The sequence below is a fragment of the Giraffa tippelskirchi genome, chromosome 9 (genome assembly GCF_054371585.1).
Source record: "Giraffa tippelskirchi isolate mGirTip1 chromosome 9, T2T-mGirTip1v1.2.pri, whole genome shotgun sequence".
Classification (NCBI taxonomy): domain Eukaryota; kingdom Metazoa; phylum Chordata; class Mammalia; order Artiodactyla; family Giraffidae; genus Giraffa; species Giraffa tippelskirchi.
Window position 1 is genome coordinate 99,660,423 of NC_137283.1, and position 288,358 is coordinate 99,948,780.

General features: G+C 38.5%; 2 protein-coding genes, 6 long non-coding RNA genes and 1 pseudogene across 30 annotated transcripts; 3 read left to right on the forward strand and 6 right to left on the reverse strand.

The window, feature by feature from the left end:
- Positions 1-11,872: 11,872 nt before the first annotated feature.
- On the reverse strand, positions 11,873-18,202 carry LOC145521971 (uncharacterized). Its single transcript, XR_014065813.1, has 4 exons — positions 18,128-18,202; positions 16,972-17,139; positions 14,603-14,748; positions 11,873-13,194 (listed from the first exon to the last, which is right to left on the reverse strand). It is a non-coding gene; the product is annotated as an uncharacterized LOC145521971 (long non-coding RNA).
- On the forward strand, positions 13,666-217,139 carry CEP85L (centrosomal protein 85L). 13 transcript variants are annotated; one of them, XM_081530903.1, is made up of 14 exons: positions 65,230-65,666; positions 88,666-88,827; positions 112,737-112,877; positions 123,440-124,227; positions 162,846-162,967; positions 176,242-176,359; positions 181,447-181,626; positions 185,371-185,523; positions 187,604-187,758; positions 191,251-191,368; positions 192,090-192,140; positions 204,171-204,275; positions 206,188-206,419; positions 216,876-217,139. In XM_081530903.1, the coding sequence occupies exons 3-14, from the start codon at positions 112,829-112,831 to the stop codon at positions 217,037-217,039; spliced, it is 2,235 nt and encodes a 744-aa protein (XP_081387029.1). In that variant the 5' UTR covers positions 65,230-65,666; positions 88,666-88,827; positions 112,737-112,828; the 3' UTR covers positions 217,040-217,139. The 13 variants fall into 13 exon arrangements, 11 of the variants coding, with proteins under 11 accessions (XP_081387036.1, XP_081387029.1, XP_081387028.1 ...); XM_081530905.1 differs by lacking the exon at positions 65,230-65,666 and adding an exon at positions 66,035-66,155; XM_081530909.1 differs by lacking the exons at positions 65,230-65,666; positions 112,737-112,877 and adding exons at positions 70,411-70,555; positions 71,373-71,467.
- Positions 16,948-64,848, forward strand: LOC145521972 (uncharacterized). The gene is made up of 3 exons (XR_014065814.1): positions 16,948-17,079; positions 62,190-62,319; positions 63,034-64,848. It is a non-coding gene; the product is annotated as an uncharacterized LOC145521972 (long non-coding RNA).
- Positions 41,494-47,058, reverse strand: LOC145521974 (uncharacterized). The gene is made up of 2 exons (XR_014065816.1): positions 43,483-47,058; positions 41,494-42,266 (listed from the first exon to the last, which is right to left on the reverse strand). It is a non-coding gene; the product is annotated as an uncharacterized LOC145521974 (long non-coding RNA).
- On the reverse strand, positions 64,844-69,592 carry LOC145521968 (uncharacterized). The gene is made up of 4 exons (XR_014065811.1): positions 69,507-69,592; positions 66,401-66,452; positions 65,942-66,280; positions 64,844-65,049 (listed from the first exon to the last, which is right to left on the reverse strand). It is a non-coding gene; the product is annotated as an uncharacterized LOC145521968 (long non-coding RNA).
- PLN (phospholamban) lies at positions 126,545-142,305 on the reverse strand. 11 transcript variants are annotated; one of them, XR_014065805.1, is made up of 5 exons: positions 138,658-138,741; positions 135,699-135,823; positions 134,507-135,118; positions 130,970-131,450; positions 126,545-128,233 (listed from the first exon to the last, which is right to left on the reverse strand). XR_014065805.1 is itself a non-coding variant. In XM_081530915.1 (2 exons), the coding sequence occupies exon 2, from the start codon at positions 131,359-131,361 to the stop codon at positions 131,203-131,205; it is 159 nt and encodes a 52-aa protein (XP_081387041.1). In that variant the 5' UTR covers positions 131,362-131,450; positions 142,188-142,305; the 3' UTR covers positions 131,188-131,202. The 11 variants fall into 11 exon arrangements, 2 of the variants coding, with proteins under 2 accessions (XP_081387041.1, XP_081387040.1); XR_014065803.1 differs by having other exon boundaries at positions 134,197-135,118; XR_014065807.1 differs by lacking the exon at positions 134,507-135,118.
- LOC145521969 (uncharacterized) lies at positions 164,374-177,805 on the reverse strand. The gene is made up of 3 exons (XR_014065812.1): positions 177,730-177,805; positions 169,446-169,634; positions 164,374-164,556 (listed from the first exon to the last, which is right to left on the reverse strand). It is a non-coding gene; the product is annotated as an uncharacterized LOC145521969 (long non-coding RNA).
- Positions 182,915-209,053, reverse strand: LOC145521967 (uncharacterized). The gene is made up of 4 exons (XR_014065810.1): positions 208,947-209,053; positions 205,244-205,351; positions 184,929-187,441; positions 182,915-183,069 (listed from the first exon to the last, which is right to left on the reverse strand). It is a non-coding gene; the product is annotated as an uncharacterized LOC145521967 (long non-coding RNA).
- Positions 217,140-237,177: 20,038 nt separating the features above from the next.
- Positions 237,178-241,145, forward strand: LOC145521901 (peptidyl-prolyl cis-trans isomerase D pseudogene; annotated as a pseudogene).
- Positions 241,146-288,358: the final 47,213 nt, after the last annotated feature.

A 288,358-nucleotide genomic window follows, 5' to 3' on the forward strand; every position in this document is an offset into this window, starting at 1 on the left:
CTGATATAAAGTCAGAATTGGCCAGACACTGAGCAGGGCATAATTTAAGGACCTGAGCACCATGGGACAGCCAACTAGTCGACCATGACTCGTGATTAAAATAAAGTTGAATTATCCTTTCTAAAGACATGGAGCATTGGGAGTTGTTAGCATTCTAGGCATCTTCTCTAATATTAGGAGACTATCAGTGAAGAATCTAGCTTTCTGAAGATCACAAACCAGAATTTATAAATTCAGGATGCAAAGAACATTTTGAGGTAGAAGCAGTCTAAGCTTTGTGTCTTGGCTGGAAGGAAAAGTCTTGGCAAAACATCCATCTCTAATACTCCTATGGTGTAGTTGGCGAATGCCGTGTGCTCTTCACTGACGTCATACAGACAAGGATCCTGAGCGGAGGGTAACTGCTGATCCTAGTGAGCAGACCCACAGCCAGAAACAGAATGCTGTATATTTACTATATATATTATATAATTTTATAAACACACACAGGGTATGACAGAGAATTAGATGGCTGAATGGCATCACCGACTTGATGGACATGAGTTTGGGTAGGCTCCGGGAGTTGGTGATGGACAGGGAGGCCTGGCTTGCTGCAGTCCATGGGGTCGCAAAAAGTTGGACATGACTAAGCGACTAAACTGAACTGATAAACACACACAATCCATTTCAAGTTCAAATGGGAATATACTCTCTGCTTGGGCCTCACAGCAGAGAGAAAGCAGCTCTAAACCAGTGAAGAAATGTTGGTGTTGTCATTTGAGAGCTTGAGTTTAGCGCTTGTGTGGATGGTGTAGTCAGAGTCTCTGAGTGGGGCGGCACTGGCATTCTGTTGAGGAGGAAACTAAGTCTAGGGCTTAACTTATTTAATCAAGACATCTTGTTCAGGCAACAGTAGCCCTGAGGTATTAGAGTCTAACAGCAAGGAGGGTGAAGGAGAGTTAGAAGGTAGGGTCCAGGTGGATAGGAGCTCACAACAGAACTTGTCACTGTGTCATGAAAAGCCCTCCTCATCAGTGTCTGCTCTAGGAAATCTCTGGTCTGGAAATACAGTTGGGGCTCCCCCAGGTTAACCAGTTTAGACTTTGAGGCACAGTGACTGCCTTTATTCTTAAAAAAAAAAAAAAAAATCAGATAGGGAATTCCCTAGAGGTTCAGTGGTTAGAACTTGGCAATTTCACTGCTAAGGGCGTGAGTTCAATCTCTGGTAGGGGAACTAAGATCTCACAAGTGGTGCAATGTGGCACACACACAAAAAAACCAAGTAAAATTACAGTTTGCAGAGTGACAAAGTCTTGTGATCTTTGCTGAGAAGCAGGAGGAAGAATTGACCCTCCAGGGAACCCCCTCTCTTCAGCATCACAGTTACCCACCCTATCCTCCAGCATCCTGACCTCAGTGGCTTGGCAGGTCGTCAGGCCAGACCTCACTTCATTCTTCCTTTCTCAGACTGGGGACAATGCCAAGTGCCAGGGCCAGCCATGGAAGAAGAAACTGGGTATTCTTAATAAACCCTGAACTCAGAAATGCTCCAACTCATCGTACACTGGGATTGACCAAAAATATACTGGTATTCACTTTTTGTTACTGCTTTAATATCACAAACTTAGTGGCTTAAAATACACACATCTATTCTCTTATAGTTCTGGAGGTCTGAAGTCTGAAATGGATCTCATTGGGATAAAATCAAGGTGCTGGAAGGATTGTTTTCCTTTCTGGAGCATCTAGGGGAGAATCTGTTTTCTTGCTCTTTCCAGCTTCTAGAGGCTGTCTACATCCCTTGGCTTATACGCCTTTCCACCTTCTAAGCCAACAGTGGCTGGTGGAGTCTTTCTTGCTAGTTGTTTACTTTATCCATCAGAGCATGTTAATCAAAGTTGTTTTAAATTTTCAGTCTGGGAATTCCAACATCTCAGCCACGGCTGGGTCCGACGATTGCTCTGTCTCTTCAAATTGTGTCTTCTGTCTTTCAGTACGCCTTGTCATTTTTTCTTAATAGCTGGACATGATGTACCAGGTAAAGGAGCTGCTGTGAACAGTATGTAGTGCTGTGAACAGTATGTAGTGGTGAACAGTATGTACTGTACTGCTGTGAACAGTATGTTGGGGGTGGTCCCACGATTAGGTCTCAGTGTTTCAGTGAGCCTGTGCCTCTGGGCCGGGAACTCCTAAGTGTTTCTCAGGTTTTTCCTCCTGTTTAGGTGGGACAGGATGGCTAAGTGGGCTGGAGTTGGATATTTCCTTTCCCTCGGTCAGTTAGACTCAGAGAATACCTAGCAGATTACGCTCAGTTAAAGAGTTTCTGCAGAGGGCAGGCCTTGCTAAGGGCAGAATGTTCTGGCACATTTAAAAATGGTTCCTTTTCTCCTCCCCTTCTCATGCTGGAAGTATGAGAGCATTTTTTCCCTCCAATATTTACGGTGGGAATGTGGTTAAACTCCTGGAGAGAGCTTATCTCACAATATTGTGGGGACCCCTTCTGAGTGGGTACCCCTGGAGTATTTAACTCTCAGCATTGTCTGCACTGAGCCTTCAGCAACTCATCAGTAATAATTAGTGATAACCCTGGCATTGGTTCCTGTGGTAACTTCCCCTCTTGAGTTTCTGTTAGAGAGGCAGAAATGCCCTGCATTTGCCTATCTGTCTGTCTGTCTAGTCTTGTGGGCAGTGGCCTGCCCTGGGTCTTCCTTGCTGTTATGCATCCTAGAAGAATTGTTGATTTTTCAGTCTATTTACCTTTTTACTTATTGTTAAGATGGAGAGACAACCTCCAATCTCCTTATAGCAGAACCAGAAACCAGAGTCGTGGAGTCTTTCTGTTTGGCATCCCACTTAGACTCCCCCACCTCCACTTTTAAGGACCCTTGTCATTACACTGGTCCCAGCCAGCCAGTCTAGCATATTCTTCCTATTACAAGGTCAGCTGATTCACAATCTTAATTTCATCTGCAATTTTTTTGAAAGTTCTTTTAATTAATTATTTTTAATTGAAGGATGATTGCTTTACAGTATTGCATTGGTTTTGACCAACATCAACATGAATCAGCCATAGGTTACCCATGTTGCCTCCCACTGGAACATCCCTCACACTTCCTCCCCATCCCACCCCTCTAGGTTGTTATCGAGCCCTGAGTCATACAGCAAATTCCCACTGGCTATCTATTTTACACATGCTAATGTATGTTTTCCTGTTACTCTCTCCATACCTCCCAACCTCGCCTTCTTCTCTCCCCAACCATGTCCTTAAGTCTGATCTCACTGTCTGTGTCTCCACTGCTGCTCTGCAGATAGATTCATCAGTACCACCTTTCTAGATTCTGTATAGATGCATTAGTATACAATCTTTTTTTTTTCTCTTTCTGACTAACTTCACTCTGTATAATAGGCTCTAGGTTCATCTACCTCATTATGGGTGACTCAAATGGGTTCCTTCTTATGGCTGAGTAGTATCCCATTGTATATATGTACCACAGCTGCTTTATCCATTCATCTGTCAGTGGACACCTAGGTTGTTTTCATGTTCCAACTATTGTAAATAGAGCTGCAATGAACATTGGGTTACATGTGTCTTTTTCAATTCTGATTTCCTTTGGGTATATGCCTAGTAGTGGGATTGGGACCTAGTAGCTGGGTCATATGGTGGTTTTATTCCTAGTTTTTTAAGGAATCTCCATACTGTTCTCCATAGTGGTTGTATCAATTTGTTCATCTGCAATTTTAATGTCCCACATAATTTCCCACATAGTATAACATAGTCTCAAGTGCTAGGGACAGGACCAGGGCATGCACACTTTTGAGGGGCCATTATTCTGACCAATGCAAGATCCTTCCTCAGAACTTTTTTGGGGGAGAGAGGAGGCAGAAAATACTGGGAATCATGAACAGAGGAAAGAGGGTGCTTTGTCCTCAAAGCACCAAGACAGTGATCCCCATTTCCTAAACCCCAAGATGGCTCTTCCATATACCTTAGAGACCTGCTATCCTTCTGTCTCTGAGTTTATTTTAGGAGAATTTTAAAACTTTATCTGTTTGGGGAGGAATGGCTTTCTCATTCTGTACAGATACTATGTGTTTCAGAAAGTGAAGGATCTCCTCCCCAGGGCCAGGGCTCCCAAGTCTCAATCCATGAACAAGAGTAATGACAGTAATGAGTGTCCTGTGTATCAGTTTAAGGGGTGAGGAATGTGTGGGGAGGGGAGAGGGAGGGAGGGAGGAAAGGGAAAATGAAGACATAAGTTAAATAGACTGGGGTAGAAAAGATCAGGGTGCCTCACATGTTCTAAGAACGAAAATTATTTCAGGCACATCTAGACACAGGCACTGGCTTGCCATATGAGTGAATTTCACAGCGTGGCAGTCTGAGCCTAGGGGCTCCCAGGCAGCTCCAGATGTTTGCAAGGAGAGGTTCCCCCAGTCCCTACTGAGAAAAGGGCAGAAGCTTCAAAAGAATGTTAGGAGACCCAGGGGAAAAAAGGATGGGAGTGTGGAGAAAGGAGATCAGAAGAGGCAGAGATGGTAGTTCAAAGGGAAAAAGAGAAAGTTGAAATGCAATTAAGAACATTCATCTTGCTGGATTAGGAACCAAGAGAGTAGACTCAGATAAGAAATCAACCGGAGAGATAAGTGTGGATTCAAATGCTTTCCTGGGTGAAAGAGAAAGCCCCCAAACCAAAACCAAAACCCAACACCACTGTGCTCAGCATCCTGTCTTCTTGCAGCTGCTAAGCCCAACCTCCAGCAGCCCTCCCTGCATGGCAGGCGCACGTGGCCGATGCTGGTGCTCAAAGCTGAATGTTTGGGCTTGCTGGTGTCTCGGCGCTGTGACCTCCAGCTGTCCCTGTAGCTGGAAATCCTAGCAAGAGAAAGTGAAAATGACAAGGGACCTGGTCTGAGTGATGGGAAAGGAGGTGGAATGAAAGTGCTGCTGCAATCAGTGCGCAGCCCCCAAGGGCGGTTTCTGTTTAATGCTTGCTAAGGACCCAATGCCCTTGTCTCATCACAGACTCAGGGGAGTTGAGCACTATTGAGCCCTATTAAATGCAGACCAGCTATTTGTTTTTGTTTGTTCAGTTGCTAAATCATGTCTGACTTTTTGTGACCCCATGAACTGCAGCATGCCTGCTTCCCTGTCCTTCACTATCTCCCGGAATTTGCTTAAACTCAGGTCCATTGAGTCAGTGATACCATCCAACCATCTCATCCTCTGTCTCCCTCTTCTCTCCTCCTCCTCTTCCTATTGAGCACTGTCAAATGCAGACCAGGTACCATGAGGGCTTCCCTGGTAGCTCAGCTGATAAAGAATCCACCTGCAATGCGGGAGACCCCGGTTTGATTCCTGGGTTGAGAAGATCCCCTGGAGAAGGGATAGGCTATCCATTCCAGTGTTCTTTGGCTTCCCTGGTGGCTCAAACAGTAAAGAATCTGCCTGCAATGTCAAACCCAGACCTGGGTTTGATCCCTAGGCTGGGAAGATCCCCTGGAAGAGGGCATGGCAACTCATTCCAGTATTCTTGCCTGGAGAATTCCCATGGACAGAGGAGCCTGGCAGGCTGCAGTCCATGTGGTCATAAAGGGTTGGACATGACTGAGCGACTAAGCACACACACACGCAGGTACCATGAATCCTATTACACAGAGAGGAAACTGGGTCACAGAGAGGTTTAGGAAATCATGCAAGATCAGTTAAGTGGGAAAGCTTGACTCCAGCCACTCTCTGACCTCTGCACAGGGCTCTTTTCAACACAACTGCCCTTCAAGAACAAACCTTTGAAGGAGGCTGCCCTGCCTATCACATCCGGAAACCATGTGAGCCATTGCAGCCTCAGGTCCATGGGTCCTCTCCCCTACCAGGCCCCTGCTCTGAAGTTTGGACCAGTGGATCTTTGGGGGTGGGAGGGAAGGTTACATTCTAGGGGGGAGTGGGAAGCCCTACAGCATGCCTTCTTCTCCCATCAGGGTTCTTGGACAGGTGCGGTGGACGGGTGAAGGCAGCCTTCTCTTCCCAAGTTTAGAATGAAGTTTGGGGTCTCCTAAAAATCAAATGCTTAAAAAGAAAGAAAATGCTATCGTCAGTTCATTCTTACACAAAAATTTACAAACATCTGGTTAAGGATAATATTCACATCCGTTGTATGCTCCCCTGATGTAGAGACAAAGTTGGTCTGCCGGTCACTGTGGTCCTTCCTGGTTATCTTTTCCACTGTTTTTCCTCTTTATGTCTTCAAGCACCCAGTCCTGTCAGGAAGTTCAGGCAGCGCTCGGACAATGCTAACTGGGAGGGGCAGTACACCTACACGAAAACTCTGGAAAAGACGGTCAGGTCCGGGGAGCTGAAATGGGGACTCTGGAGTCCTGCTCACCTACCCCTTTAGGGAAAGAATGTCTGGAGACATGGGGACTGCGAAGAGGCACGCAGACCTCCAGAGGGGTCCCGCTGACATGAGGACTGCGGCCAACTCTCTCACCTGTCATCTCCCTCCCTGTGGCAGGCTGGCCCCTAGGTAAGAGAGGTGTCATACCCACTTGAGGAAACATTGTTGTCAGTTGCTCAATCGTGTCCAACTCTTTGCAACCCCGTGGACTGCAGCACGCCAGGCTTCCCTGTCCTTCACCATCTCCCAGAGCCTGCTCAAACTCATGTCCATCGAGTCGGTGATGCCATTCAACCATCTCATCCTCTGTTGCCCCCTTTCCCTCCTGCCCTCAATTTTTCCCAGCATCAGAGTCTTTTCCAAAGAGTCAGCTCTTCACATCAGGTGACCACAGTATTGGAGCTTCGGTTTCAACATCAGTCCTTCCATTGAATATTCAGGGTTGATGTCCTTTAGGTTTGCCTGGTTTGACCTCCTTGCAGTCCAAGGGACTCTCAAGAGTCTTCTCCAGCATCACAGTTCGAAAGCATCAATTCTTCAATGCTCAGCCTTCTTTATGGTTCAACTCTCACATCTGTACATGACTACTGGAAAAATCATAGCTTTGACTAGACGGACCTTTGTTGGCAAAGTGATGTCTCTGCTTTTTAATACACTGTCTAGGTTTGTCATAACTTTTCTTCCAAGGAGCAAGTGACTTAATTTCATGGCTACAGTCACCATCTGCAGTGATTTTGGAGACCAAGAAAATAAAGTCTGTCACTTTAGATTAAGTAAAATTAAGCAGAAGTCTTTCCTTCAGGATTTGATGAGCTTAATAAACTAGTAGTTTTTATGAATCTCCCAAAGAGGAGTATGGTAGGAAGTCAGGAGTGGGATCCAGATTTGGTGGGATCCTGAAGCTCTTTCTGGCAGCTGTTTTAAGGAAACACTAGATGTGGGGGAGATATTATTAATCTTGTTACACAGAAGAGGGAAGTGGGTCTTGGAGCAGTCCAGGGAATTGTGGTCCATACAACACAAAATCATGAATGTAAGTTGGGTGTAGCTATGGAACCCATACAACTAAAGCTTATGCTTCCTTAGTTCATGGTCAATCCATATTTTCTGAAATGCTTGATCACTTTGGGGGGGGGCAGGGCATACCATGTTTCAAAAAAATACTCTTCAGGAGCTCTGAGTCTAAATGGCAGGTGTTCAGGGTCTTGGGCGGCTAGCCTGGCTCTGCTAGGACGGCACCCAGGCAGATGTCATAGTCCAGCTTGAGTGCCCCTTTGTCATGCTTATTTAGTCACTCAGTTGTGTCCAACTCTCTGCAACTCCATGGACTGTAGCCCACCAAGATCCTCTGTCCCAGGGATTCTCCAGGCAAGAATACTTGAGTGGATTGCCATTTCCTTCTCCAGGGAAGCTTCCCGATTCAGGGATCAAACTCGAGTCTCTGGTGTCTCCTGCTTGGCAGGCGAATTCTTTACCACTGTGCCACCTGGGAAGTCCCTGGAGACCCCCTTTAGCACTGATTTCCTAATCCACTGAGCAAAGCAGTGGCCCCCAGGCTGGAACTTCTCTGACACTTAATGGTAAAGAAAATCACCTACACCCTAATGCACCCTAATGAGGGCTTCAGGGGGGTTGTTTTTGTGGCTGTTAGATTAATCCTGGACACTATGCAAAAGGCTAAGACCTCTTGGAAGGTGGGTAGGAAGGAGCAGCTTCTAGAGAGTGAACCAACGCCCTGGGATGCAGTAGACTCGGCAGACACAATTCAGAGGACAGTTCCTTTCATCCTGGGATTGTTTTAAATGCTGCTCACTCTGATTCATGTCACATGAGTCTGTGTGTGACAACTGTCGAGGAGGAACTTGGGCTGTGACTTTAAGCAAACACTGCTAATGTGTTTCTGATCACGTTCATGGGCAGCACTCTTCTGCACGCTAACTCATTGTAGTTGATAAGGCTGACGCTGAATGCTCGTGTTAGCACATATGTATGTATTTCTAGCTATCACTTGGCTCAATACCCATACGAGTATCAGTAATATCTGAATTAAATGTGAGATGATCAGACTAAAACTAGAGCACAAAGGATTTAGGTGAATTCTGAAGATTTACCAAGGGAAACAGTGGCTAAACACTGAGATAGGTTATGGGGGGAAGTTATGGAATCTGTTTCCATGGAGATTCTTAAAGCAATGTCTATTCTATAGAAGGTTCCTCAATCTTGACAGAAGGAGGAGAGCTTAATTTACTGGCGAGGTCTTCTAACTAAAATCGTAGGTACTCTGCTCAAGGTAAACATTGAGGGGTCATATAACCTCAGATATGCAGATGACACCACCCTTATGGCAGAAAGTGAAGAGGAACTAAAGAGCCTGTTGATGAAAGTGAAAGGAGAGTGAAAAAAGCTGGCTTAAAATTCAACATTCAAAACATAAAGATCCAGTCCCATCACTTCATGGCAAATAGCTGGGGAAACAATGGAAACAGTGACAGACTTTATATTTTGGGGCTCCAAAATCACTGCAGATGGTGACTGTAGCCATGAAATTAAAAGGCACTTGCTCCTTGGAAGAAAATCTATGACAAACCTAGACAGTGTATTAAAAAGAAGAGACATTACTTTGCCGACAAAGGTCCGTCTAGTCAAAGCTATGGTTTTACCAGTAGTCCTGTACGGAAATGAGAGTTGGACCATAAGAAGGCTGAGCATTGAAGAATTGATCTTTTTGAGCTGTGGTGTTGGAGAAGACTCTTGAGTGTCCCTTGGACTGTAAGGAGATCAAACCAGTTAATCCTAAAGGAAATCAATCCTGAATATTCATTGGAAGGACTGATGCTAAAGCTGAAGCTCCAACACTTTGGTCACCTGAAATGAAGAGCTGACTCATTGGAAAAGACCCTGATGCTGGGATAGATTGAAGGCAGGAGGAGAAGAGGGGGGCAACAGAAAATGAGATGGTTGGATGACATCACTGACTCAACAGACATGAGTTTGAGCAAGATCTGGGAGATGGTGAAGGACACGGAAGCCTGGCGTGCTGCAGTCCATGGAGTCGTAAAGAGTTGGATATGACTGAGCAACTGAACAACAACATACCCTGGGGTGGCATTTTGATTCCTTAACACCTTGCCTGCTGATACTACTTCTGTTAGGAGAGCTAGAAATTCTATTTCAGGTCAAACTAGCCAAAGGTGAACTTATTACCCACAGGGTGCCTTCTTAATTACTCTATAAAGTATGGTGATTATACTCTATAAAGTAAGGTAATTATTATTCTTGTCACTACTATACTACTAATTATTATTATATATTAATTATTATTATTATAATTATTATTACCTACCATTTCTGAGCACTCACTATATATTAGGTACTCTTTTAGCTGTTTATACACCTTGCCTCATTTTCCTCCTGTAACAACATTTCAAGAAGAGTGTTATGTCCACTTCATAGATATTTAAGCAGAGTCTTGAGGCTAATAATCTGTTGATGATACAGCAGGATTCAGACCCAGGTCTATCTGACCCCAAGGCCTGTGCTTCTATGTATCACAAGATGTGCTCCTATATCTAAAAGCATATCAGATCACATATAGTGTTTACTCATATGCATTCCCACTGTGCAGCCATACTCTTCCACTGGTGCTCAGCAGAGGCTAGGTTCTCTTTTGGACTTGCTTTCATCTCCATGGACACCTCAGAGGTTCATAAAGAATGATATATTTCCCTTTAATCACTGAAATATTAAATGGGATGAGAGAGACCTTCATAACAATCACCTATTTCCTATGTAGGGGTTCTCGTTAGGATAAGTAAAGTTCTGTTGTTTAAAATGTTTGCGAATATATTCTTTTAAAAATTCTCAAATTAAAAAAAATCCATTGAGAACTTGTCTTGGGGTAAGGGAACACCTGAAGATTATTCAAAATCAAACCTGGTGAGTTGCAAGAATAATCAATTCAGTTATAATAAAACAAGGTATGAATGATAAAATAATGATGTCAGTTTTCTCATGTAATGTTGTTACACACACTGACAGTAAACAGACTGTATTTCCATCAGAGCCAACTCTGGCCCCAACACTGACATTCATGTCAGAGTCCACACGGTGACCTAGAAACATCTCACCTATTTATTGACCGTGTCCCAGAGAGGACCAAAATGATGACTTATAGGAAATGTGTTGATCTAGCAGCTGGTGAATTTGGGAGCAAGACAGATGGTGGAGGTGATGATGTTGTGTGAATTGTTTCCACTTTCAGCTAGACTGCCAAAAACATGTTCCTCTGCAATTTTTTCTATCAAGGAGGGAGTGGGAGGAAAGCCTCTTTTATTGGTATCTGTAACAGATACATTTTCCTTAAACAAGTTATAGGTATCGATAGTCATGACTTTTTGTGCATGTGTAATAGGGAACAAAACATTTAGCCTCATGATGAAAAAACAGCACAATATTCTTTTGCTAAGAATTCTGAAATTTTTATATTTAGAGTTTTGACTTTTTTTCTGATAGAGTACAGGTCACTTGTTGGTTGAATGCCACCTACACCTAAACACAGTTAAAATCACCTTATTTCGCTCCCTGTTCTCCTTAAGAGCCCTCATCAGATCGGAAGCTCCCCAGTGTTGTCAGTGGCTCCATTCTCCTGCCAATCTTCTATGTTCCTAACTTGGTCACATTTTTTCCTTTCTATCATTTTGTCCAGGCAATCACCAATCTAAGCATCCTTGCTCTACAGGGCTTCTTGACGCCGTACACTGTCTCCATTCCTATGGGGACAAGGCTAGGTTGGACTGAAGCATTGCATCTAGACATGGGGAATAGTTCTTAATCTCCCACTTTTAGTTCCTTTCTTATACAAACCACCCTGTCCAGAAACAAGCATTTTCATCATTTGCCTGACCAAATTACATTACAGTTCTGCTGCAAGTGTTCTATCACCTTAGGATTCAACTTATTGTCTTATAAAGCCCTTACTGTGCTTATCAAACCCCTTACCATCCTTCCCTTCAACCACTTCCACCTCTGATGTACCCATAGACCAGTCAGCCTGGCACTTCCCACCAAGTGATGCCACTTCGTCCCTTTCTAACAGTGTTCAAGACTAGAGAATACGTAGTTTCCATGTTTTCATTTCCACAACTCTCTTCATTATCTTCTTATCCCTTAGGCACTGATACACAGTACAATGAAAAGCTGAATTAAAAATTTATGTGCCATTGTGTTTGTATTTCTACCTTCTACATAAATTGTTCAAGCTTCTTGTGTATAGGGACTGGGCATTGGGCAGTCCCTACACACAAGACAGGTTTCCACTAGTCCCATCTCAGTCCAGGAAAATTTTGAAAAATTCCATCCTTTCCTTACAAACTTGGAAATCAAATGTCCTTGCATGTGCTATGTAACAAAATTTCTTTGACTGGAGTGAATTGACCCATTGAAAAATGTATCTCCTTTGTAAAGAATTTTTTCTGTAAGGAAATCATTGAGTCTAAAGATAATTCTTTCTTTATTCCAAAACTGATTTATTTAATGTTGTGTAGCAAAGAGAGATTTGAGATTTTTAGAAAGCAATTTCTGCCCGCAGACAGACAAGTTGTTTACCAATCAACCCAGAGTTGAGGTGCCTACTAAGCTATTCAAGTAGGATATTTTCATTTTTTTCAGTACCAGAATTTGTTAGGTAGATTCATTTGAATCAACTTATTTTACCCTCACAATGACTCTTTGATATAGATTTTGTTATTTTCCCATTATTGACAATGAAACCAAAGCTCAGTGCACTTAAGTTCCAAATTCAAGCTCATCAAACTACAAGCTGTAGAACAGAATGGTTACTCAGTTTCTTACCATCTAAATCCTGCACTCTTTCCTAATCCTGAGCCGTTCTGTGCCATGGGCTTCTGGTTAGCACTGGGCCTCTTATTAATGAGAAAGAGGCAAAGGACCAGCAATGTGGTTGACAACAGTGGTGAGGCAGACAGAGCCCTAAGGAATGAGCCGTGTTGATTAGACATACATTCCCATATGCATTTGGAATTCTTTCTGGGCATTCTTTCAGTTCCATTGTTCTGTCTGTTTGCTTATGAATTAGTACTGTACTCTTAGCTATTGAAGCTTTGTATTTCACTATCTGATAAGGCTACCCCTCAGTTACACTCCCCTCAACCCAGATTTTTCTTCTTACTTGAGAATCAGCTTATCTAGTTCAAAACATCATTGTGAAGTTTTGGGGATCTGATGTCAGATTTATAGATTGTCAGGGAGAGTTGATATTTTGTATCTTCCAAACACAAAGAATAGCAGGTCTCCCCATCTGTTCCAGTGTTTGTTTGTGTCTCTGTTTTTGTTTCCCAGTACTACTGTCTTTTGTGTTTTCACTAGATCATAAAGGTAAACCTATTACTTTTAAAAAATAGTTTCTCTCTTGCTTTATTCTGTGTTTCAGCGTTGGTTTCTTTTCTTCTCTCTTTCACACAGCACACAAGAACACACATACTAACTTCTTCATCCACAGAGTCATCAAGGGCACTTGAAAGACAGTGAACTAAAAGTTCCAGAATCTTCTATGACAGGTACACAGTAAGATGTTCTTTCTCTCTAGAACATGGCAAAACTGTCACAGCTTCATGATGGAAGGACTTTTATCTCTTTTGTTCATTGCAGTTTTCCAAGTACCTAGAACAGTGTTCAGTTACTCTCAATTACTATTTGTTGACTGAATGAAAAATCCAGTATATGCCTCCCCAAACTGCACTGGAACAAAGCCCTTGGTTCATATTTTCTGCCAGGTGAAGCTGACTCTGGGTATTTTGCTGTAGAAAATCTGTTGAGAAGAGAAGCAGTGTGTAGAGGATAATTACCTTCCTGTGTATGCTCTACTGACCTATTTCTCCATTAGAGTATTAATAATAAATGCCCACGGCTCTACTGAAAATAAATAACCTTATTCCCTTTTGCTTATTAGACAAAGACTTGACATTCACATTTGCACAATGAAGGCTCTAAAATGCATCCTGACAGATGGATACTTCTTGAGCTGTCACAAGGAGATGAAGAAAATCCAGTCAAATGTGTGGGTTAAGGCGGCTATGAACACTCATCATTCTGAACCATGTTATAAACCAAGGCCCTTGGTCTCTTCAGTGTTACAGTGCTTCCTGGCAGTGTGGTCTGCGAAGTGTGTGCAGGAAACACGGTCGGTCGCACTGTAGTTTCACACCGGAGCTTAGGTTGCCTCTCATGAATATGTATGATGAGGCTGCCACTTGAGTGTTCTTGAACAGAAGTGACCCCCACACACATCCATTTCCTGCCTATGGTTTGAAGAGGTTCCTTGAGGAGGTTTGAAAAAGTGAGTTGCATCTCCAATTGTGGAGCGTTTTACCTTATTTCTCTTCGAGATGGCAAATTGCACCCTGATTTATTTTTACTCACTGTGAGTCATTTGCTAGTCTTATTTTATAAGTAATATTTTCTACATCATACTCAGAGGCAGATGGGAAAGTTCAAGGAAACACCCTCTCGGGAAGAGGAAAAGTACTCCGGTCTGGGTTTGCACGTTGGTGCCTTTCCTGGAGTCCCTGATATAAGCCGAGGAAATAAACAGATGGCAAATGGGTCTAGCAGAGCCACATTTAGAGTGGGTTGTCTTTGTTTTAGAGGCTGTTATTCTGCTCTTACTGTGGACTGTGTGTACTCCTGAGAATGCAAAAAAAATAAACTGGAAGCTCTTTCCTGATATTCATAATACAGGTCGCCAGATCAAAAGGTACTTGGCCAGTTGGGAACTCTCTCTACACACAGACACACATACACACATACTAAGGGTTACTGCGTGTTGTCTTTGTGAGAGGAAATGGGGGAGGTGAGGGGGACTCTAGTGCCTCTGAAGCCAAGAGGCAGCGCTCCAGAAACCCACGTGGTGAACAGCATGTGCTGGGAAATGCCAGCCTGTGTCATTCTCAACTTGGCGTATAGACTCAACTCCTGTTTGACAAAATTTATGGAGCAGATAGAGAATAGTAGGGGTGTTTTCCCTAGACAAGCAGTAAGGGTGAGAGATGGGCATATGTGGGTTGCTATGCAGTTGTTTCACTGTTGATATGGGAGCCTTGCCAAGCAGGACTTGGATCCTGGAAACGTTTGCATGATTCCGTGGAGGTCCCGGCCTTCCAGCTGAACCCATTCACGTGTCTTTTCCTTTAATGACAATCATGAGGGAGAAAATGTACCTGCTTTCTGGATGTGTTGCTTCTATTTCTCCATAGTCGGGAGGCTCCTTCCTGAAGTCGTGACTGGCATTATCTTGGTTGTCATAATGAGCTTATAATGAACTGTCTGTCTGGTTTGTTTGTTCCTCATGTTAGATGTTCTTTTCCTATGGAAAACAAAAATGTATCCTTTAAAAATTGCTCAACGTGGTTTTGGCGTTGAAGTTTCATGATTTAGGAGCTGATGATTCTGTCTCATTGTTAAATGATGAAATAACAGGGTCAGACTGAGGTTAACAGGATTTAGAATTTCAATTTGGCTGGAGTCTTTCCTTCTGAAAAATGGTGAAAGAATGGAAGGATGGAAGGAAAGAGAGGAGGAAGGGAGAGAGAGAAGAAGGAAAATCTATTTAAGGAAAAGTCTTACTAATAAATAGGTGAAATCATTGACTAAATCTAAGTTTATCTGAGCTAAACATTTTTATTTTAATATAAATATAGGTCTCAGTTTTAGGCAGGCCAAACTTTGATCTCTTTAATGCTCTTATGTATTTATTTATTTTGATTTTTGGCTGTGCTGGGTTTTTGTTGCTGTGAGGGCTTTTCTCTAGTTGTGGTGAGCAGGGAGCTTCTCTCTAGTTGGGGTGCATGGGCTTCTCATTGCAGAGGGTTCCCTTGTTTCCGAGCATGGACTGTAGGGTGCGCAGGCTTCAGTAGCTGTGGCACACAGGCTTAGTTACTCTGCCACATGTGGGATCCTCCCAGATCAGGGATCAAGCCCGTTGTCTCCTGCATTGGCAGTGGATTCTTTATCACTGAGCCACCAAGGGAAGCCCTGAGCTAAACACTTTTATACATATTTTTTAAATTAAAGAGGGTAAAATAATCACATTTGCATTTTAAACATTTATCCTAATATCGCATTTTTTTCTTCCAGTTTTATTGAGATATAATTGACACACAGCACTGTATAAGTTTTAGGTATACAACATGATAATTTGACCTACATACATCATGAAATGATTATCACAAATTTAGTGAGCATCAGTTATCTCATATAGATACAATAATAGAAAAAAAATTCTTATGATGAGAACTCAGGATTTACTCTCTTAAGGACTTTTGTATATATCTTTTAGCAGTGTTAGTTGTATTTACCATGTGGCACATTGCATCTCTAGTACTTACTTATCTTATAGCTGGAATTTGTACCCTTTGACCACTTTCATCCAATTTCCCATCCCTATCCCCCTTCCCCCCCAGCTCTGATAATCACCAATCTGATCTCTTTTTCTTTGAGTTTGTTTGTTTGGTTTTGAAGTATAACTGACCCACAACATCATCTTACTTTCTAATATACAACATAGATTCAATATTCTGTACATTCCAAAATGATCACCACTAAGCTAAACATTTTTACATTCTTTTCCCATCTTTGCTGGGTCAACAAATACCTTTCAAGAGTGTACTCTGTACCAGGCATAAAATGTACCAGCATTTTTGGCTACCATTTAATCATAGACTCTTTTGATTCTATCACAACAAGTAAGTCCTTTTTCCATTGTGTACCTCATAGTCTGTCTCCCCTTCCATTAGAAAAATTAGATTACCTGTGACTTTTGTTTCATGTCCAGTTTAGGGTTATGTTTCCCCATATCCAGTTATCTTTATCCTTTTCAGCTCTCCTGGATCATTCAACTTAATCCAAGGCCTTAGGAACATGCTGTATTTTACCAAGTTATGTGAGTGCACTTTTCAGTGAAGTTTTGCAGCCCTCCATCTCAGGCCTGAATTGCTTCCTCAGCACCTCTCTTGTGAGCTGCAATTGCTTGGGTACTTAGCTGTCTTGGCTGTGAATACCTTGTGGGCAGGGCCTGTGTCTTATTCATTTCTAAAGTGATGGCAACAAAGCACTTAGCAAGTATTTGTTGAAAAAAATGAATATTGCCCAAAGCATCATTATTTATATATTCTAACCTTTTGGTCTTTTCTTTTTATGGGTTGGATTCTAAGAGCGAGTTTGTTGGTCAAACTCTATATATACTTTTAGTTTTAATAGATGTTACTAGATTGCTTTCCAAGAAAAGCTAAGGCAATTAACTCCCATATTTCCATCAGTAATAGATTTTATTGGTTTTTTAATGTTTGCCAGTTCAATAGCTATAAAGTAATATCCTATTGTTTAATTTTTATTTTCCTGCTAGTAAAAGTTTGAGTATCTTTATGTCTTTATTGGTCATTTATTGCTGTTTTGTGAATTAACTTTTTATATACTTTGTCCATCTTGACACATAAAAGTTTATATTTATTTCAAGATATATAAGACAAAAATATAAAGCCCTTTCCCCCTGAAATTCCAATTCTAGGTCTGTATTCTTGGAAACACCTACTGTATGCATGTGCTCAGTCACTCGGTCATATCCGACTCTTTGTAACCACACGGACCGTAGTTCTCCAGGCTTCTCTGGCCATGGTATTCCCCAGGCAAGAATACTGGAGTGAGTATCCGTTCCCTTCTCCAGGGGATCTCCCTGAACCAAGACTCAAACCTGCATCTCCTGCAAGATATGTATACAAAAATATACGCAATGCATCTTATCAGAGTATTGTTTGTAGTAATAAAAAACCAAGTTTAATGAAAAGAAGTAGTATAATGACTTATGTTGTTTCCTTATTAAAATAAAGAGAATGAGGAATTAAAAGAAATGAGGTATTACTCAGCTATAAAAAGGAATGAAATTGTGTCATTTGCAGAGACATGGATGGATCTAGAGACTCATATAGAGTGAAGTAAGTCAGAAAGAGAAAAACAAATATCATATATTAATACATATCTATGGAATCTGGAAAACTGGCACAAATCATCTTATTTGCAAAGCAAAAATAGAGATACAGGTGTAAAGAACAAATATATGGACACCAAGGGGGAAGGGAGGGAGGGTGGGATGAACTGGAAGGTTGGGATTAACATATATACACTAATCGTGTACAAAATAGACAACTAGTGAGAACCTACTATATAGCACAGGGAACTCTACTCAATGCTCTGTGGTGACGTAAATAGGAAGAAAATCCAAAAAAAGAGGTGATATATGTATACATATGGCCGATTTGCTTTGCTGTACAGCAGAAACTAACACAACACTGTGAAGCGTATATTATATTAAAGTGAACTCTCTCAACATCCTTCTTCTCCTTTCCCATTCCCTGTCCTTGTACATGGGGACAGAGCGCCAGTTTCAGTCACAGGAGATATTGTGGGACGATAGATAACAGTGATAAGGTGGGGCAGAAGGGAATGAAGGAATTAAACATGTGGAGATGTGAAGAAAAGAAATTAACATGACATACAGTGTTGACTGCTACCTCAAGTTGGAGAGAAGAGGGTTAAAAGAGAGAATATTGAAGAGTAGTAAAAATTATGTGTAATTTTCAGTTGTTTAAGCAGTATATAAATCAAAAATTCTAGGAAGTTCAAATATATAAATTCCTAGAGTTGAGATTATCCTAAAATAAAAACTAAAATCATATTAAAATTTTCTGAACCTTTCAGAAGATATAGTATCCCAAAGGGGCTTTATTCTAGAAGGAAAATCATAGTAGCTTGCCAATTCCAGTTCTGGTCAGGCATTCTTAGAATACCTTGGATTCTAACAGTGGATTTTAGGCTCATGGGGATTCTACTTTCAGAATATCAACCAATGGGCCAAAACAAGGCTCTTGAAAATTTTCTCTACTGAAATGCTCAGTCTGCAAATCTGGATAGTGATGCAAATACATAAATTTCATTGCTGGTACTTTGAGTGCTGATAGATTTGGACTTTAATACAAAGAAAACTATTGCTCTTTCTCTTCTCTAGAAAATAAAACTAACAACAACTCCCTTATCAGAGTACCTATGTTCTATGACTAAATGTAAGGCAACTGATAAGTATACATTACACGTGGGCTCTGAGTTCATCCCTCACAGAGAGCTATACCTGAGGAGCAAGGACACACGGTGAGGGAAAGGCTGTGGTGCTTACAGACAAAGCAGTCCCAATGCCCCCCAATTAGCTCGGTGCTGAGCGTGGGCAAAGGACTGAGAGCAACGTGGGGCAGGGTTTTCAGGGAAGGCTTCTCAGGCATTGCATCGATGCACAAGGAGAGAGAAGGAATTCACACCAGGGAGGGAAATTATTTATGGCATTGCAAGGGGGAAAAGAGGATTTTTTTCAAGGTCCTGGTATCTCTGTTACTCTGTCCTAGTGTTTGGATATATGGAGGTACCATTGCCATTAAAGTATTAAAATATGCCAGAAGGCTTGGAATGTCTTAAGAGCATTGCTGCGAAGGGCTGATGACACAACTCCAGTTATGCCTTGGTACAAATATCATGTCAGATTGATGTCTGGAAAAGGACTGAGATTTGAAAAACTGCTTAATGAGCTCTTGCGTTCTTTTTATCTTTTATTTTGTGCAAACCAGGCTCAACATTCCATTGGTAGCTTCCTCAAAACTCAACAAGATAAAGGTCTGTAAAAGGGACTTGCTGGCTATCTTGATTGCTAATGGAAAGTTCTTAAAACCTGGATTTGATGAGCCCAGGCCATGCCATGTAACTTTTAGTTACATGTTTAGTCTAAATATTTTCTATTTTGTGTCCCTTTAGCAGACACTATATCCCTTCCTCCCATCTATAAATTGTCTTAGCTCAAAGGCGTGGTTTGTGCTGTGTTAGTGTTATCTCACAGCCTGGGACAAATTAACAGATAAAGTGGAAGTGAGAAGTGAAAGTCACTCAGTCACTCTTTGGGACCCCATAGACTATACAGTCCAAGGAATTCTCCAGGCCAGGATACTGAAATCGATAGCTTTTCCCTTCTTCAGGGGATCTTCCCAACCCAGGGATCGTACCCAGATCTCCTGCATTGTAGGCAGATTCTTTACCAGCAGAGCCACAAGGGAAGCCCAAGAATACTGGAGTGGGTAGCCTATCCCTTCTCCAGAGAATCAAACGGATAACAGATAAAACAAGAAGCCAAAATCTAGTAAGAAGAGGTTGGTGTGGAAGGGTGTGCATGCCCTGGGTATGAAGAGAAGAACGAAGCACCTTCATGTTCTTTGAGAGCTCGTTTGACCCATGCACTTTTTTTTTTTTTTTTTTTTTTTTTAATAATTTATATATAGCTATCTTTATTTTTTTTTTTTTTTTATAAATTTATTTATTTTACTTGGGGGCTAATTACTTTACAATATTGTAATAGTTTTTGCCATACATTGACAAGAATCAGCCATGGGTTTACATGTGTTCCCCTTCCCGAACCCCCCACCCACCTCCCTCCCCCTCCCATCCCTCTGGATCATCCCACTGCCCCGGCCCCGAGCCCTTGTCACATGCATCGAACATGGAATGGTGCTCTGTTTCACATATGACAATACACATGTCTCAATGCCATTCTCCCAGAACGACCCACCCTCACCTTCTCCCTCAGAGTCCATAAAATTGTTCCATGCATCTGTGTCTCTCATTCTGTCTCGCATATAGGGTTATCGTTACTATCTTTCAGATTCCATATATATGCATTAGTATACTGTATTGTTGTTTTTCTTTCTGGCTTACTTCACTCTGTATAATGGGCTCCAGTTTCATCCATGTCAGTAGAACCGGTTCAAATGTATTTTTTTTAATGGCTGAGTAATATTCCATTGTGTATATGTACCACAGCTTCCTTATCCATTCATCTGCTGATGGACATCTAGGTTGCTTCCATGTCCTGGCTATTGTAAACAGTGCTGCGATGAACATTGGGGTACACGCGTCTCTTTCAATTCTGGTTTCCTCGGCGTATATGCCCAGCAGTGGGATTGCTGGGTCATATGGCAGTTCTATTCCCAGTTTTTTAAGGAATCTCCACACTGTTCTCCATAGTGGCTGTACTAGTTTGCATTCCCACCAACAGTGTAAGAGGGTTCCCTTTTCTCCACACCCTCTCCAGCATTTATTGCTTGTAGACTTTTGGATAGCAGCCATTCTGACTGGTGTGAAATGATACCTCATTGTGGTTTTGATTTGCATTTCTCTAATAATGAGTGATGTTGAGCATCTTTTCATGTGTTTGTTAGCCATCTGTATGTCTTCTTTGGAGAAATGTCTGTTTAGTTCTTTGGCCCATTTTTTGATTGGGTCATTTATTTTTCGGGAATTCAGCTGCAGAAGTTGCTTGTATATTTTTGAGATTAATTGTTTGTCTGTTGCTTCATTTGCTATTATTTTCTCCCATTCTGAAGGCTGTCTTTTCACCTTGTTTATAGTTTCCTTTGTTGTGCAAAAGCTTTTAATTTTAATTAGGTCCCATTTGTTTATTTTTGCTTTTATTTCCAATATTCTGGGAGGTGGGTCATGGAGGATCCTGCTGTGATTTATGTCGGAGAGTGTTTTGCCTATGTTTTCCTCTAGGAGTTTTATTGTTTCTGGTCTTACGTTTAGATCTTTAATCCATTTTGAGTTTATTTTTGTGTACGGTGTTAGGAAGTGTTCTAGTTTCATTCTTTTACAAGTGGTTGACCAGTTTTCCCAGCACCACTTGTTAAAGAGGTTGTCTTTTCTCCATTGTATATTCTTGCCTCCTTTGTCGAAGATAAGGTGTCCATATGTGCGTGGGTTTATCTCTGGGCTTTCTATTTTGTTCCATTGATCTATATTTCTATCTTTGTGCCAGTACCATACTGTCTTGATGACTGTGGCTTTGTAGTAGAGTCTGAAGTCAGGCAGGTTGATTCCTCCAGTTCCATTCTTCTTCCTCAAGATTGCTTTGGCTATTCGAGGTTTCTTATATTTCCATACAAATTGTGAGATGATTTGTTCTAGTGACCCATGCACTTTTAAAAGCAGCAGAAGAAATGAGCTGAGAGTGGAAAAGAGTGTGTGTGGGTGATGTTGTTACTTAGCAACAGGGAAGCTTCTGGCCAATGTTCTGAACGGAACAAAGGAAAGCAGCTGGGATGGCGTGGAATAAATGAATGTGGAAAAAATGAAAGAGAGGAAAGCAGATGTGGCAGCGAGGGAGAGCTTAGAGGAGAATGAAAAATAACACAGTAAAGGAAAAGCATGAAAATGGATGTGGTAGGTACTTAAACACCAGAAGACTATGAATAAAAATCATTTGGGAATAAAGAGATCTGAAAGAAAGGTGAAAATAACCAAAAAGGTAAGGAAACATCTGCAGGGGAAGCAGCCAGCAACTGGAAGGATAAAATTCCCCAGTGCAGGGAACTCTCAGCTTAAAATCTGGCTCTTCCCTGGTATTTCAGGTCACACCAGGGTGGATTTGCTGTGCGGTTCCTGGAACAGAGTTCAAACCACCTGAGCCTGATTCTATCTGAAAGATGAGCTGGGAGGTAGGGTAGCTCTAGGAATATTTTTGGTAACATTTTATAACAAGTATGAACCCTTATGTTTTAGTTCAGATGGTAACGAATCTGCCTGCAATGTGGGAGACCTGGGTTCAATCCCTGGGTTGGGAAGATCCCTTGAAGATGGGAATGGCAACCCACTCCCTTGTATTCTTGTCTGGAAAATCCCATGGACGCAAGAGCCTGGAGGGCTACAGTGTTGGACATGACTGAGCGACTAACACTTTCACTTTCATGAACCCTTAAAATGACCCAAAAATAACTTGTAGGTTTTTGGACCACTACATCAGGACTGACCTAAAAGGAAACTCCAAGAGAATTGGATATATACTGTAAATCAGGCTAGAAAACTCCTCATTCTGTCTTTGATTCGTCTAATGGTGCATTAGTTTCTACTGTACAGCAAAGTGGATCAGCCATACATATACTTTGTTGTTGTTGTTCAGTCACTAAGTCATGTCCAACTCTTTGCAACCGCATGAAATGCAGCATGCCAGTCTTCCCTGTCCTTCACTATCTCCTGGAATTTGCTCAAACTCATGTCCATTGAGTCGGTGATGCCATCCAACCATCTCATCCTCTGTTGCTGTATACTTTTATCCTCTCTTTTTTAGATGTCCTTTCCATTTAGGTCACCACAGAGCACTGAGTAGAGTCCCCTGTGCCACAGAGTAGGTTCTCATTAGTTATCTATTTTACATATAGTATCATTAGTGCATATATGTCAATCCTAAGCTCCTAATTCATCCCATTCCCTCTTTTCCCCTTGGTATCTATGCATTTGTTCTCTATGTCTGTGTCTCTACTCCTGCGTTGTAAATAAGATTGTCTATACCCATTTTTTTTCAGATTCTACATATATGTGTTAATATGTGATATTTGTTTAAATGGCGTGTTCTCAGTCACTGTGTGGGGTTATCATACCATGTTTTACAGGGCTGCGTGGAGTTACTTATATTATCAACAACCATATTGGTTGATATGTTATTTCTCTTTGTCTCTATATAAAATAGGACTAAGTGTCTAAGCCATTCCTTTTTAAAAAAACTTTTCTTATCTATAACATATAATTGTCCTAAGTCGCATCAGTCATGTCTGACTCTTTGCGATCCCATGTACTATAGCCCACCAGGCTTCTCTGTCCATGGAATTCTCCAGGCAAGAATACTGGAATACTCCTAGAGGAAAACATAGGCAAAACACTCTCCGACATAAATCACAGCAGGATCCTCCATGACCCACCTCCCAGAATATTGGAAATAAAAGCAAAAATAAACAAATGGGACCTAATTAAAATTAAAAGCTGTTGCACAACAAAGGAAACTATAAGCAAGGTGAAAAGACAGCCTTCAGAATGGGAGAAAATAATAGCAAATGAAGCAACAGACAATTAATCTCAAAAATATACAAGCAACTCCTACAGCTGAATTCCAGAAAAATAAACGACCCAATCAAAAAATGGGCCAAAGAACTAAACAGACATTTCTCCAAAGAAGACATACAGATGGCTAACAAACACATGAAAAGATGCTCAACATCACCCATTATTAGAGAAATGCAAATCAAAACCACAATGAGGTATCATTTCACACCAGTCAGAATGGCTGCTATCCAAAAGTCTACAAGCAATAAATGCTGGAGAGGGTGTGGAGAAAAGGGAACCCTCTTACACTGTTGGTGGGAATGCAAACTAGTACAGCCACTATGGAGAACAGTGTGGAGATTCCTTAAAAAACTGGGAATAGAACTGCCATATGATCCAGCAATCCCACTGCTGGGCATACACACCGAAGAAACCAGAATTGAAAGAGATACGTGTACCCCAATGTTCATCGCAGCACTGTTTACAATAGCCAGGACATGGAAGCAACCTAGATGTCCATCAGCAGACGAATGGATAAGGAAGCTGTGGTACATATACACAATGGAATATTACTCAGCCATTAAAAAAAAATACATTTGAATCGGTTCTACTGAGATGGATGAAACTGGAGCCCATTATACAGAGTGACGTAAGCCAGAAAGAAAAACAACAATACAGTATACTAATGCATATATATGGAATTTGAAAGATGGTAACGATAACCCTATATGCGAGACAGAATAAGAGACACAGATGCATAGAACAATTTTATGGACTCTGAGGGAGAAGGTGAGGGTGGGACGTTCTGGGAGAATAGCATTGAAACATGTATATTATCATATGTGAAACAGAACACCATTCCATGTTCGATGCATGAGACAAAGGCTCAGGGCCGGGGCAATGGGATGACCCAGAGGGATGGGATGGGGAGGGAGGTGGGTGGGGGGTCCAGGAAGGGGAACACATGTAAACTCATGGCTGATTCATGTCAATGTATGGCAAAAACTATTACAATATTGTAAAGTAAAAAAATAAAATAAAATAAAAAGAATACTGGAATAGATTGCCATGCCCTCCTCCAAGAACTTATTATAAGTGATTTCTAATTAAGCATGTTGAATGCTAATATGCTTTTTGGTCTATGTCTTTCCCAAATCTCACTGAAATGATAGTAAAAGGACACAACATGAAGAACTAATGAAAATTAGAAAAAGCTTGGTATACCAGTTATCTTTCATTGAATAAAAACCACCTCAAAATTTAGTGGCTTAATAGAACAGTATTTATTAGTTCACAGTTCTTGAGGTAGCAATTTGTTCAGGATTCAGCTGCAATAACTTGTCTCTGCTCCACATGGCACTGACTTAGATTACTTGCAATTGCAGTTAGTGGACAGTTAGCTGGAGTTAATGATTGGGGTGCCTCAGATCTTCACAAGCCTCTCCAGCAGGCTTGCTCAGGCTTCTTCACATATTATTCAGGCTCCAAAGGAGGTGAGAGGAAGCTGCAAAGGCTTCTCAAGGCCTCGTTAGTGGTCACAAATGATCACTTCTGCAGCTTTCTATTGTCAAACAAGTTGCAAGGTGATTTGGACTGAACTGCATTCCCCCCAAATTCATATGTTGACACCCTAACCTCGAATGTGACTTAATGTAATTTAAAAGCAGATAGGGCCTTTAAATTAAAGTTAAATGAGATAAGGGAGGGGCGATCATCCAATAGGACCAGTGCTCTTATAAGAAGAGGAAGAGACTAGGGATGTGCATATACAGAGAAAAGGTCACAGTGAAAGTGTGGCCAGAAACCAACTCTGCAAACACCTTGATCTTGGACTTCCAGCCTCCAGAACTATGACAAAATGAATTTTTGTTGGTTAAGCCACCTGGTCTATGGTATTTTGTTATGGCAACCTTAACAGACTAATACACAAGGCTGGTTCAGATTTAAGGGGTGGAAAATAGACCACCTCTTGATGAAAGGAGCAGTCAACAATTTTGAAACATTTTTAATCCACCACACTTGGAAAATGTCAGCTTGCTTTAGAAAGTAGAGGTGTATCAAGAGGTGTACTTAAAGCACAAAATACTCCCACTTTCTCCACACACACTTGTTTCACTTTGTAATGGATGTTGCATTAATGTTTTTTTAATTTAGGTAAATAACAGGTAGTCGTTTGGTAGGCATATATCTAATTAGAATCTAGAAAATGATATTAAGACATAGAATTTTCATTAGAAAGTGAACCACTCATCTATTCTCAACTTTCTCCTCCTACTTAGGAAAAGGAAGAAATAACTAGAAAATAAGTCCTATACCAGAGGCTTGAGAACTGCATAGGTATAAAAAGCAGCTTGTTGTTCTTATTCGTGTGCTGGGGTAAGAAGAAAATACTTTTTGGTTGAGAGGGCTCCTGATTTCAATAGGGATGCTAAGATAGAAGAAGGCAAATAGTGGTAATTAACTGCTAAAGCCAAGGTAGGTGTGCTGACCATAATAACAGCAGTAGGATTGGCATGGTATTCAGAATGACACATTTCCCAAAAATCTCTGCAAGAGTTTTATGTACAATAGAGTTACAGAGATCATAACAGATGGCAGCCAGCTAGGTTTGTAATTCATTTGTAAAATGGGAAATGTTCCAGTATTAGTGGTTGTGGCTCTGGTGCTGTGGCTTTGAACTCAGTAGTTCTGGTGGCAGCTTTCTGACACGTGTGTTTCTAGACTTTCCAGTGATTTTTGTGAGCACCTAATTCCCTGTCTTAAAACTCTTTCTACTTAAAGAACCTAGAGTGGTCCTGTGCCCTGAACACTACTAACATGCATCCCAACAGGACCCTGAGTCCCTGCCATGTTTACTTCCCCAGTTTCTGGGTATATTATTAAGACAGATGACCTCACAAAGTGGCAGAATTCCCACACTTGACATGTTGAGTAAAAAATTACTGTAATATTTTTTAAAGTGCATCTCTGGGGAAATCACAGAGATGAGGCCATGGTATTTCCTATCCATCCGCACTTTTGGCCAGTGCAAAAGATGGATGAGTCTTGAAAATCACAGAGGATTAGTGTAGGCTAAGTCAAGTGGGAATTCCAAATACACTGGTCTTCCAAATGCAGTTGCTTTATTGCGGCAAATCTACACACACTGTATGACTGCAGCTTTTATCTGGATGCTCCGTTCTCTCTGTTCCAACAGAGAACACTGTAAGTAGTTTGATTTCACCTCAGATGACAGAAACAGATTTTCAACTCCAAGTTATTTTAACTCTCTTTTCTCTGTGCCATAAATTAGTCTATAAGAGCTAAGTTGTCTCACCATCCTCAGCCAAATCAGCAATAATATGCTGATGAGCTCCAGAGAGCAGAAAGTGGCTGGTATTTTAGACTGAAACTGCATGCCAGAAGGTAGGAAATAAACCCTATTCTAATGCAGTGATGGCTCAGGATCTGTGCTGTGTGGCCTGTGCAAGTTTATCCTCTGTAACATCAAGGACAATTTGTTTCCTACCTCTAGAAAAAAGTACTATGATTTCTGGTGCTCTTTGGATTTTAGAAGCAACAGACATGGTGTTTTGTGTGCCCTTCAGCTCCTTCCTGAGTGACTTGAGAGGCTGACAGCTTTGAGCAGGGTCCAGAGGAAGACTCTCCAGTTGGTCCAGGCTATGGCTTTTCCAAATGGCCTGCTAGGACCCAGTGAGATCAGTGATGCTCAAAATTCACATGAAGTCTAAGGCGTGGAAAGATTACAACATTACAAGATTCACAATAAAAACCTCAAGGATTTAGAACAAAGCTATGCCTTCTTCAGCGAGGTCCATTCTTCTTTTGGAGGAGGAGAACTTGGCTGGCCACTGGGCCCTGATAGAAACCAGATATCTATGAAATATAAGCTGCTCATCATGCACTGAGTGTTATCCGATCTACCCAGCTGTAAAGTCAAGCATATCCAAGTGGAAACAGTATATAAGTGAGTGCATCTGAGCAGGTCCTGAAAGCTCAAGTTTCATAGGCTGATGGCTTCTTACTATGCCTACCCATGCCACATCCCCCTTCTCCACCAACCAAACTTGCAACACCATGAACCCTTCTCCAGTATCAGCTAACTGAAAAAGAAAGAAATGAAAATGTAACTCACAGATGGCTTTGCATAATAAGCTAGCACCAGCCTCAAATGGATTGCTGAATGCCAGTCAGTCCCCCTTACTGGAAGGTGAAAAATTCTCACAGTAGGTAGAACTTTAAGTGGTATAACATCTTTGTTTTATCCCGGGGAGATAAGCTGATGGACAGGAACAAATACTCTGGTCAGATTGCTATAGACATGGAAAGAATAAGACAGAATAAGACAAGAGAATGGGTGACAAAGAAGCTTGGGAAGAAGCATGTGGACAGGTCTCATAAAATGGGCCTATATTGTGAAGACATTAAGGTGCCATAGAAATGTCCACCACATTGTTTGTCAACCCAATAGCTGTTCTTCTTTCTTGAGAACAAGACTTCACTTTTGTACAGGTACCCATGCTCCTCCTGTGACTTTATATTTCAAGGAAGATTGGTCTTCCCCAACAGGTGAATCAATTAATCTAACCCATTATGGTTATTCCCTTTTCTGTATGAGCGGTTGTTTTAAGAAGGACCACATGACCCAATTTTGGCCAATTAGACTTTGAAGGAAGTCTGCTGTGGGATTAGTTCTGTGTGAGGTTATCTATTAAAAAGAAAAATAAGAGGTGATCTCTTCTTCCACCTCACTTTGAATTGGGAGCTAGTCTTACAAATAAGAGAAGGGGGGCATTTCTGCTTGTAGTGGTTATAGGAGCAACATCTGGTTTCTAAGGCCAGCTGCATATGTAGTAGCATCCAATGTCAAGTGTCAATGGTGTCCACAGTGCAAGCTGTGATTTCTGATACTAAGTGGCAGCAGCAGCTGTGTCCTCACAGGAATAGTTTTGTGATATGATTTTGGTCATATCCCTGACCGCATGGCTTCTGAACCTGACTGCTGCCCTGGACAACCTCTGAACTAACCAATATCCTTTAAATAATCCCTTTTCTGCCCACACCAGGCAAAGTCCATTTCTATTGTTTGTGATGAGGCTCCCTGGCTGATATCAGTTCAGTTCAGTTGCTTAGTCATGTCCGACTCTTTGCAACCCCATGGACTGCAGTATGCCAGGCTTTCCTGTCCATCACCAACTCCCAGAGCTTACTCACACTCATGTCCATTGAGTCGGTGATGCCATCCAGCCATCTCATCCTCTGTCGTCCCCTTTTCCTCCTGCCTTCAATCTTTCCCAGCATCAGGTCTTTTCAAATGTGTCAGCTCTTTGCATCAGGTGGCCAAAGTATTAGCTTCAGCTTCAACATCAGTCCTTCCAATGAATATTCAGGACTGATTTCCTTTAGGATGGACTGGTTGCATCTCCTTGCAGTCCAAGGGACTCCCAAGAGTCTTCTCCAACACCACAGTTCAAAAGCATCAATTCTTTGGTGCTCAGCTTTCTTTATAGTTCAACTCTCACATCCATACATGACTACTGGAAAAACTATAGCTCTGACTAGATGGACCTTTGTTGGCAAAGGAATGTCTCTGCTTTTTAATATGCTGTCTAGGTTGGTCATAACTTTCCTTCCAAGGAGCAAGCGTCTTTTAATTTCATGGCTGCAGTCACCATCTGTGGTGATTTTAGAGCCCCAAAATATAAAGTCTCTCACTGTTTCCATTGATGCTGGTTAATATAGGACTTCTGTATAAAATCATCTGTGAGCTTTGGTTCAAAAGAAAAAAAATGTATTTTTGTTACACTTAATACTATTCTTGGAATTAAGTGTTTCTTTGTAAGTTTTACTTTTTGATATTGTTAACCATTAGGAAAGACAAATGTTCCTCCACCTACCAGCAGTAGTGTCTGCATCAATCTCCAGTTGGTAAAAACAATTAAGGAGCAAAACACTTTTTTTTGAAAGGATGGGAATTTTTTAAAGATGTATTAATAATGGACTCAATGGAAACAAAATATGCAATTGGGAAATGGAAAAATAAAGGCAGTGCCTTCCATACAGGCTGAATACAGAAAAATTAGGAATAATTAATTATAAAACTGGTTCAGTCATAAGCAATCTGAGACATTGTATCCCCAGAGGTGTGGGGGGAAGAAGTCTCCAAGGTACTAGACAAGCCTAAGCTCCGTATAAGACAAAATGCCAGGACTGATTCAGACATACAAGATGCTTTTACGTGAACTGGGCAAATCAGAAGAGAGGGACTAAGATGTAAAACTATACCTGAGACAAGAACCACAAATAATTGACTCTACTGAAGGTGGGAAGATACAGGAGATACTCTTAAAAGCGAAATATGGTGTGCAAGGCAAGAAGAATGTATCACTATTGCAATTAGTCTTGCTTTATTACTACATGCTTGAATGAATGAGTTTTACTTATGGGACATCAAAATCAAAGCAAAGAATTCTTTTGGTAGTCATATGGTACAGTCATCTTAACCTACAAACAGTAAGGCTGAGTTGGTTTAGTACTGAAGCAGCTCTATTCACAAGTACTGATCACTGTCTACTTTAGTTCCATAGCCATTAATTTCTTGATTTCCTATCCCACAGGAAATCTAATGCAGCCAAGCACTCCTTAAAATTATTCTGCTACATTCTATAATAGAAAGAACTCCCTACCTCCTCTCATTCCTAATGGAATCACAGTTCTGAGACCATTTTCCTCACAGAATAGCTGAAATAACCTATTAAGAATTGAAAGTTTGAAGATCTGAAAATAAGCTAATGTCCATATGAACTATAATTTTTTTCATCAAACTAAAACCATGAAAAGCATTGTATGTGAGGTTACATGCTGCATATTAAGCTATATGCAGTGTACGAAGTTGAAAACTCAGAATTTAATGTGAAATATTTTGAGACTTAAATTTGGACAATCAATTCATAATTTAAAAGAAAAAGCTATGTAAGTTATAAACTTAATTTGGTTTCCACTTAAAGCAGAGGCTGAAAACAAAGACTTGACTGCAGGGTATGTGTTAAGGAGGTGATTCCAGGAAATAAGAGTAAAGGAGCAAGGAGAATGGGACCAGAGGAATGGAAAAGTCAACGCAAGGGTGTGTTATCCAGATCTCTGTTGTAGGCACAGGGACTCAGTTTGGCTGGGACTTCTGCAAAGTGTGAATTTTTTCCAGAATTTTCCATCTGAGGGAAGAGAGGATGAAACCTGGTTCCCACCTTGACTGATGGCTGATGTCTCCCTGAGCAGCACTAACAAAGCTCCCCTCAGGGTTATGTTGATACAGAAGCCCAAGGTATGGGAAAGGCCCAAGGCAGAAAACAGAATAATTCTGTACCTACTTGAGGTGGGACCTTGTCAACAGGAGTTAAACCTGAGCTCTCAGCAGATGAAACAGAGATGGACCAAAGAAATGAGAATAAGGTTCCAAGGTATTTGTTGCATAAAACAAATACATGTGAAGGCCAGTTACGGTACATTGTTTGCCAGTATTTGACCTTTGGTCCATTGGCTTAGAAATTCACAAACTGAATTCACAGAATTGTGTAACAGATGAAGAGATCATAGAGACAAAATATACAATTGTTTTAAGAAAGAGGGCTGATTTCTGCTTTTTATTTATACATTAATTCAATGAATTTAATGAACATTTACCACATGCTAGGTGCCGGAGATACATCAAAGAACAAGATAAACAAAGTACCTGCCTTGTTGAGCTTGCATTCTGGTTGGGAGGCAGTCAACAAACAATGAGTAAGGTGATTTCAGAGTTCTTAGTTATAGGGGCTCATGGAAAATGAACCAGAGTAAGCTAATAGCTAGAGAAGCATGGCTACTGTTTTCGGTAGGCACATGGAAGGCTTCTCTACATAAATGACATCTGAGAAAAGACCTGAATGAGAAGGAACAAGCCAAATGAAAGTCAGGGAAGAACATGCTAGGCAACTGTTGAGTCACAAAGTCCTGCCCGACTCTTTGAGACCTGATGGACTGTAGCATGCCGAGCTCCTCTGTCCTCTACTATCTCCCAGAGTTTGCTTAAATTCATGTCCATTGAGTTGGTGATGCTATCTAACCATCTCATCCTCTGCCACCCTCTTCTCCTTTTGCCTTCAATCTTTCCCAGCATCAGAGTCTTTTCCAAAGAGTCAACTCTTTGTATCAGGTGGCCAAAATATTAGAGCTTCAGTTTCAGCATCAGTCCCTCCAATATGCTGGGCAAAGGGAATAGTTGATGTAGGAGCCCTGAGGGAGGCATAAGAATTTGTGTTTCATGAAGTTGAGAGTGAGAGGGAAGTAGCAAGTGATGAAGTGAAACAGGTCGGCTGGAGGCAGGTCAGGCAGAGTCCTGTGGACTATGGCAAGGAGATCAGGCTTCACTCTTAATGAGATGGGAAGCCACTGAAAAATGGTAATTAGAGGGATGTGATCTAATTTGGTTTTTAAAAGTCTACTCTATGTGCTGCATGGAATGTTTCCAGGCAGTTATGTTCCCTGGAACACAACACACCCGAGAATTTGCATTTTCCATAAACAAGTTAATCTCTCAATCACATTTGCTTAAAACACAATAGGTGTCCACGCAAAGACTTGCAGGCAAAATATTCTAAGCAGCATTATTCATAATAGCCAAAAAGTAGAAACAACTCCAATATCCATGAACCAGTGAGTGGAAAAACAAAAAGTGCTTATATAAGGGAAAACTATTTAACATAAAAAGAGATCTTGATACACATCCAAACATGAACATCAAAATCATCATGCTAAGTGAAAGACTCCAGACACAGAAGGCCACATACTGCATGATTCTACTTACATGAAATGTCCAGAAAAGGCAGATCTATATATAAACAGATTAGTGATTGCCTGGGGCGGGGAGTGGAAACAGAGATTAACTGTAAAGGAGTGGGAGGGTCATATTGGAACAATGGAAATGTTCTAAAACAGTATGGCAGTCATGGTTGTGCAAAAATGATAAATTTGCTGGAAATCATTGAATTGCATACTTGAAACAGGTGAATTTGAAGGCATGTAAACTATACCTCAATCAAGTTGTTTCTAAAAAGGTGGATATTTCTAAATTTAGGACATAGATCTTCAGATTGTATGGACCCTTGGTCTTCACAGACCTTGGCCTGATCTGAGGTTTCCCCTGCCCACCCTTGCTCTAGGCAACACCAAGCTGTCCAGCTTTCTAGTCACCAGTGCCCTGCTTCAGAACTGGTTGAGTTAAAGCTTTTTCCTCTTCCAATTTTCTTCCCTTTCAAGAGGTCATACCCAATCTCTATCTGTGCATATTTCAAGACGTCTCCAGTTGGTTGATTCCAATGTAAGGAATCTCTTTAGCCCACCTACTTTTCTCTCTTACCTTTCTAGCTTTTGTCAAGTGTTTCTATTTGTTTTAAACTATAAATATCTATTTGCTTTTAAATATTTATTTGGTTGCTCCGGGTTTTAGTTGTAGCATGAAGGATCTAGTTCCCTGACTAAGGATGGAAATGGGGCCGCATACATCAGGAGCACAGAGTCTTAGCCACTGGACCACCAGGGAAGTCTCTTGTCAACTGTTTTGCTTTGTTTTTTTAATTTCCTTTACTACTACTATTTCTCCTCTCTCCCTCTATTTTTTCTTTTTCTCCCTTTTCTATTCTATTTGCTTCACTGTCACCTCTCAGTCTTTCTCTGTTTTTGTTCCACTTGTGACCCCATCAAAAGACTAAAAATTGTAGCCCTTACATGGGAGAACAGTACTGGGGACAGACGCTTGAGTACCAGGAGAGAGGAGAGACTAAGAGGTACTTTATGGCAACCCATTTCAGTATTCTTGCTGGAGAATCCCCATAGACAGAGGAGCCTGGCGGGCTACAGTCCATGAGGTCTCAAAGAGCTGGACACGACTGAGCGACTAAGCACAGTGCAAGTGGTACTTTGCCTAATCAATTTCTAAACTTAAAAGTACCAAAACGTCTATCTCAAAAATTCCTCAAAATTACCCGCCATCTCACTATTGTACAGTCAAACCTGCTTCTACCTCTACTATATTCATGGGAAATAAAAAGTTATTAAATTATATTTTAATACTTTTGTTTATTTGTATATAACTGCATTTTAAAATTATCTTTTATTATGAACAAGCATATAACAAGCACAACTGCCAAAAAAGTATTACATTGACATTGATGAAAATACTTTTGTGTGCTGATCCAGTAAAAGACACAGTACTTAACATATTATTTCTATAGGAAAAAAAAATGATGTCTGAAGTCCAAGCAAAATTTAGGGTTTATTTTTGGTTTATTAATTGGAGACTGTTATTATTTAATTGGTTTTAAGTACTTTTAAGTCTTAAGTGATAGTCATTCAGTCATGTCTGACTCTTTGTGACCCCATGGACTGTAGCCTGCCAGGCTTCTCTGTCTATGGAATTCTCCAGGCAAGAATACTGGAGTGGGTTGTCATCCCTTCTCCAGGAGATCTTCCTGACCCAGTGATCGAACCCAGGTATCCTTCATTTCAGGCAGATTCTTTACCATCTGAGCCACCAGGGAAGTGCTATACATAATTGTTCCATTGGCTGACTTCCTATCTTGTTTTACTGAAATTTTTCCCTGATATATTTTTAAAAGCAAAAAGTAACTAAGCAAAATTAAATTTCCCTGTGGAACAGATGACAGATTTGTCACCATCTTTGGATCTTCCTTTCGCATGAAATATATTATAATGGTGGAAATAATTAGCATATTAGTAGCCTAATGTTGGAGAAGGCAATGGCAACCCACTCCAGTACTCTTGCCTGGTAAACCCATGGACAGAGGAGCCTGGTAGGCTGCAGTCCATGAGGTCGCTAAGAGTCGGACACGACTGAGCGACTTCAATTTCACTTTTCACCTTCATGCATTGGAGAAGGAAATGGCAACCCACTCCAGTGTTCTTGCCTGGAGAATTCCAGGGACTGAGGAGCCCAGTGGGCTACGTCCACAGGGTCCCAAAGAGTCAGATATGACTGAAGTGACTTAGTAAGAAAGCAAGTCTAATAAGTCTAATATTAGTATCGTCAGACTTCATTTCTTGGTTACAAATATATTAAAAAAAATGAGTTTCTAAATTCCTTTAAAACTCAGCTATAGGGAAACAATTAGAACCATAGTTCATAATTACTTACTATGCGAGATTATGAAATCAGAGGTTACTAGTATGTCTTGCCTTAAGGGATGGGTAAATACAGCCATGCCACGGCAGACTGCATACAAGGCTGAAAGAAACTCTTCAGTTCTATTGGGAGAAGAGTAGGAGGAAACAATGCTGACCTTTCATTTCCTGTAGGTTGCTCGTAATTTATGAGATTCTTTTTTTACAGCTTCAAATATCTTTAAACCTTACATATACTAGTTAAGCCTCAATAATGAAAGCTGAGATCATAAACATGAAAAACTCCTTTTAGATGTAGGGTGGATTTTTCTAACGTAACCTAGAGGGAGAGCCTCTCAGCAGAAAGAGTTTCATGTTTTGATTTTTAACTGCTAATTTAAAAATTGGCTGCTAGAGAAAAGGGTGTGAGTTTGTTTTAGTTTTGGTCTCCATTTCCTGTGTAAGTCCTTTGGGATGGATGTGAAGTTGAGATATGAAACCACTGGAAAAAAACAGGTAAAGAGAAAATACTATCATGAAAAATTAAACATTAATTTTCCACATAGTTTTTTGGAAAGGAAAATCAGTTTGGCAAGGTTAAAAAGGTCTTTGGCAAAATAGATGGCTTGAGACCTCTATATAGGCTCCCTGATAAAAGAGTCCAGTCTATGGAAAGATCCCCACTAAAGATCAGCAGGCCACGATCCAACAAATGCCTCTTTAACCCACAGGCTGAAGTCTGCAAGAAACAGATGAATAAGTTTAGGGCTTTTACAGAGTTAACTAAGCTTTTCAGTCCTGCTCTTTAATTAATGATGTACTTTACAAAACAGTTTATTGTACTTTACAATAAACTGTGGAAAATTCTGAAAGAGATGGGAATACCAGACCATCTGACCTGTCTCTTGAGAAACCTGTATGCAGGTCAGGAAGCAACAGTTAGAACTGGACATGGAACAACAGACTGGTTCCAAATAGGAAAAGGAGTACATCAAGGCTGTATATTGTCACCCTGCTTATTTAACTTATATGCAGAGCACATCATGAGAAACGCTGGGCTGGAAGAAACACAAGCTGGAATCAAGATTGCCGGGAGAAATATCAATAACCTCAGATATGCGGATGACACCACCCTTATGGCAGAAAGTGAAGAAGAACTAAGGACCCTCTTGATGAAAGTGAAGGAGGAGAGTGAAAAAGTTGGCTTAAAGCTCAATGTTCAGAAAACTAAGATCATGGCATCTGGCCCCATCACTCCATGGGAAATAGATGGGGAAACAGTGGGAACAGTGTCAGACTTTATTTTTTTGGGCTCCAGAATCACTGCTGATGGTGACTGCAGCCATGAAATTAAGAGATGCTTACTCCTTGGAAGGAAGGTTATGGCCAACCTAGATAGCATATTTAAAAGCAGAGACATTACTTTGCCAACAAAAGTCCGTCTAGTCAAGGCTATGGTTTTTCCAGTGGTCATGTATGGATGTGAGAGTTGGACGGTGAAGAAAGCTGAGCGCCGAAGAATTGATGCTTTTGAACTGTGGTGTTGGAGAAGACTCTTGAGAGTCCCTTGGACTGCAAGGAGATCCAATCAATCCATCCTAAAAGAGATCAATCCTGGGTGTTCATTGGAAGGTCTGATGTTCAAGCTGAAACTCCAATACTTTGGCCACCTCATGCGAAGGGTTGACTCATTGGAAAAGACCCTAATGCTGGGTAGGATTGGGGGCGGGAGGAGAAGGGAATGACAGAGGATGAGATGGTTGGATGGCATCACCAACTCGATGAACATGGGTTTGGGTAGACTCCGGGAGTTGGTGATGGACAGGGAGGCCTGGCGTGCTGCAATTCATGGGGTCGCAAAGAGTCGGACACAACTGAGCGACTGAACTGAACTGAACTTACAAAACCAGGTAGCTGTAGCAGACAGTTACACCCACGTGTTAATCACTTGTTTCAGTAAGAAAACACATTGGCGTTTTTGAATGGACATTGGTCTGTCACTATATGTTGATGAGAATGTTAGGATCTTGGTCAAACCACACTGCAGATACGCACCCGGAGGCAGCACTGGTTTTCCAACACCACTGCTGGAGTTGGCAAAGGAGGTGGAGGTGGGAAAGGAGAACAAGGATTGGCTGCAGGCGACCAAGGGGATGTTACTCTCTGCTCTGCTTGGGCGAAATGACTCCTTGCAATGCAGTCAACAAAAGGTTAAAAAGTTAAGTTTTCATATAAAAATATTTATAGTTCATATTCTTCTACATAAACATTTAAAGGTGGAAAAAAAAACCCTCCAACTTGGCATGAAAAAGATTAAATTTTCTCCCAAACATTGGTTTGGAAATCTTCCCAAAAGAAAGCTGTCTGATCAAACTGCTGCAATCTTAAGTGGTAAAAAGAATGTACTATATTTAAATGTAGCGATCAGATTTTTCTGATCAGAGTACAAGAACCCTCAAAAATCATCTTGTCTGGAATCTTCAGAAAAATACAGAAGCTTTATGATTTAGTATGGATCACTGTGGGAGGCCTCTGGGACTTCCACAACTTTTTTTTATTGTAACTATAGCATTCCAACTGCCTTAACCTTCACGCCTGAAAAACAGGTACTTTTTCAAATTTGGGCCACATCTCTCATGTGGCAGTGTTCTGGGTCCTTTGTCCTCAGTGTAGTTATGACCACTCTGGAAATTCAAGAAAGACATACACTTCTAGATCCAAGCTCTAGAAACATTTCCATACTGGAGCTGAGTACTCTAAAAATAACATTTTAGCACTAAGTCCTTGAGATTCAAGAGCAAAAATATACAGCAAGCTGAAAGCGTGTGTGTGTATTTCAGGAGTCAGAGAACTTAACTTTAGAACATAAAATTATGTGAAGCTTCACTCACTTGAAGTACAAGGAAATGTGAATTAAATGGGCAGTGAAGGGGACATGTTCCTTGTACAGTTTGGCTGCCAAATCAGTTCTGTTCCCTCAATATATAACGAAGACATCCCTCTCTTTGAAACTTCTTTATTGAATGAAACCATGGGCTCCTAGAGGTGAAGACCACATTTCGCACCCAGAAAGCATGTGTTTCTGGATCCCAGCACCTAGTATAACCATAGTACATAAAGTACTAAAAATATGATTGATGAATGAAAGGAATCAATGAATATAAACATGTATTTATAAACTGCTGTGACTGTGAAATGTAAGGCTTTGCTTAATAAAATTAGCTTATGATATTTCAGTTGAATGAACAGCTGCTTGGTTTCTGAAAGCCACCCACTTCTTATTGTTCCTTGTTTGTTTTTGTTTTCCTGAGATTAATAATTTTGAAATGAATATTAATGTCTGTGAAAGCATTATTAAAGCTCTGATGACATTTAAGTGCATCACAGGTTTAATTATAGTGAAATAATAAATAGATCTGTATTTCAAAACTACCTATATTAGATAAAATTTTCCTAATCCCACATCTCAGATACTTTAAAAATTCTGTCCCCTAATATAGCTTTGCCTTTGCAGGAAAATTTCATGGGGTTCATATAGTACTAAAAGGAAAAATGCAAAAATCTTATAATTCAGTGGGAAAGAAAAACAGAACAGCATCAGAAATTTTGAAATCTTTAAAGTTTTCCTGAAAATATTCACATTAGGTCTCTTTACTATTAATAATGGACATAACTGGATTATTTCATTCCATATCCCTGGTAAATAGTGTTTAGACTTGTTCCTTGCTTTCCAGTGCTTTTCCTTCTTACGATTCTAGAGTTGAACCAAAGAATACCTGAACATAATATACTCTACATAAAAGCACGGCACAGTTCCTTGTTATAAAAAAAAATGTGGTTCTGTTTGCTGTAATTGTTTACTCTCATTTGACCTGTATTATCTAATCCACATTTTAAAAATTTCAGATTGCATTCAGTGTTTTAAGGTCAAAAACTGTACTTTTTAAAGTTGAATTACTGGTGAGTATGTTTTCTAAATTGAATTACTTGGCAACTAAGGGAAGGTTCTTTATAGACTGGACTCAAAAGCTCTTGTTTACTGTTAATCCTGAATTCAGTTCTCAAAGCAAATGTCATATACACAATAGCTCTGTTGTGGATTCAGAACCAAATTCCATTTCAACAATGGTAAACTCCTCATCAACCCTGTTCTACAGACATGTGGTTTCAGTCAGGCACTCCAGTTCCACCTCAGAATGTAGAATCTCCTTAATAATTAGGTTGGATCATAAATTCTTACAGATAACCAGCTGTTTAGAACTGAAGTATTTTCCTGTTTTCCTGCTACCTAGCTCTGAGCATGCATATCAGTTCCACAGTTCCACCTAGTATCTGATGCATAAACTAAAATGCTGGTAGATGTTGATGGTCCAATTTTCAGGAATTTTTTTTTAAACTTTTTTCTAGTTCCCAAATATGTTACAAAGAGTGTGTGTTAGTTTTGGAATCAAGAAGAAAATAAACTCTGTTTAGACGAAAGTAAAAGTGTCAAGGTTAGATACCAAGATATTTTGTATAGAAGAAGATCCTTTTTGGAGCTGCCAGTGAAATTTCTGATCTAATATTCTGACAGGCTATGAAAACCACTTCAGAAAGAATTTTTACTTCTTATTAGAATTATAGAAACAGCCTATTTTTCTTCAAGATTGAAAAGATTATCCACATCTCTCCCTACCCAGTCCCATTGTAGTTCAGAAGACATTTTGCTTTCAAACTGTGTGGGGATGGTAAACCCGTGCCTTGCAGACTACATCAGACCCAAATACTGTTCAGTTTGGGGACACATGATTTAAAAATTGAAATTGATGCATGAACATCATGAACATTTAGTATGTCACACTCCCATCACACCTTTAGGTAACCTGCCTAGCGCCTGAGGTTATCTCAAGTTGATACCTAAAGGCTAGCGGTTAGTAAAAAATGGACTGAGAGATGATGAGACTAAGACATGTTAGGCAAAGCAACAATTGTGCTGATAACACCATGCTTCTCTTCATTTTGTATATGGAAGAAACTAATTTTGGAAATAAGGAATTACAATTAATTCAGTATCCACAAACACGTGCTTCTTACATAACCTTATGTAAATTTCTCCTTATCTTTCTCCCTATTTAGTTCATTCTTCAGATACTTCCTGCTAATATTCCTAGAGCCTAACTGCTCATGTATTTGTTTTTGGGTGCACCATGCAACATGCATGTAGGATCTCAGTTCCCCAATCAGGGATTGAACCCACACCCTCTGCAATGAAAGGGCAGAGTCATAACCACCAGTCTTAACCACTGGATAGCCAGGGAGGTCCCTGTACTTATGTACTTATTGTTTATTCTTTCTCTCTTTTTTTCTTCACTGGGTGCAAAGATCCCTTTTAGGTGCTAAGGAAACAACAGTGGATATGAAGTGTACAGTCTCATATCCCCTGAAGGGGCTCAGACATGAACATTAAAAGTAACAGGATTGTGATAGTTGGCAGGAACTGAGTGTCATGGCAACACAGGGGATGAAGGCTGTGACTGCCTGGGAAAGTGTTCCAAAGGTGACAACTTCACTGACTCTGAGAAGGAGATATTCAACTGATGATATTGGTATTCCAGGTCAAAGGAGGGCAACCAAAACCTGGCTTCAAGGGAAGGCTTGGGAGATTCAAAGAACTGCAATTTGTTTGGTTTGACTGAATCACCAGGGTGTAAGGAATGGAGAGAAATGAAATTTGCATTATTCATTCATTTAATGATTCATTTGATAAATTGTTTAATCACTTGTTCTGTGCCAAACATTGAGGATACAATAGTGATTTATATAGTTACATCATTTGTTTCGCAAATATAACAGTCTAATGAGAAATGGGGAAGTAAGGAGGCAATAAAATAGAGTAAGTGGTACGATAAATTGTCTTCACTGTCATCTTATTTTAAGAATTTGCCACAACTACCCCAACCTTCAGCAACCACCACTCTGATCAGCAGCCATCAATAGTGAGGCAAGACCATTCACCAGCAAAAATATTGCAACTCACTGAAGTCTCAGATGATGGTCATATTTTTTGAACAATAAAGTAATTTTATTTATTGATTTATTGGCAGCACCACGTGGCATGTGGGATCTTAGTTCCCTGACCAGGGATCAAACCCACACCCTCTGCATCAGAAGCACAGAGTTTTAACCATTGGACCATCATGGAAGTCCCAACAAAGTAATTTTGAATTAAAATCTGTGCATTGCTTTTATAGACATAATGCTACTGCATACTTAATAGACTATGGTACAGTAAAAACATAACTTTTATTATATGCACTAGGAAACCAAAAAATTCATGTGACTTGTTTTATTGCGATATTCGCTTTATTGTCGTGGCCTGAAACTGAACCCACGATATTTCCAAGTAAGCATATATTTGAAAATACATGTTGAGAGCTGGAGAGAGGTCAGTGCTAGACATATGGGTTTGGAGACCATATATGTGGTAATTAAAAACATAGATGTACATGAGTGCAGAGATCTCCATGAGATCTCCATGTTGTTTACCAAAGCAATTCCTGACTTCTCCAAATGGCATTCACACAGAACAATGGTGGTTCAGCACTACGGACAGTGGCAGGATCACTGGCACTTCCCTGCCCCCTACTCAGCCCACCCCCAATCTTTTAGTTCTGTAAGGTCAGAATTTCATTATCTTTCCCATCCTAGCTTTCTTGATTGACTTCCTACCACTGCCCTGACCCATATTCTACACTTAAGGCAATTGTGTTAAGGTCATCTTATTCCAGCTTTTGTTTTTATCATATGACAACCTGAGGCCCAAAGAGACTAAATAGTTTGCTCAAAACCACATTCCTAGTTAGTGATATCATAGATCTGTTCTGAATACATCACCTTTTCTCCCATCTTATTTGTTTCTATATCTTTTCCCTCTGAGTTCTGGAAGGTTTTTTGAGTTTGTCTTCAAATTCATTAATTTTTGGCATTTTCCTATTTTGCTCTTTGCTGCTTTTGCATTCTCTTTTCTTTTAATGATCATATTCTTATTTCTAAAGCAATCTCTCCTAATTTCAAATAGTTTCCATTTAAAATATGTAATATTTTTTAAAATGACAGCCTTATTGAGATAAAATTCATACACCATACAATTCACCCTTTTAAAGTGTACAATCCTATCGGGTGTCAAGTGGTATCTCATAATGGTTTCATCTTCCTAATAACTAATATTGTTGAGCATCTTTTCAGATACTTACTGGCCATTTGTTTATCTTACCTGGAGAAATGTCTGTTCAGATGATTTAAAAATTGTCTTTTTATTGTTGTAAGAGTTCTAGATACAAGTTCCTCACCAGTTTTATGATTTTCAAATAATTTCTCACATTCCCCTGGTTGCCCCTCCAGGTTTCTTTTGAAGCACAAAGTTTTAATTTTGATGAAGTTCAGTTTGTCTGTTCTTGTCTTTTTTGTTTGTGCTTTTGGCATGAGATCTAAGAACCATCGCTTAACCAAGGTCACAAATACTCCTGCCTATGTCTTAAGAGTTTTATACTTTTAGCTTTTACAATTAGGTCTTTGATTTATTTTGTGTTAAATTTTGCATATAGTGTGTATATAATGTAATGTAGGTTTTGCATCTTGTTGATAACCCAGCAGCTTTTCAGTTCCTGGCATTTAGAGTTTTCTAAAGTTCTTTTTTTTGCTCTATTTGTATTATTAACTATTCATGGATCAGTTCAGTTCAGTCACTCAGTCATGTCCAACTCTTTGCGACTCCATGGACTACAGCACACCAGTCTTCCCTGTTCATCACCAACTCCCGGAGCTTACTCAAACTCATCTTCATTGGGTCAGTGATGTCATCCAACCATCTCATCCTCTGTCATCCCCTCTTTTCCTGCCTTCAATCTTTCCCAGCCTCAGGGTCTTTTCCAGTGAGTCAGTTCTTCACATCAGGTTGCCAAAGTATTGGAGCTTCAGCTTCGGCATCAGTCCTTCCAATGAATATTCAGGACTGATTTCCTTTAGGATGGACTGGTTGGATCTCCTTGCAGTCCAAGGGACTCTCAAGAGTCTTCTCCAACACCACAGTTCAAAAGCATCAATTCTTTGGTGCTCAGCTTTCTTTATAGTCCAACTCTCACATACATACATGACTACTGGAAAAACCATAGCTTTGACTAGACCGACCTTTGTTGGCAAAGTACTGTCTCTGCTTTTTAATATGCTGTCTAGGATGGTCTTAGCTTTTCTTCCAAGAAGCAAACATCTTTTAATTTCATGGCTGCTGTCACTATCTGCAGTGATTTTGGAGCCCCCCAAAATAAAGTCTGACACTGTTTCCACTGTTTCCCCATCTATTTGCCATGAGGTGATAGGACCAGATGCCATGACCTTAGTTTCTGAATGTTGAGTTTTAAGCCTACTGTTTCACTCTCCTCTTTCACTTTCATCAAGAGGCTCTTTAGTTCTTCTTTGCTTTCTGCCATAAGGGTGGTGTCATCTGCATATCTGAGGTTATTGATATTCATGGATGTGATCATTGAAATTTACTCCTCTGGTTAATCTCCTTTTGTAGATTAAAACTGGTGCTTTTAATCTAGAAGATGGTTCTTCTGCTTGTTCATTTTTATGATTGTGTTCATCTCCATGGATGAAGTTCACAACTTTCAGAATCGTTTGAGGGTCCAGTTCAGTTATTAGATGCAGACAGTGGGAGAAGGCAAAATTAAGATTCATCAAGTTCTGCTTTAATAAGTTGGATTCCAGGTGTCCTTTGGAGTAGAGGAAGAGTTACAGCCAGAGGGGGCAGGTTCAGAGACTTTACTACTGTGTCACAGAATTCTTGTTTTCTTGTGGCTCAACTCAGCATATGAAGGGTAAGCAGGATGTCCAGGGACGTTGCTCTGTGTGGACTCCAGCATTTAATGTTCTTCCTGTAGATATTGGTGTGTGCATGCTAAGTCGCTTCAGTTGTGTCCAACTCTTTGTGACCCTATGGACTGTAGCCCACCAAGCTTCTCTGTCCATGGGATTCTCCAGGCAAGAATCCTAGAGTGGGTTGCCATGCTCTTCTCAGGGGATATTCCCAACCCAGGGATTGAACCCACATCTCTTATGTCTACTGCAATGGCAGGTGGGTTCTTTACCACTAGCACCACCTGGGAAGCAGTATAGATAGATATTAGTAGGATTGATACTCGTCCCTTCCTGACTGCCCTATATTTCACATTGGTCTCTAGTTGCAGAAGCCTTTAATAGAGAACCCCTAAAGTTTATAGCAAGTGCCAATTCATTTTTCCTCCATTTTAAAACACATAAATTTAGATCAATGTTTTGCACAGAAACCTTCTTTCAGCCTCCGATTTGACTCTGCTCATTACTGATTATTCTTGGCATCTATCTACTGATCCCAATGAGTTCAGTTTCCTATTCCCCTTACCCTGAATGATTATTTTGTGGTTTTTGCTGGTGTTTCCTATACTTGTCCTTCCCTAACCACTAGCCCCCCGACTTTGGTGACTGATCTATTTTTTGTTTTACAGCAATAAACTACAGTCAGAGATCAAATTGTGCTTCTGTTCAGTAGACTGATTTTAAGTCATGCAGTGTCTTTAGCACTGACAATAGCCCTGCTGCTTGTCCTAATGAGAACATTTCCACAGTCAAGTTGAAATGCCTAGATGCCGCTAATGCCGCTCAACAGCCTTGAATAAGTTTTCAGATCAGTGGGCATATCACTGGGTAAAATGACCAAAAAAAGTAAAAGAGCAAGAGGTCTATGGTATTAGTCAGATTTCTGCTGCAATAGTGCCACATAATAACCAACCACAAACTTTAGAGGCTTAGAACAACAAATGCTTGTTTTTCTTGCTCCAGGATTGGTCAGCTCCACATTTCTTCATTCTTGAATCTGGCTTTACAGGAAATCACAGAAGTAAAGAAGTGCTAAAGCCAAAGACAGGTGTGTTTAAAGCCTCTGCTTGCGTCACATCTGCTAACTTCAGTTGCCCAAAGCAAGTCATGTGGTCAAACCTAATATGAAGTCAGTGGGGAAACAAAAGCTGCCTGCCCTGGTGGGAGGTACTGCAAAGCCACTTGACAAATGGTGTGTAATTCCACATCAGGGAGGGAATGAAGAATTGAATACAGTCCAATTGTATGCTCAGTTGCTCAGTCTTTGCAACTCTGGGGATTGTAGCCCGCCAGTCTCCTCTGTCCATGTGATTTTCCAGGCAAGAATACTGAAGCGGGGTGCCATTTCCTACTGCAGGGGATCTTCCTGACCCAGGGATCAAAACTGCGTCTCCTGCATTGGCAGGTAGATTCTTTACCACTGAGGCACAGTCCAGTTACCACAACCATAATTCTGTTGCTATACCCCTTCCCATTTCACAACTTTGTATTTGTAAGGAAACTTAAAGGTTGTCTAATATGATCCTTTTATTGTATATATGAGTTATCTGGGGCCCAGAGAGACTATGGGAATTGCCTGTAAGTCAGTTCAAAGCTCTGCTCCATGAGACTAAATGCTGTACTACAGACTTTCCTCCAGATCCCAACTCTACATGGAATTATATGAGTTTAGCTCATGAGATAAATCCAGGATTAAGGACCTAAACGCGTCAGTCTCCAGAGGTAAAAACCTAGATTGGCTACAGATTTGAAGAATTTTGGTAGTATACTGAAGAGAGACCTTAAGTTCTAGATTCTGACTTTAAAAAAATTGTTTTTTCATAGAGTTTTTCCAAAGAAAATATTTAGAGACTTGGAGTTGTTATTTAAAAATAGGTAACGTTTCCAGAAGGAAATGTTTAGTTTCTTTCCCAGTTGCTTTCCATTGTCTCCATGTTTATCTGACAAAGAATCAAATGGAAGGAAGGGCCGGAGGCGGGGAGGTAGACCCAGTGGAAGATTGCCAGAGATGGAGGGAAGCTGTAAAACAGGGCCTGTGCAAGCTGACTTTTGCTTTTTAAGTTTCACTAATGTCCTCCCTAAGGTAAATCACCAGTGGCTAATGGGCTTGGCTTACTCCTCAAAAGCAGATCTGAGCTGGTGAGCTAACTGCAGTGCACTGGAGTCGGGTTTGTTTTGAGAGAAGGGAACAGCTGTTCCTCCAGAGTCCTCAGCCTATCCATTACCTCTGTTCCTAGATGCTGCTGCTTACAGCCCTTTCTGTCTTCTGTTTCCTGCTCCAATTCTATAGGTCAGTGTGACTGCAGAGTACTCTTTTTTTAAAAGAGATACTTAATAGTTAAGATAGTATTTGTTATTAATGTCCTGTCCAAGTTTGACGGTTTCTTTAACATTTCATGGTTATACTTCTAGTTTGTTTACTTCTTGCGAATCGACTCTGCTGGCAGGAAACTTGACCCCTGTAGATGATATTATCTTGGAGGAATGTAGGGCTAGGCTAGAGGGTAGTTTTTCTGCGAATCAGTGATCTGACCACACATAAGAAACAAAGCCAGATAAAAAGCCACCATTCAAAATGAAAAACAGAGTAATAATTTAGCAATACAACATTAAAAGAGAAACACAGGAAAAGATACAAAATATGTTTCCAAATAATTATTTTCTATCCTATTATTATTCTGTTCCCTTTATTTTACCCTCGAACAGATGGTCCCCAAGTTTTCAAATATGATCCCATTTTTAACACGAAAAAATTTCACAGAGTCCCACATAACAGTAGTTATAGTTTTAGTAGAATTTGATTGATAATACATTAGGACAAAGCATATAGTTTTGAAATCACTAATGCTTTTAATTAAAATCATGCTTTATAGAACAAAACAGCATCTACATCCATTTGAAGAATAGGTATACATATCAACACAAGCCACCTTATTCAGAGTACAGATAAGCATACTTCATGGAAGTATGCGTGTCTTCCTATAATAATTATAAAGAACAGCAGATGTCCAGGACCCATCGTCTGGCATCTAAACCTTGTCCTCCATTTTTATGCCTGTCAGTTTTGGAAGCTGTCCTATTTAATGACATCATTGGTCTCCTGTCTATACAGGCACTGCCTATTCTTACTGGTTGGATTAATCAGGACATAACAACATGAACTGAGCCTTGTCTTTCTAAAAGATGACTGGAGTTTAGGATATTTTTTGGTTTTTTTTTAACCTACTTATATGTTTCCTTGAGGAAATCAGTGTCTTTGAAATATTGATACATCTTTTATCTTTTGCAAAATTAAGGATAGGGGCTAGGAATATACTTGCTCTGCCCAACTCAACAGATACTGTGAGGTTTAAACTAGATTGTATAGCACCTCATTGCATAAACAATAAATGGTAGCTGGTCAGTCAGTATCTTAGTACAATCTTCCCATTTAGAACCTAATTCTTAGCTGCTACAATACTAGGAATGTGTAATTCATCCAGAGTTACACTGGCCTAGGTGACTGCCATACTCCCGAGACCCACAGTGGCTTGTGGACAGGAAGTAGAAGGTCCACACAGTGAACTGCGCTGGGAGTGATGACTTAGTTTTAAGATTTACCTTGGCCATTTCAACGAATCATTTAATCTTTCTGGGCCTCAGTTCCTTGTGTGTGTGTATGCTAAGTCGTTTCAGTTGTGTCCAACTCTTTGCAACCCTATGGACTGTAGCCTGCCAGGCTCCTCTGTCCATGGGATTCTCCAGGTAAGAATACTGGAGTGGGTTGCTGTGACCTCCTCAAGAATAGAAGAATGAACCAAAATCTCAGAGGTATTCACTTTTTACAATGGGGCACTTTTATTTCCCTAAATGAAATCTAATTGGAAAACTCCAATATATAAACCAGATACAAAACAACATACAATTTTCACATGCAGTTTAAAACTTTTACTGTTTGCCATTGAGGCCCTAGGAGTACACTTGAAAACCACTGATTTAGTTCATATTTAAGATCCAGCTCTAAACAAATATATCCATTTATTCATTTAAAGTGAGAGAAAATGTTCCTTCCCAAAAAATTGCTAGTGGTCATCTCCATGGGACCTCTAGCTCTGATGGTCATGTCCACTCAGGAAATCAAACCTTAGATCAGAACACTGAGCATAAAATAAAGCAAGTTCTTTTTTTTTTTTTTTTTGACTGTGCTGCATGGCTTGTGGGATCTTAGTTTCCTGACCAGGGATTGAACCCTGGACCCTCAACAGTGAAAGCATGGCATTCTAACCACTGGACAGCCAGGAAATTTCCCACATGCTCTCTATTCTTGAGGAATAGTTTTATCAAGCAGTGGTGACCTAGTTTCATGCCCTTCTTCATGCTAATAATTTTTTTTTCTCTAAAGAATTGGGCAGGGAAATCTAGAATCTCAGCACCGTTCTCCATAGGTCAGTATTGGCAGAAACACTCATTATAACCTTACCCTTTAACTTGTCTTTTTATGTCTCCGTATAGATCTCCATACTCCTGACATGACTGTCCTCCTAATATTCAGAATACGCATCTAGACTCTAGGAAGTTGTCAAACTTTTCAGTATGTTTGAACACAGCTGAGCCAGGTGGTCAGCTAGGCTCTGCCTTGTCCACTTCCTATGTTGGAGGGTTTGCCACTGGAGATAGACTCATTTCTCTTTCCTCGAAGGAGTAGTTCTTAGACATTTTTTAATACATTGATCTGAAATACAAATCTCTATAGATTCAAATACCATCAAATGTGTAACTCTCTGATGAATGAGTCATATTACAGCATGCTCTAGACTGCAAGCTCCCCATAAGATTCTGAACTACTGCAGGATTTGTTTTTGTTTGCTCAGCACCTAACAGGACCTGAGCTACAAAGGAAACTTGATAAATCTTAAATGACTCACTAAATAAATTAAGTGAATTTGTAGCAACTCATTAAGCAAGAAAAGACTGAATGGCATTATTATTATGAAAAGCAGCAATGGCAAAGTTCATGACTCAGTTTATCGCTGAACAAATCTAGTTTGTACCTTCAGACCGTGATAATGCCCCTGCATTGTCAGAGCTTCAGAAAACGTGAGTTTCTAAATCATGCCAATGCACCCAGCCAGTATCTTCCCCAGCGTCCAGCCACTGAAAGAACTTCTAGGAGCTAGAGCATGAGGCCAGTCGAGCCGGCAGCTGAGGAAGGAACCACACAAACTACCTGGGTTCTAACCTTGGTCTTTGCTTGCTATGTGACTTTGGGCAAGTTCCTTACTATCTCTGTATCTATGAAATGGATATTAGCGATGTGAGGATTTAATGAGCTGATGACCCTAAAGCCCTTGGAACAGAGCCAGGCAGGTTGTAAACTTTCAGTAGGTGCTTTCATGTATTCATCCTGGTTTAGTGGAAGGAGAATAAGGTTTAAGTTAGGCGAGCCAGGCTTTTAATTCATACCCTGGCCCTTTTTCTTGTTTAATCATTTAATTTCACTGAACTTGTTTCATCCTGTGTAAAATGTGGATAATAACTGTGGTGGTGGGGAAATGCTATTTAAAACTGCAGCAGACAACAGCCTTTAGATTCCTAAGACTCTAAGTTTAGGAAAACACCTTGGTGAGCCTGCTTTGGATATGAAAGAGGAAGCCCCAGACAGAGAACTAAATCACTTTGTCTGGTAAAGTAAGACTTTTTTTTTAAAATAAATTTATTTATTTTAGTTGGGGGCTAATACTTTACAATATTGTAGTGGTTTTTGCCATACATTGACATGAATCAGCCATGAGTTTACATGTGTTCCCCATCCTGAACCCCCCTCCCACCTCCCTCCCCATCCCATCCCTCTGGGTCATTCCAGAGCTTGAGATGAACTTTTGAGCATTCCAGAGCTTGAGATGAAAACAGTAATCCCAAGAAGAACAGAAGTCCAGCAGAATAGCTCCAAATCTGGGCTCTTTTGGAGGCAAGAGTCTTACTATTTAGTGTTGAATTGTTACTTTGCACCACAGTGAACAATTCCCTACCTTTTCACCAGAAAATAAATAGATATTTGTTATATAAGTAATCATATGTGGGTGATACTAGGGAAGTGGAGAAATTAGGGTGATGTGTTTGTAGTAGAAGGAGAAGGGGGTGACAGAAGATAAGATAGTTGGATGGCATCACCGACTCAATGGGCATGAATTTGAGCAAACTCTGGGAGATAGTGAAGGACAGGGAAGCTTGGCATACTGCAGTCTGGGGAGTTGCAAAAAGCTGGACGTGACTTAGTGACTGAACAACAACAACGTTTGTAGTCCTGGATAAGGCAGTACAGTAGAAGGGAACAGAAACACAAGAGGTATATAGAGAAGAGATGAAGATATTTTGGCCCAGGTAGGAAAATAGGATGCGAGGTAAAGAAACCTGGATGAGTGGGGAAAACCAGCAGATATCTCACCAGTGTGAGATGGCAATCAAGCATGTTTATTTTACATTGATCTTAATTGTTGTTGTTCAGTCACTACGTCCAACTCTTTTGCGACCCCATGGATTATAGCCTGCCATAGGATTTTTCAGGCAAAAATACAGGAGTGGGTTGCCATTTCCTTCTCCAGGGGATCTTTTCAACCTAGGTATTGAACCCGTGTCTCCTGCATTCCAGGCAGATTCTTTACTGCTGAGCCACCAGGGAAGCCCACACTGATATTAAAGGATTTAAAAAACTAAAAATAAACAGAAAACCCCTAGAGTCAGTTAAAGAAGCTAAGTATCCTGGCATTTGTGCTACACACTCACTAGGATTCTCACGACAATTAGTGTTAATGGATGTGAACTCCTAGTGCAAAGTAATTATTCCATAAATAATAACTATCATCCATTTACCCTGTTAACCCATATATTATTCAGTGATTATTTATCTAACCCAAAGAAGCTGGGCAAAGAGCAGCTGGTATATGTTGAGGGCAGTGGAGCATACAGGTTCTTTCCTCTTACCTAGCATACCTCTTCCTACTCTGCACATTTCTATCCCTGGCCTCTGTCTTTCTGCACAAACAAATCCACTCCCTGAGACTTCAGGAGGGTCAGGAAAGCACAGGCAGGCTTGTGTGATTAGAAAATATTTTTTCTACGTCATGCTCGTGTAAGAGAAAGTTTATAGATGGAAAGTTTAAAAAATATTTCAGTAATCAGCTCAGTTAAGAGTGACAAGCAGGGTTCTAAAAACATGGAGCTATTTTATCTATGATCCATTTTCCAGTAAGTGACTACCAAGATAGCTGGAGCACAAGAATAGGTAATGGCTTTGTTTTCCCAAGATGTAGTCATTGCGATTATTTTTAGATGAAAGATTTGGAGCCAGAAGCACAACTCATAATTATGTTGCTATGATTCTACAACCAGTTGTTTTGTGGAATTAATTCAACCATAACAACTTTAAAAGTCACCACATTTTCCAAAAAAATGTGCAGATAAAAACGGAAAATAAAATATTCCATGACACGAAGTGCTGTTTCCTGCCATTAGCTCACATCTTTCTACTTTCGAAGCTTGCATGCCCTCTTCCCTAGGCCCTTTTCTAGTTCTCACCCTCCTTGACCCATTATTGAAGCTCACTGACAGCCACTCCTGCAGGAAGCACTCCTAAAGACCACAGCCTGATGAACACACCTACTTCTGAACTCCTGCACTGACTGTGGATGGTCTACAACTTTCCTTAGAACTCTTCATTCTCTCCTTTGAATTTTTTTTAAAGATCTTTTGACCTGCGCCATTTTTTTTTTTTTTTTCCTAAAGTCTTCATTGGATTTGTTACAATATTGCTTCCGTTTTCCATTTTTGGTTTTTTGGCCATGAGGCACCTGGGATCTTAGCTCCCTGACCAGGGATCGAACCAGTGCCCCCTGCATTGGAAGGCAAAGTCTTAACCACTGGACTATCAGGAAGGTCCCTCTCCCTTGAATTTTAGTTTATTTTCAAATGTATATCATTATTTCCAAAGCTTGGTTTGTACCCTGTAACAATTTTACATTATGGAAACAATATGTCAGAGATCAATATTATCAAAAATTTGGAAGAGAGGAAAGAAAACTGTTCATAATCTCACCGTCTTAACACTAATCCTGTACTCATCATTTTATGATGCTTTTCCTGAACTAGTTTTCTATGCTTACTCTTTCACTAATTTAATTCCAGTGACAATATAATTTCACATTTTGAATTTTTGCAACTAATGTTACACCACCACCATTTTGCTAATTGCTATAAGCCTTCATAAATATTCTTTTAAAGCCTGCATAATATTGACTATTGTTAAAGTTTTAGATTGTTAATTATAGTCCACTATTATACTGGGCTTCCCTGGTGGCTCAGTGGTCAAGAATCTGCCTGCCAATGTAGGAGACACAGGCTCAATCTCTGGGTCAGAAAGATCCCCTGGAGGAGGAAATGGCAACCCATTCCAGTATTCTTGCCTGGGAAATTCAGTGGTCAGAGAAGCCTGGCTAGCTACAGTTCATGGGGTTGCAGAAGGGTTAGATGTGATTTAGTGACTAAACAATTATGATACTGCAGTTGACATATTTATGCATGTAGTTCTTTCAGTGTGTGCATTTTTTGTGTATGTGCATGCATATTTTGATATTTTTTTCTTAGGATGGTATTCCAAAAGGAAGATTACTGAACCAAAGAGTATGATTATTTTTATAGTTTTAGAAACATATTGCCAAATTGGTTTCCAAAAGAGGGACCAATTTATATCACCAGAAGCAAATGAGAATACCAGTTTCTCCAAATTTTCATGTGAATTATTTCTTAATTACTTAGTCTTCATATAAACAAAAAAGGATGACATCGGTTCACTGTTTTAATTATTTACTATGACTTTAAATATACAGAAAAGTTAAGAGAAAAATATTAATTCATGGCCCTGGTTTATCAAATCTTAATACATTTCCATATTTTTACTAGTTCTATAAAAATATTACATACATGGTTGAAGTCTTTGTGTTCAGTTCAGTCGCTCAGTTGTGTCCGACTCTTTGCGACCCCATGAATCGCAGCACGCCAGGCCTCTCTGTCCATCACCAACTCCCAGAGTCCACCCAAACCCATGTCCATCAAGTCGGTGATGCCATCCAACCATCTCATCCTCTGTCATCCCCTTCTCCTCCCGCCCCCAATCCTACCCAGCATTAGGGTCTTTTCCAATGAGTCAACCCTTCGCATGAGGTGGCCAAAGTATTGGAGTTTCAGCTTCAACATCAGATCTTCCAGTGAACACCCAGGCTTGATCTCTTTTAGGATGGATTGATTGGATCTCCTTGCAGTCCAAGGGACTCTCAAGAGTCTTCTCCAACACCACAGTTCAAAAGCATCAATTCTGCGGTGCTCAGCTTTCTTCACCGTCCAACTTTCACATCCATACATGACCACTGGAAAAACCATAGCCTTGACTAGACGTACTTTTGTTGGCAAAGTAATGTCTCTGCTTTTAAATACGCTATCTAGGTTGGTCATAACCTTCCTTCCAAGGAGTAAGTGATTCTATGCCAATGCTCTACAGAGACAGCCGGAATTGGATGTTTATCATTCCTTTGCATTTCCATTTCCATATCTTTTAATTGTTAAATCTTTGATTAGTAATGAAGTTAAACTCTTTCCTGCTGCTGCTGCTGCTGCTGCTGCTGCTGCTAAGTCACTTCAGTCGTGTCCAACTCTTCACGACTCCATGGACTGCAGCCTACCAGGCGCCTCTCTGTCCATGGGATTTTCCAGCCAAGAGTACTGGAGTGGGCTGCCATTGCTTTCTCCAAACTCTTTCCTATGACATAGCTAATATGAAAGTACTCAGGTTCTAGAGTCAGGTAGATCTAGCCTTAAATTCCTACTCTGTTTCTCGCTACCCATGTGTCCTTGGACCTCTCCGTGCCTTGGTTTACTTATAGAAAATGGAGATAAAATCATTCCTATAATTCTCTAGTCATTAAGTAGTGTCCAACTCTTTTCATCCCCATAGACTGTATGTAGCCTGCTAGGCTCCTCTGTCCATGGGATTCTCCAGGCAAGAATACTGGAGTCCGTTGCCATGCCCTTCTCCAGGGGATCTTCCTGACCCAGGGATCGAACACGGGTCTCCTTCATCTCCTGCATTGGCAGATGGGTTCTCTACCACTGTGCCACCTGGGAAGCCCCAATTTTCTATGTTGCTATGAAAATTAAATACTATGGTTCAGGTAAAATTCTTGGCACAGTGCTCAGCACTAAATACTACCTTTCATTATTACTCTGTTTTCTCTTTTGGATTGTGTGCTCCTTGTCCTTCTTAAAAAGATTAGCTTACCTACAATTGTGAAACACTTTATCAAACACGATCCTATTTACTTCTCATGACAGCTTTATGAGATAGTATTGCAGTGATCCCTGTTGATAAATGAGGAAACTGAGCCCAAAAGGTCCACATCCAGCAGGGAGCAGAGCTGTGTGTGTCTGAACTTGCATCTCTGGTACTAGCACCCTGCATTGTGCATTTCTAGGCCGCAGCCCCATCACTTCTGAAAGTTAACAAGCTGTTTCATATACAATATGGCTGGCCTGTGAGGTAGCACAGTTCTTTAACTCAATCATTATAGATAGATTCCAGTTTCTTTCCCTATTTATAATTGTTTTCCTTTCCTTTAGTTTCTAAATATCCTATAGGAAATATTTCTTCTATAAAACTAGATATATTTTTAAGTGCAACAAAAATTGTTACCAGTTAATAATATAATCATATTGTGTTTACATTGTTAGAGATTTAAGATATCTATGTTTGGTATTACTTTTTTCTGATAAGACAAAGAAAAGATCTTAAGCAATTTCTGCACCCAACTTTCAGTCCATGAATATATTAACCCTCAGTATTCTAACTAAAGTAACCTGTAATGATCCTGAGTAAACACTCAGTTAGCTGGAGTAAGATTAAATTAAAATTTCATGATTTAGAAAAATTTAATTTTAAAAGAAAAACAATGTCTTAATAAAATGTATTTATAAACTGTATTTCATGAAACGTTGGTTTTCATTGTTTTTTTTCAAGGCACAGGAAAAAAGTGCCATGGGTATAGATTACAATCTGCTCTGGCGTGCATTAATAGGACACATTCATAAATATCAGTTCTGTTTATATAAATCTTAAACTACAAGAACATTTTTTACAGTGACATTTTATAGTAGTCATATTTTTCTCAGGTCTCATATTTCACTCATTTTTTTCTTTGAACATTCTGATCTCTCACATCAAGTGACATTCTTCTTATATTTAAGAAAACCAGAAGAGGGGTAGGAGTTAATGAGGCAATCATAGGCAGCATGACAAAGCCCCCAGGGCATGGTAGACAGAGGGACCCTTAATGGTAGCTTGAGCAGCAAAAAGCATCTCAAGACTCAGGAATAGTGTGTTATGGACACAGGATCATACAACGACTATTTACTGAACTAAATACTGAAGTATTTTTGAAATGACCAATATAGATCCCACCAACCTAAATCCAGTGTTTGTTTTGGTTTTATTCCAATATGAGAATAATCTGGTCCTTTTTTCTCCCAGAAACCACAGGATTCAGGTAAGTGGCAGTATGGGTTACTGGGAGTCTATAAAAACCATCACTTTATACATGACCGTCTGCCCCTCACCTGGCAATCTGCCAGTTCTCCCAGCTCCTCCCTGGAGCAATACTCTGGGTCTGGCCTTCTGCCAGTTTGTGAAAAGGAATCAAGGCACGAGCTTCACTGCGGCTCTCTTTGCCGGTCTCCGTCAGCAGACCTTCTCTGTGAGCCGGCAGCCACCTCAGGAGAAAGCCATCTCAAAACTCGCGCAAAGTTTACCTCTTTAGCAGGCAAATGCCCATATGAACCAAACATTGTAAGGAAATTCATCATAACGCCTGGATGAAAAGGTAACAGGAAAGCGACAGTGTCTGGTACCGGCTTCTCCTGTATCAGGTAGGTCTCCTGAACACACGGAGATGTACACCCTCGTCTGCTAACTGAGACTCATTTCCTCTAAGAAATGTGAAACCACCTGTCCAAAGAGATGGTATGAGGATGAAAATTCCTTAAAAAAAAAAATGTGGTAAAACCCAAACTCAAACCCAGGGCAAAAGTGGTGTTGATCTTCTATGCTTCGATTTTCTAGAAGCAGCTTCAGGCACCAGGCTCCGCGGGCGGGTGAATTCAGGGGCCGTTTTAGGGCAAGCCGGCGGGATTAGATGTTCCAATGCGCACGGTGCTCCTAAGCCCGCTGTGATCTGAAACTTAGCTCTTGGGCCTGGGCCAGAACCAGACTGACGTTCAAGGGTGAGCAAAGAAGGCAGCAGCCTTCAGGCAACCGCTGTGCAGAATCCTCTGGATAATGCCTTTGGCGCTGTTCTCTCCAACGCCGGTCAGATGCTCCCAGTCCATCCGCGACCTCCTTAGTGTCACTATAGGTGCGTCCTGCTGAAATCGTACATCTTTTTAAGATTCTGAAAATAAATCCTATCGCTATCTTCTGGTCTCAGTTGAGAACAGTTATCTTTCAGTGGTTTTCACAGTATAAATAACTTGCCCAATTTTACTAAGGCTCTATAACTTCATTAGGAGGTTATCTGTAACGAAAAAAAAGTACCTAATTATGTAAAAACATGTAATATCCCAATTAGGAAAATACCATATAAATTTATGTATATCATATGTATCTTTTGTAATTTATTTTGTCATCATCCATAATATATGAACAAGGAGTGTGAATTTAATTTTAGATGCTTTGTTCATTGTTAATTCATCTCAGATTCTCTACGAGCACTTATGATAATGAATGTATTTGATGTTCGGGTGCCTTTTCTGTACTTTCATTTGCAGTTTTGCAGTTCAGTAATTGGCAATTCAGGGTGCAGAAAACATTTTTTAAAAGGTCTCAATAAGTATAATAAAAGTAAAAATTGGTTACTCAAGGTTTTTAAAAACTTTTAAGTCTTATTGAGTTGTAAGAAAAGTCTTTAACAAGTTATTTCTTCTGAATTCAGTTTTAGGTAGTATGATAAAATAGATTCCCCCTAAATAACATTATAAAATATTATATATGTTTAGAAATATCTTGTCTACGGCTCAAAGTAGAGTAAAAAGTAGACCAATTTAAATGAATTAATTTTAATTCATTAGTCTAGATATGTCCAAATATCAGGAGATCCCCATTTTTTCCAAGACACATTCAGAAATGTGTCCCAAGTTTGGGACAGCTTGAAATGTTAAAATTTTGAAATATAAGTGAAATGATTAAATATCAACACATTAGTGTTGCTTAACACTAACAAAAGACTTGTTGCTTTTTCCACTTTCACATTCAATATATATTTGTGATTAGTAAAATGTAGTCATTTTTGTACTACACTTTACTGTTTTAAAATTATCTATTTAAAAAAAAATACTGACTCTAGATTTTATGGATTGAATTTACATCAAGCTAGATGACTTCTCCAGTCAGTATGCTGTTCATCAAAATAAAGTAAGAGAGTGATCCATAATATTAGGGACTTGTAAGGACTGGAGCACAAAGTGACTCCATCTTTTCTAAGAGATAATTTGGGTTTAAAAACCCCCAAAGAGCCCTCACCTTATAGATATCTATGTATGTTTGTAAAACAGAAAATTAAAAAGCTATAAGGCATTATAGTGAAATAAGTCAAACTTTTACACCTGGCCCTACTTTTTCCTGCTCTACTTAGATATTCAACAAATATTAATATTTACTAAATGAGTAAGTAATGAACATTTATGTACTATCTTCTTTTGGTTTTTAATATGTATTATTTTTATAATCACAGAAAAATAACAAAGAAATGAGTTCCCCCATAAATCCAGAAACTATAGCTAGACTTTTCTTTTGTTTTCTGACTATAATACTTGTTAAAATTCCATTGAAATTTTGGCCAAAGTGTCCATTCTTTAAATTAACCCAGGTCACTCTAGGGGTTGTTTTAGTGATAATAGCTTTATTTACAGTTCCAGAGATCCCTACATCCTCCCATTATGTAAGAAAAATAGGAAAACTCTTAGGAGTGAAAACTTACCAAAGTTAATAGAGCTATTGAACTGAATACTACCTACCACCTAGAAGTAACAAAGCTACCGTGAAAACTGTCTGAATGTTTTAAAATTATTTAAGTGGTGAAGTTGTAACCTATGAACTGCTCTTAATTAGTTAATTAAATCCTGTGGACCTCAGTGAACTCAGTAAGCTGTCCAAGTCTGTAGTCTGCTTCTGGAAGCACCTTGGATAGTGGTAAACTTGTTTAACCGGGATAGCTGCCGCCAGGACCAGCCAAGGCAGGACTATTGAGGACTTTGTCCAGTGAGTTTCATGTGTGCCCAGGTGGCATTCTGAGTGCACTCAAACCTGTTGTTCCTCTCAGTCTTGTCTTCCTCTGCATTTATCTGTATCACTGGAGTCAGTTCATGTTGCTCTGTGCTGCCTTTGTGGTTACTCATTCTTGGTTGACTGCACTCAAGAACATTTTCATCAGGCTCCAAGAACCCCCATTTTACTTCTTAAACAGATAAATGGACAAAAACCCAACTCCTTTATATCTTTATCTTCACAGGTTGTTTCAGTTGGGTTCTCTGGGAAGCAGATGCTAAAATGGAGTTAGGAATGCAAGGCGTTTATTGGAGATAACACCTGCAAAAGATGAAAGAGGCAGGAAATGGGATTGGAAAGGAAAGACTCAGACCGAAGTGCATATCTGATGTGGTTTAAGTCAATCCGGTGGGGAGCTAGAGAACAAAGGCTGATGATTGGAAGGGTTCTGCATTGGAAAGACTGGCATGCCCCAGTACCTCTGCCACGCTTAGTCATTGGCTGGGGCTCTCCAGGAAAAGAGAGGCCTCCACTCAAAAGCTGAGGCAGACTCCTCATGTGTTAACAGCTTGTGGACTGACCATCCTTGTGGATGAACATCAAGGTCTTTCTTGAAGGGAAATCAGAGCGAAGCAACTCTAGTACTGCCCCATCAGTTGAATTTCTCTACAGTCTCACCTCTGTAATCTTAAACTGTTACATGCTACCTGTTCACTATAACAACCTATCTTTCCACTGTTCATCCCCTTATTCTCATTATATCTGCTCTTTGCTTTTGTGTGAAACTTTCACTCCCCTACTCCCTCCACCTTCTCTAAACATTTCACCCTCTCTTGACATCACTGCTTTCTCCAGGTAGGCTAGACCCAGTTCCTCATCACTTCATCCATTCTCCAGCCAATATCCTTAAATTCTCGGTCCCTTTTCCCTTAGTGCCCACAATGCAAAACCATGTTTATCCATCTGCCTTCTTTATTCCTATACTTAAGCTGATAGCCACAGCTAAAGAAAATCATACAATAATACAGATTAATGTCACATAGTTTCCAGTCTTGGCTGAACCCTAAACACTATACAGAAATCCTATAATTAGATTCTTCCTTCTCATATGGCATCTGAAGAAAAAATCTTATAATATTTGTTTTGCATCATGTTAACAAACATGATGGGGAAAAGTTCCTTAGGGTAGATCTGAATTCTACCTTTACTGCTTGTGTGAACTTGTTTAACTTCTCCAGGTCTTTTCCCTCCATCTTTTAAATAGAGCTAATATTAGCTTCTGATGACATTGTTTTCAGGATTACATACAATATTTAACCAGTTTAGTGAAAATTCTCAAATCATTGAGAGTACAGACCCTAAGGTTTTTTCCCCCCACTAACTGACCAACTGTACTCTGCTGAAAACTCCTCTTTCCACTAAGTACATCCCAATCCAATTTCGTAACCTTTGGACATTTTAAGTTATTAAACTAGTCTTCTTCTCCATTGATGTAGTTTAGGTAGGAAACTGTGTGTGCCTTTAGTGAAGGCATGATCAGCTTTCTTGAACTCCACAATTTCCTCCTTCCACTTAGCATTTGGTGTCTGAAAAGGAAGACAGAGAAGAATTTGTTTCTTCATACACTGTCAAGGTTGCTGTCCCCCTTTCATTGTAAATGACCTTGAATCTTTTCTATATATAGGCTCAGTATGACCAGGTAGTGACTGTAATAATTTCCACTGACAAAGATGTCAGTTATAAGCAGTTCAAGTAAACATTGATGGTCCCTGGAAGACTAAACTTTATCTTTTGGCTTAATTTAATCCTTTCCAGTCTCACCTCCCACCCAAAGGACCACTCCATTATTCAAGTGATCCATATCTTACCTACTTTCTCATTAGCCATCGCAACCCAACTCTGGAGCCAAAGGTATAGGTAAGATTCATTTTCTGTTGTTGTTCAGTTGCTCAGTCATGTCTGACTCTTTGTGACCCCATGGACTGCAGTATGCCAGGCTTCCCTGTCCTTCATCATCTCTTGGAGCTTGCTCAAACTCGTGTCCATTGAGTCGGTGATGCCATCCAACCATCTTGTCCTTGGTCATCCCCTTCTTCTCCTGTCTTCAATCTTTCCCAGCATCAGGGTCTTTTCCAAGGAGTCAGTTCTTTGCATCAGGTGGCAAAAGCATTGAAGCTTCAGTTTCAGCATCAGTTCTTCCAATGAATATTCGGGATTGATTTCCTTTAGGATTGACTGGTTTGATCTCTTTGCAGTCTGAGGGACTCTCAAGAGTCTTCTCCATTTTTCTGTATCTCTAAGGAATCAAGGACTTGAGATGAGGTGTCCTCACCCTCTTGGCCTGGCTACACCACCTGGCCACCTCTCCCTAATCTTCCTTTTGCTATTTTGGTAGTATTGGGCAGAGACAGGAAACCCAGTAGCTGAGCAAACATCCACATGGGAAGTTCAGGGAATCAGAGCCTGGAATGAAGTCTTCTATGAACTTGGACCCAAAGAATTTGGTAAATATTTTTCAGAAGTGCATCATTTCACCATAACCTGAAATAATTAGTAACCCCAAAGGGCCAGGAAAAGCTATCAATCAGTACTTTATTCTGATATATCATTCTGATACAAAGTATTATCTATAACTAACCTCATTGTACCCATCAATGCTATTTTTCTCTTGGTGAGGTATATCAGGACTCCATTTCTAGATTGTATGTCTGTGTCACTAATATTGGGTACATACGTGCATTGTTCTAAGCACACTACAAGTATTAACTCATTTAATACCCACAAATGTCCTATTAGGTAGTTACTATTGTCATCCACAAATTAAAGATAAGGAAACTGATCCACAGACAGCTTAATTAACCTATATCTCTTCTATTCACTTTTGTATTGTTGTTGTTGAGTCCTAAGTTATGTCTGCCTGTGACCCCATGAACTGCAGATGCCAGACTTCTCTGTTCTCCACTGTCTCCTGGAGTTTGCTCAAATTCATGTCCAGTGAGTTGGTGATGATATCTAACCATTTCATCCTCTGTCGTCCCCTTCTCTTCCTGCCTTCAATTTTTCCCAGCATTAGGGTCTTTTCCAATGAGTCAGCTCTTCACACCAGGTGGCCAAAGTATTGGAGTTTCAGCCTGAGCATCAGTCCTTTATATAGTTGAATGTATCTGCTAGGAATCCAATTGCAATTTTCAAACCCATCATCAAGTGAAAAAGTTTCTGAGTTTTCTTTTTTTCATTATTTTAAATGATTATTTGAGATTACAACAACTCATAATAAATCTAGTAACTTGTCATTTTTGTGATCTGGAACTTATATATCATAGTCCTTGTTACACCTTTAATACACCAGAACTATCAGTTCCTCGGAATTTTTCAGACTTCATCCACAAATCTGTTCCTATCAAGTGGCAACTGTTCTTTAGGAACTCTTTCAATTGTTATTGGTTGGTTTAATTTTTCTACATTTTGTTTGTTTTGATATTTCATATTTTTGTAAACATTACACTCTCTTGAGGTTGCCTATATTGTGTATCATATGCTTTCCTAATTTTAAAATATCACATATCCATTGTTACATCACTTCTCTATTCACTGGTTGTTGTTTGCTCAATATGATAAATTTATATAAGAAAAATACATGTAAGATAGTTTAAACTTAATGAGTTTAGAGATTCATACGCAAAGAATTTAAGATTTATGAATGCAACATATATTTTTATTTTCAAATAGTGTCTTTTTAATGCAATATTTCAAATGAGGAGTTTAATACAGATCTGACAGTAAATTTTTAGTACTATTTTCCTCTTTTTAAAGTCCTCTCTCAAAACATTAAATATGCAAATTTCGCCTAAGCAATTGTATATATACACATATATACACATACACAAGCATATACAGTCACTATTTTCATTACTTGTATTATATCTACTAAGAAAAATTACTAAAATATTGAAGTTCAATAATAAATGTCTCGGGCTTCCCAGGTGGCTCAGTGGTAAAGAATCCACCTTCCAGTGTAGGAGACGCTGGAGACATGGATTCACTCCCTGAGTTGGGAAGATCCCCTGGAGGAGGAAAAGGCAACCCACACAAGTGTTCTTGCTGGCATTATCCCATGGACAGAGGAGCCTAGAGGGCTACAGTCTATTGGGTTGCAAAGAGCAGGACACGACTGAGCAAGCAAGGAAATAATGTCAGAATGTGTATTAATAGGATTCTCCTTATGGTCTTTACATACTGTCACAATGAAACAAAAACATGCTGGTTTATAACATCGGCCTTAGTAATGGTTAGGTAGTCCTCAGTCTCTCAATCTTGTGCTATGATTAATTTTAATCATTCTGAAAACCATGGATACCGGGTATATCATCGATGTGGCTGGAAATCTCAATTCAGTATATGGTTGACCCTTGAAAAACCAGGTTTGAACTGTGCGGTATGGCTTATATGTGGTTTTTTTTCAATAGTAAATATTGCAGTACTACAGAATCCTTGGTTGGTTGAATCCTTGGATGCCAAAACGTGGATACTGAGGAGTTGGGAATGAGGATTTAAGGCGACTTTATTTTATACTTGAAACTGCCTACTGTGCAGAGGGTAGGTGCCCCCAACCCCTATGTTGTTTAAGGATCAACTGTATGTTCATAATGTGTATGATTTTTAAAAATGATGGTTACAGTTTACTTTGTATACATAATATTTTTAGTATTTCTATTATTTTAATTGCATTAGCTTTCTATCCTCTCAAGTTTAATTAGTAGGAACACAAAAAATTTATCCTTGGTGGTGCCAACTGCCAAAATAGCAACATGTTTTTCTATTTGCTTATGCTCTGTAATAAGTATTGAAATATTTTACATGGTCTCAACGTCACACTTTTTTTTGGTATATGTAGTGGCATGCCTTTCAATTTGATAAGAACATAGAAGAACTGAGTAAATTATTTTTTAAAAACACTACTTAGAATTGAGTGGAAGTTGGCAGAGTTTTAGAATAACAGTAAGTATATATTAACTCACAAAGGACTGAGATATATTTGTAATAGTTCATACATGTCTTAGATCTGTATACAAAATTTGGTATTTAATAAATGCTGTACCTAATATGAGAATATAGTAACTATAAATCATGAAAAAAAGGAATACTTTCATATAATTCTATAGCTTCTGATAATTCATGTTAGAATTTACTTTTTTAGGTTTCTTTTTGAACCTATACTATTCAAGTGTCATATTACATGGGTTAATGCACATTTAAATCACAGAAAGGAAACAATTGCATTCTTTTTTTCATATTTCTATCACTTTCTAGCCTTAGAAACAGTTGACCCTTGATCAGTTGTTCAGGATTTGGAGAAATAAGTGGAACTCTACCTGTGGGAGACCAAATGTAAAACTGCAATCAAATAAATTACAAAACATCTAGATATAATTTAACCTCTAAAAGTTTTAGGCAGAAAAAGCAAGAGAATTCCAGAAAAGCATCTACTTCTGTTTTATTGACTATGATAAAGCCTTTGTGTAGGTCACAACAAACTGTGGAAAATTCTTAAAGAGACGGGAATACCAGACCACCTTACCTGGCTCCTGAGAAATCTGTATGCATGTCAAGCAGCAACATTTAGAGCCAGACATGGAACAACAGACTGGTTCCAAATTGGAAAAGAAGTACATCAAGGCTGTATATTGTCACCTTGCTTATTTAACTTATATGTAGAGTACATCATGTGAAATGCCAGGCTGGATGAAGACCAAGCCGGAATCAAGATTGTAGGGAGAAACATCAATAATCTCAGATATGCAGATGACACCACCCTTATGGCAGAAAGTGAAGAGGAACTAAAGAACCTCAAGAGGAGAGTGAAAAAGTTGCCTTAAAACTCAACATTCAAAAAATGAAGATTATGGCATCTGATCCCACTTCATGGCAAATAGATGGGGAAACAATGGAAACAGTGAGACTTTATTTTCTTGGGTTCCAAAATCACTGCAGATGGTGACTGCAGCCATGAAATTAAAAGATGTTTGCTCCTTGGAAGAAAAGCTATGACCAACCTAGACAGCATATTAAAAAGCAGAGACGTTACCGACAAAGATCTGTCTAGTTAAAGCTATGGTTTTTCCAGTAGTCATGTATGGATGTGAGAGCTGGACTATAAGAAGTCTGAGCATTGAGGAATTGATGTTTTTGAACTGTGGTGTTGGAGAAGACTCTTGAGAGTCCCTTGGACTGCAAGGAGATCGAACCAGTCAATCCTAAAGGAAATCAGTCCCGAGTATTCATTGGAAGGACTGATGTTGAAGCTGAAGCTCCAATACTTTGGCCACCTGATGCGAAGAGCTGACTCATTAGAAAAGACCCTGATAATGGGAAAGATTGAAGGCAGGAGGAGAAGGGGGTGACAGAGGATGAGACAGTCATATGGCATCACCGACTCAATGGACACGAGTTTGACCAAGCTCCGGAAAATGGTGAAAGACAGGGAAGCCTAGTATGCTGCAGTCCATGGATTCACAAAGAGTTGGACACGACTGAGAAACTGAACTAACTAAACTGAATACAAACATGAGGCCTTTGTTAGCAAACGTCCAAAACAGGAAAAAGCATCACTGTAGTCAAAGCTTTTTAAGGGTTAGCAACCTGCTTTCCGGTTTATCCGATTCATCAGCCAGATCCAGAGCTCACTTCCTTCTACAGTGCTCAACCAGTATTTATTAAATGCACTATTTTAAGGGTTATAAATATTGCCAATGAAAAGGAAGATTTAGAGGATGCTGCACCTTTTGTCCTAACTCAGGATACCTGCTCTTGCACTCTGGGTTCAGGTGAAGGGTGGAATCTGACCAGGCAGAGGAGGAACGTGAAGGTGTAGTTGCCCTTCCATTACATACTTGGGTGTCATTTTGACTGATTGCTTATCTGAAACACTGAGCTACTAGATTAAAATTGACAGCCCCTCCTTGAACCCCCTGGTACTTATTTACCTCCGGTCTTTTTTCCTGTTTTTTTTTGCACTCGTCTCCGTGTTGTAGATATTTTGGTACCCTCTCCCCGCCTCGGTTGTAAATTGAGGAAAATGACCTCTTTACTATCCTCTACAATGATCAATAAACGATGCTTATAGAATTCATGATGACAACTTTAATTCCAACCCCAAATGAGACAAAGTGATCCTCTTTTATCACAAGCAGTCTTGACGTGAAGGCAGGTCTTCCATGCCTTTTTCTGAAAGGTGCCCCGGAGGGCCTGAGGGATTAACCAACGTAGCGGGGAACCTCAAGACAAGTCCCTGGGCCAAGTTCCGCCTTTTCCTCACCGCACTGAGCCCTGGGATGGCAAAAGAGGGATACAGCCGGTATGTCCGACGCCAACTGCGGAGCAAAGGGACTTGATGGTACCCACCTGGAACGGCCCGCGGGCCCCGCCCCGCGCCGCGCACGCCTTTTGTAAGCGCACTAAGCCCCGCCCCCGCCAGGCCCCGCCCCTGCCCGGCTCGGGCTCCGGCTCGGGCTCCGGGAGCGGAGGGGGTGGAGAGAAGCCGCAGCTGCAACTTCGTCTGGAGCCTCGCAGCCTGGGCTCGGCCAGGGACCGAGCCGCCGTCACCGCGGAGCCGCCGCTTCCCTGGCCCGGGCCTCAGCACAGCTGGGCTGACCATGGCAGCCGCCGCCGCCGCCGCGGCGAATCCGGCCCCTGCGCCCCCTTCCCGTAGCTGAGGGCCGTTGCTCAGCCCACCCGTTCACCCCGCCTCGCGGGTGCGAAGCAGCCCCGGCTCCGCACAAGTTTCCGCCGCCGAAGAAGCAGAAGGCAAAGGCAGGGGAGGACGGGCGTGGGCAATCGGGCGCCCCCGGCCCACTCGGCACGCCCGCCCGCGATGTGGGGGCGCTTCCTGGCCCCGGAGGCCGGCGGCCGGGACAGCCCCGGTGAAGCCCGCAGCTTCCCAGCGGGTAAGTAACGGGACAGGCCGCCGGCCGGGGTGGGGGTCGCGGCCGACCGCGGCGCCCTGGGGACCCCGCCGCCGCCGCTCCCCCCCCTCCTCCGGCCTGGCTTCCCCCTAGCCGCGCGCCCGCCCTCCCGCCAGCCCGGCTTCCTCCCGGCTGCCGACACCCAGCCGGGCGAGCTGACATCTGGCTGCCCGCCTCCCCGGCCGGATCCGTGCGGCATCGCGGCTCCGTGTCCCGGCCGCTCCTCGTCGGGCCTCAGCCCCGGCGCCCCAACTTACAGCTCGCTTGGGCCTCCTCGGATTGCGCTTTGTTGTGCGTCCCCCTCCCTTTTTTCTCGGGTGGGGTGTGGGGACGTGGGTAAAGGGGCTCCCGGAGATCCGGGCGGGAAGGTCGCTGCGACAGTGCTGCAGCGGCGGCTGTGCGGGGCGCGCCAGGGGCGCCGGGGTCTGCTGCAGCCGCGCCCGCAGACCCTACTGGAGGGTGCGTTTTGAGGTAGGAGGAGGCTGCTGGGGATGTCTCGACTGCTAGTGCGCGCCTAGGGGTCCATCTCCTCACTGAAACCTGGTCACCGCCCGGCAGTTCTCTGTGGAGGACACGTCCTGCCAAAGCCAGTCGATCTTTGAGCAAGAGGGGGTGTTAATCCGTTTGCCTGTGCCTGGCCTTTTCGAGAAAAATTTGGGGTTTGCCGCGTTGGGTGTGTGAAGGGAACTGTTTTCTAATGCAGAGCCATTTCATACCTGCATCACTTGAAAGTTGTGTAGGAGCCACCAAATTAGAATAAATCGTCCCCTGATTAGGAATGTAAAAAATAAGACTTGGTTATCTGACATTGACAAGTTACATGACGTTGGCTGTTCTTTTCAGGCGCTTTAATTTAATCTTAATTGTATTTTGAACCACCCACCTCCCCTCCCCGCGCCCTAGAAGCTGCAAGTTATATGGATCATTTATCCAGAAAAAGCCGCCATATGTACATACACAAAAATTTTCCTGCAACTCCAGGTGTTTCTAGGACTCCTCTGTTAGGTAACCTTGTTACACAAAATGTTTGAGCTCTACTTGTGTAATTGACATTTTGGTATATGTTTTCAAGGCGATTTACAAACAAAACAAAAAAGTATTTGGAAGTGGGTTTTTGTTGGTAGTATTTTTGCTATTTAAAAAATATCAGACACAAACTCAGATTTCTATTAAAATTTCAAATAATGCGATTCTGTGATACTTTAGAAATTTGTGATGTGGTGTTTTTTTTTAGATAGATAGTTTTCTCAGGTTTATTGAGGGTGTAATTGACATTTAGAAATTGTAATATACTTAATATGTGCAACTTGGTTTTGATATATGCATGTGTATATACACATTGTGAAATGATCTCCACAGCCAACTAGTTGACTTATCCATCACCTCATAGTTACAGTTTTTCTTTGTGTCATGTGTTTGGTGAGAAAACTTTAAGATTTACCCTCTTAACACATTTCAAGCATATAATAATACACTATTAACTGTAGTGGCATAGTGTACCATTAGATCTAGACATAGATAAACTTTCAAATTCAGAGTTCGATTTGAAATTGTTCTCTTAAATTTGGTCTTGCAATGCCTTTAGAAATAAGAGAATTTAATGTAGGCATGAGTTTAGTAAAAAAAAAAAAAGTAGGAAATTATTTTGTCTATAATGTATACTATTTGTCCTAAGAGGAGGAGACAGGAGTTGAGAGGTTTCTGATGCTCATTGGGTATTTACAAATTCTGCAATCACAGTAACTTCAGTCAGTGAGAAGGCACTTCATTATCCCCAGAGGCTGGAGGGAGTGATTTCAATTTATCTGTACATGTCAGAAGCCATCTGTAATGTCTTTGCAAACTAACCTCTTAAAGTTTATTTGTTATAATAACATGTTTGAAGGCATAATATCATCCAAGCATTGTATCCATTTATTCCATTGTTTTTTATGGAGATGAAAACATCATAGTGCTTAGAAATTGTTAATAACTGAAGAAAGGACTTAGAGGTTATATTGCAGCCTCTAAACCTTTGCTGTGGCAAAGAATATAGTGGAAGAAGATACTTTATAAATAATATCCAAATCTAGTAAATTCGGACAGTATATTTATTTTATCTAACTTTTGACAGTAATAAACCTTTGGTAAGTCAGGGCATGTCTTTCCAATACAATTTTTCTTCAGCTGTATGGTAAGAATAGATTACTTTTATAGAATAGTAATGTAATTATTTATGTTTATTCTCTTCTTAAGTAAAGCAAACCTTTAAAATTATTTTTGTAGCTTAATTTATGCCTCATTTGTAAAACTTAAGTGTGGTTTCTTTAGCAAATGAGCAGGTGGTGAAGGTTAAAATAATGACCTCTGAGTTGGTTCAAGTAGGCATTTTTTTTCTTAGAATTTAAAGAAAATTTATACATTTGAAACACTGCCCAATGTTAGCTTTTGATTACCTTGAGTGATTTTAGAGCTTTTCTGAAAGCAGAAGGAACCAGTCTCCTGATTGAATTTATTAGCAATCATTTTGGTTTTGAGGGCTAGTGTTAAGACAGGGATACATAAATCATTTCTAGTATTTAAATGAGTTTGCCTCAATATGTGGGTTAATCCTAGATGTCCAAAAACTAGTTTGTTTATACAGTTATGTAACTAGACTAATCTGCCTGCTAGTGCAAGAAACACAGGTTCAATCCCTGGGTCCAGAAGATCGCCTGGAGAAAGAAATGGCAACCCACTTCAGTATTCTCGCCTAGGAAATCCCATGGACAGAGGAGCCTGATGGGCTACAGTCCGTGGGGTTGCAAAGAGTTGGACACAACAGCTAAACAACAGACAACTAAGCTAGACTAAAGAGAAAACCAAAGATAATATAGAACTAATTCTAAAAAATTGGAGAAAACTTTCTTTTTAAGGTAATGGCAATTAAAACAAGTAGGAATAATTAGTGGGTATGGAAAGTACTGAACTTTGGACCTTTGCTGTAGGATTTAATTTTGCTTTGACTTTGTCCACAGTTTTTCAGCTTTACAAAGATAACTGTTGTAAACGAAAATAAAATGAGTATTTTCTTATATTCTCATGCACAGATCAAACAAAAGTGCCCCTCCCCCCTTTTTTGATTGGCAAGTGTGGTTGGAAAGCTAATTTTATTTTCCTTTGCCTGCTTTTATTTTATTTTTTTCAAACTTTCAATTTTTTTTTTTTTTGTACTGGAATATAGCCGATTAACAATGTTGTGGTAGTTTCAGGTGAACAGTGAAGGGATTCAGTCATACATATACATGTATCCATTCTTCCCTAAACCCCCTCCCATCCAGACTGGCATATAACACTGAGTGGAGTTCCATGAGCTATACAATAGGTCCTTTTGGGTTATCCATTTTGAATATATAGAAAACTTAATTTTAAGTAGAACATGTGTTATGTTTTTTATGATTTGGTTGAGTGTATTTGAGAATACTCCATTATTCAAAATGTGTAATAGTTTCAAAGTTGTTTGAAAGATGGATGTATTTCCCTTAGGTTTTAAATATCTAGTATGACATGGTGATATTTTGAGCACTTGCTCTTAGTTATTGGAGAAGGAAATGGCAACCCACTCCAGTGTTCTTGCCTGGAGAATACCAGGGACAGAGGAGCCTGGTGGGCTGCCGTCTATGGGGTCGCACAGAGTCGGACACGACTGAAGCGATTTAGCAGCCACAGCAGCACTTAGTGATATTGAATTTGTTGCTTTTTATAAATCATAGTTTCAAAATATTAATATATTTAATCCTTAAAACATTTGGATATGACAGTTTTAAAGTATGCTAAAATTAAAATGTTATAGAAAATACTTACACGATCTGCAGAAGGGTCATTTGTGCAAGCGCCTCAAGCCTTCAGTGCCTCCCTGCCTTTCTCTAGTTCATGCCTGGCTATAAGGTGTTTAGTGATGTCATAATGAAGGTGGTAGTAACTGGTATGATTATGTCAAATACTAAGTCTTTCTGTGGTTTTGAATTAAATGAACCCCAAAGTACAATGATACCAATGAAACATAATTCTTCTGCCTAAACTGAGTTGAGCATGTTCTTTTATAATAGGCTTTCAGGGATTAGTGGTTAATCTCAGCTTTAGTAGTGACTTTTTCGAAATGCACCTGATTATTACTGATAGCTTCTTGGCTTGATGAAGGTGGTAAACTAATCTGAGGCCAGGCAATAAGTGGTGAGTTGACAGCCTCTGTTGTGAATGTTTCTGTATGTTGAGAACAGAAGGTATTTTACAGTCTCGAGTTTCCTGACTGGCTCAGATGTGTCTGTGTGTACTCTGAGAAGATGAAATGAAGGCTCTCAGATGTTACTGCGTTTTATCTTAATTATTTCCCTCAAATTGTGTATTGAAAGTGAATAATGCAATCATTTAGATAACTTCTAAAGCTATAATGAGATGCTAATTATTATTACTTTAAGGATATATATATTTACACTGGCAAAATAATATTCTACAGAGTGGAATTTATTGTATATAGTCATTTTAACAGTGGGGATGATCAACATAAAAGAACATCAAATTGCTCTTCATATTAATATTTTACTTGCACTTTCTGTTTTTCTTTAATTAAAAAAAATTCATTGTTATGTAGCATAGTGCTTGGCACGTACATAGCTACTTGGTAAATGTGAGTCATTCTTTCAGTATGTATTGTGAGGTAGGCATTGTACTGGCCTCTGGGAGTACAACATTGAACAGGAAAGTTCCCAGCTCCAAGGGAACTTACATGCTAGTAGGGAGGAAACAGTTTGTAAGTAAACCAACAACACGACAATTCAGCTAATGAAGAAAAGGGAGCTGAGTGAGATGATATAGGATGGGTGGATATGGGTAGACAAGGCCTCTCTGAGGAGGTAAGATTGCTCTGAGACCTGAGTGATGAGAAGGAGCCAGACATGAGGGCAGGAGTGTTCAGGCAGAGGGTATACAAACAGCTCCAGGGTGGAAATGAATTTGGGGAGTTTGAAGAATATCAGTGAGTCTGGAGCATAGTGACCAGGGATATGAGGTGAAGGAGTCCTGTAAGAATTTGTAAGAATTTTGGGTTCTATTCTATGTGAAGGGAAGGCAGTTGTGGATGGTTAGGAAGATGACTGTTCATTCTTTCACTTAGCACATTGAGTGCTTCTGCAAGGCAGACCTTGGGTTTTGTTCTGCGTGCTGGGGAGATGAAGCAGACGTTTGCCATCCTTGGTGTTGATAGATCACTCCTGGCTGTTTTGTAGGGGGAGGAAATTGTGGTGGGATGGGGAAAAGATTGATAGTAGAGAAACTGGTTAATAGGTCATTGCAGTGATTGGGTGAAAGATGATGGTTTGGGTGAGAGTGGTAAGAGTGGACTGGAGAGAAGAGAATGAGTCTGGAATATACTTGGGAAATAGAGCTAACAGAGTTTACTGAGCGTTTGGAGGTGGCAGATGAAGAAAAGTGGAATCAAAGATGAAGTCTTAGTGGTGGCTTCAGTAATTGTGTGGATGGTAGTGGCATTTCGTAAGGTGGGGAAGGTGAGGAAGTAAGTGGAATTAAGAGTTCTGTTTTAGCCATGGATGGAGTTTAAGATGTGTTTTAGAGGTTCAGGTGAGATGTTGGGCATAGAAGTCTGGATCTCTGGGGAGGTGGGAGAGCTGGAGGTAGAGAGTTTGAACATGGTGTTTAAACACGATCACATAGAGTATCCGGAAGACAGCAGAGGTTAACGTTTTCTAGTCGGTTAGAGGAAGAAGATCTATCCAAAGAGAGACCGTGAAGGAGCAGCCACCGGTGAGGTAGGAGTGAAACCTGGAGAGTGTAATGTTTCAGAGGAGAGGAGACTGAAGGAAGGAGTCAAAAGAGTCAGAAGTTAACCTTCTGGAAGAGTCAGAGTCACATGCTTCCAAAAGGCCAAGTAAGATGTGACAGAAGAGAATAGATCAGTGCCACTGCCTAGTTTCAGTGAGAGATTTAAAAATTTTAGATTAGTAGGGATTAAAGATCCTCTAATCCAATCAGCCCATTTTATTGGATTTATAGGATTGGTACATAAGTGCTTAGTAGGTGTTTGGGTCACTTTCTTTGCCCTTACCACTTAATCAAGCTAGGGTGGCCAACTGTTTGGGTTTGCCTGGGACGTTCAGATTTGAAACTAGGGCTAGTGTCTCCTGGGACTCCTTACACTGAACAGTGGCTGAATCTTGACTGTAGGATTCTGCCTAGGGCATCTGAACTGGGTAAAGTTTTAAATTACTTTAAAGAGATTTTAAATTACTTTAAAGAGAGTAGATTTAAGGTCAGGAACTTTGTTTTATGCCCTCTTTACATAGTAGATGTCTTCATTGCTTTATTGATGCTGTTTCAATACTAAAGTTCAGAATTCTGAAGTGAACTCTATTTTTAACTAACCTTTTGAAAAAAATGGGATGAAAAACCACCTCATAGACTACATGGACTACATATCATGTAAAGTTTTCTATGAGGTGATTTTACTGTCGTGTAGAGGCAGAGATTGTGGGTTTATTGATCACAGTCAATGTACATTGCTTTATCATGACATTACTGAAGCTTTTTTGAAGCTTTTTCATTAATTCTGAACATCCTATCTCATTTTAAGAATAATGTACTGAGAAGTTTGACTGGCAATGAAGTTTTTAATTTTGAGGATGTTATTTTATAAATTTTCTCAAAACTTTATTTTGGAGTGTTTTGAAACTGAAGTTCTGTTTTAGTTTTGGCTCTTAAGTATTGGAAAATTAAAGGCTGATTGAGAAATAATGAGCTTACTCTGCTTTCCTTGGAGACCAATGGCTATATGAATTTTCATTAGGTCTAGCAACTTTACTTAGCAGTGTTTATTTTTATTGGGACTTTTATTTCTTCCTGGGTGCTGATGATCCTTCTTAAGTTTGGACTTAATTTGCTGCCGTGTAGAATATTTTCTCTATTAATTGATATTATGAAATATTTGCATTCAAAGACAAAGGTAAACCCCTCTGGAATACCACTTGTTATACTCCCTCCTGTTTATAGTGGTTTTATTAAAAAACCTTTTACTAGTTTTTAATCATACCTATTTTTTCCAGGTTATAGATAGAAACAAAGGCTTTTTGAGAGATTAAATTAATTATGTGGCCTTCATTCCAAATAGCTCTGAAAATGCTGTTTTGAATACAGCATTTCATGTAACCAGAATATAAGATAGGATATCTGTGGCCTGTCCACATATGAAATCAATAAGCACATGATTTTTTTCATAGAAAGAGATAGTCTTACCTATATTGGTTGCTACCTTAACCCTCCTGAGTTCCTTGTCTTATATGATGAGAATATTACTGGTTTGGATTCACACTTTTTATGTGAAAGGTGAATCACTTATTTATTCATCTGATCTTGGCCTTATTAAGTTAATTTTAACCTCAGCCTGAACCAACCTAGTTTAACGCTCTTCCTTGTTATACTCAAATTGAAAATAAGAAAATTTAGAATCACATTTGAAGACTATATAGTGTTATAACTTTGGTGGTAATGTTTTTTAAAATTAGTTTTATTAATAATTTTAGTACTAATACTAATAATAGTAGTTTTAATAATAATAATAGTTAATAACTTCCAGATATCATTTTTATATTTAGAATGCTAAGAATACTAGCTGTTAATTACTTAAACTTCAATTTATTGAAATCCTTAAATGCAAGAAAGCCAACTAACTTAGATTGAGGTGGATTTTTTTCCCCCCAGTTTGATTGAGATGTAATCGATATGTAACATTGTATTAGTTTAAGGTGTACAATATAGTGATTTGCAATATATATATATATTGCAAAATTATTACCATAATAAGCTTAGTTAACATCGATCACCACACATATTAATAGTTTTTTTCCCTTGTGATGAGAACTTTTAAGATTTACCCTCTTAGTAGCTTTCAAATATACAATATAGTATTATTAACTATAGTCACAATGTTGTACATTATATCCCCAAACTTATTTATCTTATACCTGGAAGTTTCTGCTTTTTTACCACCTTCATCCTTTTCTCCCACCCTCGCACTCCCTGCTCCTGGAAGCCACCAGTCTGTTGCTTGTCTTTATGAGTTTTGTTTTGATTCTGTGTCTAAATGAGATTATTCAGCATTTGTCTTTCTCTGGGTATTTGACTTAGTGTGATGTTCTCAAGGTCCATTCACCTTGCAACAAATAGCAGGATTTTCTTCTTTTTGTGGCTGAATAATATTCCATTCTGTACAAACACAGCTTCTTTAGTCATTCATCTGTTGATGGACACTTAAGTAGTTTCTGTGTTTTGGCTATTATAAACAATACAGCAGTGAACACGGTGGGGGTGGGGTGGGGGATGTAGATATTAATATCTCTTTGGAATAGTGATTTTGTTTTCTTTGGATATATACCCAGAAGTGTGGGTTGCTGGATCATATGATAGTTCTATTTTTAGTTTCAGTATGGGGAGCCTCCATACTGTGCTGCGGTGGCTGCACCAGTTTACATGCCCGCCAGTAGTGTACAAGGTTTCTCTTTTCTCTACGTTTTTGCAAACACTTGTTATTATGTTTTTGATAATAGCCATTCTAATAGGAATGAAGATCTCATAGTGGTTCTGATTTGCATTTCCCTGCTACTTAGTGATGTGAATCACCTTTTCATGTAGCTGTTGCCACTTGTATGTCTTCTTTAGAGAAATATTTATTTAGTTCCTTTCCTCATTTTTAATCAAATTATTATTATTATTTTTCCTATTGGGTTATGTGAGTGAGTTCTCTGTTTTGGATATTAATCCCTTATCAGATAGATGGCTTGCAAATATTTTCTCCCATTCAACAGATTGCCTTTTCATTTTGTTGATGGTTTACTTTGCTGTGCAGAAGTTTGATGTAGTATACTTTTCATTTTTGATTTTTGTTGCTTTTACTTTTGATGTCAGATCCAAAAAAATCATTGCCAATTCTGATGTCAAGGAGCTTACCCCATGTGTTTTCTTCTAGGACTTTTATGGTTTCAAGTCTTACATTTTTTAACTCAATGAGTTGATTTTTATGTGTGCTGTTAGATCAAGTCTAGGTTCGTTCTTTTGCATGTGGTTGTCCAGTTTTCTCAATACCATTTATTGAATGGTATTTATTTCTGGGCCCTTTATTCTGTTCCATTGATCTATGTGTCTGTTTTTATGTTTAGCCCTTTGAAAAATATCTTTGCATATTAATTCAGTTGTCACAGTAGCTCTAAAAGATAGATATATAATTTTTTCCCCTCTTTTTACATATGAAGAAACTGAGGCACAGATTGGCTACGTGACTTACTCAAGATTTCACTGCTTATAAGAGCGGTACATAACTTGAACCCAGGCGATCTAGTTTCACAGTCCACATTCTTTCCCACTATGCTATACTATTAATTCTATAATTAAAGAAAAATTAAGATGATTGGAGTCACTTACCCTAGAGATAAGCAGTACTGAGTTGAGGTAGAAGAGTGGGGTGAATAACAGATACCTCTAGGTTTTTTTCACTTTAGCTAGGTATTCTCCAGTGGGTTACAAGATTTTCTGTTTCTGTTTTCCTGATGACTATTAATGTGGATATTTTTCTGTGTTTTAATCTTCTATTTAATTTTTTGGTGACTTTTTTAGTGCCTTTGATGCTTATTGAAGATTGTTTTCCCTCATTTTTTAGGAATTTTGGCCAACAGCCCCTCAAATCACTTTTAATTATTAGTTTAAAAAAATTTTTTTTTCTTAGCTGCCTTGGAAAATATTTACTGATCTTTAAATAGTTGCTTAAGTGCACACTGTCTCAAGGGATAGCTTAAAATTTCCTGGATTTTAAAATAGACAACCAACCCACCCCCCAACCCTGTTTTAATCCTTCTAAAAGAAAGAATATTTTTAAGATCTAATTATAAACCTCCAAAATTTTATTTTATACTAGGAACATTTATTGGTTACCCAGTGGTTATAATACTGCATTTATTGAGACCCTGTCTTAAATGTGCAGCTCTGTGCTAGAGACTAAAAAAAGTTGCCTTTCACTGTTCCTATTTGGTGAGGAAGAAGAAAGTCATATAAGTATGAGTTAATATAGATTAGTAAATGTTGTTATGGTATTTTAAATGATATATTGGGAGAGTACAAAGTAGTTATTTTAATACCCCCTGGAAGAATCAGAGAAAACATTTAGAGCAAGTTAATTCTGAATCCAGACTCTTAAAGAAGAGAGAGAGGAGTAGCTTGGAGTCAGAAAGGACCTGATCTCTTTGGAGGCAGTGGTTAGGTATGTGCAGCTACAGAGTGTTGGGAGCTGGAGCTGGGGAGGTAGGAGTTGTAAAGTATTAGAAAATGAGATTGCCAGTTGGTGAAGAACTTTGCCAAAGTTAAGGAGTTTGAGTTTTATTTAATATTCAGTAAGGAACCCACAGACCTTTGTAAACAAAAGAATGATGTAAGTGTATTTTCTGATAGTAGGGTAGAGGCTGGCTTGGGCAGCGGCTCCAGCAGGAGGTCTGCAGCAGTTGAGCCAAAAGACATAATCTGTGACAGTGGGAAGGAGAGGAGAGGTCTAATTCAGTGAATACTTCTAAAATGGACTGAAGAGTTTCAGAAACTGATTAGACATATGAGATAAGGAAAAGAAGGTTTTTGGTTGTATTCCTTGGGTTTATTTCTTTTTAACTTGGTTTCTACTGATAATAGAATGGGGCAGGTGAAGGCTACTGTTCTGAACTTTGTGCAGAAGTACTTTGTACTTGTTAACATTTCAGAGATGTTATATCATGAGATTTGTTTATCTTATGTCAAGTAACGGTAAATATGCTTTGATATTTTCCGTTTTGTTCTGTTTTATTAAAAAGGATTGGTCTCAGTGCACTGAATGGGTGATAACCTGCATTTAAGAAAAACACTGTAATTTGTATTCATGGTTTGTATTATATATTCAGCTTTTTATTTAAAACTATAAATCTGCTTTGTCAGTTTTTTTTTTTTTGGCTTAGTGTTGTCATTTTTAAAATTCAGTAAGGTTAGTCCTTCTAAATGCAGTTACAGTTATGTTAGCATATTATGGAAGACTTGTATGAATTTTTGCTTCCAAATTAGAAAAGAAGCTTCAGAAAGAATATAAAATATAATAGATAACTTATTCATTTGATGTTCGCCTTCCTGTTTTTTCCAGTGTGAGAAATATTAATAGTTATTAAATAAGTTAATATTTAGTATTCTATTTAGTATTTAAATATAGACATTTAATATTTAATGCATTTAGTATTCTATTTAAAATAATTGAAATTGGTGTTAAAAAATGTAACATATTGTCTTCCAAAGAGAATTCCCAATGCATGGTGTCTTGGAAATTTTTGCTGTTCTTATAGAAATGCTCTATTCTCCAGGGAGAGCAGATTCTACATAGTCATTCAGTTACTGTAATAAGATAGGACCTAGGTAAGATTTTATTTCAGAGATCACTGAGCCTTATTTTAAGTTATTTTTAAAGTGCCCATATCTAGAAATTGAGTAACTCCCATTTTAGTAGTGTAGTCTTATAACAATTGGGTGAAAAAATTTTCCTTATATCACTTGGTAAGCGTATTCATGTCATGTCTAGTTCTGACTGCTTGGTGATTCTGGATTATGTTGACTAGAGATACAGCATATCATTCTTCTCAAGTTGAATTCATTCAATCTGAATTAAAGCTTAGAATGTTATTTTAACCGTGACATTTTGTTAATTATCTCCAGTGTTCTAGGCAGATAAAATACCGTGTCCTTTAAAAAAACTGTAGTTGTATTTAAAGGAGAAGACAAATGTGAATGCAGCCTGGAGGAGATCAATTTCCATAGATAATTCAGTCATTTCATGATACTTCTGCCATTTTGGGAAATCTGAATGAATCTCTTGTTCCTTTAAAAAGAAAAGTTTAGCAAAAAATAAGAGCATTGTGATACTATCATAAGTAAATTAAAATGTCTTACTGATTGAAGACTTCCCTGGTGGCTCAGAGGTTAAAGCGTCTGCCTCCAATGCGGGAGACCTGGGTTCGATCCCTGGGTCGGGAAGATCCCCTGGAGAAGGAAATGGCAACCCACTCCAGTATTCTTGCCTGGAGAATCCCATGGACGGAGGAGCCTGGCAGGCTACAGTCCACGGGGTCGCAAAGAGTCGGACACGACTGAGCGACTTTCCTTTCCTTTCCTTTCCTACTGATTTAAAGGAATAAGATGCTGTTTTGAGTAAGACATGTTTTCCCCACTGACTGATCAAATGATTTGTCCGATGTGATTGGACTTATGCTTTCTTTTTCTAAGTTCTTTTGATGAGGACAACTTCTTATGAAAAGTGCACTGGTCTTTTGTCAAAAGTGCACTGGTCTTTTGTCAAAGTGTCTGAGTTACTGTGTTTCCCTGGTAGACTCTCCTACAGCTTTAAAAAGCTTTGTAATTTGTTTCTCCTACTGGACTAAATTAATTGTGGTATTATTGAAACAGACTTGTAGCTATCAACCAAAACAGAGAAACAATCTGTTCTAAATTCTTTATTTTGAATTTGAAGAAATTTTTTTCCTTTTAAGTGTAGAAATCTAATTCATTTTATGAACATTAATATGTAATTTTGAATTTTTGAACATTTTTTAAAAAGTTATGATACTTTGATTTGCCTGTTAGAATGTACCCATTTTGTTCCAAAATAGGCCATATAAGTTGGGTACCCTTTCCAGGAAAACATATCTCTAAAGGCTTTCATTAATAGCTACTTAGCACAGATAAAGAATCGCTGAGGTACTTAATAACTAAATTATTTGGTTTGTTATTGTGCAGGTTAAGCATTAAAAAAATAAAGCCTATTTTTCTGATTATTAAAGTAATAATACAAAGCATAAGAGTCAAATAATAATCCTACCATCTAGGAAAAACTGCAAGTAGTATTTTGATGTACTTCTTTCCAGTTGCTCTGGGCATTTTTTGTTTGTTTGACTCTTTGCTGTATATATACTGGCCGCAGCACTGAGTCAAGTCTGGAACACTGTTCCCTGCCCTTAGTGAGTATTACTACAGTCTAGAATTAGGACAGATACTTACACAGATAACTTTAATTTGATATGGTGAATGCTAAGCTAGAATCAGGCAAAAAAACGAGTTCAGAGAATTCCTAGAAGATATGAAATCTGAGGTTATTTGTGAATTTCCCATTTATTGCATTTTATATCTTACTTAGATTGATAATATAAGCATTTTTCACTTTTAAATCTTCATTATTTTAATGGTCTAGATTCTGTTCCTTTCTCAAACCTTTTTGGGTTTATTTGTAATAGTTCCTTATTAGAAATAATGCTTAAAGAACATTCTAAAGACCCATTCTCCCAAATGTTGGATTCTTTTTTTCTTTAGCTTTGTTGAGATATAACTGATAAATAAAATTGTAATGTATTAAGGTGAAAACGTGATGATTTGGTTTATGTGTACATTGTGAAAGGATTCTGATTAGAGTTGATTAACATATCCATCACCTCACTGTTTACTTCTTTTTTTTTCAGTTGAGAACCCTTAAGTTTTATTCTCTTGGCAAATTTCGCTTTTACAGTGTTGATAACTATAGTCATTGTATTCTACATGAGATTCTAAGACTTAGTCATCTTATAACTGAAAGGTACCCTACCATCTCTTGGACCCTGATGACTACCATTCAGCTCTCTTTGAATTCAACTCGTTTTTTAATTCCACATTTATTATACCATGCACTAGTTGTCTTTCTTTGTCTGGCTCATATCACTTAGCATAATGCTCTCCAGGTTCATCCGTGTTGTTGCATATGGCAGGATTTCCTTATGTTTTATGGCTGTATAATATTCTGTTGTGTGTGTGTATGTGTATCTTTGGAAAAATGTTATTCAGATCATCGTTTATTTGGATGGTTTTTAGCTGTTGAGCTGTATAAGTTCTTTATGTGTTTTGTGTTATTAACCTCTTATTGGATATATGGTTTATAGATATTTTCTCCCATTCCATAGATTGTCTTTTCTTTCTTTTTCCTTCTTCCTCTCTCTCTTTTTTTAATTTTCTTTACTGTTCAAAAGCTTTTTAGTTTGTGCCATGCTGTGCTTAGTTGCTTCAGTCATGTCGGACTGTTTGCGACCTTATGGACTGTAGCTTGCCAGGCTCCTCTGCCAGAATTCCTCTTGCCGTGAAATTCTCCAGGCAAGAATACTGGAGTGGGTTGCCATGCCCTTCTCCAGGGGATCTTCCTGACCCAGGGATTGAACCCACATCTCTTACGTCTCCTGCATTGACAGACAAGTTCTTTACCACTGGCACCACCTGGAATGCCCTTAGTTTGATATCGTTCCATTCATTTATTTTTGCTGTTAGTGTCAAAATCCAAAAAATCATTGCAAGACCAATGTTAAGGAGCATATTTGTACAGTTATTCTTGGAGTCTTATGGCTTTACGTCTTGTGTACAAGTCTTTAATCCATTTTGAGTTCATTTTTGTGTATGGTGTAAGATAGTGGAATAGTTCATTCTTTTGCCTGTGACTGTCCAGTTTTCCTAACACCATTTATTGAATAGACTGTCCTTTCCCCTTGTATATTCTTGGATCCCTTATAGGAAGTTAATTCACTGTGTATGCATGCGTTTATTTCTGGGCTCTCTATTCCATTCCATTGATCTGTGAATCTTTTTACATGACAATCCTGTTTTGATTACTATAGGTTTATAGTATAGTTTGAAATTAGGAAGCTTGATGCCTCCAGTTTTGTTCTTTTTCAGGATTGAGTTGGCTATTCAAAGTCTTTTGTGGTTTTAGGATTTTTTTTTCTATTTCTGTAAAAAATGCCTTTGAAATTTTTATAAGGATTGCATTGAATCTGGATTGCTTTGGGTAGTATGAACATTTTAGCAATATTCTTTTGATTCGTGAGCATGAAATATCTTTCCACTTACTTTTGTCTTCTTCACTTTCTTTCTTCTCAATGTATTCTAATTTTTGATGTACAGATCTTTTACCTCCTTGGTTTAATTTACTTCTAAGTGTTCTTTTTGGTGCAGTTTTAAGTGGGATTGTTTTCTTAATCTTTCTTTTCAGTAGTTTGTTAGTTTATAGAAACACAACTGATTTTTGTGTATTAATTTCTGTATGCTGTAAGTTTATTGAATTTGCTGATTTGGTTTTTTGGTTGTTTTCTGTATGAAGTATGTCATGTGCAAATAGAGACAGTTTTACTTCTTCCTTTCTGATTTGGATGCCCTTTATTTCTTTTTCTTGTATAATTGTATAAATGCTCTGGCTAGAACTTCCAGTACTTCATTAAGTAAAAGTGATGAGAGTAGATATCCTTGTCTTGTTCCTGATCTTGCTCCTCAGCTGTTCACTGTTGAATATAATGTTAACTGTGGGTAGTTATGTATGGCCTTTATTGTGCTGAAGTATGTTCCCGCTATATCTAAAGTGTTAAGAGTTTTATCTTGAAAAGATGTTGAATATTGTCAAATACTTTACCTACATCTGTTGAATTTATATAGATTTCTGTGCTTTATGTTGTTGATGTAGTATATCACTTTTATTGATTTGCACATGTTGAACCATACTTGCATCTTTGAAATAAATCTCGTTTGACCATGGTGTTTGGTCCTTTTGATGTACTGTTGGATTAGGTTTGCTATTATTTTGTTGAAGATATTTGTATCTATGTTATTGGGGATAATAGCCTGTGATTTTCTTCTAGTGTTCTTATCTGTCTTCAATATAGGGTAACCTTGGTTTCTTAAGAAGCTTGGAATTGTTCTCTCCCTTTCCATTTTTTTGAAGAGTGTGAGAAGAATTGGTATTAATAATTGGTATTAATTCTTTAAATGGTAGGATTCCTCAATGAAACCATTTGGTCCTGAATATATCGTTGTTGAAAGATTTTCGATTATTGATTTCTAGTAGTCAATCTGTTCAGATTTTCTTTATCTTTTTGATTTAGTCTTGGTGGGTTGTATGTTTCTAGGAGTTTATTCATTTTTTCTGAGTTGTCCAGTTTGTTGGCTTATGATTGTTCATAGCAGTTTCTTATAATCCTTTGTATTTCTGTCTGAGCAGTTGTAATGTCTCCTTTTTCATTTCTGATTGTATTTGAGGCTTTTGTTTTTTCCATAGTCGTACAGTTGTCAGCTTATCTTTTCAAAATAGCTTTTAGTTTCATTAATCTTTTCAGTTGTCTTTTTATTCTTTATTTCTTTTATTTCCACTCTGATTCTTATTAGTTCCTTGCTTCCTTAAACTTTTTTCTTTTTGCTGCGTTGCACGGCTTGTGGGATCTCAATTCCCTGACCAAAGATTGCACTTGGGCCATGGCAGTGAAAGTGCAGAATCCTAAATTAGTTCCTTCCTTCTACTAGCTTTGGTGTCTGTTCTTCTGGTTCCTTAAGGTATAAAGTTAGGTTGTTCATTTGAGCTTTCTTAATGTTGGCATTTATCACTATAAATTTCCCTCTTAGAGCTGCTTTTGCATTCTATAAGTTTTGTTATGTTGTGTTTCCATCATTTGTCTCAAGATATTTTTTGATTTCCATTTTGACTCATAGTAACTTAGGAGCATGTTTAATCACCACATATTTGTGAGCTTTCTGTTTTCTTCTTTAAATTATTTCATATCATTATCATTGGAAAAGATGGCTTGATATGTTCTAAATCTTAAATGTAGTGAGACTTGTTTTGTGGCATAAGGCATGATCTGTCCTGGAGAGTGTTTTATGTGCACTCAAGAAAAAGAAATTTTATATTCTCTTTCTATCTCTATGTATCTTAAGGAAGAGATTTATTATAAGGAATTTATTCATATGATTATGGAGGCTGGAAAGACCCAAGATCTGCAGGCTGAGTCAGCAAGGTGGAGACCCAGGAAGTCAGTGGTTTAGTTCCAAATTGAATTTGAAGGCCTGAGAAGTGGGAGAGCCGATGATGGAGTTTCATTCTGAAGGCTGAAAGGCCTGAAGTCCTGGAAGAGCTGATATTTCACTTCCAGTCCAAAAGACAGGGTAAAGCCAGTGTTCTGTTTTGAAGATCTTTAGGCGGGAAGAGGAGAAGGCAATGGCACCCCACTCCAGTACTCTTGCCTGGAAAATCCCATGGATGGAGGAGCCTGGTAGGCTACAGTCCATGGGGTCGCTAAGAGTCGGACACGACTGAAGTGACTTAGCAGTAGCAGGCGGGAAGAATTCCTTATTTATTGGGAGTGTTTCAGCCTTTTGTTCTATTAAGACCTTTAGCCGGTTTGATGAGGTCCTTCCACATATGCAGGGCAATCTGCTTTACTCAGTCTACAATTTAAATATAAGAGACCAAAAATAGTCTCATAAAAACATCCCAATATGAGGACACCTCATTGTCCAGTTATGTTGCATATACAGTTAATCATCATACATATTAATATAGGTTTGATGTTGTTTGAGAGTTTTCGACCATACAGGGGAATTCCCTGGTGGCCCAGTGGTTAGAACTCCAGGCTTTCACTGCCAAGGGCTTGGGTTCAATCCCTGGTCAGGGAACTAAGATCTCACAAGTCAAGCAGCATGCCCCCCCCTCCGCCCGCCCCCCCAAAGTATACAAATAAACTTGTCACTGAGTCCAAGCTCGTATAACTGGCGAATGAATTAAGAGATGAGTTGTCGAGGCAAGGAGTAGGGACTTTATTTGGAAAGCCAGCAAACAGATGATGGTAGGCTCATGCCCCAAAGAATCCTCTTGCCTGAGTTAGAATTCAGACTTCTTTTATAGTCAGTGGGGAGGGAGTCAAGTCAGACATTTCCTGGTTCTCATCAGCTTCTGGGGCTTTCCCTAGTGGCTGAGCGGTAAAGAACCCACTCAGGAGATATGGGTTCGATCCCTGGGTTGGGAAGATCCCCTGGAGAAGGAAATGGCAACCCACTCCAGTATTCTTGCCAGGAAAATCTCATGGACACAGGAGCCTGGTGGGCTTCAGTCCACGGGGTCGCAAAGAGTCAGACACAACTGAGTGACTAAACAACAACATCAGCCTCTGGAGGGGATGTGTTAGCCTCCCTGTAGTTGTTCACAGGTGAGCCTGGCCTGGATGTTTCCTGTGAGCTCAACAGAGTTTTTTTTTTTTACCTTAATGCTTAATATCTGGGAGGTTTCCCAGAGATGGGTCATTATAATGTGTGTATAGCTTATAGGCAACCTCCCTTTAGAGATTAACTTGTAATAGAATATAAAAGGTTCTTCGTTATTACAAACTGAGACTGTTTATTCTGGAAGAAAAAATCCAAAAAGTTACTGGTATTAGTAGTCCACAGAAAATTGCAATAATGCTGCCATGAATTTTCAGATTTAGAGCAGCACTACTTGCTGGTATGTGCTCTAGGATGAACTAGATTTTCTTCTGAATAAAGGAATGAATTAATGTGCTGGCTAGAGTTACTCATGTTGAATCAGCTGAATTTTAGAGAATATTTACAAATTAGAATAATTTTTTTTACTCTAGATCAGGGATCTGCAAACTATGACCTGTCAGTCAAATCTAGCTTGTCATCATTTTTGTAAAGTTTTATTGTAACACAACTAGTCTGTTATCTGCTGCTGCTGCTGCTGCTAAGTCGCTTCAGTCGTGTCCGACTCTGTGCGACCCCATGGACTGCATCCTAGCAGCCTCCTCCATCGTGGGATTTTCCAGGCAAGAGTACTGGAGTGGGGTGCCATTGCCCTCTCCGAGTCTGTTGTCTACTACTGCCTTTATAACAGTGGTGACAGTTTTGATAGAGATCAGATGGCTTGCAAAGGTGAAAATATTTACTCTGTGACCTTTTACAGAAAAAGTTTTGTTGAGCTGTTCTTCCTGGTAATAGTTAATGATTTAAGCTAAGAACATTTTCCTAGCTTCTGATAATAATACTGTATCATTATTGGTGGTTTTTTCCTTCCTTTTTTTTTTTTACCCCTATTCCTGGTGTGTCTGTGTGTGTACATGGGGCGGGGGAGATCACATCCTTTCTATATACAATTGGTTTCCTTGGGTCAAGATTTGTTAACAACAAATGGAGTGGAGTTGTTGTGGGCTAAATATGTAACACTACCTTATACTGCTCAAAATAGTTATAATGTCTAAAAACAAGTGTATTTACTTTATTTCAGGGGTCTTAACGCAGCTTTTATAAAATTGTTGACTAGGAATCTGTTGATTTTACGTACCTTGCTCTGTAGCTGGTTCCTTTCAGAATCAAATGCTGATGTAATCTGCAAATGAGTAAAAGTAATCAGCATTTTTTTCTTAAGATGACAGTGTATAATCATCATCGTTATCGTTCCTAGTGATAGAGTAAATGTTTCTGTATTTGTTTCTTTAGTAAAACATTGTAGTTAGTATCAACATTTAGATGTGGAGCTCCCTGGAAGCTCCTTTTTCCATATGTGTAAATGTACAATCTCTTCTGCAGCCATGGAAGCATACTATATAAGCACCTATATAAATGCTTTTCTCCCATACATACTTAACATTTTGGATGTCACTACGTGTTAAAAAAAAATAGGTCAATAAAATTATTTTTAGCACTTAAATAGTATCAACTAACTTACAGATTGTATTTTGTTTCTAGACGTTTATTTTTTTATTTAAAGAAGTACTGTCCTTGTGCTTATGTATTTTTATACTTCTCTGTTATTTCTTTATAAAAATTCCTAGTAGGAGGTCTTATGTTGAAATTTAGGTACATGTTGAAATTGAGATACCTGTTTTCAGATGCCCTAATTTTGAAACGCTCTATCAATTTATGTACCCATAAAAGTATGTGAACGTTCCCTGCACTTTAACATTGGTATTTCAAATATTTGCCAATGGCATTTAATGTTACAGATGATTTAAAAGTCTGAAAATAAAAACGTTGTTGTCTTTTTCATTTCATTATTAGTAAGGTTGTACATCTTTTCATGTCTTCATTTGCCATTTCCGTGTACTTCCAGCCTATTTATGCTCTTAGCTGCGTGCTAAGTCACTTCAGTCGTGTCTGACTCTTTGCGACCCTATGGACTGTAGCCCTCCAGGCTCCTCTGTCCATGGATGGAATTCTCCAGGCAAGAATACTGGAATAGGTTGCCGTGTTCTCCTCCAGGGGATCTTCCCCACCCAGTAATTGAACCTGCGTCTCGTATGTTTCCTGCATTGGCAGGAAGGTTCTTTACCACTAGCGCCACCTGGGAAGCCCTTGTTCTTTCCTGAGTATTCCTAAAAAAATATTTCTCTAATAGGTTTGCACTTGGGAGAGAAAATAGTGGGCTGTTTTTCCTTTTTGGTAATGGTTTAGATAGGATTTGAAGTTCATTTAAATGGAATATTATTAATACCTGAGGAACTGTTTAAAGGAAGGATGTTTGGTACAGATAATAGGTCACAGTAGAGGACCTCTGGTGACAGAATGCCTTCACTTGGTGCTTTAATATGTGAGTGCCTAATCAGATGAATTAAGATAAACCCAGTTTTGAGATTGATGTAGAATCTACAAAGTTTTCACTTGTTGTTCTGGACCTCAAAGCTGGTGGAAGTGTTTCTTTGGCTCCTATTTTTTTAAACTTGAGTTAATTCAAACTTAATTTATAAATTGCATATAAATAGAAAATAAAATAATTTGATACAGTATTTTATTAAAATTAAAGCTTTAATGTTGGGGTTAATATGGTAGAAAATAAATTCAGGTCTGGTTTTATTATTAATCTCTTTTACATGTTTTGATATTAATATAGAGAATGTCTATTTTAAATGTGGTAAAATGATGGTGATTAATTGTGTGGATATGTTTGTCATTTTGTGATTCTTGTGTTTATTAAACTGCTAGAAAGTTCTCCTTGCCTGCCAATTTCAATAGCATGTAACATGATAATTCTGTAAAGTTGTCTTATTTCACATCATGATGATAAGTGCCTTGTCATTTCTCCTTTACTTGGAAACAACTGCAATTGCAAACATAAAACCCAATGGGAGCATTATAATTATGTGATAATAAGTCTGCTTTAAGGTAGCTATTCAGGTCATCTGTAATGTGCTTATTACTCTTCAAGGGTATAATTGAAATGAAGTCTCAAAATTCTTGTACAGAACTTGTTAACACCCACAAATAAGTCTACAGTCTTCAATTTTAGAGTCACTATGTTAACCATTAATAAAGATATGTACTGCTATAGCTTTTGTATAAAACTCAAGATTTAAAATTGCTTTCAAATTACTATAAACATTTTTCAGTGCTTATCCTTTATTTCTGTTCCTAATTGTTAACATTGGTTGTTATGGCCATTGGTTGTTAACAATTGTTAACAATTAGTTGTTATGGCCAACCTAGATAGCATATTTAAAAGCACAGACATTACTTTGCCAACAAAAGTCCGTCTAGTCAAGGCTATGGTTTTTCCAGTGGTCATGTATGGATGTGAGAGTTGGACAGTGAAGAAAGCTGAGCGCCGCAGAATTGATGCTTTTGAACTGTGGTGTTGGAGAAGACTCTTGAGAGTCCCTTGGGCTGCAAAGAGATCCAATCAATCCATCCTAAAGGAGATCCGTCCTGGGTGTTCATTGGAAGGTCTGATGTTGAAGCTGAAACTCCAATACTTTGGCCACCTCATGCGAAGGGTTGACTCATTGGAAAAGACCCTAATGCTGGATAGGATTGGGGGCAGGAGGAGAAGGGGACGACAGAGGATGAGATGGTTGGATGGCATCACTGACTCGATGGACATGGGTTTGGGTAGACTCCGGGAGTTGGTGATGAACAGAGAGGCCTGGCGTGCTGCAATTCATGGGGTCGCAAAGAGTCGGACACGACTGAGCGACTGAACTGAACTGGACTGAATTGTTAAAAAGCTAGTAGTATGTAGTTCACAGATTGACCCTGGTCCATGGTATATTTTGAGACATTGTAGACAGTAAAAGAAGGAATGAACAAGAAGGTAAAATGATGGATAAATCAGGTAAAGGCAAATGTCTGTCAAGTAAAAATGGGTAACGTAAGTGAAAATGAAGTGTAAGAGAACACTGAAAAGTGATGAATTAGCTGAACAGTGAAGATTTACTGTAACTCAAAAGGGAAAATTAAGCGCCAGGAAATGCTCTGGTGTTAAACTTTTATTGAAAGATAACTAAAGAAATAGAATCAATTAAAATACTGCAAAATAATTTAAAATTTTAAGTGGTTAGGATATAGTAGTAGAAAATAGATTGTTTTGACTTTCTGGCTTCCCTAGTAGCTTAGCTGGTAAAGAATCTGCCTGCAGTGCAGGAGACCCTGGTTTGATTCCTGTGTCAGGAAGATCCTGTGGAGAAGGGAAAGGCTACCCACTCCAGTGTTCTTGGGCTTCCCTGATGGCTCAGCTGGTAAAGATTCTGCCTGCAATGCTGGAGACCTGGGTTTGATCCCTCGTTTGGGAAGATCCCCGGGAGAAGGGAATGGCTACCCACTCCAGTATTCTTGCCTGGAGAATTCCACAGACTGTATAGTCCATGGGTTCACAAAGAGTCGGACATGACTGAGTGACTCTCACTTTGACTTTCCACAAACGCATTCTATGTAATGTATTGTCATGCAGTATGCTTTGATTAGATTTTTCCTGAGTCCCAGTTCTCAGCTAATGTCTGTGTATGGGATCACAGATGCCTACCTATCAAATATTACAGAGCAGAGAGCTGACATTTCCAGACAGATTGATGAAAGAGTTGACATTTTACATCAGACAGTAGTTCTGTGTTTAAAAGTTCAGTATCTGTAAGCAGAAATCATAAATCTTCAGCCGAAGAAAGCTGCTAAGTCAGCATCGAATTTGTATATGTGTGATAAGTAAGTTTATTTGGTGACTCATAGATATTACTGATCTATTTAAGTTATTTTTGGCAGAAAATAAGCTTTTTATCTTATTTGTATTTTTTTTTTACAAGGCCAAAAGATGTCTTCTACCTACTCATAAACATTATAAATTTATTAACTTCTTGCATATTTTCCTTTGTAGGCCCAGATTATTCTTCATCAGCATGGTTACCTGGTAATGAATCATTGTGGCAGGCCGCAACTGTTCCATCTAACCAACGAAATAGCCATATCAGGAGACATAGTATAGCTTCTGACAGTGGTGATACTGGCATTGGAACTTCCTGTTCTGACAGCGTGGAAGGTGAGCTAAATTCTTACTGGTTAGACATGAATCTTTGTAGAATGGTTGTAATTGAGAAAATGCAAGGGACATGTCTTATTGTTCCAAACTAAAAAATTATAAAATAATGTTTGAATATTTAGTAATGTTCACTGTTGTTGCATATCAAATGAAATTGTTCTGATCAGATTAGTTTTTCCTTCCTTCATTTTTAAGCTTTGTGTTTTGAAATAATTGTAGATTCACATGTGATTAAAGAAATAGTACAGAGATTCTAATGCAGCCTTTATCTCATTGCTCCCCTACCCCTTGGTTTTTTGCAAAATTGCACTTCAGTATCACAACATTGATAGAGTCAAAATACAGCACATTTCTATCACCACAGTATACCTTATTCTGTTCATACCCACTTTCCCTCCCCCCTCTTCTTAACTCTTGGAAACCACTAATCTATTCTCCATTTCTGTAATTTTGTCATTTCAAGCATACTCTATAAATACAGTACGTAACTCTTTGGAATTGGCTTTTTTCTCTGAAGATTCATCCAGGTTGTTGTGTGCATTAATAGTTCCTTTCTTTTTATAGCAGTGGTGGTATTGGGTAGACCACATTTTGCCTAACCATTAAACCCCTGAAAGACATCTGGGTTGTTTACAGTTTTGGGCTTTTAAAAATAAAGCTGCTATAAACATTCATGTATAAGTTTTGGTGTGAACATATGTCTTCATTTCTCTGTGGTCAGTGTCCAAGAGTGCAGTTGCTGGTCATATGGGAGTTGCGTGTTTAGTTTGTAAAGAAACTGTCACACTCTTTTCCAGAGTGACTACCATGTTTCCATCAGCAATGTAAATAGATCAGTATGAGTAATCAAACTTTCTCTTCAGCCTTGCTAGCCCTTGGTGATTTTTATTTATTTGTTTTTTCTTTGGTTTTTAAATTTTAGGTTTTCTGATAGGAATGTAGTGGTGTCTCATTTTGCTTTCAATTCTCACTTTTTTTTAAAGATTAATGATGTTGAACATTTTTTCACAGTTGTTTATTTGCCATCTATCTGTTCTGTTTGTTGAAATGTTCTTCCTGTCTTTTGCCCATATTCTAGTTGGATTTTCTCCATTTTTATTGTTGAGTTTTGAGCATTCTTTGTATATTTCAGAAACTAATCCTTTGTTGGCTATTTGATTTGAAAACCTTTCTTCCAGTCTGGCTTGTCTTTCATCCTCTAACCATGTCCTTTGCAGAGCAATAGTTTTTAAGCTTATAAATCCAGTGTATCAGTTTTTGCCTGATGGATTGTGCTTTTGGGATCAAGGCTAAGAATTCTTTGTCTAGTCCCAGATCTTGAATATTTTACTTTTTTCTAAAAATTTGATCATTTTATATTCTGTAAGTCTGTGATCTGTTTTGAGTTAATATTTTTATAATGTGTATATGTTTGGGTTTCCCTGAGACCACTCTTAGGCTCAGTTATTTGCTGAAACTCAGAAAAGCTATTGTACTAGTGGTTATAGTTTTTTTTTTTACAGCAAAAGGATACTGATTTAAATTAGCAACAGAGAAGCAAAGGGCAGGATCCAGAAAACGCTAAGTCCAAACTGTCAGTTGTCCTCTCCCAGTGGAGTTGTGTGGACAGTGATTGATTCTCTCAGCAGTGTTGTGGGAGAGCGCATATAGCGGCAAAGCCATCCAAGCCTCGGTGTTCAGGATTTTTACTGTGGGTAGGTTACATTGATATGGTTGAATGCCTGTATGCATGACCTTAGTTTCCAGCCTTTGAGCAGTCAAGCTGATCTTACATGGTTCAACACTCCTACCATAAATCACGTTATTAGCATAGACTGTATGCTTGAAGTTACCCAAGGTTCCCAGGTAAACAAAAACACTCTTAATTAGGCAGGATGTTTCAAGAATTTAGAGGTTACATTTTAGGAGCCAGACAAGGGCCAAACCTTTCTTGGAATGTGCAGCGTATGGAAAACCCAGACATGCTGATCCTTATTGCACAATGTGAGATTTAGATTGAGGTTTCTTTTCTTTGCCTAATAAATCTTGAAACCAGAATAATATCCACTTTATTTTTTTTTCAAAATTGTTTTAGCTGTTCTGGTTGTTGTGTTTTTCTGTGTAAGTTTTAAATAATTTTGACTATACAAAAAGTCTTGCTGGGAATTTAATAGGAATTGTGTTGTCCATATATCAGGTTGGGGAGAGTTGCCATCTTTACTCTGTTGAGTCTGCCAGTCCATTAACACGATATGTTTTCCCATTTATTGAGATCTTATTTCATTCACCAGTGTTGTATAGTTTTCAACATACATGTCCAGTACATGTTTTGTTAGATTTATAGCTAAGTATTTCATTCTTGGGAGAGTGATTGTAAATGGCATTTTATAGTCCAAGTTTGGTACCAATATGTTAATTGTATATTATGAGATTGCTGAACTCATCTTTCATTCTCAGAGGGTTTTTGGGGGTATATTTCTTGAAATTTTCTCTGTAGATAGTTACATCATCTGTGAGTAGGAGTATTTTTCATTTTGATATCAGGATAATACTAGCTTTCTAAAATGAATTGGGTAGTGTTTCCTTCTATTTTTTTGGAAGAGATAGTATAGAGTGGTTTTAATTCTTCTTTAAATGTTTAGTAGAATTCTTCAGTGACACCATCTGGGCCTAGAAATTTCTTTTTTTTTTTTAAATATTAATAGCTTAAAATCATGAATTAAGGTTCCTTAATAGTCATTGTTCTTCAATCACTCAGTCGTGTCCAACTCTGTGACCCCGTGGACTGCAGCACACCAGGCTTCCCTGTCCTTCACTATTTCCCAGAGTTTGCTAAAACTCATGTCCATTGTGTCAGTGATGCCATCCAACCATCTCATCCTCTGTCACCCCTTCTCCTCTTGCCCTCAATCTTTTCCAGAATCAGGGTTTTTTCCAATGAGTCAGCTCTTTGCATCAGGTGGCCAAAGTAGTGAAGCTTCAGCTTTAGCATCAGTCCTTCCAGTGAATATTCAGTGTTGATTTCCTTTAGAATTGACTGGTTTGATCTCCTTGCAGTCCAAGGGACTATCAAGAGTCTTCTCCAGCAGCAATAGTGCTAATAGTCATAAAACTAGTCAAATTATCTTTCATGTTGGGTGAGTTGCAATAGTTTGTCTTTTTGAGGAAGTAGATCCTGTTGAATGATGGTGTTGATTTTTTTCCATATCCTTCATGATTTTCTGTTGAGTTGTTCAGTTGTTGAGAAAATAAGTATTAAAAGCCTCAACTGTAATTGTGGATTTGTACATTTAATTTTTTAGTTTTATAACCTTTTGTTTGATATCTTGCAGCTCGGTTGTTCAGTGCATATGCAGTTAGGATTGCTATATATTCTTGGTGGGTTGTCTCTTTTATTATTGTATGATGTCTTTCTCTGTATCTGGTAATTTTTTTGTGCTGAAGTTTACTTTATCTAGTTTACTATAGCCTCTTCTACTTCCTTTTGATTAATGTTTAAATGGTATACGTTTTCTGTTCTTTTACTTCTAACTTGTCTAAACATCATATTCAAAGTTAAGTCACTATTAACAACGTACAGTTGGGTCATGGTTTTTAATCCACTTTGCTAGTCTTTGTCTTTTAGTTGGTATATTTAGACTATTTACATATAATGTAATTATTGATGTATTAATACTCAGATTTTCTGTTTGTTCTCTTTGTTTCTGTTTTCACTTTCTTGGCTTTCTCTGGGTTACTTGAACAATTTTAGAATTCTACCTGGATTTAACTATAGTATTTCTAAAAGGGTATCTCTTTGTATAGCTCTTCTAGCAGTTGCTCTAGGTATTATATGTTATATTATAACACTGGGCTGGAGGAAGCACAAGCTGGAATCAAGATTGCCGGGAGAAATATCAATAACCTCAGATATGCAGATGACACCACCCTTATGGCAGAAAGTGAAGAAGAACTAAAGAGCCTCTTGATGAAAGTGAAAGAGGAGAGTGAAAAAGTTGGCTTAAAGCTCAACATTTAGAAAACTAAGATCATGGCATCTGGTCCCATCACTTCATGGGAAATAGGTGGGGAAACAGTGGAAACAGTGTCAGACTTTATTTTTTGGGGCTCCAAAATCACTGCAGATGGTGCTTGCAGCCATGAAATTAAAAGATGCTTACTCCTTGGAAGGAAAGTTATGAGCAACCTAGATAGCATATTTAAAAGCAGAGACATTACTTTGCCAACAAAGGTCCATCTAGTCAAGGCTATGGTTTTTCCAGGGGTCATGTATGGATGTGAGAGTTGGACTGTAAAGAAAGCTGAGCGCTGAAGAATTGATGCTTTTGAACTGTGGTGTTGGAGAAGACTCTTGAGAGTCCCTTGGACTGCAAGGAGATCCAACCAGTCCATCCTAAAGGAGATCAGTCCTGGGTGTTCATTGGAAAGACTGATGGTGAAGCTGAAACTCCAATACTTTGGCCACCTCATGCGAAGAGTTGACTCATTGGAAAAGACCCTAAGGCTGGGAAGGATTGGGGGCAGGATGAGAAGGGGATGACAGAGGATGAGATGGCTGGATGGCATCACTGACTCAATGGGCATGGATTTGGGTAAACTCTGGGAGTTGGTGATGGATAGGGAGGCCTGGCGTGCTGCGATTCATGGGGTTGCAAAGAGTCGGACACAACTGAGCGACTGAACTGAACTGAACTGAATATATAATGTGGATATAAAATATACATAGCTTATATATATATAGCTTACCATTTTAACATTTGGAGTATGGAAGCATTTTCTCCCTTTATATCCTTTTACGTATCCCATTTATAATAAAATTGTTTCAGCTCTTTCCTTTACATGTATCCATAACGACATCAGACAGTGTTATAATTTTTACATCATCTATTAAACATAATTTAGGAAACTCAGGAGGAGATAGAGAACCTGCTGTATTTACTCATATTTTTGCTTCCTGTGTTCTTCCTTTGTGTTCCAAGTTTCCATTTTATTGTTTAGGTTTGATTTAGAGGATTTTCTTTAGTCATTTTTTTAGGATACATTTGCTGGCAACAAATTATCTTAGTTTTTCCCCAACTGAGCCTGTCTTGATTTCACCTTGATTGCTGAAGGATGGTTTCAATAGGTATACAATACTGCCTAGTTTGACAGTTCTTTTCTTTTATTACTTGAAAAGTATTGTCACTTCTTTCTGACCTCCATGGTTGATTAACAATGTTGTCATAGTTTCAGTTATACAGCAAAGTGTTTTCAGTTCAGTTCAGTTCAGTTCAGTTGTGTCTGGCTCTTTGCGACCCCATAGACCACTGCATACCAGGCTTCCCTGTCCATCACCAACTCCCGGAGTTTACCCAAACCCATGTGCATCGAGTCGGTGATGCCATCCAACCGTCTCATCCTGTTGTCCCCTTCTCCTCCTGCCCCCAATCTTTCCCAGCATCAGGGTCTTTTCAGATGAGTCAGCTCTTCACATCAGGTGGCCAAAGTATTGGAGTTTCAGCTTCAACATCAGTCCTTCCAATGAACACCCAGGACTGATCTCCTTTAGGATGGACTGGTTGGATCTCCTTGAAGTCCAAGGGACTCTTAAGAGTCTTCTCCAACACCACAGTTCAAAAGCATCAATTCTTCAGCGCTCAGCTTTCTTTATAGTCCAACTCTTCCATCCATACATGACCACTGGAAAAACCATAGCTTTATACATATACGTGTTATCTATTCTTTTTCAAATTCTTTTTCCTTTTAGGTTGTTCCATAATACTGAGCGGAGTTCCCTGTATTATGGAGTAAGTCCCTGTTGCTTATCCATTTTAAATATAGTAGTGTGTACATTTCAATCCCAAACTCCCTATTTCTTCCCTTGATCCTTCCACCTTGGTAACCAAGTTCATTCTTTTAAGTCTGTGAATCTGTTTCTGTTTTGTGTATAAGTTCATTTGTATCATTTCTTTTTAGATCACTGCATATAAATTACTGCGTAAAAGTGATATCATATGATATTAGTAAACTAGTTTTCAAAAGATGAAATGATTTATTCTCATCAGTGTGGTGATTAAGAGCTATAGCTTTGTTTAGACCTGTTATCAGTTAACTATCTGTGCAACCTTGAATAATTTCTCATTTCTCTGAGCCTGAGATTTTTAGTCTTCAAATTGGAGATGATATTTTTTAAAAGTCTTATGAAAATTTAATAATATGACTTTTAAATTGCTTAGCACAGTTTCTTTGTATTACCATCATTACTTTAATAAAAAGTGATTATTCTCCTTCCCTACACTCTTACTTTTTTTCATGTCTCTTCAAATTTTTCCTCCCTAGGAAGGTTCCCTAAAACAGTGATACTTCTGTTGCTCCTCTCACAGCTTTGTACCTACAACCCTGCTTTACTTTGAGTTTGTTATTTGTTGTTTATTGTTTGTTATTTGGGTTTGTTAGTTATTGTTTGTATCATAGAATAGGGACTGATACAGGGACTAGTATGTACTGGGTGCTGGATTTTGTTCAGTGAAACAAAATGTATGTATGTATCTATGTGTATATATAGAGAGAGACTTTCAGTTACAGATTCTTGTTTTAGCCTGCTTTGTACTTGATATTTCTGAGATTAGTGCCTCTTTGATGTTTCCCCAAAGAGATGGACTCCCTGTGCTGCATTCCCAAGACTTATTTTTTCAATAGTTACCACACTTCATTTTCTGTCTTCTGAAATTTTGCTGTAATCTCTTATTGCTGAAGGTCCTATATTATTCATTGCCATGAGTTTCTACTTTATTACTTTCCTGTTATTTCTGTGGGTTTTATGAGGGGGGAGAATGTAACTCGGTGAATTTAGGCAATGATCTTAAATAAGAGAATTTGGCATATAGATATAAATGAGAAAAAAATAAAGAGAAAAATAATTTTAAAAAGATTGTAAAACTTTTCCTTAATGTCAACTAGTATGTGTATTTTTTCTATTTCCCCCACCATGATTTTTAAAAAGGTAAAAAACGCACATTTTAAAAAAACACATTTAAAATGGAGTAAATTTATTTTATATGAAGATAATTTTAAAAGCAAATTTGTATTTCAAGTATTAAATTTATGGGCTTTGAAACTTTTGAATTCGTATAGAATTAAATAGAGAAAAAGTAAAATTTCTCTTTACCTTCTGTCTTCTGACCCTCGCTTTGTTGTCAGAGGTCACAAGTGTTGTTAGGATGTTGCATGTTCTTCTAGGTATTTTGCTCTGTGTTTATTCACATAACACACAAACAGAATAAAACTGGATCATCCCATATAGACTTTGTAATTGGCTTTTTTTTTTTTTTTTTAAAAAAAAAACCTCTATTGGAGTTCTAAAAAAGAGTTTTGTTTTCTTTTGTCATTGTGATATGAGTCATATAAGCTAATCCATATTACCCAAGGCTCCTAGAATTGCTCTGTTCTCCACGGAACTCCAGCCACTGAGATAAGCCGAGGACTGGGTGAGTCCCAGGAATTCAGGGGTTAAGCGGGCATACATGGGGGCTTTCTTCTTGATGCTTTGAAAATAACACAGAGAATGAATGAAAGTCCTCCTACCAGCTTACAACAGAATCAAGCAACAAATCAGAGAAGAAAACAAGCTTATAATCTCTATTAGATATTGAGATTTCTCTAGCACATATATCAACCTAAGTACTTTTTAAAAACACACGCTTATTTGGAAATTTAGTACATGATATAAAAATAGCATTTCAAAGTAGTAAGGGAGGATTAAGCGTGAAAAAAGTGTTATTAGAGCCTGACCTCAAACTGTAAGAAAATTAAATTTAAAATGGAATGAATTTATTTTATATTTTTACATTAGAAATATTCTTAAACAGGCCACACAACACAGATTTTAATAGAAATTCAAACATTTTGAACACTGCTAAAAGCTACTAAATATAAAAGGAAACATACTCGGAATAAATATTTGTAATCAGATTAACAGGAAAATAATATCCTTCTTATTTAATGCACCCAAATAGGTGTTTATCTATAAAATTTTAAATATTTCATAATTTAAAAATTTCATAGATAAAAGGTAGAAATACACAATTCATGTAAAAATTACAAATGACCAATCAACATCAAAAAGATGATCAAACTCAGTCATAGTGAAGTGAAAGACTGTACAATTAGATACCACTTTCACCAGTGAAATTGCCCCCTTTTCAAAAAAAAAAAAAAGACTGTAATATCCAGCATCTGAGCAAAGATGGAAAAAACAGTACTCTAAAAAACAGTATATGTAGTCAGCCTTTATAGAGGGCAATTTGGCAATGATAACTAACAGCTATGTGGCTGTTAACCATGTTCTAGGCATTTACACATGTTAACTCATTTAATCTTCACAGCAGTTCTCTGATGGGAAAGCAAAACAGAGGTTAAATTACTTACCTGTAAATAATATATGTAAAGTGTATATATCCTTGATTCAGCACACACACAGGTAAATAAAGATAACATATATAAGAATATTCACTGTAACACTGTTTAGAAGAAAGAAACAACTCCAAGTGTCTTATCAATAGGGAAGTGGTTAAATATTTCACTGTGTATTCAGTTAAAGTAATTAAGTAGCTACATATATATACCAACCTAGAAAGATATTGAAGTGAATTCCCAACTTAAGATAATAAACTAAGCACAGTCCTCTACTTTTGTTTCTTTCTGAAAACCCACTAAAAGTCAGGAAAAAAATTAAAAAACCAGACCAACTTCTACATTCTAAAACAGCAACAAGAAATTCAGGAATAAACCGTTGATTTATGCTATTAAAAATCCTTAGAAATGCTCACTAACTGGTAGTATTAGACTTGCTATGTTTTCCCACCATACAGTAAAGTTTTTTCTCCTTTCTATATTCTGTTCTTTGGATGCAAGTTAGAAGGGAAGGATTAAACTCCACCTCCTAGAAGAGGAAGTTTCTGAGTTTAATGTTTGAAATTATTCTTTTTTTTTCTTCAGTTTTTTAAAACAGCTTTATTGAGGTGTAACTTACACAGCCTAAAATCCATCCATTTAAAGTATATAATCAGTGATTTTAGATACATTCTTAATTTGCAATGATCACCACTATCAAAATCTAGAAAGTATTCATCACTGTTCAGTTAGCACAGCTCTTGGTCATCACTAATCTGCTTCTGGTCTCTCTTATTTTTCTTATTTTTGATATTTCATGTAAATGATGTACCATGCGATCCTTTAGAAAGTTTGATTGCTGTAAATATATAGTTGAGCAAAAAAAGCCAGACACCAAAGGAATGATACCTGTACTTTCTAGTGTGCATATTAAATTTCAATAATTTATGAAAAAACTTCCATCATTAGAAAAAAGAATATAATTCAGTTTGAAGCTTATGCAATCATACTATTATTTGCATTTCATAAGAGATGAAGTTACCTAACAGCAGCCAAACTTACTTTTTAATTCTCAAGCTTGTGCTTGCAAGTATACATATTTGGGAATTCACAATCATCTGATTTTATGCCCTCCAAGGATAGCACTGCACACTTTCTTTTCTCAGTTAAGTCTAATATCTGAGGTTTGCAAGTTGAGCCATTTTGCCACATCCACGGATGACCATGGCCTTCACAAAAGACTTTCTGGAGCCTTGTTATCCGAGAGAAGTTATTCTGTTCCTGTATTAGAGTAGGCGGAATAAAAGTTATCACTCTCACTACAGTATACATCAAGACAAAACAGGTGATTCCCAGGATCACAGCAACAAACTTCTCTCGAGGTGATGGTAAATCTCTCATTTGCTGTTTCCTGGAGTCCTTAGCCAGATTTGGTTCTGGGTAGTTTTTCATTTGATTGTTCATCTCCACAGCTGTGTAATGTCAAGGATGGCGCTCTATGAAAACTGTACCTTCTGTACGCCAGAGTCCTGCCTCCTCTTGTGGGTGACCAAGTTACTATAGTAAACAGTATTTGTGGTCTTCACAGACTGCCCTATGAAGGCCCACAGTGAAGCAATAGTGGAAAGGATAGATTTCTCATCAACATGTCGCAAAGTTTAAACAGGAAATTCTTACACTTGAGTATTTTGAAGACAGTTTTTCTCATGACACAACTCCAGAATATAGGAGACTTTGGGTATGTAGTGTGTCATTTAGTTTGTCCTTTGGCAAGTGCCTCTGAGAAGTTTTTTAATTATTTTCTAAAAGATTCTGGGGAAAAGATGACTACAATACTGTTAACTTGTTTTTATCTCAATCACACATACTACAAACTTAGGCTTTGCTAAGGGTGCCTTCAGTGTGTTAAGTTGTACTTTTATATAAAGTTGCTAAATCTTGGGATTACGTTTTCATTTCCTTATGCTCGCATGTTTTCATTCCTGTTGTGGAATAAGTCATAATTCTATTAACAATATTTGTCACTAGGGCTTCCCAGTTATAGCTAGTGGTAAAGAACCCTCCTGCCAATGCAGGAGACAAAAGAGATGTGTGTTCAATCCCTGGGAAGATCCCCTGGAGCAGGTCATGGCAATCCACTTCACTATTCTTGCCTGAGAATCCCTATGGAGAGAGGAACCTGGTGGCTACATTCCATAGTGTTGCAAAGAGTCAGAAATGACTAAACTGACTTAGCACATACAACACGTCTCTAATTCAGAAGATTTACTACATGGCATTACATATTTTTTTTCCTTATATTAGCATTATGTCTTTTCAGTTATAATGAAAACAATCATAATCCATTAAGAGTAATTATTTAAGGATTGTTGGTTTTCAGTTGCTAAGTCGTGTTCGATAATTCACCCCCTCCCCCACCATGAACTGTATCATTCCAGGCTTCCCTGTCCTTCACTATCAACCTTTGCTCAAACTCATGCCCATTGAGTCAGTGATGCCATCCAACCATCTAATGTTCTGTTTGTTTCCACAGTTTGTTGTGATCCACATAGTAAAGCCTTTGGCATAGTCAATAAAGCAGAAGTAGACAGTTTTATGGAACTCTCTTGCTTTTTGATGATCCAGCAGATGTTGGCAATTTGGTCTCTGGTTCCTCTGCCTTTTCTAAATCCAGCTTGAACATCTGGAAGTTCATGGTTCACGTACTGTTGAAGCCTGGCTTGGAGAATTTTGACCGTTACTTTGCTAGCATGTGAGATGAGTGCAAGTGTGCAGTTGTTTGAGCATTCTTTGGCATTGCTTTTCTTTGGAATTGGAATGAAACCTGACCTTTTCCAGTCCTGTGGCCACTGCTGAGTTTTCTAAATTTGTTGGCATTTTGAGTGCAGCACTTTCACAGCATCATCTTTTGGGATTTTTAACAGCTCAACTGGAATTCCATCACCTCCACTAGCTTTGTTCATAATGATGTTTCCTAAGGCCCACTTGACTTCGCATTCCAGGGTGGCTGGCTCTAGGTGAGTGATCAACCATCGCGGTTATCTGGGTCATGAAGATCTTTTCTGTATAGTTGTTTTGTGTATTCTGCCACCTCTTCTTAGTATCTTCTGCTTCTGTTAGGTCCATACCATTTCTGTCATTTATTGTGCCCATCTTTGCATGAAATGTTCCCTTGGTATCTCTCGTTCTCTTGAAAAGATCTCGTCTTTCCCATTCTATTGTTTTCCTCTATTTCTTTGCATTGATCGCTGATGAAGACTTTCTTATCTCTCCCTGCTATTCTTTGGAACTCTGTTTTCAAATGAGTATATCTTTTTCTCTTTCCCCTTTAGCTTCTCTTCTTTTCTCAGCTATTTGTAAAGCCTCCTCAGATAACCATTTTTCATTTTTTTCTTGGGGATGTTCTTGATCACTGCCTCCTGTACCATTTCATGAACCTCTGTCCATAGTTTTTCAAGCACTGTGACTATCAGATTTAATGCCTTGGATCTATTTGCCACTTCTTCTGTATGATGGTTTTTGCTGACTGTATAGAGCTTCTTCATCTTTGGCTACAAAGAATATAATCAGTCTGATTTCGGTATTGAACATCTGATGATGTCCCTGTGTAAAGTCGTCTCTTGTGTTGTTGGAAGAGGGTGTTTGCTATGACCAGTGAGTTCTCTTGACAAAACTCTGTTAGCTTTTGCCATGCTTCATTTTGTACTCCAAGGCCAAACCTGCCTGTTACTCCAGGTATCTCTTGACTTTCTCCTTTTTTTTTTTTTTAAATTCAGTCTTTTGTTTATTAATTTATTTTTATTTATTTATTTATTTTAGTTGGAGGCTAATTACTTTACAGTACTGTAGTGGTTTTTGCCATACATTGATATGAATCAGCCATGGGTTTACATGTGTTCCCCATCCTGAACCCCCCTCCCACCTCTCTCCCCATCCCATCCCTCTGGGTCATCCCATTGCACTAGCCCTGAGCACTTGTCTCATGCATCGAACCTGGACTGGCGTACTGTTTCACATATGATAATATACATGTTTCAATGAATTCTCTCAGACCATCCCACCCTCACCTTCTCCCACAGAGTCCAAATTATTCTTTAAGATATACTTGTCCTTTCTTATTTATCTATTCAGTAATTTGTAAATATCAACATGAGCACTTTGTTAAAGTGGTGCACTCATTATGCCAGCAAATTTGGAAAACTCAGCAGTGGCCACAGGACTGGAAAAGGTCCGTTTCATTCCAATCCCAAAGAAAGGCAATGCCAAAGAATGTTCAAATTACCGTACAACTGCACTCATTTTACATGCTAGCAAGATTATGCTCAAAATCCTTCAAGATAGGCTTCAACAGTATGTGAACCAAGAACTTCCAGATGTACAAGCTGGATTTAGAAATGGCAGAGGAACCAAAGAAAAATTGCCAACATATGCTGGATCATAGAAAAAGCAAGGGAATTCCAAAAAAATCTACTTTTGCCTCATTGACTATGCTAAGGCCTTTGACTGTGAATCACAACAAACTGTGGAATATTCCTATATAGAGAAAGCATGAGAGTTTCAGAAAAACATCTCTCTCTGTTTCACTGACTACACTAAAACCTTTGACTATGTGGATGATGACAAGGAAAGCTCTTAGAGAGATGGGAATACCAGATCATCTTACTTATCTCCTGAGAAGCCTGTATGCAGGTCAAGAAGCAATGGTTAGAACCCTGTATGGAACATCTGATGGGTTCAAGATTGAGAAAGGAGTACAACAGAGCTGTCTGCTGTCACCCCCTTTTTTAAACCTATACGCTGAGCATATCATATGAAATGCCAGGCTGGGTGAGTTACAAGCTGAAATCAAGATGGGCAGGAGAAACATCATCAACCTTAGATATGCGGATGATACCACTCTAATGGCAGAAAGCGAAGAGGAACTAAAGAACCTCTTGATGAGGGTGAAGGGGAGAGTGGAAGAGCCGACTTAAGACTAAATATTAAAAAGCTAAGATCATGGCATCAGCCCCATTACTGCATGGCAAATAGAAGGGGGAAAGGTAGAAATAGTGACAGATTTCCTCTTCTTGGACTCTAAAATCATTGTGGACAGTGACTGCAGCCATGAAATCAGAAGGCAATTGCTTTTTTGGCAGGTAAGTGATGACAAACCTAGACAGTGTGTTGAAAAGAAGAGACATCACTCTGCCGACAAAGGTACGTATATCAAGGCAGTGGCCTTCCCAGTGGTCAGATATAGTTGTGGAGCTGGACCGTAAAGAAGGCCAAAGAATTGATGTCTTTGAACTGTGATGCTGGACAGCAGGGAGATCAAACCAGTCAATCTTAAGGGAGATCACCCCTGAATATTCACTGGAAGGACTGATACTGAAGCTGAAACTCCAGTATTCTGGTCATCTTGTGTGAACAGACGACTCAACTGCCCTAGGAAAGATTGAGGGCAGAAGGAGAAGAGGGCATCAGAGGATGAGATGGCTGGACAGCATCACCGATGCAATGAACATGAACTTGGGCAAACTCTGGGAGATGGTGAGGGACAGGGAGGCCTGGCGTGCTGCAGGCCATGGGGTCACAAAGAGTTGGACACGACTGGGCAACTGAAGAACAACAACTTTCTTAAAGAGATGGGGACCACACCACATTACCTGCCTCTTGAGAAACCTGTATGCAAATCAAGAAGCAACAGTTAGAACTGGACATGGAACAATGGATTGGTTCAAAATTGGAAAAGGAGTATGTCAAGGCTGTGTATGGTCACCCTGCTTATTTAACTTACATGCAGAGTACATCATGCAAAATGCCAGGCTGGAGTCAAGATTGCCCAGAGAAATATCAACAACCTTAGATATGCAGATGATAAGACTTAAATGGCAGAAAGTGAAGAGGAACAAAAGACCCTCTTGATGAAGATGAAAGAGGAGAGTGAAAAAGCTGGCATAAAACTCAACATTCAAAAAACAAAGATCATGCATTTGGTCCCATTACTTCATGGCAAATAGATGGGGGAAAAGTGGGACCAGTGTCAGATTTCATTTTCTTGGGCTCCAAAATCAATGAATACTGTGACTGTAGCCACAAAATTAAAAGATGCTTGCTCCTTGGAAGAAAAGCTATAACAAACCTAGACAGTGTATTAAAAAGCAGAGACATCATTTTGCCAACTCAAAACTATGGTTTTTCTAGTAGTCATGTATGGATGTGATAATTGGACCATAAAGAAGGCTGAGCACTGAATAACTAATGCTTTTGAACTGTGGTGCTGGAGAAGACTCTTGAGAGTCTCTTAGACTGCAAGGAGGTCAAACCAGTCAATCCTAAAGGAAATCAACCCTGAATGTTCATTGAAGAACTGGTGCTGAAGCTCCAATACTTTGGCCACCTGATGTGAAGAACTGACTCACTAGAACAGACCCTGATGCTGGGAAAGGTTAAGGACAAGAGGAGAAGGGGTTGACAGAGGATGAGATAGTTGTATGGCATCACTGACTCAATGGACATGAGTTTGAGCAAACTCAGAGATAGCGAAGGACAGGGAAACCTGGTGTGCTGCAGTCCATGGGGTCACAAAGAATCAGACATGACTTAGCTACTGAACAAAAACAACAACAGCAATCATTTATTCTAGTATGGACTGGGTTACTGTCCCGTGTGTGTGTGTGAGTCGCTCAGTCATGTCCGGCTCATTGTGGTCTCGTGGACTGTAGCCCGCCAGGCTCCTCTGTCCATGGGATTCTCCAGGCAAGAATACTGGAGTGGGTTGCCATTTCCTTCCCCAGGGGATCTTCCTGACCCTGGGATCAAACACAGGACTCTTGAATTGTGGGTGGATTCTTTATCATCTGAGCCACTAGGGAAGCCCAAGCAACCAAAACCAAAAAATACAGATGACCATACTACATCCTATAGTACCTGTAGTAATTTGTTGCTCAGATTATCCCAGCTTTTGCCGTTGGGAACTCTTTCAGGGTGACTCCTATGATACTTTGTGTTCTACCCCCATCCTTTTGTTTCTGAGCACTTCCTTTTGAATGCTGCAGGGTGTTGTATGGTCATCTTCTGTTTTCCGTACCATAGCCCTAGAATCAGCCATTGCTCCAAAGAGCCCTAGTTCTTTTGTTTTTGTTTTTTTGTTGGAGAAGAGTATTTAGAAACCAAGATCTGTGTGCTGGGAGGGCTTGTTACTGCTGGGGTGTCATTGCTTCTCTGCCACCATGAAGGACAGAAGTAGCTTCTCTAGGTATATATATTCACCTGTATATATGTGCATATCTAAAATTAGTTGTATCTAGTCATAAGTATCTGTATTAAGCTAAGTTAGTTCATACTGATGTCTCTCACTCTAGTCCAGTACAGAAGAGCTCATTTTAGCTTTTTCCCCTCCTTGTCTATGATTTCCCTCTTCAGTAGTGAGACACCTTCTACCATCTACCATCCATTTACATATTTGTTTATCTCCCAGTGTCCAAGTAAAGCGCGTTTGGAACTATTAACCCATATTTCCCTGTATTCGTTTCCCAGGGCTGTCATAACAAATTGCCATATACTGGGGGCTGCTTACAACAGCAGAAATATATTTTCTCACAGTTCTGGAGATGATAGATTCAAAATCAAGATATCAGCTGGGCTATGTGTTTTTGAAGGCTCTAGTGACAAATCTTCCTTAATCGCCTCTCTAGATTCTGCTGGTTACTGGCAATCTTGGGCCTTCTTTAGTTTGGGGCATCATAGCTTTCTTCTCTGCTTCCTGTACATGGCCTGCTTCTCTGGGTCTCCTCTGTGTCTTCATATATCTCTCTTTCCCTTTGTAAGGACACTGGTCATTGGATTTAGGGCTCACCCACATACAGCATGCTGCTGCTAAGTCACTTCAGTCATGCCCGACTCTGTGTGACCCCATAGACGGCAGCCCACCAGGCCCCCCAGTCCCTGGGATTCTCCAGGCAAGAACACTGGAGTGGGTTGCCATTTCCTTCTCCAATGCATGAAAGTAAAAAGTGAAAGTGAAGTTGCTCAGTCATGTCCGACCCTTAGCGACCCCATGGACTGCAGCCTACCAGGCTCCTCCGTCCATGGGATTTTCCAGGCAAGAGTACTGGAGTGGGGTGCCATTGCCTTCTCATCTTAACTTACTACATCTGTAAAGACCTGACTTCAAAATAAGATAACATTCACAGGTACTAGGGGGTTAAGATTTCAGTGTGTCTGTGTGGAGCACACAATTCATTCCACAGCACTATTACATGTATTAATATCTGGTTAAATAGGAAGGCATAACATTTTTGGAGAGTAATATGAACTAAGTAGAGTTGAAAATAAAACAGGAAACTACTGTGAAGGTTTAAAAAATGTATTATTAGTTATTTGGTCTCATCAATAAACTTTAAAAATTAACATTTTTGAGGATAGAATTGTGTGGGAAGGATACAGATCTGGAGATTTAAAAGTTGTAGAATGGATGTTCTGGGGTTTTTGTTTGTTTGTTTGTTTTTAGTGCTATTGCAAAGCTGTTTAAGCAAATCAGACAGTCTGTTAATTCTGTTCCCATGTTGTGACTTCTGAAAAGTTTACTTGGATACAGAGATAAATTTAGCTTTTTTAAGATTTGACTTAGACATTCAAGATTAATGCTCTTTTTCTAGTCAGTTACTTCCCAGGTAGTTCAATAGTAAAGAATACACCCACCAATGCAGCAGCTGCAAGAGACGCGGCTTCGATCCCTGGATCAGAAAGATCCTGTAGAGTAGGAAATGGGAACCAGTTTAGTATTCTTGCCTGGGAAATTCCATGGACAGAGGAGCCTGGTGGGCTACAGTCCGTTGGGTTGCAAAGAGTTGGATGCGACTGAATATGCACGCATGCACTTTAATCTCCATAGAATATTATGGTATTAATCTGGGTCCAGCTGGGAAATTTTCTTTCTGAGTTCTTCCAGGGAAAGCTTTAAAAAAAAAAAATCCCTTTTCTTGCCCATATTAGGCCACACAGTGTCAGGGCTGAGATGCTATATTTTCATAATGAGTGGCTGAAAAACTGAAAATACCTCATTGAGAATATGATAGTACTTTTTAAATAATTTCCAGAAACTCTTTGATTCTGCTGTGTATTATTATATATAATTACTGATTTTTTCTATTTCTGTTTAGAAAAATGCCTTTTCTCTTTATTCTTTGAATTATTTTAAAACTAATTCATTTGTGTCAACAGCAAATGTCACTGCTTTTCTCACTGCATAATTCATCAGGTGTTAAATACAAATCCCTATAATGTTTTAGGGATAAAGAACGCGATTTTCACTTTCTTCTTGAATTGGGCTGATGTGTAAAGATGTTGTTTTCTTTTTGCCTTCCATTATTTCTTGCCATTACCTCCAAGTTGAACTCCAACTCCTTTCCCTGCTAGTTACTTAAATTAATGCATAGAATAATGAGTGATCTTACTGGTATGTTATAGAGCACTGTGCAAGATATTCTAATGGACAAAGAATCCATTGAGTTTAAGGCATTATCATAGTAGGTAGTGTTATTTAGAACCTATTATATATGGATGAAGCAATGTCAAAGTTTGAAGACAGAGGGCAAATAGGGCAAGAGTTCCAGGAAAGGATTAGTAAGTGTAAGGATGGTGCATGAAAATAAGATGGAGTTACAGGATTCTGGGGAATTGGCAATAACAGAGACTTGGTGCTTCTGTGGAAAATGAATCAGAATTATGGTTTGAGTGATAATACTGATAACAGATGACTTTGATTGCAATTATTTGACTGTCAGGAGAGGTGCAGGGTACTCCAGTTAAAAAAATCAATTATTTAAAAATTTTATCTAAAAATAGGGTATAGTTTTAGCAGGCTTATTAAAGATTATTTATTTAGAATGAAAGCTTGGTGTGTTTGCTGATGTGACACTTGATTGCAGTTAGTGTAGTTTTCTTTCCTGAATTTATGTCTTTCTGAAGTTCTCATATGATTTCTGCTTTGTGAGAGCTATTCATTGGTTTTTTAACCATCTCTGTTCTTTGGAAAGTTTCCTGAGTCTTGTAATTTGTGATCTTTGTTTTTCCTTGTTGGATTTGCTTCATGTCATACCTGTTTAGTGTAAAGGGCTCAGCGAAAAAAAGATTGTGGAGGATTATTGAGTGTTGAAAATAGCCTTCCGTTAGAATGTAGCTAATAGGTTGATATTTATAACATAATGTCAGCTTTAAAACATGCTGTGGATTAGATTATTCCGTATCAGTGTCATGTGTATACTTTATATATGCTTTGCATGTTAATACTTTGGTTTTTAATTATATCAATCTTTTTGTCATCCACTACCGTAGGTTTACAAAGTGTTTGTTTTTTTTGATTTATAAAATTAAATCTATCCTTATTAAATTCCAGGCCTCATCGAATAACCTAAAAAGTGTTTATCTCCTTTGTACTAAACCCTCCAGCTGAGAATTATGGCAGTGTACAATTATATTAATTTAAATAATATACATGAAATTTGGACCTGTTACCAAACACAATTGGAGTTTGTTTTAGAGTGTATCTGCAGAATATTTTAGTGAAGTTTTACTATTAATATTTGTCTTAGAAGAGGGTACATATTCCTTCTGGATTTCTGAAGCTTTGGCATGAAATGCTGCATTATTTGGTTTGCTGTGACAATTTTTCGGTGAAATGTGTGAGTGCATTTGAAATCTTAAGACCGATTATTTGCTGAGTAATATTCCACTATATGTATATGTACCACATCTTCTTTGTCCATTCATTAGTTGATGGACATCTAGGTTGCTTCCCTGTCCTGGCTATTGTAAACAGTGCTTCCGTGAACATTGCGATGCATGTGTCTCTTTCGATTATGATTTTCTCAGAGTATATGCCCAGTAGTCAAGTTGCTGGGTCATATGTTAGATTTATTCCTAGTTTTTTAAGGAGTCTCCGTACTGTAGACCATAATAGCTGTATCAGTTTATATTCCCACCAACAGTGTAGGAGGGTTCCCTTAGCTCTAGTGAGATGGACTAACCTAGAGCCTGTTATACATAGTGAAGTAAGTCAGAAAGAGAAAAACAAATATCGTATATTAACGCATATATATGGAATCTAGAAAAATGATATTGATGAACCTATTTGCAGGGAAGGAAATGAGACGCAGAGGTAGAGAATGGACATGTGGACAGTGGGGGAGGGAGAGAGTGGGACGAATGGAGAGTAGCATCAACATATACATACAGTGTCTGGTGTAGGATGGACAGCTGGTGAGAGGTTGCTGTAGCACAGGGAGCCCAGTCTGGCACTCTGATGACCTGGAGAGATGGGAGGGGAAGGGCAGGAAGGCTGGACAGGAGGGGATGTATGTATAATTATGGCTGATCTGCGTTGTCATATGGTAAAAACCAATGCAACTTTGTAAAAAATTTTTTAAAAATTAAAAAAAGATTATTGTTAAAACCTCAATATACATGGCAAATAACTGCATGATCTATATACTACATGGTACTGGCTAGTAACAAAAACTCCCAGTTTAATTCTTACCACAATTTACATACTGTGCTTGATACAATATGTGTACTTACAGCCATTGTAAATTATTGTTGTTTTCTTTCTGAAGATATTTAAGTTCATTTATGGAAAACAACAGTATAGCGCTATGTGATCCAGTATGGTAGCCACTAGTAACATGGGGTTATTGAGTGCTTGAACTATGGCTACCCAAATTGAGATGTAAGATTCACGCTGGATTTGAATAAAGAAAAGAATGTAAAATATCTTATTAATACTTTTTAATATTGTATAATGATATAATATTTTAGATATAGTGGATTAAATAAAAGTTATTGAAGTGAGTTGGCTTAAAGCTCAACGTTCAGAAAACTAAGATCATGGCATCTGGTCCCATCACTCCATGGGAAATAGATGGGGAAACAGTGGAAACAGTGTCAGACTTTATTTTTTTGGGCTCCAAAATCACTGCTGATGGTGATTGCAGCCATGAATTTAAAAGACGCTTACTCCTTGGAAGGAAGGTTATGGCCAACCTAGATAGCATATTTAAAAGCAGAGACATTACTTTGCCAACAAATGTACGTCTAGTCAAGGCTATGGTTTTTCCAGTAGTCATGTATGGATGTGAGAGTTGGACGGTGAAGAAAGCTGAGCGCCGAAGAATTGATGCTTTTGAACTGTGGTGTTGGAGAAGACTCTTGAGAGTCCCTTGGACTGCAAGGAGATCCAATCAATCCATCCTAAAGGAGATCAATCCTGGGTGTTCATTGGAAGGTCTGATGTTGAAGCTGAAACTCCAATACTTTGGCCACCTCATGCGAAGGGTTGACTCATTGGAAAAGACCCTAATTCTGGGTAGGATTGGGGGCAGGAGGAGAAGGGGACGACAGAGGATGAGATGGTTGGATGGCATCACCGACTCGATGAACATGGGTTTGGGTAGACTCCGGGAGTTGGTGATGGACAGAGAGGCCTGGCGTGCTGCAATTCATGGGGTCGCAAAGAGTCGGACACGACTGAGCGACTGAACTGAACTGATTGAAGTGAGTTACCTTTTCATTTTTATTTTTTGATGTGATTGCTATAAAACTTAAAATTATAAATGTAGCTTGCATTATATTTTTATTGGACATTGGTAGTGACAGTGTAATTTGTAAAGGGTTTACTTTCAAAGATTTCATCAGCATATATGTATGTTTATATATTTCCCAACAGAAACGGCATTGGCTTCTCAAAATAACTCCAATTAATACTCAATATAATAGAAATTTATATTGATTCGCATTATATCTGTGATAAACTATATTCTGCTGTCAGTCTGGGAGTCCTAAGAGCATACTCCTTTTGTCATTTTGACAGTACTAAAGGCCTCACTGCAGTGGAATTGCCGTGGTTATTTTGGCAAACAGAAAGTTAATGTGGCTATGGTGAGATATAAATCTCTGGGTTAAGGGAGATTTTAAATAGGAGAATCCCTTAAATTCTAAAGAGTTCTCTTGCCCACTTAGGGGATAGAGAAAGGGAATAATGTCAGTAATTGTTGCTAGGATTCTCCAGTCGGTTGTGAAGTGCAGGCCCTCAGGCTTCGTTAGGAGGAAGAAGGAACCTTACCCGGAGTCTCAGAGCATACTTGGCTGCTAGACCAGTGGATACCCATGTGAAGCTGAGCAGATAGAGTGTGATTGCACCAGTTTTTCATATGTAAAGTTTGATTGGAATTTGAGTGTTTAGGAGGAAAAAGCCTATCTTGCTACAAGCCTCTGAAATATGTTCTTTGCAAATAACATTATGCTTGTGTTATATAATTCAAATATGTAACTTGTAATAGTAAATTCTGAGTTCTTATTTATCTTAGCAATTATTTATTTTTAAAAGACGATCGTGGTTAAGTGGTATACCTTTATATACTAAATGTAAATTTAATTTTTGAGTTAGACATAAAAGAACATGAATAAGTTTTACTTCAATTCTATGACATATTAAGTAAGCAGTACAGCTGTGAAGTAAGTCATTAAGCTTTAAACAAACTGAGAGGTACTGTCTAGTCAGACCTTTAGTATTGTTTGCTTGTAACTGATGTTCCAAGTGATGCTCTTTGGTCATTGCTAAATCCTCAAGGTATTCTATGAGTCATCTGAAAAAATAACATGCTCTTTTTTACTATTCTGCTTTATTTTAACGTTGTGATTTTTGGTTATTTAAAAACTTAAAATTCATACATGAATGTAGAATATGTATTTATCATGCAGACTCTATATGCTCTAGGAATTATAAGTATACAGTTTTATAAGTGACCTTATATGAATAAAGGTACCTTTCTATGCTCTCTCCTGTGCAGCTTTTGGAAATCTGTTCATTTATTCACTTCATAAACATTTGTTGAATACTTACTCTGTTTAAAGAACTGCAGAACTGCAGAGATCAACATGGAGAGGATTACATCAGAACTTAGCAGGGAAGGGACTCTCGTACAGAAAAATACTCTAAAATTACCACTGAGTGGTTTACTTTTAGGCATGGTATTTTGAGATTTTAAATAATGTTAAATAAGAGTGTGACATTTTTATATTTAACAAGTTGAAACACTAATTTAACATTAGCGGCGCCACTTTTTAGCTGTGGTAATTTGTTCATGGGGTGTCAGATTCCAGGGTGGGAGGAAATAGATCTGTGACGTGAGGAGAGATGAGCCTGCAGGACTACCAAATTGTAACGTAAGCCACACCGCAGATCACCTGTTTCTTCCGTGATTTTCTTTGCTGAGTCCTGGAGGCCATGTAAATAGCTGCTGTTGGCTCAGAGAGGAGAGTTGTCTTTGAAGTATACAGCACTTGTTGCGTAGGGCATAACCTACATGTGGTTCCAGACTTGCGTGATTAAGGGAGAAGCAAGAGGAGGAGAGGATCCTGAGTCTAAAAAAGAACTTACTTTTGCTTAGACTTGGCTCTGAAAGCTTCCACAAGAGCCTGCCTCTTGTGAATCACAAGGTGCCTGAGAGGCAGGCTCACATGCAGTTCTTTTATCTTTTAAAACTTGAGTTCGCAAATGTAGCTTTAAATAGTCTATTTGGGGCTAATTTTCAAGCACATTTATGTATTTTACTAAAGAAAAGGTACAGGTAGAGTTAAATATTTTTTCTTTGATAATTCCCAACTGCTAATATGTATTAGAGATAATTTTCTTATCTAATTAACCTCATTTATTTCAAATAGGAGGGACTGATAAAAGTGGACTTCAATTTAATCATATCTTCATTAGTTAGTTGTTTTTACTAAGAAATAATAGGACTGTTGAATGGTGTAAATTTTGAGGTCACCTTGTGAATATATGTCAAAAAGGAAGATGAATAAGAAAGGTTAACATTTGCTGCATTGTGGTCATTTTATGAAGAAACTAAGGCCTTGTAAGGTAAGGACTTGTTCAGTTATTTATTTATTCATGTAACCAATATTTATTGAGTGTCTATTATGTGTCAGGTATTATGCTAAAGGTTAGAATTAAATAGACATTTTCTCTGTTCATTGCATACGTAAAGTCTGGTGGAGAAGACAAGACAGGAAATAATTATCATAAAAGATGAGATGGTTGGATGGCATCATCGACTTAATGGACATGAATTTGAACCCGCTCTGGGAGAGAGTGGAGGACAGGGGAGCCTGGCGTGCTGCAGTCCCTGGAGTCTCAGAGTCAGACATGACTTAGTGACTGAATAATTGAAGTGTAACTTACATACCGTATAATTCACTCATTTAACGTATACAACTTAGTGGCTTTTAGTATATTCACAGAGTTGTATAAACATCATTGTATGAATTTTAGATTTTTACCACCCTAAAGAGAAACTGGACTCCCCTTAGCCACCACCCTCAACACCCCTATGCTCCTAACATTAGACAACCACTAATTTTGGAAGACATCATAAAAATTTCCCAGGGCTCTGTTTTCTTTGCTTGTGTATTTTATTACAGTGGTTAAGTTTCATTACTTTACTTTGCTAAATGGTTTCTTTAAAACACCTCATCTTAATGTAAAATATCCTCGTGTTCTTAACCTTTTTTCTTTTTTACAGAATATTTTAAGTGTTACTAAAGTAAAAAGAAGGTGAAATGGTAAACCTACATGTACGCAACGCCAAACTTATACAGATATAAATTATAACACATGGCAGTATTATTTCCGATGTTCTGTGCTCCTCATCCCCATACCTTAGGTAATATTTTAAGCAAATCAAGAGTTCCTTCTTAAACTTTAATTAAAATGGTAGTAATATTTATTTTGCATTCACTATCTATAAGGCATCATAGAGGTTTACATGATTGTTTCAGTTAATACAGAAAATTACATGTTGGGTACAATTCTATATCCATTTTGTAGGTGACATAAATGATATTTAGACTGTTCTCTAACCTGTTTCTTTATTTTATTAAGGTTCATTTCATTGGTGAATAACCTTATGTTGCTGTAACTTCATAGCTTTGGCACTTTCAGGACTCTGATGATGGATACTCCCATAACATTATCTCCAGAAATTACAGTGAATTAGATAGTCAGTTGACCTTAATATTAATGATAATATGTGCTGTATATTTTTGCAATGTGAGGTTTTATAGTTCTGATGTGGTTGTTGTTCAGTTGCTAAGTCATGTCCGACTCTTTGTGACACCGTGGACTGTAGCACGCCAGGCTCCTCTGTCCTCCACTATCTCCCAGAGTTTGCTCAAATTCATGTCCATTGAATTGGTGATACTATCTAACCATCTCATCCTCTGCTGTCCCCTTCTCCTTTTGCCTTCAGCCTTTCCCAGATGAGATGGTTGGATGGCATCATCGACTTAATGGACATGAGTTTGAACCCGCTCTGGGAGAGAGTGGAGGACAGGGGAGCCTGGCGTGCTGCAGTCCCTGGAGTCTCAAAGAGTCACACATGACTTAGTGACTGAGTAATTGAAGTGTAACTTACATACCGTATAATTCACTCATTTAACGTGTACAACTTAGTGGCTTTTAGTATATTCACAGAGTTGTATAAACATCATTGTATGAATTTTAGATTTTTACCACCCTAAAGAGAAACCTGACTCCCCTTAGCCACCACCCTCAACACCCCTATGCTCCTAACACTAGACAACCACTAATTTTGGAAGACATCATAAAAATTTCGGGATCTTTTCCAGTGAGTTGGCTCTTCGCATCAGGTGGCCAAAGTATTAGAGCTTCAGCATTAGTCTTTCCAATGAATATTCAGGGTTGATTTCCTATAAGATTGAGTGGTTTAATCTCCTTGCAACCCAAGGGATTCTGGAGTCTTCTCCAGCACCACAATTCAAAAGCATCAATTCTTTGGCACTCAGTCTTCTTTATGGTCCAACTGTCACATCCATACATGACTACTGGAAAAACCATAGCTTTGACTGTACGGACCTTTGTCAGAAAGCAATGTCTCTGCTTTTTAATATGCTATCTATGTTTGTCATAGCTTCTGTACATGATTAAAATTTTTGTCACTATAGAATCCTTCTAAGGTAAAATACCTTAGGTAAAATGCCTTGGACATGGAACAACAGACTGGATCCAAATTGGGAAAGGAGTACATCAAGGCAGTATATTGTCACCATGCTTATTTAATGTATATGCAGAGTACATCATGAGAAATGCTGGACTAGATGAAGCACAAGCTGGAATCAAGATTGCCAGGAGAAATATCAGTAACCTCAGATATGCAGATGACACCACCCTTATGGCAGAAAGTGAAGAACTAAAGAGCCTCTTGATGAAAGTGAAGGAGGAGAGTGAAAAAGTTGGCTTAAAACTTAGCATTCAGAAAACTAAGATCATGGCATCCGGTCCCATCACTTCATGGCAAATAGATGGGAAAACAATGGAAACAGCGACAGACTTTATTTTGGGGGGCTCCAGAATCACTGCAGATGGTGACTGCAGCCATGAAATTAAAAGACACTTGCTCCTTGGAAAAAAAGTTATGACCACCCTAGACAGCCTATTAAAAAGCAGAGACATTACTTCGCCAACAAAGGTCCGTCTAGTCAAAGTTTTGGTTTTTCCAGTAGTCGTGTATGGATGTGAGAGTTGGACTATAAAGAAAACTGAGCGCTGAAGAATTGATGCTTTTGACCTGTGGTGTTGGAGAAGAGTCTTGAGAGTCCCTTGGACTGCAAGGAGACCCAACCAGTCCATCCTAAAGGAATCAATCCTGAATATTCATTGGAAGGACTGATACTGAAGCTGAAGCTCCAATACTTTGGCCTCCTGATGCGAAGAGTTGACTTATTGGAAAAGACGCTGATGCTGGGAATGATTGAAGGTAGGAGGAGAAGGGGACGACAGAGGATGAGATGGTTGGATGGCATCACCGACTCAATCAGTGGACATGAGTTTGAGTAAGTTCCGGGAGATGGTGATGGACAGGGAAGCCTGGCGTGCTGCAGTCCATGGGGTTGCAGAGTCGGACACGACTGAGCGACTGAACTAAACTGAAGTAAAATACAATTATCTTCTCTTCACTGATGAAAAAAATAAAACTTAGAAGATGTTAATAACATATCTGGGGTTGCACAGCTGTTCAAGTGATGGAGCTGAGGTTTTTCAAATCTAACTCCAAAGGTCTGCCCTTACCCACACTATTAGATATCTGTTCTTGAAGTGAGACACTAGAGGAGGAGAAGTATAGTGTAGTGTTTAGGGTAGGATAGGTAACACTAGACTGAGAAACAGGAGACCGGGCTTCTATTTTGAGGTCTCTACTTGGTCAAGTAATTTAACCTTTATGGATTTAGTTCTTCATTTACGTATGGAAGTAGGTCAAAAGTTATACACAGAATACTTTTTTGCTTGTGAAATCAAATAATTTCAAGGCAGTATTCAAGACAATTATGATTTATGTTCATTTACAAACCAAATAACCGTTTTCCTTTGCCCTGCATCTCTACTTAATTTTCTTGTTAATCTACATTATTGCTGAAAATAAAATATTTGAATTTAAAGCTTTAAACATGGCATATAAGAGCATTACAGCTGTAGTAAATTTGCATAAATTAAATTGTTTGTTGGGGGTATATTTTGTATCTTTATGGACCTCATTTTTACTTTCATTGTTATCCATCCATTCATACACTCATTTTTTTCCTATCATTTTGCATCTTGGCCTGGTAGAATATGACTTCCTGAACCTGACCAAGCTGACTGACCTGAATTTAGTCTACTTTTGAGACCTGTGTTGAACCCGGGTATTTCTGACCTGGAAAGACTCTTCAGTCACACAGCCATGGGTTTAGAGTAGAGGTTAGTGACTTCACATTTCCCCAGACATGTATGTGGTTAGAGGACCAGGTGATAATTTGTTTTGTCGGTTCTATCATAAAAGTAACAGGTTTTTTTCCTGAGAAAATTTGAATTTTCAAAATCACACCTCATAATTTGAGATCATTACAATTTGATTTATAAACATTTTTAGAAGAGAGAAAGAACACTTGCAGGTCTTTGCAAGTAAACTGCTGATGAGACAATCTCAATTGAAACTTGTAAGAGATATCTAGAAAATGGTACAGTTGAAAGAAATTTTAAAAGCCTTTCAAGAAAAAAAAAATACTACAGTTTTGGTGTAAATACAAAGAGGAGCTTTTTTTTTTTTAACTGACCAACTTTTAAAATTAGTTTTGCCTTGAATTGTTGACCTCTTTAAACAGTACCTCAGATTGTCCTTTAGTTAAGTTGCCAAAAGTCTGACTGCAGATCAGAAACACTCCCCCCCACTTTAAAAACCAGCTTTTCATCTTATTTTATGTAAACTTACAAAATGAAATTTCTTAGTTTGTTGTGAATGGTTGCTAAGAGTGTACAAAAAGGGATTGAGAACTAACTTATGAACAGTATAGACTTCTGTAATTATTTTAAACAAGTAATTTTAGAACTTTTCACTCAATTTCTGCCTCAGTAGGATTTGAGGTGACTTCACAAAATACAATTGAGAAAAAAATATAAAATAGTTAAGAAAAAAAGGTGATTGGTGATAATGATTACACAATAACTAAATGAGAACCAAGATTTGCACAGAACTGTATACTCTTGCTATCAAGTACAGTTGCTGAAAGAGTAGGCCGTATGTTTGGCAGTAGGGAGACAGAAGCTTCCCATTTTAACAAGTAAAAGCAGACAGTTCAGGAAAGTATGCTTTTCGTGATCTTGATAACTGATACACAATTCTCCTAATGTTCTTGATGGTTGTTTCTGAATGATTCCTTAATGTAATCAGTCCCAGTTTCTATGCAGACGCCATAGTGCCAAAATAGGACTTAATATTTTAGGGTCTATCTTTTGTAAACATTTAGCTGGATTTAAAAATTATGCGGACAGTTCTTCGAGTGGATTTTTACTTACTATGATTGTTAAATTTTGATGCATTTTAAATCATGTTGTATACTTTCTATTCTGCTTTTCTCAAGTTTTTTCTTTTCTTGCCTTCTTTTGATTCACTTTTTCTTTCATGACATTTTCCTTCTAGTCTATCAGAAGTTATACACACATATCTTTTAAAAAATCTTTACTGAGCTATAATTAATATACTATATAACTTACCCATTTAAAGTATACAGTTTAATGCTTCTTAATATATTCTCATAATTGTTCAACTGTTATAAATCTAACTTTAGAACATTTTTTAGCTCCCCCTCCCCTAAGAAATCTGTAATCTCTCACTTTCCGTCTTTCCTCCCATCCCCTTGAGAAGCCACTTATCTGTAAAAGTTTCTTTGTTCTGAACATTTCATATAGATAGAATCATCTAATATGTTGTCCTTTTTTACTGGTTTTCACTTAGTGTAGTGTTTTCTAGATTCACTCATGTTGTAGCATGTATCAATCAATACTTCTTTTCTTTTTCATTACTATATAATATTCCTTCATACCACTTTTTATTTATCCATTATCAGTTGATGGACATTGAGTTATTTTCACTTTTTGACTACTGATAATACCTCTGTGAATATGTTTTCATTTCTCTTTGGTGTATACCTAGGAGTGGAATTGTTGGATCATATGGTAACTCTTATTTTTGATTTTCTGAGGAACTGCCAAACTGTTAAACACCAGTACCATTTTACACTCCCATCAGCTTTGTATGAGAGTTCCAATTTCTCCACATCCTTGCCAACACTTACTGTCATTTGGATGATGGCCATCCTAATGGGTGTGAAATGGTGTCTCATTGTGGTTTTGAATTGCATTTCCCTAAAAATGTTGAGCATCTTTTTGTGTGCTTTAATAAGACCATCTGTTTATCTTTGGAAAAACGACTTTTCAAATTTCACGTCCATTTTTACATTGGGTTATTTGTTTATTTATTATATAATCTAATTGTGTTTCTTATATAATCTGAAGTCCCTATCAGATGTATAATTGTAAAGATCTTCTCCCATTTTTTGGGCTGTCCTTGTACTTTCCTGATGGTATCATTTGTAGCAAAATTTTTAAAAATTTTATTCAGGTCCAATTTATCTTTATTTTCTTTTGTTGCTTGGGCTTTTGGTGTTATATCTGACTAGTGCCTGACTTAAAGGTCATGAAGATTTACACCTATGGTTTCTTCTAAGAATTATATAGTTTTAGCTGTTACATTTAAGCTGGCGATTCATTTTGAGCTAATACTTGTTGAAAGTATAAGAGAGGAATCCAGCTTTATATTTTTTTGCTTGTGGCTGTACAGTTTTGAGCTCTCCCTATTCTTTTAGTTGTTTAGAAATTATAACATGCATCTCTAACTTGACTATAATGTTAGAATGCTCTTCCACCCTTGTTTTATTCATCATAGTTGATATTTTGGTTTTCTTTGCCCTCTTTTTTTTAACCCACAAGTTAGATATTGTTATGTAACCATTGGTGTTCTTAGATTTAATCAGTTTTTTTTTTTTAATCTTATTTGTTTTTACAACTCAGGACTTGTTTTTCTTTTCTAGTGAGAGAACCTTAAGGAATGTTAGTACAATTTTAGTGAGTCTTTTGGTGATAAGCTCTGTTTTTGTTTAGCAGGATTATATATTTTGCCTTCAATCTTGAAAGATAGCTTAGTGCTCCAAACAATTTTTGGGTGCCAATTATTTACTCTTAACTTTCTGGAGATATTTCACTGTGCTCTGGATTCCATTATTGCTATAGAGAAGTTGGCTATCATTCCGAGACTTACTTTATGAATATTCTGCCTTTTCTCTCTAGCACACTTCATACTATCTGGTATTTTGTAGTTTCCTTATGATAAGCTTTAGTCCTGTCCTGCAGCTGTGTATGTGTAATGGTGAAATTGTAAACCCTGAGAAGGGCTATTTTCATATTTTATTGTGAATAATATATTTGCATAGTCTTTTCTGCCTAGCACAGTGCCTTGTACATTATACATTGCTAGAAGATTGTTTGGTTGAATATTATTGAGTTTCCTTATATAGCTCTTTTCCTACCAGAGTATAGTTAAGAATATTTTTAAAATATTTACCTAAAAATATAAGGAATGCTTAGAAATGTAAAGTGGGAAGAGTTAAATGTGGCTTAAATTTATTTATTTTTTCTCATGATACATCATGACGGCATTAGCAGGAATGGGAAAAAGTCATGGTGTTCTATAAAAATTATTGCCTTTGGGTTAGGCTTAATAGTTTTATTTAAAATGTAAAATACTATATTTTATACTGAATGAAAATATAAGCTGTAATTTTTAAAATCAGACTATTTTGATATGTTTATACAGTTTCCTGTTTATTTTTTTAGTTGTAAACATTTATGATTTCTTATTATACTATAGATCTGGAAGGTATGGTTTTTTAAAAATTTAATTCCTTTTTACTATAAGAAAGAACAGAGAGACTGTCCCTACATGCAAGAGAAGATAGAATCAATCTGGCATGAATTGCCAGATAAGAATAACATGACAGTGATTTTGTTCAGAATTGAGAACTTTTGTTGTCTTGAATGTAACTCACTTGCATTATCAGGTTACAGCAGTGTCCTCTTCTTCTCTTTTTCCCCTATAAGCTGAAATCTGTCTGCAATCATTAGCTTTTCTGGGTTCTCTGTGACTACTATAAGCCCTGTCCTCTGGCTTTTAAAAGGACTACCTTCTGCTGGTTTCAGATTTCACTGTTCTAACTTAGATACTGGTAGATGCCATCATAATAACTTGCCTTTGAGATTTGTGGCTACAGTTAGGTGGTATAATAAAGCACATTAGGAAATGCATTGCATCTACCTCTAATTGATTGTGTTTCATTAGGCAAAATAAATTATTTTTCGATTCATCTCTAAGAATGGTCGTTTTTTTTCAGGTATCTATACTGTCAAATGTTTAATTCTTTGTTCATTAATTTATGTTGTGTGTGTGCATGTGTATGTATGTGCATATGTGTGTGGATAGAATAAACTTTAATTCTGAGTTTTCACAGAATAAATTCTGATGTCACAGTAAATCAGTTTTTACAACGAACCTCAGATACTGTTGATGGTTGGACTTGAGATATTTAATCTTGAAATTGAAGGCTTCAGAACTGAAATCAGTCACAGGTGGAATGACATTGTACTGAATAGAATAGCAGAATCACTTATTAAAAAGTGATGTTTCCTGGACCTTCTCTACTCTTAACTGAATGATAATCTCTTGGAGTAGGGCTCCAGATACCAGGTAACTGTGTTTTGTGCTGAAATTTGAGAACTTTAGATGTAAGTGAGTTTTGGAGTAAATTCTATTCTTAATGTAATGTTCTATGAACAGGATATGTTACAGTAGCTTTTAGATTTGTAGGAGTAAATACTAGTGTGATGTAGAATTGGTTTTTATTACCAATTGTTGATTTTCTGTGCAGTTGGGAAATATCAAGCTTGCAAAGGTAGACAGGAAGTTAGCATATTTTCAGATAGAAGTAGCATCCAGGACTGGTGAAGTTTCAGCTGGTCTCAGAAGTTTCAGCTGTGGCATGGAACATGAGACAGTCACCTCATATATAATTCATACTTTAGAAGCGGTGTTCTTTGATATTTCAGACTCTTTGAGGTGACACAATAAAACATCTTTGCAGAAGTTTGGCCAAATGGTAAATTTATGCTCTTTGGAAAGAAATTAAAATAAGACATTATGTAAAGTAGAATGTGAAAGCATCCTTCTCCTTTTCTCCTCTTTCTACCTGTGTTTATTAAGTTTTGAGTATATTCCTCCAGATCATTTATGTGCCCATGAATATGTGTGTACTTATATACACAGCTTCCCTCGTAGCTGAGTCAGTAAAGAATCTGCCTGCAGTGCAGAAGACCTGGCTTCGATTCCTGGGTCTCATGAAGATTAGTTGGAGAAGAAAATGGTAACCCACTCCAGTATTCTTGCCTGGGAAATCCCATGGACGGAGGAGCCTGGTGGGCTACAGTCCATGGGGTTGCAAGAGTCAGACATGACTGAGCGACTAAACCACCACCACATATTCCTCCAGATCATTTATCTGCCCGTGGATATGTGTGTATTTATATATTTACCTATATGTTTGCATATTTTAAATATTGATGTATACAGATTACCCCTCTTCTTCCAAAGGCTGTAACAGTTTTATGTTCTATCATCATAGGATATTAGCAGTTATTAATAGTTTTATGTGTGTAATAGGGAATGCACTTTTACTGTTTAGTGAGTTTAGCATCTTTTTTTAAAAAATAAGTATTCTTTTTAAAAACATTTATTTTATTGAAATATTATCCTGGCTACATACTTGGATCAGTTAGAGTTCTTAATTAGCGGAAGAAGCTGACTGGATGATTGAGAATAGGAGGAATTTATTTAAGGGTGTTTTGTTAACTCAAAATTTCTGAGGAGCATTGGAGAACCAGGCTTAGGGTTAAGCTTCCAGGTAATATGCCTCAGGCACCTCTGAGAACAGACATTATCCTGCCCCATTAGAGGAACCGACCGACGCTGCCCAGTTGCTGCCCCTTCTCTGCCAGCACTTGGTTTGGCCACCTCTCCTGTTGTCACTGGGAGGCTAATGTTTCTGCTGTTGGCAGAAATGGTAGCTCCACACAGAGCCCATTTTCTCATGTGACTCACTTCCAAACTGAAATCTGTGCAGGTGCTTCTGAATGTCTGTATCATAGTTGCAGGGTATGTTGGGAATTTAAGGTCTAAAATTTATTTGGGGATGTTGGCCTTATAATATGGGAATTTTCTTGAGTATGAAAGAGTTCTGTCGAGGCTGGTGGTAACCTGTAATACGGTAAATTACAGTGATATTTTGTGATACTTTTTCTCTTATTCTTTCATCTATAATATTTTCCCCCTTGCATCTCCAGGTGAATAAATTCTGTGCAGAGACCTCTTGGAATTATATTTTTAAAATAGTTTGCCTGGCTCTTTCTCATCTGAATCTTCTTATGATTTCCTCAGCATTTTTTTCCCTGTTGCTTTATTTATTTAAAACAATATAAAAACTCACAAGTAATATTTAAATATATACTGAGTCAAACATTATGGAAAAGCATAGAGAACAAACTGTAAAAGTTACATTTCAGCACCCCACCCCTACACTTCAAATTGCTATCACCTTTCTGTATATCATGTGATAAAATGATAATCTTTGATTTTAGTTTGGCATATTTGATGGTGGTTTGGCATTTGATGGTAAGTCCATTGAGTGTAACGGAGAAGGCAATGGCAACCCACTCCAGTATTCTTGCCTGGAAAATCCCATGGACAGAGGGGCCTGGTAGGCTGCAGTCCATGGGGTCGCTAAGAGTTGGACACGACTGAGCGACTTCACTTGCACTTTTCACTTTCATGCATTGGAGAAGGAAATGGCAACTCACTCCAGTGTTCTTGCCTGGAGAATCCCAGGGACAGGGGAGCCTGGTGGGCTGCCATCTATGGGGTCGCACAGAGTCGGACACGACTGAAGCGACTTAGCAGCAGCAGCAGCCATTGAGTGTAGAGGCCCTTATTTATCTTTTGGGCTTCCATATTGCCTACTACAGCTGTTCCTATGTGTGGGATAGTATTATGTGAAGGTCTGATCTACAGCAATAGCTGTGCAGTCATTTTGGAAGTAAAAATGTACAACCTGGGAATTTAGTAAATGTGCAGAGAAAGATAGGAATCAAAGTAGACTCCAGGTGTTCTAGCTTGGAAAAATATATCATTGAGGATGCCATTAAGGGAGAATGAGAATGTAGAAACTACTCTGCATCTGCAAATATATTGCTAGAACCCTTTCTGATTATTTTCCATTACTGCAGGAGCACCTTTACCCATATTTCTGATTTGATTTCGAGTGTGGAGAGGTACTACAGTGTTCAGATTGGGCCTAGATTTCCACAGTTGAGGAAAGACACTAAGAGATGCCATTTTTTAAGTAAAGTTAGAAGTTGTGTGTGAGGCGTCAATGATTTATCATGAATAAAACCTTTCAATGGGGAGATGGATTTTTCTTTTAAGGCATAGTACTTTGGTGAATATATACCTGTTTTCCAGTCATTTTCATCTGTAAGTAGATTGCAAATGAGCATATATTTTGTTATATATCCATTTTTAGAAAATATATGAAAGTAGGTTTGATTTGTTTCAGATGACTAATAATAACAGTAATAGTAATAAGTAGTAAGTCTCTCATGTTGATGAAGTGCTTTTGAAAAACTTGTGCTGGGAAACCATATTCAGATTTCTGTTTTGGCATTTTACATTTTGCCTCTTTTTTTTTTCTTTCTGTTAATTACAACTAATTTGGCATTCTTTTTTCTTTCCAGATCATTCAACTTCAAGTGGCACTTTATCTTTTAAGCCTAGTCGGTCGTTGGTTACTCTTCCTACTGCCCATGTCATGCCGTCTAACTCCAGTGCTTCAGTTTCCAAACATAGGGAATCATTGACATCAGATGGCTCAAAATGGAGTATAAGCCTCATGCAAGCATTGGGAAATCATAGTAGGGGGGAGCAGGACTCCTCACTGGACATGAAGGACTTCCGGCCCCTCCGGAAATGGTCATCATTATCCAAACTCACCGTCCCAGAGAACTGTAGCCAGGGTGGCATTGTGCACACAGAAGAATCAAGGAGAGGTTTGGAAAAGACAGGGAGAGACAAGGCATTAACAGCACAGCTAAGGACCATTGGACCCAGCTGTTTACATGACAGTATGGAGATGCTTAAGCTAGAGGATAAGGAAATAAATAAAAAACGACCATCAACTCTGGACAGCAAATATAAATTTGAGAGCTGTAGCAAAGAGGACTTTAGAGCGTCTTCCTCCACCCTTAGGAGACAGGCCTTAGACATGACATACAGTGCCTTACCTGAAAGCAAGCCTATTATGACAAGCTCAGAGGCTTTTGAATCTCCGAAATATTTAATGCTTGGTCAGCAAGCAGTAGGTGGAGTTCCCATCCAGCCTTCTGTGAGGACGCAGATGTGGCTCACTGAGCAGTTGCGGACGAACCCCTTAGAGGGCAGAACTACAGAGGACTCGTACAGTTTAGCTTCTTGGCAGCAGCAGCAAATGGAAGAGTTTCGGCAAGAAAGGGGAACACCAGTGCAGGTAAGGCTCAGAATCTAGTGTTTGCCTCCCTCCAGTGGATGCTCTGAGGACTAGCACGCGTGAAGTCAGCATTTGACGATGTGTCTGGAAGCACAGACTGCTCTACTTCTTTCCGCTGCGTGGTAGTAAGCAGAAATGTTATGAAACTCGACAAGTATTGTGTTGAGAAGCAAAACTTTAAAAATATTTGAGACTTATTAACATGGAAAACTTGAAACCTGGTACCTGACTTGTTTTGCTTCTCGTTTGTTTTGCTGTTGTTCAGTTGCTCAGTCGTGTCCGACTCTTTGCGACCGTATGGACTGTAGCACGCCAGGCTCCCCTGTTCTTCACTATCTCCCAGAGTTTGCTCAAATTCATGTCCATTGAGTCAGTGATGCTGTCTAATCATCTCATCCTCTGCCACCCACTTCTTCTTTTGCCTTCAGTCTTTCGCAGCATCAGGATATTTATGAACACAGCAAAAAATGTTCAATCTAAAGAAACTAGAAACAGAAACAAAGGAGCTGGCATGGTGTAACAGAAAGAGCATTAACCTGAATGAAGGCTTGGATTTTTGTTTCTGGTTTTATCAGATTCAGAATCTGGATGATTCTCTATCTGTCACTTAGTACTTAATATCTCTGGGCCTGCGTTTTTCTTTCTTTCCCTTTTCCCCTAAATTGAGATATCATTGACATATAACATGTTAGTTTCAGGTATGTAACATAATGATTCAATATTTGTGTATGTTATAAAATGATCACCACAATAAGTCCAGTTAACATCCATCACTATACTTAGCTACAAAATTTTTTCCCTTGTAATAAGATCTACTCTTAGTAACTTTCAAATATGCAGTGCAGTATTATTAGCCGTAGTCACTATACTGAACATTATATCCCTGTGATTTATTTATAACTGAGGGTTTGTACCTTTTGATCGCCTTCATCCATTTTACTCACCCTTCAGCCTGTGCCACTGGCAACCATCAGTCTGTTCTCTTTATATGAGTGTAATTTTTTTGTTTGCTTTTTAAAAAAACATAATTTGTCTTTCTGTGTTTGACTAATTTCACTTGGCATAATGCTGTCAGGATCCATTCATGTTTCCACAAATGGCAAGATTTCCTTCTTTTTATGTGAATATTCCTGTGTGTGTGTGTGTGTGTGTGTGTGTGTGTGTGTGTGTGTGTGTGTGTGTGTGTGTGTGTGTGTGTGTGTGGAGAGAGCAGGCGAGCACATTTTCTTTTTTCATTCATCTATTGATGGATAGTTGCTTTCATGTCTTGGCTATTGTTGTAAAGCTGAGCATAAGGTTGCATGTATATCTTTCCAAGTTTGTATTTTCATTTTCTTCAGATAAATACCCAGAAGTGTAGTTGCTGGATCATAGGGTAGCTCTCTTTTTAATCTTTTTGAGGAACCTCCATACTATTTTCCATAGTGACTGTGCCAGTTTACTTTCCCACCAACATGTATAAGGTTTCTTTTTTCTCCACATTCTTACCAACACTTGTTATTTCTTGTCTTTCTGATAATAGCCATTCTAATAGGTATGAGGTGATAGCTCATTGTGATTTTGATTTGACTTTCCCTGATAATTAGTGGTGTTGAGTACCTTCTGATATATTTGTTTGCTATATATATGTTTCTTCACAGCTTCTGCCATCTATAAAATGAGGAGGTGGAAATAAAGTCATTGATAAAGCTTTGGCAGTGGTTGGTATGTATTCAGGTTTATAAAATAGATGTGCTTTTTTAAAAAATTGGATTTCAAGATTTATTAATCATTTTAAGGAAAGTACTGTATGATAATATTACATAATAAGAAAAGTGTGTACTTCCTAATGTCACATGTAAATGTGTAAATTTCTTGATCTGAAAATGTCTTCTGTTCCAAGGTAATTGTCTGCAGCTCATTTTAACTGGAAAACCAATTGTCTATAGAATTTTTCATAAATCCTGTCATCCATTTTTTTCTTATTATCAGAGTTTTCTGAAACAAAGTAATTTCATCGAAAATTGCAAAATTTCCCTGGAGTAAAAAGTTAAAATTACTAATAATTACAATTGCTAATAAAAAATAATGAAGATTAAAGAAATATATTCTATGAAAGCATAAGGAAATCACTTATCTAGTAACTGCATGAATCTGAGTGCAGCCCCAAAACATACACATATCCTAATGTACTCCATTCACAGGAGAGCCTTTAACACCTCCTCTGTGCTTTCTTTACTCTTGTTGTGAACACAGTTCTTATCATCTTGATTATATATATTTAAACTGCATAACCAAACAGATGTATCATGATGTGTGAATTACAAATCATAAAAGAGCAGTTTAACCAGATTTATTGTGATTTATCTATTCAAGCAGTTGAAAGATAGGAAACCTAATTTATCAAATACTGTAATATTTTAGTTCTCAAGTGCTTGTGGTTATAGGAGAACAGGGATCGGGTAGTTGTATGCAGTGTAGGGATAAGGTACAAGGTAAGTTTCTCCAGCTGGTGTCTTTACACAGAACTGGAATAATCTAGGATGGTTGGGGGAGTGGACTGAATGTTCTGCTCCAACCTGAAGTAGGTGCCATAGAGAGGTAACTGAGAAAATTGAGTGAATTTCAAAGAATAAGTACTGATTTTGCTCCTTCCATTCTGTTCGGAGGATCCTCTTCTGTTTTCCCCAACCTTGAAGCAATGTAGAGAAGGTAGGGAGCTTGGAGGTGCTTTGCGGAGCAAATTTATTTTTAAATCTTCTTGGTGCATGGTAGAGGAAGAAGGCAAAAAAGGACAAAATTTACATGTGCTTAGAGAGTCCTACTTTTTGATTAGCCTTCTTTGGGATGGTCTCTTTATAGTGCTTTTAAGTTTCATAGTAGAAAGGTGAAACCAGCTAAAGAAAACCTAGATACTTCAATTGAAATGTTTGACAACTTCTCTTCTACGTCTCCTGGACTACTACAGAAAAAATATTCTTAAATATCTTCTCCTTGGAGCTTCCAAATAACTTTATTTTAAAGTTCTCATCTTTATTGTTTCTTAGGTCTCTTTAAAACATTGACTTCTTTTTAGTCTAATTTTTGTATAAAGGGAAGAGCCTTAATAATAATTATCCCATTGATAAATTGTGAGAATGTGATTTTCAATAACAACTGTTTGTCACTGTGAAGAAAAAGAAATAAAAAATTTTACAGCTAGGGAAAGGCATTTGGCTGATAGTCACAATCTAACATCACCATAAATTTATCTAGAACTTTTGTAGCTGTCAGAATGTTCTATCTCATTTGATGCTCAGAGCCTCCTTCCTCCCTATACTCCCTCAAAAGATTAGTATTGCAACATGGAAGTGTTTCTCTTCTTAGAACTCAGTCCTGAACATTTACTGAGCCAGCCTCACAGTCTTATTTGCATGGTGTTCCTTGTTTCTCATAGTTCCTTACTAAATTAGCTAGAGTACAGGTGGTGTAGAACTCTGAAGCATTTCCCCTTGTGAATGAAGAGAAGCATCGATGTCCTCAGTGGGTTAGGATATAGCTCTCCGTGTACAATGTCCACCCTAGTGTTTGGGTCTTTTCTGCTCTACATTAGCTGCTCTCTTCCCACCTTCGCCTGAAGCTGTTTTACCCTACAAAAACTGTGACATAAGAGGAAAGCAAACAGCAGACTCTTGTCTTCTCTTTGAAAAGACTGTGTCCCTTTCCAAGCCCCTTTTGCATTTCTTTTTTGGGGATGGGGAGAGGGGTGGGACGGAAATGGAGGATGCATATTTCTACACACAACAGGATCCATTTAATCCCTGTAAGCTCACAGTGGATCTTCCAGAGAGAAGTGAAGGAGTGGTCTCTTTATTGACAAAGGAGCTCTTCTCTTCTCTTATATTTCTGTAGCATGTTTCTGAGTTCTGGGTTGCAGTCATTAAAAAGAGGAAGATAAAATTTTGTGCTTGTTTTAAACAAGGAGGGGCTTGATCATCCAGGATATTGACACCTAATTATTTCAACATATTTTACTGGAAGATTTCTCCTGTGTAAATAAAAAATATAAATATTTAGTAGAATGACTTAAATGATTTGGTTTTTGTCTAACATGACATAAGAATGGTTTATTTTTAATGTGAGAGCATTTTGTGTATTCTGTTACATTCTCTGAAAGGAAAATTTTCTCGTTTTTTTTTTGCATCGTGTTTTTTCTTTTTTGTTTTTTTACTGTTTGAGATAATTTTACATAACAATATTGAATGATGTGACTACTGCAACACTCTCAACAGGTAGACTATGACATTATGACATTCACTAGGTAACTAAAATGCATATAATTGATTTTTGTTATACATGTTTTAATGAATAAAATTATTAATGTGTTTGACTTTTTCCAAGCTGTCATCTTTTCTATATATATTGACATATAATCTTTAGACATTTTAAAGTGTGCTATTACTTAGAAGAGCAAATTGTTTTGAAATTTTACTGTTTTCTCACTATGCCAGAAGACTCAAAAATAATCAAAGGATAAATAATTTCTAGCTAGTAGGAAATTCATTGTTTTATGTATGTCTGCCCTCTTGTGTCTCTACTAGGAAATCTTGATCTTATTTGGAGAAAGTTACTGAAAACAGCTTACAAAATCAAAACTGCTTATAGATAGATTGTTTTATGGTCATATCAATCATGAGCAATTTCACTGAGTTCAAGAAGGTTCATTTTAATGTAGCTGATTTGAATTAAATAAACATTTTGAACCAAATAATATAAAAGGCAACATTAAACATTTAAAAAATAGTTCTGTTTTGATTCCCTGTAAAGTAAGGTTAGAATTTATTCCACAGTAGAAAGTATTTGAGCATTTGGTATATAAGTTTTTAAAATACATAATTCATTGTATCTTACTCTTTACAGATTATGATAAACAGAATAAATAAGTTCCATTTTAAGAATGAGTTTTTATTTTACAATATAATCTGAGTTACAGTATTCTGTAATCCTTAAGTATAAGGGTTTAATTTCTGTTAAAGGCAGAATGAAAAACAAAACAATTCTTTATTTCTGTTTGACTTTGGAAAAGGTCCATAACCTCACAGTTTATGATTTAAAGTTGATGTTTGTAATGAACAATGTAATGAAAAGGATAGAACCTATTATTTCAAAATTGCCACTTATTTTAAGGATCATTGCAGCTAATTAATTATAGAACTTGGTTACTTTTTGCCTGGGTAATTATTGACACCAGTTAAGTGAATGCATAATTACTTCTTTTTTATAAGCTCTTCTGGTGGCTATTAGGGATATCCGACCCATAGATGAGACTTCACTTAAGAAATCCCTCTCTCAGTATGAAACCTCTGTTCTCAGATATCAGTGAACCAACATTATCCCCCTTTCTATCTCCAGTACCTCTCAGGGATTAAAAAAAAACAGTAATATTTCTTTCACTATTTTGTTAGTAGCATTTGTGTTACAAGCCATAGTCAAGATTGACTTTTCCAATATTTCTTTTACCATATTTTGGCAAATTTTATAATAAATTACATATTCTTTGCTTACTCCTTTAATAATCACTATATCGGTAGTATGTCTTTAACTGTAATTAAAATTGTTGAATTATGTAATATAGGTGTAAACTGTTTTAGACTTAATTTCAAACTAAGTCAATGTACCAAATTTTGGTGAATATATTTTCCAAACCAGTTTTTGCTTCTGTTTTATGAGTTGTTTGAAGATATTTTTAAATGACCAATTTTTACTTCTATTGTTCTGTGAGTAGTTGGAAGATATTTTTAAATGAAGAGAAACTTGAAATGTATTCAGCAAGAAAATCATTGTAGATTAGTGTTGCTGGTTAGTGTAGTAGAGTAGAGTGGTCTACCACATAGGTTTACGACCTGGTTGATAGGTTAAGGAAAATAGCTATACCCTATCATGAACAGTAGTGGGATAAAAATTTTATTTCAAAATTTAAGAATTTGTTGATTTCAGAAAGAGAGTTAAAATTTTTATTTTCTAATGCTTGAAATAATATTTTTTCTTTTATTCTTTTGCTTGCCTACAATGAGTGTGAGATTAAAATAGAAGACAACCTGTAAAATCATTCTAATCTTAAAATTTTATGATTCCAGGGGCAAGTTATGTGCTCTAACTCAGGTAATTAGCTATAGTGCTTTAAATGAAGATTAGGTTCTATTCTATTAGTGTATTAGTAATTATGGCTAATCACGCTGTCAGATATTAAATTAACCAACAATTCTTGTCTATTGATCATAAAGTCCTGATGAGAACAGATTTATGGTTTACCTGCACATATTAAAATTCTGTAATTCTTTGAGAAAATTAGTTTTATTTATCTAAGGGTATGGTCTTGCTTGTTTTTACTCGATTCTCATAAACTTAAAATATTAGGGTATTGTAGAAAAAGTGTAATTTCTGTTTTAGAGTGTAGGGTCTGATAGAGTTACTATGGAGACTTCTGTATGATGATAAACAAGATAACAGATACGAGGGCTATTTCAAATGATGTTTCATTTGAATGATTATTTTGGTATACTTGGTGAGGACTTGAAAAATACGCAATAAATCATCCAAGAGGCTTTTACAGTACAATATAAATTATATTTATCCCAAAGAGTGAAGCTGATGCTTTATATATGAAGTGAACTTATTAGCAGTGTAGTTTCAAAACTAAGCTCCTAGTTCATCCTTAGGAAAGATTTGGGATAGAAACTTAAGGTCTGTTGAGAAAATTAGCAGTTACGTTATGCACACTTACATTATAGTCACTTTAAAGTTAATTTTTGAAAATAAAGCCCTTCTTATGTTTACAACATCCAGCAGATGAATACGTTTGCTAACAATTTGCTCTGTTCCAAATCTCGACCTTTTCATAAAGAAATTCTTCTACTTAGGAAGTGGTCTCATATAGTATTGTTTCCCCTTCTTCATGGGATGACAGGTTTTAAGCTGATGGTGGTAAGTGGCAGCGCTGGAGATGGCAGCAGAACTTCAGAGAAGCATCACGATGATGCAGATCAGCAAGAGACATATTAAGATGAGACAGAAATTGATAAATAGGTTCTGGAGATTTTGACGTGCTTGTTGAGGCATTTCAATGGTTGAAGCTCTTCTTATAGCAGAGCGAGTGAGGTACTGGACTTTATCCATGGTACCAGGAAGGCAGGGAGCCCGGAGTTTTCAAACGCTCAAGAGAAAGATAAAAAGCTGCCAGCCAAGTGCGTCTTCTTTTAGGTAGCCTGGAATGTAAAAGTAGTAAATGGTTTAGGATCACAGGTGTGACCTATTCTCTGAACAGATAAAACACTGTTTTGTGTTAATTCCTCTTCCTCAACCTAATTTGTATTTACAACATCAAATACCTCCATAGTCTGTTTGTGTTGCTTAGTCTCTGTCTTTTTTGGTGATAGTACCATGATGTCTTGTATTTGGGGTATAGTAACTTCAGTCTTGGCCTCCTACTCTCAAAATGACTGAAGTATAGTTTGGTTAGGATGCAGCTTGTCTTGGGCTATTCCCTTGGGCCAAAGTTCTTATGTGTAATTTCATTAAGACTATTTCTCTGTGAGCACAGTTGTTCTGAGCATCAGTGTATAAATAGCTCCAGAGCAAACTTTATAAAAAGAAATGCATGAAATAAATTATTCTGCAGATGTTGACTTCACTCCAAAATAAAATAGTTAAATGAGAAGTGTCTTACCAGAACTATAGATTCAGAGGTTTCTCATTTGTTTTGACGATTTTATAGCTTTGTAAAATATACTATTTTAAGTAACATTTTAACAGGATGATATTAAATACTAAAGATTGTCAGACTCAGAAGGCATAGTAATAAAATTATCATTATCTCACTGTCTACCACACATAGTTGCCATTTGCAAAAGGCCTATCCTTAAGAACAGTGTTTGTATTTGCTTTCTTTCAGAGCTCCCACAAGGTGTTCTGCCTAATTAATTAATTATTTGCTGCCTGATCAATTATCTGTGCTAATTAATAAAACAAAACTTAAAACAGTACATCATTGTAGAAAATTAGGTATATTCAATAGATTAAAAATTAACTGTAAGTTAAGTGCCCAGGGGTAATAGTTACTAACATTTGGCAATGTTGTTGTCAATCAGGATACTTCTATGTAAATTTTGAAATAAGAAAAATTAGAAATAAAATTTTAAAAATAATCATAATTAACTGCCAGAGATAATAACTGTTAACATTTCTTGATGTATCACTGCTGATCAAGATCCTCCTGCCTTAGCCTAGCTGCCTGGTTTCATTTTCTCCCTAGTGGCTGTACATCTCATGAAGACCCATCTCAGCCTTCAGCTCTATTTTGCAAGAGAGACTAGTGCTGAAGACAGCAGAGGGAAGAACTGAAAGAAGGAGAAAGGATCTTTAGGCCTGATCTTTAGATTAGGTTAGATTAATTAGAACTCATTTACTGTTGCAGAGACACCGCGTGATATACAGTGGTTGGCTTCTGTATAGTTTCAGCACTTCAGCTTGGCTCCTATTGGCAGAAGACACTGTGGTCTCCTTCGTAGTACTGTAGTGAGGAGATCCAAAGAAAGAAATAAAGGGTTTTGCTTTTGTTCTTTAAGAAAAAAGTTTTTTAAATTGTTTCAACTTATATTTGCTTACTGTAGATGTAGTGGGTTTCTACTGTTGGGTAATCGTGGGGAAGATTATGACTTTTTTATATAAACTTGACTAGTCTCTATATAAGAGTACAACCTAGAAGACTGTAAAGAATTAGCATTAGTAGTTCCTATTTGAACTTAATTTTTATGAAGTTTTAGGACTTCAGTGATGTACAAGGCCTGAATTTTGAGGTTATTGTGAGATGTAACATGAAAAAGGAAGAGCAAGCCAGTTCATCATGAAGTCACTCCCCTCCCCTGACACTGATGAGCGGTTCTTTAGTCACATGAAGCGTGTCACCTTTCCATAAATACTTCATTCCCTTTTATGATTGTCTTTTGCACATGTTGTTCTGGCTCTGCCTGGAATGTCTCCCCTCCCCCTGCCTCTACGTTTGATTCTTTGCCAGGCAAACTTCAGTTAATCCTTAAGGTCCAGTTTAAATATCACTTCCTAATGAAACCTTCCATTACTCATGAAGGCAGAATTGGTTATCGCCTCCGTTGGGTTTTGGTGGGGCTCTGGTGTTAACCTGTCTCAAGATGTGGCTAGCAGGCTGTGCTATAATATTGATTTGCATGCCTGTGCCCCCTGCTAGACTTCCTGTTCATGAGTATAAAAATTCATGTGCTTACTGTGTATTTTAGTGCTTAAGTGCAAAATGAGTACCATTTGAATAAATCAGTGAAGTTGAACAGTGATTTATTTATTATGATTTACTTTAATATTTTTAGAAAATTATTAATGATCGAAGACAGTGCTTTGATTAACAGATGAACCATTTAGGTCATAGAATTTGATAAACATATAATCTCCAATATTCTTCTCAAGTCTCTTTACAGATGAGGAAAGGGAGGCTTAGAATATTTACTTTAGAAATTAAAACTTAAATAAACCATTGTTAGTGACTAACAGAATTAACCTGAACTGAGCTTTGTACAAGTGGGTATTTGGTGTTTGTGAAATACAAAGAGGTTTGTCCTAAAGAGATGAGCTATCTGTTGATGAATAATAATGGATAGACTTAAAAGATGAGCTCATAATACTTCAGCCAACTATTGCCAGAAGAGTTCCTGGAGACAAATTGAATATCAAGGAGATAACCAAAAATACTGTCTTGCTTCTTGTCAAACTTATAAATATGTTATAATTCTAAATAGTCACTTTATAACCTTGTGCTAAAACCAAAACAAATCCTGTTTACATACTGACATGTTAAGCTTTGTGCATGCAGTATTTTGGGCCCAGTTCTATTTGACAGTGGTACGGTCTGAAATATGTTGAGTCCTAATTCTGCTGAACTTCCAAAATCTACATGATAGTAATTAAGCCAGAATTTGTCCCTACCAGATGGGGCTTCCGGTTGTAAGTTGAGAATTGAAAAGCTGTGTGTGGGAACAGCACAGTCCTATTTTTAAAGTTGTCTGTGACCTTCACTCCATCATAATTTATGGCATGGTTGTCAGGTTTTTTTTCTTTTACCCCTCTGCGCACACAATCGTCCTGTGAGTTTAGAACTCTATTTCTTAAGGTAACGTCAGATGCATTCTTGTGCAAAAGGAACCTCAGTAGACCTTTGAAAACTTTTTGGTGTCTGTGTTAGGTTTTGCTTACAGTTGATACTTTGATGTTGTAAATGCTGAACAGTAATTCCCACCTGTAATTTAAGCACTTCAGTGCTTTGCAGAACTTGCTGAACTTGAGTTTTTTTCAGTACTCATTACTCCCTCTGCTGAAACCATAAATTCTTTAGATTTTTTGTGGTATTCAAAATTTTGCTTCCCTTTAATTTTTGTCTGCTTGTTTATGCTTTTAGTAAAATTAACATGGGGATATTTTGCAAGTAACTTCAAGTAATACACATCTAAGACTATAGTCTGATAGATAATTTTTTGAAAAATTTTTCCCATGAAATTGATTCAGAAGATTAGAATTCTCTATAGGTTTGAGTTACAGGATTTGTCTGTATTAGGATTATTGGAGGGTTTTACTTTTCCCCTACTCTGCAGTCATTTTTGCACATAATCCAGAAGCGATTGTGTATCCATCTTTTTTGTTGTTGTTGAATTAAATCAGAACAGTTCATCTTTAGATTTGTCATCAATCTGTTGGCATCCACAAGTTCACTTTGGTTGGATCTCTTTCCTTTTGAGATTGCCTAGTGCTAATAAACTTGAAAGTTGTAATAGAAGTTATTTTGTGACAGCAGCTTTCCAGAACTTTGTTGGTCCACACTGGCTATTTGAAAGAATCTTCAAACTGCTTCTGCCTGGTTATGGAAAGAATTGTGTAAACATAAAAATCAACATATCCTCAACCCCTAAATTGATCTCATAATGAAATGTTTCCCTTGGTTCAAAGCCCTGCCTTTAGGAAACTTCATTAAACAGCAGCATAGAGATTTTTCTCTTTGAAATTTGCAGATTGCTGTTGCTAATCTGTAGGCTTGTCTTTAGTATCTGTTCATTATGTTAAAATTAGTTTATTTGCAATTAAAATACTCTTTTTAACCTTCAGATTCTCCTTTGGGGGGAAAAGCATGTGGGGAGGAAGTTTTAAGGAAAATGAATGCCAGTTAAAAGTACCCCCACTAATGAGTAAATTGGTCCCCTCTCTCTACCCTTTTTGGGAAAAACCTGTAGGTGAAATGCATTATACAAAGCACTAGAGGTCCTCAGTTGACTGCAAGTATACTGGGATGGAGCTGTACACCCAGGCCTCATTTTCTTGTGTTTATTTAGTGCTACATGCTTCAGAATTATAAGAACACTGATGGGCTATTTCTGAAAATGTTCAAAAAGATATATACTATCTCATTTCGGTCATTGTAATTTAGAAGCATCACTTACTTGATTTCTAACCTTTAGATTTTCTTCTTTGCTGGTGTGATCGTGATCAGTACTGTGTTAATTCACACTTTTAGATGAAAGTGATTTTCATAGCATAAATAAAGCAAGATTCCTCTGTTCAAGCACTGCAGAACAAATAGGGTTGAATATTTTAAATGGTATGATGTGAGGAGGTCAGAAATGAAACTGAGGAAAGCTAAGAATTTAATGTGGAACTGGAATAAAATATGCAAGTGTGGTTTCTGTTTATGCAAATTTTCTCCTATCTCTAATTAGTGAGATTCAGAAACAATATCAATATGTAACCAAATGCAATTTTGGGGAAAGTTTTGAGGAGAAATTAACCTGCATTTTAGATATCAAAGCTAAATAGATTAAAGACATGAGTATTTTAGCAATGAAACAAAAAGAAACTTTGATTGATTGTGTATGTTACTGTTCTTTAAGGTCGGTGCAGTTATTTCGAATTTTGTCTTCCAAGATGTTTTGCTTAATAATCGAGGACATCTATAAGTATTATATCCCTGGCTTTTAAAATGATCAGGAGAGTATTATAAAGGCAATTAAGGTCATGCCTCATGCATAAATTTAACTTTAAATGAAATGGAGTGGTTTTAAATTAAAATAGAAGTTGTATCCCCTAACTTTGCCTTTTGGAGAGCCTTACAGTATTTGAGGACTTTCGTTCATTTTGTTTTGGCAGTGTCGTGATGTATTTTTAAGCCGTTGATCAGTGGATGAGATGTATGCGTGGCGTAGAGTCTTAAAATCTTGGCTCTTGCCAAGGCTCCACCATTTCCTAGCTCTCTGACCTTGGGCAATTCACCTTTTTGCATCTGTTTCCTAAACTGTAAAATAGAGATGGAGTATCAAACATTTGGGAATTAAGAGGATCAAATGAAATATTTGTGGATGGTACATTTAGAAAATTGTTAAAGAAGAAGGAAGTTTTAATTAACTATTTCTAGGATTGGTAATAAATATACAGTCTAATTTAGATACTCTAATTTTTATTTAAAACTTTAATACGTTACATAATTAATATTTTACCTAGTATATTAAAATTTTAATTCTTTGGGGGAACTATTTTGTTTATTCAAATATTCTTCTATCTGCAATTAATTAGTGAGATTAAGAAATAATATGTAACCAAATGCAATTTTTCTGAAACATTATTTTCCTTTATGTTCACTGGAATACTGTTAAAATAATTTTGATGTGTGAGTTTTAGGAAATAATAGTGACACGACTCCACTTAGTTAAAGTACTCTAGCTCTTTCATATGTTTTTAAAACTCACTCAGTTTTTCACAATTTTTAAACATATTTCACATTTCTTCTACTTTATTTCATCAGACCTTTTTTTAGCACTTAGTTTTAAACTGCATGAAACAAAGACAGTGTTTAAATTTCACCTTATCAAAGAGATGAACTAGTTAGGACATAATGTTTGACACCATGTTTGAAATTTGGATCACAGTCACTGTAACTATGTAATTTCTGTTAATCTGGACACATGAAGGATAACTTTAATAGAATTTCTGCTCTTTCTACAAATTATCAACTTTGTGGAGCAATTATGTAATGTGAAATTCTGGTACTATAAAAGAACTCATGAACATCTTATTTGAAGTGTGAGGATGTAATTTGATGGATATTTGAGTAAAAATGTACAAATCTGCTCCAGTAAAACACCTACAGTGAGTGACTCTTGTGTGATGTCGAAGGGAAAATGTTCTGTGAATAGAAGGATACTTAGAGGCACTTGGCAAAAATTAGAAAAGCATGCTTTTAGATGCCTTAAGGGAAGCTGCTTATGGAATTATACAAAGTTCTTATCTCTTAAAAGCAATAGAGTTAACATTTGTCTTAACTTAGAATTCTAGAATTAAATTTTATTTTGACATATATAAAAATAAAACTAATGAAATAAAATCAATGTAGTATCCTTTATGCCCTGACTAGAAGTTAAGAATGAAAACACATTTTGTATATTAAATTAAGGATCTAGAGTGGAGAAGAATATAAGCAGAAGTTATAAAATTTATGATGGCATCTCTATTCCTGTGCATTTTTTCTCATACTCCTCCCCACCTTCTCAATGCCAGAGAGGAAACACTGGAGGACGATGACTTAATAAAAATATATTCATTAATAGGCAGAATAAACATTCATTTTATCAAATTCACTCAAATAAGATTCTTAGAAATATTTGTACTACCAAAATAACAAGCATATGGCAAATTTTTTTAAAGTGAAGAAATTAATATTCTGTAACTTTAGAGTTTTACGTATTTTTAACAAGTGTTTTGAAATGTCCAAAATTTTAGTTTATGATTTAATATTGAATTTAATATAAATAAATCAATTTATTAAAAGCTTTTTTTAAATAGAAATAGACTAGACTTTGTAAAAGTAGTTTGTGATATATTTTCTTAAACTCCACTTTGTTAATATTCTCTATAAAGAATCAGAATAATATTGGAGTATTCATGCCAGTAATGTGCATTTTGTACAATCACACAACTGTTCATAGTATTCTGGATGTAAGCAGACAGTTCAGTCTCACCCTACTTCTCAGCAGAGTAACACATAGCAAAATGAAACCATTATTTTTGCATAGAGAGATCAAATCACCACTAGTACCAAACATGGTAACATAATTGAAAGATTCTAATTGGCAGAAATTTACTTTTGAACAGCAAAATAAAAGTGAAAGTTAAATTGAAATGACAAACCAATAACCAAGATCAAAGATGAATACTACCTTTGTGATTTCTAAGGTGTCTTATTCTTACTAGCACTGATTAGATAAACATTTATATAGAAATTAAGCTTTATGTCAGTCATTTTATTATTTAAATTTGAACTGAAATTTATAAAATATGATTAACTCTTTTTTAAAAGTTTAGTAAGTTTGAGATACAGAAAGTGCCATAATCGTTTAATCTGTTTCTTACCTTGGCTGTTGTGATGATCACAATATAGAATACTGTGAGTTATATGAAGTGTTATCCGACGTTTAGCTGGAAAGTTTTCTGACTGTTACCAGAGTTATGGGAACAATTGAAGTAGGTGGAGGAGAAAAAGTGTTCTAGGGAGGTCTTATGATGTCACACAGGAATTCTGAAGTTATGATTGGTTAGCCATAGTCTTATCACAGCCAAACATTTTAGAATGTCATTTATCTTACCCTTAGGTATGGAAAGGTCATTAACACTTTGTGCCTCATTTTTTTTGTTTTTAACTTTAAAAAGCATATGGGAGATAAGTGAAAAAGTCAGTTCGGAGTGGTAGAAAGCTCTTTGTTAAAGGTTCATGCATCTTCAGGCTCAGAAGTAATTGTAATCTGAGGGTGATAATGTTAAAGAACTAAAATTGTTAAAGTAATAGGAATTTTAATAGAGTGAGAATAATAATACTGGCTTAAGCCAAACAGCATTCATTGAGTTGTTATTGCTATACTGCAGCTTCATAATGTTAGCTTGTAAAAAGATAATAATTAAATTGTCACAGAATCAAATTTCATGTTTTTTCCTGACTTATTTTCTCATACCTATTTGTATATGGGGGAGAGTATGTGTGAGAAAGCCAGAATGAGAAATCTGATTTTGGTTTTAAAAAATTAGCTTTATCTTATAGTTAAAGTAATAACTAAGAAATGTATTTACTTCACTTTTGTTTTCTCAGCACTCTAAAAATAACGGAGTATTTATGAACATTAATTCTCACTATTTTAACTGATAGATATCACCCCAAGAAAACTTGTTGTTTTCAAATTTAAGTATTTAGGTTTTTTAACTAGCTGCAGTAAATTGCCATAAAATCTTACTAAAATTCCAGTAAGCTGACAGTATCAGGAGTGACTTTCTAGCCAAAAAGGCGTAATCCCACATAACTGATCACTGGCATCCTAGTTAATGATGCTTTATTGACAGTAGGTGTGCATGTGTTTGGAAATTTAAGTAGTATTTCTGAAAGGGTATGCCTCATTTAATGCAGTAGCTGTTTTCCTGAAATTTACTATGTAAATAAAATTTTAGTAAATGAAATGATCTTTTGAACTTCTGAGAACAGAAAAGAATTCCTTTGACAAGCCAGGCATCATTTTCCTGTTGTTGTTTCTTTTTTTTTCCAATTTTTTTTTGTTTATATATTAGATTAACTTAAAATCACCACTCCTCCAAATTCTAATTCTTAAATCTCGACTGTAATTCTGGAGAAGCTACTTGTTATTTTTAATTTTTAAAATGCTTACAGTAGAGTGAACTCAGCCTGCTTCATTTTCTTATGGGTAACTAAAATCTTTTGCAGCAGCTGCTTATGTGTCCTTAAATGGAGATGATTTTGGCTTCTTCCAAAGAAAGATAAATCCTTTACTAAAACAAATCTCTTGTTATTTAAAGAATTGGCTAAAACTATCAGAGAAATAATGTTCAGCAAAGGACCTCTGTGAACATTGCTAAGGGAAAATTTTACAGCTTAAAAGGAAAACCCCAAATTGAGTAAATTGCATGAACGTTTGACATTTTGCTCAGTGCTATTCAAGCATTTTTTCGTTCAATCCTTACATAATAAGGATCTCTGATTATTATCAATTGCTAGTGATTACCGACATACAAAACCTAGGGACTTGAAATACAACCCTGAAGTGATTTGTAGTAATTTGTCAAATATGACATAGCTGCTAAGTGACAGACTGGCGGTTCAGATTTGGACCTCTTTAGTTATAATTCTCTGGTAGGTTGGCATACTAGGGGGGGAGCTGTAGTGTAACATGGATATGCATTTCAGAGAGTAGTATTTATCAACTAAGAAATTTTAAGATGGAAATAGATGCATATTAAAAACAAACTATTTTTAGAAAGTCTGCTTAAATTTGCCTACACATTCATTTGAAAATGAACCTGAGAAGACAGATCATTGTAGTAGGAGCACCTCTAGTTCTAAGAAAATAGCATTAGTAATACTTAACTTGTATAAAGTAAGAAACTACCACAGATTGAATAAAATATGGCCTAGATATTTCACATGTTGGCAGATTTGCTCAAAAAGCATATATAGGTTGACACACAAACACACACACACACACACACACACACACACACAGAAGGATATTAACAAAGTGTGTGTGTTGAGAGTTGGAAAGAGGTGATAAAAATCTACTCTTCAGATTTGTGCAAGAGTGGGGAGCTTCTGTGTCTACCGTTTTCCTTTGGTTTAGCTGCTGTTGCTGCTGCTGATCATCATTGTTAGACTAAATGGAGCTGTAGGAAGTGTTACATCTTCCTTTTAGGCTGCTTGCCTAAACAGAAAGTTGTATACTAGGAGCTTTGGTGAACTACAGAATAATCAGTAGATATTTCCTCAGAAATTCCACTGTGATGTGATGGTCTAGAAAGTGTTTTTAGAGGTGCTTTGTCAGAATCTTCATTTGGGATCAGACTATAGTCTGAATCCGTTTTTGGTATATATGACCTTATACTAACTTCTTTAAGCTGCCTTATCTGTGGGATGGGTTTGTTGTGAGGATTTTGCTAAGATGAAATATGTATATAATGACTGTTAGAGATCTTGCAACACAGTGTCCGTTTAGTGTTAGTAATTATTTTCCTTTTGAAGATGATTCTTATAGCCATTGGTAGAGTTCAGTGCCCTTTGAACTTGGATAGGAAAAATGTTAAAGATCTTCATTTTTACTAAACTCTAAATGAGAATTAGCCTTTCCTCAGTTGTATGTTTACTCTCACTATAGCAGTCTTAGATAATTTCATATAAAACAGTTGTGGCCTATAGCTTGAAATACTTTTCGTATTCATACCACTTGAAATTATGCAGTTAAGCTGCCTGTAAATATTGTTATTTAATGCATTAATAAAGAATAACAGAAAAGAAAAATAAAAGGAAATAAAGCAGAAATATTACAATATAAATTTGTTTTTTAAAAAATATTTATTTTGGTGTAGTTTCTTTTCTAATATATGTTTCTCATTTTTTTAAGTTTTATTTTAGAACCGTTCTGAATTTACAGAATTAGTGCAAATATATGGACAGAGGAGCCTGGTGGGCTGCAGTCCATGGGGTCGCAAAGAGTTGGGGTCGACTGAGCGACCAACACTTACTTACTCACTACAGTATCGAGAGCTCCTGTATACCCCACACCTGGTTTCCCCTGTTGTTGACATATCCTACACGAGTATGGTACATTTATCACAACAGTTGTACCAATGTTGATACTTTAAGTAAAACCCATTGTTTCCGTTTTCCCTGGTGTTCCTTTTCTTTTCTAGGACACCAGGTTGCATTTAGCAGTCATGTCTCCTTTGGTCCCCTTGGTTGTGACAGTTTCTTACAGAACGTCCACAGTTGGGACCTGTCTGATGTTTTTCTCATGGTGAGGCTGGTTGATGTGTTTTTGAGAGGAAGATCAGAGAGGTAGAGTACCATTTTCACCACATACCGAGTGTACATACCTATCGGCATGACTTACCAGTGGTGTTGACCTGGATCACCTCGCTGCAGTGAAGTATTCGTCAAGTTTCTCCATGGTAAAGTTACTCTTTCCCCTCTCCTTCCTTCCCTTACTTTCCAGAAGAAAGTTACTGTACACAGCCCACAGTTACGCTTCCCTACCTTAGGAGTGAAGTGTCTATAAAAATTACTTGGCATCCTGTGTATCTTATGATGTAAAAACATAAAAACAGATCAGTCAGCTTCAGCCATCTGCCAGAAAAAGTCCATGGCACAGACAATTAAGAAGTCCTGGGTTGGAGGCGGTTTCTGTCTTTGTGTGGGGCAGCCCTGTTTGGAAAGAAGACTGACAGGCTAAAATCAAGATCTCCTAGTTTGCTTTTTTAGGCCCTGCTTTTCCAGCTTGTCTCTTATCACATTCCTTTGTATCCTGTGCCCTGGCCCTGTACAGCTGCCTGCAGCTATTTGAACAAGCTATTGTTCTATTTTAAGCCTCCTCACTTTTTGTAGGAATGCCCTCCTTACTAACCTGTGTTCCCATTAAAGTGCTGTTTCAATTTATATCTTCTGTGCAGCCCTCTCTTTCTTATGATAAACACTTTTGCATGTACCCCTATTATTATCTATCTCATTTTATTGTGTTTAGAAATGTATCTGCCTAAACTACATTGCAAGCTCCGCTGATCCAATAACTCATGTTTATATCCTCTTTATTCCTTATAGTATTATTACCTAGTATAGCACCCTGCTCATAGCAGGTCTTAGATACTGATTGAATGGATGATTGGATGAGTGAATTAATAACGGAGGAACCAGAAAAGATTGCATGGTGGTACTGAATGATTGTGCAGAAGTCTTATAGGCAGTTTGAAAGAAACTTACACATTTTAAAGCTCATTGTGGGGGAAGAAAATAATTGGGAGAGATTGGGGTAAGAGTACAGTAATTGAGAAAATAACTTTCTTGTCATTTAAAAATGATGTAAATATATTTGTAGAGTATGAGTGAGGGGACGTTGAAGCATAAGCCTATACTTCCTAAATTGAATCTCTATATAAATTTTAAAAAAAATTTTATTTTCTGTGCTCATTTGATTCATAATAATTCATGGTGTTCTATATACTCTTAACATTGCAAAGCTTGCTTTTATTTATGTAATTACTAGTTTTATTAGTTTTAATTTTATTTTAATAGTTAAAAAAATAAGTGCCTCTAAATTTACCACCTAAACAAAAGCCAAATTTTTTTAAATATTTTTTTTATCTGGACCATTTTTAAAATCTTTATTGAATTTGTTACAGTATTGCTTCTGTTTTATGTTTTGCTTTTTTGGCCATGAGGCATTTGGGACCTTAGTTCCCCAACCAGGGATCAAACCCACACCCCTTGGTTTGGAAGGCAAAGTCTTAACCACTGTACCATCAAGAGAGTCCCCCCTGATTGGGCTATTAATGTATACCTAAATAGCTATATGATCTTGCCCATATTCCACCTGTTTTTTCCTCCCAGGTAAATGATTAGTCTGATTCCTAGGTTAATTTCTTTACATTTGTTTTTATAGTTTTGTGGCATTTTTAGTTCGGTATTCTTTAAAAGTTTTTTTTTTTTGAGATTTTACTTTGTTTAAAGAAAATTATGATGTATAAAGCGAGTCCCAGGTGACTCAGTGGTAAAGAATCAGCCTGCAATGCAGGAGCCGTAGGAGACGCGGGTTCGATGCCTGGGTCAGGAAGATCCCCTGGAGTAGGAAATGGTAACCACTCCAGTATTCTTGCCTGGAAAATTCCATGGATGGAGGAGCCTGGCAGGCTACAGTCCATGGAGTCGCAAAGACTCAGACATGACTGAGCACACACACATGATGTATAAAATCTTTTACACTGAGTGTTTAAACTCCAAGTTGTAGTGGTGTATGGAAGCAAAAGACCCTTCAGGGTAGACCTGTTTTGTTTTTTTTTTCCTTCCGGAAACTTTTTTGACAAGAAGAAAATTTAAGTTGTGACAGAATTAAAGCATTTTAATACTTAAATATGTAATACAGTAAAATGCAAATTTTGAATAAATTTTTGTTATACTTGAAAGAAAAGGAGCTTTTCTGGGTTAGACCCCCCGGATTTTACTTTAAGTCTTAAGGATTTTGTTCTATTGAAAGTTTGAGAAATTACTGCATTAAATTTTAAAGCTACCTAAAGAAGAATTAGTTGAAAAAACAGCTAAGAGCAAAAATGATAAGAATAGTAGTCTGTGACTTAGGGGATGGGGAAATGCCTAAAGTCATAGAGAAGAGAGAATAGGAGTTATTCATCAAGTTGGGGGTAAAAAAAGACCAATGCTAAAGTAACTTATAAAACTTAAGAAAGTAGATTTTAGCTTATAAAACTTAAGGGAAGGTAGATTTTGCTTTAGAAATTGATATGTCAGATGCTTGAAGGCTAAACCATTTTATTTTTTTTAATAAATGCTGAACTCTGGACAGACTCTTGCCTTATTAAATATTAATAGCCCAATTAGCAATGGGGAAGAGTTTGACATCAAGAGAAGCCAGTTATTTTAAAGGAAGTGCTTGTCATGTAGGTTTGCACAATTTGGGAGAAATTTATGAAGCACACTCCAAGTGGTGGAAAGAAATGCTGTAGCCTGCTCTGTGACTTTTTAAGGAATTTGTCTATCAGTAAACAAGTAATGTACAGATAAACATTTAACATTTGGAAGTTAACCACTAATGCAAGATAACACTAGGAGGACAAGAAAATTCAGGCTTGAGAGTCAGATTAGCACCAATATGATTTCTAAGAGAGCTACATATTTTATACTAAAGTTGACAGAACTGAAGCCAAAATAAGAAATGGACAATCTCATTCACACACATACACATAACACCCAATTTAACAACAGAAGGCAACCCTCAAGTCTCCATATACTTGCTTCAGAACTCTGTAGACCACGAGGTTATTCCTTTGTTACGAAGATTCCAATCCAGTTCAAAGATTTGTAGAGCCCGTGGCCCCCACCCGTGTTACGTTCATTCTCTGTTCTGCACCCCGGTGCTTGAGCTCCTTGCATTCCCCATGTCCTTGTTGGCATCATTATTTGTCATCCGAAATGGGAATTGGGGACTGATCCTTGTTTCTGTCTTCTCACAGACTCTGGTCCACTAGGAAATCAAATGCAGATTGCCCATTCGAAATCGGTGTTCCCATGGCCTCATCAGCTCTCCTCTGAACTTTTATATAACCTACTGTCTTGACCCTCTCCTGTTCTTTACCCTGATATCCAAGTTGTCTTCTCATGGGTAAATTTGGTTCTCACATGCTGAGAACTTTTCTTTATAATCACCATGTCCCTCAAAATTAAAAACCCAAATTTTACAGCTATTGCATAGAGGTTTTTCCTAATTTGGTGTTGTCATCTACTCCTAACTGTATTTGACGACTGCCATTTGTGTGTTTTATTTCTTCTATCTGGAATCTATTCCTTACTTTCTTGCCTTTATCACTCGAAAATGTATAGGGGGAAGCCTGTTTGTTTGTTCTTAATTTTTAATTGCGTAAGTATTAAGTATCTCACAATTCAGGAAACTCAGATAAATCAGAAGTTGGAGGGGGACTTTATATGTTTTTTGGGTTATTTATTTTTTCTTTGCATGCATTTCATGAATGGGGGCTGATTTATTTTTTCTTTACTCCTCATACTCCTTATCCCATAGAAGTTAAGGTTAATGGATATTTTAAATATTTTTTGCCATTACAAATGAGCTTGTAAAGGGCTAAGTCAAAGGAAGTTATAGAATACAAATGCAAATGACCCTTGAGGTTTTAGCATAGATGCATTCTTGAAAAGGTTATGTAAAATGGATTTTGATATGTAGAATTCATGTTTATCTTATAAAGCAAGAGATGTCCCAGCAGAAAAGATTAATACGCCCAGCCTTCTAACGTGCAGATGTACGTTTTTATCAGCAATTTAATGCTTTGAGAATTGTGCATGTTGTACACTGTTTTGATATACCGCAGTAAATCTGTACTTCCTCCTTAACCCATCTCCAGATTAAAAGCTTATATAGCACAGTAAAAGGATGTGAACATGTCATCATCTGCTGTTTTCTTTTTTTTTTTTTTTTTTTTTTTTTTATAAATTTATTTATTTTAGTTGGGGGCTAATTACTTTACAATATTGTAATAGTTTTTGCCATACATTGACATGAATCAGCCATGGGTTTACATGTGTTCCCCTTCCCGGACCCCCCACCCACCTCCCTCCCCATCCCATCCTTCTGGATCATCCCATTGCCCCGGCCCTGAGCCCTTGTCACATGCATCGAACATGGAATGGTGCTCTGTTTCACATATGACAATACACATGTCTCAATGCCATTCTCCCAGAACGTCCCACCCTCACCTTCTCCCTCAGAGTCCATATAATTGTTCCATGCATCTGTGTCTCTTATTCTGTCTCGCATATAGGGTTATCGTTACCATCTTTCAAATTCCATATATATGCATTAGTATACTGTATTGTTGTTTTTCTTTCTGGCTTACTTCACTCTGTATAATGGGCTCCAGTTTCATCCATCTCAGTAGAACCGATTCAAATGTATTTTTTTTAATGGCTGAGTAATATTCCATTGTGTATATGTACCACAGCTTCCTTATCCATTCGTCTGCTGATGGACATCTAGGTTGCTTCCATGTCCTGGCTATTGTAAACAGTGCTGCGATGAACATTGGGGTACACGCGTCTCTTTCAATTCTGGTTTCCTCGGTGTATATGCCCAGCAGTGGGATTGCTGGGTCATATGGCAGTTCTATTCCCAGTTTTTTAAGGAATCTCCACACTGTTCTCCATAGTGGCTGTACTAGTTTGCATTCCCACCAACAGTGTAAGAGGGTTCCCTTTTCTCCACACCCTCTCCAGCATTTATTGCTTGTAGACTTTTGGATAGCAGCCATTCTGACTGGTGTGAAATGATACCTCATTGTGGTTTTGATTTGCATTTCTCTAATAATGAGTGATGTTGAGCATCTTTTCATGTGTTTGTTAGCCATCTGTATGTCTTCTTTGGAGAAATGTCTGTTTAGTTCTTTGGCCCATTTTTTGATCGGGTCGTTTATTTTTCGGGAATACAGCTGCAGAAGTTGCTTGTATATTTTTGAGATTAATTGTTTGTCTGTTGCTTCATTTGCTATTATTTTCTCCCATTCTGAAGGCTGTCTTTTCACCTTGTTTATAGTTTCCTTTGTTGTGCAAAAGCTTTTAATTTTAATTAGGTCCCATTTGTTTATTTTTGCTTTTATTTCCAATATTCTAGGAGGTGGGTCATGGAGGATCCTGCTGTGATTTATGTCGGAGAGTGTTTTGCCTATGTTTTCCTCTAGGAGTTTTATTGTTTCTGGTCTTACGTTTAGATCTTTAATCCATTTTGAGTTTATTTTTGTGTACGGTGTTAGGAAGTGTTCTAGTTTCATTCTTTTACAAGTGGTTGACCAGTTTTCCCAGCACCACTTGTTAAAGAGATTGTCTTTTCTCCATTGTATATTCTTGCCTCCTTTGTCGAAGATAAGGTGTCCATATGTGCGTGGGTTTATCTCTGGGCTTTCTATTTTGTTCCATTGATCTATATTTCTATCTTTGTGCCAATACCATACTGTCTTGATGACTGTGGCTTTGTAGTAGAGCCTGAAGTCAGGCAGGTTGATTCCTCCAGTTCCATTCTTCTTCCTCAAGATTGCTTTGGCTATTCGAGGTTTCTTATATTTCCATACAAATTGTGAGATGATTTGTTCTAGTTCTGTGAAAAATACCATTGGTAGCTTGATAGGGATTGCATTGAATCTGTAGATTGCTTTGGGTAGAATACTCATTTTCACTATATTAATTCTTCCAATCCATGAACACGGTATATTTCTCCATCTGTTTGTGTCCTCTTTGATTTCTTTCATCAGTGTTTTATAGTTTTCTATATATAAGTCTTTTGTTTCTTTAGGTAGATATATTCCTAAGTATTTTATTCTTTTTGATGCAGTGGTGAATGGTATTGTTTCCTTAATTTCTCTTTCTGTTTTCTCAATATTGGAGTATAGGAATGCAAGGGATTTCTGTGTGTTAATTTTATATCCTGCAACTTTACTATATTCATTGATCAACTCTAGTAATTTTCTAGTAGAGTCTTTAGGGTTTTCTATGTAGAGGATCATGTCATCTGCAAACAGTGAGAGTTTTACTTCTTCTTTTCCTATCTGTATTCCTTTTATTTCTTTTTCCGCTCTGATTGCTGTGGCCAAAACTTCCAAAACTATGTTGAATAGTAGTGGTGAAAGTGGGCATCCTTGCCTTGTTCCTGACTTTAGGGGAAATGCTTTCAATTTTTCACCATTGAGGATAATGTTTGCTGTGGGTTTGTCATATATAGCTTTTATTATGTTGAGATATGTTCCTTCTATTCCTGCTTTCTGGAGGGTTTTAATCATAAATGGATGCTGAATTTTGTCAAAGGCTTTTTCTGCATCTATTGAGATAACCATATGGTTTTTTTCTTTCAATTTGTTAATGTGGTGTATTACATTGATTGATTTGCGGATGTTAAAAAAACCTTGCATTCCTGGGATAAAGCCCACTTGGTCATGATGTATGATTTTTTTAATATGATGTTGGATTCTGTTTGCTAGAATTTTATTAAGGATTTTTGCATCTATGTTCATCAGTGATATTGGCCTGTAGTTTTCCTTTTTTGTGACATCTTTGTCCGGTTTTGGAATTAGGGTGATGGTGGCCTCATAGAATGAGTTTGGAAGTTTACCATCTTCTGCAATTTTCTGGAAGAGTTTGAGTAGGATAGGTGTTAGCTCTTCTCTAAATTTTTGGTAGAATTCCGCTGTGAAGCCGTCTGGTCCTGGGCTTTTGTTTGCTGGAAGATTTCTGATTACAGTTTCGATTTCCGTGCTTGTGATGGGTCTGTTAAGATCTTCTATTTCTTCCTGGTTCAGTTTTGGAAAGTTATACTTTTCTAAGAATTTGTCCATTTCTTCCAAGTTGTCCATTTTATTGGCATATAGCTGTTGGTAGTAGTCTCTTATGATCCTTTGTATTTCTGTGGAGTCTGTTGTGATCTCTCCATTTTCATTTCTAATTTTGTTGATCTGATTCTTCTCCCTTTGTTTCTTGATGAGTCTGGCTAATGGCTTATCAATTTTGTTTATCTTCTCGAAAAACCAGCTTTTAGTTTTGTTGATTTTTGCTATGGTCTCTTTTGTTTCTTTTGCATTTATTTCTGCCCTAATTTTTAAGATTTCTTTCCTTCTACTGACCCTGGGGTTTTTCATTTCTTCCTTTTCTAGTTGCTTTAGGTGTAGAGTTAGTTGATTTATTTGATTTTTTTCTTGTTTCTTGAGGTACGCCTGTATTGCTATGAACCTTCCCCTTAGTATTGCTTTTACAGTGTCCCATAGGTTTTGGGTTGTTGTGCTTTCATTTTCATTCGTTTCTATGCATAATTTTATTTCTTTTTTGATTTCTTCTGTGATTTGTTGGTTATTCAGAAGCGTGTTGTTTAGCCTCCATATGTTGGAACTTTTAATAGTTTTTTTCCTGTAATTGAGGTCTAATCTTACTGCATTGTGGTCAGAGAAGATGGCTGGGATGATTTCAATTTTTTTGAATTTACCAAGGCTAGATTTATGGCCCAGGATGTGATCTATCCTGGAGAAAGTTCCATGTGCACTTGAGAAAAAGGTAAAATTGATTGTTTTGGGGTGGAAACTCCTGTAAATATCAATTAAATCTAATTTGTCTATTGTATCATTTAAAGTTTGTGTTTCCTTGTTAATTTTCTGTTTAGTTGATCTATCCATATGCGTGAGTGGAGTATTAAAGTCTCCCACTATTATTGTGTTGTTGTTAATTTCTCCTTTCATACTTGTTAGTATTTGCCTTATATATTGTGGTGCTCCTATGTTGGGTGCATATATATTTATGATTGTTACGTCTTCTTCTTGAATTGATCCTTTGATCTTTATGTAGTGTCCTTTTTTGTCCCTTTTCACATCCTTTATTTTAAAGTCTATTTTATCTGAAATGAGTATTGCGACTCCTGCTTTCTTTTGGTCTCCGTTTGCATGGAATATGTTTTTCCATCCTTTCACTTTCAGCCTGTGTGTGTCCCTAGTTTTGAGGTGGGTCTCTTGTAGACAGCATATATAGGGGTCTTGTTTTTGTATCCATTCAGCAACCCTTTGTCTTTTGGTTGGGGCATTCAACCCATTTACATTTAAGGTAATTATTGATAAGTATGATCCCGTTGCCATTTACTTTGTTGTTTTGAGTTAGTGTTGAAACATCCTTTCTGTGTTTCCTGTTTAGAGAAGATCCTTTAGCATTTGCTGGAGAGCTGGTTTGGTGGTGCTGAATTCCCTCAGCTCTTGCTTGTCTGTAAAGCTTTTGAATTCTCCTTCATATCTGAATGAGATCCTTGCTGGGTACAGTAATCTGGGTTGTAGATTATTCTCTTTCATTACTTTAAGTATGTCCTGCCATTCCCTTCTAGCCTGAAGGGTTTCTATTGAAAGATCAGCTGTTATCCTTATGGGGATCCCCTTGTGTGTTATTTGTTGTTTTTCCCTTGCTGCTTTTAATATTTGTTCTTTGTGTTTGATCTTTGTTAATTTGATTAATATGTGTCTTGGGGTGTTTCGCCTTGGGTTTATCCTGTTTGGAACTCTCTGGGTTTCTTGGACTTCTGTGACTATTTCTTTCCTCAATTTAGGGAAATTCTCAACTATTATCTCCTCGAGTATTTTTTCATGGCCTTTCCTTTTATCTTCTTCTTCTGGGACTCCTATGATTCGAATGTTGGGGCGTTTCATATTGTCCCAGAGGTCCCGGAGGTTTTCCTCATTTCTTTTGATTCTTTTTTCTTTTTTCCTCTCTGCTTCGTTTATTTCCATCATTCTATCTTCTACCTCACTTATCCTATCTTCTGCCTCCGTTATTCTACTGTTGGTTCCCTCCAGAGTGTCTTTTATCTCCTTTATTTCATTATTCATTCTATATTGATTCCTTTTTATTTCTTCTAAGTCCTTGATAAACATTTCTTGCATCTTCTCAATCTTTGTCTCCAGGCTATTTATCTGTAACTCCATTTTGCTTTCAAGATTTTGGATCATTTTTATTATCCTTATTCTAAATTCTTTTTCAGATAGATTCCCTATCTCCTCCTCTTTTGTTTGGCTTTGTGGGCATTTCTCATTTTCCTTTACTTGCTGAGTATTTCTCTGCCTTTTCATCTTGTTTAGATTGCTGTGTTAGGCGTGGCCCTTCTGTATTCTGGTAGTATGAAGTTCCTCTTTGTTGTGGAGGTTCCTCACTGCGGCTGGGGTTGGACAGGTGGCTTGTCAAGGTTTCCTGGTTGGGGGAGCTTGTGTCGGTGTTCTGGTGGGTGGAGCTGGATTTCTGCTCTCTAGAGTGTAATGGAGTGACCAGTATTAATTTTTGAGATGTCTATGGATTTGGTGTGCCTCTGGGCAGCCTGTATATTGATGCTCAGGTCTATGTTCCTTCGTTGCTGGAGAATTTGTGTGGTATGTCTTGCTCTGTAACTTATTGTCTCTTGGGTGGAGCTTGGTTTCAGTGAATTTATGGAAGCTATTGGATGGTCTCTTATTAATTAATGTTTCCCCTGGCTTTCAGTCTTATTCTTGCAGTAGCCTCAAGACTTCTCCTTCCATACAGCCTCAATAATAAAACTTTTAGGTTAATGGTGAAAAGATTCTCCACAGTGAGGGATACCCAGAAAGGTTCACTGAGTTACATGGAGAGATGAGGTGGGGGGGGGGTTGAGGTGACCAGGAGGGGAAGAGGGGAATTCAAATGTGGAGAGAGCAATCTAGCCAGCAAGCACTTCCCTCTGTGCTTTCCACAGTTTGGAACCCTCAGAGTGATTCACAGAGATACATAGAGAGGCGGGAGGAAGGTAATAGAGGTGAGCATGAGTAGAAAGGGAGGAATTAAGAGGGGAGAGAGAGATCTGGGCAGTATCTTGTTCCTGAAGTGTTCTCCGATACCCAGAACACCCTCAGAGATTCACAGAATTGGGTTGAGAAGAGAAGGAGGAGAGTGGGAGATAGAGGTTCCCTGGGGGAGAAGAAAGAGCATCAATAGGGGGAGAGAGTGATTAGGCCAGTGATCACACTCCTGAGTAAAAATGGGTCCTAAAGATTGGGTTCTTAAATGTACAAAGTTGATATCAAATATGTAAAACAAAGATTAAAAATCTAGAGTAGAGGTTAGACTCTTATAAAACTTACAATCTAAAAAAAAAAGAAAAAAGGAAACTGTAAAAAGAAAAAAAACAGTAAAACAGTAAAAAAAGAAACAGTAAAAAAATGTAGAACAGGAAAAAAAACATTAAAAAAAAGAAAACACAAAAGGTATAAGATATATGTATGTAGTTTGCTTCAAAAATAGGGTTTTTTTTTTTTTAAGTTAATAGTGGGTTATGAAAATGAAAGTTAAAGGTGTAATAGAGGACTTGAAGAAAAAGGAAAGAAGAGAAAAAAAAATTTTTTTTTAATTAAAAAAAAATTTAAAAAAAATTAAAAAAAAAATAATAATAATAGTAAAAAATATATATATCCCGGACTTTCTCTGGAGCTGTTGTGAGCAGTGTGGGATCTGCTCAGTTTTAGATAGATCCTTATTCCTGCTTATACTTTTCAAGATCTATAGGTCCTTTTTAATGCAATCGGTATTAACTACAGGGATCTTAATCTGTTGGCCTGTCCCTTCCAAAGCGCTTCCCTCTGTTTATTTGGCTTCTGTTTGGAGATCTCTTCAGTATCTAATTTCCGCCCTGCAACAAAGCGGTGGAGGTGATCTCTTTAGGTTCGCTTGTTCAATCGTGCTGTGGGGAGGAAGGAACACTGCAATTCTGGCGTGTGTGTGGTAAGCTCGCAGTGTCTCGGCCGCACTGGGTTCGCCCCCGCTCACGGCGTGTGTGCTTTCCCCGTCTACCCTGCTCAGGCTTCAGGTTACTCGGCCGGGGAGCGGGCCCTGAGCTGCGTGCACTTCCCAGGTCTAAGCCGCTCAGGTTCAGGCTCCCGGTTACTCCACAAAGGCGCAGACTCGGTTTCGCCCGCGGCTTGTGCCGTTCCCGGTCGGAGCTGCCCAGGCGGCCAGAAGTTTGGCGAGGGCTCTGTCCCCTGTTGGGGCGGTGCGGCTTATCACCACCCTGGTCCCCGCCTCGGTTTACGGGCGCGCCCGGCTCCGGTGTGCTTTGTGTCGGTTCTGGGGAGCTGGTCTCTGGCTGCTACCCTCCCGGCGGCTGTCGACCCTCCGGGATCTCAGGCAGTCTTTGCTTAGAAACTGGGAGCCTGTTTGCAGTTTGGTAGGGGGTGCCCTCTCTGGAGCCGAGATTGCCCCTTTCCGGCTCTGGCGGGCCCCGCCTGCCCGCTGTGTCCGGCGGGGGATGGGGCGGTCCGCAGCCGGCTAGCTCTCCTCTGGTATCGCTCAGTCCTTTGTTCTGTGAGCGGGCCGGCAGTGCCTTAGAGTTGGGCTTTTCGCGGGATAGTTCTCTCTCTCTCGCTGTCCCACAGTTTAGGTTACTATCTCACGTTAGCTCCCTCAGATCGCCCTCGGGGCACTCGGGCCCGGTCCTTACCCTAGGCAATGCCGCCCGCTCCTCTCCGTTCAGCCCCCACTTGCTGGTGGCGGATGATGCGAGCGTCTGGGGTTCTTTGCTGGGAGTTGCTTTAGGCACGTAATCTGTGGATTTTATTTATTTTTTCCTCCCAGTTACGTTGCCCTCCGAGATAAAAAATCCTCCCCCACACCCGCCGGTGAGAGGGTTTCCTGGTGCTTGGAAATTCCTCCTCTTTTACGACTCCCTCCCCGGGACGGGTCTCCGTCCCTAACTCTTTTGTCTCTCTTTTTATCTTTTATAATTTCTCCTACCTCTTTTGAAGATAATGCGCAGTTTTTGTGAAAGCCTGACGTCCTCAGCCAGCCTTCAGAAGTAGTTTTGTGAAGTTTGGTCAGCGTTCAGATGTTCTTTCGATAAATTTGTAGAGGAGAGAGTGGTCTCTCCGTCCTATTCCTCCGCCATCTTCTCATCTGCTGTTTTCATTTGCCCTTGAGTTGGTCAGAGGAAGTGAGTAGGTTCCAGGACCAGCCGTTAGCATTAAGATCAAGAACATACTTTTGGCAAACTTGATTGTTCAGGCTTCCCTGTTAATGTATTAATTTGCTTAGTTGGGGCCATGGATATCTGAAGAGTTGATTCTTGACTCCAGCATTACTATGTTGATTTTTAAAATCTAACTCAAAAACATAAAATATCTAAAAATTCAGTGTTTGGATTATCATGAATCTGTGTACTGAATGTTTGATAATCAAAAAGTGCTCTTAAGACTTTACACCTACGGAATAGAAGTACAACATAGTCACTGAAGACTTTTTTTTCCAAATGTATGTCTAAAATGCAAACTAAAATTAAATTAGTTATGCAGATTACTCAAAGATTTCCTGGGTCTGAGAGAAATGAGGCTGAGCCTCAAGGTTTGGAAAGCATCATTTTTATTCAAGTGTAAGTTTGTTGATTAATCTTTGAACTATGATCTTTAGAGTGTATACATATCTTTGTTATTATATATATCATTGCTATAAAAATGTTAATAGAGATTTTAAGTAATGATAATTTCAGGGATGGTAACCTTTTGAAGTTTGTAAATTTTTAGATAGCTTAATATTTAGCAAATATTACCAGATCCTGCTGTGTACCAAGAGTTATAAAAGAATAAGGCCTGGCTTATCATGATGCAGACTAAACTGGGATAGGAACCACTGTCATAAGTACTGTCGTAATACTCTAATTGCAATACCTGTCTGTGCTATTCAAAATAATTTTGGATTTTTTTGAAAACTGAGAAACATACTTGAGGGATCATCGTTAGTCATTCTCTTTTGTTGATTCTGTGCTATGGTCTAGGGAATGAACTAGACTGGGCATTACCAAAAAAATTTAAAAAATCTCTAACATTGCTGGTGCTGATACTTTTTAGAAAAATACGTGAAGGGATGTTTAAATTGAGCAGCAGTCAACTTGCCTCTTTAAACTCTCAACAGTTTTACTCTGAGATTACCCATTGTTGACTCTTGAAATATATGTATTTTTTTAAAAAAAACAGTGTTTTTAACATATGGAAGAAGAAAGTGGCCCATAATTGCACTGTCAGAAAAGAAAAAAAGTAGTACATATATGCCAAGCAAAATCAGTTATTCCCAACTGATATAAAGTAGAAGCCGACTCCCTGTCTCTTCCCAAGATAACCATCATTCATAATTCCTTTTGTATCCTTTTAGAAAAATCCTTATATAACATTTTTAAATAATGTAGGCAGTACTTTGGTCCCAAAACACATTTATTATTTTATACTTTTCTTTTACCTCTCAGTGGTACAATATGATAAGAGAAATTGATAAGACACATTTTGGTAATCTGCTTTTAAAAATAAGTGGAACATGTCAGTGCTCACACTACCGCTCTGCTTTAGTAGAATCTGGTTCTGTAATCTGGTAAATTTGTTATCCTTAAGTAATTATGCAAAAGGTTCGGAAAAGACTGCATTCTCTTTTTTTATATGTGAAATCCTTTATTAAATTTGAATGCTTAAACACTTCCACTCTGAATCTTCTGATTGATTTGCTTAGGGAAAATGATTTGCTCCTCAATCTTGGATATATCATTTACCCCCTTCACTTTTGTGTTACAACTATAATGGGATCATGTTTCATGTGTAGATCATTCCTTTGGTGGCATTTTTAAAAAACATGCTGATGCTAACAAAGATTATACATCAACCAGATTGATTTTTCAGAGGAAAAATGTCTTTTCCTCCAAAAGAAGAGTTAAATTAATAGTAACTTAGCTGTGTAGCATGGTGGAGATCAGTAATACTTTTACAGTTCTATTTTCATATACATGTACTTTTAAGATATAAAATGTAGCTATGTATTCCTCTCATCAGTTTCTTTTTATCATTTTTTAGAGTCTTTTACCCTTGAAGTAACTTGATATGTTTGTATTGTTATTTCAGTAAAGTATATCAGGATGGCAAAAATAGCATTATAGAATTAATTAATAATATAGACAAAGAAATAGTGAGATCATTAAACACTCAGTTCCTTCTGTAATTTAAATTTCAAGAGTCATGATGCAGACTTTTGTTTAGAATTAGTCATTCTGATGAAGAGTTTATGGATAGAATTTTTTATATGATTTGTTTTTATTTTGTTTAGAGAAATATGTAGTAATACATTCCACAAATAATTACATGGGCTTAAAGATAGAATTTTTTTATTTTATGCACATTCTTTTAGTAATAATACAGTATGTAAGATACAGATTTTATTTTGATGACAGTTCTGTAATCCATGTTTTTCCTTCTCTTTGAATAAAAACTCTAAATTCTACATAATTTATAATTTATTTTCATCTACATTATTGAGCTTTGTGAATTTACCTCTGGGTGAGGTATTCTGATACTTTTACCAAAAAGCACTCGTAGAGTATCTCTTCAGATAGATTATTCCAGGAAAGAGAGGAAGATTTGCTGTGTTGTTTGACATGTTGTGAGTGATGAATGAGCTGAGTAACAAAGGCAAATGAAAGAGAGATAAGAAACTTGAAGAATTGCAGAGGTTGTAGTCCAGTTAAGTGTGGCAGCACTAGATTATCTAAGTTTAACAGTATTTGTCCAGGCTGAGGCCAAAGAATTTGGAGCTATTTTCAGATGCAAATAGTGTGCTTATTTTAGAAGCATGTTTGACCATTACGTGACATATTTTGGCAACATATTTTCATAGCATCTGGGTCTCATCTAAATAGATAGATATATTTGGGATTGTTGTAGATGCATGTTTTCAATTATTCATGTATTCAATTATTAGACTGGAATTTGCTGTTTACAATAAGAGGTGGCCATACATATGTTAGAATTCTGGGTGGTTAAGGTCTCGATGCAGAGGAGTTATCCTAGTATACTGACTAGACTGGGTTTCCCAAGTGGCACAGTGGTAAGGAATTTGCCTGCCAGTGCAGGGGCTATCAGAGACACAGATTCAATCCCTGGGTGGGGAAGATTCCCTGGAGTAGGAAATGCCAACCCACTCCAGTATTCTTGCCTGGAAAATTCCATTGGCAGAGGAGCCGGGTGGGCCCCAGCTGGTGGGGTTACAAAGAGTCGGACATCACTGAGCAAGAACACTCTGGCTAGACTGCGTGGCTAGTCTACTGTTTTCTTGTCTAAACCACCACTGCAACAGTGTATCTTATGCATTTTTAGGTAAAACATCTAAATGAGGAGTTTCCCTCCCTCCCTGAGTTTGGTAACTACCAATTATGTATGAAAAATGTTTACTTGTAAAAGGTGTCCTTGTTTTGCTGAACAGTTTTTGAAATGTTCATGACTTTGATGACTTCCTTTCTGTTCCATATTTGAAGTTCGCTCACAGCTACATGCCTTTATAATTATCTTCTAGATTTCATGTTCCTGTCTAGTTAAAGTTTTATTATTATTCACAAGCTATAAATTATATATTCATATGTTTAAATTACTTTCCCTTTGATTACTTACATTAGTTATGGGCAAGTAGAAACATGACTGATGACTTGAAATTCTGCCACAAAATTGTATTCCTGTCCTGACCAGTTACAACTTTATTGAATGGAAATTCTCGTTTTCTAAATACTTAGGACGAAAATGTGTTACTACTGGTTATTCTTATTAAGTTTTGGCAGCTCTTAAGAACCAGCTTGTAGATTGTTGTATGAGAGGACAAATAATTTTCTCTCTACCATTCTTAGTTCTTAGCTGAGACCCTTGTAGTAAAAGATAGATTACAAGAGAAACAAATAGAAGTTTATTAACATGTATACCTTGTGTACCCCTGGAAGATACTCAAGGAAAAATGAGGAACTCAGAGTGGTGGCTTTAGAATTCAGGATTAGATATCTCTCGATTCAAGAAAAGCAGAGGAAGGATACAGGCCTCTCAAGGCAGATATATGATTTTTAAGAGCGATGAATAGGCCTTAGAAGAATAGATAGGAGAGATGGTAACCTGTGAGGAAGTTTGTCTGGGTACACTGTCTGCTTCTAGTCTTCTTTTCTGTGATAAGAGCCAATCCTCTCTGATTGATGAAACTCCCAGGGAGGGGATTTATGACAGTTGAGTTCCTTTGGGAGGATCTGTCTTTAGGCAGAGAATGGAATTCAGAAAAAGCCTCTCCCTGCATTGGCTAGATTTCAAGTACCTACAGCTCAAAATAATTAGTATGTCATTAATTAGGGTGGCATGTGGATGAGCTCCTACAGTTGTATTTTGGAGTGGCATATTCTGCTGCCCTTCATTACCAACTCTGTTTTTGCATCCTTGGTGTACAGTATTTACTTCACCTGATCTTTTCTCTATCAATTATTTGTCAATGTAAAATAGTACCGTAGTGATGAATAGGCAGGAAATTATAGCTGAGGTAGTGCATTGTATCATCCACAGTGCATCTTTGAGTACTTATACATTTTCCCCAGGCAGGGAAGACCTTGATTTCACCGCAATCTTACTTTGAGGTAGAGAGAAAAATAAAGTTTAGGCCCGCGACGGTTAGGTATACATTTTGTTTTTGTTAAGTTAGTATTGCATTTTGTGGATGTGGCACAGTTTATCCATTTATCAGTTAATGGTTTGTTTCCAGTTTGGAGTGATGAAGTGTTTGCCTGTAGGTCTTTGTAGACATACATTTTTCACTTCTTTTGATTCAGTTCCCCATTTAATCAGCTTTGCACCCCTGGTGAAAGTTAGTTGACCAAATGACATAAGTCAGAGGAAGACAAATACCGTATGATGTTACTTACATATAGAATCTAAAAATGCCAAACTTATAGAAACAGAAACTAGAGTGGTGGTTACCAGAGGTTAGGGTGGTGGGGAGATGGGAAGATATAGGTCAAAGGATACAAACTTCCAATTTGCTATAAATTATATTAAAAATAAAATTTCATCAGTTTCTTTTCTGTGTTTCTTAAGTAACATAGCTGTTTATATAGTGTGCAAAATCAAAAAGGTACAATAGCTGCCTTGCTATGATTTTAATAACTCTTACTAGGTGTTTCAAATTGTGTTCTATGACTTCATTTAGAATAGCATACACTAAGGCCTCATTATAAAAGCCTTAAAAGGTAACATGTTTCCATAATTGTCATTTTCAGTGTAGGGCAGATATAAACAGGTTTTTAAAATTACATGTAACTCTACCTGCAGCATTTCGTTGTTAGGATTCATTCTCATTTTTAAACTATTTTTATTAATCAGGATTAAGGCTTCCCTGGTGGCTTAGATGGTAAAGAATCTCCCTGCAATGTGGGAGACCTGGGTTTGATCCCTGGGTTGGGAATATCCCCTGATGGAGGGCATGGCAACCCACTCCAGTATTCTTGTCTGGAGAATTCCCACAGACAGAGGAGTCTGGCGGGCTATAGTCCATGGGGTTGCTGAGTCTGACACGACTGAGCAACTAATTACACACCGCCTGCAGCATTTGATTGTCAGGATTCATTCTCATTTTTAGACTATTTTATGAATCGGGATTGAAGTTTAGTAAGAAGACTACCGTGCAACTGGTTTGGTAATTGTTTACTGCATCTTAATTACAGAGAAAGGTTTCCTTTCCTTTCTTCCTATTTGCTCAATTTTTTTTGTTTTCTAAAGGGTTTAGATCAAGGAAGCTACAAATCGGAAGAATAAAGTCTCATATTTTGTTTTATATATATTCATAAATGTATCTGGCAAGTATTGGATTGGCCAAAAAGTTCATTCAAGTTTTTCCATACACCGTTACAGGAAAACCTTAATGAGCTTTTTGGCCAACTCAGTACTTCAGCAGTCCATCTTGTCAATGGCTGAAGTGCTGTAAACCAAGTATATTGTTGATTGCTTTTCTCCTGCAGACCTACTTTTTTCTTTTCTTTACTTCTTTCTTGATGCCAAGAAGCTTTATAAAATAAGAAAAGACTTCCTTAGGAAGTTGTCAACCGTGGGAAAAATTTTTAGCAGCTAACTTGTGGAAGAATAGAATAATTCATGTCATCTTGTAAAGATCATCTATTGTCTAGGTACTTGTCTTACTGAAATAAGTACAAGATGTGTAAAGTAAAGCATAGCTTAAAATATCATGGTATAGGTCTTTCCTGACTTGTAATCCACAATGGAGGAAACTTGAACAGATTCTTGGATGAGGATACTGTAGATGCTCAAGCTATCTTAGAAGTTTTCTGTTAGGCATGGAAATGATATAAAAAAACCAGTATTTAAAATATCTGTAACCTGTTACCAGGAGATTAATATACAATTCAATATGTAAATTAAATATATATTCACTTTTATTCTACAAATGAAATAGTTATAGCACAAACAGTTCACCATATCATTCTGATAATTTCCACAACTTATGTTGAGTTTTAGAATTATTAATATGGTCTTAGTTATTACCATTTTTAATGAATTCCTGTTTGAACTACGGTTTGACTAAATTGCATGAAATGACTACCCATTAAATTGACAGTCATTAAGTAACATGGAGTTGTGATAAGCAGAGACTTTCTCTTAATATCAGCAATATTGTTTATAGTGCTTAATTGTCTCTTAAGTCTTTAAGAGCAGTTACTGTCAAACATTTTTTCCAGCTCCTATGATATGAAATTTGAAATACCTTCTTGGTCAGCTGGGCCATAATAGAAAGAGTGAGACAGTGTTGGGCTGCCTGTATTTGAATCCTGGCTCTGGCGACTAAATATAATCTGGTAGTCAGTGTCGAGATGGGAGAATTTTGAGAGACTGATTAGTAGAAACCAGCCAGTCAGGAAGGATGCCATGAGTGATGTCCTGAAGGCCCCCATTTATGCCAGGAAGTAACTCTTTGTTGGGTGATGGAAAACTCTGAGGAGTGGCCTGGGTAGTGGATAGGACATTCAGGGGGCTTGAAAGTGTCAGTTGCTCAGTTATGTCTGACTCTTTGTGACCCCGGGGACTCCAGGCAAGAATACTGGAGTGGGTTTCCATTTTCTTCTCCAGGGGCTCTTCCTGACCCAGGGATTGAACCTGGGTCTCCTGCATTGCAGGCAGATTCTTCCTTTCAAGGTGTTTGGGCAGCATCTATTTTCAACCACAGTGAAAATGCTTCGGTACTGCAACAACTAATATATCAGTACTGACGCATGTTGGCCCAGTGTCAACCTGAGTTGTATGTTAGGCAGAAGAAATAATGAAATTCAAAAACTAAATCTCTGACTAACCTGTCTCTATAACCCTGTGTGTCATCTCGACTCCAAATATCTGCCCGTTTGACAAAGTTATGTACCCTGTTACCACCTAGTTTCTACCATTCTCAGTCTGTTCATCTTCTGCTGCCTGAAACATCCTGTCCTAGTATTACTTGACAGGCACTTTAAAGGTTTAATCTAGGACTAGTTGATGTCGCCCAGTTACTGTTTATTCAGAAGCAAGTCTTGCCAGTAGTGTTTTGGAAAGCAAAGGATAAAGATATTGCTACAAGTTTGAATTCCTTGAAAGTTGCTTTTTGGTGTTCATGTAGCATCTCTTAGCTTGCCAAGGAATTTGTGTTCCTGTTTGATTTACCAATTGTATTAGTTTCTTAGAGCTGCCATAACACACAAACAAGGTAGCTTACACAACAGAAAGTTATGTCCCACAGTTCTGGAGGTTAAAAGTTCAGAATCAAGGTGTCAGCAGAATGACTTCCTTCTGAGGGCTGTGAATACAAGTCTGTTTCAGGCTGGTTTCTAGTGACTTTCTGGCAATCGTGTTATGTTCATCTCTTTACACAGTCTTCCCTCGGTGCATGCCTGTGTTCACATTTCCCCTTTTGTGTTGTCTAATGACTTCATCTTGACTTTATCTGCAGAGTCTGTATTTCTAAATGAGGCTCCATTCTGAGGTACTGGGGGTTAGAACTTCAGCATCATTTTGAGGAATCAGTTCAACCAGTACCACCAGTATTAAAATTTTAATTTTGTTTCAGTGATAGAAGTTTGAAGATATGTTACATTGGTTTTGTTGTTGTTTGTGTTGTTTAAATATCTTAAATATTTTTAAAAGTCTAAACAGATTTTTTTTTTCTAAATGATACACTAGAGACCAGTGGTCATCTAGATTGTCTGATTAATAGTCATTTTCTATGGATATATTTACTACTTTGGGAAAATATTTTAGCTTTTGAAATTTTAATGTAATTAAAGGATGATGTGATGAATGACAATTTTAAGATATGGAAACCCTTCTGGTAATGTGTGTACAGTCTAGCCTTGGTATATTATATTTTTATTGTACTCCTTCCTTAGGCACTGATTAATTTTCTTATTTCCAAAAAGCTTCCACAAGATAATGAGAACAACATCTTACATTTAGTATTATAATGTGTTCTGTTGTCCATCAATTCTTGATTAGATTTGTACATTTACTTTAGAACTTCTTGAAATTCTTCATGTTATGTTGTATTCACAGGTGTAATTTAAAATGTTTTTTTTTATGAAAATCATTGGGAAAATACTAGATGACATATAAATATTCCCTTTAGCCACTTTTAGTATACTAATAGTGTAAACATGTTTGTACAGGTTTTGTCTGGATCATCTCGTCAAAGTTATTCACCTCCTGGCTATCAAGATTTCAGTAAGTGGGAATCAGTGCTAAAAATAAAAGAAGGACTACTAAGGCAGAAAGAGATTGTAATTGATCGGTGAGTCTTTTTTTTTTTATTACTGAGTATTTCAGGCATGCAGAAGTGTAGATTAATGAAGCAGGTATCTTTGTACTTACCACTTAGAGTTTAAGAAATAGAACCTTACAAGGACATTGAAGTCTCGTTTCTGTCTATCCCCAGTCCCAGACATTTCCAAAATTTTGCCTATTTGAGAACCAAAGCTGTGAAAAAAAAAATTATTTTAAACTGAATAGACTCCTGATTATTCTGAGCAATAAATCTTAATATAACTTAATTATTTATGATCTGTATTGGTTCTACATCATTTATGTATACTTTGGGGATAATTAAACATGTTGCATATCATGGTAATTGGAAGATAGTTTGAGAAGGCATTTTTTCTTAATCAGTGTTCGTTACTACTTATTTTCACGTGCTTTTATGAGATAAAGTAGTAGATGTTTTAATCTTAAAATTAAATCCTTATTCAAACCTGTAAATATATTTAATAGTTGAATTTTCAAAAGATTTTGCTTATAAACTTAACAATGTTAATAAGCACGATCTGCTGGAATATAAACTAGTGCATAGACCTCCTGACTTCCTTATTCTCCACTGTGTTCTCAATAGCTTGAACAGAGCCTGGCATGTAGTACATGTGCTTAGTGCTTGATAACATCCATGCCTGGTAAATGAATGAAGATTGCAAGAGATAGTTACAATTGATTTTATAAAAAACTATCTTAAAATATTAGATGTTTCTAGTATAAGTGAATTTTATATATAAGTATAGACACAGTTGGATATATATTTTCACTAATTTATTGTATATACTCGAAATTAATGCTGTTTTTAAACAGACCAAAATTCAGACTTTCATTAATATGAATAGACTTGCCCTCAATGAGAATCACTCAGCTTTTATTATTTTTAGACACCATTATACCATTCTATTGAGTATAAGTTAACAGATGTCTTAGTTCATTTGGGCTGCTATAACAAAATACCGTAGACTGGGTAGCTTATTGTTGTTCAGTCCCTCAGTCGTGTCTGGCTCTTTGTGACCCCATGGACTGCAGCACGCCAGGCTTCCCCGTCCTTCACCATCTCCCAGAGTTTGCTCAAACTCATGCCCATTGAGTCGGTAATGACATCCAACCATCTCGTCCTCTGTCATCGCCTTCTCCTCCTGCCTTCAATCTTTCCCAGCATCATTGTACAGGAAGTGCTGATGAAAACTATCCCCAAGAAAAAGAAATGCAAAGAGGCAAAATGGTAGTCTAAGGAGGCCTTACAAATAGCTGAGAAAAGAAGAGAAGTGAAAGGCAAAGGAGAAAAGGAAAGATACACCCATCTGCATGCAGAGTTCCAGAGAATAGCAGGCAGAGATAAGAATATCTTTTTAAGTGAACAATGCAGAGAAATAGAGGAAAACAATAGAATGCTTATAGACAACAAATATTTATTTCTTCCACTTCTAGAGGCTGGGAAGTCCAAGGCACTGGCCGATTCAGTGAGAATCTGCTGAGAGCCAACTTCCTGGTTCATAGATGGTCATCTTCTTGCTGTAACCTCGTGTGGTGAAAGGGTCAAGGGAGCTCTCCAGAGCTTCATCTGTAATGATACTAATTGCATTTGTGAGAACTCTGCCTTCATGACCTAATCATTTCCCAAAGACCCTCCACCTCCACCTCCTATACCACATGTTGGGCGTTAGGGGTTAATGTATGAATCTTGGGGAAGGCTCCCAACATTCAGCCTATGGAAGTAAGAAATACAGATAATTATTAATATAATATATTAAAATATATTTGTCAGTTTTGTATATATAGGATACTAAGGAAATAATCCAAAATCATTCAGAGTTGCTCAGTTATCCAATTCTTGTTTTAATTAAAAAATTTTTTATTGTAGTTGATTACAATATATAGATATACTGCTGAATGATTCATATATATCTGTATGTGTGTATATATATGCATATATTCATATATATTTATATATAAATAACTTTTTCAGATTCTTTTACCATATAAGTTTATTACAAAATATTGAGTATAGTTCCTTCTGCTATACTGTAGGCCCTTGTTTATTTTATATATAGTAGTATGTGTATGTTATTTTATATATAGTAGTATGTGTATGTTACTCCCAAGTCTTTTTTTTTAATTTATTTATTTTAATTGGAGGCTAATTACTTTACAATATTGTAGTGGTTTTTGTCATACATTAACATGAATCAGCCGTGGGTGTACATGTGTTCCCCATCCTGAACCCCCCTCCCACCTCCCTCCCCATCCCATCCCTCAGGGTCATCCCAGTGCACCAGCCCTGAGCATTTGTCTCATGCATCAAACCTGGACTGGTGATCTGTTTCACATATGATAATATACATGTTTCAATGCTATTCTCTCAAATCATCCCACCCTTGCCTTCTCCCACAGAGTCCAAAAGACTGTTCTATACATCTGTGTCTCTTTTGCTGTCTCGCATATAGGGTCATTGTTACCATCTTTCTAAATTCCATATATATGCGTTAGTATACTGTATTGGTATTTTTCTTTCTGACTTGCTTCACTCTGTATAATAGGCTCCAGTTTCATCCACCTCATTAGAACTGATTCAAATGTATTCTTCTTAATGGCTGAGTAATATTACATTGTGTATATATACCACAACTTTCTTATCCAGTTGTCTGCCAATGGACATCTAGGTTGCTTCCATGTCCTGGCTATTGTAAACAGTGCTGCGATGAACATTGGGGTACACATGTCTCTTTCGGTTCTGGTTTCCTCAGTGTGTATGCCCAGCAGTGGGATTGCTGGGTCATATAGCAGTTCTATTTTCAAATTTTTAAGGAATCTCCACACTGTTCTCCATAGTGGCTGTACTAGTTTGCATTCCCACCAACAGTGTAAGAGGGTTCCCTTTTCTCCACACCCTGTCCAGCATTTATTGTTTGTAGACTTTTGGATAGCAGCCATTCTGACCTGTGTGAGATGGTACCTCATTGTGGTTTTGATTTGCCTTTCTCTGATAATGAGTGATGTTGAGCATCTTTTCATGGGTTTGTTAGCTGACTGTATGTCTTCTTTGGAGAAATGTCTGTTTAGTTCTTTGGCCTATTTTTTGATTGGGTTGTTTATTTTTCTGGAATGGAGCTGCAGGAGCTGCTTGTATATTTTTGAGATTAATTCTTTGTCAGTTACTTCATTTGCTATTATTTTCTCCCATTCTGAAGGCTGTCTTTTCACCTTGCTTATAGTTTCCTTCATTGTGCAAAAGCTTTTAAGTTTAATTAGATCCCATTTGTTTATTTTTGCTTTTATTTCCATTACTCTGGGAGGTGGGTCATCGAGGAACCTGCTGTGATTTATGTCAGAGAGTGTTTTGCCTATGTTTTCCTCTAGGAGTTTTATAGTTTCTGGTCTTACGTTTAGATTTTTAATCCATTTTGAGTTTATTTTTGTGTATGGTGTTAGAAAGTGTTCTAGTTTCATTCTTTTACAAGTGGTTGACCAGTTTTCCCAGCACCACTTGTTAAAGAGATTGTCTTTTCTCCATTGTATATTCTTGCCTCCTTTGTCAAAGATAAGGTGTCCACAGGTGTGTGGCTTTATCTCTGGGCTTTCTATTTTGTTCCATTGATCTATATTTCTATCTTTGTGCCAGTACCATACTGTCTTGATGACTGTGGCTTTGTAGTAGAGCCTGAAGTCAGGCAGGTTGATTCCTCCAGTTCCATTCTTCTTTCTCAAGATTGCTTTGGCTATTCGAGGTTTTTTGTGTTTCCATACAAATTGTGAAATGATTTGTTCTAGTTCTGTGAAAAATACCGTTGGTATCTTGATAGGGATTGCATTGAATCTATAGATTGCTGTGGGTAGTATACTCATTTTCACTATATTGATTCTTTTGATCCATGAACATGGACTGATTCTCCATCTATTTGTGTTGTCTTGGATTTCTTTCATCAGTGTTTCACAGTTTTCTATATATATAGGTCTTTTGTTTCTTTAGGTAGATTTATTCCTAAGTATTTTATTCTTTTCGTTGCAATGCTGAATGGAATTATTTCCTTAATTTCTCTTTCTGTTTTCTCATTGTTAGTGTATAGGAATGCAAGGGATTTCTGTGTGTTAATTTTATATCCAGCAACTTTACTATATTCATTGATTAGCTCTAGTGATTTTCTGGTGGAGTCTTTAGGGTTTTCTATGTATAGGATCATGTCATCTGCAAACAGTGAGAGTTTTCCTTCTTTTCCAATCTGGATTCCTTTTATTTCTTTTTCTTCTCTGATTGCTGTGGCTAAAACTTCCAAAACTATGTTGAATAGTAGTGGTGAGAGTGGGCACCCTTGTCTTGTTCCTGACTTTAGGGGAAATGCTTTCAGTTTTTCACCATTTAGGATAATGTTTGCTGTGAGTTTGTCATATATAGCTTTTATTATATTGAGGTATGTTCCTTCTATTCCTGCTTTCTGGAGGATTTTTATCATAAATGGATGTGAATTTTGTCAAAGGCTTTCTCTGCATCTATTGAGGTAATCATATGGTTTTTATCTTTCAATTTGTTAATGTGGTGTATTACATTGATTGATTTGCAGATATTAAAGAATCCTTGCATCCCTGGGATAAAGCCCACTTGGTCATGATGTATGATCTTTTTAATATGATGTTGGATTCTGTTTGCTAGAATTTTATTAAGGATTTTTGCATCTATGTTCATCAGTGATATTGGCCTGTAGTTTGCTTTTTTTGTGGCATCTTTGTCTGGTTTTGGTATTAGGGGTGATGGTGGCCTCATAGAATGAGTTTGGAAGTTTACCATCTTCTGCAATTTTCTGGAAGAGTTTGAGTAGGATAGGTGTTAGCTCTTCTCTAAATTTTTGGTAGAATTCAGCTGTGAAGCGGTCTGGTCCTGGGCTTTTGTTTGCTGGAAGATTTCTGATTACAGTTTCGATTTCCGTGCTTGTGTTGGGTCTGTTAAGATTTTCTATTTCTTCGTGTTTCAGTTTTGGAAAGTTATACTTTTCTAAGAATTTGTCCATTTCTTCCAGGTTGTCCATTTTATTGACATATAGTTGCTGATAGTAGTCTCTTATGATCTTTTGTATTTCTGTGTTGTCTGTTGTGATTTCTCCATTTTCATTTCTAATTTTGTTGATTTGATTCTTCTCTCTTTGTTTCTTGATGAGTCTGGCTAATGGTTTGTCTATTTTATTTATCTTCGCAAAGAACCAGCTTTTAGCTTTGTTGATTTTTGCTGTGGTCTCTTTTGTTTCTTTTGCATTTATTTCTGTCCTAATTTTTAAGATTTCTTTCCTTCTACTAACCCTGGGGTTCTTCATTTCTTCCTTTTCTAGTTGCTTTAGGTGTAGAGTTAGGTTATTTATTTGACTTTTTTCTTGTTTCTTGAGGTAAACTTGTATTGCTATGGACCTTCCCCTTAGCACTGCTTTTACTGAGTCTCATAGGTTTTGGGTTGTGTTTTCATTCGTTTCTATGCATATTTTGATTTCTTTTTTGATTTCTTCTGTGATTTGTTGGTTATTCAGAAGCGTGTTGTTTAGCCTCCATATGTTGGAATTTTTAATAGTTTTTTGCCTGTAGTTGACATCTGATCTTACTGCATTGTGATCAGAAAAGATGCTTGGAATGATTTCAGTTTTTTGAATTTACCAAGGCTAGATTTATGGCCCAGGATGTAATTTATCCTGGAGAGAGTTCCGTGTGCACTTGGGAAAAAGGTGGCATTCATTGTTTTTGGGTGAATACTCTCAAGTTTTTAATTTATCCATCTCTTCCATCTTTCCCCTTTGGTAGCCATAAGTTTGTTTTCTATGTCTGTGAGTTTCTGTTTTGTAAATAAGTTCATTTGTATCATATTTTAGATTCCACATATAAATGATACCATATTTTTATCATAAATGTGTATCTTTGACTTACTTAGTATGATAATCTCTAGATTCATTCATGTTGCTGCAAATGGCATTATTTCATTCTTTTTTATGACTGCATAATATTCTGTTTATGGGTACCACATCTTTATCCATTCATCTATTGATGGACATTTGGGTGGTTCCCATGTCTTGGCCATTGTAAATAGTGTTGCAGTGAACATTGGGGTGCGTATCTTTTCAAGTTATAGTTTTCTCCAAATATATGGCCAGGAATGGGATTGCAGGATCATATGGTAGCTCTACTTTTGAGTTTTTTAAGGAACCTCCATACTGTTCTCCATAGTGGCTGTACCAATTTGCATTCCCACTAACAGTATAGGAAGGTTCCCTTTTCTCCACACTCTCTCCAGCATTTATTATTTGTAGACTTTTTGTTGATAGCCATTCTCACTGGTGTCAGGTCATACATCATTGTAGTTTTGATTTGCATTTCTCTAATAATTAGTGATGTTGAGCATCTTTTCATGTATCTTTTGGCCATCTGTATGTCTTCTTTGGAGAATTGTTTATTTATATCTTCTGCGTTGTCATGGCCTAGGCTAGCCTTACCTGGATGGCTTGTATGCTCCCATGGGGTCTGTTATCCTGCAGTGTTCTAGCCAGGGTCTGTTCATGGGGTGGCTGGGTGAAGTTCAAAGAGAAAACAAAGCATACACGTCCTCTTGGAGATTAGGCTCAGCAGTGGCACAGAATCACTTCCTCTGTGTTCTGATTGGTCACAAGGCTAGGAGACTTCACCTGTGGACAGTAGGAGCAAAAGGAGTGTAAGTAATACAGGGAAGGGAATAATTATGGATGATTTTGTGAACAGTATACCGCACCTAGTATCTTAAATAATCTTTGATATTTTACAAGTCCGTTATAAAATTTGTGATTATTAATGCATTTGATATTGTATAAGACAGAGGAAGAAAAAGTAGCTCATCTTTCTGTAACAACAGAATCAGAATTTAAAAGTAAAAATGTTCATGTATAAAAACTTTATATATATAACACATATAGTGCTAAAAGTGAGAATAAAATAATAGTATATCTTTTTTCTAGGAACCAGATTAGACTAATGGCCTTTAAAATTGTGATAACACATACAGAGGCTATTTCAGAGAGAGATATGACAGGATTTAGTTTCTTCGTGGATGAAGCTGAGAGTAAAGATGCTAAACTTTTCTATTTTGGAATATGGTGTGGTTGATGGTACCTTTTAAGTCACGTAACTAAAAATTGTACACTGGATATTATTCCTGAAACTATCAAGTTGTTCGTGACTGCATGAGAAAAATGTGTTGTTTTTTTTTTCTACCATGCCTATAGCTTTTATAGATTTTGGTTAATTAGGTCAAAGAAGATCAAATGTTAAGGAAAATTAGCTGCCATAGAAACTATTCTTCTTATGGTTACCAGTGGGAAATGGTCAGAGCGATAGATTGAAAGTTTGAATTGACATGGGTGTGTTTTTAAAATAGTTAACCAACAAGGACCTACTGTATAGCACAGGGAAATCTGTTCAATATTCTGTAATAACCTAAATGGGAAAGGAATTTGGAAAAGAATAAACATTTATATATGTAACTAAATCACCTTGCTGTACGTCTGAAACTAATAGAGCATTGTTAATCAACTATACTGCAATATAAAATAAAATTTTTTTAAAAATTAAGAAACCAAAGCTGTTCTTAAATGTCCCCCATCTGATGAGAAAAAGCACATGGTTTAATTGCAAAAGCAACTCAAAGGAGGAAACCTGGTTTCCTAATTCTTTATACTTGATACTAACCATTTAGGTAATTCTGAATAAGATACTTGACCTTTTGCATATTGATTGTCTCGTCTGCCTGGGTACAAGGAGTTTCACTACTTAAGCAAAAAATGAGGTTTTCGAAGATCACTATTTTAGGCAACTCCCCTCTCCCACCTAGCTGTACATGAGGATTAAATGAATGAATGTGTGTAAAAAGTCTTAATCCTGTCTGATGCATAGTGGCCATCAACAAAGAGTAGCCTCATTATGCGTGTTTTGTGTATATAATAGTTATATTTATGTAATTATCTTTCCTCAATAGACTCTGAGCTCCTCCACAGAAGAAAGTTTCAAGTATATTTTATTACTTATAATAGAAACTCACTAAATATTTGGTTAGAGGAAATAGCCTCATTTTAATGAAAAAGAAGCTAAGGTTTTTGGTTAATCTATGCTGTTGCTGATACTCATAGTTCTTATCATGGTTTACACTTAGAAGTTGCTTGGCTCGTGCCGCTGAATTGAACAGATAAAATATAAGGATAAGTCAATGCATTGGAGCCTGATTCAGAGAGGAAACCTGTTACGCTCAGTGGAGACAGCTGAGTTAATGCTATTAGTAAATGATACTGTCAGCACAGAGGAGAATTCTCATTCTGTCATTACTTGCAATTTCCAAGAGATTACCTACAAATCTTCTTAAAATTTTGTCCAATATTAAGAAATCTGACTAGCCACTGTTTCTGGTTCTTGGGAAGGAGACTAAATCTTTCAGTTCAGTTCAGTCGCTCAGTCATGTCCAACTCTTCACGACCCCATGGACCACAGCACGCCAGGCTCCCTGTCCATCACCAACTCCTAGAGGTTACTCAAACTCATCTGCATTGAGTCGGTGATGCCATCAAACCATCTCATCCTTTGTCGTCCCCTTCTCCTCCTGCCTTCAATCTTTCCTAGCATCGGGGTCTTTTCAAATGAGTCAGCTCTTTGCATCAGGTGGCCAAAGTATTGGAGTTTCAGCTTCCAACATCAGTCCTTCCAATGAACACTCAGGGCTGATCTCCTTTAGGATGGACTGGTTCGATCTCCTTGCAGTCCAAGGGACTCTCAAGAGTCTTCGCCAACACCACAGTTCAAAAGCATCAATTCTTTGGTGCTCAGCTTTCTTTATAGTCCAACTCTCACATCCATACATGACTACTGGAAAAACCATATCCTTGATGAGATGGACCTTTGTCGGCAAAGTAATGTCTCTGCTTTTTAATATGTTGTCTGGGTTTGTCATAACTTTTCTTCCAAGGAATGAGCGTCTTTTAATTTCATGGCTGCAGTCACCATCTTCAGTGATTTTGAGGCCCAAGAAACTAAAGTCAGCCACTGTTTCCACTGTTTCCCTTCTATTTGCCATGAAGTGATGGGACCAGATGCCATGATCTTAGTTTTCTGAATGTTGCGCTTTAAGCCGACTTTTTCACTCTCTTCTTTCACTTTCATCAAGAGGCTCTTTAGTGCTTCTTCACTTTCTGCCGTAAGGGTGATGTCATCTGCATATCTGAGGTTATTGATATTTCTCCCAGCAATCTTGATTCCAGCTTGTGCTTCTTCCAGCCCAGGGTTTCTCATGATGTACTCTGCATATAAGTTAAATTAGCAGGGTGACAATATACAGGTCTTTTATATTCATGAGCCCTGGAACACACCTGCATTTATGCTAATGAGGTGATTCTTGAGCTCTGGATATCTGCTTCAGGACCGGGCTGTTCACCAGAGAGACCAACCCTATGGTCAGAGGGTTGGGTCTTGGAGCTAGATCAACCTCCAGGGAGAGGAGGGGACTGGAGATTGAGTTCAGTCACATACCTGGTGATTTAATTGGTCATGCTCATGCAGTGAAATTCTATAATAAAAATTCTGGGAACTCACCAGATTTGTAGCCAGTTGGCTAAAAGTGTGGGTGACCTGGGATCCCATTTGTCTGGCATCTGAAGTGAGGCTTTCTTGTTGGGGACTCTGCCCTAAGAGTTGTGAAGTCCAGTGCTAACTTACAGTGTTTGGTGTCCGAATGGAATTTCGCACAGTATAGCAGTTGGCCTTGAAACAAAATAGATTTAGAAATTGATTTTATGATGCTATATACCTAGGTCTTTTTAAACTGCCAGTGAGTCTGTTCTGGTTTGGGAGCACTGGTTTGGGACCCTGTGACGAGACCTAAAAGGCGTGAGAGGAGGTGCTGTCCACGTGCTAAAGAGGTGGCTCTGAGGTTGTGCAACGCCACCCTGGGTGCCCTGCACCAGGGCCTGGAGCAGAACCTACATGTCCCATCCCCCGGCCGCTCATAGCCCACTCTGGCTAGAGTCTAATGGCAGTGGCGGTGCTAAGGGACCCAACTCAGGAACAGTATAAGCTTTGAAGACATTGCTGCGTACTTCTCCTGAGAGGAATGGAGGCTCTTTGATGAGGCTCAGAGATGCCTGTACCTCAGTGTGATGCTGCAAAACTTTGCACTCATATCTTCACTAGCTAGGGCTTCAGGGACAATGCTGGAAAGCAGTGGGTAGCAGGACATCCTCGCCTTCTTCCTGATCTTAATGACCTAGATAACCATGATGGTGTGATCACTCACCTAGAACCAGACACCTTGGAGTGCGAAATCAAGTGGGCCTTAGGAAGCATCACTGTGAACAAAGCTAGTGGAGGTGATGGAATTCCAGCTGAGCTATTTCAAATCCTAAAAGATGATGCTGGTAAAGTGCTGCACTCAATATGCCAGCAAATTTGGAAAACTCACCAGTGGCCACAGGACTGGAAAAGGTCAGTTTTCATTCCAATCTCAAAGAAAAGCAATGCCAAAGAATGTTCAAACTACCTCACAGTTGCACTCCTTTCACACGCTAGCAAAGTAAGGCTCAAAATTCTCCAAGCTAGACTTCAACAGTACATAAACTGAGAACTTCCTGATGTTCAAGCTGAATTTAGAAAAGGCAGAGGAACCAGAGATCAAATTGCCAACATCCATTGAATCATAGAAAAAGCAAGAGAATTCCAGAAAGACATCTATTTCTGCTTCATTGACTACACCAAAGTCTTTGTGTGGATCACAATAAACTGTGGAAAATTCTTAAAAAGATGGGAATACCAGACCACCTGACCTGCCTCCTGAGAAACCTGTATGCAGGTCAAAAAGTTAGTTAGAACAGAACATGGGACAACAGACTTGTTACAAATCAGGAAAGGAGTATGTCAGGCTGTATATTGTCACCCTGCTTATTTAACTTATATGTAGAGTTCATCATACGAAATGCCGGGCTGGATGAAGCACAAGCTGGAATCAAGATTGCTGGGAGAAATATCAAAATAACCTCAGATATGCAGATGACACCACCCTTATGGCGGAAAGTGAAGAGCAACTAAAGAGCCTCTTGATGAAGGTGAAAGAGGAGAGTGAAAAAGCTGTTTTAAATCTCAACATTGAAAAAACCAAGATCATGGCATCTGTTCCCATCACTTCATGGCAAATAGGTGGGGAAATAAGGGAAACAGTGGCAGACTTTATTTTCTTGGGCTCCAAAATCACTGTAGATGCTGACTGCAGCCATGATATTAAAGGACACTTGCTCCATGGAAGAAAAGTTATGACCAACCTAGACAGCATATTAAAAAGCAGAGATATTACTTTGCCGACAAAGGTCCGTCTAGTCAAAGCTATGGTTTTTCCGGTAGTCATGTATGGATATGAGCGTTGGACTATAAAGAAGGTTGAGTGCCGAAGAATTGACGTTTTTGAACTGTGATGTAGAAGACTCTTGAGAGTCCCTTGAACTGCAAGGAGATCCAATCAGTCCATCCTAAAGGAAATCAGTCCTGAATATTCATTGGAAGGAATGAAGCTGAAGCTCCCATACTTTGGCCACCTGATTCGAAGACCCTACTCCTTAGGAAAGACCCTAATGGGAAAGATTGAAGGCCAGAGAAGGAGACGACAGAGGACGAGGTGGTTGGATTGCATCACCGACTCAACAGACATGAGTTTGAGCAGGCTCCGGGAGATGAAGAAGGACAGGGCGTCCTGGCGTGCTGCAGTCTATGGGGTCACGAAGAGTTGGACATGACTGAGCAACTGAACAATAAATATATCTAGGTATAAACAGCCAAAATAACTTAGAAACACAATATTAAAAACTCAAGTAAACTGATAAAAATAATCAAATCTTAATTCAGCACTTGTGATGGAGAATAAATATGATATAAATATAATAAATAAATAAATACCCCATCTTGTGTTATGGGATCTATCTCAAAATAAAAGATGTACCATAAATTGCTGTGAGCAAAATCTCACCTGTTAATTGATCATATATGTAAAATTGGAGTTTTAATAACTTTTAATATCCTGATATGTACACATAGGTCTTGCTTTAGGAATCTGATCATAGGTCCCAGGTTATAAAGCAGGTGAGTTAGGACATTTAATATGAATTCTATTTAAAAAAAAAAATCCACCGTATACCAAAGAATTCACCACTGATTTTAAAAGTTTACCTAGCAAAATTATAATGTGATTTTACTTCCACATGTAATTAAATGTGAAACATATACATTGCTGAAGGCTCAAATGATAGCATTTTTTAGTAATAAAATATTTTTAAATTAAGATATTACATTATTTTTTAGACGTTGCATTATTTTTTAGACATGTTATCACATACTTAATAGATTATAGTATAATATAAATAAATTAAAATAATGAAATTTTACTGGTATTCCTCTTTCCACCCTATACCTTTGGTCACCTCTTCTATTTCAATCTCTCTTCCCTCTCTCTCTCTCATAACCTCATTTTGAGGCTTGTTATTAAATTTTTGAAGATTAATGATAATACATATAAAACTCTTAGCATGTTGCCTGACACATTAACTGTTTTCAGATGTTTTAGGAAACATTCACTAAAGTTATACAATTTGATTAAAGTAAGTTATGATCCACTGAGGAAATATTTGAACTTCAGTGTGTCCGGGTCCAGCATGAGGTTACATTAAAATGAAATTTCAGCGCTATCAAGAGATGCAAATCTGCCACTGTGTGAGTTCTCCATCCTTGGTGATGTTTATGCGTAGATCATGCAACCTGGATGTTGTAGATAAGGTGCATGCAGAGCACAGCAATTGAACTACATGATATTTATAAAAATACCTCTCACTCCTTACAATGAGTTTTTTCCGAAGTTTCAGTCAGTATTGTGTGTTGAAAAGAATTTGGATGAATGGAAATAATGATATTAAGATAAAGACATTCCAGACTAAGAATGAAACAGTTTGTATATTAGGCAGCAAGAAGAAAGAAAGCAAAGGATGACTTTGTTAGAACCTAGAAAGAGTATTCTACAAAAGAGTATGTTCTTTTAAGTAACCAGAAGTACTCAGTATAAACTTTTTTCTATATTTAACATATCTCATGGTACTGTGGTTTAAAAAGATTTATTATGAATTTTAAGATTGATCATACTTCTAACTCTTAATGCCAAATTAGAATACTGAAAATTCTGCTTTTAATTAGATCAATTTAGAAAAGTATGTTTTTTGTAATGTGACCCCAACTTATGTTTTGCAGGCAGAAGCAACAAATTACTCACCTGCATGAAAGAATAAGGGATAATGAATTACGAGCACAACATGCCATGTTAGGACATTATGTAAATTGTGAGGATTCTTATGGGGCTGGTTTGCAGGTAAGATTGCAAAGGATTTTGTAGTTATTGTTTTACTAGTATTATGAACCGTGTCAAACATATACTGTATGATTAGGACATTTGGGGGATTAATAATCTGTTCCTGTGGTTCATATTTATATGTGTAGTAAAAGATGTTCCAGTGCTGTTTTCCATCTGTCCAGTTCACATGCTTTTCCACAGGAACTACTATTATCAGTTTCTAGTGTAGCCTTCCAGAGTTGATATTTATTACAGCTCACAGATAAATTTATTTATTTATCCTACACAAAAGATATCAAAATATATAATATTCAACATACTACTTTTTTCTTCATATTATGTAAAATTACATAAAATACAATGACTATTTCCATATCATTACCTAGGCAGCATCCCTTTCCTTTGCTTTTACATCTGCTTGATTTCCCATTTTATGGAAACAGCATAATTTATTCAACCTATCTTTGCTTGTCAAAATTTGGGTTGTTTCCAATTTGGGACTACTGTGCATAATCTTATAAAAGTGAAACTCGATGCTCATTAAACAGTAACTCCCCATTTTACTCCCTGACCCATGGCAACTACCATTCTACTTTCTGTCTCTGTAATTTTTAATTACTCCAGGTATCTCATGTTAAATGGAATTATGTAGTATTTGCCTTTTTGTGACTGGCATATTTCACTTAGCATAATATCCTCAAGGTTCATCCATATTGTAGCATGTGTCAGAATTTCCTTCCTTGTTAAGACCGAATAATATCCCACTGGATGTATACCACGTTTCGCTTTTCTACTCATCTTTCAGTGGATACTTGGTTGGATTCCATATTTTATCTGTAGTGAGTAATACTGCTGTAAACATTTTTGCATCATTTATTTGAACATGAATACTATTGGCAAATTACTTTATGGTAGTATGTACTTCTATTTGGTCATTTCCATTTATATCTTTATTCTTAGAATTAAATTAAGTGTAATTTTTTTCCTCCATTATATTTTCAAACTTGCAGTTTTATTAAAGGCATTGTTATATTAAAATCAGGACATGATAAATAAAGACCAAATAACAGACTTATTTGATGCAGAGGCACTTAACATAGAGATTCCAGCTTGTTTATCATACTTCAGTTACTAATATATCAAATACCTTATTATGTGATGTCATCTGAAAGTTCTACCACTTGACAGCAAGTCTCTATCATATTGAGATTAATAGTGTTCAGTTATTTGAAAGTGGTATTTCTGTACTACTTAAGTAGTATAATTTGCTTTGATAAGGGTATTTTAATAGAACCATGCAGTTTCTCCTTATAACTTCATTATTCTGAATAAAGATTTTACTTTAATTATACAATTATTATTATATTACCAAAAAACATAAAACTTACTGTCTGCAAGCTAAAGAAAACGTTTTTTGACACAGCTTCAGACCAGTAGAGGGCTCTCTAAGTCAGTCTGCAAGGACAGATAGAAATATAAGGAAAATGGGGTTGCTAAAGATATTATAAGAATTTTAAATTATGTGGGGGAATTAAAATATTGTTGAGAAATTCATTTTAAAAGATAAGCGTTAGACTCCCCTGGTGGCCCAGTGGTTAAGACTTCGCCTTCCAGTGCAGGTTCAATTCCTGGTCAGAGATCTAAGATCCCACATGACTCGTGGCCAGAAAAACCCCCAAGAAAACATAGAACAGAAGCAATGTTGTAACAAATTCAATAAACACTGTAACAGTGGTGTACATCAAAAAGTCTTTTTAAATAAAGGTAAGTGCAATTAATAAAAGAGAATGCAAGGAACCCCCTCCAGTACTAAATGGATATAATAAATATATAAATTTTTTTCAGTAGATTGATAGAGAGTGAATAAAATGGCAAAGGTTTAGAAGTAACAACTAATATGATAATAAAATTCTCCATAGTGAAAGAATTTTTTATTTTTCTTTATATTTGATTGAACAAATTTGACATATAATATGGAATGAGTTTGGGCTTCCCTTGTGGCTCAGAGGGTAAAGACTTACCTCTCAACGCAGATCTGGGTTTCACCCCTGGGTCCGGAACATCCCCTGAAGAAGGGACTGGGTACCCACTCCAGGATTCTTGCCTGGAGAATTCCCATGGACGAGGGAGCCTGGCAGGCTATGATCCATGGGTCACAGGAGAGTCAGACACGGCCGAGTGACTAAGCACACACACACAGTTGTGTTTAAGGTGTGTGGCATGTTGCTTTGATACATTTGTATGTAATATGATTGCTATTTTAGTGGTATTTATCACATTACATAATTATAGTACAATGTTATTGTCTGTATTCATTACACTGTGCATTAACTACTTGTGGCATATTTACTGCTTGTTGAAATTTTACCCTTAAACACCACACTCTTATCCTCCATGGGTGCTCCACCCCTTCCCGTGATCCCTGGTAAGAAGGTTCTCTCCGTTTATTATAGGTTTAATTTATTTAGATTCCACGTGTAAGTGGTATCACACAATACTTGCTTTTCTTTATCTGATTTATCTCACTTAGCATAATGTGCTCAAGATCTATGTATGTGCGAAGATATCCTCCTTTCTCATGGCTGAATAAACTCCATTGTGTATTACATCTTTTATCCATTCATACGTTGATGGATATTGGGATTGTTTCCTTCTCTTGGCTTTTGTAAATAATGTTGCGATAACCATGGGAGTGCATGTATCTTGTAGAAATCATGTTTTCTTCTGGGTATATATCCAGAGATGAAATTGCTGGATCCTATGGTAGATTTATTTTTTTATATTTTTGAGGAGCCATCATATTGTTTTCTGTAATGGCCGCGCTAATTTATACTCCCACCAACCATGTTTAAGAGCTCCCCTTTCCATCACATCCTTACCAGCACCCCTTATCTCTTGTCTTCTTTATGGTAACCATTCTAACAGGTGGGAAGTAAGATATTATTTTGATCTTGATTTGAATTTCTCTGATGATTAGCATTCCCTAATGTGATGTTGAGCATTTTTTTCATGTGTCTGTTGGCCATTTTGATTTTCTCTTTGGAAATATGTCTGTTTAGTTCTTCTGCCTATCTTTAAATCAGGTTGTCTTGTGTTAAGTTGAATGAGTCTTTTATATATTTTAGATTTTAACCCCTTATCTGATATGGGGTTTGTAAAATGTTCTCCCATTCAATAGGTTGTCTTTTCATTTTATTAATTGTTTCCTTTACTGTACGTCTTTTTTAGTTTGATTAGTCTCATTTGTTGATTTTTGCTTTTATTGTTTGTCCTTTTGGCATTATGTAAGAAAAAAGTCATTGCCAAGACAAATATCGATGACTTCTTCCCTGTGCTTTCTTCTAGGAGTTTTATGGTATCAGGTCTTACGTTAATTTTTGTGAGTCATGTGGTGTAGGGGTCTACTTTCATCGTTCTGCATGTGTTTCTGCAGTTTTCCCAGCACCATACCCACTGGGTATCCTTGGCTCCTTGTTGAAGACTTACTTGACATTATATTTTAGACTTTAATTCTGGGCTCCCCATTCAGTTTCAGTAGTCAGTGTCTCACTGCCAGTACCAGTTTTATTACTGTGATTTGTAGGGTAATTTGGAATCTAGAAGTGTGATGGTTCTGGTTTTGTTCTTTTTCTCAGTATTGCTTTGGCTGTCCAGGGTCTTTTCTGGTTCCACACAAACTTTAGGATTGTTTATTCTATTTCTGTGAAGAGCAGCCAAGGAATTTTTTCCTTGGATTTATAAACATTACTTTTTATGCACAGCATTTTGTATTTGCACATTTTTTGGGTCCATAACTTGTTTCTCCTAACTCCTTGGTATATTTAAAAAAGGAAATTATGCTTTTAATATTCTGTGTATTCTAGGTTTAAAAAGTATATTTTTGAAATAAAATACCTTTTAAATTAATTTATAGATAAAAAACATAACTCTTGAGAAGTAAATTCTGTTTGCCTATTAAAAACTTTGGATAACCTTACAAGCAAAATGACCTGAGAACTAGACATTGCTAAGTCTCATAGGTGGAAAATGAGAACCAGGTCTTTGTCCTAAAATTCAAACTTCCTCAGTTGTTTCAGTAGTAGAATTACTAGAACCAAAGAGTGGTTTGTACTTATAATATCTTTTGGTATAATGTCTTATACCAGAATTTCAGCCTGTAGTTAACAGGCTTGTATGGAAAAAACCCAAATGCCAAAGACCCTTCTTCCTTTTGTTAAAAATTGAAGACACTTGTTATTGTCTTTCTGATGATAGCCATTCTTATAGGTATGAGGTCATATCTCACTGTGGCTTTGATTTGCATTTCCCCAACAATTAGTGATGTTGAGCATCTTTTCTTGTGCCTGCTGGCCATCTGTATGTCTTCTTTGAAAAAAAATTTTTCAGGTCCTCTGTCCATTTTTTAATTGGTCTTTTTCTTTTTTTCCCCTTGATGTTGAGTTGTGTGAGTTCTTTGTGTATTTTGGATATTAACCTCTTATCAGATATATCATTTGGCTTTATCTTCTCTCATTCAGACCTGTCTGACTCTCCTTCAAAGCCTTGCTCGTGAAGAGAATAATACATTTGTTCATTTAGCAAGTATTTTTGAACTCATCTTGTGCCAGTCACTGCTCTCTGAAATAGGGATAAAAGAACAATTAAGATGGACAAAGATTCCTGATTTCATGACCCTTACTTTCTGGTTAGGGGAAACATTCTATTAATACTTATTGGTATGTATTAACTTTATTAGGGATGTCTCATTTACCTGTTAGCTAAAAATGATCACCTGTGAGAAAAGACTTTAGTCTTTATTTCCCCAGAACTTTTACTTCTTTATAATGTACTTTTTACACTCTAATTATGCCTTTTAACCAAATAATAACTACTGTTTATTTAGCTTCTGCCTTGTGCTTGGAACTTCATGTAACTTGGCCATGGTAGGTAATTTGAATTGATCATGGCACATACCTGAGAAGCAGGAGAGCTGGGATTTATGCCAAGGTCTGTCATTAGAGGCTTGTGTGTGCTCTTCGTACCATCCCTCATTTCCAGTGTCTTTCCATTGGTTCAGGACAAGTAAACTTTTAAAGCCTTGCCTGTGTGTTTCTCTTTCTGCATAGCCACAATATGAGAGCACCTCCCTCCAGACTCCATTTTCAGACCAGTCAGCATCCCATCCCCAGCACGAGGAACTTGAGCGAAAGCTCGCGTCTGCTGAGAAAGAAGCTTTACAGCTCAATCAGTTTCTCAAACAGAGAATAAGCCAGTTTAGTGAAGAGAAGAAGAAACTGGAGGAAAAGGTAGGTGTTTTTAATAAAGTTGAATAGGCCAAGGGCACTCCTTCAGCATACGACTTTTTTGTTATCTACTGTGTGCCACGTGTCTTACCAAGTTTATTACACTAAAGGGAATAGTTTTATAGCAACTTTTGAGAAATCCTGTGCTGTCTACAAAAATCCAGGCATTTTTTTTGAGAAACAAAAATACCATTGTATATTATGTTATGTCTTTCTAAATAATAGTAAAGCTCTTTTTAGTTGCCTATGCTGAAATGTGACACCAGTAACTTTTCCTTTTCCTTTTTGGGTCCTGTATCTTTGTCATGTGTGGTATGAAGGATTGCTAAATGAAATAAAAGTGGTCTTTCTTTCAGAAGCACATGACTTCAAGTTATTTAAGCTGAAGCCCTAGAATAGAATAAGTAGCTGAAAGCCAAGTGCCTATATATACACAATATATCTGTACATTTATTTGACCTTTCTGCCTTTATTAAAGTATTTTCACATACTTCATCTCATTCCACTATAGTATTTAAAAATCATCTTAAGCAGCTACTTAGTTGTAGAACTGGCTTTAGATTTCTCTTGTTACACTCAACTTATTATTCTGTTAACTAACCTCCCATTCAGGTGATCTTAAGGCAGTCACCATGATTTTCTGTAGACAAGATTGGCACTATTGATAAGGAACTCATTGATATTTTTGAGTCAGTATAGATATACATGTGTGTATACATACAGACACACGAGCTAAAATTTTTTATCTTCCAAAAAAATTTGACATTTTACATGGTAGATAGAAATTGTTGAAAAGCTAGAAGTAAAATTCAAGACAATTTAACTCTTTGTTTGCTGCCTTAGTTCTAATAATAATTTATAAAAAAAATTAGAGGAAAATACTTTCTCCCTAATCTATTTTGTTCTAATAATTGTATTTAAAATAAAAATAAATCTGTTTGTAAATTTCTTCTAAAATGGGACTCTCCTATTGCCTTCTAGGAATGATCTCAGTATTGCATAATACCTCCTTGAAAGAAAAATCTTAGCTTTTTATAACTGAAATAAGAAAGATTTATTAGCATTGTCTCATTTAATGGCTTCCCTGGTAGCTCAGACAGTAAAGAATCTGCCTGCAATGCAGGAGACCCAAGTTCAGTCCCTGGGTTGGGAAGATCCTCTGGAGAAGGGAATGATTACACACTCTAGTATTCTTGCCTGGAAAATTCCATGGACAGAGGAGCCTAGTGGGCTGCAGTTCATAGACTCACAGTGTCAGGCATGACTCAGTGATTAACACTTTCCCTTTTACTTTCTTTTCATTTTTTGCTGCTGTTGTTCAGTCACTAAGTTATGTCCGACTCTTTGTAACTGCGTGGGCTGCAGCTTGCCAGACTTCCCTGTCCTTCATCATCTCCTGGAGTTTGCTCAAACTCATGTCCACTGAGTTAGTGATGCCATCCAACCCTCTCATCTGTTGTCCCCTTCTCCCCCTGCCTTCAGTCTGTCCCAGCATCAGGGTCTTTTCCAGTGAGTTGGCTCTTTGCCTCAGGTGGCTAAAATATTGGAGCTTCAGCATCAGTCTGTCCAATGAATATTCAGAGTTGGTTTCCTTTAGGATTGACTAGTTTAATCTCCTTGCAGTCCAGGGGACTCTCGAGAGTCTTCTTCAGCTGAACAATTTGAAAGCATCAATTCATTTACCCATAGGTAATTACTGGAGTTCAAAATTCAGTGACCTCTATTAATCTGAAACACAAAACTTGGAAGTTAAATAAACAAAAACCAGAAAATAGAGAACTTCTCATCAGTCAGCAGGGTAAAGAAAAACAAGAAAACTAGATCCAATAATTATGTGTGATCAGCTGCTTGTGGTCACAGATAACAGAGATGATGTCTGATCAAGTGTTGGCCAAGATCTGTGATCCAGAGCAGCAAGCTTGACATGATAGCGAAGAAGAGAGTTGACCAACCAGAGAAAAAGAAGATACCTAGGACGCCTTTGCATGGTAGAAGACAGCATGACTAAATTATTCTAGTGACTCCTTTTTGAGGTCACAATTACGTCACATTTAAGTCAGTTAAACAATTAAGTGTAAATTAGGGAGCATGCAGTAAAAAGAGACTGGTTAGTTATGTAACTTACAGGGTCGTTTGCTGAGGCAAAAACTAGATTGTGTGGCATTTTCAGGTCACAGCCAGTGCCAATGTCTGTAAGTTCTGGTAGAGAACAAGTTAAATTGTCACACCAGCACCTTGATTTTAGTCCTAAGAAAGCCCCAGCACATATTAGGATTTGTCTGTTTTACCAGTGTTGCTCCTTACCCAAAGAACTAAGTGGATCCTAATTTTATTAATGGAATAAATAGATGAAATAAGACGTGATGTGTTTTTCTAATTGAAATTGTTTTGATAAAAGTTGTTAGACATTGGACCAGAAATAAATTAGATAAAGCATGAAAGAAACTAGATTGTGGCCAAGCATTAGCTTTTATAAAATTTGGAAGAGTAATCCATTATACTACTAATTACTACTTATTTCCATGGTGAATATGAGAAAAGGCTATAAAGTTATTTTAGAATCCTGTAAGCTTGTGAAATAATATAAAATGTCTGAAAGACAGGCAATTTAAAGTAAACATAGTCTAGAGTTTACTTTTTAGGCAACTATTTGTATATACTTTGTTTTTAATTGATCTTGAGTATGAAAGAGCTGTAGCAGTAGTATCTCTACAGAATCTAAAGATTTGTATATTTCAGGTGGAAAGGCAAAAGCAAATAGCGCATAAAAATCTGAGGTTCAACCTGTACAAATTGGAATTTACTAGTATCATGAATTGTATATGTTCTCTAGTAGGTGTTCAGTTAACGTATTTCATCAGTCCTAGGGTGGCATTAATGATAAGGTACGTTTTTATTTTATATAGTTTTTGGAAGGAAAATATGCTGCAAGTTCAGTTTGACACAGTGCTTTAACAACAGTCTTGCTTGAGCTGTGGATTACTCTCACTAGTCCCATTATTTGTTCTTAAGTATCTGATCATTTTGTTAAGTGTCCTGGCTTTGATGGCATTACTTTATTTAGTACCGATAAGCAATTCCTTTGTCTGTAAGTAACGAAACAGCTTTAATTACTTATAGATATCTTCTTTTCTTAATTCACATAAAACATTGCACATAACTTTGCAAGAAATAAATTAAAGTCATCATTCCAGAGATGAATACTTGCTTCACTGATTTCAGAATTATACCCTGAAACTGTTTCTGTCTTTCTGGATACCAAGACAGAAAGAATGCCAAAATAAATTGGTTTTTCAATGCCAAACTATATAAAATTAGTTTTTCAATGCCAAACTATAATGTAACATTTCAAAAGTATTTTAAATGTCATTTAAACTTGGCACTCTTTCAACTTGTACATAATACTGTTGAAATGACAAAGATATGAATAGTCTTGACCAAATTTGCACATGTGCAGACAATAAAAACTATATCATTCCTGCAGCCTGGCTGACTGCAGTTTATAGGAAATCATCAGTTGTAAAGCAAATAAAAATTCCCAAACTCTTAATTTCAGTGATATGGGAATTTGAAAAAATGTGAATCTTAGAATTTATGAAATAAGGTAACTCATACGTAAGTTGGAAGTGATGTTAGCTATATCTGGAACTGTTGGCAAATTCAGTGATGCCTAAGATTAGGATGTTGGTTTTGATATTATTATTTTTTTAAACGAAACCACTAAAGATTCTTAATCTTTTTCTTTAGCTTAAAACCAGAGATAGATACATCAGTAGCTTGAAAAAGAAATGCCAGAAGGAGTCTGAACAGAATAAAGAAAAGCAGAGAAGAATTGAGACCTTGGAAAAGTATCTGGCTGACCTTCCAACTCTTGATGATGTGCAGAGTCAGAGTCTGCAGGTAACACGAAATAAAATGCTGATCTTTAAATGGCAGGAAACATATTCTTGGAAACATATTCTTTTTTTGAATTGACTCTTTTGACATCTGAAATTTATAGTTTTTCATTCATTTTGTAAATTTTTGTAATTAAAAATTTTGGTTGTATATTTGGCTAATTGTAAGTTAAATCTGTGTGCTTAATCGCTGTGTTTAGGGTTAACTTTAATTAGAAACTTTGTTCATTTAAGCATGAATAGATCTTTCTTGTTCTTAATTAATACGTGGTTTCCTGCCTAACGAACCTGTGTCTTAACTCTCTCACTGTTCTACTCTAAAAGACAGTTTCTAACCCACTGACAGCCCCCTCCATGCGCACCCCACCACATGCACCCCAGTTCTGACCTTTCCCAGTGTTCTCTGGAGCCACTGAGGCTTAACAAGACCTTTTTGGACTACCTTTCTAGATATTTGTCTTGTTTTCATCATTCTTCTTAATCTTTCCATAAACTCTTTCTTATACTTGAATCTATGACCTCCATTCACTCCTCTGACTTCTGACTGTTTTCCTTTCTTAGCAACATCTCATCCAAAGTCCTTTTACCAACTCTGGTGAGGGCTTTCCTCCTGAGGCCTTATTTGTAAATGCTACAGATTTGGAGTAGTCCATTAAACCTACTCTTCAGTCTTTTCTCAAAGTCTTTCTGATCATGGGATTTTCAATCTCCATACTATTGATATTTGAGGGCAAGTAATATTTTGTTGTTTGACTCTATCCTGGGCATTAAAGGATGCTTAACAGCATTTCTGGCCTCTATCTACTGGATGCCGATAGCACTGCTCCTTCTCTTCCCCCTAAACCAAAAATGTCTGCAGACTTTTCCAAATGTCTCCTGCAGGGAGTGGAGGGATGAGAATCGTTGATCTAATCCATGGTGTATCGTTATTCTGTAGACTTTAGACCTACAGCACATTCTCTGTTTACATTAATTTATAAGTTGTAAAACTAAGAGAGGGTGATATCATGAAGGAACTAAAGAAGGACCCACAAGGGCTTGAGCAGGAACAGAGAGGACTATAGATTTTTAAAATGTGTGTTCATACCACATTATACCCATTAGGATGGCTAATATCTAAACAACAGAAAGTAACAAGCATTGGTGGTGATGTGGAGAAATTCTAGTTCCTCGTGCACTGTTGGTGGGAATGTAGTATGGTGCAGCCACTATTGTAAACCATATGGCAGTCCTCAAAAATATTAAAAACAGAATTACTGTATGCTCCATTAATTCCGCTTCTGGGTGTATACTAAAAATAATGGAAAGCAGAGTCTCAAACAGATGTTTATTCACAATGTGTGTTCAAAAGTTCATAACAGCGTTATTTCCAATAGCCAAAATGTAGAGGCAGCTCAAGTGTCCATCAGTGGACAAACGGATGAAAAACCTGTGATGTATACATACATTATAGCCTTAAAAAGGAAAGACTTTCTTACACATACTGCAACATGGGTGACCCTATGGACATTTGCTAAGTGAAATAAGCCAAGCACAAAGATAAATAGATTAAAAATAAATGAATCAGAGAAAAATAGGTATGAGGTACCTAAAGTAATCGAATTCATAGCGACATAGAGACAGAAAGTCAAAGGGTGATTGCCAGTGGTTGAGGGGGAGATGTAGATGGAGAGTTGTTAATGGGTAGAAAGTTTGTTTTGCAAGATGGTGATTAGTTTATCACAATGTGAATGTACTGAACTCTACTGAATTGTACATTTAAAAATGGTTATTAAGATGATAGATTTTATGTTACGTATATTTTGCTACAATTAAAAATAGAATTACAATCCTAAACTGAGATTATTCACCTTTCTCTCTGTGGCTTCCAGAAATTTCTGACTGTATTCTTCTATTCTCCATAATCCCATTCTCTCGGCTCCCTTTATGCAAAGGAAGAGATAAAGTGTTAAGTGCTATACATGAGATGAAGATAGTGTGATTTTAACAATCAGTCTACTAATTCTCGAGAGCCTGGTATCAATTTCTAGTAGAAACACATTTAATATTCTTTGTGTTATGAACTTTAAAAAATTTCTCTTTAGCTTCAAGTTATAGAAGAAAAAAATAAGAATTTGCAAGAGACTTTGATAGATGTGGAAAAAGAGCTTGAAGAGTTCAAAAAACAGTATCAAGAAAAAGAGGCACAGCTAATATGCCAGAAAAAGAAAGAAAAGGAGTTGGTAACTACAGTTCAGAGGTAAGAAAACCCTCAGTAATCCTTTTATGTTATTTTTAGTTTACTCTTTATTTTTCAAAGAGCATTTTCACTTAAAATGCGTTAATTTATAATTAATGCTCTATTATTTTTCTTAAAGATGTACTGTTGATAACTAAAAGTATCATGTCATTGAAACAGATTGTCTCAGTTGCAATTTATTTGATCCAATGTACTGGCATCTTGGTTTTAGACGATTTTAGATGAGAATAGTTTTTTTAAAAGATGCCAGTTGAAAACAGGAAGCATTAACACAAACCCTTTATCTAATGGCTTTGTCAAAGAATAAGTAAAAATTCTAAATAACAACAAGAGGGGCAGCCTGACTGCACTCCTTAATGGGACATGTCAGAGTGCAGTAATTGGCCCATTTCACCTGGCTGCAGAGTAATAGATGTGGCTCTTTGCCAGGTACCTTCCAAGTTTTCTCACATTTCTCTCGCCTCACAGGACTCTTCTAATTTAATACAGTTAGAACTGCAGTGCATATTATTTGCTTGTATATTTTGTTAATGTAAATGAAAATTGATATTGGATTCCTGAAAAACCTAGAAAACTAGGCTCTATATTCATCTACATATACTCTGTTTTTTAGAACTTAAAAAGCCTTAATAGATGATCAACTGTTAGTAGTAAAACTATCCTAAAGAGGAAAACAACAAAGCAACAAAAAACTGAATTTAAGAAAGACACTCTTAATGCTTGTATCAATTATATATAATTCAACATAACTTTTTTAGTCAAAACCCTTCAGATAATTCTATGTTAACATTGCTTTACTACTATTTTCTAAGCCTTATATATGTCTGGTCTACATTTTCCCCTTGGATTTCGGTGCAGATAGCCTCTGATTTCTAGGACAATTCAGTCCTCAGTGTCTCTAATCTCAGCTTCAAAAAAAATCCATACACCTTTGACTCTACCTTTATTTTTCTCCTGTTTTCTGCTTTCTTGATCTTTAATTTCTTTTTATTACTCCACGTCTTATATCCTATTCTCTAGTCTCAAAACAGCTTCCTGACCTCTGTTAATTCAACCATATATCTTTCTTTAATCTTACGACAAAAGGCAAAGGGATAACGCATTTGTTCTGTTTTATGAAGTGTTAACAGTCATACACTCAAGCTGTGTTTTTATGAGTAGAACTAGGAGCACCTGAAAATAATTGGAATGTTTGTTTTGTTCCATTGTGTGCTTTTACATATTTAATATGATTTTATACCTTCTCTTTTATTTTGATTTTCTCTTTTATTATGCTTTTGGAGAACATTGAGCTTGGTATTCTTGATTTGGAAAGATTTAGTTTAGTGCATTTCAGAATTCATTTTCCATATCTTCAGTATCTTGATCCTGAGATGACATCATCCTAGGAAATTTCTCTTGATTTCTAATAAACATAAAGGGCCAGAGAAGATGTTCTAAAATTCTTCAGTACTTGTATGACTTTGGGGGTAGGAATGTTATTCCAGTTTCCTCAACTATATGATGTAGTTAGTATTCCTTAAGTTTCAGAAGAACTTAAGATGTATTATGTGACTATAAATTATATCACTACATTGATGTATTTCCCAAGTTTCCTACTTTGTGAATATGTAAGAGCTTTTGGGATTTAAAAATGAGGCAAAAGTTTTTCATTTAGAAATGAAAATCTAAGTAAAATATGTGGAAGGGATTCACAGTAATGCAGTAGTTGGTACCTTTGCTGTTCAAGAGATTTATTACTTTTCTAAATGAGCATGCTTCATAACATAAACAAAATGAGAATGTGTACATGAAGGAAAACTTTTTTGATATTTTTACATGACAGAGTACATTTTTCCTTCCACATCACTGACTCTTTTGTTTTCTTTTTAATGAGAAGCTTTAATAGTTTTGATGTAATTTATTTTTCTTGAAATGTTTGTAATAAATACATAGAAATAGTATCTTAACACTGAATTGGGACAAAGACATTCTGAGATAGAAATAACATATTTTTTCACTGATAGACTGAAAAAGCAAATGTTTTTATGACAAGTAACAGTATATTACAAAGCTGTACAGTATATTTATAATATGTAAAAACTTCTCTGGTGCCATTATTTATGAACACATCTGAATACCTCATTGGACTATTCCGAACTCTCAGTTCTTTGTCCACAGACTAAATATGGCATCTCTTCTTTATGAGGGATATGGAGGGGGAGACATAACATGACAGACATAATAGTTGAAAGAAGAAAATAATGAAAATATAAAAATCCACATGAAAGGAATTGTGATTCTTTTAGTAGGCTGCAACTCTTGAATACGACTACATGCTAAAGTGAAACTGTTTCTAGGTGTCTTGCCATTATGTTTTGATTTGGGTCGTTGTTGTTAATGGCATAATTTCTTTTAACCTAAACAATCCTACTCTTCCTTTCTCAAAGCTAACACCTAACCCCCCCCCCTTATCTTTTTTCTTAATATACCAGAGGGGCTTCCTTCTATTGTTTCCTCATAAATGCAACTCTGTGCCAAGCGTAGCATGAGGCACTGTTATGTCACATAATAAATGTATAAGGTTATTGCTTTTCAAAGAGGAGGACCCACTCAGCATCCAGTACAGATTCTGGTCACCACAACACCAGTCATACCTGTTGGGCCAACACACACTGAGCAAAGACATGGCAGGAATCCATAAAAACAGCCCTTGCATCAAAAAAATTATATTCAGACAGACTACACAGAGATACTCCCACAAAACAGCCCTTCAAGACCTCGAGGTAACTCTTTCTCCTAAACTCATACAGTTAGAGAAATATAAATAAAATACAGAAGCAAAGGAACCACTCCCAGTTAAAAGATCAAGAGAATTCCCTAAAGGATAAACAATGAAACTGACCTTTCCAGTCTACTGGATCCCAGGTTCAAAATGAAGTTAATAAGAATGCTGAAGGAAATTTAAAAAAGCTGTTGATAGAAATGCAGATTATTGTAAAAAGGAGCTGGATTGTTGCTCTCCTTCATGAAGGAGAAATGTAATTCTGCCGATTTAGGTAACAGATATCTTTATGAACAAACTTTTGCTGAACTCAAAATGAAGGGCAAAAGACATATATCCATATTCTTAGGCTCCCTACCACAGTCATCTTAATCAAGCAACTCGCCTTTTGGGAAGGAGGGAAAGAACAGCGTTTAGATTGCAGAGCTCAGATTAGGGTCATGCAGGACTTCACTAGGGCCTAAGGATTTCACATACTAAGCAGATCTGGTCTTGAATCTGGTCTCATATTTGCTGTTTCTGAAAAGATGATCCACCTCCATTATGTTTTTTACTTGTAAGACATATAAATACTCAAACTTATTCATCTACTCTCTGTAGGTTTTTATTATTGTCTGCTTAAAATATATTATAGATCCTAAGAAGAGACTTCATTTATGTTGAAGTCATCTACCAAAATCAGCACATAGAGCTTATTTTCTTCATATAATTATGTCTCTCTAAAACAGTTTGCAGCAAAAAGTAGAAAGATGCCTTGAAGATGGAATTCGCCTTCCCATGTTAGATGCTAAACAGCTTCAGAATGAAAATGATAAGCTGAGAGAGCAGAATGAGAATGCCAGTAAGGTCAGTACATCTGTAATAGTGAACTTTCATAGTGAAATCTGTAGATATGTGTGTGTATATATATAACTTATTTTACTTTATTTGATTTATATTTTTACTAATATTTAGCAGCTTTTATAGAATTTTTAGTTTGAATGTCTTTATTAGGAAAGAAAATAGCAATTTAAGTAACTTTAAATGAAATCCAAACTAAAAAAGTTACTTTATTTCTTAGCAAAAACAAAAGGATATCTTTTTCTTTCCTAAATCATTCAAAATCTGTTTCAGACTTACTATTTTTAAAAATATTTATTTATTTGGTTGCACCGCATCTTATTTGTGGCTCACAGGATCCTTAGGTGTGGCATCAAACTCTTGGTTAGGGTGGTATCTAGTTCCCTAACCAGGGATCAAAACCAGCTCCCCTGCATTGGGAGCACAGAGTTTTAGCCACTGGACCATCAAGGAAGTTCCTCAAATTTGTTTTTACAAAATGTAAAGGTTAAAGGTTTATCAAGAACTAAAGTAAAGCATTTGCAGTTTTATATATGTGTGATCCAAGTCATATGTCTATTTAAAGGATGCTTTGTATAAATACTTTTGTAAAAAAAAAAAAGTCACATTTTGATTTTTTTTTAAAAATTCATGATTCTGTGTGCTTTTGTTTTCTTGAAATTTAGTAGTTCTAAAAGAGCAATGAAAGAAAAATTTGATTCAGACTGATATATTTCCTATGTTCTAGATAATAGATAGCCAACAAGATGAAATTGACAGAATGATTTTGGAAATTCAGGTAAGGAATATTTTGTACTTTTTTAATCTAGCTGTATGCTCAGTTCCATATCTAAAAATATTAAAACATATATGTTTTGTATGAAAATATTAATAACACTCAAGATGACATTATAAATTCTTTAATATTAATCTTTCAGTTGTTTAGAATGAAAATGATTCTTGATAAATCATTTCTTCAAAAAATTGTTCTCTGTTCCTTACCTTGCCTCTTTTCAACTTGGTGTAGTCTCTACTACTGAGAACACATTTGAGTAAGATCATCAATGATGTTGGAGACGGGAATGGCAACCCACTCCAGTGTTCTTGCCTGGAGAATCCCAGGGACGGGGGAGCCTGGTGGGCTGCCGTCTATGGGGTCGCACAGAGTCGGACACGACTGAGGTGACTTAGCAGCAGCATCAATGATGTTGGAGACAGGAATGGCAACCCACTCCAGTATTCTTGCCTAGAGAATCCCATGGACAGAGGAGTCTGGCAGGCTACAGTCCATGGGGTCACAAAGAGTCGGACATGACTGAGCAACTAACACAACACAACAACATCAGTGATGTGCTGTTTAAAGACAATGGACTGTCTTTAGTTCACTGTGACTGGGCAAGAACCCACCCCCTCCTACTAGTTCTATGTGTTCTTTTTCTGTTATCAAAGTATAACACTGCGCATATTTGTGTCTGTTCCTCCTCCTTAGTTTCCTCATAGTGTGGAGACTACTGTAGATCACCTACTAGCTAGAGCTAAGGGTGTCTGACCCCTAATACAAACCAAAATTCATAGATTAAGTGTATTTTCATTCTTTTATTGATTTGCCAAATATTTCCTGAGCTCCTGTATATATGCCAGGTGCTGTTCTTAGCACCGGAGGTTCATCAGTGAACAAAGCAAGCCCCTGGCCCTTTTAGTGGGGCGAGTTGGAGAAATGGAAGTATAACATCAAGTAGAGAAGTGAAGTGAAAGTCGCTCTGTCATGTCCGACTCCTCACAACTGTATAGTCCATGAAATTCTCCAGGCCAGAATACTGGAGTGGGTGGCCGTTCCCTTCTCCAGGGGATCTTCCCAACCCAGGGATCGAACCGGAGTCTCCCGTGTTGCAGGCAGATTCTTTACCAGCTGAGCTACCAGGGAAGCCCCAAGTAGAAATATGTGCTATTATTAAAAAAAAAAAAAAACGGATAGAGGGCAATGACAGATCATGTTGCGTTAGATACAGTGGCCGTGAAGTTTTCCCCGAGTAAGTCACATTTGAACATAGATTTGAATGGAGTTAACCAGGGGAAGAACATTCCAGGCAGAGAGCGCGTCCAGGGCCCTGAGTGTGCTCCCTGACAAGCAGGAAAGTGGCTGGTGTGGGCAGCCCTGCTTGTGAGACCCAGCAAGAGCTGACGGTTGGGTGGGGAGCCCTGCTGGTGAGACCCAGCAAGAGCTGACAGGTGGGAGCAAGGAGCCTGGGGCCAGATCACACAAGGGAATATTATGTCTTTGTACTTTATTCTTCAGGTGATTGGAAACCATTGGACAAGTTATGTTGAATGCATTTTCATTTTTATTTCTCCTGATTGGAGTAGTCTCAAAACTGGAAATAAAAAAGAATAACATAAGTTGTTTGAGTGTCAGAATTTATGGACACTCTGCTTTGTCTTTTGACCATATTAAGTGAGCTATCAGTGTAATCAAATGCTAGTCCAATTCAGCAAGTATATGGGCTTATTGGATTGATTCACAGAGGTTATACTTTTTAATGTATATTCCTTTATTTGTTCTATAAGCCATTCAAATCGAGAGATGGTTAGGTTTCCTCCGCCATTATCCAACTTCATATCATGGACCACAATGAAAGGAGTTACTATTTTATTTGGTAACATTTTCCAAGAAGTAAACCTAATAAAAACTATCTCAGTGCAAATTAAGGAGAGGTTACTTCATCCTTTGGCATTGAAATTTTGGTGGCTAACATGTTCAGTTCAGTCACTCAGTCATGTCCGACTCTCTGCAACCCCAGGGACTGCAGCACACCAGGCCTCCCTGTCCATCACCAACTCCTGGAGCTTGCTCAAAGTCATGTCCATCGAGTCGGTGATGCCATCCAACCATCTCATCCTCTGTCGTCCCCTTCTTCTCCTGCCTCCAATCTTCCCCAGCATCAGGGTGTTTTCTAATGAGTCAGTTCTTCGCATCAGGTGGCCAAGGTATTGGAGTTTCAGCTTCAGCATCAGTCCTTCCAATGAATATTCAGGACAGATTGCCTTTAGGATGGACTGGTTTGATCTCCTTGCAGTCCAAGGGACTCTCAAGAGTCTTCTCCAACACCACCGTTCAAAAGCATCAATTCTTTGGTGCTCGGCTTTCTTTATAGTCCAACTCTCACATCCTTACATGACTACTGGAAAAACCCAGAAGTGTAGGATTTGTTTTTGTTTATTTGTAGGATTTATTTCATACTGTTGCTCACATTATGGATGTTTAAGGTATGTTTGCATTACTTAAAATGTGCATTTTCCCCATTTGTGGAAAAATCATAATGCAGTTTACTCTTACACATTAACTGAGTCTTTTAGTCAGTCACATTTGGATATGAGTGTATATAAACCAATATGTAGAAGAATATATAATTATATGCCATTCCATTCTTTAATCTTAAAATGCTTGAGTTAACATTCTTTTATTTCTTCAAACTAAAGAATAGAAGTCAAATTAATGAGGTTCATTTATTTCCAAATATTTGGGTCCAGACAATATACTCATTCATTCTGCTGTCTTTTATCTTTTGAAGCAAAGGCTGTCTTGTTTTGAATTGTTTTGTTTTTGTGTAACATTGCTTGCTTAAACTTGTTATTATTTGGCCCTCACAGTTTAAAAAGCTAGATTTTTTTTTTGTTTTTCTTATTATTTGGTGGTTTGTGATAGATATAAAAGGTATGTATTCTGTAAAAATCTGAAATTTTCAGAATATTGCCTATTCTAAAAAAAATGAGTATTAATTATTTACCCATCATTGTAAACTGTGGAATCCTAAAGCAAACACTCTGGGTTGAAAAAGTATTCTTGTTTCTTTATACTGTAGTCAATGGGCTTATCATCAAGTTGACACATAAATTAATACAGCAATTTCTGTTACTGATTATTTAAAGCTCCTAGCTTTTCCTTTTGCTTACATCAACAGTGGCAACCTTACTCCTATGTAGATTGTGATGTCCTTCCAATGTGCTATATAGCTCTGTTATATTCCTTCAAATTCCTTTGCATAGGCAAAATAACACAAAATACTTCAAGAATAGCAGAGAACTTCCCAACCATTTTTAACATGAATTATGCTTTTTCGCTATTAGTATGGTATTAAATTTATTACAGACTGTCACTGCCATTATAGTTGGCATCTTTTGTTCCCCTATAGTGTTAGGGAGTATTCTGTTTTTCTGGTATTAAGTAGACAAAGCCAACTTAATATTATCAGAATTCCATGTTTCACTGCTTCTTTAAGTCCCTACAGATTTGATAAAAGTTTGTTAGGCTGATTTGGAGTACTGTATTGCTTTGGGTATAAGCAGGTTACTCTTACAATTTAAATTTTTTGACACAAGAGAAAAATCCCTTGCCATGTTTACTATATGTCCAGTTTATAGGAGATAAAAACAAGGCATTGTTATAGGGTAAAAATGCTACATTTGAAATACAACTGTTGTTTACTGCTGTGTTCAGTTCAGTTCAGTAGCTCAGTCGTGTCTGACTCTTTGCGACCCCATGGACTGCAGCACACCAGGCTTCCCTGTCCATCACCAGCTCCTGGACCTTATCAAACTTATGTGCATCAAGTTGGTGATGCCGTCCAACCATACCATTCTCTGTTGTCACCTTCTCCTCCTGCCTTCAGTCTTTCCCACATCAGGGTCTTTTCCAGTGAATCAGTTCTTTACATCAGGTGTCCAAAGTATTGGAGTTTCAGCTTCAGCATCAGTCCTTCCAATGAATATTCAGGACTGATTTCCTTTAGGATGGACTGGTTGGATCTCCTTGCAGTCCAAGGGACTCTCAAGAGTCTTCTCCAACACCACAGTTCAAAAGCATCAATTCTTCGGTGCTGTGTCCCAGAAGTCAAATAAATACTGATTTAGGTCAGTGACAAGTTTATTGATTCACAACTTTGAAGCTTGGGGAGAATTCAGTCTTCTACTGATTATAATGTATTAGTTGTTGAATATATAAAAGGTTTTACTTCATGTAAAAGTATACACTAATTTTAAAATTGAATTCAGTGCTATAAAAGCGCAGATGTATCTGTTTTGTTTAGCTGTCAAGGTAATATTGTTAACTGACATGAATACCTTGGTTACTTGTTGATCCTTTAGAAATACTGCCTTTACTTTTATCCATGAAACCAGGGTAGGTAAAGTGGCTTCTCCTCTTAAAAGTTTCTTTTGTCAGTGTAGAATAGAAAAGACATTTTGCAGTAGAATGTTTCCCATCATTTCCATAAACCTGGCTACAGTTTGAGTGTGAATGAGTTCTTCATTGGGCATTATTACCTTCCTTCCTGTTTATTTCTCAAAAGTACATTTCACCCATGTAACTTTGTTTCCAGTGAAATGTTATCATTTTATGTTACCATTATACTCTTTTGGCAGAGGACATACAAAGTAAAAAGGTTTGGTATTTGTTAACTTGTTTTTTTGTAACACATTAAAAAATGTTTTCATTAAAAGGATTTATGCATTTAAATGATTTTTCACCAGTTTCCTTGGGACTAGTTCCGAGCAGCTCTTCATGTCATCATGCTAAAAGCAGAACTCACAGGCAGATTGTTTGTAATGTTACATCAGGTAGCAAGATGATAGCTAAGAAAGGAATTTGAGCTGGACACTATCTTTAATTATTATTAAATAGAAACCTTAAGAAATGCGGGGGCGGCGGCCGGGGGCAGCGGCAGAGAGGGCCTAGGCCGGGCCGGGGGCCGGGGGCGGCGGCCGAGAGGGCCTAGGACGGGCCGGGGGCTGGGGCCAGCGGCGGCGGCGACGGCGACGGCGGCGGCAAGAGGAATTACCCAAGGCCAAAGGTAAGAGAAACCCAAGTAAGACGGTAAGTGTTGCGAGAGGGCATCAGAAGGCAGACACACTGAAACTAAAATAACAGAAAACTAGCTAATCTGATCACACGGACCACAGCCTTGTCTATCTCAATGAAACTAAGCCATGCCGTGTGGGGCCACCCAAGACGGATGGGTCATGGTGGAGAGGTCTGACAGATTGTGGTCCACTGGAGAAGGGCATGGCAAACCACTTCAGTATTCTTGCCTTGAGAACCCCATGAACAGTATGAAAAGGCAAAAGGATAGGACACTGTAAGATGAACTCCCCAGGTCAGTAGGTGCCCAATATGCTAATGGAGATCAGTGGAGAAATAACTCCAGAAAGAATGATGGGATGGAGCCAAAGCAAAAACGATACCCAACTGTGGATGTGACTGGTGATAGACGCAAAGTCCGATGCTGTAAAGAGCAATATTGCATAGGAACCTGGAATGTTAGGTCCATGAATCAAGGCAAACTGGAAGTGGTCAAACAGGAGATGGCAAGAGTGAGCGTCGACATTCTAGGAATCAGCGAACTAAAATGGACTGGAATGGGTGAATTTAACTCAGATGACCATTATATCTACTACTGTGGGCAAGAATCCCTTAGAAGAAATGGAGTAGCCATCATGGTCAACAAAAGAGTCCGAAAGGCAGTACTTGGATGCAATCTCAAAAATGACAGAATGATCTCTGTTCGTTTCCAAGGCAAACCATTCAGTATCACGGTAATCCAAGTCTATGCCCCGACCAGTAATGCCAAAGAAGCTGAAGTTGAACGGTTCTATGAAGACCTACAAGACCTTCTAGAACTAACACCCCAAAAAGATGTCCTTTTCATTATAGGGGACTGGAATGCAAAAGTAGGAAGTCAAGAAACACCTGGCGTAACAGGCAAGTTTGGCCTTGGAGTACAGAATGAAGCAGGGCAAAGGCTAATAGAGTTTTGCCACGAGAACGCACTGGTAATAGCAAACACCCTATTCCAACAACACAAGAGAAGACTCTACATGTGGACATCACCAGATGGTCAACACCGAGATCAGATTGATTATATTCTTTGCAGCCAAAGATGGAGAAGCTCTATACAGTCAGGAAAAACAAGACCGGGAGCAGACTGTGGCTCAGATCATGAACTGCTTATTGCCAAATTCAGACTTAAATTGAAGAAAGTAGGGAAAACCACTAGACCATTCAGGTATGACCTAGATCAAATCCCTTATGAGTATACAGTGGAAGTGACAAATATATTTAAGGGACTAGACCTGACAGAGTGCCTGATTAACTATGGACAGAGGTTCGTGACATTGTACAGGAGACAGGGATCAAGAAAATCCCCATGGAAAAGAAATGCAAAAAAGCAAAATGGCTGTCTGAGGAGGCCTTACAGATAGCTGGGAAGAGAAGAGAAGTAAAAGCAAAGGAGAAAAGGAAAGATATTCCCATCTCAATGCAGAGTTCCAAAGAATAGCAAGGAGAGATAAGAAAGCCTTCCTAGCAATCAGTGCAAAGAAATAGTGGAAAACAACAGATTGGGAAAGACTAGAGATCTCTTCAAGAAAATTAGAGATAGCAAAGGAACATTTCATGCAAAGATAGGCTCGATAAAGGACAGAAATGGTATGGACCTAACAGAAGCAGAAGATATTAAGAAGAGGTGGCAAGAATACACAGAAGAACTGTACAAAACAGATCTTCACGACCCAGATAATCACGATGGTGTGATCACTCACCTAGAGCCAGACATCCTGGAATGTGAAGTCAAGTGGGCCTTAGAAAGCATCACTACGAACAAAGCTAGTGGAGGTGATGGAATTCCAGTTGAGCTATTTCAAATCCTCAAAGGTGATGCTGTGAAAGTGCTGCACTCGATATGCCAGCAAATTTGGAAAACTCAGCAGTGGCCACAGGACTGGAAAAGGTCAGTTTTCGTTCCAATCCCAAAGAAAGGCAATGCCAAAGAATACTCAAACTACCACACAATTGCACTCATCTCACATGCTAGTAAAGTAATGCTCAAAATTCTCCAAGCCAGGCTTCAGCAATACGTGAACCGTGAACTTCCAGATGTTCAAGCTGGTTTTAGAAAAGGCAGAGGAACCAGAGATCAAATTGCCAATATCCACTGGATCATCGAAAAAGCAAGAGAGTTCCAGAAAAACATCTATTTCTGCTTTATTGACTATGCCAAAGCCTTTGACTGTGTGGATCACAATAAACTGTGGAAAATTCTGAAAGAGATGGGAATACCAGACCATCTGACCTGTCTCTTGAGAAACCTGTATGCAGGTCAGGAAGCAACAGTTAGAACTGGACATGGAACAACAGACTGGTTCCAAATAGGAAAAGGAGTACGTCAAGGCTGTATATTGTCCCCCTGCTTATTTAACTTATATGCAGAGTACATCATGAGAAATGCCGGGCTGCAAGAAGCGCAAGCTGGAATCAAGATTGCTGGGAGAAATGTCAATAACCTCAGATATGCGGATGACACCACCCTTATGGCAGAAAGTGAAGAAGAACTAAAGAGCCTCTTGATGAAGGTGAAGGAGGAGAGTGAAAAAGTTGGCTTAAAGCTCAACATTCAGAAAACTAAGATCATGGCATGTGGTCCCATCACTCCATGGGAAATAGATGGGGAAACAGTGGAAACAGTGTCAGACTTTAGTTTTTTGGGCTCCAGAATCACTGCTGATGGTGACTGCAGCCATGAAATTAAAAGACGCTTACTCCTTGGAAGGAAGGTTATGGCCAACCTAGATAACATATTTAAAAGCAGAGACATTACTTTGCCAACAAAAGTCCGTCTAGTCAAGGCTATGGTTTTTCCAGTGGTCATGTATGGATGTGAGAGTTGGACGGTGAAGAAAGCTGAGCACCGCAGAATTGATGCTTTTGAACTGTGGTGTTGGAGAAGACTCTTGAGAGTCCCTTGGACTGCAAGGAGATCCAATCAATCCATCCTAAAAGAGATCAATCCTGGGTGTTCATTGGAAGGTCTGATGTTGAAGCTGAAACTCCAATACTTTGGCCACCTCATGCGAAGGGTTGACTCATTGGAAAAGACCCTAATGCTGGGTAGGATTGGGGGCGGGAGGAGAAGGGGACGACAGAGGATGAGATGGTTGGATGGCATCACCGACTCGATGAACATGGGTTTGGGTAGACTCCGGGAGTTGGTGATGGACAGGGAGGCCTGGCATGCTGCAGTTCATGGGGTCGCAAAGAGTCGGACACGACTGAGTGACTGAACTGAACTAAGAAATGTGATTTTTATGGGGCTTGCATATTCCTTATTTATTGCTTAGTTTTAAAATACTTTGAAAATTCTCTTTTATCAGTATGGAAGAATGAGGGAAAGTGATTTAATATTTGTCCATACTTAGGGCAAAGTGAGAAATGGAACCTCTGTTGCTAAATGAAGAGGTGTCAGTGATGGTTCTGGGTGATGATATTATATGTTACAGGAACGGTTCTTTCTGGTTTATATTTATTATCCCCAGACCTCAACAGTAATCGTACAAAGTAAGAAAGAGCATATTTTTATACATGAAGTTGCTGAGGTTTTGAAAGGTGTGTCCAAAGTCTCAGCTGAGATTCTAAGTCATATCTGTCTGCCTCAGAGTTTGTGCCTTGGGCATTAATCCTGGCTGCCTCAAAGTGAAAAAAGAATGTTAGTCTGATTTGTTCCTTATATTAATATAAGTCTTAGGGTAAAGAATTGTTTTAAGGGGTTTTCCTGGAATGAAAAATAGTTAAGCTGGAGCACGTTGGGAAACTAATCTCCTGTGGAAAGCACCTTATACTCAGTTACCTCGAAGTGCAATTTGGCAATTTTGTCCCCAAAGTGAAATTTTTTAGTACATTACACTCTATTATATGGTGGCATTATTAGCTCCTTGAGAGGAATAAAATGGCTTTTTTTTTTCCTGATACATTTATTTCAAAAGCTTTATTTTTTTTTTTTTATAAATTTATTTATTTTAGTTGGGGGCTAATTACTTTACAATATTGTAATAGTTTTTGCCAACAACTTTATAATGATTTTATCTCTTACTATTTTCTGTCGTCCTAGCTCTCTTTGCTATTTCTCACACAGAAGAAACACCCATCTGCCTCAGAACCTTTGCACTGACTGAAACATACTCTAGTTACCTATGGAACACAGTCTCTCACCTCCTTCAGGACTTTGCTCAGATGTCACCCTTTCCATGAGCCCTTATTCTATCGGATTTGAGATTCCACCCCCTCCATCACCACACTGTCTGTTCTCTAAAGCCCTGGGCAAATTCTAATATGTGATACTACATAACTTACATATTTGTTACGTTTATTTTCTCTGGCCTTTTTCCTCCTAGTACAAGTTCCATAAGGACTAAGTGTTCTTGACTGTTTTGTTCATTGAGGTGGATATATTTTTGCTAAATTAATGGTTATATGAAGGAATGTATTTGTGAAGCTCTTGTGTGTGGGATGGGGTGAGATGGGGTTGGTTACTTGTGTGTGTTTATATAGCAAAACTGCTAATATAAGATTCTTTCAAAATATTCTGTCGTAAATTAGGTTTGTGAAGTATGTAGAATACATTGAGTAAGGCACTTTTGGTTTGTCTTCATTTGGGCTATTTGTATTTACAGCAAAAAAAAAATGGTTAGCATTTCTGGATATTTAAATCAAAATATTAATAACAAATGAATTTAAAACCATCAACTCCAAGAATGATTATGATACATACCTGTTTAGGTTAGTAACTTAGACTTAAATCATTATTAAATAAGAAATTTAGAGAGAAATTGTAGACATTTAAAAATTAATTTATTTTTAACTTTAGTAATTCTATTCTGAGCTTAGGTGAAATTCCCCTGCCCTTGCTTTTTTCTTAAACATGTGCTTTTTCATGTAGTTTGGAATAGAAAAGTAATCTTTTAGCTGAAATGTTAACTGTTAGGCAGCTATAGCACTCACACCTAATATTATCCTGTAAGTAGTACAGGATAATAAGTGGTCTTATTAGAATAAGTGTATCTGTGAACTCTTTCCTCTGTTAAAGGACCACTTGGCTAGTGCCTTTGAACCCAACCAACATAACATGTTAAGCTTGATATTAATATTGTTCCCCAATTGAATTTTCCTTCTTGTGACAAACAGCACTAGTGCCAAACATTTCTAATTTGTTCTGGTGAAGAAGATTGCCTTTTTCTTCACTGATTTAGATTCAGTTTTATGTGGTAACACATTAATCAGATTTACTAGCTAATTATTAGTCACATTCAACATGATAAAAATAAAAAACTGTAGTCTTTTAAAGAATTATTTTACACAGTTATGAAAATATCTCTTTTGGGTTCAGTTTTCATTGTTAAAATGAGATTTAGAGTAGTTTATTTGTGATGCCTTTCTTTACAATATTAATAAAGTAAAGTCATAAATCTTAAGAAAATTTTGGATAAATTCTGGATTCCAGGCAAATAATCTTGTCATGCTAGTAAGAATCAGTTTTTGGCTAGGTAAATAAATCCCGACATATCATTCAATCAAATGGATTTTGCTTCAGTCAAGTGCAGTTACAAAGGAATTTCAGTACCCAAAAATATATATTCTCAAATAGCCATGTGACTTTGTGCTGTGGAACTCATTTTTGTGGAATATAAAACAAGTTTTTCCTTGAAATAAAATGTACTTGTTATAGAGCTTGATTCATTTGTGTCCAACTTTTGAGTTATTAAACATAATATTTTTACAGAGTTTAGCAGACAAATGAGATTAAAAAGCAAAAAGTTTAGATACTGTTACTGAGAAAACCATTTTATATTTAGAGTCTTATCTCAACCACTGGTGACAACCATCCTCTCTTATTCCATCCAGAGATAATGTGAGGGGGGGGAAAAGTAGGTTGTGTGCTAATTAGGTGGTCAACATTCTGAAGTATTTTCAGTTTTGAGACTAAATACAGACCTGAAGGGGAAAAAAATGAAATCTATTCTCTAGTCATATTTATTGATCTTGTGGTTTAAAAAGAGAAAAGTTGATAGAAAAAAGTCACTGATAAGTACAAGGTTTATAACAAGTTCTTCTGTTGTATATTGCTGAAAAGCAGATTTATAAGCTGAAATAACCCAGGAGCTCTTAAAATATCCTATATTCTGCTTTGATATACTCAAGATTTTCCCACAATAGTGTCATGTCTGGTTAATTTATAATTTTATAATGGAGTTAAGAGAGAGATTAGTTTATCTAAGCCCCATAATAGACCTTTGGCTTGAATTCAACATTATATTCACTGCTTGGAATACTATACACCAAGAGGGGATGTTTAGCTGTGTTTCAAATAATAGAAAACAGGGATAGTCTTATGATCTTATTATCTTGTAGCTTATTAATCATAAGAAAAAGGTTTTTTGTTTGTTTTTCTTTTAAGTATGCTGTGCCATGCATAATTGCTTCAGTCATTTCTGACTCTTTGAGACCCCAGGTTCTGTAGCCTGCCAGGCTCCTCAGTCCTTGGGACTTTTTAGGCAAGAATACTGGAGTGGGTTGTCATTTCCTCCTCCAGCGGATCTTCCCAACCCAGGGATCGAACCCACATCTCCTGCATTGCAGGCAGATTCGTTCCTGCTCAATTTTTTAAGTATAGATTTGCTACTACACTCCCAGGATATAAATGAAAATCAGTAAAATAAAAACTGTAATATAGCATTAAACTGCACCTTTAGATTTAAGATGTTTTACCAAGAATTAAAACTTACTTGGTAAAGATGACACTTTTCCTTCCTCCCCACTCCTCCACTCTTTGGAACTATCCACTCTAGAAGTAATATGAGTTAACTGAGAAGTGGAGGCCTCATTTTCCAAGGGATTGGAGAAGTCAGGGCATCTAAAGTGTTCAGAGCCAGTATTCCTGGTTGCCTACCTAATTGCGTTATGCTTTAAGCATTAACATGCTTTGCTTTCTAATTCTCTTTATTGTAGTCTATGCAAGGGAAACTTTCTAAAGAAAAACTGACTACTCAAAAGATGATGGAAGAGCTGGAGAAGAAAGAAAGAAACCTTCAGAGATTAAGAACATTGCTTGATGTGAGTAGAAGAAATTCAGATTGCTTTCAAGGACGATTCAGTACCTATTTAAGTTACAGGAAATGCCTGTTTTGTACATACTTGTAAATCATTTTTTAATTGAAGACTTGATTTTGTTGTGCCAGTTAATTAAATTCATTAGGTTTCTTAATAAGATTATAATAAAAAGACAAACTTTTAGTTTTGTATTGTCTTAGAAACAGTTTCATACACTTAACTACAGCAAAGTCAGCTGTTACACAGAGATTAGATCCCAAGTCATGAAATGATGCATAAATTGAATATAAACAAAGTTACCCTTGAAAATCCTTAAGGAAGGTACAATGTAGACACTTCATCTCTGGAACAGATCACTTTCTTCATTCAATTATGAGATGAAACATTAATATTTGGCTTGCATTTAAGGACATGTTACATAAAAAGTACTTATTTTAGTTTTTGAGCTGTCATCATGATATTTTCCTCTAAATACTTAGAAATACATCTCCAAAAATTAGGGACAGTGCCATTTCAGCATTGTCCCACCATATAAGAATAATAATTTTCCTTGATGTTTGGTAATACCTGTCTTAGAAACATTTCTGCCTTTCTTCCCTAAATGTTAAAACCAGTATTCAGTCAAGACCATGTGTTGTGTTTCATTTTGCTTTTTAAACCTAAAGTTCTTTTCTTCTCCTTAACAAAATCAGGCCTTTTGTCTTATAGACTCAGATTTGTTATACCTGGATTTGTCTGATTGCTTCCTCATGGTGTCATTTATCTTGTTCTCTACCCCTGTATTTCTTGTAAGCTAGAAGTTAAAGCTAAGGATATTAGACTCATTGCAAACATTTTTTGGCATGAATACTTTGTAGATATCTTTCACATCATCAAATTATATGTGTTTGCTTATCCCACTGAAAGTGTCACAAATACCGATCTCACTGGATTAAGGTGGTAACTTGATTCTTTTCTGCTGTAACACTTACCTCTGCAATCAGCAGATCTGTGGAGTTGATACTTAGGCAAGTGTGTGAATATCCAGTGAGCCAGCACCCTTTCCCTTGATGGTTTTAACATCCACCAGTGATCATCATCTAAATCATTAGACAATTAAAAGAGTAATTTTTATATCATTCCTTTTACAATTATTAGCTGGCATTCTTCTATAAAAAATTGTATTTTCCTCATCAAGACAGGCTATTTGGCTTTTCTGAAATTTCCAATACCACCTGGAAAGTTAGTCAAACTTACCTTTAATTAGTATTTTTCAGGATGAGGAATAAATGGTGGTAATTTGGGGAAGAAGTGAGTGTAGCTTTTTCTAAGCATAACAAATCATGAGCTCATACTGATACTTCTAATTCAGATTTAACAATTGAGAGTTGTTTGGGCTTTTTTCTTCATCTTTGATTTTATACTTTTTATTTCTTTTCCTCTTACACCGAAAAATTTGGTTCCTATCAACACCGTAACATATATACTTTTTTCTCAATATACAAAAAATAGTTTCAGATTAGGTAAATCACTGTTGCTACTAACGATAAAACTACAGGATGAGGTTTCAATTTTCTTTGCAGTTCTTTCTATTCTGGGGATAAATCTCATAGCAAATTTCATAACAACCAAGGTACTTTTAATATGAGACCCTGGGAGACTCCCTAGAAACTGAGTCTGTTGGAATTTATGTTTCGTCTCTCAGATTTACCCTCGGACATCAGATGGCACAGAGGAACCCTTCCCAGTATTTGAATTCTTTTTCTCTCCCTTTTTATTTTTCTTACTGCATGTATGCAGTTAAATTTGGTTACTGTACACGTAATATGACTTCACTGTTTTGTTTATAGACTTGGGTGGGAGAATGTCAACCTTTATGGCTTTTGAGTATCTTCTGTTCTGACAGCCTGATTTTTGTTTTCTTTATCCACTGCAGAACCAAAGACAAACAGAAGAGACCTGCTCTTTTTTGGATCAGGGCCAGGAAGCAGAACAGTCCAGGCAGCAGACCGTTCTTTCCAAAAGGCCACTCTTTGATTTGAGTGTGATTGATCAGCTGTTCAAGGAAATGTCCTATTGTTTGCTTGACTTGAAGGCATTGTGTAGTATTCTTAATCAGCGTGCTCAGGGCAAGGAGCCTAATCTTTCTTTATTACTGGGAATCAGATGTAAGTGGCTAATGACTTGTCCTAACTGTATTGCCTAACAATTAGAAACATATCTTCTTGAATTAGAAACTTTTGTCTTTTCCCTATTTATTTTTATCTCCCTTCCTACTTAGATTTATAAATTTCTGAGATCAATCTGTGGCTCTGAATACCTGTTACTGCTTACTAGCTGGAACTTGCCTCATTGTATTTATAAAAATGAGGAGGGTCATAGTTGATATGGACTGCCACTCGGAAGAATGCCTATAAATCCACGTATATGGATGAGTTAGGAGATGTTGCTTGTGCAGAATTCAATACGTAGTAGTTAAGTGTAATTTTCTGATTACTTTTCTAAAAGTGATGATTCTTTTTGCTTTCACATGGCGATTGTATTAAATTAATGACCCATCCATCAGTCTGCTGGTAAAATATCTGAGAGAAAATACTTAGAAGCTTTCCTATGTATGTTCTGTGGCAGCTATTTAATGTAGGTGCCAGTGCTGCCACATGAGCCAGTTTTCGTGCCTGTAATGTGTTGTCCTTGTGATGTGCCCCTGCTGGCTTTGTCCCTTTCAATGTGACACCCACCCATTCTGCCTCATTTCTGTCCTGCACTCCTAATGGTGAGAGCTGCCTCAATACTATCCTAGTGTCTGGTCCCTTCTCTGCTACTTTTGCTGGAACACTCAACTTACATAAGGGCCCTAAATCATAATATTGATATGTTGGTCTCTTTTTAATATAGAGGAAATGGACTTCAGTAAGGAGAAATGAATGGAATAAGACCATAAGGTTTCTATACCAACGTGCTGTATTGAGTAATTGCTTAATAATATGATTACTGTGTGACTGAGTGGAGACTAGTTTTATTTCCAGTTTCATCAGAGAGATTCTATAATTTTGTATCATAATAGTTATTTTGGCAAACCAAATAATACTCCTGATCATGTAACTGTACTCAGAGATGTCAGCAGAAGTTTCTTTTCCGTAAATGTAAGAACACATATATGAGTGTGAGTATGTAGCAAGCACTTTAAAAGAAAATTGAAGTTTAGTTGATTTACAGGGTTGTGTGTTAGTTTCTGGTGTACAACAAAGAGATTTAGTTATTCATACAAAATATATATTTCATTATAGGTTATTATAAGATACTAGTATAGATCCTGTGTTGTGCAGTAGGACCTTGTTGTATTTTACATATAGTAGTTTGTGTCTGTTAATCCCATGAAAGGAAGTGAAAGTGTTAGTCGCTCAGTTGTGTCCAACTCTTTGCAACCCCACGGACTGTACCCCGCCAGGCTCCTCTGTCTGTGGAATTTTCCAGGCAAGAATACTGGAGTGGGTAGCCATTCCCTTCTCCAGGGGATCTTCCCAACCCAGGGATCAAACCTGAGTCTCCTGCGTGGCAGACAGATTCTTTACCACCTGAGCCACCAGGGAAGCCCATACTCCTTCTTAATCCCTCTCTTCTTTTCTTCTCTGGTAATGATGTTTGTCTTCTATGTCTGTGAGTCTGTTTCTGTTTTTTAGATAAATTCATTTGTGTTGTATTTTAAATTCCACATATAAATGATACCATATGGTATTTCTCTTAATCATTCTTATTTTGTATAGTATGATAATTTCTGGGTCCATCCATGTTGCTGCAAATGCTGTTATTTTATTCTTTTCATGGCAGTCCTGTATTTAGTTTTTTGAGGAACCGCCATACTGTATTACATCGTGGTTGCACAATTTAGATTCCCACCAACAATGTAGGAGGGTTCCCCTTTCCCCACCCCCATTTATTGTTGGTGGACTTTTTAGTGATGGCCATTCTGACTGGTGTGGGACAGTACCTCATTATAGTTTTGATTTGCATTTCTCTGATAATTAGCAACATTAAGCATATTTTCATGTGCCTATCTGCCATCTGTATGTCTTCTTTGGAGAATTATTTGTTTAGGTCTTCTGCCCATTTTTTTTATTCGGTTGGTTTTTAAAACACTTTAATGTTTAAGTATATTCAGTCGCTCAGTAAACATTAATCAAATGCCTTCTATGGTCCAAGCACTGAAGTGCTCATAATGCACATAAATTGAACACAGTTCCTGCTCACACATTAACCACAATATTAGAGCATTGGGATAAGTAGTATAATTGAAATGTGATCAGAGGACAGTGGGGGCACGTGCGGCTGTTGGGGGGGGACCAGTGAAATCTACCTGAGAGGGGCTGTAAAGCCTCCATACGGGTGTTTGGCTTGAATCTCAAAGGAGGAGAAGTTTGATGGGTGATCATGGGGTGCTGGAAGTTAGCAGTCATCTCTTGGAGCAATCAATAAAAGCTTACACACAGAAGACTCATTTTCTCCACCATTTTAGGGCTGGCCATCCTTTTGGTTATTATGTAACCTTCTACCTTTGCACTGCTTATGTAGCATTTATTAACTTTTTCAGTGACAGAATAAGAGAGCAGCCCTAACATGAGTAAAAGGGAGATTCAGCAATCTTGCCACCATGTATACTCCTTCCAGTCTGTTAGGGTTTAACCCCAGGATCCTTACCTTATAGTCTGGCCTTGTGAAAAGTTGACCAACCAGCTAATTTCTCAAAAACAACGGAGGTTATTTAGATCCTTATCTCATCACCCCATCAACTATCTGTTGACACTGTTCACCTCACCCTTGTTAAAGCTCTGCTTCCATGGTTTCCACGACATCATTCTCTAGGTTCTGCTTCTACCTTTATGACAGGCTCAGCCTCAATCTGTGAAATTCTCTACCACTTAAATACTGGCACTCCTCCTGGAAACTTTTGTTGTTGGTCTTTTGTTTTTGTTTACTTTTTCCAAGTAATCTTGTACATACCCACTTGTTTTCTGTTTTCCCTGTACCTTTGACCCATAAAGATATTTATCCCTCACCCTGCCTAGACATTCGTCCCCTTTGGGCTCCTGACTTGACTCACCCGTACATTAAAACCAGCAGTTTCATAGGTATCGCAGACTCAGTATGTCTGAAACAGAATCTACTTTTCTTCCCTCCCTAAACCCGTTCCTCCTCTCTATGAGTAGAACCACTATCCAGCTATCCACCCAACCCAGATTTTATCCTTCACCCTCTTGTTTGCCCATCTGTGTCCCATGCCTAATCCCTGGCCCCTTTCCAAGCTCACTGGTAATCAAACTTCATATCTCTGAACCCCTTCCTACTTGTAACGTTTATTCCTATGGCCACATCTCCACTGCGTTCTTGCCTTAATTCAAGCTTTAATAGTCCTTCATCTGGACTGGTTTCTCTGTCAACCATGGTGCCCCACCCCCCCCATCCCTAATCCATCTTTTTTTTTAATTTTCTTTTTTAATTTATTTTTTTGTTGAAGGATAATTGCTTTACAGAATTTTGTTGTTTTCTGTCAAACCTCAACATGAATCAACCATAGGTATATACGTGTCCCCTCCCTTTTGAACCCCCCTCCCATCCTCCCGCCCCATCCCTCCCATTCTCCCGCCCCATCCCTCCCCTCTCCCGCCCCATCCCTCCCATCTCCCGCCCCATCCCTCCCATCCTCCCGCCCCATCCCTCCCCTCTAGATTGATACAGAGCCTCTGTTTGAGTTTCCTGAGCCATACAGCAAACTCCCAATGGGAATTTTACATCTATTTTACATATAGTAATATACGTTTCCATGTTACTCTTTTCATACATCTCACTTTTCCTCCCCTCTCCCCATGTCCATAAGTCTGTTCTCTATGTCTGTTTCTCCATTGCTGCCCTGTAAATAAATTCTTCAGTACCATTTTTCTAGATTCTGTATATATGTGTTAGAATATGATATTTATCTTTCTCTTTCTGACTCACTTCACTCTATATAATAGGTTCTAGGTTCATCCACCTCTTCAAAACTGACTCAAATGTGTTCCTTTCTATGGCTGAGTAATATTCCACTGTGCATGGACCACAACTTCTTTATCCATTCATCTGTCAGTGGACACCTAGGTTGCTTCCATGTTCTAGCTATTGTAGATAGTGCTGCAATGAACAGTGGGATACATGTGTCTTTTTCAACCCTGGTTTCCTCAGGGTATATGCCTAGGAGTGGGACTGCTGGGTCATATGGTGGTTTTATTCCTAGTATTTTAAGGAATCTCCATATCATCTTCTATAGTCGCTGTATCAGTTTACATTCCAACCAACAGTGCAAGAGCATCCCCTTTTCTCCATACCCTCTCCAGCATTTATTGTTTGTAGACTTTTTGATGATGGCCATTCTGACCAGAGTGAGGTGATATCTCACTGTAGTTTTGATAAGAGTCGGACACGACTGAGCAACTGAACTGAACTGAACTGAATAATGAGCAATGTTGAGCATCTTTTCATGTGTTTGTTAGCCATCTGTATGTCTTCTTTGGAGAAATGTCTTTTTCCCACTTTTTGATTGGGTTATTTGTTTTTCTGGCATTGAGTTGTATGAGCTGCTTGTATATTTTGGAAATTAACCCTTTGTCAGTTGTTTCATTTGCTATTATTATCTCCCATACTGAGGGTTGTCTTTTCACATTGCTTACAGTTTCCTTTGCTGTGCAAAAGCTTTTAAGTTTAATTGGGTCCCACTTGTTTACTTTTGTTTTTATTTCCATTACTCTAGGAGGTTGGTCATAGAGGATCTTGCTTTGGTTTATGTCATTGAGTGTTCTGCCTATGTTTTCCTCTAAGAGTTTTATAGTTTCTGGTTTTACATTTATGTCTTTAATCCATTTTGAGTTTATCTTTGTGTATGGTGTTAGGAAGTGTTCTAATTTCGTTCTTTAACGTATAGCTGTCCAGTTTTCCCAGCTCCATTTATTGAAGAGGCTGTCTCTGCTCCATTGTATATTCTTGCCTCCTTTGTCAAAAATAAGGTACCCATAGGTGCATGGGTTTATTTCTGGGCTTTCTATCTCATTCCATTGGTCTATATTTCTGTTTTTGTGCCAGAAACATACTGTCTTGATGACTGTAGCTTTGTAGTATAATCTGAAGCCAGGAAGCTTGATTCCTCCAGTTCCAGTCTTCTTTCTCGAGACTGCTTTGGCCATTTGGGTCTTTTGTGTTTCTATATGAATTGTGAAATTTTTTGTTCTGTGAAAAATGCCATTGGTAATTTGATAGGGATCACATTGAATCTGTAGATTGCATTTGGTAGTATAGTCATTTTCACAATATTGATTCTTCCTACCCCGGAACATGGAATAGCTCTCTATCTGTTTATGTCATCTTTGATTTCTTTCATTAGTATCTTATAATTTTCTGTGTACAGTTCTTTTGTCTCCTTAGGTAAGTTTATTCCTAGATATTTAATTCTCTTTGTTGCAATGGTGAATGGGATTGATTCTTTCATTTCTCTTTCTGATTTTTCATTGTTAGTATATAGAAATGCAAGTGATTTCTGTATTGATTTTGTATCCTGCAGCTTTGCTAAATTCACTGATTTGCTCTAGTAATTTTCTGATACTATCTTTAGGGTCTTCTGTGTACAGTATCATATCATCTGCAAACATTGAGAGCTTTACTTCTTCTTTTCCAATCGGGATTCCTTTTGTTTCTTTTTTTTATCTCTGATTGCTGTAGCTAGGACTTCCAGAACTGTGTTGAGTAATAGTGGTGAAAGTGGACACCCTTGTCTCGTTCCTGATCTTAGGGGGAATGCTTTCAGTTTTTCACCATTGAGAATAATGTTTGCTGTGGGCTTATCATATATGGCCTTCACTATGTTGAGGTAGTTTCCTTCTGTGCACATTTTTTGAAGAGTTTTAATCACAAATGGGTGCTGAACTTTGTCAAAGGCTTTTTCTTCATCTATTGAGATGATCATATGGTTTTTATCTTTCAATTTGTTAATATAGTGTATCACATTGATTGATTTGTGTATATTGAAGAATCCTTGCATTCCTGGAATAAACCCAACTTGATCGTGGTGTATGAGCTTTTTGATGTGTTGCTGAATTCTGTTTGCTAAAATTTTGTTGAGGATTTTTACATCTATGTTCATCAGTGATATTGGCCTGTAGTTTTCTTTTTTTGTGTTGTCTTTGTCTGATTTTGGTTATCAGGGTAATGGTGGGCTCGTAGAAAGAGTTTGGAAGTGTTCCTTCCTCTGCAATTTAATGAAAGAGTTTTAGAAGGATAGGCATTGCCTTTTCTCTAAATGTTTGATAGAATTCTCCTGTGAAGCTATTTGATCCTGGGCTTTTGTTTTTTGGGAGATTTTTGTTCACAGCTTCAATTTCAGTGGTTGTAATTGGGTTGTTTATAATTTCTATTTCTTCCTGGTTCAGTCTTGTTCTCTTTTTTTCTTGATGAGTCTAGCTAAAGGCTTGTCAATTTTATCTTCTCAAAGAACCAGCTTTTAGTTTTATTAATGTTTACTATTGTTTCTTTCATTTCTTTTTCATTTATTTCTGCTTGGATCTTTATGATTTCTCCTACTAATTTTGGGGGTTTTTTGTCCTTTTTTTTCCCCAGTTGTTTTAGGTGTAAAGTTAGGTTGCCTATTTGATGTTTTTCTTGTTTCCTGAGGTAGGATTGTATTGCTATAAACTTCGCTCTTAGAACTGCTTTTGCTGCATCCCATAGGTTTTGAGTTGTGTTTTCATTGTCATTAGTTTCTAGAAATTTTTTGATTTCCCTTTTGATTTCTTCAGTAACCTGTTGGTTATTTAGAAACACATGGTTTAATATCCATGTGTTTGTGTTTCTTACAGTTTTTTTTTCCTTATAATTGATATCTAGTCTCATAGCATTGTGGTCAGAGAAGATGCTTGATATGATTTCAGTTTTCTTTAATTTACTAAGGTTTGATTTGTGACCCAGGATGTGGTCTATCCTGGTGAATGTTCCATGTGCACTTGAGAAGAAGGTGTATTCTTCTGCATTTGGATGGAATGTCCTGAAGATATCAATGAGATCCATCTCATCTGATGTATCATTTTAGACTTGTGCTTCCTTATTAATTTTCTGTTTTGATAATCTGTCCATTGGTGTGAGTGGGATGTTAAATTCTCCTGCTATTACTGTATTACTGTCAATTTCTCCTTTTATGTCTGTTAGTGTTTGTCTTATGTATTGAGGTGCTCCTATATTGGATGCATAGATATTTACAATTGTTATGTCTTCCTCTTGGCTTGCTCCCTTGATCATTATATAGTGTCCTTCCTTATCTCTTATAACCTTCTTTATTGTAAGGTCTATTTTGTTTGATATGAAGATTGCTACTCCAGCTTGCTTTTGCTTCCCATTTGCATGGAATATATTTTTCCATCCTCTCACTTTCAGTCTACATGTGTCTTTAGGTTTGAAGTGAGTTTCTTGTAGACAGCATATATATGGGTCTTGTTTTTGTGTCTATTCAGCCAGTCTTTGTCTTTTGGTTGGAGTATTTAATCCATTTACATTTAAAGTAATTATTGATATATATGTTCCTATTGCCATTTTCTTAATTGTTTGGGGTTAATTTTATAGATCTTTTTTCTTCTCTTGTATTTCTTGACTATATAACATTTGTTGTAAAGCTGGTTTGGTGGTACTGAATTCTCTTAACTTTTGCTTGTCTGAAAGGCTTTTTATTTCTCCATCAATTTTGAATGAGATCCTTGCTGTGTACTGTAACCTTGGTTGCAGATCTTTCCCTTTTAGTACTTTAAATATATCCTGCCATTCCCTTCTGGCCTGCAGAGTTTCTGCTGAAAGATCAGCAGTTAAGCATATGGGGTTTCCCTTGTATTTTACTTGTTGCTTCTCCCTTGCTGCTTTTAATATTCTCTCTTTGTGATTAGTCTTTGTTAGTTTGATTAGAATGTGTCCTGGCATGTTTCTCCTTGGGTTTATCCTGTATGGGACTCTTTGTGCCTCTTGAACTTGACTGACTATTTCCTTTTCCATGTTGGGGAAATTTTCAACTATAATCCCTTCACAAATTTTCTCATACCCTTTCTTATTCTCATCTTATTCTCTATCCCTGTAATTCAAATGTTGGTGCTTTTGATATTGTCCCAGAGGTCTCTGAGACTGTCCTCAGTTCTTTTCATTCTTTTTGTTTTATTCTGTTCTTTAGACATTTTATCTTCCAGCTCATGGATTCATTCTTCTGCTTCAGATATTCTGCTATTGATTCCTTGTAGAGTATTTTTAATTTCAGTAATTGTGTTGTTTTTCTCTGTATGTTTATTCTTTAACTCTTCTAGGTCTTTGTTAATTGGTTCTTGTTGCATTTTCTCCATTTTGTTTTCAAGGTTTTTGATCATCTTTGCTATCATTATTCTGAATTCTTTTTCATGTAGTTTGCCTATTTCCTCTTCATTGATTTGGACTTCTGTATTTCTTGTTTGTTTCTTCATTTGTATAGTATGTCTCTGCCTTTTCTTTTCTTTTTTTTTTAACTTATTGTGTTTGAGGTCTCCTTTTCCCAGGCTTCAAAGTTGAATTCTTTCTTTCTTTTAGTTTCTGCCCTCCTAAGATTGGTCCAGTGATTAGTGTAAGCTTCTTATAGGGTGAGATTTGTGTGAGTTTTTGTTTGTTTTTCCTCTGATGCGCAAGGCTGAGTGAGGTGGTAATCCTGTCTGCTGATGACTGGGTTTGTATTTTTGTTTTGTTTGTTGTTTAGATGAGGGGTCCTGCACAGGGTGCTGCTGGTAGTTGGGTGATGCTGGGTCTTGTATTCAAGTGGTTTCCTTTGTGTGAGTTCTCACTATTTGATAATCCCAGGGTTAGTCCTCTGGCCAGAGAAGGCAATGGCACCCCACTCCAGTACGCTTGCCTGGAAAATCCCATGGATGGAGGACCCTGGTAGGCTGCAGTCCATAGGGTTGCTAAGAGTCGGACACGACTGAGCGACTTCACTTTCACTTTTCACTTACGTGCATTGGAGAAGGAAATGGCAACCCACTCCAGTGTTCTTGCCTGGAGAATCCCAGGGACGGGGGAGCCTGGTGGGCTGCTGTCAACGGGGTCGCACAGAGTCAGACACGACTGAAGCAACTTAGCAGCAGCAGTCCTCTGACAGTCTAGGGTCTTGGAGTCAGAGCTCCTGTTCCAGAGGCTCAGGGCTTGATCTCCTTAGGAGCATCTTTCTCCTCTTTGTGCTTGATCACCTTTCCACTCGTAGATCTCAGCTTGCTTGACAAGGTTTGGCCAGGAGACAGAAGTCCTTGCCAAGCGGGCCGGACTTGGGAGAGTGCTTAGGGCGGCAAGTCGCAACGGCGAGCTCCCCTTGGTGTGGCTCCGGTCAGAATCCACTGTTCCCCAGCACTGCCACTGCTGCTGCTGCCTTCTCTCTCCCTCTCTCCCTACATCCACACCTCCTAGGAGCTTGCCCTCTCCCTCACTCACGCTCTCCTTCCAAAGAGCTCTCAGGTCCTGGAGAGCCCCCAATCCATCTTTTATGTTGCTGCCAGAGCCATCGTTTAACCCATAGTTCAGATTTCCTTAGACACCCCTTAGAATAAACATAAAGCTAGTTCCCACCTCCTTCTCTAGTCTCGTTTCTTGACATTCCTCTCTCTCATAATTTATGCCCTACCATTTTAGAGCTGGTTTCTGATGTTCTTGATGTTTCTCAGTTTATATCAGACTGTTTTGTTTTCTGTTTCTGTATACCTATGTTCATTCTGCTTCCTTGGCCTCTTCAGAGAACCTGTCCCCTCTCCAGTTAGGCCATTTTGTTCTCTTCCTTATGTTACTGTAGCCTTTGTGTAGTGGTAGGTCACCTGTGACACCTGACTGAATTTGCTTGTTTATGAAATATATGTAAATCATTAAGAATAAGCCACCAGGTGCATTATTTTGCTGACCTCAGCACTCAGTACAGTGTCCAGATCATAGATCATGAACAGTTAAATTAACATTTGTTAAAATAATATGTTATCTGATTCTGAACTCAGCCCTTAACCTCAGTGATTTAGCCTGAACAGTTAAATTAACATTTGTTAAAATAATATGTTATCTGATTCTGAACTCAGCCCTTAACCTCAGTGATTTAGCCATTGGGCAGTTGGCTCTCAGCCTGATTCAGTTGTTTGGAATTCAAATGTTTGGAATCCCAGCACGCGCGCGCGCACACACACACACACACACACACACACACTCAATTCTTAATACTTTGCAGTCTGTAAAAATATAAGATAGTGCCCCTTACAACCCAAAAGACTTTCAGATTTTTGTCTCTAGTTGGGTTTGAAGACAACTGTTAGAGCATGTTCCTTTTTACTTTGGGAATATTTTCATCCATTAAACCTGCTGAATTTGTGTGTATCACTGTATGAATTTATGCATTTTCACTAGCAAAATTTTAAAAGGACCAAGTAGATAAGATCCATTTACTGTAATGCAAAATTTAAACCTGAGCTTGACCTGTATTGAGTGTACGGCATAATATTTCCAATGATAATTAGGCTGAAAATCCTAAAATGCCTTTGTTACCAAAAAATGTGAAATTTTCTCCATGTTCTATATCCACAGCAATGAACTGTTCAGCTGAAGAAACTGAGAATGACCACAGCCCAGAAACACTCACTAAAAAACTGTCAGATGTATGCCAGTTACGGAGGGACATAGATGAATTACGGACCACAATATCAGACCGCTATGCTCAGGACATGGGAGACAACTGTGTTACCCAGTGACCCGTGCTGGTCCCACAGCAATAACGACCCATTGCGAAGTGCTGCTGTGTTCAGTTCTTCATGTTTCTTTTTAGGAGCCGTGATAGAAAGTTGCAAGTGACATGTGTCTTGCTGCATAGGTTTTTTTCTGTGGATTTGTTGTGTTGCAAAAGAATTGGGATGTGAGAAAGTTTCAAAGGGGCTTATCTAATCAGGCAAAAAAAATCAAATTGCCATTTGAAAAATATGATAAAATGTATAAGAAAAAAAAAATCTGTATTCTCAAACTACTGATTGTAGGACCAAGCTGTGAAGAGTGCCCTTCAGATAAAGGGATAGGATTTCTTTTAATCACATAATTGTGTGTGTGTGCACGCATGTGTACTTATTTACAAAATTATAAGGATTTCTAAGATCAAAGCAAAGCTTCTGAGAAAGGCACACACTGTATTCTTGTGCTTTTTTTTTTTCTTCACGGAGAAGCTTGTGTTGTACTTGGGGTTTTCAAGGGTTGGCTCAGCAAGAGCTCCCACACTAGGCAAGTGCTGTAACAGTAGTGCAGCAGCAAAACCTTTTGTGTTTTGGACGATCGCTGTGCCGAGCTGGTGAGGTGGTGGGGCTGGGGTGATTTTCGTACCGTAGATAAGTCAGCTATTTTTCCAGAGTGATTGTGAATCATCTAAGAGATGTGAAATACTGATGTGATGGTTATTCCCATTAGCATTATAATTTATGTATTACAAGGTGATTTAACATAATCTGAACTAATTTTAACATGTCCCTTACTATTTACAATTTTTATTTATAGATTATATATATATATATATCAGTGTAAACAAAGCCATATATAATTAATGCAAACCTAAGGCCTCAGATCATTATTGTGAAATGAACAAAATGACTCTGGAACAATAACTTATTTATCCAAATCTCAAATGTTTACATTTTTAACAGTTTTGTATCTGTTTTAAAGTTGAAACCACTTTAAGAAAAAATCAACCTGTATTCTTTATATCTGAATTACCACTAGCATAAAACAAAGTCTAAACCTAAGTGATACTGAAATTCCTTTTATTAGGTAAAGTACATTAAAAACAGGGTTCTTCATAGAATATAAACTTGCCCAGGTTAGTTGTTCTTCTGGGGTATAGGATATTACTATGACAACTGATTTTTTTAGTAGACATGCAATCATTTAAACTTCCAAATGAATATTTCCCTATTTTAGTTGTATCTTGGAAGGAGTATATAATTTATTACCTTCAGAGCATTTATTACATTCTTTTGAATGTACTTAGTTGTGGCAATCATTGTCCTTTACACATTGGTTTTGACTTATCTCTTGATACAGCCCCAAGTCTCATTTAGGTCAAGACAAATAATTGGTAGAAGGAACAAGGGATGTTAACCAAGCTGGAGAATACTTTTTGGGACAAGAGCAGATCACATGTCTGTTTTCTTGCCAGACTTATATTAATGGTATAAAGGCTGCTCCTAGAAAAATATGTTCCTGAATAATTTCAGCAGTGGAAACATATTTGGGATAGGCCTTCAAAGAAATTACCCAGGAAGACATTCAGCTCAGATTTGACTTATATACAGTTCTCCATAGTTATTCACTAATTACATGTCAGCAATCAGTTATAATACACTGTAAGGACATGAGCCTTCCCTTCCGTTCAGTGCCTGAGTCCTCCCTGCCATTTTATGTCTTAGGATCTGGACACTAAGAAATCAGTGCATTGTAGGGATTCTACTTCCCACGGTCCTTAACCTAAAAAGGAGGGATTTGGTCACTAGCAAGAATTTGGCTTTCTAAGATGTTCATCTGTTTTTGAATGTTGGTGGTTTGAAGACAATCAAGGAGTAGTAAATTTATACCAAAAATCTGATACAAAGAATTCTGCCTTGTAAAAATTAGTAAATATGGTCATCTACAGTAAAGTAGATAATTAGCATCTAAAATAGATAATCCACAAGTGTAGCACACATTTTTACATTCTCTTTGAATAGAATCCCCTCCTCCCACCCTCAACCTCCACAATTTTGAAAATAAAGGTACCCTAAAATGATAGTGATAATGGGCAAATAATCACTGATTTGGATCATTAGGTTCTTACTAAAATGTATATGTTTGGGAGTTTTATGGTTATTAGTGTTGTTTAAACAAACTTTTGGTCATTTGTTTTGACCACTGTAGATACTTTGTTTTCCACCTTTGTTGTGATAAAATAATTTATATTTTTAAAAAATAAGTTAGTTTTCTAAAACTCAAAAAATTTGACTTAATTCACGTATCTTGGGGTAAAAAATTTTAACCTAACAGAAAATTAACTAACTACTGCTGATGTATTTCAGTTTCCAAAATGTATCCTCTCCATAAAAAGGAGAATTAAGATGTAATAATTTAAGTATAACCTTGAATTACAGACTGTTAATCTCTTGGAATCTGGGTTTTGTAAAGGGGCCTAGAAAATAAGCAGACAGCCTTGGAGGGAATTTTAGGGGAAATAAAGCTATTAGTAGTCTAATTTGTCAGTATTTAATTTTGATTTTTCAGAAAATTCCCCTCTCCAAGACAACCTTTTATGTTAGAATAGTAAGAATAATGATATCTCTTTAAAAACAAAGATTTTACTGTTAGACTAGGTAAGGTGGACAAGTAGAAACTCTATAGTGTTGTGTCCTAGTTTGAAATAGGATATTCTTAGGAGTTATTACAGTGATTATCTGTCTGAGGTGAAAATTAACCTAAGTTTTAAAGTAAGTCTGTTTGAAATTTGCTTAAGTATTGCCTTAGGTAAGCCATACCTGAGTTTGTTTCTTTTTTTTTTTTAAATAAGTGTGGCCCCTTTTTGTGTTTGAAATAGGAGTCAGTATTTAATGTTAACCATATTTTATTTTAGTGACATTTGTTTTGGTCATGACAATTTATTAAGCTGAATTAGACTTCTTTCAGTAGCTCGTTAGAGACAATCTCAAGGGCTGGAAAGTGTTGCTAAAATGGATATTGTACATTTCCACAATAATGTACAATATTGAATGACTAATGAGATTATAAATTTTGGCATAGTTCAAGACTTATTAATAGGATTCTCTTAGATGGCATTTTTAAAGGAACTACTTTATTAGGAGAATGTTCTTTCAGTATCAGTAATAGTTCATTGAATAATATAGTAGCTGAGAACTTGGACTATATTTTTACATCACATAGTTCAGCTCAGGCACATCTTTGGATTTTGGCATTCTCTTATGCAGCTTTGTATCACTGTAGATACATAATTACAGAAATAAGCAATTCTCATAACCATGCTTACTCAGACAATGTCATTTGAAATTGCCAGTAGCTAGAGGTCTCAGAGCCAAAGTTAATTCATTTTGTTTCTATTTTTGACAGTTTTTTTCCAGTGTTCACAAAACATAAAATTTCTAGCTTCACCCCAAAATGTCATGCTGGAAATTGCTATATAATAATACCCTGCATTTAATCATGAAGAGGGAGAGGTTTTGGATATTTGGATTTTTATCTTATTTAAAAGAAGCATTGAGTATATTAAGAATGTAGTTTCAAATCAACTCATTAACAACACTTTTGCAACTGCATACATGAAGAACCTTTTGTGCCTTTTTGCCTGCAGTAAGCATTCATTTCTATTTACATGAGCTGTAAGAATGTTGATGATTATTGCACCTTGTTCTTCTGTAAATAGACTTGATTAAGGATTTTTGTTTAAAGCAAGGAACAGTTTTTCGTTATTAGGTAGATACCTTAATAAACATAAAGGGAGTTATCAGATAGTATGTCTTTGGAGTCCAACCTTTTCCCTGTTTAGTGAGCAGGAAACTCCTTTGGAATGTAGTCATTTGTGTGTATGTGTGTGTGTGTATATATATATATATATGTATAAATAGTTATTTAAATACATAAACATAAAATTCAGCATCACATTGGTGTGATGACAAGAAGTAGTAAGGTGCTAGGTGGTTACATTAAAAGCACAGCAGAGTATACCATCAGTCACTATGACTGGTGGTTTTTATAAACTAGGTTCAGTTTTTGAACCACCCAGAATACCTCATGTGTAAATACAATAGTCATGACTTAATTGAAATACAGTTATTGTAAAAAGAATGTGAAGCCACTGGTTGGCTTATGCCTTCTGATTATTATCCTTGCCTCTTTTTTTGTAAAGGGGTTGTTTTTTGTTTTTGTTTTTTAATAGGGTTTACAGCTAGAATTTTGAATGCCAAAGTTCTATTTATTAAATTTAAAAAGTTTTCAATGTTAACGGCTAAGTATTTTTCCACTGGACTATTGTTTGTTGATGTTGGAATTTGTATTAACAGAGAAATAAATTTTTTATAAAAGATTTATGTCTACCAAGTGCCTAATGTTGATATAAAAATGTATTTGAAATTTCAGACTCTGAATTCTCAATGACAAGGATATTCTGGCTTGACTCTTTCAAAGTTTTCTTTATGCAAGAAAAAAATCTTACTAGAACAGGGGCACTTCTGCCTTCTATGTCTGTCTGAGAGTTTCTTTTCAGTCATTGAAAAGCGTTTTGTCAGGCCTTTTCTTTGAAGGGCACTGAGGTTTTCTGATGGCATAAATACAAGGGCATGGCTATGCTTTTCAGCTGATAGAACTGTATCTCTACTTTGAATTTCTAAAATTCTTACTTGAATCAAGAGTCTTCTCTCTACTTTTCCAACAGACAAAATCAGATTTCAGTTTTTTATATTGCTGAAAGATTGGCAAGGTAAATCTTTTTTATTTCCTCCCTTCTAATCAGAGATTAAAACTTGACTGAAACATACACAAATAAGACCTTGTTAAAAGATTGCTCTGCAAAGGCCTCAACATCTCAGATTGATGGCACCCTGGGTCCTTGTTCTAAGTCATATGTGCCTTAATGTTGCCTGCTGGTTAACATTAGGATTAGCAGTGTCTGTTTCTAGTCCAGTTAACTTGGCATTGCTGTCAAGAGTTTTTAATGAGGCATCTAATTCAGTTAACAGGAAAAAGAAGCATGCATTACAGACCCCATAGGTTGTAAGCAAATGACTTGGAAATAAAAACAGAATAGATAAAGTCCTTTGAGTATTTCCAAGGTTATTAATGAAGAGTTTTCTGCTTTATAGGAAAACATATGATTATTTTAATCTGCTTTAAAGAATAAAGTTTCAATGGAGTCAGCAAAGGCTTTTGATGGGGTTCATCCCAGTGATTTTGCCAGTACTTTGACCTTCCTTTTTAGGCCAGTTTCCCAACCAACCAGTCTTTCTGTGTAGAAATACAGAGGACTCAGTTTAAAGAGGAGTTAAATATGCTGTTAGTGTTGGTACAAAATAATGGCATGTGGATCCAGTAGAACAAATCGTTTACAAATAGCACTCTAACATCATATCAGTTAAGATGGTCTCCTTGATTTAGTGGAGGTTCCCATTTGAGGGCTGAAATTGTGACAAAGATTTCTTCAATGTTCAAATAAAACTGCTCTCCCTGGTAAATTCAGCGTGATCACAAAAGAAAAAACTTCCCATTTCAGCCACCTGTTTTTATTTAAACACAATCTCACTTCACAATCTCCATAGATTCCTTTATAATAGAAGTTTTAATGAAACATATGCCTACCCTACTCTGTGACTTGGAAATTCCAGACTAGGTGTTTACTTGAGATAAATACAAACATTCATCTAAAAAGAGGCTTGTAAATGAATGTTCACAGTGGTTTTATCCATAATAATCAAAAACTGGAAATAGCCCAGGATCTGTCAGTAAGAGTTCTCTACCTAGAGTTGAAAAAGCATTCTTCCATAACCTCAGGTTTTAATTGATTATTGAATATATGTTAATACTTTGGGGAAGATGGAGTAACATTTCATAGACAACAATGTGATGGGGTATCAGACTTCCTTGGTATAATACCAGAGGCACTTTTGTTTCTCTTCCCTCTGGGGTGAGCATTGTCCTCTGTTGTGCATCCTCCTGGTTCCATGAGTCTCCACACTTGATGTGAAGCTCTTTGTTTCACCCTTCTTAAAACAAATCTTTTATGCTGTTGTTTCTGAACAGCGTAAAGAGCTCATCAGACTTTGAACTCTTTGAGAGCAAGCAGGTTGTCTTACTAGACTTTGCATTTAATAATGCAAAGCCCGTAGGACATACTAATCTCCTGCTGCTGCTGCTAAGTCGCTTCAGTCGTGTCCGACTCTGTGCAACCCCATAGACGGCAGCCCACCAGGACATGCAAATACCTGTTGTTAGCCCCAGGAAGGAAGAATGATTTCAGAGGGGAAAGAAATGGTTTTTATACCATAAGCCATCCTTGAAGGCTGTGGTGCTTTTAATGGGACATGTAAAGTGATAATAAACCCTACTTAGGCAAGTTCCATTTTCCTCCATCCCTTGGACCTCTTGCTAATCTCTCCTATGACTGTCCTCTTTCTGCCCTTCTGTGGGTTCAGGCTACAGGATTGGACACAGTTGTTTCCTAGTCCCAGTGTTCCTGGAGCATGACGGTCTCATTGGGCGTTAAGCCAGCTGTGTAGGTTTTGTAAGAACAAATTCAAGGTCTTAAAAGAGGAGCAAAATGTCAACTTAAACAGTGAATGCAGGTTCATCTACGTATATATGCACAAGTCTGGAGAATAGTCATTGAAACATACAGTAACAGCTGGCATCCCTTCTAAACGAAGTAGTTTAAGTCTGTGACTTGGTATCTTTCATGACTTTCAAAAATTTCTCAATCATATTCCTCTGCATATTGTTTTTTGTCCTGCTTTCTCTTTTCCCTATAACTGTACCTCCAATTATGTGTATCTTCTCTTTTATCCACTATGGGTCTTATGTTCTTTACTACTCTTTTGTTCCCTTCATTCTTAATGTTCTCTTGTGATATATCTTCTAATTGACTATTTCTCCTTTCGGCTATATTTAATTATCTGGGAAATCGAACCATAGAGTTGCCAATATCAGGTTTTGTATCTTTCAGTTCTAAAATTTCCATTTGGTTCTTCCTTGGAATTTTTAGTTTTCTTTCAACATTATCAGTTTTTTCACTGATTTCTTAAGCAAATTAAGCATAAATATTTTAAAGCCCATTATCTGTATCCTCAGTTAGCTTGTTTCTACTATCTGTTGTTTCTCTTCATTTTTAAAATAAAGTCTTTTGTTCGCACATACCTGTTTTGTTTTGTTTTTTCAGGGCTGAATATTTTATATGAAAATATTTAAAGCTCTAGATAATGTTATCTTACTCCAGACAGGATTTAAATTTGCTTCTGGTAGAGCTAGGGACACTAATCAGCCTAATCAACTCAGGGCTTCAGTTGATTTAGAGCAAGGGTTTGAGCCCTTGGGAGAGACCCCCCTTGTATCTGGATCACCTAGTAAAACCCCAACTCAAAGTAAAGGGCACTTGCTAGCGCTTCCCTTCCTAAAACAGCTGTGGAGTCCAATTTTCACTTTCAAGTCCAATGATTAGGTGAGCAATAACCTACAGGCCAAATCTTCTACCACTTGGTTTTTGGAAATAAAGTTTCATTGGAACACAGTCGTGTCCATTTGTTTACCTATTGCCTAAGCTACTTCTGAGCTAAAATTGCAGAATTGAATAGTTGTAGGAGACTATATGACCCTCAAAGCCAAAATTATTTATTATTTGTAGAATTTTGCTGACCCATATCCTGGATCCCTAAGTATAAGGAAACCTCTGTCCAGTTTCTCTTTGAGTTACCTCTTCCAAAAATGGCAAATATTCCTAAAGGAAAAATAGCCCCAAATCCCAGGGTAAACTTTTCTTGTTTCTTCCTTGTACTGGATCTTGAACCTGTAATATTCTTTTACTGCGCCATTACCTCTCTGATGCCTTCAACTAGAGTTTTCCCCAGCATTTTCTAATTGTTCTTTGTGGGGAGGGTTGATCTGAATTTTAGTTTGCATTTATTGGAAGCAGAAATCTTTATAAGACATTTTTTATAAAGATATTTTAACCACCAGTGTTTTTAAAAAATATTTATTTGGCTACATCAGTCTTAGTTGTGGTACATAGGATCTTCAATCTTTTTAGTTGCGGCATGTGGGATATAGTTTCCTGAGGAGGGATCGAACCCAGGTCCCCCACATTGAGCACAGAGTCTCAGCTTTTGGACCACCAGAGACGTCCCTAACCACCACCAGTTTTTAGACAAATCCAGCCTGACAATGGGTACTCCACCATCCCTTCTTATTGGTTAAAATGTTGTTTTCAGGGGTGTTGTCCTTCGTTACTTTTGATCTGTTCTAGTTGTTTGCTCTAGTGGTGTAGGGTGCAGTTATTCTAGACTTGGGTCTTACACTTATAAGAAGCGCTATCACTACACAAAAGTTCCTTCCTTCCTCAACTATTTCAGTAGTATATTGACTTCACTAAGTTCCTGCCCCTTAAATTATATCCTGCAGATCTGCTTCTGAAGTGTCAAAATGGCAGCCCTAATCAGGCTCTCAAAAACCTTCAGTGATTCTCATTGTCCAAGGAAATCCTTGACATTCAAGCTTTTTTTTTTTTCTTCATCCTATTTTTCAAGTTTCGGCATTTCACTAGTCTGGTCAAAATATATTGGTCACATACATTGATCAATGTGGACGTTCAGCTCGGCTAAAAAAAATAGCAAATAATTCAGTCAATGCTTCTTTCTCATGTAAAATGAATTTCCTCCCATTTATACTCTTCAAAGTTCATTTCAGATGGCATTACGTCTAACCATATTTTCCTTATCCTTCTATGCCTCATAGTGGTTTATACCTGGCGCACATTCAATAAACATGGTTTTCATTGGAAATAAGAGTTGTGTTCTAAGATATTTGCTTTGAGTAATTCTTCAATATTTCTGTTATAGAAACAAAGATAACTATTCTTCATTGGAGCACTGTCAGTCTATTATTTCTTCCATAAATGTTTGAATATTAATAAAGTAAATAAACTTGCTAAAATTAATGAAGTTATTCCTAGCATTGGAGTGGCTAAATAGTAATAGATAATAACTATTATATAAAGGTTATTATCAGATAGAGTATTGACAGATTTCTTATAACTTTAACTATTGATAGCAGTTGAATAATTTTAATTCACAGATTTCCTATTTTTATTCAAGTAGCAAGGTAAACCATGTGACTAGTATCTAAGAATTCTAATATGTTAAACACTTGAAGTCCTTATTAATTCTACTAATTTCGAATCTCTGGGCAGTTTTATGTGAGTATTTTAAGAGTAGACTCCGATTAGTTAACTTAAGAATCCAGGGGAAGATGTATGGAAAGTGTACTTGAAAGGCTATGGGTTTTAAAACTTTTTTACCTGGATTAAAATCTCTAATTTCTTAATATATGTAAAGTGGGGTGATCATCTTGTTCATAACCTTTGTGTAGTATTTGAATCTGTGATGAAAAACAAATTCTATTTGTGTCTTTGAACAATTTGACCTCAATAGTTCTGAGTCTTGTTGGCAAGTGGCAAGTAGTATACAGAGCAATAACCAAAAAGATATATACAAAATATTTACAAAAGCAACAACCACTCTAATGGCAGAAAGTGAAGAGGAACTAAAGAGAAACTAAATGATGAGGGTGAAGGAGAAGTGTGAAAAAGCTGGCTTAACACTCAACATTCAAACAGCAAAGATCATGAATCCAGTCCCATCACTTCATGGCAGACAGAAGGGGAAAAAGTGGAAGCAGTGACAGATTTTATTTTCTTAGTCTTCAAAATCAATGAATATGGTGGTTGCAGTCACAAAATTAAAAGATGCTTGCTCCTTGGAAGAAAAGCTATGATAAACCTACACAGCATACTAGAAAGAAGAGACATCACTTTGCCAACAATGGTCCATATAGTCAAAGTTATGGTTTTTCCAGTAGTCATGTATGGATGTGAGAGTTGGACCATAAAGAAGTCTAAGCATCAAAGAATGGATGCTTTCAAATTGTGGTACTTGAGAAGACTCTTGAGAGTTTCTTGGGCTGCAAGAGATCACACCAGTCAACCCTAAAGGAAATCAGTCCTGAGTATTCGTTCGAAGGACTGATGTTGAAGCTGAAGCTCTAATACTTTGGCCACCTGATGCAAAGAGCCAAATTATTGGAAAAGGCCCTGATGCCAGGAAAGATTGAAGGCAAAAGGAGAGGGGAACAGCAGAGGATGGGATGGTTAGATAGGATCACCGACTCAGTGGACATGTATTTGAGCAAAGTCCGGGAGATAGTGGAGGACAGAGAAGTCTGGTGTGCTGCTTTCCTTGGGGTTGCAAAGAGTTAGACATGAGTTAGCAACTGAACAACAACAACCAAAAGGGCAGAGCTAGAAAATATTCCTAGAGTATGTATTACAATGGAGAATGAAGAGTGGTGGAATAGAATGCCGACTGTGTTGAGTACACTAAGGATTGGTGAGCTTGGAGGAATAGGAAGTGTTTTTATCTGGGTTTTGAGTTCGGAATGTGAGTGATAGTAACTTTTATTTGCAAAAAGTGTGGCAAAATGTGTAAGGATTTATGAATCAATGCTAATATTTGCCCATCAATGAATCTGGGGCAGAAGTGGAAAAAAGAATGAATCTGGAGAAGAAAGAAGGGAGTAACATCGCTCTACGGTACTCGGAAAGGTCCCATTACTGATAGGAGGAATTCTTGCTTCTATTTCATGTGAAGGAAGCAATGTACGGGGGATTGCTTATTCCAAAACATCTGTCAGTATTTCACAACTACTGATTCACACTTTTGAACAGCTAGTATAATTCACATTTTACTCAGCTTGAATTTCTCTTTTAATAGATTTTGCTTTTAGAGAAACTTTCGTTTTACAGAAAAGCTGCACAGAAAATACACCCATTCTCATTCCATCTCTGCACACAATTTTTCCTACTATTAACATCTTGCATTAGTGTGATACATTCTTTGTAAGTGATGAGCCAATACTGATCTATTATTTTTACTAAAGTCTGTAGTTTATAACGGGGCTTCTCTGTTGGCTCAGTATTAAAGAATCTGCCTGCAATACAGGAGACTTGGGTTTGATCCCCGAGTCAGGAAGATTCCCTGGAAATGAAATCTACTCCAGCATTCTTGCTTGGGAAATCCCATGGACAGAGGAGCCTGGTGGGCTACAGTCCACAGGGTCAAAAAAGAGTTGGACACGACTTGGTGACTAAACAACATAGTTTATAATAGGGTTCATCTCTGAACAGTTCTCTGGGTTTTGGCAAATACATAGTGTCAGGTATCCACCATTGCAGCATTAAACAGAATAGTCTGACCACCCTAAAAACCTGTGCTCCACTTATTTATTCCTCCCTGTTGCTAAACTCTTCTCAACCACCATTCTTTACACTGTCTCCACAGTATTGCCTTTTCCTAAATGTCATATAGTTGTGATTATGTTGTATATAACCTTTTCTGATTGGCTTCTGAAACTTAGCAGTGTGCATGTAAGATTTCTCCATATGCCTTGATAGCTTATTTCTATGGCTTGAAAGCTTATTTCTTCTTACCATTGGATATTCCATTGTATGGATACACCATGGTTTATCCATTCGCTTATTGAAGGACACTCGGTTGTTTCCAGGTTTTTGGCAATTATGAATATAAAGATTCTATAAGCTTTGTATACAGGTTTTCACGTGGATATATTTTCAACTTTTTTGAATAAATATCTAGAAGTGCAATTGCCAGGTTATATGGTATATTTAGCCTATAAAACACTGCCAAGCTGTCTTCCAAAATGACATCATTTTGCTTTCTCATCAGCAATGAATGACACTTCCAACTGCACTTGGTGTTGTCACTGTTTTGGACTTTAAATTCTAATAGGTGTGGAGTGACATCTCATTATTGTTTTAATTTGCATTTTCCTGATACTATACAATGTTGAGCATATTTTCATATTATTATTTACCATTTCTGTCTTCTCTGGTGAAATGTCTGTTTGTATCTCTTGCCCATTTTTAAAATTGAGTTGTTTGGTTTCTTACTGTTGAATTTTAAGAGTTCTTTGTACATTTTGGACTGAAGTCTTTTATCAGATGTGTATGGGCTATGGTTTATATTTCCAGTCTATGGCTTATATTTGATTCTCTTAAAAGTGTCTTTCTCAAGATGGAAGTTTTAATTTTTAACAAAGTTCAACTTTTTAATTTTTTCTCTGATGGATTATGTTTTTGATGGGGTATCTAAAAAGTCATCACCCAACCCCAAGGTCATATAGATTTTTCTCCTATGTTATCTTTTAGGAGTTTTGTAGTTTTCATTTTACATTTAGATCTTGACCCATTTTAAGTTAATTTTTGTGAGAGCTCTAAGGTCTGTATCTAGATTCACATTTTGCATGTGCATATCCTGTTGTTCAGCACCATTTTCTGAAAAGACTATCCTTTCTCCATTTATTGCCTTTGCTCTTTGTCAAAGATCAGTTGACTGTAAACTCAGGGGTTGCAATTCACTTTTAAAATAAAGCTCCTCTTGGTAAAGGTAAGATTATGAATATTTTAATGTGAAAGAATTAGTCAAAATCTTCTCCTGACTCAGCAGGTTATTAAACGCACTGTTTTTCCACAGTTTCCTCATTTTTCATGACTTCTGCCTGAAAAGGGAGAAGGCAATGGCACCCCACTCCAGTACTCTTGCCTGGAAAATCCCATGGACAGAGGAGCCTGGTAGGCTGTAGTCCATGGGGTTGCTAAGAGTCGGACACAACTGAGCAACTTCACTTTCACTTTTCCCTTTCATGCACCGGAGAAGGAAATGGCAACCCACTCCAGTGTTCTTGCCTGGAGAATCCCAGGGACAGGGGAGCCTGGTGGGCTGCCCTCTCTGGGGTCGCACAGAGTCGGACACAACTGAAGCGACTTAGCAGCTGCCTGGAAAGTTTTCTAGACCACCTCTGCTCCAGAGCTAAGGAAAAACTGGGATACAGCCATAGCAAATATGAATTCATTTGGCTTGCTTGACCAGGTTAGAGAGTACTGACTGTTGAGGTAGTCATAATGGGTTGGCAGAAATTGACAACTAAAGTATAGCAAAGGCATACTCTAATTTCTTCTTAACTTTATCCAGGGTCTGAGTATGTGGGGATGAGGAAGTGAAAGTGTTAGTTGCTCAGTCTTGTCTGACTCTTTCTGGCCCCCAAGGACTATAGCCTGCCAGGCTCCTCTCAGTTCAGTTCAGTTCAGTTGCTCAGTCGTGTCCGACTCTTTGCGACCCCATAAACCACAGCATGCCAGGCCTCCCTGTCCATCACCAACTCCTGGAGCCTACCCAAACTCATATCCATTGAGTTGGTGATGCCATCCAACCATCTCATCCTCTGTCGTCCCCTTCTCCTCCTGCCCCCAATCTTTCCCAGTATCAGGGTCTTTTCCAATGAGTCAAATCTTCGCATCAGGTGGCCAAAGTATTGGCATTTCAGCTTCAACATCAGTCCTTCCAATGAACACTCAGGACTATCTCCTTTAGGATGGACTGGTTGGATCTCCTCTAGTCCATGGAATTCTCCAAGCAAGAATACTGGAGTGGGTTGCCATTCCCTTTTCCAGGGGATCTTTGGGACCCAGGGATCAAACCCAGATCTCCTGCATTGCAGGCAGATCTCCTACATTACTATCTGAGTCACCGGGAAGCCCGTGGGGATGAGGGGTTACCTGAAATTAGAACTTTAGCCTTGTAGAAACTTTAGTCCTCATCCTCTAGGTAAAGAACTGGGCAGCTCACATCCCTGTTCCAGTGATTTACTTACAATGTAAATTGTAGGTTGTTTGAACGTAATAGCCATTGCATTGTCATTAAGCTATTAGTTATTTTTAGAACAATGTTGCTGTCAATCTTAGCTTTGATGTATGTGATACTTCACAAAGCAAGCCAAATGAATTCACATTTCATATGACTGTATCCCAGTTTTTCCTTAGGTCAGGAGAAGAGCTGTTCTAGAAAACTTTCCAGACAGAAGTCCTAAAAAATGAGGATACTGTGGAAAAACAGTGCATTTAATAACCTTGAACGTGTCAGTCCATTTTTGCAGTGATTAATACTTTCATATGAGAGCCCTAGTGCAGGAATATGTAACAGGAATATATAAATTCACTTAAATTTAACCTAATGGCTAGATTTAATTTTCAGTAAAAATTGAAGACTTCAGTATGAAAGTGGTGGCATGTTTTGTTCCATAAGTCTATAAAAGGGTAATTTTTTAAAAGTAATATGACTCATGAATATGAAGTGAACATGTGTCAAAGATTTTATTTAACTCATTAATTAAATGCAGGAACTGGAAAGGCTATTACAGATAATTCAAAAGATAATCCAAAGAACAAACACATTTATAAATCAGGAATACTGAAATGAATTTTCAAGTGGTTTCAAAATGCTATTCCTTCTTGGGGAAAGGAAGTCAACCAAGCCTCCACTAGTGAGAATTTATTGCATATGGATAAACAAGAATTGTCAGTAAGCAATTATTTTACCTCATTATCAGTTTTCTACAACTTATAAGAGTTGTAAAATAGCTTCAAGGCAATGATAGACTTAAATCAGATAACCTGGAAGACTGTGCTCTGAACAATGCATAATTTTCTATCAAAGACATTCAGTAACCAGTTTTGCTTACTGCAAATTTCCTCACAAATTTTTCTGTGCTTCTATTCTTCTTTAGATTGTAGGGCATTTGTATGACTTCAAAGATTGTTGAGGCTTGTGGGTATAGATGATGTTTATAAATTCTCCTAGAATCCAAGCGAGACGTGCAATGTTTCTCACCAGGCTACCTTAGGCAAAGCAACAAAGCACTGAAACAAACAAGGACAGATTTGTGAAACACAGCCATAAGTATATTCTGTTTAAATATGCTTATTTATATAAATAAATAAGCATAAATAAATCCTTACTTCACTTGGCTTTCACTCTCTGTTTTTTGGAAGCACACCTTTATTTTTCTCTCATTACTGACTAGATAGTTTTGTAACTTATGACCCACATGTTTCAGCTTATATATCTGATACATAGGCAATAGTTGTGTGTGGATTGCATTATCTCTTCACTTTGAGGAGATATTACTTTCTACCATTAATGTATTAACTAGTATTTGTTATTTCCTCTGAATTCATTCTTTATATAGATCTAGATGTTTAGGAAGGCTTTTTCTAAAGAATGCCACAGAAAGAGGTCAGCAATAATTTTGTGAGAATTTTCTCCTTTCAGTTTCCCAGAGCCCCAGAGACCATTGTCAACAAGAAGGAGGTTGGCAATGGGAGATGGATGTAAATCACATGATATTCTAGAGGGAACTTGCTGAAAGGAACGTGTAAAGGCAGATTTGAAGAAGAGCTGTTTGTAATTATATTCCTTCCTATATTAAGAATGTTGTCAACAGCTGGTTTGGAAATCATACAAGATATATTAGTGGATTTCAACCCCATGAGGGGTAATTTTTATCCTTGAATGACCCCATCTAGTGAAAAAGTTTATTTTTAAAATAAATTAAAAGATCTCCTGTCAGCTGTGTGCTAATCCAAGTCATAAGAAATCCTCTTTTATATTTAGAGGGCAGAGTAAAAAAGTTAAGTTTCTTATATAATATTCATATCTTTCCATGTCTAGTTAATAGACATGGAAATGTCTAGTTTTGAGGTTGGAAACTGAAATATAATTTGTTATGAATTCTAAATTTAAATCATATATTTGTAGGAATAGATTATTAAAATTGTTTTCTTTCAATTAAAAAAAAGAGAAATCCTCTTTTTACCTTGATACTTCTTCACATTAAGAACATTAGGAGAAGCAAATAGAGTCAAAGGAGGTAAAGCTCCTATACTAGGTTGACTAGTGTTAGTCACTCAGTTGTGTCGACTCTTTGTGACACTGTGGACTATAACCCATGAGGCTCTTCTGTCCATGGAATTCTCCAAGCAAGAAAACTGGGGTGGGTAGCCATTCCCTCCTCCACAGGATCTTCCCAACCCAGGGATGGAACCTGGGTCTCCTGCCTTGCAGGCAGATTCTTTTACCGTCTGAGCCACCAGAGAAGCCCCTCTAGGTTGACTAGTTGACTAGGTTGACTAGTGTTCCCCCAAATTGATGTCTACCTGGAACTTCAGATCTTGTTTCAGAAGTCCACCCTCCAGAAGTACGGTCTTGCAGATGTAATTAGTTAAAATTAGATCATATTAGATTAGCAAGGGCCCCACTCCAATGATTGGTGTCCTTATAAGGAAAAAGATCTGAAACACAGAGAGGAAAGAATACTGTGTAAAACAGGGGTAGAGATTGGAGTGGGGCATCTCCAGGCCAAGGAGCACCAAGGGCTGCTGATGACCACCAGAGGCAAGAAAGGATTTTTCCCTAAAATTGTGAGAGCACAGTCCTGTTCACACCTTGGCTTTGAACTTCTAGCCTCCAGTGTTACCAAACCAGGTTCCTTGGCCCAACAGGTAGCAAGCCAAACACCAAGACATCAATGTTTACAGCAAAGAGTTTATTCATGAGGCAGCCAACTGAGGAGATAGGAGAGCAATCTCAGACCCACCTCCCTGAAGATGGGGGACTTGGGACATTGATGGGTGAGGAGTATAGGATGGTCAGAGGTGGAAAGGAAAGTGAACTGCAGGTGGGAAAATGTGACATAACCGTCTTCCTGCGCAGGTGCAACTGAACTACTTGCCTCCTCATGGGACACGTGCAAATCCGGGGGAAGTTAGTGTAAAATGTGGGGAAATTTGGGGCTTTGACATCAAAAGGTCACCTATTGGCAAGCAAGTCTATTCTGTGCAGATGCAGGTCAGCCCTGTTGGTTCTATCTGGTTTCAACCAGTTTTGTTGTGTTACAGGCAGAAGGTTTTTTTTTTTAAATGAACTGTTCCCTTATCTGCTGTTCTGTAAAGACAAACCATATGGGCCTTGTTTCTGTAGTGTAGTGGTTATCACGTTTGCTTCACATGCCAGAGGTCCCTGGTTCAAAACTGGGTGGAAACAGACTTTCAGAAGGCTAAGGGTCTCTGTTAGTCGCTAATTTCTACTAACACTATGGGGCATGGTTTCAGGTTTTTTTTGTTTTTTTTTTTGACTCTGTGGAGCACTGTTTCATCAGAATTGTGAGTGAACACATTTAGCTGTTTTCAGCTACCCATGGTAGCCTCAGAAACTAATCCAGCACCCTTAAGCAAACTGGAGGTGAGGAATGACTTGGCTTCTTTGTCCCCAGTAAACCTCCTTCTCGCTCTTGCTTACATATTTGTTGATGGGTTTTCATTCCAGTGCTCTAAATGGCACCTTGGAAAGCATGTTTCAGAGGATGAAAGACTCTGAGGTCCGGTCAGATGCTGCAGCACCTAGTCTGGGAAGGCTTTCGAGGCAAGTGGAACTTCCCAGTAGCTTTGAAAGAACTAAGGCCACTTCTCTCCAGAGTAATGGCTTTCAAACAAACAAGAGCTGCAGCTCCCCTCCTACCTCCAAACAAGTCCCTCAGCTCAGAGAGTCCCTGACACTGGGACATATCTGGATGTTTGCTCATTTGTCACGTTCCTTGCCATCACTTCCTGCGCCGCCCATGGGTCTCCTGAGTATTTCTCCCAGGAAACAGGTCCTTCAAGCTTGCAGCTGTGATGTACAGTGCAGAGAACACACAACTAAAACTTGCCGCTAGAACTTTATTCAGAATCTTCTCAACAAACATACAGGCTCCTAATCTTTCTGTAGAACTTGGTTGAGGCAATATTGCCTCCTCATCTTGCCTGGTAAAAATAAGAACAAATAAACTCATTTCACCAGCATAGGGTACAAATATAGCTATCTTTTCCCTATTAATGGTTAAATTTTAGCAGAGTGTAGCTCATAAGCCTCCTGAGGAGTATTTAGCTATACTTACTTTTGAGTTCTCCTCTCCCTGTGGATTGGTCTAGAAATGTGGGGGTAATTCTATTCACAGCAGGTGAGTTCTGCCTTTGTAACAGGGAGACACTGGCAGTGTGGCCAGTGGGGGCTTTCAGCCACTGCTCTCTCACGCGCGCCCACCAGTGGCCATCGTCTTGTACTGCAGGTGGAGCCCCCTTGGGGTCTGTGCTGTCCTTTCCCACCAGCCAACTTTGGTCTAAGCCACTCTGGTGCACCCTATGAACTAGAAAATACCTTGGAATTTTAGGAAAGGGGTTTGGAGTTGGGCTTTCCCTTCCAGAAGTATAAAAATTAAAATGACACTTACCAGAGCTCTGAGAAGAGAGAAGACCTTTTCTAAGTCACATAAAGTAAAAAACAAGGTCCAGTTATACATGTTTCCTAGGGTAATGGGCACTTAATCAATTTTATGTAATAAAAAAGATAATTTAGTTTCTCCTCTTTTAGCCAAAAGGAAGCAAACAGTTTTTAAAAATTTCACCTCACTTCTTTTCCTAACATAGTGACCATATTAAGTCAAACAACCTCAACAAATTGTTTATTTTATTTAAAAATACTTTAAAATAATGAAAATAGTATGTAATTATTGCAGAATATTTGAAAAAGATCAGGTATTTCAAAGTGAAAAAAGCCAAGTGACACTTGTCAGTCTGACATCCTAACTATACCAGGACAGCATCTCTCACTTTTCTGTTTGAACTAAGCCCAAGTAGGGTAAGCACCAACATCTTAAAATGTCCAAACTTGGAAAGAAACCCTGCTCTTGTCTGCAAGAAGGAAATCAAGCTGCTCCCCTGATGGCAAGAGAGAGCACAGAGAAGCAGAAACTAGGAAAGCACATGGCTAATGAAATCATCAACCTAACAGAAAACTCATGACTCTTGTATATAATAATAATTGTAAAACTCCAGGTGGTAGAAATCTTTGATTACAGCAGGCATTCTCATGAATTTCAACCTCCACGTGATTCTCCCTGATAAGGATTCAGTGAACTTGCAGAATTATGGTCCCCTACCCTATCCATTTCTTCCTTCTGAGGAAAAAGGACTTGGTGATAAGAGATTAGGTAAATCTGCTTTAGGATTGTTGCTGATGATGCTCATGGAAACATGTGATTTGCTCCAAGTTTTTAATTTTTCTTTAATCCAATTGAGGGACAGGTCCGTCATCTGTGACTTTTCATCACACTGCTGCTGGTCACCAGTTAATTCATTCTAATTACACTAAGCCAATAGCTGGAATGTGGGTGATTCATAATTGAGTCTCAAATGCCTGCATGTCTGAGAGTCCAGCTAATGGAAATGTATAGGCCTCAGATACCACTGGTGCAAATATATGTGCAAACTACCTCCCTTGGATTCACACAGCAGGCCACAATTAAACTGATAATTAATCTAAGCTAATATCAACTTAAAAGACAAGAAAAGCATTGCAAACAGCAAGCAGCTGAAGAAAACATTGATATATGGTTTTAAAAAAGTGTATTTAAGTGTAGGAATTCCAACTATGTGTGTATCTTGTTCTGTTTACAACATTTTGCTTATTAAATATGAGTTTCAGGAAAGCAGGGAGTTTCCAGTTGTTTGTTTTGTTCAGATATACTCCCAGTGTCTAGACCAATGCCTGGCAACCATAGATGTTGAGTGAATGAATATACTTCACATAATTACAGTAGCAATGCATGACAACCAAATCTCCCAGTAGGAACGTCCACCAATAAGCAGCATTTGTTAGAATATAAAAATTCAAGTCTTATGGGATTATACCTTATTTGCCCCATAGAGTTATTCCTCAGCCCACTATGGCCCTCCCTACTCACATCTGTCTGTGAGCCTTACTTTGAAAGTCACAAATCTAGACTCTCTAAGCCTTGCTACAGTTATTCCCCAGTGTCCATAGGATTGATTCCAAGACCTCTCCAGATACCAAAATCCTTAGATGCTCAAGTCCCTTATATAAAAGTGTGCTATGTACAGCTGGCCTCTGATGAGTGGGTTCTGCATCCTCATGGTTGGTTGAATCTGAAGATGCTGAACCCAGGAATATGAAGGACAGACTATCCTCCCCAGGTGATGCATATGTGTGTTTAAGTTTGAGGAGCACTGCTTTAAAGACTGCAGTACTGGTGACTGCAGTAAGGATGGTGACTCTAGTCAACAACATCATATTGTATCCTTGAAAGTTGCTAAGAGAGTAGATCTTAAGTGTTTTTACCACACATGCGCATATACAATCCATGTGACATGATGGATGTGGTAAATAACTTTATTGAGGTAATCATTTTGCAAGTTATACGCATATTAACTTGTCACATACATCTTCAGTTGAATTTAGTTGCTCAGTCATGTCTGACTCTTTGCAACCCCATGGACTGTAGCACACCAGGTTTCCCTGTCCTTCACCATCTCCCAGAGATTGCTCAAACTTCTGTCTATCAAATCGGTGATGCCATCCAACCATCTCATCCTCTGTCGTCCCCTTCTCCTCCTGCCTGCAATCTTTCTCAGCATCAGCGTCTTTTCCAATGAGTCAGTTCTTCACATCAGGTGGCCAAAGTATTGGAGCTTCAGCTTCAGCATCAGTCCTTCCAATGAACACCCAGGACTGATCTCCTTTAGGATGGACTGGTTGGATCTCCTTGCAGTCCAAGGGACTCCCAAGAGTCTTCTCCAACACCTCAGTTCAAAAGCGTCAATACATCTTGAACCTTAAGGACTTTCCTGTAGCTGAAATGGTCAAGAATCTGCCTGAGATGCAGGAGACCAGGGTTTGATCCCTGGGTTGGGAAGTCCCTCTGGAGAAGAGAATGGCAATCCACTCCAGTACTCTTGCCTGGAGAATTCCATGGGCCGAAAAGCCTGGTGGGCTACAGTTCATGGGGTCACAAAGAGTTAGACACTACTGAAAGACTAACACACACAATTGTTGTCTGTCAGTTATATCTTGATATAACCGAGGGGAAACTACTGTAGTCACTGGCATAACAACAGTCTGATCCCTTGGCCCTGCACCAGCCAACTCCAGACAGAGGCAATAGAGACACCTAAGTGATTGGAGTGGGTCTCGGGTTAGTCCATCAATCAACAAATGCTTATCACTCTAGGCGCCATGCTTTTATTTCCCTGTGTGTCTCCCCTGACTACTACACAAAAGTCTCACTGTTAGTCACGTGGAGCGTCAAACCGTGAGTCACCTCAGTAAAGACAACATTCAACCCCTGTATTTTGCCTGTGAGGAAACTAAACTTGTGAATGGCCTCGGGTCTATAGAACAGACTAAAATCCAGGTTTTTGTTTACATCACATTTTATCCTTCCTCTGTGTAAAACTCAAGAGAGATATGGTTAGATTGGATCCCTACACGTATGACCAGACACCTGAAGTAGGGAGAGCTTGTCTCCAGAAGGCTTGAGGGAAGTAACATGTGTTACTTGGGATGTAACACATGTACTCCTTACATTCACCTCCTATCATGGATGAGAGAGCATTTAAAGAGAAGGCTGAGAATGGATATATCATTGGCTGAGTCCCTTTGCTGTCCACCTGAAACTCTCACAACATTGTTAATCAGCTATACTCCAATACAAAATAAAAAGTTTAAAAAATAAAAATAAAGAAAGGGTTAAAGTGCAGGTCAGATTTTGATAGGAAGAAATGGGTAGAAGGGAGAGTAGTTCAGGCCTCAAGGTCTTCCCAGAGATGAGGCCACAGAGGTTGTGTGTGGAGACAGTGAATGTGTCCCTTAGCAGGAGTTGAGGAGATTAGTCTGTAGAGTTCGGGTCACGTCGTGGAGAATGTCAACTCTAAGCTTGGAACAGGAAAGCACTGAGTTTGGAAATAATCTTTAAAGCCCTCTCAGATTGTTTTTCCCAAAGCCAAACTGTGTCTCTTATCTTTGGCTCAGAGCTTGTCAAAGAAAGTCACTTTTTGCTTCTTAAGTGTTGTTGGTTTCTTCCTTCCAATTGCTCTTCCGCACGTCTACGAGCTGTTTTTAAACTCCGCTTGGCTGTGTTGCCTACTGCTCAAAATATTTTGAGAACTTAAAATAGAGGACAAAGGTAAGGCTACTAAGCCTGCCATTTTGTGCCCCCTGCAACCTGACCCCCACTTTCCTCTCTGATTTTATTCCCCATGACCTGCTCTAGAGCTCCCTACCCTCACGAAGCTGGAGAATCCACTGCTTTACAGTAAAGTAAACACGTTACCACCTGTGGTCACAGCCTCCGCTGAAACAGCCTGTCTCTTCTAAGTCTACGAGTCTCATCTTCCTTTTGCATTTAGCTCCTCCCCTTGATTCACCCCACTATAATCATCAGCTACTGTCTCTTCTTAAAAACCTTTGCAATTTTCCCTATTATTCAAATGGCAACTGATTTATTTTTTCATTAAGCTGAAATTTGTTGGATGCCTGCTGTGTGTCAAGTTCTAAGAAGATAAGTGCCGGAATTCCAGCCCTGGAAGAGCTGACAGTCTAGTGGGGTAAAGAGTCACCTTTACAAGAGTATGAGAGATGTAGTGATAGCAGTAAAATTGAGTAATGTGAAAGCAACCAGGATAAAGTAATGAGAGGGATGAAGAATGGAAGGAAAGGAGACAGGGGAGAAGGAAGGGAAAGGGAAGGGGAGAGAGAGGGAGAATGTGAAGGCTTTTTGGTAACAGTGATTTCCCAGTTTAGCTTTGACGGATGGGTCATAGTCACAAAGGGGTGATGGGATGGGGAAGGATGAGTCCGTGTGAAGTCTTGCAGGTGACAGTGGCAAATTTGAAGAATCACTTAAGTTAACTTGTCAGGTACTTGCTGATGATGCTCGTGGAAATGTGTGATTTGCTCCATGCTTTTAGGAACAATTTTTCTTTAATCCAACTGAGGGGCAGGTACATCATCTGTGAGTTTTTTGTCACATTGTTGAGGTCCCCAGTTAATCAGCTCTAGTTAGACTGAGCTGATAGTTGGAAAACTGCTTCAAAAATCAGCCAATATTAAAATTCTTCCATGAAACAAGTTCTTTTAAAACAGAACCTGTGGATGGACCTTGCGACTTTAGGGTTCGAGCTGTCCAGTGACCACATGGTGTTACGAGGTGGTAGTACACGCATCTTAAGGAAATGTTGCATCCATCCCCCAGGCTAAGCCCTCCAACCCCCGTAACCCCCAAGTCTTCTTCAACGTGGACATCGGAGGGGAGCAAGTTGGTTGAATTGTCTTAGAATTGTTTGCAGATATTATACCCAAAACTGCAGAAAATTTTCACATTGTATACAGGAGAAAAAAGCATTGGACCTGCCACTGGGAAACCTCTCCGTTTCAAAGGATGTCCTTTGCATCGAATTATTAAGAAATTGATGATTCAGGGTAGAGATTTCTCAAATCAGAAAGGGACAGGTGGAGCAAGCATTTGTGGTGAAAAACTTGAAGGTGAAAATTTCCATTATAAGCATGACAAGGAGGGATTGCTAAGCATGGCCAAAGCGGGCAGCAACACCAACGGCTCCCAGTCCTTCATCACCAGGTTCTGACTCCGCACTTGGATGGGAAGCACGTGGTGTTTGGCCAAGGGATTAAAGGAATGGATGTGGCAAAGATTCTGGAAAATGTGGAGGTGAAAGGTGAAAAACCTGCCAAATTGTGTGTTATTGCAGAATGTGAAGAACTGAAAGAAGGTGATGATTGGGAAATATTCCCAAGGGATGGATCTGGTGACAGTCCCTCAGATTTCCCCGAGGACGCGGACGTGGATTTAAAAGACGTAGATAAAATTGTATTAATATCAGAAGACTTAAAAAGCATTGGAAATACATTTCTCAAATCCCAGAACTGTAAGATGGCTATTAAAAAATACACAGAAGTTTTAAGTTATGTGGAAGTCTCTAGGGCTGCTGGTGAGGATGCAAATGGAGCAAAGCTGCAGCCTGTCACTTTGAACTGCTTGCTGAATATCAGCGCTTACAGACTGAAGATGTCCGATTGGCAGGGTGCAGTTAATAGCTGTTTGGAGGCCCTTGAAATAGACCCATCAAATACCAAAGCACTGTAACGAAGAGCCCAAGGATGGCAAGGATTAAAAGAATATGTTCAAGCATTGGCTGATTTTAAGAAAGCTCAGGAGATAGCACCAGAAGATAAAGCTATCCAGGCAGAATTGCTGCAAGTCAAGCAAAAGACAAAGGCACAGAAAGATAAAGAGAAGGCAGCTTATGCAAAAATGTTTGCTTAATGAGGAATTCAGTTTTGCTCAAGTGTGCATTGATTGCATAAGCGAGGAAGACAGAACAAACGGTTTGTCTGTTCTGTGTGATCCCTCCCGTGTTACCTCTGATATTTTGGTTCCCCGTGTTTACAGTCCAGAAATATGGATAGAGACTTACTCTTAATATACCTACAGTGGCATCAATTCCCTTTCCAGTGGCTCTCTGCCTTATTCAAAGGATAATGGGTCTCCAGCCCATTTTTAAACTCCTAAAGACACATCCAACAAAGGTCTGTCTAGTCAGGGCTATGGGTTTTCCAGTAGTCATGTATGGATGTGAGAGTTGGACTGTGAAGAAAGCTGAGGGCCGAAGAATTGATGCTTTTGAACTGTGGTGTTGGAGAAGACTCTTGAGAGTCCCTTGGACTGCAAGAAGGTCCAACCAGTCCATCCTAAAAGAGATCAGTCCTGGGTGTTCATTGGAAGGACTGATGTTGAAGCTGAAACTCCAATACTTTGGCCACCTCATGAGAAGAATTGACTCATTGGAAAAGACCCTGATGCTGGGAAGGATTGAGGGCAGGAGGAGAAGGGGACGACAGAGCATGAGATGGTTGGATGGCATCACCGACTCGATGGATATGAGTTTTGGTAAACTCCGGGAGTTGGTGATGGACAGGGAGGCCTGGCATGCAGTGATTCATGGGGTCGCAAAGAGTCGGACACAACTGAGCGACTGAACTGAACTGACTGAAAGACACATTGTGTTTGAATAAACAGACAAAAGCTTGGGAAAAAAAAAAAAAGCAAGCAGAACCTGTGTCTTTTCTTCATTAAACTATAGATGATTGTGATATCAAACTGCTGAGGACTTTTTACTCCTCTTCAATCTATGACTGTAATAAAATTCTATCCTTTTGGCAAGCATTTACTGAGTATGGTGTTAGACTCCTCTTAGGTACCGCTTCCCACCCTCTCTTCTTCTGCGTGAGCTCTTTCCAACTTCCTCCGGGTGCAACTAGCCAGGCACCATCTGCCCACAGCTTTTCTGTTGACCACGAGGTGAGGACTCTGGGAGGTCTCATACATGCACAACTCAGAAACATAAGGGAGACCAGTGGGAAATGGGATCCAGAAATGAAGTCTTCTTTCTTCCTCTCTCAGAAGATTATTTTGAGATACAGTTTCTACACTTAGCAAAGGATGGTCTTAAACAGTCAGGCCAACATTTGCCCTCTGAACACCTTTCCCTCACTTTTGCTCTTCTGGAATTTCTTTCACCAGTAAGGTAGTTACATTTAAAGCCTTTGTCTCCAGAATTCCCTGGCAGTCCAGAGTGGTTAGGACTCTGCACTTTCATTGCCGAGGGCACAGGTTTGATTCCTAGTCAGGGAACTAAGATCCCACAAGCCACATGGCCAAATAAATAAATAATAGTAGTTACTAAAAACAAACAAACAAACAAACAAAAAGCTCTTTATCTCAGTCTCTGCTTTCTTGGGACTCCAGGTTAGAGAAGCCTTTATTTACTATGTGCCAGGAACTATTCTAGACTCTTGGGCTGTAAGGAAGAGAGATTGAAGTTTAATCAGCCAAAAACTGTGTTTATGATCTTCATGAGGAATGTGAAACACAAATTGCATCATTTGTGTATATGCAGATATATTATTCTTAAGAATTTTTTCCCCAGTGGCCTCTGTTAAGGGAAGAATTGAAAAAAGGGGGGTTATTAGAATAGAAGATTAAAAAAGCTATATGATGTATGATTAAGGAGTATGGGCCTATGTAACTATGAAAGTGAAAGTTGCTCAGTAGTGTCCAACTCTTTGCAGTCCCATGGACTCTACAGTCCATGGAATTCTCCAGGCCAGAATACTGGAGTGGGTAGCATTTCCCTTCTCCAGGGGATGTTCCTGATCCAGGGATCAAATCCATGTCTCCAGCACTGCAGGCAGACTCTTTACCATCTGAGCCACCAGGTAAGCCCAATGTAACTATGTAACTATGGAGAAACAGAAAACAAAAAAGATAGTGGCCTCATAGAATAATTCTAGGTACTGGGACCATAAGTTTTTCCTAAATGTGTTTTATTTCTCACCTTTTATTTCAGTTGTAGATATTTCTTTTCTGCATTCCCACCCCCAAACTCAGCTCCTTTCCCCTTAATAATCAATTATTCTTTTTCCTTCAGAATGTTTACGTTTAAACAGATGGTATGTATTTCCATGAGGCTATAACTTTCTTCACAGAGGAACGACCAGCATGTCTAATCATTAGGTTATATTTTAGGAAGACTGAGCACCCATTCAAATTAAGCCTCAAAACTGAATGTCATTCTCACCTATTTTTAACACTGGGTGGCTTAGATCACACAATTCCCATATTAATGACATAATACATTTTCTTTCAAACACAGTTGAAATTGACCATTAATGAAGAAACTGTTTTCATTTCTGAAGGCTTTGAAAATATGTCAAAGGGAAGATAGTTAATGTTCATTTTATTGGTCATTTTAAAGTATCCCACAATGAAGAGTAAGTGCCATTATTTATGCTATTCCTGAAGGATCTTCCGAGCTAGCATACCTATTTTGATCTCCTGAATGTTTTAAAACACAACATCCCAGCTCCCTTGCCCCTACCATCTCCACCCTGAAATTTCTCTCCTTGAACAAGAACATTTTCTACATCCTCCTCATGAATATCTGCTTGAACACAGCTGGTCATGTGGGGCTCCATGCAATTTCATTCACCTTGGGTCCATTTGTCACTATGAAAAAGAACACCATAGAAATGCCACTTAACTATGCTGTTCTTAGGGGAAGCATCCCTTGGTGACTATTCCAAATCATTGCCAGTACCATCCAATCATGCAGAGAAGTCACAAGTAGGAGATATTCATGCAGCCAGGCTTCCTAAATTTGTTCTCAGGCAAACGTGGCATTGATGTACCAAAAATGTGACTGGCTCATCTTTGGATAAAATAACCAGTGTTACTCTCTTCTCCCTAGCCTTAAGTTGGCTTGGTTTTGATGCCAGTTTTAAATTCTGGCTCTTGTAAAAAAAAAAAAAAATCAATCATCTTGCAAACAAAAGTGCTTCCACTTCTCAGAAAGTAGCAGGAGGCTCTACTTATAAAGGGAAGGATTCAAAACACTAAATTATGGTTGCCACCTTAAAGTAGGGGTTAGCATTTAATGCAATAATTTTTGGCAAGAGTTTGACTGGTTTATTTCCTGCCCAGAGCTGTTATTTGCTGTGCCTGCTTTATTCTTAGCCTCTTTTTCAAAGCGGAGCCCCTGCTGCTTTTTGTGTCCCTTGGAAGGCAGGAGTCCTATTCTTTCAGCTTCTTGAACTGAATTGAAATTTATGGTTTGGTACCAGGAAATGTATTTCCTCCCCCTTTTTTTTCATTCTGGGATGTATAAAAATGAAAGTTAAAGTCTTAGTGAATATTTAATAACCACACGAACATTTCCTGCAAAAGGACTAGTGTTATAGGTGGTGGTGGCTTAGTCGCTAGGTTGTGTCAGACGCTTGTGACCTCATGGACTGTAGCTCATCTGGCTCCTCTCTCCATGGGACTCTCCAGGCAAGAATATTGGAGTTAGTTGCCATTTCCTTCTCCAGGGGATCTTCCCGATTGCAGGCAGCTTCCTGCATTGCAGGCGGATTCTTTACCAACTGAGCCACCAGGGAAGTAGCTGCTGCTGCTACTGCTAAGTCGCTTCAGTTGTGTCCAACTCTGTGAGACCCCATAGACGGCAGCCCACTAGGCTCTGCCATCCCTGGGATTCTCCAGGCAAGAACACTGGAGTGGGTTGCCATTTCCTTCTCCAATGCATGAAAGTGAAAAGTGAAAGTGAAGTCGCTCAGTCCTGTCTGACTCTTCGAGATCCCATGGACTACAGCCTACCAGGCTCCTCCATCCATGGGATTTTCCAGGCAAGAGTACTGGAGTGGGTTGCTGTTGCCTTCTCCACCAGGGAAATAGAGAATTATCTAAAACTCACTGTTACATAAATGGCTTATTTTTGCATAACTGCAACTTTAGGGCAAACTTGCCTGAAGAGCCACATTTCTAGGGGTTGGGGTGATTAGGGAATAGCTGTCTAATTTTCGACTAATAGAATTTGGAGACACTTTAGGAAATTTCTGCTTACAGACTGGAAATTGCTTTGAAATTACTTCTTTTGTCCTAAATACTGATCCCATGTACACTTTGTATCACAAGTCAGGCTTTGGTCTTTATTGTCACCTAGCTCCCTCCTGGGACAGGAGCTTTAGTGGAGTTCAGGTCACTTGTCAGGACCAGAGAACCCCTTTGCCACCCTTTCCTGCCTTTGTGCTCCTGAATCCTCTTTCCCTCTAGGTCAAGCACGTGAAGCCTGTCATTTCAGCTGATCCAAAACCCTACGCTTTCATCCGGACTCATATTAGCGTCTTGTTTCCGTGTAGGAAGGGGTCTGTACATTTTTCTCACCTGGGTAAATGCTAGGATTGAAAATGTTGCCTCTCTCCATCTTCTTATCCTACCCTTCCCCAAGAGAGAAGTGGGGGCAATTTAGCTCGGGCTTGACACCTATGGAGTTTGAGCCAAGTCACATGGTGGGAGAGTAACTGACCCCCGAAGCCAGGTTCAGGCTCCATCCATTCGTCTTTTTTCACTCCTCTGTTCAGATGCAGAGGGTTTCTCCTCTGCTCCTCTGCTTTCTGTCCTCAAGCAGTAATCACTCATGGATGGGGCCAAGGTTCATAGCAGATGGTCCTTCTCTTTACACTGGTTGAGACGACAGCATTCAAAATCTGCCCTTCCAATGTACTTGATTGCCGGAGAGAGCATAGCCATGGTTTCTATGGTGAACAGCTGAGCTGAAGTCATCATAAGAACAGCCTGACCTACAGAAATATTTTGGTATTGGTGATTGACTATGGTGTCCTTAGAATGGAAGTAGATGGATATTCCACTAAAGTCTTATTCCATTTTGTATAAGTAGAAAAGCCTGAGATCTGATAAAAGGAGGTCTGATTTGAATCGCCATAATGGAGTCACATTCTTTCAACCAGCCTTGATCCTTTTGACAAATACAGAGCCTCTGGGATGAAGGATCCCTTAAAAGAGGGATCCTTAAATGTTGAGTTACCCAAGGGGAAAACCCTGCTACATAGGCAAAGTTTCTGCAACAACACTCCTCATAGCCTTCCCATTAGAGACCTGTGGCTATTTCCCAGGGTAACTGCACCAGAGAAAGGAGATGAATCAGATGTTGTGATTCTGGCTCCAAGCTGACACTATTTCCTAGAGATACAAAATGCTACTGTGGTCTACCAGTCAGAATGTCAAGGTCCACCCTTGACATGATTTCAAGGGATCAGAGAACTTTTGACTCGTGTTAATCTGTGTGTCTGGTGAGTTCCTGAACCCACCTTCTGACTAATTCTCCAATTCTAGATTTGCTTTGTTATTCAGCAACTGGCAGAAGCCCCAAGTTGGTTCTGTGACCTATGAAATGAGAACTGTTAATGGTAGGAGAGAGCAAATGGATTCCATTAAAACTTACCCAACTAGTAAACCAACAGTAATAACTGCAGTCTTACAGGTATTGCAGAGATTAGTGCCACCTTCAAAGGCTTGGGAGGTTTGGGTGGTGATTTCTAGCAAATCTGTATTTGCTATTTGGCTGATGGTGGATCACAGAGAATGATGTTTGATTATTGTAAACTTAATCAGATGGTGGCTCAAATCATAGTAGCTGTTCTTGATATGGCTTCACTGCTAGAGCAAACCAACGTATCCCCTGCTGTCTTGGCAAGCCCCTGATAAACAAGTATTAGAGGTTGAGGTTTAAGGATTTAGAATATTACATAAGCTTAGTTGGTAAAACAATGGCAGGGTTTGAGAGGACTGACTCCAATTCTGAAAGTTCTACTGTGGGTAAAATGATATCAAACAACATTGCATGCTGCAGAGAAATCATCCGTGTGTGTCAATCAGTGCAGCAAACTTTACTGTCTTATTTTAAGAAATTGCCACAGCCACCCCAAACTTCAGCAACCACCACCCCAATCAGTCAGCAGCCATCAACATTGAGGCCAAAATTTTTTACCAGCAAAAAGATTATGTCTTGCTGAAGGCTCCAATGGTGGTTAGCTTTTTTCACTTTGTTTTTTTTTAATTTATTTTTTTAGTTGAAGGATGATTGCTTTACAGAATTTTGTGGTTTTCTATCATACATCAGCAAGAATCAGCCATAGGTACACTGATGCCCCCTCCCTCCCAAACCTCCCTCCTCTCTCCCTCCCCAGGTGGTTAGCCATTTTAAAGGGCTTCCCTGGTGGCTCAGCAATAAAGAATATGCCTGCCAATGCAAGAGATGCAGGAGACACGGGCTTGATCCCTGGGTTGGGAAGATCCCCTGGAGTAGGAAATGGCAACTCACTTCAGTATTGTTGCCTGGAAAATCCCATGGGCAGAGGAGCCTGGTGGGCTACAGTCCATGGGGTTGCAAAGAGTCGGACACAATGGAGCATACAGCACATACACGGAGGGTTGAAGTTAGGCTTAAGTGGAGGTCCGGATTTCCTCCTTTTCTCCCAATTTGGGCCTTGTTCCTTACCTATAGGGAGAGCTGTTTTCTGTAGAGCTCACATTTCTTCCAGCCCACCCCACAAAGAATCATGGCTGTTTAATAACCGACTTCTGGAAGAACAGAGGGCCAGCTGAAGGAAAGATTCATATGCTTCTGGCCTTTCAACACTGTGCCTCACCCCACCCTGCTGAGCTTGGTAAATATCTGCCCGATTATTCTCTGTCTCTTGAGACAGATCTGTTTTTATTCTCATGAGCAAGAATGAGTAAAGGAACAGAGAGAATATCCAGAAGTATTTACTCCAACTCTGCTCCTTCATCACTATGGAAATGCCAAAGGGGTGGCAGGTGTTCCCCTAAAAGAGTCCAACTGGGATAAGACACTGCTTTTGTCTTGATAGGGCTTCCTGGTGGCTCAGATGGTAAAGATCTGCCTGCAATGCAGGAGACCCGAGTTTGATCCCTGGAGTTGGGAAGATTCTCTGGAGGAGGGCACAACAACCCACTCCAGTATTCTTGCCTGGAGAATCCCCATGAACAATGGAGCCTGGCAGGCTACAGTCCATGGGGTTGCAAAGAGTCAGACATGACTGAGCAACTAACATTTTCACTTGTTTTAACAAGAGCATTCTTTTTTATGTATTTATTTAAATTTTACTGAAGTATAGTTGATTTACAATGTCATGTTAATTTCTTCTATATAACAAAGTGACTTAGTTATATTTATTAATATATGCATATATATTCCTTTTCATATTCTTTATCTATATGTATATATGTACATTCTTTTTCATATTCATTTCCATCATGATTTGTCACAGGAGAGTGAATATAGTTCTCTGTGCTTTACAGTAGGGCCTTGCTGTTTATCCATCCTATATATAATAGTTTGCCTCTGCTAATCCCACACTTCCAATCCTTCCATCCCCCTTAGCAACCACCAGTCTGTCCTGACAAGAGAGCATTCTTGTTTGATGTTGCTGTGGGTGGGTATGAGATATATTAGAAACAAATTTGTGAACTTTGAAAGCTGAGTTATAGCTTTAAATTACTTTGCAAATAGCCAACGAATTAATCCCCCTTTTTTTGGTTGTTATAAAACAGGGTAGGATATTTTTCTTCCTTGGTTCCCTCGAGTCCAGAGACTTAGAAATGGGAAATTCAGCTTATACAGAAACAACTTCAGCTCTCAAGGTTAAACCGCATACTGATGAGCTAGAAAGTCTTTACTTATTGAATCTGCTTACATTGCCTTACATCAAACAGCGTCATCCATATGCCTTTCCACAAAGAAAGCTGTGCGGTATTGCATAAAACCGCTGAATCATCATCATGGTAGAGTCAGATGCAGCGTCTTTAGGAGACAACCTTTCTCTCAACCAGTATTTCCTGAGTGATCTCTTCTTCAATTCTACATGATGCAGGCATAAGTCCTGGGGATGTGATGATAGACTTTGCATTGTCCTTATCTTTCAGGAACTTCAAGGTATCAAGCAAATACAATATTTAGTATTTTAAATAGAATCACATAAATTTACACAAAATTCTGGTTGATTTGAATTGTGTTTAAAGACTATTTTGTGGTCTACAAATCTGGTCACAGTATAGGTCAAATTGCAAGCCCCCTCTATGCATCTCTTTCCCTGTAGCCCGAGAAGAAATTACCCAGTATGATTTATTTTAATATTTATTTGTTTTATTTGGCTGTGCCAGGTCTTAGCTGCAGCACACTGGATCTTCGATCTTTGTTGTGGCATGCTTGATTTTTTTGTTTTTTTTTTTTTTTAGTTTTGGCATGCAGAATCTAGTTGTGGCACATGAACTCTTAGCTGCGGTATGTGGGATCTTGTTCCCTGACCAAGGATGGAACCCAGGTCCCCTGCATTGGGAGCATAGAGTCTTAACCACTGGACCACCACATATGATATTATATGGCATTTTACCAAAGTTACTCAAGATTTAAAAAATGTCTATTTGTCACGCAAGAAATGGACTATATTGGCTTAGGTAACTAGGAAGTCCAAGGGTCATCTGGCTTCAAACAAATTTCAAACAATGCCCTCAGGGTCCTGCTTCCCTCTGCCTACATATGCTGCTTTTAGTCCTAGCCAGCTTTCATCAATTACATTTTAAGGAGGACTCTGTTCCAGTTTGGCTCATATGCTCATACCTGAACCAATGACTGTGGCCAGTGGCTTGCAGTACCATGATCGGTCAGACTCAAGCCACCACTGAGACCAGAGGGAGTTGGGGATTTGTAATTCACCCTTTGGTGCAACTGCATGGAATAAAAAAGAGTTAATTCACAGAGAAAGGAATGATGCTGAAGGATGAAGAGGTTAAAAACAAAAACAAAAGCAAAAACACATCTAGAGCAATCAGTTCTCCAGAACAGGCGCTTTATCTCTATTCACGCTCTGAACCAGCAAGGTCACTATGCTGTTCAGTTGTAGAGAGCTGGTAAATGTTTGAAACAACTGGAGATCTGGTGAAAAGCCCTACTTTGTACTGTTTGTCCGGATTTCTTGGTGTATTTACTCCAGCAAAGCCAATGTCAAGCTGCTAACCTCACATCCCTGTGCATGGAGTTGGAGGGATATGCAGAAAGGCTCAACCATGTGCTATTTCTACCACATAGATACAATCTATGTTAATTACCTCCAGTCCACAGATAAGAACAAATGCAAGTAGGAAGTGTAGTAATGTAAGTAGGAAGTGATGGAGTTTGAGTATTTATTACATTTGGTTTTGATATAATGTATTTAATTGTAAGTTTATATCATAGGTTTAAAAACATTTTGTGAAGTATAGTTGGTTTATAATATTTTGTTAGTTTCAGGTACACAGTAAATAACTCAGTAACACATACCAATACATACATAGACAGTATTGCGCTCATGGTCAGTTGTTAAGTCATGTCTGACTCTTTGTAACCCTTCGGACTGTAGCCCCTCCAGTTCTGGGATTTTTGGTCCAGGGATTTTTTTCAGGCAAGAATATTGGAGTGGGTTGCCATTTCCTCCTTTAGGGGATTTTCCCAACTCAGGGATCAAACCTGTGTCTCCTGCATTGCAGGTGGATTCTTAACCCCTGAGCCATCGAGGAAGCCATATAGTTGATAGTGATAATGGTTTTAATAACTCTGCTCATTTTGCCTCACCCTTCTAATTTCAAATCTACACTCACCAGTCACACCCTACCTTGAAAATTTTACATAGTTACCTGTCTGGATTCAAAAAACCTCTATTAAGAACTTGCTTCTTCAAGTTCTGTTCTTTGATAAAACAAAGTGCTTTTCCCTTCTTTTCTATTTAAAAATACAAAGTAAAAAGCTGTGTATTGAGCTCATAACAACTCACTTTCTTTGATTACTGGTAAGCTTAGTTACACTGAAGTGGAAGACAAATTTGTTCATCATTTAGTTATTTTAGATAAACCTTTAAAAATCCATGCAAAACCTATTCCCACTGAGAGTAGATCAACCACAAACTATATCACATTAAATGAATAAAATACAGTCTCAGAGGAACAAAATCAGTTAAAATCAAGAACTCAATATATGTTTAAAAAACATCAAAGCAACTTGCTGCAGAACTCCTCTTGGAAATTCAAGGAAAGATCATGCAAAAGTTCAAAGACTTGCTAACAGGCAACTCCTGTTCTTTTTCCAAGGAGGAGGCCAGAAAGAGGTCAGGAAGATTTCATTTCTTGTTTTGAAACATCTCTGAGATAACTTACCCTGCTCGTTGTTGTGGCCCAAATGGACAGGCTGGAAGCACTTGGAGAACCTCTGACAGAACTCAGAGAAGAGCCTGTATTGCCAAGAGAGTTGTTTATGACTAACATGTGTTGGGATGGAGGGTGGGCAGGGAAGTTGATGCCAGGTGAAAAAGAACTCCGTCCTAGAAGAGAATTCTCACCTCCAACGTTCCAGTTGCAGCTACACAAATTGCAAGTTATGCCAAATCATTTTCCCAGAAAGTGGGGGGCTTCTCCCTGTCCATAACCAGTAATTTCTTCAAGGAGAAAATGTGCAAATCACTCTTTCACTTTGGGAGTCAATGCTATTATCTGAAACCTTTATTCTCTAAGCAGCACAATACAATTATTGTAATTAAATAATGCCAAAGGCAACAGAAATATTTCTCTTTAATTGGTTTTTACCATGCTCACTTTTGATAATGATGGGGGGTGTGTGTGTGTGTATGTGCTGTCATATCTGGGTCTTTGCGACCCCATGGACTGTAGCCCGCCATGCTCCTCTGTCCATGGGATTTTTCAGACAAGAATGCTGGAGTGGGTTGCCATGCCCTCCTGCAAGGGATCTTCCTGACCCAGAGATTGAACCCACATCTCTTGCATTGGCAGGCAGGTTCTTCACCACGGCAGACCGAGGTTTAATCCAGTTTCCCTACCAGTTGCACGAGTTTGAATTTCCCTAATGTTCTGTTTATAGCTGCTCAGTATGTTCTTGGAAAATAATGTTGAAATTATAAAGATAGCTTAGTGACTTCATCCAAGGCAGGAGGGAAGGAATAGGTGGCTCATGAGTTACAAAGCCCTTTTTAAATGCAGACACCTTTTTAGAAATGGGTAACAATGGCAACACCATGAAACCAGCTGCCTCTTTATCACAAGGGAACAATTACCTTGTTCAAATGAATTTGTTTCAAGAGGATATGTTATAAATACCCCTCATCTCTGTAAACTACCTTGATATATATATTTAAAAAAATTCCCATGGTTCATTAGGTCTTTATTCTGGGCTGTAAAAAGTTAAAATTCTGTGAAAAGGAAAAAAGTAACTGATTCTGAGACCAAAAATTCAGCTTTGTATATCCCAGCGCATTCTTATTCAGAGGAGTGTGTTCTGGATGGGGTTTACTTTTTATTTGTCGGCTCTGGGTGAGGTATTGTTGAATAAAATTGCACTGAAGTCTGTGAGATGACAGTTCTAGAAAGACTGTGCAGATGCCTCTTGCCAACTTTAGGTAGGGGCTTTACTTTCTGATGAGCTCAGAACTGGCCTTCATGGTCTCTGGCCATCAAAAGAGTACAAGCTGGACAAAGCAAAGAAAGAAGTGGGGCTGTAGGAGGAAAGTGGGCAGGGCTGTTGTCTGATAGAGGAGCTTCCTACTCTGTGAATTCAAGAGCAAGGAAGAAGAGCTAAGCCAAGTGGGGAAAGTCAGGAGATATCAAGCTGGGGAAGGGGCATTGGTGCAGGGAGGTGACCCAAGATGGATGCTTGAATTCAACTTTGCAATCATATTTTCTGTTCTCACAGGTCAGAGAGACCAAACTTAGTCCACTAAATGGGTTTTCTTCTTTCTTCTCCTTAACCTTTCTAAGTCTCAGTATCCTCAGCTGTTAAATGTTGTGCCATCAACTGATCAATGGATAAATGCAAGGTGGTACACGCATATAATGGAATATTATTCAGCCATAGAAATGAATGAAGTACTGACACATGCTATGACGTGGATGAACCTTGAAAACAGTACGCAAAAAAGAGAGAAGCCAGACACACAAGGCCACATAATGTTTGATTCTATTTGTAGGCAAATCTATGGTTCTATTTGTAGTGGCAGAAAGTAAATCAGTGGCTACCAAGGACTGGGGAGGGAGGGATGTGGAATGATTGCTGATGGGTGTAGACTCTCTTCTTGTGGTGATAAAATCCTGGAATTAAATAGTGGTGATGGTTGTGTAACCTTGTGGATATATGGAAAACAACCAAATTGTACAATTTAAAATGATGAGTTAAAAAAAAGAAAATTACATTATTGTGAGCATTGGACAGGCTAACTTACAGAAATACAAAAATGGTTGGTAGTTTTAAAAAGTATTACTTTTTGGTTTCACTTTTCTTCTAGCTGTAAATATCCCTCTCCAGAATGTATATCATTTGACTCAGGTTTCACATAGCATTGTCCTTGAAATGACCTTCAAAACAGGAACAAAAGTATTATGATGACTGTTGATGAAAATAATAGCTATCACTTGACTGCTTAGTAGGCAACAACCCAATATTGGATATTTTCTAAAAAATTTTCTTGATAAATCAACAGAACAATCCTACGAGGTATCCTGACATTACACTTGAGAAAACAGAGGCTGTTTTGCCCAAGATCAAACAACCAGTTGATCTGGGAATAAAGCAAAGAGCTTTAAAACTCCAAAATCCATTTCTCTCTGCCATATTACATTAGACAAAGGTATAAATTACTGTAGGGAAATACTGAAGAATATCAAAGAATGTTATGAAGTACTTTAATCCAATAGTATGTTCATATCATTTGAAAATAAAGCTGTCTATATACCAACAGGATTTTTTTCATTGAACAGGAAAGATTTTATTTTACAAATAGACTGCTGTGGATGTGATGGCTTTGCTCTTGAAATTCTCTAAATTTCGTTCCATATATAACACAAAAATGTGGACAAACTTATAGAAGAAAAACCAAACTAGTCATTTAAATGTCAGTGCTGTGAATGTCATTTGAATCAAAGCATTTGAAATTCCCTTATCATGATGCCTCACAGCATCTTTCATAATCAGAAAGAGCTTTGAGCCAATACTACGGTGTTAGAAAAATTTGCCATTGACAACATATAACTGAAATATCATCAATAAAGATCCCAGACTGTGAAATCATTGAGAAATGCTGCCCTCCAGCAAGTTGGCATCTATGAACAAATTAACAGAGATTTTATTTTTACTCCAGGCTTTATTTGATCTACTGGCAACCGCAGGATTCTGAGCTAGGGCTGAAGGCATTATAAGAATAATTTCTTTCATAGAAAGATTCTTCTCATCATTGCACTGAATTTTCACAGGCAGTTCATCCGAAGTATGGTACTCGAGGTCACTAAGCTTTCAGAGGAAGCCCCAAAATGAAGCAAAGGTGTTTGAATGGAAAGCAAAGTTTTCTCTTTCCACTTCAACAAACTGGGCTTCATATATATATATGACCCAGTGTTCCAAGGAGAACTTTTTTCTATTTCTTTTTTCAAGTCTGGCATAAAGCAAACATTCCACATTGCCAATGAGTTTCCTGCTTTACGCAGAAACTCACATTTGTGGGTACAATCTGTAGTCTGCAGGGCTTCCCAGGTGGCGCTAGTGGTAAAGAACCCACCTGCCAATGCAGGAGACATAAGAGACACAGGTTCGATCCCTGGGTTGGGAAGATTCCCGTGGAGGAGGGCACAGCAACCTACCCCAGCACTCTTGCCTGGAGATTCCCACGGACAGGGGAGCCTGATGGCTTACAGTCCATAGGGTCACTAAGAGTCAGACACCACTGAAGCGACTTAGCACACAAGCAGGATGGACACTATGTTATTTATCTTCCATACACTATCTCATTCATCCAATATCACTGCGCTTTTCCTACAGACAGGAAATCGAAGACTAAGGCTTATAAGTACACAGCTAGTAAGTGGAGGGGTCAAGACTAGAACTTATTTCAGTCTGTCCCTTAAATCTAGTTTGCTTTTATAATGTTATGCTGCCTCTCAGAGAAATGCATTGGGTAAGCAAGGAAGAATATTATAAGGATGACCTAGTTCCTGCTATAGAATGCACTCTGAAATGGGATTTTAAAGATAAGTGCTGAATAATTATTCTATTCTAAAATTAAAGATATTCCTATTTATACAGTTTAATAATCTTGATTCTTACAGGGGAAAAAAAAAAAACCTTGTCATTCTTTAGGTTTCCAGGGAAAAACTGCTAGTTCTTTTCCCATCTTGTTATCATTCTTCCCCAAGAGAGGAGGGTGGCCACTGGGAGGCTACCAAGAGAATCACATCCAAGAGCCTGCTGGGTGAGACGCAGGCCCTTCCTCCTCTCAGGTCCTTGCCTGCTGATCCCTCTGCCTGGAACATGCTTTGTCCAGACATTCTATATCTAACTCTCCCCCCATCACTCAGGTCTTTGCTCATATCTTGCCTTCTCAATAAGGTCCACCTGGACCAGCCTATTCAAAATTGCAAACTGCTCACACCCCCTGCCCTGCACCCCAATCATCCTACCTTCCACTGTTTTGTGTTCATAACACTTACTATTTTCTAACACAAATAATTCATTTATTACATTTATTGCTTGTTATATTTCTCACCAACTGGAATATAAGCTCTTTGTGTGTTTAGTTCATGAATGTATTCAAGTGCCTGGGACATCTTTGTTTAAGGACTCAACAAAGGAATGAATGTGAAACCACACATTTCTGTACTTCTATTTCCTTCTATTTCTACTTGCAAGTTAATCAGTACTGCGCAATCTACTTGCATTGTGATTTTTTTTTTTTTTGGAAAGCCATGCTAAATATAGCAAGGAGCAGGTGGCACACACAAACCTTCAGCTCTGTTCAAGCACTTTCCCTGTACTGCTGACTCAGAAGGTTAGTTATTACAGATGAATGTGTTGCATGGTCTACAAATGCCTCCAGCTTTCCAGCTTATATCGATACCCACTCCAGTATTCTGGCCTGGAGAATTCCATGGACTACAGTCCACGGGGTCTCAAAGAGCTGGACATGACTGAGCGACTTTCACTTCACTTCACTTCATTTGTCACTTGTTCCCAGACACAGAGAGCACTGTGGATGCTTACCACTGTGCACATCTGCACCGCAGATTCCAGTGAAAACAAGAGTTGGCCTAATAACTCTGTGCTCTCGGATATCTTGGTTTCTTTTCCTTTTATTCTCACATGAATGAGATCAACATTGCCAAAGTCCCTCCTTGCCATTTTCCAGATGAGGAAATACCACTTGAGAGTGGTCGAATGATTCACCGAAGGGTACCAGGGCTGTTGGTGCACATATTTCAGAGTTTGTTGGCTTGACTCCAAGTACAATGCATCTGTTCATACCAAAGAGATTTCCCAGTGCTCACCTCAAATCCACTCCTCCTGTTATCCACACACTGTATTCGAAATGCCTAGCCAGCCTGTAACTAGCTGGGGGGGCACACTTCTCAGCCCTGCCTCGTAGTTGCTTACGACCAATGCAGTGGGGGTGGGGGTGTCACTTCCCTGGGTGGTTTTCCGTGCTCTTTGCCCTTTCCAGGATGCTGGATGGTGACATTCAAGAAAAGTCTAGAATACTATCATAGCCATCCACCTGGGTCCCTGAATACCTGCTTGGGACTGTTACATGAGAGAAGAAAGTACACACTAAAAAACCTTGTCTTTTTCTTTTTCTTCTTCTTCTTTCTTTTGGCCATGCTGCATGGCTTACAGATCTTTGTTCCCCAGCCAGGGATCCAAACTTGAGCTCCCTATAGTGGAAACGCAGAGTCCTAATCACTAGACCACCAGGGAAGTCCCCAAACCTTGTTATTTGAGTCACTGAATGTTTTGGGTGTATTTGTTGTTTCAGCTTAAGTTTCTCTAATTTACACAATCCAGATCACCATTTTGCTTAAAGATTTTCAGTGCTGGCAGGTTTACCACTTTTCAAGGCGATAAAGGTTAACTACTTTTTTTATGAGTCAAAATATCTTTTTCCTATTTCTTCTGATTTTTCCCTTTGGAGTAAGCAGAATTTCAGTAGATTTCTTCAGAACAAGGCTGCTAATATTTGATCACCGCTTAAGGGCAACCAAGGGGTCTTTTCTTCAGAGCTTGTGTATAAGCGTTTGTGTGTTGTAAACACAAAAGTTGAAACTAAAAGCTATCTCTCTCCAAAAATGTGCTATATTGGATGGCATTTAGGATCACTTTTTTATTCTTCTGCTTATTTTAAGGCCAGGGAGATCAAAGCCAGGGAAGAAATTCTCCTCAGAGAATTTTGGTTCAGTCCTCTCCCTGATTTAATCTCGCTGTCCAAATGGCTCAGAGAAATCTGATGAAATGCAGGTATTTGGTTGTCACAAGATGTAAGCTGACTTTATATTACCAGTGCTCTCTTGAAGTGAGAGAGAATGAAAGTAAGGAAGCCCAAGCACATGACCCTGAGTGTCCATATATAGGAGGAAAGCTTCATGTAGATCTGTGAGGAGAGAAGGTGGTGTGAGATTGAAAAGGCAGCAAATGGTTGGAAAGCTGTAGAGAATGACATCTTCTAAGAAGCCAGTCAATGCCTTCCCCTGCTCTGTGTCTTCCTAATGCCACCATGGGAGCCCAGCTCTGTCAGCAGGACCCTCTTTACCTGCCAGGTGACCTTTCTCTTACTTGTAAACACAACTCCTCACCAGGATGTCCCCAAGTGTCCACAGCTTGGGGATATACCCACCGAGACATGGCAGCCCAGGATTTGGCCAATAGTTCATTCTCTCTCCATCGTAAACCCTTCAGTTAGACATCTTTGGTGTGATCTAATACAAATGTGTCCCCTGACTGGTCCAGTCAGCTCAGAGCTGTTCTAGCCTGCTTGATTCCTATCCTGAAGGGATTACTAAGTACAACGAGGAGTTGAAATGCTTAAACACAAGATATTAAAGCAGAGAGTAGTCAACATGAAACACCTTTGTGATTCTTCATGGATAAAGATGGCAGGGGGACAGGTAAGAGTGAAAAGAGTGAGCTGGACTCACCCATTTGCCAACCTTGCCTCAAATCGTCAGTCTGATGTCTTAAGCTGAAAATACTGGACAAGGCTTATGACTCTATTGGCTGAGGAGAACGACTGTACTCTTGCTTAATTTCATCCGTCTTCCAGACCCATAAACTCTCCTTGTTCATCCTGCTGTGGCACCTTTTGACTGACATGTTACTTCCTTGTCTGGAAGCACCAAAGGACACAGAAACAGCTGTGATAGTAGCTCAGAAGCCTGAGCTACTGTCTGGCATGCAACGAGAATGCAATTTCCTGGGCACAGTGCTATCCATGTCCTGTAATGGTCTCTCCTGATTTCATTAGTGACCACAAAAGGGCCCTTTGTGACTGGAAAGTACACGGGGTATGCACACACACACACACACACACACACACACACACACAAGAAAGAAACATTAGAACATGTTTCCCAACAAAAATATGGGGCTGATACAACCAGTCCTTTTATTCAAAAGGTCAGTAATTGAAAGCAAAAGATTGTCTCTGGTCTCCTCAGTGTCTGAAGTCATCCTCAAAGATGGTATCAATGTCCTCCTCTGAGTAGGCATGTCCCCTTCCTTCCACCTGCCTTGCCTCCCCGAGATCTCAAATAATCTCCTGTCATCATCAGGGTCCTGGCAAGAGGTCAGAAGCAGTGAGAAAAGGATGCAGAATTTGTTTGAGCCCCTTTCAGGAAATCACAGTTTGTCCTCAAGTGTATAGTCCCTTTCCATGCAAATTTCAGCTACAAATGCCTCCCCAGATGTGGGAAATAAACCTCCTGGAGGCTGCCGGTCTCTTTCCCTGGCAGGAATTGGCTCCTTTTAGTTACTCAGGTACCAGATTGAATTAACGTCTGTCTCCTCCTTCATACTCTTTTCAACAACCAGCCCTCTCCTGCTCTAACTTAATTTCTATTTTCAGGCCTAAGTAGAAAATTCCCTTTAACTCATATTAAAATCTCTTCCTGCTGTCAATGATGTCCCTCAGTAGTAGTAATATACGTCTCCAATAAATACTTTGAAAACTTCCTACTGACTTCTTCCATTTGCCTTTCAATGTCCAATTTTCCCTTTCCTGAAAAAGTAAAAATAAAAAAGGAAGGCATGCAGCTATGATGAAATGGAGTGAATGCTTCAGACACTTTGGAGTTCAAGCTAGAAGTGGTGACGGTGAGAATTTTACCATTGGAAGTGATACATAATGGTTATTTATATCCTATCTTTTTTTTTTTCTCTCCCCACTTCTCTAGAGACATCTATAAAGACTCTTACTTTGATCAGAAAAAAAGTGGGGAATGAGGATACAGAGGGGAAAGAAAAGAATTAAGATAGCTTAGCAAGAAAAAAAAAAAAAAAGAGGCCAAGGGACTTCTAAGGAGAGAGATGAAGACTATTTAGCTTTGAGTTTGTATGAGTTCTGTTATACAAACTTCCCATAATTTTCCCTAAACCTTTAGCAAAGTTACTTCACACCCAAAGACTCGAGGTGAGTAGTTTGTGTGGTAGCTCTGTGAACTTGGCAGGCATCCATGGTTTCACTTGGTGTGGACTAGGTTCCTCACATACAGGACACTAACTCCATAAACAAAACAATCTAGCCAAAACAGGAGACCAGATAAAGAAGTGACCATATTAACCTAATAGCTTCAGAAATTCACATCACTCTTGACAAGGGTATTGGACTCTCCATCAACTGTGGAGTCAGGATATTTGATTGTGTAGATCAAACACAAGAAGAGTTTAGTATCACAGGTAGAATATCTTAGAAAAACACATGTCCATTCCCAGAGTGTGTGTGTATGCGTATGTAATGTAGAGTTTTTACATGTAGACTAGTTTCTTTGTATCCTACCTCCAAGATAATGAAACAACTGAGCGGAAATTTCAGCTGGTTATTTCTGGAAACATTGTCCCAGAGGAATAGAAACTGTTTAGCTGCTTTCTTGAGGACAGGAAGTGGGAATGAATAGACAGGGAAGAGTGATAACAGGCTACATTATTCACCTCCAAATCCTGGAAGCCAGGAGCAGAATGCCACTCTGGAAAAGATTTTTCTCTCCCTGGAAAATCACCACAACATGATCATCATCCTAGGTACACTTTTAAGGCCTGCCACGCTCACAAGTGCACAATCCACCGGGGTGTCTGTCATGCACAATGAAAGCCACAGCACACAGCTCTCTTCACGGAGAAGGACATGTACCTCGACGTATCAAGGAAAATGGTGAGGATTGGGGATCGAGGAGATTGTCCTTTTTTATAACCCTAGGTGTTCCCTTTCCTCCTCAGTTTTAATAAATACACACGTACACACATCACAACAAATACTTTTAATAGACAATCCTTTCTACAGTTTGTTTAAATCTTAACACCTTGTCAAGATTTGATACACATTTGCACATGCTCTGAAATATCCCGAGTAAAAGCATGTCTTTTGTGACTCTCAGAGGCTAAGACTGGACAGAACTCTCACATTTTCGGACTGGTTCTTAAGTGAAAAAGGAGTAGTTGGCCTTTCACGTGGCCTGATCTGGGGGAGCTCAGAGGACCAGTGTCCACCACACAGGTTTGTGATCCACTGAGGCATTTCTACCAAATGAGATGGATTTCCCTGAGTCGAGGCATCATTCCTTGTCAAAGTCTCCTGGGAGGAGAGGAACCCCGTAGGAAGGGGGCCACAGGGCCCCTCTCCAAAGGAAGGCTTGCTCGTGTCTCTCCATCCTCTCAGACAGAGGCCAAGTCCTTTCCCTGGTGTGCCTGGTCTTTCTCTGCCCGGCCCCCGCAGCAGCTGGTCCAGTTCTCAGGAGCTGGAGACAACCCTCTGAAGGGCACCCTTTCAAGCCCTTGTCAACTCCTGGCACCTGTCCCTTCCTCCCTGCCAGCAGGGTCACTTCCTCTGCCGCCAGGAGATTAACTGCAGCTCAGCAGAGCCCAGCGGCACAGACGTGTGTGTCTTGACTCATCCTGCCTGTGTTTGTTCCCTCTTCTTTTACGAGGTTGCATAGCAACCCAGCAAATCAGACCTTCCACACACCCCGCCCACGATTTTCTCTTTATCCCACTGTTCACAGTCCCCTTTCCCTACATGGCCTGGACCCTGTGGGTCCCAGGATGAGCCCTACAATTCCTGTCCCTGTGCATGCACACATGTTTTCTTTGCCTAAAATACCCTTGTCTGTCTGTAGAACTCAAACTCAACCCTTATGACTCTGCTCAGACATTATCTCTGGCCTCCCTGGGTGTAGCTGATTACCTCTGCTTCTGTGTTTTCATTAGTCCTGTGAGCAAACTTCTACAGCATTTATAGTATCAAAGGATTTTTTGTTATTTTTTGTTTCCTTCTCTATATGTAGGCACCTAGAACAAGGGTCATAATGATTTTTATATCCCCAGAACCTATAATAGTACCTGAAAGTGAAAGCCGCTCAGTCGTGTCCGACTCTTTGTGACCCCATGAACTGTTGTCCGCCAGGCTCCTCTGTCCCTGGGATTCTCCAGGCAAGAATACTGGAGTGGGTTTCCATTCCCTTCTCCAGAGGATCTTCCCGAGCCAGGGATTGAACCTGGGTCTCCCGCACTGCAGGCAGATTCTTTACTATTTGAGCAATCAGAGAAAGTGCCTGGTGTCTTATAAATAGACGCTGGCTGAATCTGTAAAATACAAGAGTCACTAACACTCTAGTGAAAAATTCTATTACAGCCTTTATGGGAGACAACTCAGCCATAATGAAGCTCTTTACTTCAAAATTAAAGTTAGAAAATATCTAAGCCAGATACTTCCTCTAAACTCCACATTTGTAGGTCCGATCATGCTTACTCATATTGCTCTTGAATGTTTTTTAGGGTATTCAAGCAATTTGCCACAGACTGAACAAATTTTATCCCCCAGTCACATCTTTCTGGTTTTCCCATTTTAGTTAGTGGCAACTGCATTCTTTCAGTGGCTAAAGGCAAGTATTCTGGAGTTGTCCCTGGCTCATTCCTTGCTTCTACATTCACATCAGTGCATTAGCTGGTCCTGATCAGCTCTTCCTTCAAAACTTCATTCATTCCACTCTTGCCTTGGTAGAAGCCACAATACTTGCTCACCTTCATTGCAACAGTCTCCTAACTGGTTTTCCGCATCCACATCCCATCCCTGACTCATGGTCTATTTTCAACAGGGCCACTAGAGTGGTCCTTTAAAATTTTATCATGTTCCTTCTCTGCTTGAAACTCTCCAGTGACCCTCTTGTTCCCTGCATTCCCTCCCAGTACCTGAACAGGTAGATGATAAATATTTGCCAGTTGAATAAATTAACGTTCAAGCCTTAGTATAAAAACAGATATCAAGACACTATAATTGACTGTTATTTAATCACCAACTAAGGTATACACTATGCATTTACTACATTTTGGGTATAATCACGTTTTCAATACCACCAAAATGTTCCAGAAATATCTGGGTACCAAACACAATCTCTTTCTGTCTAGCCATAAACTGACCACAAAATATCCATTTGGTCCTGGTCAGTCACATCGCTCTCAGGGAGTTGGTTTCTTCAGCTTTTAAAGGAGGAAATTGAATTCAAAGATTTTCATAATCTCTTGCTATTTGAAATGTCTATGATTTTTGTGTGAATTTTAGCTCTCCCTTCCTTAAAACAAGCACAGACTTGCCCTTTCTGGATAACCCTTTATTTGAGCTGACTTTTAGATCAGGAGTTTGCCATTGACATGTACCTACTGCTATATATAAAATAGATAACCAAGAAGGACCTAGTATATAGCACAGGGAACTATACTCAAAATTCTGTAATAACCTAAATTCGGGAAAAGAATAGATACATGTGTTTGTGTAACTGAATCACTTTATGGTACACCTGAAACTAACAGAACATTGTTAACCAACTATACTCCAATATAAAATAAAAGTTAAACACCGTATGACCTGCCTTATATGTGGAATCTAAAAAGACATGAGACAAGTGAACTTATTTACAAAACAGAAACAGATTCAGGGAGACTTAGAGGATGAACTTACGGTTGCCGAGGAGAAAAATAGGAGAAACGGATAGTTAGATGGTTTGGGATGGACATGTACACACTGCTCTATTTAAAATGGATAACCAACAAGAACCTACTGTATCGCACAGGAAACTGGTCAATGTTATGTGGCAGCCTGGATGGGAGAGGAGTTTAGGGGAGATGGGGTACATGTATATGTACAGCTGAATCCCTTTGCTGTCCACCAGAAACTACCACACTATTGTTAATCGGCTACACTCCAATTCAAAATAAAAAGCTTAATAAAAAATTTCTCTTAAAAAGTGTTCTAGTTAATGCCACAGAAGAAATCTTCAGAGATGCTGCGGAAAGAATTTGGGACTGGCGGGTGAGGCAGGAGAGTAGACCCAACCAAGATGAAACCAACATCATGGGACAAATGGGGCAGAAGAGAGACCGTGAGACTGGCTCTGAGGACAGATCTTGTCCCCTGCCAATCTGTACCCTTTCCCTCTCTTGAGATCTGGGACAGAGGCTTAGTGAAGTGTCCCTGACTTTGAAAAGTAATGACAAGGAATGAATTTTCAAGTGCAGCTCATTCACACTTGTTTGAGAGCTCAAACACACTTGTGTTTGTACAGAAAGCTGTTTTAACACTGAAGTTGTCTACAGTAATTTGTTCAGTGGTATATTTAGACAGGAAGCTAATATAAGATGAAATTGTTGCTGTCAACTCTAACAGGTTTTTAAGTGATCGGGTGGAAAGGGGGCTCACCTAGCCTTTGGATAGAAAATTCTGAAAACAAATCAAATGGGAAATTTATTTACAAGCTTCACCTTTCCGTATTTTCAAGTGAAATTGAATTCACTTTTCAAAATATTTATTGTGTAGGTTTCAGATGCCACTCCTTAAAACCTGCAATTACTTGTGTGTGACTCTTAAATTGATCATTTGAGAATGGGAAAAATTGCTGGCTTGTGTAATTTTAAACTTTAATAATTTCAGCTCTCACGTGTAATCAGAAGATAGAAAATGGCATGCAAAAGCAAGGCAGTTCAAGTTTCTCAGCTTAAGTTCGGCCACAAACCCTCATCATGAATTGTTCAGGACAATTTTCCAACTCATTGACAGCATTCTCCAGTTTCTGTTGAGTGATTTTGCAAATTGCTTCCATCATCCTTTGCTCCAAGTCCCTCCAAGCAATATGCCTTCGATGAGTAAATATTCACTGCTTTTTTTCTATTATGCCTAAACTCCAAGTTAATAAGACTTGAGCGTGCACTGGAGCTTGTAAATACCAGACCTAGAGAGAATGGCTTATAGACTTGTTTATGTCTTTAATTACTGATGTAATACATAATAATAACTGCAAAAAGTTCTAGAAAATTGCAGAAATGTCTAGTATAAGTAAAAATTATTCCTCTATAAAAATTCTTCCTCTCCTTCTTCCCACTAACCCTAGGCTCACGTCTGGGGTAACTGCAGTTATCAGTTCAGGATCTTTGTGTGCAGGATTTTTCTCTATTCACAAACACCCCAAAACATATACTCATACACGGTAAACACAAAAATTAATTCTCTTCCTCTCTTCCTTCCTTCTTACCTTCCTTCTCCTTCCTCCTCTCCCCTCTTCCCTCCTTCACTTTTTTCCAATATGCATTTGACCTAATACTAATTATTGTCCTGCCAATTCCTTTTTTTTTCACCTAACAATCATCTTAGAGATCCTTCCACAATAGCATGTACAAGCTTGCCCCATTTCTCTAATAGACTTTCAGTATTCCCAGATGATGCTGGTGGTAAAGAATCTGTCTGCCAATGCAGGAGATGCAAGAGACGTGGGTTCAGTCTCTGGGTCATGAAGATCCCCTTGAGGAGAAAATGGCAACCCACTCCAGTATTCTTGCCTGGAGAATCCCATTGACAGAGGAACCTGGCAGGCTACTGTCCATGGAGTCACAAAGAGTTGGACACAACTGAAGTGACTAAGCATGCACGCATTCATTCCGAAGCGCAAATATACTATAATTTATTTAAGCCTTCTCTTATTATTGAGCATTTAGGTTGTCACCAGTTTTCAAGGTCACCAATAATGTTGCAAATGTGGGAAGAAGGGAGAAAGAAAGTAAGGGTAGAGAGCAAGAGACTCAACACACCTCACTATATCATCTAAGACCCAAGGGCAAAACACAGCATCATTGTTCAGACCTTTGATAACTGAGAACTGACCTCAGGCTGCTACACTTCAGATATCATGCTGGCAGGTCCACTAGCCGTTACAGGTCACTACCCTGTGGGTCTGCAGAAGCTATGTTCTACTCAAGCCTGCAAATGAAGCCCTGGCACGTGCAAACTCAGTGTCCCCTGAAGGACACATAAAAGACTCTAGTTCTGAGCTTACCTGTGGGAGGGTTCTTTGGCCAGCACACCTTTCAATGTTCTGTTAAGAATCCTACTGCCAAACAGACTCACAGATATAGAGAACAAGCTAGTGGTTACCCTTTGGGAGAGGGAAGGGAAGGGGCAAGAAGAGTTAGGGGATTAAGAGATATAAGCTACTATGTATAAAATAAATAAGCTACAAGGATATATTGTACACATGGGGAATACAGTCAATATCTTTTAACAGCTATAAATGGAATATAAACTTAAAAACTTGTGAATCGCTATGTTGTACACCCAAAACTCAATGTACATCAACGATATCTCAGTAATAATACGACTCTTGCTGCCATTGGGTTTCTGAGAAGACCTGAGGTTTCAGCCTGCCTTGAGTCCACTCACAGCTTTGGGATCAGTTCATTCCACCCAGCCATCTCATTCTAGTCACTCAGACGCAGACCCCAGCGCAAGCCTTCTGCTCTCCAAGCCTTCATGCTCTGCCTCTCACCTTCTCCTTCCATGGGTGTCCCTATCCAAAGCTCTTTCCTCTTGCCCCGTATGAATGGGCATCTACACCTTCCATCTCCTCACAGACCAATTCCTTATTCTTCTTATTTACTGATGCCTGACTAGCTGATGAAAGCGGCATGAATCTGTAGTCTTTTCAAGAGTCACGTGGCGGCCGCTCATCTTTCTTCATCTTCCCCGTTTCTGGATTTGGGCCTAAAAAATGGAATGAGGAAGAAGAGATCAGAAGAGAGAGGAGAGTTGGCATTGCAAATACTATTCATATTCTCCACTGTATGGGCTCCTGTCACAGGGCTAAACCATTCCTTCCCGTTCTCGTCACACTCAGCTTCTAATCCTCCAGATTCACGGGAAGCTCTGGTTCCTGTGCACGTCATATCCTAAAGTCTGGGGGCTCTGTTAACAATGTGGGGACTCAGGGAACGTGAGCCTTTTAGGCCCTTAGCCTCCCCCACTTTGGGTGCTGTCACCCCTCTCCCTGTTTCCCTCATGCCCACCCATGTGCACATTCCCATCAATGGGAATCCGCCCCGCCCCCGTCTAAGATCTTCAGCTCCCACCTTTCACTCCCTCACACCCACCGCACATACTCTGCAACCTCATCGTGATCCCCACACGATGTCCTGAACCCAGAGCCTCTGCCTTACCCCCACTTTCTCTCTCAGTCTAATGAGTCTTTGCTCAGATTTATTCTTTACTTTCTCTCTGCCCTCAAGCTGTGCTCAAACCCTTGTCCAAAAGTCAGCCACCTTCCACCTAAAGTGTGTCAGTATCTCTGGAAAGGCCTCCCCACTTCCAGGACTTCTCAGGTGGCTTAGTGGTTAAGTGTCCACTTGTGAATGCAGGAGGCACAGGAGAGGTGGGTTCGATCCCTGGGTTGGAAAGATCTTCTGGCATAGGAAATGGCAACCCACCCCAGTATTCTTGCCTGTAAAATCCCAAGGAAAGAAGAGCCTGGAAGGCTACAGTCCATGGGACCACAAAGAGCCAGACACAACTGAGTGACTAAGAACTCACGCACTCACCCCCACCTTCTACTTTTTTCTTTGCACGTGAACTTTAACCTAATTCCCTGGGATGCCTTGAACACTCCGTCCCACTGCAGGAAAACCTAGACTTCTCTTCCCCAGAAGGGAACACTCTATTGTACTGACATCCCCTGTCCAGTCTCACTGAACTTGTCCTCTGTTTTTTATCTGTCTGCCCTTTGACCTTCTCCTCACTCTAGTGTAGACCTAAGGCTGCCTGTTGTCTCTGGAACATCTTCATTTCCTAGGTCCAGGGTTACTTTAGAAGATAGTTCCAAGTTCACTTATAATATTTTACGTCTTGAAATCTGAAATTTAAATGGGACAAATTGACTTCGGCAATTAAAGCTTCCAAACAAAGCCACAAACTAGAAAACCTAAGAACATGAATAATAATTATCTTAATAACATCTCATAGTTATATACTACTTTCATTATTCACAAAGGGATCTCTATTATCCTAGGTGATCCTTACACTAGTTCAGGAAGTATCATTCTTTCCTTTTTATAGATGTGAATCTGAAGCACAGTGATGTAAAGTGACTTTGTTTATATATCTGGTTTAGGAGCAGAAGCTTGGCATTCGAAATGCCAAGATTCTTAAATCTACATACATACCCTGTTGGGCTTAAAAATACATCTAAGCTTACACCATAGGGAGGGGAAAAGGTCAGCAAGGCTTGAATTAAGGTCTAAGGCTTTGTGACCCAGAAAACCCCCTGCCTTGGAGGTCACAGTCTAGGGACACCGTGATTTTTTTCCCCTATCCTTGAACCATCCTAAAGTTCAAGCAAGGGCACAGTTATCAAAACGCCAGCTCTAATTTTAGTTAGGGCAAGAGCAAGAACAGACAGAGGTGTGACGTTTAATCAAAAGTGCTATCATTCAGGGCCGTTCATAAGTCAGTTATCAGGCTCCCAGTGGGGCTGGCACGTCTGACCTCACTATCTGGGGAGCACATGCTGCTGGACTCCAGCTTCTGGTCACCGGGTGATGACTCAGAGCCCCGGCTGCTGAAAGCTTGTGGGAAACAGAATTCCAGGGCTCGGTCGGAGCCAAGGAACCCTTCCACACGCCCTCTAAATAGCATGTGATAACCACTTCCATCAAACTAGAACAGCACCTGGGTTTTTTTCCCTGACCTATGAAAGTGTGGGTGCTCAGAGGATGGAATAAACGCCTTATCAAGAAAACATAGCATTTATCCTGTTTTCAGAGTCTTCGTAAAGGTGCCTTTGGAAAGCAAGTTCACCTGATTCTGTCTGTTCGTTTTTTTAAATTTTTATTTCATATTCAAATATGGTTGATTGACAACGCTGTGTTAGTTTCAGGTGTACAGCAGAATGGTTTGGTTATACATATGCCTATGCTTTTTCTGATTCTTTTCCAATATAGTTTATTACAGAATGTTGAGTCAAGTTCCCTGTGCTATACAGTAGGTCCTTATTGATTATCTACTTTGTTTATTACAGTGCAAGTTCATCTGTTTTTAAAGTGAACTTTGTTACAAAAAGTCCAGGGTGCTATATACCACCATGTGTAAAATAGCTAGTGGGAAGCTGCTGGATAGCAGAGAGAGCTCAGCTCAATGCTCCTGGTAACCTTGGGGTTGGGGAGGGGGTGGCGTGGGAGGGCGGTTCCAGAGGGAGGGTATATATGTATACATAGAGCTGATGCACTCTTGTACAGCAGAAATCTACCTAACAGTGTAAAGCAATTATGCTCCAGTTAGAAAGTAAAAAATTAAATAAAATCTCCAGTGGAAACAAAAAAAGTTGAGTGGGAGTAAAAGCAGTTTAAAGACCTGATTGCTTGGGCCTAGGTCTGAACAATGGTATATACAATCATCCCTTAACGTCTACCTCAGAGACCAAGGTGACGCCTGGACAGAGCTGTGGGAATTAATACTTCAGGCATCCAAGGCCAGAGACCTAGTCAGTCAGAAGAGTCCAGGTGGCTTCAACCTCAGTTTCATCACTAACAGGAAATTTCACCACAACCGTGCCAGAAGATCTCATTCCCAGCAAGCATGATGCCGATTTGGGGTTGTCTTGAACATACACTAGCCCTGGAAATATGGACCCAGACTTGGAAAGCCCTGGGGTGTTCTCCAGCTCCGAGAAGACTGGGAAGCCCAGGTCCAAGATGGAGGATGCGGTGGGAAACGGGTTGGCCCTTTGGTCACCTTCGTGGCTTGGCCTCGGGAAGGTTCCAGACGGTCATTGACTTTCCAGACGGTCAGTTCCAGGAACCAGTCCAGTCCAGTTCCTGAGGACTCCCCTGGCTCTCGGGAAGCTCAGCGTCATCTCCACAATGACTCTGGGCATGAGCAGGGAGGTATTTTAGGGCTGCTGGGGGTTGCTGGAGGCCTGAAAGGCCAGAATGGATTGGCCTCCCCGGGTCTGGGGGTTGGGATGCTGGCACTCCCTCCCTGGCTGTTCCTCTGGGAGGCATGTGCCTTAGTCATGGAGGCGCTTGGCCCCTTCCCAACACACAGCAGGAAGGGGAAAACTACCAAGACTGCTCAAAGCCATCAGAAAGCCTTTCTGGGTAGATTCTGGGAGACATTGAGTGTTCCCTGACTGAACATAGGTGACCTGAGAAATCTATGAGCATCATGCTTCCTTCCTCTTAGACCTTGTCCTGGTGAAATTATTCACTCTTGATGGGAGGTAAGTTACTAAATAGCTACCCCTCCCCCATGACCAAAGGACACTGCCTTTAGCTATCTGTCAAAAAATGGGGTTATTAATGAGGAGGAAAGCCATCCTTGGATTTGTAAAGCTTTTGACTACACTGGGTCTTAGTTGTGGCATGCAGGATCTTCAATCTTCATTGCAGCTTGCAGAATCTTAGTTGTGGCATGCAAACTCTTTAGTTTTGGCATGTGGGATCTAGTTCCCTGACCAGGGATCGAACCCAGGTCCTCTGCATTGGGAGCAGGAGCATGGAGTTTTAACCACTGGACCACCAGGGGAAGTCCCCCATCCTCAGAGTAACCCTTCCTCCTGGAAGCTCAAATATCTGCATGATACTGAGTTGCCCCATTTTCCCTGAGGGACAGCTGCTTGCATCTCTGAGAGCCTGAAATAGCCCCAGGCATGTGCCAGTCTTTATCTGCTCTTAAGCCTGGGCCAGGAAACTCAACACAAAACAGAATGTTGGCTTCTAGCTTTCTACCCATTAAGGAAGCACATGGTGGAAAAGATTGAGTTGACCCAAGGGCACAGTGGCTGCCTCTCCCCTGGCAGTGTGGACCATCTAGCCCTCTTGCTCCAAGTACCAAGGGACAATGGGGAAGGGCTTCTCTGGGGCCCCAGGGATTGGAGCCTTACTGGGAGCTCTCTGGCTTATTATACTTTATACTACATTTACTCATATATATACTTATGGATGATCTCCAGATATTTGGCTGCCTGAGAGCTTCACAGTGCATTCTCAGGGAATTAAAGTGGATTTTGAAAAGCATAATCACTTTAAAAACTATTTGACAGTTTCTTAAAAATTTAAATACACACCTATCCTATGACCCAACAATTCCACACCTAAATATTTATCCAGGAAAAATGAATACTTATATCCACTAAAACTTTATTTATAATAAACAAAAACTGGAAATACGCCAGGTGTCCTTCAGGAGGAGAATGGATGAGCATATAGTGGTGCATTCATGCCATGGAATACTGCTACTGCTAAGTCACCTCAGTTGTGTCCAACTCTGTGCGACCCCATAGATGGCAGCCCAGCAGGCTCCCCGGTCCCTGGGATTCTCCAGGCAAGAACACTGGAGTGGGTTGCCATTTCCTTCTTCAATGCATGAAAGTGAAAAATGAAAGTGAAGTCGCTCAGTCGTGTCCGACTCTTAGCAACCCCATGGACTGCAGCCTACCAGGCTCCTCCATCCATGGGATTTTCCAGGCAAGAGTACTGGAGTGCGGTGCCATTGCCTTCTACTCAGCAATAAAAAGAGATGTGTACTGGTATAGGCAATGACATAGACAAATTTTCCCAATACTATGCTGAATAAAAGAGGCAATACTGGGTTGTGTTGTACATGTTGCACACAAGAAGAAGTGCATGCAGTGTGAGTCCATGTAAATGAAATTCTAGCAAAATAAACTCATGATGATAAAAATCAGATCAGTAGTTATTTGCCGTGGAGGTGAGAGGGTGACCAGAAAGGGCACAGAGGAACTCTCTGTGGTGCTGGAAAAGTTCTGTGTCACCATATAGATTAGTCAAAAATGTTTCAATGGTACACTTCAGTTCTGAGCATTTTAGATCTTATGTTATCCCATTTCAGAGCTGTAATAAATAAAAAGAAAATGTTAAAGATTGGAGGCAGGCTGCTCCCAGGTACTGCTCAAAATTGGCTGCTGGAAGAGTCAACGTTTCTTTGAGAACATCAGGAATCATGCTTTAGGTTCTGTGAGGACAACCTTATGATTCCAGGACTCATTCCCCCCTTCATGCCACGGATGCATCTCTTAGCTCCTGTCCTGTGCCAGGTACCACGCCCAGCAGAACAAAACAGACAGGCTCTATGGGGGCTTGTATTCTAGTAGGAGGAGACAGGGAAGAAACAAGTAAATGTAAAGGAGCAAAGTGTGGTGAGGGATCTGTCTATGAGGAGGTGATACTCTGAGTGATCAGGAGCTGGTCATGCAAAAAAAGGAGCAGAACATCCAAGACAGGGAGACTAGCAGAGCTTCTCCAAATGTTTCATGTTTGATTGGACCAATTGGTTCCAATCTCTCTAAATCCTCACTGACACTTACCTTAAAAAAAAATAACAGCCATCTTAACAGGTGTAGGTGAATGCATATAAAGTCAGGCAAGGTGAATACATTCTAGAGATCTGCTGTCAATGCAGTGCTATAGTTATAATACTGAAAGATTTACAGAGTCCGTCTCAAGTTAAATGTTCTTACCATGCACACACATACACACACACACACGCGTACACACACACATAAGAAATAAAAATCTTGTATCAAAATGGCAAAGCAAAATTTGTAACTGAAGCTTGGAGAAGTTCTTGCCTGAATGGTAAACCTTCCGAAGGTGAGATGTCCCTCAGTGTTCTGAAAAAATCATTTTTCAGCACATTCTGATCTGAGGAAGAACCTTAGGTCTGCAACAATGTTACAAATAAGATCATTGACAATCATTCTCTTGATTGGGATGACTCTTGAGAGTCCCTTGGACAGCCAATCAGTCATTGGCTGATTGGTAGGACTGATGTTGAATGTGTCCAGTTCATGAAAAGAAAACTCAAACAGTTGTAACCTTAAGTAGGAAGGTTGAGTTTTCATCCATGATTTTTAAAAGATTCTAATTAGAGGATAAAACGGGAATTTGAAACTATCGATAGGATACTTTCTAAGTCAGTGGGTGCACCATCTGTAGTACTATCTTTGTCAGGGAGTTGCCTGTATCCTGAGAAATACTCGGCTTATTTCACAGAAAAGCTGCCAGAAGTTTTACTAGACATTGTTGCCTTACCTTCACAAACCGACAGTCTCAACAGTCTTCCTACTGAAGTCACTTGACCTTTCCTTCCAAATCCTCTTACAAATCACTACATTATCTGAGCCTCCTGTGCTACAAAGGCCAGTGTCCAACCAAATATTTTCTCCATTTTGTTTAACTAATATTTATTGTTCTAAGTGAAGTTGCTCAGTCGTGTCAAACTCTTTGCGACCACATGGACTATAGCCTACCAAGCTCCTCCATCCATGGGATTTTCCAGGCAAGAGTACTGCAGCGGGGTGCCATTTCTTTCTCCAGGGAATCTTCCCAACCCAGGGATCGAATCCTGGTCTCCCGCATTGCAGGTAGACACTTTATTGTTTGAGCCACCAGGGAAACCTACATATCCATGGGTAGACTTTATTTCACTTTACTGGTGGCTCAGATGGTGAAGAATCTGTCTGCAATGTGGGAGACCTGGGTTCGATCCCTGGGTTGGGAAGATCCCCTGCAGGAGGGCTTGGCAACCCATTCCAGTATTCTTGCCTGGAGAATCCCCATGGATACAGGAGCCTGGTCGGCTACAGTCCATGGGGTTGCAAAGAGTTGGACATGATTGAGCGACTAAGCACAGCACACAAGAGAGTCATATCCCTCTTCCTGTGTGCAGTGATTGGAATAAGGAAGAAAAACAGGCACAGCTTCATCACAATTGGTGATGTGATCCTTATGGATTAATGATGCGGTAGAATCTAACTTGTAAATCAAACTGTAACTCACTTGTGCGCTCAGTCATCCGTATATGTTCCAATGACTAGTTTTTCTTTTCCAGCAACTTACAGGTTTGATGAATGCTAAAGAGTCTTATCAGCTGCTGAATGTGGGCATGCGTGAGGCTGCAGAGTTCCAGGCTAGTGCAAGAGTGAGTGATTTTATCACACTCCTTGTCTAGGCAGAGCAAGACTTCTGAGACCAGCCTCCTCTGTCCAATATTTCTTCAAGTGATTGAAAGGTGGACGTTCAGGATGCAACTACATATGACAGGGCTGAGGTCATAATTTCCTGGGAAAGACAAATGGAACGAATAGTTGCCTCTGAAAGACTAAAACGTTTCTTCTGTCCTCCCTCCTTACATCCTTATCTCTCTCCCTTTCTCTCCTTCTTTCCTTCCCTGCTTCCTCCCTTCCTCTTTCTTTTCTTCCTTCCTTCCTCCCACCTCTCTGTTATTGACTCTCTCTCTCTCTCTCTGTGTGTCCTAGTTCCTAGTCAGAATAACCTTGGAAAAAAAGGCCCAGCGAATAGGAGCTCAGTGACTAGCTTGTTACCACCATGGAATGAAAGTGGTATTGGGGCAAATGGATCCCTGGTGAGGAGGACACACTGGTTTCAACTTCAGTGCTGACTCCTTGAAGTTGATGCAATTGTGCGTTAAGGGGTTCGACATTGTGTCCAGATTCAGTAAGAAAGAGGACCATAACTAATCACTGTTTTCTGAGAAGGTGAGAGAGCAGCAGTGCTCTGGGGGCGGGGGCCGTGGTGGATGGAAGACCCTACACCACTGGTGGAACTGTGGTTTAGCGGTTACTGCTGTGGATGCTGGAGCCAGGCTGCCTGGACTCACATTCCAAATTGATACTTCCTTGTGTCACTTTGAGCAAGTCACTTAAGATTTTCTGTACATCAGGTGGTTTGCCTGCCTAGAGCTTTATCGATTTTATTGAGCTTTTAAACAACTTTTGGCTTCATTGATTTTCTCTATTGTTTTTCTCTTTGTAATTTCATTGATTTTGACTCTAATTTTTATTATTTCTCTTCTCTGTTCACCTTAGGCTTTTATTGGTTTTCTTCTCTAGTTTTCCTAAGTGGCTCAGTGGTAAAGTCTCTGCCTACCAACGCAGGAGCTGCAGGATACTTGGGTTTGATCTGAGCCAGGAAGATCCCCTGGAGGAGAAAATGGCAACCCGCTCCAGTATTCTCACCAGGATAATCGCACAAACTGCAGTCGATGGGGTGGCAGAGTTAGACACAACTGAGTGTGTACACTAAGTTCTAGTTTCCTAGGGTGGAAGCTTAGATGATTAATTTTAGATCTTTCTTTTTTCTAAAGTATGCATCCAACACTATACATTTTCTTCCAAGTACTGTTTTCATTGCATCTGCTATTTGATAAGTTGTATTTTCATTGAGTTCAAAATATTTTTTTTAATTCTCTTGAAACTTACTGAGATATGTTGTTTAATCTCTAATTATTTGGGGATTTTCTTGATATCTTTCTGTTATTGATTTCTAGATTAATTTCATTGTGGTCTGAAGGCAGCTTTTGTATGATTTCTACATTTTTAAATTTGATAAAGTGAGTTTTATGGTCCAGAGTGTCGTCTATCTTGCTGAATGTTCCATGTGAGCTTGAGAAGACTGTGTAATTTGCTGTTATATTAAATAGCTATAAACGTCATTTAGATCAGTTAACTGATGATGCTATTCAATTCAACCATATGTTTACTGAATTTCTGTCTATTGGATCCCTCAACTATTGATAGAAGGTTTTTGAAGTCTTCCACTATAATAGTGGATTCTTTTATTTATTTATTTATTTCGTAGATCTAACAATTTTTAAAGTCTCTCTAAAAAGCAGAGACATTACTTTGCCTACAATGGTCCATCTAGTCAAAACCATGGTTTTTCCAGTAGTCATGTATGGATGTTCGAGTTGGACTATAAAGAATGCTGAATGCCAAATAATTGATGGTTTTGAACTGTGGTTTTGGAGAAGACTCTTGAGAGTCCCTTGGACTGCAAGGAGATCCAACCAGTCCATCCTAAAGGAGATCAGTCCTGAATATTCATTTGAAGGACTGATGCTGAAGCTGAAACTCCAATACTTTGGCCACCTGATGCAAAAAACTGACTCATTAGAAAAGACCCTGATGCTGGGAAGGATTGAAGACAGGAGGAGAAGGGGACGACAGAGGATGAGATGATTGGAGGGCATCACCGACTTGATGGACATGAGTTTGAGCAAGTTCTGGGAATTGGTGATGGACAGGGAAGCCTGGCATGCTGCAGTCCACGGGGTGGCAAAGAGTCAGACACGACTGACAGACTGAACTGAATTGAACAACTTTTGTCTCTTGTATTTTGATACTCTGTTATTAGGCACACACATATTAAGGATTGCTATATTTTCTTATTGTCATATGATGTGTCTCTTTATCCTTATTTTCCTTGTTCTGAAATCTGCTATGTTTGAAATTAATATAGTTACTTTTTTTAATTAGTGCTATCATGGTATATCTCTTCCTGTCCCTTTAATTTCAATCTATTTGTCTTTATATTTAAAGTGGACTTCTTTTAAACAACATATAGTTGTCTTGCTGTTTTTTCTTTTTTGTTTTTGTTGATTTGTCTCTCTTTGTTTTTCTTAATCCACTCTAGTAACTTTGCATTTTAGTTGGTGTTTTTATACATTCATGTTTAAGTAGTTAATGATTAATGTCCACCCATATTTTTATTCGCTTTCTATTTTCTGCCTCATTCTGTTTCTTTTTTTTTTTCTTTGTTTTGTCTTCCATGGTTTTTCTGACTTCTCTGGTTTTAAATGAGCATTTTATATTATTTTATTTCTCTCTTTAGTTAGTATATAAATTATGTTGTTGTTCAGCCACTAAGTCATGTCCAACTCTTGGCGACCTCATGGACTGCAGCACACAGGCTTCCTTGTCCTTCACTATCTCCCAGAGTTAGCTCAGACTCATATCCATTGAGTCAGTGATGCCATCCAACCATCTTGTCCTCTGTTGTCCTCTTCCCCTCCTGCCTTCAATCTTTCCTATCATCAGGGTCTTTTCTAATGAGTCATCTTTTTTCATCAGGTGGCCAAAGTATTGGAACTTCAGCTTTAGCATTAGTCCTGCCAACGAATATTCAGGACTGATTTCCTTTAGGATTGACTGGTTTACTCTCCTTGCTTTACAAAAGACTCTCAACAGTCTTCCTTAGCACCACAGTTTGAAGACATCAATTCTTTTGTGCTCAGCCTTCTTTATGGTCCAATTCTCACATTCATATGTAACTGCTGGAAAAACCATAGCTTTGACAATATGGACCTTTGCCATCATAAGTGATGTCTCTGCTTTTTAATATGCTATCTAGGTTTGTCATAGCTTTCCTTCAAAGGAGCAAGATTATTTTAATTTCATGGCTGCAGTCACAGTTCGAAGTGATTTTGGAGCCCAAGAAAATAAAATATAAATTATACTTCATTTTTTAAAAAGTCTTTTTTGCATGCCTTGGACTTTGCAATATACATTTACAACTAATCCAAGTCCACTTTCAAACACCACTTACAATTTCACAGGTAGTACAGGTACTTATAGCTGAGTATTCCAAATTCCTCCCTCCCATACACTATTATATAGCTATCATTCATTTTACATCTCCATAGGCTATCAGTTCAGTTCAGTAGCTCAGTCGTGTCCAACTGTTTGTGACCCCATGGACTGAACCACGCCGGGCTTCCCTGTCCATCACCAACTCCCAGAGCTTACTCAAACTCATGTCCATTGAGTCGGTGATGCCATCTAACCATCTCATTCTCTGTCATCCCCTTCTCCTGCCTTCAGTCTTTCCCAGCATCAGGGTCTTTCCCGTAGTTGCCAGTTATTTTGAACAAAATATTTTTGGTTAGATCAATTAAGCATAAAAAGAATAAAATATTTTATTCTATCTTCACTTATTCATTTCTAATGTTTTTCATTTCTTTATGTAGATCTGAATTTCTGTATAATTTTTGTTCTTTCTGAATAACTTAAAAAATAACATTTTATACAAGACAGGTCCATTGGCAACAGGTTCCCTCAAGTTTTGTTTGTCTGAGGGAGTCTTTATTTCTTCACTTGAAGGACAATTTCACCAGATACAGAATTCTAGGCTGGCATTTTTTTCCTCCTTTAAACATTTAAAATATTTCAGTCTATATTCTTCTTGCTTGCATGGTTTCCAAATATAAGTATGATATACTTATTTTTGTTCCTCTATAAGTAAGGTGTTTTTAGTCTCTGGATTTTTTCCAAATTTTCTCCTTGAGTTTGATTTTCTGCAGTTTTAATATAATATTCCCAGGTGTACATTTTTCATATGTCTCCGGAGTGGTGTTCTCTGAGCTACCTGGATCCAAGCTTTGTTGTCTGTCATTAGTTTTGTAAAATTCTTAGCCATTATTACTTCAGACATTTCTTCTGTTCTTTTCTCTCTTCTCTTTCTGGTATTCCTATTACATGTATGTTACATGCTTATAATTTTCCCTCAGTTCTCTCTTGTTTTAAATTCTTTTTTTCCCTTTGTTCTTCAGCTTTCTATGATGTATGTTCAAGGTCACTGAATCTTTGCTCTGTTATTTTCACTCTATCAATGAGTTTGCAGAAGATATTTTTGGTTTTTGCTACATCAGGCTTATTTTCTTTTTTATTTCCTCATGTCAAAATATACATAACATAAAATTTGCTATTTTAACCATTTTTGAGTGTTATTGCAGGGGCATAAGCATATTCACAATACTGTGCAACCACTACTACTCTAAATTTCCAGAAATTTTCATTTTTGCAATGGAAACTTTGTAATCATTAAATAATAATTCTTCATACCCCCTCCTCCCCAGCCCCTTGTAATCACTAATCAATTTTCTGTCTCAATGAATTTGCCTATTCTGCTGCTGCTGCTGCTGCTAAGTTGCTTCAGTTGTGTCCAACTCTGAGACCCCATAGACGGCAGACCACCAGGCTCCCCCGTCCCTGGGATTCTCCAGACAAGAACACTGGAGTGGGTTGCCATTGCCTTATCCAATGCATGAAAGTGAAAAGTGAAAAGTGAAAGTGAAGTCGCTCAGTCCTGTCCAACTCTTTGAGACCCCGTGGACTGCAGCCTACCAGGCTCCTCTGTCCATGGGATTTTCCAGGCAAGACAGAAAACACAGAAAACTTCGATTTGATCCCTGGATCATGAAGCTCCCCTGGAGAAGGAAATGGCAACCCACTCCAGTATTCTTGCCCGGAAAATCTCATGGAGAGAGGAACCTGGTGGGCTACAGTCTATGGAGTCGAAAAAGAGTCAGACACAACTTAGTGACTAGCAACAACAACAACAACATATAAATAGAATCATACAATTTTTGTCCTTTTGTGTCTGAGTAACTTTGGCTTCTGTCCTGGATATTGTGAATGTTATGTTACGCAGACTCTGGGTTCTATCATAGTCTTCTAAAGAATGTTAACAATTTTGTTTTAGCTGCTAATTAAGTTTATTGGACTTAAACTTCAAACTCTGCCTCTTGTCAGCCACTCCAACCTCTGTTCAGTCCTTTGATCTTCAGCTAGTTTGCTTGCAGGCTGTCCTACTCATGCATCACGGTTCAGGGCTTAGCCTGAGATTTGCACAAGAGTGTGTACACAGAATTTGCGGCTCTTTCCCTCTGGGTCTTCGCTTTCTATCATCATCTCTCTTCACATTTTAGTGGCAGTGATTGCCCTGAACTCTGTCCTCTGAGACTTTAGGTATTTTGTTTTTGAAGTTTTAGCTGCCCTGAATAGTGCAGACTTCAACATGACTGATATGAGGCTAAATGCCATAAAAAATGGAAAGTAACCCTTTACCAGTCCCTTCTTTTGAGTACAATTCCTTTCCAAACTCTACTTGCTTTTGTTATTGTCCAGAATCTTCTGGTAGTTACTCATCCAGGGTTTCAGTTACCCATCGGAGGGTCAGACTGAGGAGGATACATAGAAATTCCCTCATTATATTTGAATACAGATACAGTAAGTAATAATGTCTGAGTAACTCCTTGGTTTACTCTAAATCTCTTTGAAGATAATAATCAAATGGGATGCTTACTCTATATGCAGATTTCCATCCTCCTCCTATGAAAATTTTGATTCAATAGGTCTGAATTGGGAACCAGTAATCCATTCTTAGTTCACTGGAGGCTCCATGTGATTCTTATTTTCAGAGAAGTTCAGGCGAAAACTACATTAGGCTTTTGCTACTCAAAGTGTAGGAGCTTACTAGAGGTGTATAGTCTTAGCTCTCTTAGTAACTTAGAAGACATTGTAGATTCCTAATGAGTTTTTGAACCAGGGCCAGAATGAATCTTATAAATGCAGATAAACAAAATCCACGTCCTTATAACTAAGTAAATATGCCTGTCAGCCAGTTCTTGAAGTTTAGTATCTGGGATATACCTTTTATGTTTCTTCATCATGGTTAGTGGCTAGGGAGAAACACGTGATCACGTTTCTGATACAGCATATAGTTTCCAAAATGTAACCCTTTCAGTATCTGCCTGTGGTTAGAATTCATCCTTTACTTCCTTACCTTAAACATGATACACTGGTGGCTTTTCCAATTTATTCAGTGACATTTTGATATGAGAGCAGAGAATAGATCAACCAGGATTAGAATTCCCAAATGCCTCCTACCTGTTAGAAGAGAAAAATCATCTCTTTGGTAGAATTTGTTATATAAAATGCTGTCTGTAAAATGGGAGATATGTCTAACCAAATTGCTTCTAACCCAGTTGGGGTGGGCCTGCAGCGGAAAGGAATCAGATCTCTCCCCAGAGAGGAAGTGCTGACTCCATTTGGACCAGATCAAGAGTAGTTCCATTGAAACTGAAGGAGATTGAGGAATATGGTCAGGTTTACAGTTTAGCAGGTGGCAGAGTTAGTTAGTGTTAGTCACTCGGTCATGTCTGACTCTTGGTGACCCCATGGACTGTAGCTCACCAGGCTCCTCTATCCATGGAATTCTCCAGGCAAGAACACTGGAGTAGGTTGCCATTCCCTTCTCCAGAGGATCTTCCTGACCCAGGGATTGAAACGGGGTTTCCTGCATTGCAGGCAGATTCTTAACTGTCTGAGCCACCAGGGAAGCTCCTAGCAGGTGGTAGAAGCAGGTCTCAAACCTAAATCTGGCTGACTGCAGAGCTCATGCTCTTCGTCAGCACTCACCTCCACCTCAACCACCTCCACCCCACCCACCTCCACCCCTCCCCCAAACCTCCATCCTAGGTCTCTGCCTCCTGCTGGCGTTGATGTTGCACTACCCTTGCGAAGCCATTGGCTATTCATTCGACCTGTGGCATGCTGGCTGGGAGCAGATACAGCTCTCTCTGTCCTCTGAATAGGAACTTGACTCTTAGCATCTAAAGGCTTTCTCTGAATTTCCAGGAAACACATTTCTGTAGGATGGAGTCATCCCCAAGACAGATTTCTTAGAGAAATACATCTGGGTTTTGAATGATCACAAATAACAAATTAAATTCTCTAACTCGTTCTCAAATTTCTACTGAAGACCACTCCCTCGTAATTTTCTGAATATTAAGAAAATGAAAAGGTGACAGTTCAAGCATCTGGAAAGGCAAACTCTAAAGACACAACAAACCTCTTTTTTTCTTTTTTAGTTATATGAATTCTTTCCCCTTCTTTCCAGTTAAAAAAAAAATCTCTAATTACAAACAGAGATGCTGTAAAATTTTGATGAGAAACAGCACTGTTTCAAAAGCATTGGCCTCTGAAGGGGAAAAGACTCCAAATTAAATAAACTCTCTTTGAAATTACTTAATCATATCACAGCTTAACAAGAAGGTGGCTATTAACTAGAACGGGGTCTGTGTATCTGGGTGGATCAGAGCCATTTCATGTTTTTTTGCCACAAGCTAAACGTCGCCAAGCTTCTGAGTTAGTAGCTGAACTGCACAATCTTTTCTTCCGCGAGGATTTTCACCCCTGCCCCCTCCCCTTCCCCAGCAGATTTCTGGAGAGGCTGCCGCCTGCTCTGAGGTCACTCAGGGCCTCTCCGTAGCCCTGACGACAGGATATCTCTCCACCTTCCTCTCCATCTTCACAGCTGTACACAGAGGCCGTTTCCAGTCACGATTCAGTCTACCTCTGCCCTTTGGTGTCTGCGCTTCGCTGTTTACCTTCAGCCTTCCTGGAGGCCCTGCGCCTCTCGTCTCGCAGGTTCCAGTTAGCGCGCCCCCTGGAGGCAATCGGGCCCGGCTCCTGCTTCCTGTCCCTTCTGCCTCCCACCTCTCACCTCCTAGGCTCCTCTGTCGCCACCTTGGTTCAGGCCTTTGTCATTTCCCACCGGGATGATCTCAGAGGCTCCAAATGGTCCTCCTCCTCCCTGTCTCACCCCTGCTCCTCGCTGCTGCCAGGACGTTCCTTCAGGCCATTCCTCTGCTGACATGCCTTTCATGGCTTTTTATAACTTTCAGGATAAGGTGCCAACTCCTGAACATGCCCAGAAAAAAATGTAAAAGATCTTTTCTTGCTCTGGCCCCTGTATTCCTAGGGGGCACCGTCCCTTGCACCTTCTTCCCTCTGTTGTCCTCTCCAGCCCCCTCATCAAATCCCCTCCCATTTTCAGCCTGTCCTCCCTCCCCTACACCGGCCAACAAATATTTTACTTAGGCTTTAGCATCAACGCCTTGGAAAGCCTGCCCCAAGTGTCATTGATTTGCACACGGGTGCCTCCCCTGCGCCCCACTCCAACACAACACTGTCACTGGGTTTTGTGTTGCACGAGTATCTGCTACTCTGCTGGACTAAGAAGAACTAGGGGAGAGTGTCTTTCTCGCCCTTGGATCCCAGAGGATGCACAAGGCCTGGCACAGAGCAGGTATGGAATATACGTTTGGACGCTTGCTGACCCAGGATCTCTCCTGTCCTGCTCCTCAGGGGACTCCTTGATCTTGGACTCTGTTCCCCTGCTCTTTAGTCCATGCACTTGGTGCTTCATTCCCGAGCTCTCACTTCTAAATAGAAAGAGAAGACCTAAAACGCCCCCTCAAGTCACTTTCCTTTCCCCCAGCTTTAGTCCCAGGCAGCACTCCACTTTTCAGACATTTCTCACCTGTTGTCTGTTTAGGAGACTTTGCTAGTATCTTAGCTTTGTATCTCCAGGGCTGCCTCATAGAAGATGTTTCATCAGAATGTAAAACAGGGACTTCCCTGGTGGTCCAGTGGTTAAGACTCTGTGCTTGGAAAGCAACGGGCATAGGTTTGATCCCTGGTTGGGGAACTAAGATCCCACATGCTGCACATCCAAAAAATAAAAATTAAAAGAAAGAAGGCAAAACACGTCTTCACATCCCAGATGAAGTGTCTGAAGTCAGGGAGGTTACTGACTCACCAACGTCACACACCTGCTGTTTGATGCAACAGGTATGGATCCGTATTCTTTGACTTCCATCCCCTGCTCTGTCCCCTGGAGCACCTGTGATTCAGCATGTGTGATACATTTCATTATATTCATATTAACTTCTAAGAAAAGATTTGAAAAATTTTCTGGTGAACAGGAGCTGGATTTATATGAAGATCAGCCTCTTCTTCCTCCTTTCTTTCTTCTCATTGGTCTGAAATTCCATCCTCCTTTTCAATTTGTTGTTGTTGTTCAGTCACTAAGTCATGTCTGAGTCTTTGCAACCCCATGGACGGCAGCACGCCAGGCTTCCCTGTTCTTCACTATCTCCCGGAGTTTGCTCAAATTCATGTTCACTGAGTCACTAATGCCATCCAACCATCTCATCCTCTGTCATCCCCTTCTCCTGCCTTCAGTCTTTCCCAGCATCAGGGTCTTTTCCATTGAGTCAGTTCTTCCCATCAGGTGGCCAAAGTATTGGAGCTTCAGCTTCAGCATCAGTCCTTCCAATGAATATTCAGGGTTGATTTCCTTTAGGATGGACTGGTTGGATCTCCTTGCAGTCCAGGGGACTCTCAAAAGTCTTCTCCAACATCACAGTTCAAAGGCATCAATTCTTTGGCATTCAGCCTTCTTTATGGTCCAACTCTCATATCCATACATGACTATTGGAAAAACTGTAGCTTTGACTATACAGACCTTTGCTGTCAAAATGTCTCTGCTTTTTAACATGCTATGTAGGTTTGTCATACCTTTACTTTGAAGGAACAAGCTTCTTTTAATTTCATGGCTTCAGTCACTATCTGCAATGATTTTGGAGCCCCCCAAAATAAAATCTGTCACCGCTTCCACTTTTTGCCCTTCTATTTGCCATGAAGTGATGGGACCGGATGCTACGATCTTAATTTTTTTAATGTTAAGTTTTAAGTGAGGTTTTCCACTCTCCTCTTTCAATACTTTCCCAGAAAATTAGCATATATATTTCAAATGTGTTTGCTTTAGTGCTACGCTAGTTGGTAAAGTCTCTATTTTAATTCAGTTTGTAGAATGCCTCTGTATTAGCCAGGATAGGCTGAAGTGCTATGAAAACAATCGCAACAGGTAACAAATCAAACACAATCAAAGAGCTTTTTTCATTCATTTAAAGTCCATGGTAGATGCTCCAGATCAGTGGGTGACAGTCAGGTGGCTTCCTCTCCTGGTGATTATTCTCAATGACATTTGGCTCTGACATCTTCAAATTATTGTTTCCAAGCTTGCTGTGTTTGTGATATCCCTTCATCTAAGAAACTAGAAGGAAGAAAAACATGAGATGTGCAAGAGGTTTTATGGTCTAGGTCAAGACATAAGGTGATGAATTTCACCTGTCTTTCCCTGAACTATTATTACTTTTAAAGCAGAAAGTTCCATATCCAGGGAAACTCCTCAGTCCTCGGACAATCAGGACAGCTGGTCACCCTCCATGGAAGTGGCAACCTAACCTCTACTTCACTTTCATTGGTTAGAGCTCATCCAATGATCACCCACCAGGCTGTGGGGGATTCTGGAAATGTTGTCCACCCATGTGCCCAGGAAGCAGTCTCACAAATATTTATGCATAGATAGTTTGTGAGTGTTCCTTGTAATTATAAGCACTGAAACAAGGAGCCTAAAAACTGGCTTGTAAGAAGAGATAGACACAGAGGGGTGGGAAAAGGACCCAAACTCTAGACCTGGAGGGAATGGATAAATAAAGCCTTTGTTGGTGATTACTCAACACATGGGGACCAGCCCCTGCATGTCCTACCTTGCCGTTAGGGTTTAGCATGCGGGTTTTCAAGATTAAGGTGAAATACAATCTTGTTTCAAAATCTTACCGCTTTTTCACCCACTTGCAGGCTATCAAGCACTCATCTGTGGTAGCAAAACTGGACTTTGTCTACATGCAGCTTTCTGAAATATGTTTACTATTTCTGTTCTTGGAGAACCTTGCTTGACCACTGTTTTCTAGCAGACACGACTAGGCCCATTGGTATTTAAATCCGTCCTCTATTAATCATAGCATCCTTTGTTGTAAGCTTTCTAGTGCCAGCAATCTTGCTAAATATTTTACTTACATTATTTCATTTTGTCCTCACAACAACACTAAAGGTACTTTAATGTTTCCTCTATTACAGATTAAAAAAACAGTGAAGCTGATAAGCATTAAGTGACTGGAGAATCACTACACAGATCTACGCTGCAGAATTATAACCTAACGGAAGTTCTTTCTCACTCCAAGGCCTGTTTGCATATACTGTATTAGAGAGATTCCTAAGAGAGAATTACATTATTAATTTAGGGATAAGCTAAAATCTGCCCCTAGGATATTATATTTCTCTAGGATGGAATGCAAGGATAGATAAGAAATGCATGCTCCAGTAGTTAGATAAGTTCTGTGTTACAATATATTGTCTTATTTCTATAAACACACTCACTCATATTATGAAAATGTGCGTGCGTGTGTGTGTGTATGGTCAAGGCCAGAATCAGTTTGCAAATATTTATCATAAATATTATTTATGCATTCAGGGATATATATGTGCCTATATATAGGCTTCCCAGGTGGCGCTAGTGGTAAAGAACCTGCCTACCAATGCAAGAGATGTAACAGATGTGGGTTGGGTCCCACATCTCAACCTCTGAACCTCTTCCAGGGGGTCAGGAAGATCCCCTGGAAGAGGGCATGGCAGCTCACTCCATATTCTTGCCTGGAGAATCCCATGGACAGGGGAACCTGGCAAGCTACAGTCCATAGGTTGTGCAAAAGTCAGATACGACTGAAGCGACTTACCATGCATGCACGCACACATATATATATATGACAACGAAATGTGATATCCTGATCCCTCTGCCCCTTTCCAAAACTCAGATAGTAGGACCCCAACTTCTAGAAATGTTGGAAGCTGACAGCCCTTCACCCAGCTCCTCTTTGGGACTTTCCTCAACTAGACAGAGATGCTTGCCTGAGGTCTTGCCACCTTCCGGAGGGTAGCCCATACCCAATAAGACTGGTTGATTCAGGAGTACAAATGCCCTGTCTCCTTTCCTCAATTTAGGACAATTCTGAAGACCATCTGTGATGGTTAATTTTGAGTTAACTTGACTGGGCCAAAGGATGCCCAGAGATCTGGTTAAACATTATTTTTGGGTCTGCCTGTGGGTGTTTCCGGAAAAGATTAGCATTTGAATAGTTGGGCTGAATAAAACAGATGGTCCACCCCAATGTGGGTGGGCATCATTCAATCTGTTGAAGATCTGAATAGAACAAAAGGGCAGAGTAAGGGAGAATTTGCAATACATATATATATGTGTGTGTGTGTGTAATTGGTTCTTTCTCTCTGGAGAACCCTGACTTACACATCGTCCAAGCTCCAGACCTCCATGTAGGATGGGCTGAGGCCTTTGCTGATATTACATTGAAGACCAGTTTCTCCCTCTAACCAATTATACTGCCTTCATGCCTCAGCAGGCAATGACTCCTGGAGCAATCCTTCCCAAACAAACTTTCCTGTGTGCCAATCTCTATATTAGAGTTGGCTTCTTGGGAAATCTTCTCTGCATTTTATGCAGTGTGCAGTCTCCGTAGTCTGTATACCTTTATGATAAAGACTAGAACACAGATCCCTTCACACACCCACACACACAAATGTGTTCCTTAAATAAGCATAGATTATTCAGCAGTGGCCACAGGACTGGAAAAGGTCAGTTTTCATTCCAATCCCAAAGAAAGACAATGCCAAAGAATGCCCAAACTACCGCACAATTGCAGTCATCTCACACACTAGCAAAGTAATGCTCAAAATTCTCCAAGCCAGCCTTCAGCAATACGTGAGCCATGAACTTCTAGATGTTCAAGCTGGTTTTAGAAAAGGCAGAGGAACCAGAGATCAACATCTGATGGATCATCGAAAAAGCAAGAGAGCTCCAGAAAAACATCTATTTCTGCTTTATTGACTATGCCAAAGCCTTTGACTGTGTAGATCACAATAAACTGTGGAAAATTCTGAAAGAGATGGGAATACCAGACCACCTGACCTGCCTCTTGAGAAACCTGTATGCAGGTCAGGAAGCAACAGTTAGAACTGGACATGGAACAACAGACTGGTTCCAAATAGGAAAAGGAGTACATCAAGGCTGTGTATTGTCACCCTGCTTATTTAACTTATATGCAGAGTACATCATGAGAAACGCTGGGCTGGAAGAAGCACAAGCTGGAATCAAGATTGCTGGGAGAAATATCAATAACCTCAGATACGCAGATGACACCACCCTTATGGCAGAAAGTGAAGAAGAACTAAAGAGCCTCTTGATGAAAGTGAAAGAGGAGAGTGAAAAAGTTGGCTTAAAGCTCAACATTCAGAAAACTAAGATCATGGCATCCGGTCCCATCACTTCATGGCAGATAGAAGGGGAAACAGTGGAAACAATGGCTGACTTTATTTTTTTGGGCTTGAAAATCACTGCAGATGGTGACTGCAGCCATGAAATTAAAAGATGCTTACTCCTTGGAAGGAAAGTTATGACCAATCTAGACAGCAGATTAAAAAGCAAAGACATTACTTTGCCAACAAAGGTCCATCTAGTCAAGGCTATGGTTTTTCCAGTGGTCATGTATGGATGTGAGAGTTGGACAGTGAAGAAAGCTGAGCACCAAAGAATTGATGCTTTTGAACTGTGGTGTTGGAGAAGACTCTTGAGAGTCCCTTGGACTGCAAGGAGATCCAACCAGTCCATCCTAAAGGAGATCAGTCCTGGGTGTTCATTGGAAGAACTGATGTTGAAGCTGAAACTCCAATACTTTGGCCACCTGATGTGAAGAGCTGACTCATTGGAAAAGACCCTAATGCTGGGAAGGATTGGGGGCAGGCAGAGAAGGGGACGGCAGAGGATGAGATGGCTGGATGGCATCACCGACTCGGTGGATGGAGTCCACTGACTTGGGTGGACTCCAGGAGTCGGTGATGGACAGGGAGGCCTGGCATGCTGCGGTTCATGGGGTCACAAAGAGTCAGACACAACTGAGTGACTGAACTGAACTGATTCACAAATAAATTAGTTGCTGCTCACCGCTCCTTCTCCAGGGGACTGTGGAGAGAGGGCAATTCTGGGTCTGGAGTGTGTCTCTGTGAGAGTATGCAGATCTGCATAGAAGTGTTTATTTTGAATTTTCTTTTTTTTTTTCTATTAACTCTATCTCTTCCCTCCTTCCCCCTCTGACATTTATTATTAGGCTGTGAGTAGAGTAGAGGAGTACTAGGAGTATTATTAGGAGTAAAGTCAGGGACAAGACCAAAAAAGGTCAGCCAACATGTGGTTGGGCAGGAACAAAGAGGTAACTTTAGCAGAGAGAGGGCATCCTGTAGATTTCACCTTCTGAATAGTTCCTGATTTCCTCTACGTCCCACCTTCCTCTGCATTTTCTCCTGCTTGCTTTATTCCACCAGTTTCACCTAGAGTACTATAACACATCCCTGTCTTCTTTCCTGTCTGCTGT

What these genes read in the sequence shown, in the direction of transcription:
- PLN (XM_081530915.1), bottom strand. Translation starts at nt 131,361, where the DNA reads ATGGATAAAGTCCAGTACCTCACTCGCTCTGCTATAAGAAGAGCTTCA.
- CEP85L (XM_081530902.1), top strand. Translation starts at nt 65,594, where the DNA reads ATGTGGGGGCGCTTCCTGGCCCCGGAGGCCGGCGGCCGGGACAGCCCC. An exon ending in AGAATGAGAATGCCAGTAAG is followed by an intron (nt 191,369 to 192,089) that starts GTCAGTACATCT and finishes CCTATGTTCTAG; the next exon opens with ATAATAGATAGCCAACAAGA. An exon ending in GATTAAGAACATTGCTTGAT is followed by an intron (nt 204,276 to 206,187) that starts GTGAGTAGAAGA and finishes TATCCACTGCAG; the next exon opens with AACCAAAGACAAACAGAAGA.